The 288,358-nt window shown below is 42.9% G+C and overlaps 7 protein-coding genes across 9 annotated transcripts; 5 read left to right on the forward strand and 2 right to left on the reverse strand.

Moving 5' to 3' along the window:
* Positions 1 to 14,870: 14,870 nt before the first annotated feature.
* Positions 14,871 to 16,171, reverse strand: LOC118503175. Its single transcript, XM_036036147.1, has 2 exons — positions 15,800 to 16,171; positions 14,871 to 15,726 (listed from the first exon to the last, which is right to left on the reverse strand). Exons 1-2 carry the CDS (start codon positions 16,013 to 16,015, stop codon positions 15,118 to 15,120), a joined length of 825 nt encoding a protein of 274 aa, XP_035892040.1. The 5' UTR covers positions 16,016 to 16,171; the 3' UTR covers positions 14,871 to 15,117.
* Positions 16,172 to 19,672: 3,501 nt separating this feature from the next.
* LOC118507397 (polyserase-2-like) lies at positions 19,673 to 25,291 on the forward strand. The gene is made up of 5 exons (XM_036045850.1): positions 19,673 to 19,813; positions 19,906 to 20,321; positions 20,403 to 20,690; positions 24,233 to 24,808; positions 24,887 to 25,291. The coding sequence occupies exons 1-5, from the start codon at positions 19,756 to 19,758 to the stop codon at positions 25,184 to 25,186; spliced, it is 1,638 nt and encodes a 545-aa protein (XP_035901743.1). The 5' UTR covers positions 19,673 to 19,755; the 3' UTR covers positions 25,187 to 25,291.
* A 2,055-nt stretch (positions 25,292 to 27,346) lies between these two features.
* Positions 27,347 to 28,347, forward strand: LOC118503176 (chymotrypsin-2-like). Its single transcript, XM_036036148.1, has 2 exons — positions 27,347 to 27,493; positions 27,566 to 28,347. The coding sequence occupies exons 1-2, from the start codon at positions 27,436 to 27,438 to the stop codon at positions 28,285 to 28,287; spliced, it is 780 nt and encodes a 259-aa protein (XP_035892041.1). The 5' UTR covers positions 27,347 to 27,435; the 3' UTR covers positions 28,288 to 28,347.
* Positions 28,348 to 28,547: 200 nt separating this feature from the next.
* Positions 28,548 to 29,654, forward strand: LOC118503177 (chymotrypsin-1-like). The gene is made up of 4 exons (XM_036036150.1): positions 28,548 to 28,690; positions 28,758 to 29,158; positions 29,226 to 29,375; positions 29,447 to 29,654. Exons 1-4 carry the CDS (start codon positions 28,627 to 28,629, stop codon positions 29,582 to 29,584), a joined length of 753 nt encoding a protein of 250 aa, XP_035892043.1. The 5' UTR covers positions 28,548 to 28,626; the 3' UTR covers positions 29,585 to 29,654.
* A 6,915-nt stretch (positions 29,655 to 36,569) lies between these two features.
* Positions 36,570 to 207,146, forward strand: LOC118503178 (neuroligin-4, X-linked-like). 3 transcript variants are annotated; one of them, XM_036036151.1, is made up of 16 exons: positions 36,570 to 37,565; positions 61,942 to 61,992; positions 129,967 to 130,747; positions 130,882 to 131,004; positions 142,011 to 142,152; positions 152,736 to 152,888; positions 164,798 to 164,992; positions 165,151 to 165,524; positions 165,616 to 165,761; positions 172,898 to 173,036; positions 174,883 to 175,168; positions 184,116 to 184,262; positions 190,031 to 190,265; positions 190,333 to 190,544; positions 190,651 to 190,991; positions 204,565 to 207,146. In XM_036036151.1, exons 3-16 carry the CDS (start codon positions 130,424 to 130,426, stop codon positions 205,075 to 205,077), a joined length of 3,330 nt encoding a protein of 1,109 aa, XP_035892044.1. In that variant the 5' UTR covers positions 36,570 to 37,565; positions 61,942 to 61,992; positions 129,967 to 130,423; the 3' UTR covers positions 205,078 to 207,146. The 3 variants fall into 3 exon arrangements, with proteins under 3 accessions (XP_035892044.1, XP_035892046.1, XP_035892045.1); XM_036036152.1 differs by lacking the exon at positions 36,570 to 37,565 and adding an exon at positions 37,591 to 37,682; XM_036036153.1 differs by lacking the exon at positions 61,942 to 61,992 and having other exon boundaries at positions 36,603 to 36,617; positions 130,055 to 130,747.
* Positions 57,491 to 59,721, reverse strand: LOC118507398. The gene is made up of 2 exons (XM_036045851.1): positions 59,013 to 59,721; positions 57,491 to 57,546 (listed from the first exon to the last, which is right to left on the reverse strand). Exons 1-2 carry the CDS (start codon positions 59,719 to 59,721, stop codon positions 57,491 to 57,493), a joined length of 765 nt encoding a protein of 254 aa, XP_035901744.1.
* A 37,019-nt stretch (positions 207,147 to 244,165) lies between the features above and the next one.
* On the forward strand, positions 244,166 to 245,755 carry LOC118502515 (gustatory receptor 23a-like). The gene is made up of 2 exons (XM_036034765.1): positions 244,166 to 245,418; positions 245,491 to 245,755. Exons 1-2 carry the CDS (start codon positions 244,189 to 244,191, stop codon positions 245,602 to 245,604), a joined length of 1,344 nt encoding a protein of 447 aa, XP_035890658.1. The 5' UTR covers positions 244,166 to 244,188; the 3' UTR covers positions 245,605 to 245,755.
* Positions 245,756 to 288,358: the final 42,603 nt, after the last annotated feature.

The following is a 288,358-nucleotide window of genomic DNA, read 5'->3' on the forward strand; positions in this document are numbered from 1 at the left end:
GTGGTTGCGGCTTGGTCTTCGCTCGAGCGTGAAAAGATGCTATCTAGCGTCGACGTCACCGGCGTTGTTGTCCCTGTCGTGGTCGCCTTATCTGCTTAACCCGCCGTGCTGGGATACAAGGAATCTGCATTACTTCAGCAAAGGCCCCAGTCGCTGAACCGCGCGGGTGATAATGGTACGAGCGAATTACGATGTCACGGTTGCGGTTTTCCGCGGCCCACGCAGGATTGGATTGGATCACTTTCTTGTTGTGCTTCGTTAAGAAATGGGTCCTCGAGAGTGGTGGGGTCAGTGAGGATTCTTTAAGTAGCGACCTCATCAAGCAAATGATCGTCAAACAAGCAAATGAGAGCGTTACGAGACTATACTTTTTAACAACCATTGAGCTTTTTTTTTTATCTGTCGCAGCAGATGGAACTGGTGAATTCAGATATTCTCAGAATTTCTGGAACTTATTTACTTACAGCTTCTCGTGAGGCAGCAAGGATGCAACTTCAGCCTCGACTAAAGATACTTAGCACAGGATAGCCGTTAAAAGTTTCCAATTGCAACGAGCTATCGAATCGGAGCACAAGCCCTACCTCCTTTTACGCAAACAGAATTTCCTTTCCCGAAAATGTGCATCATCACTGCTCGTCTTCGCAAGTAATGGGCGGATGTGAGATGCGCTTTATTTGCCAACACGCTTTCAGGTAACTCTCGCGCGCTATTACTTTGTGTTTGCAGTGGCGTTGAAGCGGCAGCTCCAGATGAAAAGTTTTATAATTTTACATTTCACTAGAACAATATCGTACCGGGTTTCTTTCTCTGCCTTGGGGAGGATAGTAAGTATGAACGTCGAATAAAATGAATGTGCTTTGAAACTTTTAAGGACAGAAAGCTGAGCGTTTCCTCCTCTTACATAGGAACAAATTAGCCTCTCACTTGCCCACGTGCGTTCTGTGTTTTTTGTTTTTTCGCCATGAATTTTCGGTTTCGAGAAGATTGTTTTGTGGATACGCAAAATGAATAGCAATAGAACAGTAAATTGCTGCTATGAGCACATAATGGAAAAACTTTGTTTGACTTTGCCATTTTTGAATTGTGGTAAGTTGGCGTGGCGGAGGCGAAAGCAAGCAACGAATGGAACATGGCAGTAATAATGCGACGACAGGGCGGTTCCGACGCACGCTTTTAAAACCGGCAAACAGACGGATGCAATGAAAATGCACCGAGCTCGCCGAGCGACGGATTATTTATAGAGCGAGCAATGAAGTGCGCCGAGTTAGCGAGTTTTCTTCTGGTTCTGGTGGAAATTCCATCGCTCATCCGGTGCCTCATCCGCACGGCCAACATTCGCATGCATGTGGGACAGGCATATTGGTCGCTCCGGCATCTTAGGGCAGCAATGAAAGCTTCTGCTGAGTTCCCACCACAGAAAAGGCGGGAACTTAAAAATCCTGCACCAGGCTAGCGGCAGGAAGTGCCGCTTTTCTTATGCATTTCTTGATTTCCTGTCCTGGCACCAGATATGTAGGAGAGGGGGAGGTGGTGTGCAGAACATGGGGCATCTAGAAGCGCCGGGTGTGCGAATAATTTATCTCCGGCGATATACACACACACACACGCACGTACAATTCCGGGGGAAAAAAGAAAGATCCAAGATGGCGGGGCCGGAGTACGGAGTACTGGGGCAGAACAGTTCCTCGGTGACGTTGAGCTTCCGGCAGTCCGGAAGATGTGTTTTGCTTTTCAGTTTTCCGCCTCGTTCATCCCCTGCCACAATGGTGCCGGAGGCAGGGAAGGAAGCGCGGGAATTTATCTTTCCAGATCGTGATTCCGCGAACACACAACAACAGTGTAAGATACTTACCTTAGAACGAATGGATCTCTGCAGTCGGGTCGGGCCTTGGGGTTTTTTTTTTCTGTTCACTTTTATTCCGTTCACTTTGTCACTCACACCGCTCACTCGTTCAATTTCGATTTTGCACACAGTGCAACGTGTTCGCGTGTTTACAGAAGAACAAACCGGAAGTACGTTTGGACCGACGAGGCGAGATGGATGGATCGTTTGCACCGGAAAGAAAGATGTACCGGAGTCCTTGCGGATGCAACCGTATCAAGGCAGAGATGCATTGTGATACAGCACAGAAGAGTTACTAGATTTTGTTTTGTATGGAATACAGAAAGCCGCACACACACACCGCTACCTGTGTGTTAGTAACACAGTTTAGATTGCTTGGATGGATTACCGCTGACAGCTCGTTAGCTGGTATGTAAATGTCGCCGAGTGTTTCCATTTCCCAGGTGTGGTTGTTGTTGCCGTTGCCGAACGCAAGAAATAATAGAAGAAATGCTCGAAGAATTCTTGAGACAGTGATCCACTAAATCCCCTGGTGCGGGAATTGTAGAACATTATTTACCTTCTCGAAAACTGGGTTGAGTGTAATAAGCTGAGTGCGGTGAAGAACAATAGTAATGCAGAATGGAAGTGTGTCTTACCGCTGACAGTTTATTTACTTCCGGCCATGACACAATGAAGCGCCATCGCTAGATCGCTCCGGGGCGAACGATCTGTGGCGAAAGGTTTGATAATTTGGTTAAAACTTTCTCTCTACTTTCTCTTATGGAAGTTCCCTACAGTTCACTATCTTTGCAGCATGACAAGACAGCAGGGCGACCTGTTGCTGTTAGACAACGTCCATCGGCCACTTCCGGACTTCCCGGATCCACACCGATACTTCTCGCTACATTGGAAAATCAACTTTCAAAATCGAGCCACTCTCAAAAGTACTCGAACGGCAAAAGTGGTGCTTTGTTGGTTGAAGAAAGCTCATAAAAAAAATCTGCTATTAAACTTTACAATCCAGAGCAAAAGTTGCGCTGCTTGCGCCCCGAAACATCCAACGCTGGATGACTAAATTATGATCGAGTTCATCCATTGGGTGGTGGTGGGTGTCGAAAAACGCATTCGGTGCTGCAGTAAAAGATACTGTCCCCAAGTCGTTCAGCCCGAGGTTTCTGAGGCCACAATCACCGAGGCTAACGCTAACGCCACGCGGTGTCCAGCAAGGGGGAATTATTATTTTAAGACACACTTCGGGTCACGAAATTGACACTCATAATTGAATTTGAAGAATACCCGCCGGACGTGTTGATGACGGTTGGTGACGTTCGGGCAACAAACTTTCACCTCTTGCTGGCTGCACTGCAAGACTTGGCACTTATCTTGCGCTTTAAAGTAGTTATTACCGTTTCGGGTTACGGGGAGCATTCATTGCCCATTCGGGCACAATTGATAGCTTAGCAATAAAGACACGTGACTTATCGGGTGGGTAAAGTATCCAGTGGAAAGGTAGGTAAATTTAATGCACCTTCTCGGGCACGGGCAACGATGCGTATCATAGCTTTTAACCTATCAATTCTCATAAAATCTCGGCCTTTTTTATGTGACGTACATACAAAACATCCGATGGAGGCTCTGGTTCGTGGGTGACGCTGTTTGTTCGCTTGGAAAGTCCCTTCGAAAGCGGGGGTTCAGCTGAAGAGTTGCTGATGAGCGTATGTGGTGTGTAGTGGGGTGAAGGACCATCAACGAGAATGGCTTATGATGAGCAGAAGGAATGTTGGCAAAATCATGATAAGGATATGTGTGATGTGTGTGTGTGTCAGGGTGGGAGTGGCAAGAACGCAATTGTTTGCGAGGGCTCGGTTGTGCGAGATGCTTGCGCCACGATAGCATGGCCCCGGACGTTGACTAAGTGACATAACTGCGATGGTGACGATGGGACCGACGAAAGGAATGGCTTTTTGATTATTTAACATTCTAGCTGTTTTGCCTGTGTGTGTGTGTGTGTGCTTGTGTGTGTTCATCTTCATTTTCACCTGTTTTATTTCAGGCCGGCTCTAAGCGGTGGAAGGTGTGACAGTTGCGGTTAGCGGCAACGGCATTCACTGCAGACGGAAATGGAAACGCATCACTAAGAAAACAAGGCCGGAGAAGGCAGATGAGCTGCCTTTGTGGGACGGTTGTGTGAATTTATTTGCTGTAATTTGCATACTTTGACAGAGAGGGACAGAGAGCAGGGTGCCCTTGCCACCCCGAGACTCCATGTGCTTGACGACTCTAGTGTGACACAAATCGAAGGAAAAAGTCGTTACGAGTTCCGACAGTAGCAGAAGGTGTGAGTTTTATCTTCACGTATGTCCCATGTTAACCTCCTCCACCAATGGTTGTTTTATTTGGAGTTCTTTTTTTTTTTTTGTACTACATCTGTCTGGCTCGTCATCATTATGCTAGACTTGCTTCAAAACGAAGCCAAACTTCGGATAGGAACTGGTGCGTACAATAATGCATTCTTCTCTGAGTGCTGTTAAAGCGGCTCTTGTTTGTGCGTCCAGAGGACCAGGTTGATAACAAAAATTATGTCTAACATATTTTTCTTTTCCGTTTGGTGGAGGTTTAGTAAGCAGACAGAAACTCTGGTGAGGAGGACCGATACCACTATCTAGGGTGGATGAGCGTGTGAATTCAAAATGAAGGCAAATCCTGTCCGACGGGACGGGTTCGGAGTTGGATTGGAGACGACGTGCTCGGTCCATCGCACTACTGTTCCAGCGTAAGGACAACGGTCCAGCTCGTACGTACCATGCGCTCGTACCGGCTATATCCTTGGCGACAGTTGCGTTTTCGTTTGTTACAGAGCGTTTCCGTTTGTGTGCCCGAAGACCATTCTTTCTGTTTGTTTCACTTTCGAGTGAGACTAGTGGTTTGGGAGAGTCCGACTATCTAGCATTTATTGTTTCCGTGTTTTTGCATCACATTCGCGATAGTTGAGCGTCGTGAGTGTTATTTATTTCCGTTGGTTTTTTGTTCGTTTGGAAAAATTGCATTTTAAGTTGCGGGAAGTGGGTGAAAGTTACATCTTTGCACAAGCACATTACCTTACCAATTGCAAGGTTTTGAGCTGAAGGACACAGAAGAATACACTGGCATTGTGCATGCGTCTCTGAGAACGATTTACGTTCGTTGGACGGAAAGGACAAATGTTTCGAGTGATGGTGGAAAATGACAAACTAGTGACGCGGAGCTTCTTGTTCGCGGAATTTTATGATCGTTTTCAATAGAAATTCCGGGATGTGCGGGGAATGAAAATTGTTTTGAATGTTTTGTTGGCGAAATAAGAGCACGAGCTGGAGCTGATTTACACAGTGTGGGACATTATTATAAGTGCAATTGTTTTTTTTCCTAAAAACGTAGAAGAAAATAGTTAGAAAAAAAACGGGTGACAATAAAATGAGATTACCCTTGGAAGTTGTATACAAATAGTTTTTTTATGTTTTTGGAAATTTTCCCAAAACTTTGAATTTTATCTCTGTATCACATAATAAGTAAGGTGGACTTATAGTATATCTTGAATATGTTTGATTTATTTTCCTAACATACACTTTTTTCGATGTAAACTTAAGATGAAGCTGAAGTATTTGTCTATATTCAGGTCTAAATTGAATATTGAATGCAGTGTGGTAAACAATGCGGTTCGTTCGGATGACGCTTCGGCACACGTTCGATTCACGGAACACGGATGACGCCTTGCACCACTTGGAGTAGACCGAACTCGCCGAGCTCACAAGTTGACCTGATCCGCATATGCGTTGCTACAATTACGGGTCGACCCGAACTCGTTGAATTCGATTCCCAGCGATGAACTTGATCGGTCCAGGTCGATCCGTGAAAAGAGTCGCATAACGTACCACTACTGTACATGTTTGAACGATGTTTGATATAATTTTAAAATTCAATAAAAAGAAACAGATACAATACATGGGAGATATTTTGCTATTGTATTGGAAAGGTGTATAAAGTGATGGACAACAAAATAAGTCCTCTTTTATATCTGATTTTCAAACTATTCTAAACTATACCAAAATTTGGCTAAATCATCCTCACCATCTAAACATCCTATATCAATTTTGATTTCTTTCAAAAATGACCATATCATTGCGTAAAAGCCAAATAAACATGAATATAATCAAAATAAAAAAATCTTGTTTTTCAACAATTCAGCTGGACTTTGTGTAAGTAGATTTATTGATCGATGCAATTATATGATCGTTTTCTGAAAACCTTAAACTAAATTAAAAAAAAAAACTAAATCTTTTGATGTAAAACCGCCATCAAAACCTCAATTTTTCAATTTTTACAAATTAGGTGGTCGTATACGTTGGTTCATAACTGTAATTGTATGTAAAAATGTTTAAAACTCATGAAATCATAGCTTTAATGTAATAAACACAGCAAACGTAGTAAGTCGGAGCAGACCGGTGGTTGTGACGACAACGATACTTTGCATACGAAAAGACTGGGGTTCAAAACCCGTCCGGACCGTTCCGAGAAATGGCGGGTCGAGAGGTCGTAAGGCAGAGAAGAAGAAAAAATGTAGTAAATAATTATTTTACATTTATGTCTTCAAATACTAGTTTTTAACCACCATATGCGTATAGTAATGTAACACACTGTAAAAGTTAGCTATCATTACAACAAGAAAATGATGATGAAATGAGCAGATGTGAAATACGGTACGAGCATTCTGGTGGATGGAAAAGGTGAAAAGAAAATCCTTCTTGTTAGCAAGGCCGATTTCCTATTTCCTTCACCACATGTTTAGTCATTAAAATTCAATGAAGTATCCTTTTAGTGTAATTGCTGCCTTTTTTCTACTTTGTTTACACGGTGTCGGCTTTCAATGACAAACGTGCCTTATTTTTAAGTGAAAAGATCTATTCGCCCGTGAAGCTTCGCAGCAGCAACTTCGTTAACACTGTTGCAGTCGCTTTATTTAACGCAATACACACGCTCGCTCCGCTTCTCCCCTGACCATAAATTTAACGAGAAAATGTGATTAATACCTTGAAGGTACTTGTCTAATTACTCGCTTCACTAACGGGTGCGTGTGCTTTCCATTTGCAAAGCGACCAACTGAGACTGTCTGTTTTTGTGTTTTGTTTTTTTTTTTTGGTGCCATACACTCAGCCGTTCGTTTTCTTACGCAAAAAAGTAACTATGCCACGAGGAACGCTCTTTTGTCTTGGGAGAAATCTTTCGGGCAACCCAAAACCCGCAAACCAAACTGCCCGTGCTGCCTTTACCACGCACGGGAAAGGCAAAGCTTGCAAGTGGCACCCGAACAAACCGCCGCAAAGTTGCAAATGGCCCAAGATAAACGGAAGAACGTGCCTCGGCTCGTCGGATTCGGTTTGGGGTTTTCCCTGCTAACGGGAAAGCAGCTGCATACACTCGGCCGGTGGTAGGAAAAGTTTGGCCCGGTCCCCTTGTTCCGTCAGTGGCCAAATCTCGGACCAAAAACTTAGCACCAATGCAACATGGTTAGCAAAAAAAAAACAAGTCCCCCAAGAAACGCATTCTTAATCCTCTTAAGGCACTTCTCTTAAGGGAAGAACGCAAGAAACGTCGCCAGTTAGAAGGCTTTCCACGGTTGAAAGATTTCCCTACCCAGCTGCTTCCCAGGTTTCGGTTCTTCCAGCTGTTCGGAGAACTTTACTACAACCACAAGTTCACACAGCACTCGCTATGTCCCGCGTGTTCTTGGGATGAAAATGCAGTGCAGGTGCACTACCAACACCGACCGGCTTGTGTGTAAGTAAATTGGGATCATTACCGCCGAGTGGGAGCCGTTGCTTGTGGCCAATCCGTGTGGGTTGATGTGTTAGTTCGCGCGTATGTATAACGAGACCGAATTCTTGGCGAGTGGCGGCATTTTCCTGGTGCGGTTACATTGCAAGCGTTCCCTAATCCCGCTTTTAGTGGTTGGTTGGGTGGGTGGTGTCTGTGTACGTTAGTTGGCCAATTTCAGCTCCGATCCTTCGGTGGCGCACGGGGTAGATGGAAACGACACCTCATAAATTATCAAGATAAATTACAACACTCACTTTCTTGTTTCGGGTGGTCGCCTTTTTTCTTTCCTCTACGTTGGCTTTCTGCTTTCGTTAGCCGGTCCGCCAGGACCAAGCTCGTCAGAGAGAGAGAGAGAGAGAGAGGGAGCCTAGATTTTGCTAGGCTTTGAGGTTGACGACGCGTACCTTGTGAGCTACTGCCACTTTCTCGGAAGCACTCCTCGGCGGGAACTACCACTACTACCTTTTGGCCGGGCGTCTTCCAACTTTACGCTTTTGTTTCACGAGCTGTAATCCTTTATGACAATTAACATAAAGTTTTGCAAGTGTTTTCTCGCTCCTCGGTCGTCCACCGTTTCGCTGCCGCTGTAGTCTGGGCTGCCGTTGGCAGACAACCGGCTGGTCGTAAAACTGGGGGATTTACGGACAATCTTGGTAGAGTAAGCCACGGTTTTAGTTAGAAGAAGAGGCATTTAGGTGTTAGGGTTGCGTGCTGGACCGGACAAAAATTCGGACTTTCGGGTATCAGTCGTGGACGGCCGGATCTGCGGTCAGTGATGGTTCAATTCAATTAAGCTTGGGACGCGAATAATGCTGGCCCTTAAGACGGACCGGTGTACGTTGAGCTCTTCGTTAGATGAATGGTTTTGGGGCTTCAGTGCTTTTTTTATTTCGCGCGTTCGCATCACTTCATTGGTCAAGTGGCGATCGTTAGGGTGACATCATATATCATTGTGCCTGTTTGCGATGATCATAATCGATGCTGGGATTGCATTACTGTCCTGATGGTTGATGAGGATTGTGAAGATGACGAATTTATTGCGCATATTTTTTATGAAACTAAGGGTGGGACTTATTGCAAGCTTCAAGGACCAAACATGGGGAAGTAGCAATGCGTGTATCGTTTCCTGGAAATATGGAGATTGAAGTTAGCAGCGTGCGACAGAGTACACACAACTAGGGACATTCTGGGATACAAGGAAACTTGTGCTTCAGAGTTTTAGCCAGGAGCAACTTCGAGAAGCAAAAGATTGACAACCCATTTTGACCAATTCTATCGATTTATTCTCACGAGATCAAAACTTCAAAACACCCTGATGGTATCAAGAAGCTTTTCTGATAATATTAAATGTCTATCAGCTGATGTGTGAAGCGGCCCGTCGTGAGCTTGCCCGACGTTGTAATGCAAGATGTCAATTGATAGTGTGTCCTTGTTGAAGATCGACTGCTTATGTCACTCAGTGACTCAATGCCGATGTCATTGGTCGAGCTATTTACATGCTGTGGCGATCCGGTAAGTCCTTCGATCTCAAGCGCAATGCTAATAGCGTGTTCCGAGAAGCTCTTCTCCGAGCCTCCGAGAAGCGACTTCCTTTCTCACTTGGGTGATAATGGCATATCATTACCCATCGTAGATGTTTCATTGCTCTTGATCCGTCTCCTGGATTCATTTGCCAATTGTCCTTCCGTCATTTATCCAACCTAAACAATTCCGAATCGCTCCGTGTGCAGTCGCCACTGGTGTCATCCTGCTGTAAAATTGATGGTGGAGCCTGACGTCGACAATTAAAATGTTTTGGAATTTTGGAGGTTGTCTTACCCTATTACTTTACGACGTGGTGTTGATCGTGTGCAGTCCTTTCTTAGATTAGATCTGGAGCTTGAAAGCTAATGTTTGAGAAAGGCAGTAAATGTGAATTCCTATCAGGTTCCGACTGCAGAGCACTGATTGAACTGCGTCATGTAGAATCGATTATGTCAAATCGAATGACAGGTATAGTCCTGATGTTTTGATAACCTGCAGATAGAATGATGGCTGTGATGTTGTGCTTGATGGAGCGGAGCTTTGTGGAGAGGTCTAGGTTGTGCCTAGACCCAGTGTTGGACAACTTTTTGCTTTAGTGCTGGACCTGGCATCCAACAAAAAACTATTGCAGATGATGAAGGGATGTCATCAAGGAGTTGGATGTGTTGATGACTTGTTCGAGAGAGGTTAGAACACTGGCACTGTCTGTTGTGACCCGGCCTGCCGTTCCCTGGATTACTGCCAGCGTATTGATGTGTTTGTGAGAGCGGTAGGCCTGGGTAACGTTGCCAGGGGCAATGGACGGGAGCCTGGCGTGCAACAAGGATTCTGTTCTCTAACGGTCCTCGGGACAAGCGGTCCACGTTTTCACTTTGTGATTTCGTGGTAGAATACATTGTGTCTTATCGGCCTGATCAATGTTTTAATTGTAGCGTGTTAGTATCAGTTCCGTTTTTATGTTATATCACGACTATCGGCTACCGGAAACCAAAGACACAAAACTGTCGGTAAAGATAACGTATGGAATGTCGGTCCGAAGACCTTCGCCGGTGGCAAGTTGGTTAGTATTTGCTTCGGCGGAAAAGACGTGGTAAGAATGGATTCCACAGCTGGCTGACTCCCGATTAACGGAGCCATCCGTGTAGATGTGGTGATAGTGCTGGTATCTTGTCCGGATCCTGGTGATTGGTATTGGTCCGGGTCCTGGTCAGTTGTTGCAGGTCGATGTTAGTTCTGGTAATGTATGTTTGTAGTGTTTCTAGCCGACTTGGTTAGTGGGATACATTTTGTTATATTTTTCCAACATTCTGTTACATTAAACCTTTCTGAAAAACAGAGTGCCTTATTTTTACACTAGGTTCTCGATTTTCTATACCCATGTAAAGCAATGTATGTCCGATATTTGCCATCTTTTTGCTTTGCTTATCAATTTCTATCAATGCTTGTGGGTATTGCATATCCAATACAAATATATTATTTAAAAGGTTGTCATTTAAAATGCCTTATTTCATAAAAAATTCGAATGAATATATGCGATATCAAAAATACTAAAAATCAAAATATGAAAAAATCGTGTCTTCCCCATAAAAACTGTATGACAGTGAGCTAAAACCGCTTACTCAACTACTTCAAAAATATATTTACGTTAAAAAAGTTGTCTTAAGCTACTTCTATTTTTGAACGATTTTTAAAACCATTGCAATAGCGGAGAGAAAATATTTTCCGCAGGTGTTCGTAAAGTATGGAGTAATTTTGCAGGTGCCAAAATAAATTGTTGAAGTGACAGTTTTAGCTAATTCCTACAGTTTTTATTTTATTCTAAAAAAACAGGTGTTCGTTTAGTTTTGTTAGGGACTATATTGTCTTTTATAATTATAGATTAATTTCTTGATTAGTTTGAAAAATATATTTGTTTTTCTTCTCTAAAATCTAAGTCGATTCTATCTTCCTATGTTACTTTACATTTGTATCATACCCATGTCTCATTAGTAAACGGCTGATTTTTATTTATTTTTCTATTTTTATTATGTATTCTTGTTCCCTTATTACCGCATTAGTGTCTGTACCTTATTTTGGTGACACCACTAACGCATTAATATAATTTTTTTCTGCTATTTTATGCAGATGTTATTTTTTTTTAATCTGAAGAACCATTTAAAGTTATTCATTTCTCCGACTTTTGAAAGTTTGCCTTCTCTGCTCCCCAAAATTTTACTATTTCTCCACCCCTACACCAAAACATAGCAATAGCTCTCCTGCTCCCCTGCTGAACATGAGATACGAATGAATAAATTTCCGCGCTCGCTAATTACCAGCAAGCTGCCCACTTTAACGCCCGGAAGTGAACGCTTTTCTTTTAACCATCCCGAAATGCTGCTTTTCCGGGCCGCGTTGACAAATGAAATGTTTCCGCTGTTTGTGCACAGCTTCGGAGCGGTGCTAGGGTGGCAGCGAGAGTGACGTGTTCCATCGATCAACCGTGTCGGATTGTTGTACGGGATGCAACACATTTGCAACACCCGCTGCACTGCACCGGTTCTGCTCGGCGAAGGAAGAGATCGTTTTGCGTGTTCCCGAATTTACGAAACAATCATTAGCTTGTGCACTGTGCGCTCGAGTTTTTGTCCCTGTTCCTTGTGTGTGCGCCGTTTTTTTTTTGTTGGTCGAAACTTTCCCCATTTCAGAGCAAGGGGGTCAACGTCTGGGGAAGGGTGTGATTTTCCATCCCCGTGCAAAATAGTTTCCAGAGGGAGGGTGAGAAGGAATCCGGACGTTGCCGGCTCCGGACCGTTCCAAACGTACACGATGCTACCGAAAGTGGCCAGCCAGGAGACGCAGCGCTGAATTAATTGGTAAAATCTGACTTGGCATACTAATGCCGTTGTCATTAGTTTTGATTAAATTTATGAAACGAAACAAGAGTTTTGGAGCCGGAGTTTCGCTCGTGCTGCTGCTGGTGTGGCGTTGCTGATATATATTTTATCACTGGGCTGGCGAGTGAGTACACCAGCACGCTTAGTGTACAAGGTAGGCTTTCGGGCGTGGACGGGACGCTACAAGTGCTCGTAAAAATGGCTACCCCCTAACCGTGGGACCGGAAGTCGAAGTGCTGACGAACGTTCCGTCCCACGTTAATGCATCCCAGCAGGAAGGTGAACCTTGGTGGCAGAGCGCTTCACCATTTTGTCCCTTTCGCACCGCGTTCATACTAGCTTAGGCGTGGCGTGCTTAACAGGAGAGTAAAGAGGACAGGAGTCATGTTTACGTGTTGGATCCGGAGTTTATGGCCGGTGCCTGTATCCCGGTACTGCTGATACCACCACTACCTAGATGGATTATACTCTTGGCCCCCATCGATTGGCAACACGGTTCCTTCGTCAAGTCGACAACAGACAAACACGGGTTTGCACGCACGCTCGTCCCACGTGCTGTTGCGGTTTAGGACACGTAGAACAACATTCACGCCATCATCATCCGGGTGTCTTGCACTGTGACAGCAGTCCTTGACAAAGGTTTTAAAACAAACACCACGAGCGCAACGCTTTATACCATCCCCAGGCAGCACTGTTGGGGCACAAGGTGGAGTGAATGTAAAGTTTTCGTTTAATTAATTTTGATAGGTACAAGTCGGTAACGCTTCCTTCGCTTGGCTTTACAGGAAAGCCTCGACTGCTGTATCGACGTACGAGTTTAAGCATGCTTCATCGATCGACATTGGTATGTGTGTGTGTGTGTGTGTTGGTTGCAGCACGTGCAGCAACTTCCTATTGATCGCGTGATTAATTAAAGCCCTTTTGTTTACCAGAAGAGAGTGAATCGGTTGAATGGTATCGTTAGTGGTTATGCAGCGGTCGTCAGGTGTCGGAAATGCGTGACCATGGTAATGACAGTTAAACCGGGTGAGGGTTTTTCTTCTATGCTTCTTGTTCCCTTTATGAGTATGTTATGGTTTGATAATTGAATGGAACATGAAAACATTTGTACAGAACGGAGTATTGTTCTCCGGGGTTGGGTTCTCCAGGGAGGAGGTAAAAAAATATATGGTGGAAAATTAAAATCCAAAAATGGGACAATATACAATACAATCTCTTTAATTAATGCACATCAAATGCATTATGCATTTTAAAGACAAGTGTCACTTTTTCAGTACGTAGTGTTTAAAGTTATTAAGCCGTGGAGTGGTGTCGTCATTAAATCATTAAATCTAATGATAGAAAAGACGACACTTTGCAGTCTTGGCCTGGGGCAAGGTATCGCTGACGATCTGAGGCCGTTTTCTGCTAATTCAATATCCTGATCTATCGAGAGAACAAATCTACGACAACTCTGCATCTTAATGTTGGTCTATCGCACCCGAATGGAACTTGGATATGCTTATTTGCACTTCTTCTTCTTCAATCGAGGAATATCACACGATGACACCGGAATCCAGCTTCATGGGCCTTCCCGTGTTACTACGTGACTGTCCTTATAGAACTTTACCCATTGCTATTTTCCTCCTTTGTCTAGCTAGCGAGATCGTGGTGCTCCTTTACCATTCATACCAAACGGACTGCTGACGAGTACCTTCGAGTAGCATGAGTCTGGCAACCTCATCAAGTACCCCAGCATTCGAATGCTTCCGGCTTTGGCCAGCGTCAGGATATCATCGACGCCAAGCACCTCCTTAAAAGCTCCTCGAAGCTTTAATCCTGCTACGGAACCTCGACCTGTCTACTATCTCTCCAGGAACATGCTATATCTATTGGAAGAACTTCAAAACATTTCTTAAGTTTATTCATTAATTGGACTTTTGTTTTTTCGATGAGCGACTGCTATTTTTTCAACTTACCATGTGTGAAATAATCTCTGGGGTTTATGTTAGGTGGATTTAGTGGCCAACAATTTGGACTGGTGGTTGGTGTAGCTATTTTCAGACAAGCTTTTTAGATTTTTTGCAGAGGTATGGCAAGAGCTCTAATCTTGAGGCTGTACATACGGTCTACCATTCCAAGGCTTGACTGCAGTGTTTAGCAACTCCACATAGTTATCAGAATGACTTTTTTGCAAAATGCAAAGGCATTACCTTCAGTCTTCAGAACAGATATATCCAAAACCCATTAGAGCTCTGTCCATGTCTGAATGGTTTTACTGAATTTAGCGAGCGTTGGATAGTAGTCATAATATCCCTATTTAGAGAACCGATGTGAATTATCATGACGCTAGTTATTCTTTTCCATGAATGTCAGGCGTGTTTCAGTCATCCATCCTTTCTGAAATATGTAATACAAAAAGAGAAGGGTTCAAACTCTTAAATAATGAATAGTGTGCGTTTATAACTTTCAACAGTCCTTTACATTGCAAAAAACTATTTAATTGTTCCTTCTCATTCTTCAAAACACACATTCAAAATATGTCGTAAAAAGTTTAGTCTAAGAATATATATAACTAAATAAATCGGCTCTTCCGCTCCAATGTCCGGTTTTCTTATTTTGGTATCGATCACATTACTTCTACTCTGACTTCTTTGGTAACGAACTAACAAAAAAAACTTAAGTCCTTTCTCGGGCAAATTTGTTCCATTCGATTTACCCGTTCTGTGCATTTGCATTTTGCACCACACGAGCGACAAGAAATGAATGGCACATCCTATTGAGTATCGTAATATTTTCTTTTATTATTATCCTTTACGGGTGCATCAGCAGCATCCGGTTGACTTATGGCAAGTGTATCGCTTTGTGCACATTTCCTCATTGTGCTTCAGCACGGCAACATCGTAAGCAGATTGTGAATGCGATTTCGATCTTGAATAGGAACGCACCGTCGAACGATTCAATGGACGCCGAGACGAGCATCTTCTCGCTCAACCGCTCACAGTGGCACACGGGATACATAATACTGGTCGGTAAATGCTGTTTATCCACGGTCGGGAAAGGCTTTCACATACGCCGATGGCTCGATGGCCGATGGGACTGGCGGGATCGTTTTTCGTCCGGCGTTTTGGCGTTGCCGGGGCCCATCTTGAGCCACTGTTCGCACTTCTTGCGGGACACTTCCATCCGCTGCCAGGGAAGCTTCTCCCGCAGTAACCACTCGAACCGCTCGTCCTCGTACAGATCGTACTGTCCTTCGGTGATGGGAAATCCGTTCGGTTCGGAGACAGCGTCGAGCATACGCCACACCCCGGACAGGGAGTCCCGTTCGGCCGGTTCCAGTGCGTCCTTCGGTACGGTAGGCTGAACCTTTCGCACCCGGCGATGTTTGCGACGATGCTGATCGTGTCGCTTTTTCTTCTCGTCCAGATGGTACTTGAGGTCACATTTGAGCAGCATCTCATCGATGAAGCTTTGAAAGGATGGACTAAAGCCGCTACTCGTATCTTCAAGAGACAGCTCATGGGCGAAATCTTGCTCTTGAGCTGCGTCCGATGGAAGCAGTGGTTCCTCCCGTTCATGAAGCTCACCGATGAGCTGGTCGTATACCTCACGGAACTCGGAAGTGAATTGATTGAGCAGCATCATGTCATCACCCTCATCTTTACCCGGTTTCTGGAAGAGTGTGGTAATATTGGAAGAAATCATTATCGCACGCTATTTTGATAACAAGTTAACTGTTGCCTACCTTTTTCCGCTGATCCAACAGTATGTAAGAATCGTCCAGATCGGAAAACGGTTCCGATAGCGCACTTCGAGAAGAATCGGAATTGTTTTCACACCGAGAATCTATCCCGGGTAGCTCCAGCTCCGAGAGTGGTCTCAGTATGTGCAGAATGCTATCGGAGAAAGCTTGCCGAACTTCCGGATCTTCACTGGAGCCGGCAGCTTCGTACGCGTCCATCCCGAAGGCACGCTGCAACGAAAGTGCTTTGCCAGCGAGTGGCACACTGGTTCGGAACACTCGAACCGAAAATCCGTGCTCCGCGGTAGAGTTCTTTGTTGGATCGATAGGTTCCAGCGGGCCCTGCCGCCAGAATGTGTCCCGATGTGTGAGCGTATATGCCTGCAGTAGGGTTAGCTGTGACTGTGACTGGGTATGATTCGGTGGGATTGATTTGACCTGTTTTTGTTTTTGACACAGAAACACGGGCGTATTAGCGGGTACTTCGAAGCGAACGGGACACACAGCGGATTAGGGGAACTGTTCGGCGACAGAAAACTGCACGTGAGCTGGGGCTGGAGAAAGTGGGGGACGGAAAATTGTTAGAATGGGAAGAGGAGAGTTTTAAGAAGTTTCGATCGAGGCAAGTCAAATTGGTTCGTGTGGGATGGGTTTGATGTGAGATAAGATGGTGGTTCATTGGTGAAAATCGGGTTTTGTTACTAAATTGTAGCCTATTTAATTGAAAGGACATCAAGAACAGACTGAAAAGATTGGTGCACCCTGGAACTCCAGAAAATGTAAATCGTGACAGCATGCCAGGGTGCTTTACAGAAGAAACTTCGTTGAAAGCGGAAACGAAGTCTATCTCCGAAGATCTTAGCAGGATAAATATTCTCAGCATTTTTGTGGAAAAGTATGGCCATTTGAACAGAAACCAATTTTATACAGACGGATCCTCGTCAGAGCAGGACATCGGTTTTGGCCTATAAAACATAGAATCCGAAGCATTTTTCCAACTACGCCCAACATTCTTAATCTATGTAGCGAAGCTCGCAGCAATCTGATACGCCTTGTTGATCATAAGTGTTAGTTCTACAGAGGAGTATGTAATCTTCTTCGACAGCTTAAGCGCCCTAAAATCGGTGAAGCCTATTAAGAGCTCAGAGTACTTCGTGAAATAAAATTTAAAGGTCTTAAGCTCCTTGTTTGAAATATCTTTCCTAATATCTCTTATTTGGTTGTCCGGACATTGCGGTGTTCTTGGCAATGAAAGGCAAACCAGTTGGACAAAAAGAGGGGCATTGAAAGGATCTCTTTTTGATAGGCCTTTCCTACCTCACGGGAGAGGTCCGGTGACCGATGCAATAATGGCGCCGGTCTTCACACGGCTGGACCGGGGTTCAACTCCTATCTAGACCGCCTCCCCGTACGCAGGGCTGATTACTTTACCTGGGGTAAAATGAAGTCACAGAAAGCCAGAAATGGCAGGACGAGACCTTTCTAGGTTGTTGTAGTGCCAAGGAAGAAGAGATCCTATCTCACGAGCACATGCGCTACCCAGAGTTTCTCTGCACGGCTCGGTGACAGAGTATGTGGGACATAGATGTGCTCGGGAGGTTTCTATATTCGATCACTCCCCAAGTGCCCTTGAAGTCCTGGTTCCATTGCATCTCCGAAGATGGTGCGTTCATTCGCCTGATGTTTAGGTTTAGGTCTAACCATTTCGCATCTCCAGGACTAGTCGACTCCAAAGCATGTGGCTGCGGCCTCGTATATCATGACATAGATATTCTTCTATGATTTTGTGTGGACTACCTTCCTGAGGTATTTTTTGAATTCTGCCGAGCGAATCGTATAGTAGAATTCTAGAGGATTACTGACTCCACTTAACCATGGAAGAACACAAGAAAAACACGCTCCAAGAACGGATGGTATGTGAAGTCCATTGATACATGAAACAGACCCTCGCTCAAAACAGGACTTGGATGAATGAAATTTGGTTTACCGAACTACAATCAACGGACCAACCGAGCGAACTTAGTTTAAAATAGTAATGGGTCATACGACTCTTTCTACACATTGGCCCGGAGTCGAGTTCTTTTCTATAGGAATCGAGTTCAACCAGTAGTTGCAACGAGTTCGAGTAGACGCGTAAGTGCAGCAGAGCAAACTCGAGTGCGACCCATAGGTTTGGGTCGACCCGTGGGTGCAATGAGTTCGGGTTGACCTGTAGCGATTTCGGGACGACTCATGGATTCAACCGAACTCGTCGAACTCACGGGTCGACTCAGACTGGTTGCATTCACGGGTCGACCCGAACGATTCCGGATCGTTTATCGATGGCTCCAACCGGGTAGGTTCGGGTAGACCTACTACGCGTCTACCCTACCTACGCGCCTTTAACTAGTTGGTAACTCTATTTTGCAGCCTAATTTTAAGCAATACGGCCAGGCCAACAACAGGTTCCTGATGCGAGAAAAACAAAAAACTTTACCCCCAAAAATTTGTATCAATGTCAAATTTTTGGCATTATAGTTTGGCAAATAGTTTGGCAAAGAAAAGAACTCGACTCCGGGCCAATGTGTAGAAAGAGTCGTATGACCCATTACTATTTTAAACTAAGTTCGCTCGGCTGGTCCGTTGATTGTAGTTCGGTAAACCAAATTTCATTCATCCAAGTCCTGTTTTGAGCGAGGGTCTGTTTCATGTATCAATGGACTTCACATACCATCCGTTCTTAAAAAGCCACTCAAACTAAACTTAAAAAGCCACTCATCGCACTTATGCATATCTCACGAAGTTTATGAGCTAAATTTAACGAGGTAGTTGTAATAAAAATCAGAAACGAGTTATTACGTCAAATCATGTAACATTCATAAAGGTTTAATCAAGCTTGCTGCCAGGTTTATCGCTCCCGATTGTAACACACAGGGAAATCCAACTTTAGCACGCGTTGGTTTGTAAAACGCACATGGCTGATAACCGGCGTCTAAATTGGTAGGGTCAATCTATTCCTTTAAGACTATTGCACCTAACCGTGAGTTTTATTTTGGTGTACACGGTTGAAGGGTTCGAGGGTTTTTGATGCACTGCCGCCCTCAACAGTATTGCGTCTCGTACCAGAGTGACGAATACCGGCGGACCTTGAAGCAGTTGCACTGGAGTGACTTCCCGCCAGACAGGTGGTGTCGTCGTTGTCGGCTGCGTATGAGTTACCGAGATTGATTCGATGACGATCGCTGACCTTAGTTTTGACCATGTTCCAGCAAGATGACACTTCCCGAGTGACGTTGCTGTAATTGAGCGTTGGTTCATTGACAAGGTCCATCGAGCCACCGAGCCAGCAAACTACAACATCAGTTCGATCCATGTAGTGACATGTACATCAATTCAGGTTATTCCCAATACTGATATCTATAAATGGGTTATTATCAACCATCGCGATATCGCCGGGTCCAAAAATGAATTGGAATATACCACACAACACAGTCCGCCGTGTGTGATGATGATGTTTACGTTAGGGAAAATGGTGAAAATTTCCCAAAGTTGCAATAATCTTTTTGTGAACAAGGAGTAGATAAAATTCATCTAAACAAACCAATTTTTATAAGAACTTTATCTGAGGTTAGATAAGAAAATAAAATTTGAAGCTTAAAAGCTCTTCGTGCTCTTGGTGGATTGATGATGTATTTTTATTCTATAGCGGTTGCAAAATGGGTCTTCCCTAAACATTTGTTTTAATTTTTCCAATCGCATTTTGCTGCGTTATCGCACTTTTATCCTTATCGTGGAAGCTGATAGCAGGTACACAATAAATCAAATCCAAACACACATTTTACAAATCCTTCGACGGCCATTATCGCAAAGATTATCAGCTGGCGACCAAACTTTTCGCCGGCGTCTTTCGCCGGCTGAGGTATATAAAATGATCCATCGGTCGTGTTGGAGTCCATCCGTCGTCAAACTTCCACAACAACATGTTCCGTCTTAGCGTTCTGCTGACCATCGGTCTGGCCGTTTCGGCCCTCGGCAACGGTATGTATAGTGGCTAGTGTGATCGTGTGAGCGCCGGTGTTCAGTTCAGGCTCAGGGAACTAATTGGAGATGATTTCGTCACTACTCTTCAGTAATGTCGCCCGAGTACTACGAATGGGCCGGACGTATCGTTGGTGGCCAGAACGCCGGAACGAACCAGTTCCCTTACCAGGTTTCGCTTCGCTCGTCGGGCAATGCTCACTTCTGCGGTGGCTCGATCATCAACAACCGCTACGTGCTGTCGGCTGCTCACTGCACGATCGGACGTACTACCGGTAACACGATCTCCGTCGTTGGTGCCCTCTTCCTGAACGGTGGCGGTATTGCCCACAGCACGGCCCGCATCGTCAACCACCCGAGCTACAACGCCAACACGCTCGCCAACGATGTGTCGCTGGTGCAGACCGCTAGCTTCATCACGTACACTGCCGCTGTGCAGCCAATCGCGCTCGGAACGAACTTCGTCACCGGCGGTGGAGCCGTTGCTTCCGGTTGGGGCCAGCTTGGAGTAAGTCGGAGCTTGAACGCAGTATGAGCTCTTTTTTTTAAGCTACTTGATGTTAATCGCATGTTATCCTTGATTTTGTAGGCCAACATCGGTATCCCGAACCATCTGCAGTTCCTGAACACCCAGATCATTACCCTGGCCGATTGCCGCAACCGTCACACCACTGCCAACGCTAACCGTGTCTTCGACTCGACCGTCTGTACGCTCAGCCCGAGCGGCCAGGGCATGTGCATGGGAGACTCTGGTGGCCCGCTGGTCCAGGGTGGTGCTCTGCACGGTATTGTCTCGTGGGGTATCCCGTGCGGTCTCGGCATGCCCGATGTGTTCGCTCGCGTCTCGTCCTTCGTCGGCTGGATCAATGCCAACGCTGTCTAAGCGATCGCTGCGAATGCAACACCTGAGAAGGTGTGCGTGATTGTGATGATATGAATTTGGTACTGAATTGGTAGGAATATAAAACAAAATATTTTCAAGACTGGACAGGAGCGTGTGCACTTAATAGAGGTGAAAGAATACGGATGCGGATGCATTAGCACGTAGGTATTGGTGATGAGCGCCTTGTCATCAACATGGTGTTAACGAGGATTCGAACTAGATCGAGCTGCGTCGTGAAAGTGTGACAAGATATGGTAAGAAAACGATTCGTTTTGTGGGGCAACCGATTCTGAGGGTGTTGTTTCTGATAGACTTCTCAGAGAACATGGGATTTCATTTTCAAAGCGATGTCTCTTCGGGTAAACGAGAAAAGTGCACGAAGATAAGATTTTTAAAGTGTCATTTGAGATGGATATGCATGTGATCCAAAAACTGGTGGTATCTTGTTGAAGAGTCCACGATTATTTTTGTCAGGTGAAAGATTTTATGAAACTACTTAATATTTAATATCAAGAGAATTTTAAGTTTGCTGTCTATTTGCTCAAGACCTTCTACTTCATTCCTCTCGTTCTTTGATCAATTTGATGTTGGTCATGCGATCAAAAATAATTATTTAGGGCTTTTAGGTACTTCTATTTAGATGATAGATTCATGCGTTGTGCTCCGAAAAAGGGCGTATTGTAAGCGACGAGGTTCGGCGCATCTGATCCTTATTCACCTTATTTCTACCTTCTTACATTTACCAAAAGGCAACAGGGTTTACAGGGTTCTCTAACAATGGTGTGATGCGGTTTGATCATTCTTCTTCTTTCATATGTTCGTTATTATTCTTCTTCTTTTATATGTTCGTTACGCACACACTGTTGCACGCAATGTAGTTGTTTGTGTTAGATAAAGTAGTATTTTAAGAGCAATATAGTGTCAATCTTTGTTGACCACTCGAGCCAGATGGACGTTACCCACCGTTAATCATGACTTGTTTTATTTGTCTTCCACCCATCTTAGTTTGGCAAACTCGCAAAAATGGTTAACGTAAATTTAGGTTTGAGATACATCTGAGGCTTAATAGTCTCGTAAATCCTTAAATCCAAATAAAGTCCAAATTCAATGCGTAGTGCTGGTCGGGTGGAATGGAGTACCAGTGTGGACCTTTTACACGGCATGATCAGATTTCATTAAGGTTCAAGTACTGAGATATCCAACGAATCCGTAGTGAGTACAGACTTTCCATCTACGTGGTATCATTAATTGTAGTAAGCTAAATAGGCAGTCATCACCTTAGAGGTTGTAAGGCCAAAAAGAGAGCGTGATAAGGGTTGTGAAATAAAGTGAATAAAGTCGTCGTTCTGGTTTTAAACCAGATTTAACTTATTCCATAAGAATTTCTTTAAAACTCGTTCAGTTTGTGTAGAAGTCAAATCATGTTTCGGATGCGTGTAAAAGTATGCTATAAAGTGTATTGAAAATGCTTGTAGGCTGGAGGCCCCCAGTACAGATCAGTTTGATGTTTTTGTTTCGCTTTAATTTATTCATAGTCATATTTTTCATACGTTTTATAAAAATGTAATTTTGTCACACTCTCAAGAAAAATACTAGTCGCGCCCGGGGTTTAAAAGAAGAAGATAGACCTCTGGTGTACCTAAGGGAATACAATTTCGTGGTGCATGCTCTTGTAGCGATTGCTAAGCTTCATACATCTATCATACCCCAAAAACTATGCAATCGTATGATTTCTCACTGCTGCCTATACTGTCATTAAATTAAATTTAAAAAAAAAATATTTCAAATTCAAATGCCTTCCACGCGACTTAAGGTGTAATGTCCATGATCTGATAATACAATCGCCAAGCGTATCAGCGCCATCTTGTTTCTGATAGCAGAGCTTTTAAGCTATCATTTTCAGCAGTTTGACTAACTCTCTCTCTCTCTCTCTCTGCTTGGCCCCAACGCCCTCTTACCCTGAGGTCGTGCCTGCCTTTTCTGGCTTACTAGACTTAATGATACCACGTAGTCAGCCCTCACTAAGGGGGAACGTTCCGGATGGGACTTGAATCCCGGTTCTGCCTTATGTAGAACGGCGCCTGACTAAGACTAGAAAGTCCTTTTTTGAATGTTGGTAAACAGCTAAAGAAAATTATTTACTAATCGGACAAAAAAACTAAGTGTAATAAAGGAATGAATAGTGTAGATCACTTGGTCGACTGCATCGCACTATACAGACAACCCTGAGCAACAAATTCACTTTATCTTCTTCTTCAGTGGCACTACAACCTCGAAAGGTCTCGGCCTGCCATTTCTGGCTTTCTGTGACTTAATTTTACCCGTAGCAAAGTAGTCAGCCCTGCGTACGGGGAGACGGTCTGAATGGGATTTGAACCCCGGACCTGCCGTATGAAGACCGGCGCCGTTGTCGCCTCGGCCACCAGACCGCCCCTTTCACTTATAGTCACTTAAATTCACTTTATAGTCCTCCCTATATTCTGTGCGGAATCTAGCAGCATTTCCTATAACTAACAGTATTATCAGCTGATAAAACTCGTCAAATGTCTAGATGAAGATCTTCGATTAAACTCATTATACTTCAAAGCGCTTTCCGATACTAGCTAGCTGCTATATGATACACGAAACCATTTGACACCATGTCCAAATTATTTTTATCAATATGTCGATCAGATCAGATAACATAATGCAAGACCATCTGTGAAAAAAATCAGTAATGTTACGATATCGTGACAGATAATGTAGGAAGAAAGGGAGAAATGGACATAAATGATTGTTACTCAATTATTGGACGGCCGTGTCCTAACATTGTCAGCGTTTTCCTGATGTTGGATTACATTCAGTCTCCGAGTATCGGGCAGCTAGACACAGTTAGTGACAAATGCTTATCGATTGCCGTTTATCAGCTTGCAAGAAGAGGGTGAGACTACCTCATTTTGCGGGTAGACTGATCTATAAATACTTTCCAGACATGATTCGACATTACTACATGGATTATCTAATCGTGTTATGCAGTGCTCGTGTTTTCTTTTATATGGGGTGATCGGTTACGTTTTTCGGCAACCCATTTTGAATCCGCGGTTTCTTTTGCAACTCCATCCAGCGACTAACACATGATAAGCGGACGACTTCACGCTCGATTAGGGGGGCAGCTAATTGCATTGATTAATCCACAATGAACACCTGCATCGACACGTATTTGAACGGTGGTACCGATACCTATCTTAAATGCGCTCTTTAAGATTAGACCAGACTGATGTCTGGTGTAGGGCCATCAAAACGTCGGCTGAGTCTGTGAGCGACAAAATTCCTTATGCATGCATGATAAACAGTTGTTTACATCTGTTGTTGCTCAAGAAAGAAAAATATTGTGAGTAGAAGAAGAAGTTATCAGCATGATCTGTATAGCACCAGGTTGCAATACATGGTACTACAGAGGGATGGCCTTTTATCTATAATCCTAACATTTCGAAGGTGTTAGTGAGGCAGGCGCTACTGCTTGTTGTACGCGATAAGTCGCAACTTTCCTTGGGTAGGCTGGTATAAAAATAGGCGATCACATCTTGGCGGAAATCAATTGCTATTTCGATAGGAAAGGAAACGTGTTTGCAAGTAAAATGTATCGCAAAGCAGTTGCAGCCGTTGCACTGGTGCTTGGCTTCCTGGCGGTAGCCGTCAGTGGCGATCTAGCGACCTCGGATCCTCTTTACCAGCAGTGGAAGGGACGTATCGTCGGTGGAACTTACGCGCGGGATGGAGACTTTCCGTATCAGGCCTCGTTCCGTACTACGGATGGTATGCACATTTGCGGTGGTGCCGTGCTGAACCAGCAGTGGGTCATTACGGCTGGCTCGTGTATGTTTGGTCGTACGACCAGCGATACTCGGGTGGTTGTTGGCGCCTATCGTCTGAGCCAGGGAGGCTTCAACCTGGGGCTGCGACGCATCATCATCCATCCAAACTTTGCGGCACAAACGCTGGCCAATGATGTTGCGGTGGTGCGTGTATCTACGCTGATGGTGCTAAGTGACGCCGTACAGGGTGTGCAGCTTGGTTCGTACAATGTGAACGTGGCGTACGGAGCACTGGTGTCCGGTTGGGGTCGTACTGAGGTAAGTGAATGGTAGTGGAAGGACTTTTATGATTTTCAGCGAGATTTACTGACATAAACCTACCCTTGTCTGTTTCAGTTCTCCAATCCTCAGTTCCCGGATAACTTACAGTACATTGCGGTGAACGTCATTTCTCAGCTGGAATGCCGTGCTCGGTTTACCGCCCCCTATGATGCACGAATCTACGACTCGACCCTGTGCAGCAGCAGTCCAATCGGTCAGGGAACTTGCCTCGGCGATGCGGGCAGTCCGTTGGTGCACGGTGCCGAACTTCATGGCATTGTGTCGTGGGGTATCCCGTGTGGTGAAGGCTATCCGGATGTTTATGCTCGTATCTCGTCCCACCGCGGTTGGATTCTTGCGCACACTCTCATTTAAGGCGCAGGTGTAGGTTAATGTTAGGGTAGTGAGCAGTGAATGGTGTGAACAATATATCAAAATACCAATGTTCAAATGTTTGGTTTAACATACCCGGTCGCCTACTAACACATTGCGTTAAGCCTGATACTATTACCATAACGCCAAAAGCACCTGTCCGTCTGTCACCCCCGGATCGATTGCGCAGACGCATCAACACCATCTCTCCATCTTTATTTGAGCCTATCATGCCTCCTCTGTCCATGTGGACGGCCTCAAAGGACTTTACGGGCTGAGTCGTCCGGTACCATTCCCATGACGTGACTCGGAGCCTGCTGCTGTCTTATTGTAGCCGTTTCTCGTTTTACCTTCCATAAATCGTCAGTCCACACGCAACTCAACCTCAATGTTATTGTCGGTGCTGACTATTGGCTGCAAATAGGTGATGTTTTGAACGACTTCATATCTGTCTATCTGTAGTACATCTTCTTCTTCTTCATTTGGCACTGCAATCTCGGGAGGAATTGGCTGCCATTTCTGGCTTGTTTTTTTTCGTAGCTGGATAGTCAGGGTCTGCGTACGGGGAGGCGGTCTGGATGGGATTTGATCCCGGATCATGCCGTGTGAAGACTGATGCCGCTTTCGTTTCGACAATCGTACCGTCCCATTTGTTCATCACACCAAATCAGTTTTCTTTACCAGGAACTGGATTGAATTAAAGAAGACGGTCGCCAAAGATTCCAGCTCCGAGTCACGGATGGCTCTCTCTAGCGCCAGAATGAAAAGAAGACAGGCAAGCTCATGCTTTGCGCTGGCCCTGGCTGGTGGCAAGGGGTCCGAAGCGTTTTTCATTCACCTTTACCTGGCTAACATTGCATAATGTTGGCCATTATCATTCTTACAAGTCTGATAAGCTTGGCTATGATCCCAAAAGAGTTCAGTGTGTCGTATAGTTTCTTCCTGTGCTCCGCCATTTTCTCCAAGCGGTGGATTTTTCCAAGCGGCAACTGATCGGTTTACTAAAACAAATGGCTCGCGACTTCACTGATCCGGTTTGCATCAAAATGCTATATTGCTCTTTGGTGCGGTCGGTTTTGAAATACGCTTCAGTAGTTTGGTGGCCATCCGCTGCTCGTCCGCTGGCCCGGCTGGAATCCATCCAGCGCAAACTCACTCGGTTCGCTCTGCGCTTCTGGAGGGTGGAGGTGGACTTAACGTCGTGTGTGATCGTCACCAACTGGACATGTCGCGCACCGCGTTTTTAAACTGCATTCGTGGTGTGCGACCCACTCTTCGTTAATTTATTTTGTCCGCGTTTATTCATGTAATGTGCACTTTGTAATTTTATGTTTAATCCCGCTTCAAGCGGGCCTCATGCGGTCCGTTGAAATAAATAATAATAATAATAATAATAATAATAATAATAATAATAATAATAATAATAATAATAATAATTTTGAGATTCTGGATTTCTGGATTCTGGAACAAATAGTCTGCAGTTAACAACTTGTTATGGCTCGATTCTATGTTTGTCTTTCGTATTATTTTAAGTATTTCATCACCTAACTGACAAGTGGCCAGGAACTTTACAAAGCTTTCCATCAATGCTCGTGAGTACTTTCTCAGCAACATTTGATACAAAAATTAACTAAATTATTCAGTTGTATCGATTGTTACAGCAAAATTAAAATGCAATATACTCCTTTTTTATTAAAATAGGACGCGCCCCGGTCATAAAGCTAAATTTAACTTCGTGGCTAAAAGATTGACACTTCATTTCAATTATCGAATCATACCGTTTGTTGAATTGACCCCAATCTTACACCGTATCCAAATATACGCGCATAGCCTAACTGCTAGGCGCAGAACAGTTAACTAGGGAACTGATGAAGCTACATTCCCAGACATGGGGGATCAAATTTTTGCAAACAAACTGGATTCGATCCAATTGCTACACATAACTCGACGGTCAGTGGTTCTATCAATCATAATCGAATGACAGTTTCGTGACAGGATACAGCCTAGCATACAGCGACGGCAAGCTGGCCTTATCGGCTACGCGGGCTTGTAAACTGTCAATCCCTTGTTGAAGTTGATGTTTCGCGACCCGATTCTTGGAAACGCGTCAAGAAATGGAGATGCCCGTTTTCTCCGGTCAGGTTGCTATAAATTGCACGTAATAGTTTGTACGCTTCAAAGTACGGCCTGAAAGCAGCCTGGGGTAGGCTGAAACTGTTGGAACCTGCTGTGAGAGTAACATCGGAGTGACAATGAACCGGTTGGTTGCGTTTGTGGTACTATGTGTGGCCGTTTTGGCGAGTGCTGAGGGTAAAGTTTTTACTTAAAGTGTAAGGGTGTGTGTGTGAGAGCTCAAAGGATATAATTCTCGTTTCTCGACAGACACATCAGTCCGTGCCACCGAATGGCAGGGCCGTATTGTCGGAGGCATGAACGCGGTCTCCGGACAGTTCCCATACCAGGTATCGCTGACATCGCTATCCAACCAGCACTTCTGCGGCGGTGCCATCATTGGTGATCGTTGGATCTTGACGGCGGGACACTGCCTGATCAACCGTAAGCCGGAGAACGTGATTGCCGTTATTGGTGCGCTTACGAGCGCTCACGGTGGCTTCAACTACGATGCGCAGCAGTTTATCGTGCATCCCAACTTCAACGAATGGACGCAGGAGAATGATATTGCCATCGTGCGTACCAAGTGGACGATCCACTTCAATACGGCCGTGTTTCCGGTGAAGATGGCGCGCACATACACACTGGCCAACCGGGCTGTTCTTGCATCCGGATGGGGTCTAACCACGCTCAGCGTCCCTAAGCCGGCCGATGTGTTGCAGTACGTGGCTCTACGTACGATCAGCAACGATGACTGTTCGCAGCGGTTCCGCAACCTCCAGAATCGCGTCATCACTTCGAGCAATCTGTGCACGTTCAGCCGAAATGAACAGGGTACTTGCATGGGAGACTCCGGTGGCCCGCTGGTAAGCGACGGTGAGCTGGTCGGTCTCGTGTCGTGGGGAATTCCGTGCGCCGTCGGCTATCCGGACGTGTACGTGCGCGTTGCATCGTTCCGCGCCTGGATCACGGCAATCACGGGCGTGTACTAAGAGAGTGGTTCGTTCATCGAGGCACGTGGAAATAAATAAACGGATTGTTATGTACTTTAATTTCTGCGCCTGTGTACAGCTGACGACTCTTATCTCTCGACGATTTGTACTATATCACGCCATGGAAAGCCATCGGAGATCACCAATACATTCCATTGTGCTGGGTTCATCGTCATTGGACGGGTTTGATATCACTTGCTCATGATGATGATGGTGCTTAAGCTAATCTACCGATAGCAGTTGGGGGTCTATCGCTGATACCGACGACACGAGCCCATAAAATACCGCTACTGGCATCAGCACCTTTTCAGTGTTCCTTCAGTGCTTTCCAATTTTAGAATGAGTCGTCTACAACAGATGGTGTTGGTGTTGAGCGCCCTGCTCGTGGCTGCTTCCGCGATCGGTAAGCTTATTGGGCAAGTCTGGCGTGTGAGAATGATGCACCATTTATTTTTTTTCGTTTTATGCAGCTGGCCCCGATAGACGTATTGTTGGTGGTATTGATGCCGTAGCCGGAGATGCACCATGGATGATTTCGCTGAGGAACTCGATCAATCAGCACCTGTGCGGTGGTACGTTACTGAGCAATCGGTTCGTCCTGTCTTCGGCCAACTGTCTGTCGGGACGCTTGGCGACGGCAACCATGGCTGTGGGTGGAACTCGTTTCCTCAACACGGCCGCCGTACCGTACTATGGCATCCAGATTATTACCCATCCAAACTTCAACGTGAACACGCTGGAGCACGATGTCGCGCTGTTCCAGACTGCGCTTCCGTTCATCTTGACTCAAGCGATTCAACCACTGCCGCTGTCGGCCGATGTGATTGGAGTTGCCGTGCGGGCTCGTGTCTTCGGATGGGGAGCTTCTCAGGTACGTGGTTCTGAGTTGCCGGTGCAGGAGATGTTCTGTTGTGAACTAATTTTATTTTTCGTTTTAGGCAAACGGAGGCAACACCAATGCTCTGCAGTTCTTGAACGTTAACACGCTAAGCAATGAGGACTGTGCTAACTTCTTGGGAGCGGAAGGTTGGCGCATTGGACCATCGTCGTTGTGTACGCTGACTCGCGAAGGACAGGGCATCTGCGGGGTATGGACACCTGGTGACAAAGTCACAATCGCTTCGCGTCACAATCGCTTTAATCGATGATTTTTTTTCAGGGCGATGAGGGAGGTGCGCTCGTGTTGAACAACTATGCCATCGGTGTTGCGTCGTGGGGTATTCCGTGTGCCACTGGCCGTCCGGATGTGTTTGTGCGTATCTCGGCGGTCCGTAGCTGGATTCTGAACTTCATCTAACTGTTGATAGGGTGAGAGATGGGTATCGATAGCAGTTGTTTTGCAAATAAAGTGGTTAATAATGCAAGCATCTACGTCTACATCAACTACTTACGGAACAATCAGAACAATGTTCGGGAAAGGTATGCGATTGATAAGGAACACATTCTTTTGATAGATTATTTTATCGCTTTTGACCGAGCGAGAGACAAACTCTCGGAGTGGCCAGTTTTATCGATTCTGAATTTGTACTCATTCATTCAGTCTGTTACAAAAATCGTATTTTATTTTCGATTTATGTTAATTTTACTCGCTAATCAGTTGTTTGGTTGTTGGTGTTACTTAGGGGATATGTATACTTTAGTTTCCACCATTTTGCGTTAGTTCTGAGTTTCTTCTTTTCTTATGGCTTTGCTGGAAGAAAATCGTCCATCAATTAAATCTTTACTCTACGGGAGATCCTCCAGAACAGCCGGGAGTACTAAGTCCCCCCACAAAACCTATTCATTGGCCTGCAACACCATAGATCGCAATGAAAATATTTAAGCAGTCCAAGATACGGGACAGTTACCGAACATTCCGTTGCTGGAATTGCTGGGAGACGCTGAAGAGCACTTACCTAGATGTGATGTGATTTTTGCGAAACGAACGGATTATGAGTGTGATTTCCTCTCATTCCTTTCATCGGTCTGTACTTATGGGTTATATCTCACTTGTATCATTGATTATGTTTATATACATGGATGAATGAAGGAAAGCATGAATGAGTATGAGCGTGAAGAGTTCGGTACGGCCTAGAGAAAATTGCGCCGATTAAAGCTGACGAGAAAAAAAGAAGATAGAATAGAAAAGAGAGAAGGAAGCCACACACGAACATCAGGTGTCAAGGTATGATCAGCACCTCGCATATGGATCATGGAATAATTGGTGACGAAGCGTTCGAATACACTTGGGATAAGGTCTACCTCTACAGACCTTCGCAAGACTTTGACAGGACTTTTTCTTTGAATCACGGAACACTATGCATTACACCCGTGCACTTTATCAATACGTCGGTGAGCTTCTGGTTGTTAACAGTTTACTGACCTAATGCGATCAGTCGGTGTATAGCATCGGTAGCATTTCTGTCGGTAGAATACCGATGGCTCAATCGAACAGTCGACAACGTCGGTTGCTCGATCGATTGGCTAATGTCAGCTCTTCTGTCGAGAGCATGCTGCATCCCTCCACACCTGTAGGAGCCTGTAAGAGTCGTCGTCTAGAAGCAAGAACGCTGTTGCGAACGCGACTAAATAAAATTGAGCTAAACTGACAGGCATGCAAGAGTTAGATGAAAAACTTTAAATAACTAAATATCTTTGTTTAGGATAAATTCTCATCAAAAGGAAAAATGAAACTATGATAAACAATGGTTACGCGTCAGGACATGTCATAAAACAGCTCGAAATTATCCAGACATCAGGAAATCCTTAATAAACTCAGGCCATGTCCGGAAAAGATTATTGCTAGAGCCCAACACATACATTATCGCTGCGCATTTAGTTTCACACAAAAGGACCAACGCGAAGATCAAGGCACGATCGTATTATCCGTAGTGTAGTGACGGAAAGATCACTCGCGAATAGAGTAAACGACGCACAGGAAAAAATAGGAAAATAAACATACACACTTGCACTATAGATTTAGCATATCAAAATATGCATATGACGTTGCGCAATACATTTCCCAGAGCCATAAAAAAGGTTTGCCCACGTGATCTTACGGTCCGGAAACATAAACAGATAAGAGAACATCGCTTCAAGGTTCGGGCTACGCCTGACACTACAGGTTTATGTTACTTCAGGCCGAAAGAGGTGCTATCTCTTTCGAACTTTTTCTTTCATTCTAACAAGTTAACTTTCGGGATTGTTTTAGTATTTAAGACAGGATTTTTTGAGAATAAAATCGACTTGTAATCCAAACCTCAACGAAAAAGCTTGTGTTTCATTGTCAGGGTTTCCATACAGAATCGGGAAAGTTTCACCTTTGCCTTCCCTCCGGATGTTGGTCCCGCACTTTGGTGTCTCCCCACTCCGTCGGAAGAATTAGGCGAAATTAAGCCAAGCAAGAACCACGGTTAGATACTTCTCCTGGTTATCCAGGAAAAAAGGTTAATCGTCTGATCGAGCTACGGGATTCCCGTTGTCCACGCCGAGTTAGTGAAGTGCGAGTCCGCCGCTAAAAACTTCTCTTGGTTATACAGGAAAAAAGGTTAGCCGCCTGATTCAAGCAACTCTGACAAGGCCAGGAATCTGCGCGGAGATTTCCCGAATCGATCACTCCTTCGCTTGGTCGACTCGGATTAACAAACGCGAAGGTGCTGAAGTCGCAATGCTGTTGTTGATCCTGACGAGCTGAAGACGCGAAGCTGATTCGTTCGTTCGTGTAGTCGTGTTGGTGCAGATGAGCTGAAGGCTTGGCGATGCTAAAGAGCTGAGGTGGATTGCTCGTGCAGTCGTGTAAATGCAGATGAGCTTTAATAATTTAATAATTTCTTTAATTTAGTTATCCTCTAAAGATTCTCTGAAAAAATGAGTTAAATTACTTAGATAGATGTTTTATAAACGAGCAAATATTGTTTTGATTGAAATTGAAAACAAAACTCGATAAAAATACTCCCATTGGCATCTCGATAAAGAAGACTGAATATAAAAAAAAGAAAAATAAAGAAATTTGAAGCGACAGAAACACTAACTCTATTCAGTAAACGCCTAACGGATAAGAATAGCCTAACTTAAGCTCTACCTTCAAATATTCATGAATCAAACAGAAACAACGCTGCTCTTAAGCATCTGACAAGTTATAGTAATCAAAGTTAAAAATCCACCCCTGTATTCAACAAACTCAATACGCGAAGGTACCTCGTTGATTGGTAAATGTTGGTCTTGTACACCGATACACCGTTACTAAATGTTCTCGATTCGAAAGCGATTAATTGCAAAGTCAAAATTGAATTACCCACTCCCTGGCTCGGTGTTGCTGCTATGTACGACCATTCACTCCGGTAAGCTGAATACAGTGGACACTCGATCGTTCAGGTATCACTGACCTCCCGGCATTAAATCATTTCTGAAAGCGGAAAATGGGCAAATTACAGACAGTGGGACAGTGAAGTAAAGAAGATGCATAAAAATCGATGCACTCCCCTTACAAGGGGAACTGAACTGAGCCATGATCGAGCGATGAACGGGCAGCAAGAATTAGATAATCCAATTTCGGTGACATTTAGACGCTGTTGCCGTCCAGTTTTGCCCCCTTTTTCCGTGTGATGGTGCGAACGGTGAGCCAACCACGACGAGGTGGAAATTAAAGGGTGTCCTGATGGGGGAAACAGCACTGCGGGAGGTGCAATCGAAACCAGAATCCAATTTCATCGGTAAGTAGAGCCAACATTAGACGGTTGGCCGATGATGTTGGCAAGAGTTGGAAATTGGACCACTGACAACGACATTGGCAAAGGACGATGACGTCCAATTGCCGATTGCCGTGCCGTGGCCATCGATTGCCGCACCCGGCCCGCCACAGCTCCCGCCTGAATAGCCCTACACAGTGAACGAATTGAAGCGATACAAATTACAAAACAAAACGATCCCCCTTGCACAGTTCAATCCATCGAAATGGCGGATGGACGAGCGGTCGCGACCGGAGCGGAGCTTTCGTGGTGAAAAGAGGGTGAAAAACGACCACCATGTCGTTGCCCGTCGGTTAATGATGGGAGTCAATTCGAATGGGGCGGAAGACCCAATCTGCAGTGAAAAGGTAATTTTTCGGGTTGTTTCTGTTTTTGCACGGGAAGGACCTACCCTTGCCGTGCATTTTCCCAGCTTAGAGCGAGCGCCAGGCCGTTCACCGTGAATTTCCCACGCTTGCACCCACGGGGGTTTGTGGGGTTTGTACGTGGGACCATCATCCTAAAATTAATCCTCGACCGTTCGAGTTCAAACGTTGGCCCTGAAAACCCCCGAAACGGAGGTGCGTAGTTGAAATGAGCGGAATTTTTACGAGCCGGTAACGAGTTTTTAAGTGCGTTCGGTGGTACGAGTGTCCGGATGAAGTGAAAGTTGGGCAGGAAGATCGTGGCCAAATTATAGGCAGTTAGAGAGAGAGAGAGAGAGAGAGAGAGAGAGAGAGAGAGAGTGGCGCGTCAATAAAAAGATCAACGAATATTTGGCAACCATCTGAGATTCGCACGCTGGCTGGTGGATTAATTTTTGACGAAGTTCTCCGGACGGTTCGCAGGATCGCCGAAGGTTTTTCGCACGGGACGTTCGGGAGGTTATGAAGGAAGTTTTGCGTAGAATAAAACCTTCAGCGCTTTAAAAATAAGTGTTGCCAGAGTGTTGCTGTGTGCGTTTCCTGAAAGTTTTCCCTGATAGCAGAAGTTCAGCGGCCGCCAATTGGTTGGGAGCAATCGAGACTCGAGGTTGCAGACAGGATGGGCAAAACGCTTGGAGCCAGGCGCGCTTGGAACGGCGATGCATTGATGCGTGCGTCATGGAGCAAATGGAAATCGGTCTGGTTTGGATTACGGCTGGAGGAAATGTTTAACGGCAAAGGAGGACAAGATCGCAAAAGAGAGTCAATTGTAAAAAGTGAGAAAGTTTGCCTCGCTTTCGGACAAGACACGTTAAACCCCGGGTGGAGTGCACGATCTCACTTGGTTAGTACTTCGCAGTTAGTTAATCAGTTTTTCCTACCTTCAGCTCCTGCTGCTCCCGCCCTGGCGCCTTCCATGACCGCGAAACTGTACAGAGCTTTTGCAATCAGGCCGCGGTGGTAGTGCTGCTGGTGGATCAACTTTTGCAATATGAGAATATTCCTGGCCTTGTCGCTTTTTGTGTTGTTTCCCGTTCTTTGTTCCAGTTTTACTTTCTTTGCGACCAAGTCTACGCAGACCGAGTTGAGATTGATTTTTGCGTTACGTGGCGTAGCGTGCGGGCAAGTAGGTGGCCTGCATAAAACATGCAGGGACAGATTGACCTTTCACATCAGTAAGCATCGCTGAATATATGTTTTGATTATTGCCTTCGAAACTGTATGTTGTCAACAGTTCAATGCTTCGGGAAAAATAAACTAGAAAAAAAAGATGTTATGTTGGTTCAGTGTGATGCTGGCTGTGCAAGTGCATTAATGGTAATGTTGATTCAATCGAAATTGAATGCGTTATTGTACCATGTAAACAATTCGGTGGGTTTAGTTTAAAATCCTTTTGGCGACAGTAGCGCCACTCTGCAAAGGTGCGGTGGGAATTTTGATATGGTGAGCGTAAAAATGAGTTACTTTCAGATTGGGAGAGAAGAGAGAATGGGATAACGTGAGCAAGAGTTGTTGAAGCTGGTGTAGCGCATCGAAGATAGGACCAAGAAATTGATAAAAAGCAGGGCTTTAGACGTGTTTCTGTGATATTTGTTCGTGATGTTATAAATACAATGCTTTTTTATCTCAATAACTCGAAAAAAACCTTACAAACTCCTGAACCTTTGTGAGGAATTTGCAGTCAATGATAGTTATTCACAGTCCTTATTTAACGGAAAATCCTGATGTTCTGAGAGTTGAACTTGTTTAGTGCTCTTACACGTTTGCAACAATCCTCGAAGCAGCTCACGGGCTAGCGCCACGGTTCCAAAACATTTCTTTTAGACTCATGAATGCCATTATTCAATTTCAGTTCAGGACTACCATGGCTCCTTTGTACATGTTGACAACCTATAAAGAGTTGGGCTGGATAGGTCCACCGGTGTCATTTTTATGACCTGACTAGCCAACCGGAGACTGGCTAGTTGAATCACGAGAATAAAATTTCTGCGAAGAGCTTGTTCGACTTTGTAAAAAAGCTTCTACTTTAGTAAACAAACTGGAGGATTGTAGTAAAAAGCATTGTTTATGAAAACGTTAGGAATTAAGCAATATGGCCAGGCCATTTTACAAGATAAAAATAAGTTTTAGATGGATAAAATATTTTGTCTTTTTTTATTCAATGCGAACGGTTTGGCCGTACTGCCAATTTTTGGAAAATTGCTGCAAATCCTTTTTAATGAAAATATATGGCTTTGAAGCATATAACTTCAGAAACCTATGTAACTCACTCGGGGCCTTTAACCAATTATCACCCTAGAGCGGTCGTTCGAAGCTAGGACTCATTTCTCTCTCTCTCTATCTTTCTCTCTTTTTTGTCCAACGGCTTCTTAGATCTTGTTTGGCATTTCTGAATTACTGGATAGTCAGTCAGTCCGGGTGAGATTTGAACCCCGGTCCTGTCGTGTGCCCATCTTCTACCGCTGTCCTTTTCTAATCTTAGAATGGTATCCCAGAGGCAGTCACAGCTTTAAATTAAAATTTCCTGTAGCCTGTAAGTGTTCGTGCGAATGGTCCAAACAGGCATTGGTTGGCAACTAAGTGCGACCTATTACAATTTAAATGTATAATAAATGCCTTACAACATGATTTAGTATTTGGACTGAGGCATTAGCTTATTTGCCTGACGCTGTCTGGATTTACTCACCTTAAGTAGAGGAACAAAACAATACGCCCAGGTCGTCCTATTTGAATTAAAAAAATCGTGGATCCAATCTTTGGGGACAATCCTTTCATGGCAAGGGTTAATTACCGGTCAGTTTAGATCAATAATTCTAGTACACTATTTTAAGGCCCGACACTACACAAAAGGCTTCAACGAAGATGGGAATTTGTAAATCAACCACTATTCATATCCTCGAAAAACACACCAGCAAAACCCCTGCAGCACATCCTCACGTGGACACAGGTTTACTCTCCGAAAGCCACGGAGAACGCCCGATAAGAACATCAGCTGAGTTGGCGAGAGCGAAGCCGCTCACTTTCATACCTCCCGAGAGTGAGTGACTGCACAGCGCTCTGCCAGGAAAAAGCCCACCGAAACCCATTTTCTCACGTGAAAATATGAAGCCCCGAACGCTGGTGAAACCGTCAACCAGCGTACGATTTCTACTTTAGCTTCTGCCGACGGCGGCGGCATTCGGCGGGTATCGCGCTGACGGTTAGTAGCGTACGTTCGCGGTATTACCTCGTGCTCGTTATCAGTTCGACAGGCTTGGCTTGAACTGTGCGCCCCCTCACCACGCAAAAACGGGTTCGCCTTTCGTGGCACTTCTGGTGGCGTTGCTAAGCTGCGCTTATCTGTACACCGCGCTGCTTGAGGCGTTTTCCAGCTGGATGCACTCCATCCTGCGGTGGAAAATAAACGCCTCGCTGAGCGGGAAAAGCGTACAGCAGCCGGCTGCGGTCGGTCGGTCGGCTCTGCAGCGTGAACATTGTTGCTCGGTAATCGCGAATTTTCGTACCCGTGTGTGTGTGTGTGAGTGATTGTGCTAGTGGATATAAGTGCGTATGTGTGAAACAGCATCAGTACGGTTGGATCTTTTATGAAGCTGCTGCATTCTGAAAATAAAATGTCTGCCTTCATGCCAGCCACCGTGCAGCTCACGCCCGGAAAGCAAAGCTGGCCCGTGTGAGTTTACTGTCGGACGGAGCCGGATCAGCAGATTGTCCGGGAATTGGCGTAAACTTACCGCAACGTGCCATGGTAGATGCGTGGTGATTAAATGCGCCCGTGGTTGCTGTTGTGCTGCTGCGAAAAGAAGGCGATAGCCGTACGTGAGTGTGTGTTGTGTTCGACGAAAATGATCAAATATTCATGCTAATAGTGATGATGATGATGATGATGTTGAAGATCTTTGTGATAGTCGGCGCGTAAAATGTGTGCGGTGTAGAAAAGTGTGCTTTAACAGCTTTAAAAAAGAGTTCAAGTGTAGTGAGGATTAGAGTCAGTGAAGGAAAAAGCGGTTAGCCGGTGAAGACCAAGTTTTGGAGTAAAAAAAAGAGGTCAGCGGCTATCGGAAACCACGATAGGATCGAAAAGGCTTTTTAATGTTGAAAATAGTTTACAGCTCGTGAGCATCGTACAGTGCTTGCTGCATCCTTATCGGTAGGTTACCTGTTCCCCGGATTCAGTAGCCGCTGTGTCGTTGTCTACCGTTGATGATCTTCCGGCCAAGCGGCCTGCAGCACCAAACAACAATGAACCTTCTTGTACCCTTTTTCGGTGAGGCATTTCTTTTTCGCCAAAGCCCAGGTAACGCTAAAAGCTAATCGAGCTGAAAGTGGGCAGCACCACCGGGAGGGGAAAAAAAAGAGCAAAAGGGTCCAGCCGGATCCAGCCACGTGAAACTTCCGGGATTCGTTAAATTGTGCGTCGGGTTGTAGTCGTTTGATTTCTATACGCAGTGCGTATCCACTCCCTTTACCTTTTGTGTCGGTTAGGTGAAGTGGTTCCTCGAAAACAGAAGTGGGCATCCTATGGTTCCTTCTCGCCATTTTCCAGTTTTCTCCTGCGAGCAGTTACTAAATTGAGTGTGTGCCTTCTGCGAAGCATGCATCCTCCTTTCATAATTCAATCGAAACGTGACGAAGGATTGATTCCCCCCCCCGCCCCTTTACTGTGTATGGGGTTCACCCCAATCCGGGCGGAGTCGATTTTTATCCGCAGATGAAATATTTACCACTCGTAGTTGCTCGTGCGGAATGGACCAGAATTCTTCGGCAGGCCTCGAAATTTGCCTTTAAATGAATGTGAATGTGGCCGCACGAGGACCGAGCGGTAAAGAACATCTCGAGTGAGGTTAATTCTCGGTAAAGTCGTTCATTCATGTAAGGTCGCACGCAGCAATGGGGAGACTGAAAGGAAATTAGTGAAGTGCGTTCGATTGGTGTATTTCCGCGTAAGTCACCTGTTTTCCCGGGAAACAGCGGCAGCACCGTTATTCGATCCATCTGTTTTGCAGAACGTGGCAGTACCGTTCCTAGGCCCGCTGGGGCTGGGATGGGATGATTAATTGTATATGCTTGGCACGCGTGTCGAGTGTCCCACCTCTCTGGTGGGCGTATTGATATCCATCCATCCATACGCCCGCTTCCTTTGGTAAAACTCCACTCGAATAATGAAGTTCTCCTCCGGAACGGTGGTGCTCCTGGGCGATATCCGTTTACAATAATTAGCGGTGACCTATGAGGCGAGCATATTGGCGGGAGTTCCTCGAGAGAAATCAAGTACACTAGACGCAAAATCCATCATGCGTTTCAACCTGGTGAATACACACACACACACACACACACACACACACACACACACACCGGGAACCAGCGGGTTTTTGGCGTGGCGCAACACATAAACAAATTAACCTTCTCCAATGCGAGAGAATACCACCTGAAGATCGACAGCTCAACGCGTACGTACTCACTCGAGACAAAAACACCCTAGCGTACTGTGCAAACCGCAAACAAAATAGGCTGAAAGAGCTCCTCAGAGGTGCGGTAGAACGTACGCAACGCGTTTAGGAGTGTAATTTATTTAAATTTAATTCAACCTATCGTTTTCGGGGCTTGTGTTTGCCATGGTGTCCCCCCGCGTAGCTCAGTGAACGAGCGGTTAGGGTGAATGCAAAAGGCTTCTGGGTGTCCAGGTGTTTTAGAGGTGAGATACCGCCGGTTTCGGTAAAGCTGCTAGTGAAAATTTGGTGAAAATTGCCATTTCATGTTGTTGCTCCCGGTGTGCGGTAGTTGCTAGTGGTGGATTTTAGTATCAAAATAGGAGCTTTTGTTCCCTCGTCGTCGTCATCGTGGCTTTCGTGGTGGGCAGGCACTTTAAAGAGAGATAAGTTCCACCCAGAAGTGGAACTCGTATTCGGGGGAAGAAGTTAACCAAAAAAAGAAGCGTACACGTGCCACTTGATGAAGATGACTACGCGATGAGGTGCTGCAAGCTGCTGGGGACGCTAAGCTACGGAGTAGTTGTTGCTGGCATCGTTTGCGTTGTTGGGGTACCGGCGACGCTGGAGCGTTATCTGCACATGCATAAGTAATGCTTTGTGATCCATTGTGTTGTGTTGGCGGGATTGCGTACGAAGCACATGACATCCGGTGCTTGTGCCATCCACCGTGACCCAGAGCCTTGCGAGTCTTAAGACTCGGGTCAGTTTAATTCAATTTGAAAAACTTTTCCAACATCCAATCGGGGAGCGGCAACGATGGTGCTTTCTTGTGGTTTTTGCACACTGAGTGGCCCAGAATGTAGTGCCGGAGCAGGAGTGTACGATCCTGGTTGGGTGTGTTTGTTGGGATTCTGTCCCGGTTGTCATGGGACACGAAGCCTGCAACTCGCACCGTTGAAATGAAAATTCCACTGCGACACCATAAATTATTCCGACGTGAACGCGACCTCCGGTGGTCATTTCGTGTGCATGCTCTCACACCCGTTGACACTTACGAGGAACGGGGAGAAAAGGAGTCGGCAACCGGTCCCTATCCGCGTGTCATTGATTGGAAAGGAATTACGAATTCAAAGCTGTTTTGTCTCGCTCCTCCGGATATGGGGACTCGATTCTCCGAAAAGACGGATCCCATCGCATGACAGAATTCCGGCGAGACTTCCGTTCTGATCTCGACTGTTTCCCTCTCTGCGGTCCACTTGCTGATCAATTGCTAAATGTCGGGTTTTCTTCGACAAAAACTTATCATCCCACGGAACCATCGACATTTTTATCGACAACTTTCGCTTGTTCTACTTGCCGGAGTGTCACACAGCATCTCACCACACAAGCTAACGAACTGTCCGCAGCCGCAAAAATAGTTAATTAAAGTCCTGTTTGTGTGCTGACTACACCGGAATGGCATTAGCGTCGGATAATGAGGGGTGCGATCCAATGGAGAGGCTCACTGGAGCCGTCCGTCCTCGAACCTCAATGCCATGCATCGGTGTGTCGTTTTCTCGGAGATCGTGTCGTGCGTTGTCTTACTTTTCGGACGGCATTAAGATTGGACAGATGATGGCGCTCAGCCGTGGAACCGTGGCCGTTGGTTTGATAGCATTTTCCATTAATCTAATTAGCCGGATAGGCCTGTTGTTTCTCGGACCCGGCTCGTGGAAGCACAGCCCACGCACGCAAGTCGTTTTCCCGCACGGCTGTTTTCCGGTCGGCCTTTACTTTCGGCAAAGTGCTTGTCGTCGTATAGTGGGAAGCGAGATTATTACCTACCAGAATCATCACTTTCAACTGCTGGTAAATTACAATCAAACTGGGACGGTTTTTGCGGGCAGAAACCGGCAGCTCGAGTGGTTCTGACATGTTCATCGAGGGGGGCAGGGAAGAAATTTGCAAATTTATCGCAGTTCATAAATACTGAGAAGTGTACATTAGCTTAATAATATGACTTTTTCGGACGGGAAATGTAATGTGATGATGAGCTTTAATCAAAAAACTGTCTTTCGAAGGAAGAAATGATTATGTTTTTAAAACGTTGCTCAATGCCGACAGACAGCAGAAACTTTGTAATTCAATTAACCAATGGTGAGCAGTCCGAAAGCTGGTCGTCAAGGGGAACGAACGAGCCCCATATGCTCGAGGAAAAGGAACTGCTGTGCGTATGCGAGCTCCAATCCGAACCTCCATCGGGTGCTCGTTTGCTGGAAGATCAATGCCGGTGGGTGATTAATCATCGAGAATACCCACACATCGCACACATTTCGCGTAAAATTGTGAAAACAATTTATCATTCGTCTAATGGTGGTTGTGGTTTGAGGCCTCATTTCAATCGGAGTTGTACGGAGGTCTCACAGATACAGATAGTTGCTGCGGTTTAAAGTGATAATGCACATTGGTACAGAACAGATGGTTTCAAAATTTAAAATCCCTTCTGCAATACTCCTCTGCAAATTCCCTGCTCGTACGGCTTGTATTAAGTTCAATCGTATTAAAGAAACATTCGCATGCTCGAGTGAGGTCCCTGTTCATCGGTCCTTGGCACGCGAATTTTTGATAATGGGTTTGAGTTTGAAGAACATCCCTTAATTAAAACATCCGCCTTGTGGCCTCGCCAGTGACTGAGGATAATTCGTCATGAGTTTTGCGGTGACATCGGTGCCAGATGTGTTTCAGCATCAAAAACCCAGCGCTGCATCAATCAGGCAAGGGACTCGTGAGATATGCCCATTCTAGGCACTGGAAACTTTTCCTACCAGCTTTGGTTGTGGTTGTAAGCCTCAGGTTCGTTCTCATGTTTGCCTCCGATAAGTAAAACTTTGGCAGCTCCAAAAAAACGAGTCCTTCTCATGCGGGTGTCTTATTTTCTTGAGGTTGATTTTGTACAATGGTAGATCAAAATTTCGTTTGACACGTTCGGGTTGGGTGTTTCGGGAAGGGTAAGGGGGGGGGGGGGGGGGGGCGTGAGTGCGGCGGAGTGTATAAACTGCAGTCATTCTTCATCAGGCAGGGGTTCGGGGAAGCCCTTTGCAACATCACCTAAATACATGCACGCTGGTTGTCGGTGTTGGCCATCGTCGTGGTTTTCACCAATTTCACTCTTACCTTACCTTGCAGACATCTAGAACACGGCGAACACGAGTAACGGCTTCGGACAAAGGCCCGGTCCCTGTGGCTGTGGCTAATGGTCTGATGGTTGGTAGTTTGCCAGGACACAAAAGATATCTTCAAATTAAAATGATTCATAGCGATTTTCGTTGGTCGGGTGTTCGTGCTGCTCTGGTGTCCTTCTGTTGGCACTGCATCCCTCCCTCCCGTTATTTTTAAGGTTAGTAAAACCGTTTACCCTAACGTTCCCGGCGAGCCTGGAAAAAGCTGCAAATAACGAAGCGCGGAAGAGAATTGGTGCGAAGGGCGGTTACTTTGGAGGGTGGTTGAAGCCGTTGCCGGCTCTGACACATACAAAGATTTACGAGACACCACGTTACGAGGGTAACGTGGGATGGGAGCTGAAGAACGCGCGTCTGCACAAGAAATCAAGATGACGCTGAAGGGCATGGTTTTGTGTGAGTGGGCCCACTTGAGGAGTAATGGCTGAAGGAGCTTGTTGTGCGCCGGAGCACGGTGGGCAGGTTTCAACTTCACAGGCACAAAGTTTTCGTTGTGTTAAAGCCTTGTCAACAATAGTATTTGATTTAAAACGGTTCCCGCCCTGCTTGTCTGTCGCCTAACAGCCCGATACGCCCGGGATGGTGGGATGTTGCTCGCAAGGCACTGCAACACTGCCGCTACGACTCGCAAGACAGACAGCTGCATCTTGCTTTTTGATGTGTGTCTGTGTGTACTCATCATATCGTAAGTTTGAGCCGGGCTGGTTCTAGCGGAGGTTGTTTATTTTTTGTTGTGTGTGTGTGTGCAGTGTGTGGGTTTGGGGCAACGAAATTCGTGACAAATGAAGGGAACCTGGAACTACAGGAGGAGGTTCTGTGTGTGTGCGGGAGAAAGGCCGTCAGTTTGCGCATCCTGAATAATGAAGACAATGAATAAAGGCCTTCTTAAAGTAAGCCTCAAAGGTCCTTTAGTGTGTGTGTGTGCCTGTACTTCTGCAGTTCCTTTTAAAGGCAATGAAATATTAAAGAACATCCCACAAACGTTAAGGTTTTATAGCAAAAAGTAGCCGTAAGTTTAGCGTAAGTTAAAGCGGACGCTCCAGGTCCGCCATTTTGTTAGCAGCACATTGTAACGAATAATGCGGTATTATAAAATAAAAAGGAAACATATCTTCTTATCCAAGCGAAATGAAGGGGGATTAGGGTTTAAGCTGCTCGATAAACAGCGGAACAGTTGTACACTGCAGATTGATTAGTGGCATAAATCTTGGATAGTTGTTAATCCCAGTTCAAATCTTCCGAATGTCGGATTATTTCAAGCAACATTTTTCTCGGAAAAATCATTTCAAAGATGGCTTCTACACACTTGTACAGTGTGTTGCCTTAACGGATACCTTTGTAGAGATGTCAAACTATGGTATACTTGCACATGCTATTGCTACCGTCTAGAGAGACTTGAAGCTTCCAGTAGCAATTATGTTGGAAGGGATATTTGTCCAACTTCGCCCCTTACACCTACTAAAGACGATAATGACGATAATGATTGTGATGGTAGAGAGGTAGTCTTATTAACTCATCGCTGGCACCAGCTGCCGGACAGCTTCTCGTTCACGGTGTGATAAACAGCCTCTCGTAAGCTCCATTACCTAGTGTCACGGCCCACGTTTCCCGTAGCGTGCACACGCGGTTAGGTGCGCCCTTCCAGCTGTGCGACACACCTGTACTGTCGTATTGTCATTTTTCCAGATCGTTAACTCCCAGACGGTTTTGGGGTCGGTGTGCCAGCACGTTGAACGCATCGGGGCCCAAAATCGGCCGCCGAGACAGTTGCCGCGATAAGCGCCGGTAGCTTCCGCAAACATCACCACCTGCTTACAATCAGCGTCGACTCGGAGGATGATTCATAATTACACACCTTTAATCTTGTAACACCATTCCACGAACGACTCTCCTGGCAGCTGCAACAGCTGGCCAGGATCAGCCTATCATCCAGGCTACCATCTAGCGAGAGCGGTTGGTGGCAACCATCTCGAATCGACATCTATCATGGGCTTAATTAGTGCCTTGTAATTACGCTCCCCGGCCAAGCCACATGGAAAAGTGGAAAGTCACGCGACAATCTTGAGCAAATCTCACCACACCCAACCGTCGAACAGCGAGTTGTTGCCGAGTGAGGTTAAGCGCCCGGTTCGCTCCGTCTGCCGGTCGGTTCATTAGGCTTCCGGTTTTTTTTTGTCCACAATCCTTGCGAGAGAGTAATTTCATGGCTCAGCTGGCAAGGGCTTCGTAAAGAATTGATAAATGCCTAGAGCATTAGCCCGGGGGCGCAGGTTGAAAGAATAGAGAACGGTGGCCGGTTGCATTTTCGGGCAGGAATTTAAATTGATCCATTAACCTGGGCAGTAAGCTAGCAGTTGGTACGTTCTGCACGCTCGGGATGTAATTCTCGAAGCATGAACGATCTTTAATTATTGCAAAACTCGTGTTTTGAATAAAGTCGATTTGTTTTTAACACAGTAACTAAACGCTCTTTAAACGAACGAACCGAATGAAGATTCGATGGGTGTGAAGCGCTCAGCACTGCTTGGACGACAGTTGAAGTGGAACCGAAAATCAAGACGAGAAAACAAAAAAACCATCCAAACATTGGCAAATGAACGATTCGTGTTCGTGTGTGTGTGTGTGAGTGAGGTTGTAGAAGTTTTTTGTTGTTGCTGCTCAACTCTGGTTAATTTTTAATTTCAATTATCTGGATTAGCACTTTTGGAACGGTTCCAAATACGGGGCCGTTTGCCCGCCGAACCGAAGTTCCGGTGTTGTTTGGAGGGAAAAAAGAGAGTGCGGAATTTAATTAACTTTTTTTTTTCGTGTGTGCGTGTGAGTGTATGTATGTGATTCAAACTTTCTGCACGCCTTGGCGGCTTGTGTCGCCAAATTTAGGCGTGGAGTCAGTGTGTGTCTGAACTGGTTTTTTTTTCAGCTGCCGACTGATGCACCGTGGGATCTCGTGTGCTTCGAATGGTAGTTCCAGTGGAGTGTACTATTGCTGGCAAGTAGATTTGAGCTGTCGCAGTGCATTTTTATTGCAAAAGGGATTCAGTCGGTTGCATTCCTTCGGGAAAGCAAATGCGGAAAGATTTCACACCAGTCGCAGCCAGCTTTGTTCGAGCTTTGCGCTGGACGGTGCCAAGTGTGGTGCCAAAGTTCTCGGAAAAAGGTTAACGAGTGGAGTCATCGAATGAGCTGCACCGTACAGATTGCCGTAAAGCCCGGTTTTGCAACGGTTCTGGGTTCTCGAGTTGCGGCATGCTGTAACGACGACTTGTATAAACGGTTTGGTGGTAGCCAGTTTGTTTTATCCGGTCGCTACGGGCCAGCAGGCGAAATACAAAACTCGGTTGGTTGAATCGGGCATGGAATGGGTCGAAAAAAAAAGCCAAGTGCCCCCACAATCAGACTGGCGTTGGCCTTTCGGACAACAAACTGTGGGAAAAGGGGCAAAGCAGACAAAAAAAAAAAGGGTACAGAGCTGAGCCTAATGGTGCAAATTTCTTTTCTAGGTTAAACACGCACTCACATACCGGAAAAACATACACACGGGCAATCTTTAACAAATATTGGAACACACAGTTTCGGTGAGCTATGTACACGCGCTGTACGGAATTTGAGGTTGATTTTAGCTTTGCGGTAGTTGTTGCGTGTTAGTGTGTATGTGTAGTTGGCTTTGGGGTTTTCCCATTTTGGGCTTTTGTGGTTTTGTTAGAGAGAGAGAGAGAGAGAGAGCAGAACAGCGATGGAGGCTGCCCTAGACGAGCGTGTTATGGCGATAAATAAGGCACACAACCATTCGTCGGTTCACAGTTTTGCTTTCTGCACAAACGTGGATAACGCACAAAAAATAACATCACTTTACAGTTTGTTACTGTAGATATGTGTGAAGGGAAAAAAGAGAGAAAAACCTTGCGTAAACAGATGGTTGGATGGTTCGGAAAATTTCAGAGGAAGAGCTTGGGTTGAGCTTTAAAGGGAGAATACATTTTTGGATATACATTATGGGTTGCTAACAGATAAATTCTGTTTAAGATAAATCATGTCTAATCACTATTCGAGTGGATCGGTATTATGGCTTCAAGTAGGAGAAGGCAAACTTTCGTCAAGCTTTTCTTTCGTTTAGTTGGAACAATCATAGCTGCCAAAGTGGTGGTTTCGTTTCGAAGCTGTATAAATGATGTAAACAGAATTAATTGCAGTTCCAATGGATTAGATTCACCTCGGGGCTCATTCTCTCTCGCTCTCTTTCTTTTTGGCCTGACGACTTCTTAAGGTCATACCTGCCATTTCTGCCATTCTTTACCTGCCAAATTTAATTTTATGTATCAATTGATTCATTGGATATTTGTCTTCATAAACTACTGTAAGTTATTATGATTTCTGTACAGAGTCCTTCGCGAACGTGGACTGAGACACATTACAATCAAATAATTCGGAGATCTAATTGAATGACACGCACATGACATTATTTGGATCGTTTTCTCCCGCTTTTATTAGTTCGATAGCGTGAAACATGTAATATTTTACGTGGGTCAAGGCATTTCGTAGGTGGCGAAAAATGTCTGAATATGAGTATGTTTGGAGCATCAATAAAGTTGCCGAGAAGGTCGGATACAAAAAGACACTTGAATATTTTATGACGAACTGCCAGCGATTGGAGGCCTTGTAACAAACACCTAGCTTTGTATGATGGACGCGAGTCTCCATTCCTTCAAAGGAGTAGGCTTATTGCGTAGCGAGTGAGTTTTCGTTGAATTAGTTCTAGGGAGTATGAGTGTGATATGCTACAACATGAATAAATAAATAAAATTGTTTATGAGTTCTTACATCTTTGAATTCAGCCCTAAAATCATATTAAAATGCTCTAAAATCCGCCTTCTAAGAGAAGACTTCTTTTCGTAGCTTCAGACTTAAGGAAGAAATTTTGTCAGTAACTTTTAACCTCTCTGCACTGTCTAACGGAAAGTTTAATTGACAACCATAATACCGATTTCTCGATTTAGAGAACTTTTGTCAAACACTTGAGCATGGTTTTTACAACTATATAATAGAAACAAGAACTCCTTAAAAAGTGCTCATTTTTTTGCTATATGAAGACACACTCACAGGAAAAATGTTCAGGCCCTGATTTAGGCCGTAACGATCGTAAGCTTTGATCGGCAGGTAAACATCGCCAAACCATGCCGTGCTGTTTATTTAAGAAGCTTCCGTCCGGCAACAACATTATCTCCATCTTTGATCTCGACTGCTTCGTCTCGCCTAATGCCACCGCAAACGATAACGTTGTTTGCTGCTGTTTATGCTGCTAATTAAATACCGTGCATCTCGGTTTGATATCCGTGCGCAAAGAAAAACAACAAACAAAACCACTCCATTTGGGCGTGTTTGTTTGTTTGTAGCATTTTGGATGAGTGTTGTTTTTTTTGTTTCCATCAGCTGTGTTTTTCATTACCTTGCAACCGTTGAGCTTCGTTGTATCTAGTACATATACAACCATTAATACTGTTTTAATGAGCTGTGATGCTGTCTATGATATGTTTGTGCATACAAGCACATAATGTACATCATAATAAAGTGAGTGTGTGAGAGAGAGATAGAGCATGAACGGTTTACTATGCAACTTTGAAGAAGCAGAACCGCTGCTGGTAGTATTTATTTTGGGACGCTTTATCACAATTCATTCGCGTGCAAAGAAAATATGGCAGTGAAACGGCTGCCACACAGCTGGGCTCGACTCGATGTTACGGCCGAGCGTGTCCTGCCTTGAGTGCTTTGCGGGATGCCACAAGCATCACTTCTGGAGAGTGATTGTGTACGTGTGTGTGTGTGTTGGTGTGAGTGTGTATTTTTAATTCTTTAGGCATGAAAATCCATTTTCAAACAGCTCTTGTACGCGCGTGTGTGTGGCGATGGTGGTAGTGGTTCAGTGAGCAAACGAGCAGTGGCCCCTGAATGTATGCTTTCACGCGAAAAAAGGGGTTTCGCTCTTGACACGGAAAATATTTAACCGCCCCTTGAACCGACCGACCGGTCTGGGCAAGTCGTTCCGTTTTATTTATTGTTTTCACGTTGCGTCCACCCGTCCCGAGGTAGCGTATCGGTAGAGCAGCGTGTAGAGTGGCTCGCCCTCAAGGCAATTCGAGTGACCCGCCTTTATGGGTGATGGAGTGAATTTTGAGTAGTATTGTTTTACCGCGTTGTTTTACCACGGACGGGTACGAGTTTTGGGCGTGAAATCTCACTCGGCGTTGAGCGCTTTCAATCGAGCCGGAACATCAACATCTACAACCGTCCGCAACAGGAGTACGGCTTGTTTTAATCGAGAGCGTTTAAAATTGGGTAAATATTTAAGGAAGCGTACGGGCTGGCCCTACACTGACCGACGGTTGGAGCGATAGTTGAATAAGTAATTTGTCGGCATAAATCTAAAGTTTCCGTACAGTTGTTCTAGTTTTGCTATATGAATAAGTTTAACATGCAGGTGATGAGCAATGAAGCTGTCGAATGGCGGAAGCAGTCACCACTTAGACTTCTTATGTGTTTGAAGGTACTTGTGTGCATGCTTTGGCATTTCGAAATGGCGTTCTCTGTTTCAAGTGCGCACCATTCACACCACCACGTGCCAGCTGACGAGGAATGTTGATGATCAACAGAAACGACAGCAATTGATTGGTTCGGACGGTACTCGAGTTCGAAACTGCTGACAACAGCAATGGCACTAAGCACAGTGTCCCGTTTGCTTTGATGGCTCTATTTCGCACAATTATTGGTGGGAATGGGAAACCTTCCCTCCTCCCATCGAATGTGATGGAGACGCCTGGTAGCTTTCGGCTTTCGGTGCGTCCGAGTGATGGAGACGCCTGGTGCTTGAAGACAATTTTGAAATTTCCATCTTTTCCAACCGGCGGGTCGTTCACTTTTACGACCAGTAACAATGTTTGCAAAATTTGAACAGATTTCCGGCAACGCATTCATCGAAATGAGCAAAGGAAAGGCCCTTGCCACCCGATTTCGGTGACTCGTGCAGGGTAAAAAAGATGGCGCACAACAAAGCGTTTTCAAGCAATAATCTCTGGCCCCTAATTGGGGCTGGCATTTATTTCGGGGGGTCGTGCTGGGCAAACTGAGGCATAAGGCTACACTGAATTCAATTTCGTCGCCATGCTATAAACCATCGCCCCCTCTCCTGAATGTTCCATTATTGCTCCCCCTTCCCCGAACTGCCCCCGAGCGGTTCGGTGGGGTAGGTGGATGGAAACCCATTAAAATCATATTCAAAGCATTTGCAAAATTCAATGAAAACTGTCCTGCAGGCAATACTACTCGATCTCTATCATTCTTTCTATTGGCAAGTACGTTTCGTGACGTGCACAACCGAGGGCGTTAGCAAAAAGGCGCTACGATGTGAAGCATTTTCCACGAAATTTGCTCATGTCGATAAAAATAAAATTGGAGAAAAAGATAAAGGTTACACTAAACGGTGGCTGGGTATAGTTGGGTAGCAAAACAGGATGCAGAACGGGGCCGTAATATCTTTCAGCACAACACACACACACACAATCCCACAGTTTCGGGCAGTTTATTTGGGTGCCCCCTTTTTCTGTGTTGGCGTATCTCGAGGCAGTTGGTACGGGGACGCATGCGAGGAAAAATCAAATTTCACTCTACCATTGAGTTTTTCATTTCAAATCTTCATTCCATTTCAGTTGGGGCAAACGAGTGGCGGAATGATAACGGAAGGAATCAAGTTTTCTTATTTCCCTAGCACAGGAAAGAGGAAGGCACAGGGCACAGTGAGTGAAAAATAATGTGCCCAATCTGGCGCATCCATTACGGTCACGTTAGGGGCGGCTAAATTTTAAAGCACTTTTATCATCGCCCACTCACGCGAGTTCCGGTGTTTGTATTCAAGCGCCGGCACCTGGTATCAAGCGACCAGCCTGATAGGCCAGCGTGGCGCTTGTGGACGGGATTCCGCTTAACAAGGTGGCAATAGAATCGAATAACTGGAGCGTTTATTTTGGAACGCTTCTACTCAAAATGGTCAAAATGGAACCTCTTTGTATCGCACCGAACCGAACCGAACCGCGCACCGAAACAATGAATATAAATAAGAGTTAAAATGAATACGGGAGTGCTATGGCCCGGTGGTTTGCATCAATGAAAAATGAGCTACCTTTTCCTGGTACCGGTACCGTAGATTGCCTGATTGCGATTGGTTTGGCAGCATTTGCGGTTCGGTTCGAGAGCATCATAAATTAAGCAGCAGAGTAAATTGACCCACCCATTTAGCAGTCGTGCCACGTGCTGCGTGTTTTGGTGGTGAGTTTCGTTCGGTTCTGGTGGGATACACAGCTGTCATCAAATAAATATTAGTGAACGCGGGGAGGTCTTTTGGGGGACTCTGTTGCCACTTGATGCTTTAAAATTGGCAGAACGGACCCAATTAGTATGAGGTTCGCAAGTAAATAACGGCCGGTTTGAAATTGATGCACTATGACGCCTTTTTGCCTTTTTCACAAAAGGCCAGAAATGGCAAGCCGACACCTTTCGAGGTTGTAGAGCCAAAGAAGAAGAAGAAGGATCATCGCTTCTGCTTAGTTCTGCTGAGCATTTGATGAAAACATTTCGTCATTATCTGTAACGAACTTCACACAGAGAACTCATGCATCCGCGATCGATTCGACCTGATGTCACCTGATGTTCCTCTGTCTGTTTTAATCAAACTGACGTAGCCTCTGCAATAAAAGGGTTGAAGCTTTCTTTTGCTGCTGGGCCGCACGCGTTACTCAGCGCCTCATCATGCGTTGCACAGATGCTATAGTTCCTGTCTTGAAAACATTGGTCAGCAGAAATCTTCAGCAGAAATCCTTCTCTCATGCAAGGAAATTAGTCTGCATGTGTCCTGTTTATTAGAAGCGTAAACCCGTATCGTATAGGATGAACTTTCTCTATGCAACCTGCTTGCAGTAAAATCTTAAAAACCCCTTTTTCTTGGCTCCTGCTAAGCGGATTCAAGCACATCTCGATCGTTCAACATGGAGGTTACCACATAGTAAACGTTTACATGTTATTGTGAACATGTCTAGGCACTATCGTAGTATTGCGTGTATTTGTAATGTATTTAAATGTAAGACAAATGTATTAAGCCAAATAAAGTGAGTCCGTAAGTAACCACCCGAGTGAGCAGACTCGATAACTTGGATTCTTACCCAATCGACGTATAGTAACTACCCTCTTATCTTAGCTAGAGCTCCTGCTATCTAAGGCTTGTGTTCATGGATTTTCAAGGCAGCAAGGCAGTATTGCTCCATGCATTCCTGATTACCATAAACTATTGTATCCTGACGATTTAAAAATATGTATGTCTGTTTCTTATTTTGACGACTGTGCTGACCTTCAAAATTGTATAATCGTCTTTTTTTTCCTTGGTGCACATCGAATAATATAAATGTTAACGTGAAAAATGATCTTTTATAACGTTCCACAGAAAAAGATGATATTTTCGTTCAAATATAAAAAGGGATGGGAAATAAGTTCAGATTAAGGTGTTTTCCCAGATAGTGGGTTGACACTGCAAGAACATAACGAAGTTATATGTTGTCTTACGTGTCGGTACATATTTGAAGGTCCTATACAGCCTCAAATCTCTTTATGGAGCTATTCTTCTATTATAGCTCGACACTTGAATTTGTCGGCACAATTTGGACCCTTTCACAACAGTATCGAAGTGACCGACTAGAATCAAATACTCAAAACGAAATACTCGTTCACTTTATTATCTCCTACCATGGTCCCGTGGGGTTTCATATCCTTCTTACCGTACCAGGTGCCTTCTATCCCTTCAACATAGACGAATGACGGCTAAGTGTATTTTCTTTCATGAACTGGCTGGTAGATTAACTGACGCCTCGTACATTCTTGGTAAAATAAACTATCATGCTTCTAAGACCCTGATCGCCCTTCAAAGAGGAATTCAGATCAACAGAATTTAATTTTAATAAACCACTTTTGAAATTGATCAATGCTAACAATCGTCTTTATAATTACCTGAAGTCAATATTCCGAGGCATTTTCTAAATTGATACGTGAAACGATCATTGTTCTTTTTTCGATTTGGTCAGGTAACTTTGGTTGAGGTAACTTAATATAAATAAATAAATCAATGAATGACTTGTTGATGACTCGCTGACCAGCAGTTATCGCCGTACAACAGGTAGAAAAATGTATTAAAGAAAAAAGGAAATAAGGTCGTTACTTATTTGCGCATCTAATAATATTTAAATAGTAATAGGGCCAGACCGTTCCTGGCAAATAAGATCTAAAAATTGAATGGTCTCAACTAAGCTAATAGCTTCAATAACTCCTTCTCTAAGTTTGAAAAGACACAATAAAGTTATTAATCGTACAACTTCTTATCGCTGGTGGGTTTGCTCGAAAATTGATTAATTGTCTCATAATCGTTTTCCCACCACAGAGAGCCAGCTAACATTTTATTGCCGTTTTCGGGGGCATGTTTGGCCAGCGTTGACGCAACCGTTATTGGTTTTAGATTTACTGCCCGGGTGCGAGTGAATAATAAATAGCATCGAGTCACCCCCGACTCTGAATCGACACCTGGGAACATAAAGAGGGTGTTAAATAATTTTAACACAAACCCTTCCGGCTAGCGATGGACTTTTGCCGTATCGGAACGTTAAACGATCCATAAAGCGTCCCAGTCATTCGTTGGCCCACTATTTAATAGGGGCAAACAATGAATGAAAATACAATCATCAGATCGGGACAAAATCACGGTGCACGGCGTGGTTTTGACTGTTTGCAATTGCAGCACAAATAGCAAAGCTTCGCGGCTCGTTCGCGGCTTTCAACTCGTCGACAGCACTTTCCTACAATCGCACAGTGTTGGCACATTCGAGGCGAAGAGATTTATCTTCCACGCTACCGGACGCAACCCATCCGACCACTGTGTGATGTTTAATGCACTGAGGGCACTGCCGGATACGCCCGTTGGCTTCTGGAAGCGGTCACCGCTAGAATTGGGCCCGTTCGGGGCAAATTATTTCGATCATCATTTATTGGCGTTGGTTTTTCGGCCGGTGATCGGATGTGCGCTTCGGGATTTGCATTCGTACGTAGATCAATGATATTAATATTGAAATCGGCCTTTCCATGTAACAAATGGGATGATTTACAAAGCATTGTTCCATTAGCTACAAGGCGAAACCGGTCATCGTTTCGCAAGCCTCCAGTTGATTGCACCGTGAACAAAAACGTGATTGACGCGAGCTATTGTGTGCCCGTTTTCCGCGACTATTCATCACAAAACCAACGATATTCGGTGCTAGCTTTTCCTGCATTTTCATTCCCGCACCAAGCATTATCGGGGAAAACGCAACAGTGCAATGCGGTGGTGCGTAATTGAATACCCTGCGGGGTCGAGGGAATTAAAAAAAATACTGACTCTGATGGCTTGACTGGTGCTTTGACGGGGAGGTTATGCTTTATTTTTGCTTGGAAAATGTGTTTGGAGAAATTGATAGTAGAGAGAGAGAGACAGAGAGAGAGACAGAGAGAGAGAGAGAGAGAGACAGAGAGAGAGACAGAGAGAGAGAGAGAGAGAGAGAGAGCAAATATAGGACAAAAAAAGTCAGAAAATGTGCATGAAAAGTGTTCAAGTTGGGGAGACTGTTTGTGTGTGACGGGAAATAGTTTCTACATTGACGCTTAGGTATTGCCTATTCATCATCGATATGTGCAAGTGATCGTTTACATCGTTAGTACAGAATGCGGCCAATTGGGTGGCATAGCAATGAGCGTAGTTCGGAATCGGTACGATAGTGATTTTATGCACTGTAGTTTGTAGCTGGTATTAATCCCTTAGTGTTTGAACGGACTGCAACGGTAACAAGCAATGAAAAGAAATGTATGATGAAAGAGTATGAAAGTGATTGAAAATTGGCAAGGTTTTGGCATCCTATTCAATGCGTACATGTATTGTTTGAATTTGAATGCACGGGAACTACCTACCAAGTATATTGTTAGAAAAGCGTTGGATCAATTCCTTTTGGTAGATAGTAAGCTGCTTTAATTTAGGTCACGCGAACAGTGTAAAGAACAGCTTTTAACCTTTACACCTTGTTGTGAAAGGAAGATCTATTTTGAGAATAAAACGAAGAGAACGTTTAGCGCCTTGTTTAATATTTAAGCAATTCAAAATATGTGATAATAACAGGCAAAAATGGTTAAAATCTGCGGTTTTTCTTCTCCGGTTATAAAAACACGAGACTCGACCTTCGTAGTTGTCACAATTCTTCCTCTTTTTATTGGAGTTCGTGATTTGCTTGAATATAAATGTCAAGTGAAAACTTTCTTTAGCAAGCTGTTTATAATATTGTGATTCAGTACTTCAAAGACGCCTTTATGGCATCAACATTCCGGCCACCTTGAAATAAGGTACTTATTTCAACTCATCATTGATGGGTAGTAAGGCAATCCGAGTGACTGGCCTTGTAATGATCCTTCCTCGAGGTGTTCGTAGAGAAACCACACGAACAACATTGTCCTTGCCAGGATGTAGAGTTGTAATGACACCAAGTGGCCATTGGGCTGGAGGAATGTTGTCTTCTTTCAAGACAACAACTCTTCCTACTTCTATGTTGACGATAGGATGGCGCTTGTTGATTGTTCGTCCTTGCAATTGCTGAAGATACTCAGGGTACCACCGTGACCAGATCGACTGCAACATCTTTTGAGTGTGTTTCCAATGAGTTAAGCGGTTGTCAGGAATCTTGGTCAAATCAGCTTCGGGAACCATTTGGAAGTTTGAACCAACCAAAAAATGTCCAGGCGTCAACACCTCGATGTCTTCTGTATCCGTTGGAATTGGTGTCAAAGGACGCGAGTTGAGACACATTTCTATTTGTGTACATAAGGTCACAAAATCCTCGTAGATGATAGGCGTTGTCCCAAGTTCCTTTAACAAGTGTGTCTTTGCTGATTTGACCGCAGCCTCCCACAGTCCTCCAAAATGTGGTGCTCTTGGTGGAATAAACTTCCAGGTGATTTCATTTACCGCACACCAGCTGAAGATGCTCTCTCTCGCCTTCGGATTCGCCTTGAGCATGGTATAAAGCTCATGTAGCTGATGTGAAGCACCTTTAAAGGCTGTGCCGTTGTCAGAATGGAGTTGATCCACCTTCCCTCGTCGTGAGATAAATCTCTGCAAAGCCGCGATGAAAGCTGCTGTGGATAAATCACTAACAACTTCGATGTGTACAGCACGGGTAGAGAAGCATACAAAAATGGCTATGTACACTTTGCGTGGAACTGAGCGCCTGGTGTTAAACCTTACGAAGAACGGCCCACAGTAATCAACACCTGAAGCTGCAAATGGTCTTGTTGGCTGTACACGGCTTGATGGTAGGTCTGCAATTGGCTGAGTGATAAACGGTGGTCTCTTCTTAAAACACGTGATGCATCGGTGGTACGTATTTCGGATGAGATTTCTTGCCCCGAGTATCCAATACCTTTGTCGTAGTGTAGCTAACATAAGTTGCGGTCCCGCATGTAGGAGTTTGGCATGACAATCTCTGACCAACAACAATGTAAGTGGGTGTTTCGACGCTAGTATGATCGGATGTTTCGTTTCAGCAGGAACATTGGCGTTTCGCAATCGTCCACCAACATGGATGAGCCCATCATCTTGCAGTATCGGGTTGACCCATCTCAATGGTGAGGAACGAGGTAAAGACCGGTTGGACTTTAGGGCATGTAGTTCCTCAGGATACATCTGTTGCTGGTGGAGCAAACATAGGCATTTCTCTGCAGTCTTAAGCTCCTCTGTAGTCAGCCATGTCGAAAATACTTGCTTCTGGTGAGAACCTGTCTTCTTATTGTATTGGTGATGTTGCAAGTAGATAATGAAGCGTCGATAATAGGCTACAGCACGAACAAGTTTCGAAAACTTCGAATATCTGTTGAAGAGCTTCTCATAAAACGAACTAGCAACTGCGGTCATGGCAACAATTGTTGAGTTTCGACATTCTTCATTGACCACAGACATGTCAGTGTTAGGAATACAAGTACTAGGCCATTTGTCGCTTGTATCTGACAGCCAAGATGGCCCAAACCACCAATGGGAAGAGTGTGAGAGTTCGGTCGGATCCAAACCTCTCGACAGCTCGTCAGCTGGATTGTCCGTCCCAGGAACGTGATGCCACTGACTAACATCAGATGCTTCCAAAATCTGTGATGTTCTGTTTGCAACAAACGTTTTCCATCTTGAAGGTGTTGCTTGAAGCCACTGAAGAACTGTTGTTGAATCTGTCCAGAACATTACTCTTGTTGGATTACCCTTTACTGCTGTTAGAACCTTTGGTAGAAGTCGGACACATAGAAGAGCAGCACATAGTTCTAATCGGGCTATAGTGTGATGAGTGGATATTGGAGACACTTTAGACTTGGATACCAATAAGTTGGAACGAATGATGTTGTTGGCTACGACTCTTACATAACAACACGCTCCATATGCCCTCTCCGATGCGTCACCGAAAAAATGCAGCTCATATTCCTCAACATTCGTTCCAAAGATGTAACGTGGGATTTTCAGCTCGTTCAATAAATGGATGTTTTGATGAAATTGTTTCCACGCGTTCTGTAGCTTCAATGGTAATGGTTTGTCCCATTCGTACTGCTTCCCGTTTTCATCCGTAATAGACCATGCTTGTTGCATCATAAGTTTCGCCTTACACACCACAGGACCTACCAGGCCCAACGGATCGAAAATTTGAGCAACACAAGAGAGAAGCTTTCGTCGGTTCATAACAGGTGGTGGCAGTGGGTTTAAACTTTTGTAGCTGAAGACATCTTCTCGAGGATACCATGTAACATTTAGCGTAGTCACAGTGGCCTCTGCTAGTAGGTCATGACTTTCTCGTATGGCTAAATCTTCGTCAGCTATGTTGTTTAGAACGTTGTTCGAATTAGATGCCCATTTTCTCAAGATGAATCCGTATTCTTTCAATACTGACGTTATTGTCTGTTGTAGTGTACTAGCAGATTGTTCATTTTGAGCACCGGCCATAAAATCATCCACATAAAAATTGTTTTGAATAACATCGGAGATGGTAGGTTGCGACGATGATAAGTCAAGAGCGATTTGTTTTAGTGCACGTGTAGCTAAAAATGGTGCCGAAGCAGTCCCATATGTAACTGTTTTTAGCTCGTAACAACGTAATGGTTGATTTGCATTTGGTCGCCATAGGATCCGTTGAAGCGGTTGGTCTTCGGAGTCAATCAACACCTGGCGGTACATTTTTTCTATGTCTGCTGATAGGGCGACTGCATAGCTTCTAAATCGAAGGATGATAGAAAATAGGTCTGGTTGTACAGTAGGACCTACCCTTAAGATGTTGTTGAGAGAATAACCCGATTCAGTAAGACATGACGCGTCGAAGACCACTCGAAGTTTCGTTGTAGTACTTGAATCCTTCAAAATTGGGTGATGGGGCAGATAACAATGAGCGATCGCGTCATTTACTGGTTCTGGTACCAATGCCATGTGTCCCAATGTCTCGTACGATTTCATGAATTGACGGTACTGCTCATATATTACGGGGTTACGTTGCAGACGTCGTTCTGTATTGTAGAATCTGCGCTCAGCTATTTTTCTAGACTCACCGAGAGTTTCAGCAGGATCTGACGATTTAGGTAGCTTCACGATGAATCTGCCCTGTTCATTACGAACTGTTGTTGTCTTAAATAACTGCTCGCACGGATCATGATCTTCGGGATGCACACTTGAGGTAGGAACCGTATCCAGTTCCCAAAATCGTTGAACGCTTGCTTCTAACGTGTTTGGATGCGTTGCCACATTTGATGATTGTCGATTGTCAACAGGTTTTATAGGAACCGCGCCAGCTATTGTCCAACCGAATTTGGTGTTAATCAGTGATGGATGATTTGGCGCAATAGAAAGCCTTTCTGGACAATGTACCAACCAGTATGCTTCACAACCAAGTAAAATGTCGATAGGACCAGGTGTATGGAATGATGGATCCGCTAGTACAATGTTGTTGATATTCCACTTCTTGGTATCAACCTTAACTGTTGGTAACTCAGCTGTTGGAGAATCGATGACTAAGAAATGCAACTTCATACTAAATTGTTGAACACTGGATGATACGATTGCTTCGACAGAGCGGTTAATATTACTTTCCCGTTGACCGATTCCTGCGATACATATGTTTGTGTCTGTCATTTTGTTGGATAGTCGCTTGGCCAATGCGGTCGACATGAAATTCGACATTGAACCAGAGTCGAGTAACGCTCTTGCTTGATGAGATTTTCCATCATCATCGATCACTTGAACAATTGCAGTCTGTAAAAGTACGGTAAAGTCGTTGGTGCAAATATGAGATATCGAATCGACTTGTTGAATCATGGGTCGTCCCTCGTTATTCATTGCAGGTTCTTCTAGGTGCAGCAATGTATGGTGATTGCGTTTGCATTTATAACACTTGTATTGAGATCTACAGCTCTTTGCAGCATGACCATTCCCGAAGCAGTTGAAACAAAGGTTATTGGAGCTAACCAGCTTTCGTCGATCACAAACGTTCATTGCTTTAAAAACTTCACATTGGTAGAGTAGGTGTGATTGATCACAAGCGTGGCAGCGATTGGATGTAGAAGCTACGCTGGCATTCGCCAAGCTCCTTGTTTGCTTGTTGCCGGCCACCTTCGATGTACTTGGTTTGGGAGTGATCAACGAAACTTGGGCTGGTGCTGCTAGAATTTTGATTCTAGTTTGCAGGAACTCAACCAATTTGGGAAATTTATCGGCATCATCACTAGCTGAAAATTTTTCCCATTCCAAAACGGTGTCACGATCCAACTTATAGAGCAGCAAATTTGCAAGGGGTGTATCCCAGTGATCGATAGGTTCATTTAATTTACTTGCTCCTTGGGTGAGACGTGTGAACTCATCAGTTACGCGACGTAACTCTTCTATGGAATCGTCCTTCATAGGTGCTACCGAAAAAATTGCTTTAAAATACTCACGCTTGAGGGCTCGGACATTATCATATCTATCTAATAGCTCCTTCCAGGTGGTGTGATAGTTTTCGGCAGCAATGCTTACATACTCAAAGCGCTTGGCAACTTCACCCTTTAGCGATGCTAGAAGATACTCTAACTTCATAACATCAGGAATCTCAGTAGATGATGCAATCATAGCGGTGAACCGATCCTTAAAGCTGAGCCATTCCGTGATCTTTCCATCAAATGTGGGCAGATTTATCTTAGGTAGACGTACATGCGGTGAAGCAGCGACAGGGATGGTCGTATTTGGCTTAGTTTCAATCACTGTGCTGTTCATGTCTTGAACGTTGGATGTAAGAAAACCCTTGATGAGACAGTATCGATCGTACATATCATTCCTTTCCTTGAGCAAGCGTGTCAGTTCCTCTTCCGCTTCTTCCGAATCTTCGAGGGCTGTTTGAATCTTATCATAAGTCTTCCAACAATTTTCCAACGTTTGCAATCTGACATCGCATTGAGACGCTTGCTCAGCGGTGTACGAGTTCATGTAGTTTTCTAGGTTATGGAATTGTGAGGTGACGCGCATCATCTTCACTTGGTTCGGCGTGGCTTTCTTCGGCGTCATTCTTGTTGATGCAATATCGCCGTGTTGTTCTTTGCGTCAATGATCGATGGATTCGTCCGCAGATCCGGTTCGAAGGACCATAAAATGATAATAACAGGCAAAAATGGTTAAAATCTGCGGTTTTTCTTCTCCGGTTATAAAAACACGAGACTCGACCTTCGTAGTTGTCACAATTCTTCCTCTTTTTATTGGAGTTCGTGATTTGCTTGAATATAAATGTCAAGTGAAAACTTTCTTTAGCAAGCTGTTTATAATATTGTGATTCAGTACTTCAAAGACGCCTTTATGGCATCAACAATATGTTTGATGATCATGATGTTCAATAATTATAAATTTTACACATACGAAGAGTGGAACAGTTTTATAGAAAGAGTGGTACAATATTATAATATTTGTGAAATATGTGTAATTTTTTTTTATTTATATTTATAGGATGACGGCTTCACGCCGTATTGTCAACACCGCATGTGTTGACTTTTACAAATTCACAAATTTTAACAAGGCATTTCCTCCCTGTTATTCTGCCTTATCCCGGGCATGCTCGGTTGAAATATGTGTAAATCCTAAGATATTTTTATGGAACACAGTTGAAATGTGACTCTTGACAGACGACCGTACTGTGATATCTCAGCGGACATGCAAATTTATTCAGTGAACACGCAAAACGTTTAGCAGCTGTTTTCTTCATCAGACTGATTGTTCTCGTACATCGGTAGTCTCTATTTAGTTTCAAATTTAACTTCACATCGAGTATGTCCCCCAGATCTACACCACGATAGGCTTCCCGGAATGCACGCTTGAGATCGAACGCGATGCAAGCGAACAACAATAGCGCCAATACCAGTTGGTCGCCAATACATTTAGCGTGGCAGCACACTCGTTCCAATGAAATGGAACACATGCCACACGATTTTAACGTAAGGCATTTCATCGTCGAATCCCATGTAAAACCATGCGAACTGCAGCCTGAAGCTTGGTGTCGTCTAATAGGACTTTAACGTAGTAACGAAACAAGCAGAATAGTTGTTTCTAAACGTCATAGATAGACGAAGTTTAAATAAATAAGTTTTTTTTCCGCGAAAGTTATTTTAGCCTTTTCTACCTGGCTCGCTCTATTGAGGACGTCCATCAGGCTTGTCTAGAGTCTGGTAGTGGGTCACTGAAGAGCATATGGTGGGGTATAAGTCCCGCTTTCTTATCTAACCATAATCCCTATCCATCGAATCCTTCCGGCTTCGACTACCGGCATGATAGCTGTATCTCTTAATAGCTCAGCCTACTCTTGGTTTTCGAATACCTCCAAAGATAGCCCTTACAATCTTGAAACTGGCAAGAGTATTACCATCCTTCCTCATATAGTCCAGGACCCTTGCCCCTATAGAGGACTAAATATCGGTCGCCGAAATATGGTACATTTTGTATGTTTAATTTATTTATTATATTGAATAATTCTTAACAGGCTTTATAGCTCTATTGATAGCATCATATACATTTAACTACTTTTAAAACGTAACATACAGCAATTTGGTTAGGCCGTTCTTCATGAAAAAAAAAAAAACAGAAAAGACAAATTCTCGATAAGCTTTGCCTCGAAGCACTAAGGGTCTTGGCGTGTGCTGGTTTGCAATTTGCATGTTGATGGACTTTGCTTGATAGTTGGAGTTCGTGTACTTCGTATTAAGATTTCCCTTAACACGGATTTTGCTGCTTACTTTTTTTGTCGGAATTTATGATTTCGAATTATTCGTAGTTAATTGATACTCTACTTCCCAGTTGGGCTCTATCGCGATCAGAGCTTCCGGTGAATTGTTACTGATACTTTGTCTTCGTCGAACTGACCCTCAATTCTGTCCTCTTGATGTCACTTTTCAGACAGGAGAACGTCTCGCTTACTGAAGTAAGAGGTCAGTCCGATGAGGGAAAAGTGCTTGATGGGATTATTTTAGTTTAATGTCTCTTGATGGATTTTTAAACAAATCGATTTTAGACACATTCATGCAGCAAAGGAACTGTTTGAGCTAGCTTGTTGAGAACACCTCATTGCATCTATTCACTGTATTCGGATGAGTTGTACTCATATTTCTATGAACCATTACACTCAAATTATCTCGTTTTCTATTCCAATTATACCATTTCCTGTAAATTTGCACTTCAATCATTTGAACGATAACATACTAACGCCCTCTTTCCGATGCTCTCTTCCATTTGCTTTTATTGCAGCGGTAAATTACCCATCCACACCCGGGGCCATTTAGTAGTGAAATCAAACAGGTAAGCTAAGCGAAAAACTGGACATCGATTGGTTGATTCGCGTTGCAATTTTCTTTTAGCGAAAAACGAATGTGTGCCAAACGCTGATTGATGAGATAACTTCAACGGAAACGGTTCGCACCGGCTTGTGCAAAAGAAATAGGTTTTTGATGCTAATATCAAACGATTCCAATCAATGCGTAATTGTAGGAAATTGTGCCTGTAACTGTGGTGGAAACAAGCGGGATAGGGGCTGATTGTTACTATGAAAAGGGACTACTACATCACAACGGACATTATTGTGTGCGGCTGAGTTGTAAATAATTGGAATGAATGGCTGCTTCCGTGCATTCGTTCGAGTGCCACTCTGCGACTGGATGTGATGATTGGTTCCCCAACCGATACCTGTAGGTCGTAAAGCTGTTCCGGCAAGCCTGAGCTTATTAGTCGAGTTGTAGTTTCGATTGTTGTTTTGTACGAGAGTTTTTCCCCCCTTTGTTCGTGTTGCGGTACGTCTGCTCCACGAAGGTCACTAACACTACGAAGCCACTTTTTTGTGTTAGCAGTAAACAAGAGTTAAGGTGAAACTAATTAATTAGCATAAATGCTTAATCAGCCCGTTGCCCCGGTCGTTGACACTATCGTTGTGTTCTATCGACGCTGGAAGTCTTACGAAACGCAGCATGGCATGAAAGTACGTCCAAGGTACCCAATCCACTGGTGACATTTCTATCCAAAGGTACAAAGTTTAGGCGGGGGGATCCAAACTTCAAGTACCGGCTGGCAGACGTGTTATGCCATTTTTTAAGCACAAATTGCACAAGAAAGTTTGACACAGGACACGACTGCCAGCTCGGTGTGGACGTAAACAGTTTACAGCCCTTCGATAGGCGACCAAGCTGCACGAGCGCGTCATAAGCCGACAAGTTCACCGTGACTGTTGACGGTGGCTCCACGGTTGAGCAGGAAACCTTCCCATATCCTGCAGTTGTTTGAGAGCTCATTCTCTGTCTCTCTCTCTCGCTGTCTGAACAAAGCGAACGGAAACGGCTTAAAGCGCGCCATCTGGTGGAAAAAGCTTGAAGGCACACTCATGTAAAGAGCGTTTTTATGATTTCCTTTACCAGGGTCGCTCACCAAACAACAACGACGATGGCCGACCCCCGACCATGGTGGACAATAAGTGTAAGCTGCAAGCTGCATCTGACAGGTTCTACCGGCGGCCGTGAGATGTAATGCCCTTGTCATGTTTCGTACGCCGGGTAAATCAGCGCACAATCAGGGTTTTGCCGACCAACCATCCCGGTGGTGGTGGATAGTGTTTTGCCCGGAGCAGAAAGTTTCGGTTTTTTACCTCCATTTTCTTTTCGCCCGCCACTCGGTACTCGGGTTTTGTGTTGCACAGTGCAGTGCACCGACGACCGGAAAACCGGAACGGGCCGGAAGCGGATATGTATGTTTGCGGGTATTGGTAGTGAACGTACGGAAGCATGCTTTATGGGTGGTAAATTTGCATTTCGGGAAGGAAATAGCGTGCGCAAACAGCGTGCCAGCCCTCTTTGCCTTTGCGGTTGTGCTGTCTTATTCGATTAGCCGGATACCGGGAGAGACGGTAACCCGTTCGATGCTGCTCGAATGTGGCTTCTGTTTGTTGTTTACGTGTTTATGAAGAGTTAGACTACAGTGAAGATAAGGGCGAATGGAAGTTCTACCTGTTGGAAGTTGTTAAGCGGGGTAGCGATACATCACCATGCCCGATCGTGTCCATGGCTGTGGTCGCCTTGGAGAGGATTATAAATTCAGGTTGGGATTGCTTGCACATTGTCTATGCGAGAAGGCGGAAGGCAAACCACATGCGAATGTAAATATCGTTATTGATTTTAATGATACTAAGTGTACAAAGGATTTATCGAGGTTTGTTTCTTACGTGGCAATGAGGCGAATTTATTGAAGCCGTTTGAACGATGCAAGTGTTGCTAAAATGTAGGTATTCAAGGATGGTTAAGGCATTCAAGGACTAGAGCGATGAAGTCTAGAGTTTATAGCTATAACGAGGAAGGCCTTCATAAAGCAAAACTGTATATCGAATCCCATTCAAATACAAAACTGATCATCCAACTACGGGAAAACTAAACCACAACGGGCCAACATCTGTTGAAGTTTTAGAGTCAAATGAGAATTCAAGAATTAAAGGATTGGTAAAGAAGCGTGTATCGTTAAAAACGTTGAAAATACCAACAAATGCAGGAACTCTAAGAAATACGATAGCATGATGGAGTAGGACGAAAGTTTTCCCAGAAGACAGTAGGTCACCTAAATAACTTCAGACCTAAGATGACCTGCTCTCGAAATGCTGATGAGAATCTCGTCAATTGCTGGCTAGAGGTCCTCTCGAGATTGACTCCGTATTTTGATGCATTGATAAACGATAAGTTCAACAAACAATTAGAGGCTCCACTAGCAGTTGATAGCACGCCACTGCCACTTAGCATTGATGAGACACTAAAGGCTATCTGTGGGAGGTTTGACTCGGAGGAGGAAACTTCGGGGACCGTCTTCAATAAGCCAATCCAGATCCTACGTATACGCTGATGACATAGACATTATTGGTTTGAGGCTCTCCTATGTATCAGAAGTTTATCAAAGGTTTGAGCGAGCAGCACTATACCTCGGGTTGGAGATTAACGTGGCAATAATCAAGATTATGGTGAATCGGTGGCCTTTGAAGTTGTCCAAAACTTCACACTTTTTTTATTGATGAGGAACGGCCTGGTCGTATTGCTCCAAAACTTCACCTATCTGGGGTCAAAAAACTGCACCGACTTCAATATTGATATTGAGTTACTCGCAAGGGTGCTGGAAGCCAACAGGTCATACTACAGGCTGTGGATATGGAGGGACAATAGAGGGACCGTGAAAATGATGAGCTGTACGAGATACAGGGTGGTTTTCTAATCGTGCAGCGAAACAGATTTGTCAGATTCCCTGATGGCCTGGTCATGTCATGACAATGTTACCAAACGACCCAGGCCGTAAGCTTAGCCACACGAACAGGAGCGGCGTGGTAGGCTCAAATAGAAACGGAGTGGTTGTCTATTTGTGTCCGCCAGAAAGGTTGAGTTAACGGATTGTCGGACGACGGCGCAAGACCATGGATAATAGTAAAAAGGATAAATGTTCGCCTGATTTTTTTTTGAAACCAATTGTAACATCCTAAAACTAGTTCAAGTTTGTAGTTTAAAAAAGCTTAGAGCATAGGAACTATCACATTTAATTTAATTGGCTTTTGTTTCTTAATTTGTATTTAAGATAAGCGATATGCTTAAGCAAAAGTTAATGTCCAGCAATAAATATTATATTTTACAAAAATTAACATCAGTTTTCAGAATCCAGTAACAACGCAAATCATTGCTTTAGATATAATCAAAACGGCTTTTAATTTAAGTACAATAACGATTTGCTTAATGACTGTCTCATGCTAATTAGTTGATTAAATGAATACTTTTTTTATGGCTTAAAAGTAAAATACAAAAATCAATTAATACAGCCAATTAAGCCGTTCGTGAACTACAGATACAGATGAACTTAAAAAAATATTTATTTGTTTATGCTTTTTTTTCATCATTCCAACGAACTACGTGCTGTCTGTTTGCTACTTGTTTGATCCATTTCTGTGAACTGTTGTCCTCTTTTTTCCCGTGAAGTTTGCGTCATTCATTAAAAGCGATACTTCATTCTGTGGCTTTGTTTTAATCGGCTTATGGCCGAGAACGCTGGACCGAGTCTGGCTGGCCGGGTTTTTTTTATAAATAATTAAACGAAAAAGTGTTTGACTTCCAGTGAAAACTGTGAAAAACAACGCATGTTGGGTAAACGGCAACAAACGGTACAGTGAACCTTTGAGGGATGGTCTGTACAACACCGACTTGAACATCAACTTACCTAGGAGAGTTGTTTTTTTGGTTTTTTGCTAAAACTGAATGCTGGTCACAAAACATTACTTCAAACAACCGGCTGACCTGTCATTGTAACGTTAAAAGTTGTCTCATTAAAACAATACAGTGTCCTGCGAGGGCGTACATGACTAGAGAGTCAACCAACAGGCGCTGTTGTTGTTATCGTTTGCCGGTGCGCACGGCACCGGCCAGGCACGTCGTCTTGCACTGCAAGCGATGGGACATGCAGATGCTGCCGAAAGTTTAATTGATTTTCTGTAACTAATGTGCGCTCCCACGTACGGGTCCGATGCAAGTCGAACGGTTTGGCTCTGTCTGGTGGACGAAGGTTACGCAGCCAGGGACAACTTTTGTACTGTGTTTGTCATAATGCTGTTTCCTACTTCTGTTTGATGAATCGTTTGAAGTTCGGGTTGAGGCTTTTGAAGATCAAAGTATTTGTAGTAGGCAGTTAAATTAGATTGTTTGTTGAATAACTTGACGTGGGCAAGTTGTATATTGTGTCCGGGGCAAATAGCTTAGCAAATGAATGGGGTATGGGCAAGCAATTTTTTATGGGTGTGGCTGAGAGTTGAGCGTTGGCTGTGTTGTTTATCTGGGAGAAAATTGAAGTGGATTTTTTAATTGTAAATTTTTCTACTTCAATATTGTCTTTATTGATTGTAAGGAGTTGCATCGATAATCTTTTTTGAAGAGTTGGTTAAGGTTTAAAAAACCGATATTCAATCTTTTATCAAGATCCCATACTCTTTTAACGGATTAGTCCCAATCGACATGGGTTCATGCCTCGTTGTTCCACCTCCTCTTGCCGAGGGCTCCAATTCGAAACTGTAGATGAAACTGCGATTTTAGAGCTCCATTCCACAAAATCTCTCATGCATTGCTTATAGCTAAACTGGTGGGTCTTGGATATTCAAAGAGTTTATTGGCTAGGCTATAGTCGTTTTAAGATATCCATGTTAGCATAGTGAAGATAAAATAAAAATGAGTTTCATTTGCATTACATTGTTCGTCGAGTGCTTCCTAAGGTTGTAAGCTGAACCCGCAACATTTTCTCTTTTTTTGTAAATGATTTTGGTTATGTTCTTCCCCCATTGGTTCATTTAATGTTTGCTGATCACATAAAAAATGTTTGTCCTATATCAGCTTTTGTTTCATGTATCTCCTCACTATCGACCCTTGACCGCTTTCTTCTACAATTCCTTGATTCGTTAATTTTATCCTCGAAATTGACCACAGTTGATTAGTTTAGGTCTTATAGAACCTATATATAGCACTAGAGGGGGATATTTGTTATAAATGAATGAAACGAAATATACGAAAGGCTCTAGTTCTAATATGCGGCAAAGCAGCACTCATATATTAAGAAGAACACTATTGTGCAGTCTGGTTTGGAAGATGGCTCACTGTGTCAAGTATTTAATCGAACCGGATGACATCACGCTGTTGTCGATAACTTTCGTATGAGAGCTTTACTTGACTGGCATAATCTGGTAGTTGAATGTTAAACACACAGCTCCCCGGTGGTCTTAGAGTCGCCTTAAAATTATCAATCTACCAACCATCTTTCGAGCCTTTTATCATCTTTATTAAACCAACCCTACTTAATCACTCCTTCCTACGAAAGCCTCCGACCGACTCAACGCCCGACACTAGAATGTCACCATCAATCACCGTGCACGCATCGCACTCATGATGGATGGCAGCTTACAACGAACACAATTGACCGAAAGCAGGTTGAGAACAACGGTGGAAGCCCTGTGGTTACATTCAACAGGGTTCCATCCATCTTCAACCGTACCAGCCAGATATCGATAGCAAACAGAGGAAGAAGAAGCAAAAAAAAGCTCACCTTCAAACGATGATATACACGTTTGGAAAGGAAACAAATTACAGCCACCTGTCGTCGCATTATTTTATTTTGTTTGCTTGAATAAGTTTTCGTTTTGTTGTTTTTCCAGCTATCTCGCTCTCTCTCTCTCTCTGGAAGGAAACGATTTTCACAACCATTAACGTTTGAAGAGGAGACCGTTTCCACCCGCTAAAAGGGATGAAAAGACGGAGGTAAAAAAACGGATTCGTTTAGCGTGCGGACCCATCGTGTGCGATGTGAAACCTTGAAGAGCATGTCAACGGCACGACGATCTAGACGAAAAGTTGTTGAGAAGCCGATAATGCTTCTCCAGTGACAGTACGAATCCTTTCCAACCCCTCAGTCGCATAAAAGGGGCTGTTTTTTTTTCTTGAAATGACACTTTTACCACTCGAGCCCTCCGGAGGACCCGCACTTGCGTCGTAACCCACTTGCCACGATGATGATAGTCACGCATCACGTGTCACGATTGTGTTGTCGTCCTAACGAGGACTTCACACTGTTGTCTCATCCCTGGCCCTCTTGGGGGATGGAAGGTACCAGCCTAGGGGTGAGGCTTGGCAAACGACAGCCATCTCCTATTCCAATCGTCACACACATGGGCACAAATGGCACGCGATGTCAAGACAATCGGACGGACACATGCGAGGGACGGCGTGGCGTGAATATTTGTACAAGTGTAAATAAATCGATTCCACTTGAAGCAGCTGGCATCTAAGCCGCTCGCATTTGTGCAAAGTTTTGTGGAAAAAGTAAGTAAAGTTTCTTCATCGACCGTAAGTAAGCGAGTGTGGGAGCGTAAGTTGCTGTTTCGGCTGACATGTGAACCGGTGTGTATGTGTGTGTGTGTGTGTTCGTGGAAGTGCTGACGAACAAGGGTCGATCAAGTTCGATGAATCTGAGCTGTAACAATCGGTGCTTGGATCTATTCGAGCGGCGTTTTTTGCTTTGGAATGAGTCGAGCAACTGACGTGGAAAACCTGACAGTTTCAAGGGTGCATGGGCTCGATGTTTATCGGATCCATCGGAAGGAATGGAGCGAACAGCTGGATGGAAACGGGCAAGCTATCTGATCGTGTACAGGCGGCGTGCAATTTACGTTGTCACTATGCACCCAACCGGTGGACGAGCACCTGTCGGAGAACCGGGTGTGGAAAACAAACCTTTCTCGATGATAAGATGAAAAAATATTCTGTCAAAAGAAGCGTGAAAAACTTACAAATTCTTTGCATGGGTATCGACGATCCAGAACAGACTCGTCCTCAGGATCAGCAGGTAGTGATGTCTGGTGGGAATGGAAGCGTACCGGAAACGTGTTCTATCAGACGGTGCCACTAGCTCTGGTGACACACTTCCTGTTTTCTGTTCCCTTTTTTTTCTCTCGCACCAAAGAATACAAGTCATTTGATTTGTCCACCTGCCCGGTTGCACTACAGTTGGCTGGCTGGCTGCTGCCGGTCCTGCTGCACTTCCTCCGATGAGTGTTGTAACATCTTATCATCTGGCAACACTTGATACGACGCATTGTTCCCGGCTCGAAGCCAACGCGTGAGCCGGCGTTGAAACGGATTTAGTACCATCCGTCCCCACCCGGTTCCGGTTGTACGTGGTTCCAGCTGAATGGATTTTTGTATTCTCCTGCTTCCTGGAATACTTCCGGCCTTCGTTAGTTTTACTAGCATTTGAGATGAGAAGATGAGGGTGAGGTGGTCGGGATCGGTAGCCGCGTTCACCGGATATGGTTATGCTTAGACGGATTAGAATGAGGAGAATTGCTATGAGGTAGGTTAGGATACGCAAGACTGACGGTGAAGCCAGGTGAATAAGATGAAGGCAACGGAATTTGATGAATGGTTGATTTTGCACGTTCTTCCGGCAGCGCAGCTGGAACGAGCAGATTTAGTGGATGCTGCCATCCAGCATCCAGTTTTACGTACGAATGGTTCCTGACGGTTTGACATCATGATCAGGTAGCGCTGTCGAATTTCGCTTCCAGACAATGGTTTGGTCGTGTTGAGTATGATTGGGTGAAAAAATAGATGTAAATCAATGGTGAAACAATCGTGGTACAAGTACTCCAATCAGGACATCCTGCGGCATGGATTCAAATTTCAGGAGATGTGCAAAACTTTGACGTGTTTAATAAGTCTAGTGAGGCAGAAATGGAAGGCATGACACAAGAGTTCGTTAGGTCAAGAATAAGCCATCGAAGCGTTTCGCTGGCTATCAAACTGTAGGACCGACTATCATATCCCGTGTGAAAAGTGTCCAGCGTACAGGAAAGAAAAAAAATCAGGTATAGATTCAGAAGAGTTTACATACAAAACATAGGATGGGAATACCCTAATCTTATGCTAATATGACTTAAACAGATATGAGGAGGGATGAGAAGCTAAGATTGTGGTCTATTGTTTATTGTCATTATAATTCAACGAGCCACGCAGGGCCCCCTTGTAGTCTAATTGCTAAGACACTTTACAGTTACAAGGACGGACGGATCGAATACAATTTAAAAGCGCAGTGCGTGACAAGTCCGGTTGGTGACGATTACTGATACAATTATATTCACGGCACATACGGAGAAAGGGATCAAAGGTATCAAAACGGGTTCGGCGATCCTCTACGTCAAGCAGCGTTCTTGGGCAAAGCGGCCTGGTTGGGACGTATTAGTTGAGCCCAGAGAGTAGTGCTGGGGAGTCGATCCGGTAGTCCAAAAGTCCCACAACAAATAGTTGCAGTTACGCTGGTTCAGCGACTCGATACCCAAAAGCGCACAGCGAGCGTCGTAGTCCACTTGGACCTTCCAGAAGCGCAAAGCCAATTTGCGTTGGACGGATTCCAAACGGGCTAGGGGCCGAGCAGCAGATGGCCACCATACAATGGAGGCATACTCCAGCACCGATCGAACCAAGGAGCAGTAGAGCGTCTTTTTGGAGGCGATGGTTTCTGTAGACTGCAATAGTACGCTCCAAGTACCAGATACCATAGAGCACAAAGCTAACCTGTGTTTCAGAGTATCCAACTGGGAGTGACTGAGTTATTTACCATAATTATCATTGGGTACAGTAATGTTATGTCTGGCACCTTGTTGTGCACCAACAGGGACAGCGTTGACCTTTGGCTTGACAACTATCGGTGGCTAGAGACGTTTGTCCAGACCATTCGTAAGCCAGTGGAAGGCGACTCCATTACACCTTTGGTATCCGGATCGCTGCCCACTATGATCCGCAGTAAGCTTTTGGTAGTGATGTTGGATGTTGGAAGATATGTCAGGTGCTAGATCACCGTACGAAGGCTCGGATACGTTGAGGAAATGGAGCCTACATTCGGAGGATTCCCAGCACAAGCAATGTATTTGGCACCGACTTATTAGAACCCTTACCCAGCATCGTATCAATTCACCTGCAGCGTTATAGTGGTGATGGCGTAAATGTGATGATTAAGCCCACATCGACTGCATGTGAGTTCTACTTCCATCCCATAGAAATTACAAAAGCAAACAAAAATAAAGGAATGACGATTTCGATGCTCAAGAAACTTTGTGTACTGAAAGATATCATCGCCAGAAGGATCTTTTCTTGGAAGCAGTATTAATATCCACGTCATTTGAAAGATCATTCTCACATCCTTCCTTCTTCTTATTTAGCCTAACGACCTCTTTGATCATGCCTGCCATTTCTGGCTTACTAGACTAAATCATTTTGAAGGATAGTCATTACTACGGGGGAATGGTCTGGATGGGATTTGATCCCTGGTCCTACCGTATCAAGACCGGGGACCGGTTGTCGCCTCCAATCAAGGCTGTACTTCTCTCTTAATTGTTTGAGAGGAGAATTCAATTTTCTTTAGCATTAGAACCAGTATTTGGCTGACATGGGACTAGTTTTGAATACTTAACGAACATGGTGTGCCTAAGTTTACTATTTTTCCAGAAAACATTTAAAAAATACTATCTTCATCATTCTTCGAGCTTTAATATCGCTTTAGCTGTACAGCATCGTTATGAGCGAAATAGATTCACTTGAAGGAGGAACAGATGAAAATCTTTCAAAATCAGACAGACTGATGGCATTGATGAGTCAGCTAGAACATTAACAGACGAGCATGCCAAGAATGCCAAACGGTGCATATCATTTAGAAAGAGCACACGGTGCTACAACACTATCTCAGTGAGTCTTTCGAGCTGTTGACGGGCAGTAGAAATCTCTAGATTCCGAATACTAAGACCCAATTTTTGCAATTGCAATTCATACATTCTTTAACGTTGTATTGCAACGAAAAAAAGATCAACGTAATACGCTATCAATAAATTGCATCTCACTTCTACCGTGATAAATTCGTTAACGAATGCTTTGACTTTATGCTTTGATAATTAATCATTCGTTTCATCGCTGACCACCGCCGGAATGACCATGTCCACAGCCCGCAAATGAAGTGTTAGGGCAGCTTTACGTCTCATCTTTCACCAACCGTCCGATGGGAGGACAATGTCAACAGTAGGCAAACCCTTCGTCAAGTTAATCACAGCGCACACGATCTGGGAAGTATTGTTTTTCAGCTGCTGCTTCATCAACGAGCAACGGTTCCGCACACCAGACCGGGGCCTGGTGGAAACATGGCTTCCAATTAATTTGCCACATGATCCAGCGTCGTGCAAGTCTCGGGAGGCGAACTGTGAAAGTGAACACCGGGGCTAAATGGAGCGGAGCTGTAATGCTGAACGTTTGCCTTGCTTTGCTTTGTGTTTTTTGTTCCCTTTGGAAAGGAGAAGGCCCTCCAGCAAAGTCTCGTTGTAATGGGAACTGTTCGTTTGGGGGTTGGTTTTTCTTTTTGCTGCACGCTTCCCTCTTTACTAGTAACGAGACAACAATGTACCGCGTTCCGGTTCAATATCATTGATCACGCGGGTTGAGCAGATTTTTTTTCCTGGTTTAAGGTTCGAAGTAAGTAAGTAACCAAAGGGGGCAGATAGGAGATAGGAAGACAAAGGGGGACACGAGCGAGGAGCGGGTGCGAAGAGGGAAAGAGAATGCCAACAACAGAGAACAGCGAAATGATCAAATCAGGCTCGGAAGTAATCCTCTTTCTTAAGTTATTTGGAGCTTTCTTGTGTTCCCCGTGGAAGGTAGTGGCACTGGCAGGGCTTGTGATGGGTGAGTGGTGGTGGTGGTGGTGGTGGTGGGTTTCCCATTGCCGTCGGATTCCGATTGCGTATTGCTTTGATTTATGTGATTACATCGCAAGACTGGCTGCGAGCGAGAAGCCAAATTTTGTTTCATGTTTGAGGATGGACTTTGATGGTGACAAATATAGCATAAAAATAGGATAGACTTCAATGGGAGTTTATAGCGTCTTATTCAAAAAAAAACATTCGATTCTTTATATTTTAAATGATTGAATAAACTATTTGCCATAACAGAATACTTGAGAGAAAGTGTGTGAAACGAAGATGTTGATCGTGTAAATAACGAACGGGTGCTAATTAGAGTATCTTAGGGTTTTTTTTCGGTTATTTTTAACATACAACCAGATAATCAGGTTTTGTCATAAAAAGGTGATCCACATGATGTACTAGACTTTATTATTTGGTCAATGTGGGAGAAGCTTTCCAGCGGGGAACGGGTATCACAAAACCTCAGGTTAAAGATTAACGAGGCAACAACCAGAATGATCTGAGCACCACCAGCAGCCCTCCTAACTAACACTGATGTACACACGGGTGATGTATAGATAGGTGATCTTTGCTTTGGAAGCGTCTAACATTTTAGTTCTTTAGGGTCAAAAGATAATAGCGTCACAAATATAGATGAGATAATTATTCGCCAGGGTCCTAGTTTTCCAGACCCCAACCAATCGTGATAAAGCTTGAGAAATATTCTCCACTCTGAGCAACTGTCCCCCAACGGCAGAAGCAGGGACAATTTACCAGGAACATTTTCTGATTTTCGCCTTCAAAACATGCATTTTATCAACAAAAGAAAGAAATGTCTTGGATGCGTTTGAGAGAGAGATGCTCGGATCAATTCGTGTGCATGTCATGAGAATGGCACTTGACAGTCTTGTTGATGCGTCCTGCAGAAAGGACTAGCTGGACGAAGTCGGCGGATTGGTTATAGCTCCTATTAACAGTTGTATTTGGCCTCATGATTACAAAACACTTCATCTTCCTCCTTGTCCATAAAACCTCGAACGGTCTCGGCCTGCCTCCTAAATTCTGAAAACTTAATTTTAAAAACTCAGAGGTACCATGATTCCACAGTTAAACGATGCCGTTCGGGATTCGTAGCATAATTTGATGTTTTCTCAAAGTTTCTGATACATTATTGAGCGGCCCTTGTTAGCAGAAGTAATAGTGGAAAGTTTTTCTGTTAAAAATTACGGTCAATTACTAAGTTACACGAGAAACTGTAACAGCTCCAACGTTTGTTTTGGTAGTTTGGAAGTGAAAATATTTTACTTTCATATTACTGCAACGTCTTGCCACCGTTCTCAACCGTTTGCCCAACTCCAATAACATACTTTATCGTTAGATTTCGTGCATTCTGTGAGCCACCGAACAGACCCGAGACTCAACCGTTCCGGGCAGCTGCAAACATGAAATGCGAAAAAGTTTTGCAGGTCAGAAAAAGGGGCCATGAATAAACCAACGCCATTAAAATCGGCGACCTCCTGTGTCCACGTGGACGTACGTGTTTACCGGAGCGCTCGTATCGTTCCGGTGCGTGAGGTAATAACGCAAGTATTGACATCTGGGGTGGCAAGAGAACCAGCAAGTGCTTTCTGCAGTTGTGAAGGGAAACAATAAAGCAAACATTCACCTTCGCGCTCAAAAAACATCATCCTCCAGGTGTGCTGGCAGAGATGATTTATAATTATAGCAGACGGTGGTTAGAAGCTTCGCAAAAAAAATAAACTCCGGCACATTAGGAGCAAAAAAAAAAAAAGGTTGACCTTGGTTTTTTGAACAACGTAAAACGCGAAAATCGACATCCCGCTGCTTTGGGAGGTCGGGCTGACGATGGGCTTCCCACTTATACGGAGGGTCTGGCGCAGTGAAAAAAAAGAAGCTTTTACGAAACGAAAGTCCTTCTGCAGCCCGGACGTCCGGCAAACCAGGACGCTCACAAATAGCTCCGCAGGGGTGCACCCGGTCTGTGACCATTTGTGACCGGGGCCGGCAAGATTAAAAGGAGCGTGAATTTTGCACGTCACGTTTCGGTTTATGTGCTGCCTGGTACGGTTCTGTGCGGTCCATTTTCGTTGATACATGGGTTCTCTTTTTGAAAAATACATTACGTTAAAATTTGCTACCGCTTTGACCAACTGCGCTGTCGATGGATTAGCGTGAGTGGAGTGTGGTGGGATGCGATCCGATCTTTATCACGCACGTACAGAGCGTTGGATGATCAGCACACTGGAGTGGTTTGGGTGGTGCGTTGAGTGGTCGTGCGTGCGTGAGAAGAACGGTACGTCATCACCTTGCTAAATGGAGTTTTGTTTTGAAAGTTTAAAAGTTCTGAGCCATGTATGTACAGCGTCAAAGTCAAACGGGCGTTGTTATAATACTTCTTCTTTATGATTATTTTAACTTATTGAATAACGGTGTAAGTTGATAATTTTTAATCAAATTATTCCCCAATTTTCTTAGAATTATTGATGATTCTTTTTCGCTCTATTCTTGGCCTAACGACCTCTCAGATTATGTCTGCCATTTCTGCCACACTAGACTTAAGGATATATCACGTAGTTCATATCCAAGTCAGTCCTTGCTAGGAAGGAACAGTCCAGATAGGATTTGAACGCGATCCTGTTGTATGAAGAGCGGCACCCTTGTCCCCTCAACTATCGCGTCATCCCAATGGCACTGATTAGAAAACAAACGTTGAAAGTTAGGTTGTCTAGTAGAGAGATACTGCAGACCTTACAGTAAGCATCAACGGCAGTAGTTTGGTTGTATATCACCAGTGCTCCATGGTAGAAGCCTGGTAGTAAATAGCGTAGCTTATATTTTAAAATCTGAGGGACAGCCAACAGACGCACCATATTCCAATCCTACACGGATCAAGGAACAATTAAGCTTTTTCATGCAGGTTGGGTCGCGAAACTACTTCCAGTGACTATGAATATCATTCCTAGAATTCGATGCCGTAAACAGACTAAATGTTGCAGCGTTATTAGTGGTAAATGCAAACACTGCAGAGATATTTAGAACAACTTAACCAAAACAATACAGGGGATTTAAATGAATATGTTTTCGTGCTTAGAGTTTTAGCCCTGAGCAAAAAGTTCGATCCAGTGAGGTCTATTGTAACCATCGGCTATAATTGCTTAGAGTTAACATTTTTATACTGCTAGCGAAAGATGAATTTGACTAACAAGCGATAAATTTCGGTCGTTTAACAGCGTTGGGTGATCGTAGAATGTAGTAAAATCAGGAGAAAATAATCAAAGTTTCTGATCAAGATTGTTATTCAAGGCTGCCCGTGTTCGAGACGCTACCGTTCAAGAGATAGTTACGCGTAATGAGCGGTAAACAGCAGTGATCAATATATTTTTGGAATTAACTCTATCATAGGACCTAATACGATGATGGCGTATCTAAGGCGTTGTAGCAACTGATAGCCAAGACCCAGAAAGAGCTGAAGAGCTAGAAAAAATCATTTTAGTGGCAGACTAAGGGCTAAGCTAGTAGTCGAGGACATGATGTTGATTCTAAGAAAATACACCAGTCAAGACATTTTTTTTCCTTGAAACTATCAAAACAGAAGACTTATTAAAATAAACCTTCAAGGAAAAGACCTTATCTATTTTTTATGATTTGCTACAAATATGTCCTTCGCTCACCCGTCACATGCGTTGAACGGCGCATTAAAGCAGGGATTCTCCACTCCTGATGATACCATGACGAGGTGCGACCATTCTAGAACAATTCTTCCTAATCCTTGCCAAAACCCATTCACGCTGTCCTTTGCAAAGTGTTCACAGTTCTTGAGCAAAAAGAAAAGACAAATAGAACAAAAATAAATAAAAGATACGTGAAGGTGATCCGTTCGCTGGGGCATGCTCGAAACAAATCATAAGGCACCGTTCGCACCGTTCGGGCCACTGTGTGTGTGTGTGGAAAATTGATGCCATTTGATGGGAAAAGATCACATGCCGGTAGGACGGGCCAGCGATGTTTTCGCCTGGCAGCAAACACTCTGTAATACCTCATTTACCAGCGTGTTAACCGGGCGTGCATCAGACGACAGGGTTTGTTGGAGCGAAAGCACGAAAATCATTATGAGATGCTTGTCACATACGGTGCCGCGACGTGGGCTTAAAAGTGGCATTTTGTCGCCGTGTCGTGCTGTCGACGAGCGTACCCGGCGTGCGCTAACAAATGTCTTTCGTTCGGCATTACAACGTTACAGCGGTGGGGTTAGCGGAGTATGGATTTGTGTGGAGGATGATCGAGAGAGAGAGAGAGAGGAACACACGCGCACACACACTGGCACATACGTGTAATGAAGCACCATCGTTTTCTCCATGTTACTCAACAGTACACACAGGAACAAAAAACAAACAAAAATTGAATAGAATCAGGCTAGCGAAGGCGAAAAGGATGCCACAGAATCGTTGCCGTTTGAGGAGCGAAAAATCCTGCGATGTATAAAAGATGGCCCATTTGGGAGGTTCACACCACCACAATCGCCCTTCCCCTTACCCCTCCCAACCCCCACAGCACTGTCCTGTCCCGGGGGCTCTGAATTATAGTTGTTGTTCTCGGGCGTGTTATTGTTCGCCGGGGAAAATGGCGTCCCGAAAACGAGATAAACAAGACGATAAATGAAAACGAATCATCGAAGCGAACGGGTGGCCGATGCCCGGTGGCGTGAAGATGGGCGTTTTGCGCAAAGGGAACATAATGATTATGAAACGTTGTTGTTTGGTGTCGGCGGACCGGTGACCGGTTGGGAGCGAGATCGGGTGGGTTGGTTTTTTGTCCTCTCTCTCTCTCTCTCTCTCTCTCTCTCTCTCTCTCTCTCTCCCTTTCTGCTCGGTTGTTACCTAGACCGGGAAGGATGATTGTGGATTATGTTGCAACCCATTCATTACCGCCGCGGAAGGCGTCGTGCGAGCTCTGTTCGACGAGGTACCCCGAACCGAGGTTAGGTGGTTTTGGTTTTGAAGGATTATGCCTTTCCCATCGTTCTGTTTGGTAGAACTCTGGTGGAGCCTCACTTTTTTTGTTGCTTTTGGTTTGCTTCTAGGGCTAGGGCTCTTTTTTGCACTCGTGGAACGGTGTGGCACCGTCGCTGCTAGTGGCAATTACTTATAACGTGTTTGTTTTTCACTGTGGGTTGCTGCTGTGGTGAAGTGTGTGAACCACTAGTTCAAGTAATTAATTTTCGTGCCATGGAAAATGAAAACGAAAGAAGAAGAAAAAAAAACCCCTTGGAACGATTAAATGGGGAAAGTGTTTATCCATTTGTATAGAGCATGCTTGTTGATAGGTTTTGGTGTGGCCGTTCGGCAAATGAAGATCCGTTCCTTGAATGTCCAATTAGAAATGCATATCGCAAGCGAATGAGCGTTGAATTTGAGGAAAAATGAAGATTTGGTCGATAAGTAACATTTCATGTAAACATTGTTTCACTAATGAGCTCTATAAGAATGAACAAGGCAGTTGGAAATAAACAGCTGTAAACCGATCTCGATGAATTGTTAAACGATCGGTTAAACGGACAGCTAGAGGCTTCATTGGCAGATGATACCATGCCACTGACACCTAGCATTGATGAGACTCAAGAAAAACAAGGCACCAGGCACCGACGAAATAGTAGCCGTTCTGATCAAAAATGGTGGTGCAGCACTCGAGCAAGAAATTCATCAAATTATTAATGTGATATGCGAAAGTGAAGCATATCCATATAGAAGAAGGGAAGATAAGAGTAGAGTATAGCAACTACAGGGGTATTACGGCGTTGAATACCACCCACAAAATTTTCTCCCTAATCCTACAAGATCGACTTATCCCATTCGTTGAAGAGATAGTCTGAAACTATCAGAGAGGATTCTGAAACGGAAAATCAACCACTGACCAGATCTTCCCGATGCGGTAAATCTTGGAGAAGGTGACGGAGCAGCAGCTCCTGTCCTACCATCTCTTCATTGATTTTAAAGCCGTATATGACAGCATAGCCAAGGTAAAAATATACGGCGCAATGAGCTCTTTTGAAATCCCGACCAAGCTTATCAGGCTTGTCAGAAATACTATGGCCAACTCCTGTCTGTCTCCTTTGCCCAAAAACTGACGAAACCCTCTTAGCCGCGTTCGAGAAGAAGATGCTTAGAAGTAGTTTTGGTTCGGTGTATATGGAGGGACAATGGAGGAACCTTTGCAATGATGACATTGCAGTCCTAAACTGCGAAGCGTTTGTAGCTCTTTATATGAAATTAAGTAAGTAAGTGTGTTAGTAATAAAGTTAACCGATAGACCTGACGATCATTTCTGTTTCTAATCCTACCGATTCGCGTGTCCGGTATCCGCGAATTGCTTAAAAGGAAAATATGACAGAAGGGAATTTCACTTTATTAGTTGCTGATGAGTTCTGCACTCGAGTTGGGCAGATATTGGTCTTTGTAATAAAATATGCCACGATCGATATGTCATTTCATGTATTAACCTTGCCGTAGAGATGCAAAATTCTACAAATTAGCCGATTGATTTTAGTTAAAATCTTCCGCCACAACTACAAGAGTTGTATAACTTGTATTTTTACCTGAAAAGCCTTGTATTGATACAAAATAAAAAAAAAAACAAAATTCTTTCGCAATAATGTTGTGGTTACCCCTTTTCATGAGAAAACCGACGTAAAATTTAGTTAAAAAAGCCACGCGAAGCCACAAAAACGAGACAAAAACTTGAATCGATTTACCACTTACAGGCTATGGAGGCTATCACCAAATATCTATGCTAACAAGCCTCTTCTTAAACCGGACAGCAAGAAAAAGAAATCTAGCCTTTGCCGGTAATATCTATTTTTAACCTTCAAGATCGGCCCAACAGCGAGTAGCGGTGCACCGCGCTTCGTGTCTTCACATTATACCAGAATTCCGAAGATGATACGAGGTCTGGTTGGACTTCCTTACCGGTCGGCCATCGCACGACAGTCTCATGAATTTCTATCAGATTTTTATTTGCTTTTATTCGTAAGCACAGAACGATGTACCCTAGCCGCAAGACCTATATTTTGGCTTCCAGGGTAGGCCCGTTCTTGGAAGGCCTGACACGGAACGGACTTGCGGTCGGACCGATGATATGCGATAGAGTGCATAGAATGGTGCCTCGCACTCGACAAGTTCATGCACGACATTTTGCCACTCACACCCTGTCCACTGGGTGGCAATGCTCGTACGGGGTAAGGGCTTTGAACTTCCGCTTCCGGGTAGTGTGATTCTCGCCTTCGGCACACTACCGTGTGCGGCAGGAAAAATTCGCATCACAATCTGAACAATTTGTTTGCTGATATGTTTTTTTTCCCTCCTCTGCTTCATTCCCTTTTTTCTATTTGTATGCATACTTTGGACTTCCAGTTTTCGCTTGGAGGCTCTTCACCGTTCCGATGTCGTTTTTATATTCGATTGGTGAGCAAATACTGAACGAATCAGGAATCGATAGCTTCAGCCTACGGGATAGGCGTTTGACGTGAACCATTGAAACGAGTGGGTGATGTATTCTTCCACTTCCGAATGAAATGGATCGATGTGTGGACAAACAAATAGTTAAATATAAAAAAAACAAGATCAGAGAAAAAGAAAGCATAAACTTCTATTTTCCTCGTTCTCTGCGATCTTTCATAGCAGCTGTGAAGGAGGATAGCTTCCGAGGCATTTTGCTTTGAAATGGTGAAAAAAAAAAAGAAATCCAACACGGGTGTAGGTGGAAAAAAGCAAAATGGATAACTAAAAAGAGAGAGAGAGAGGTCAAGAGTAAAAAATAGTCGTTTGCTGCGGGTGGTTTGCTAACGATTAGTACGCCGTATGTTGCAGATGGATCGTATGTGGCCCAGACAAGCTGGGTCGTTTACCAGGTGTGTGGTTATCGTGCGAGAGTGGATTTTAAATTTGCTTTGAGATTTATCGCAGCGGTATTAGATTTTATGGAAGAATTAATTGAATTGCTTCACCTGTGCATCCGAGACAAAGCACAAAGCAGAATGAGGGCGACGCTCTATTGATGGAACGGATCAACTTTTTTGTTTGCTGTAGCGAGCTCGTGCTTCGGATCGGGTTGGAAATGAATGAAATGAGATTAAAGGGGTTTTTGTTTCAAAGTTTTGCTTCAACATTCTTATGTGAAAGAATCGATTTAAGAAATAGTTCATAAAAGTCGATTGCTAGACAGTTCGTATCTTACAACAACAGGGTGTTCAAGGTAAATTTGAAAGTTACCAATGGAAATAGATCTTGGGGAAAAAATATCATTTAGGACAATTTCTGTTGGTAAAAAGAGTAGCTAGCTCTGCTATTTATTAAAAATATTAGAAATATGTGGGATCGATCGCGGCCTCGGACCGGCTTCGAAACCAGAACGAAGCCCTGACAACCGTGTCGTTGGGAAGGGCAGCAAAAATGGATGCGTTGGTCGAAAGCAATCTGATCGTTTAACGGGTGTTCTTGTTTCTTGAAAGTTTCTCAAAATTCAAGTCCTAGTTTCCCATCTCATTTTGATGTCACAGCGTTCAAGGAACACTGCGCTTTTTTCATTATGTCTCGGCTTTGCTTCCCGACACCGATAATCATGATGCATGTGATTCGTATCTACAATTCTTCTTCCTCGAGAGGTCTCGGTCTGCCATTTCTGGTTTTCTTTGACGTGATGTTAGGTGGATAGTCAGTTCGGCGTATTGGGAGCTAGTCTTGAAGGGACCGGGGTTCAACGGTGCTGCGAGTTCGATAAGGTTAAATTCCATACAAAGTTTGAATAATGACACCAACATTTGCTGGTGATTTGAAAGACTTCAGATGAAGCCAATACTCTTTTCTGTACTAATACACGCAAACAATATTTTGACGCTAACGAGCAGATCAAACTGCCGATCAGATCAAATGGTAAATCCAAAATGAAAAATGATTAACTAAGTTTGGTTTTTCAGGGTTTTCAAAGATGAAACTTCACCTTGAATGATTTGCATAAGTGTAACATCCTTGTAAATACACAATAAGTATGTGGTTCTGACACATCACCAACTTGAGGTTAAAGCGATTCGTTTATAACCAGCATTTGTCACAGCTCGTTTACAGTTGGCAGGATAACTGCAGCTCCCTTCGTAACGTACTCTCACAGATGAGAAAACAATTAGTATGTATGTCACATGCAATAGGATTGAAATTAAATTTGATTGAAAGCAATTACAGATTATTGTCTGTTAGTTAGCACCGTAAGGGGTAAGCCATCGTAGAAGCACGTTATGGACGTACACACACACAGACACACACACACACACACACACATGTTATTGCCGGACGTTATTGGTATGGAAATGGTCGAAGGCCTAATGGAATTATTGAACTAGTTTTTATCTCCTCGGAGGGTTACTAATTGAATGTTTTGTGCTCAGCCATAAGGAATGGGAAAAGCTATTCATTTAGCAAAAAAAGCAAAGTCTATTTGAAACTTTGGGTCTTTAATATCTACCTGCAAGAAAGACCAACGGAATGGATTGAAGTTCGAGATTCACTTTTAACTGCTTCATAATTCAATCGATTTTAAAGCTCTCCCACTTGATTAAGATAAAAAGTTATTTCAATAAGACTCTACTACTTAAATAAAAAGGGATTCCGTTTCTTGGACAGATAACCAGTGTGCGATATAATTGTATCTCAAACACCCAGGATACGAGTCGGCCAGGTTTTTATCCAAACAGTTAATAGATGAGACGGGTTCCGTTCCACTTCACCGGTTGACCTGAATAATGAACGCTGCTCTCCAAGTGTCGCAGAGCAGAAGAAGTAGAGAGCGTACAGCAAAACAAAAAACTAAAACAGAACAACTTTTAATTACACAACCATAGAATCTTCCCTTGCTACAAGAGTTCAGCTTGGACCTCGGTTTCCTTTTGTGTTGCTCGCACCATCACCTGGCAGTATCCTGCATCTCGTAGGGCAGATTTACACGGCTCCAGCAGCAGCAGTAGCAGCAGCCACAGTCTGTCGGTGACAGCTGAGAAGCAGCAGTCCTTCCGGTTCTTGTTGATTCCAGCGTCCGAAGCGTTTACCACGCGAGGGGACGACTTTTTCTTTCTCCAGTTTCATGTCGAAGACCTCCAGAGTCTGGGAGTTTGCTGAAGACAGGTTGAGCCCGAGCGGAAACTACGCCTGAGCATGATATCTACGCCTGAGCATGACGATGTTCAGTTCAACAACTTTCGCCGTCTGTTTTGCTGGCTCGTGTGGTAAAACAGAGGGCTTGTGGTTTCGTTGCAGGTGCATCGTAAAAAGGTAAACGGGTGGAAGGGGAGCCTCATATGTACATGAGTGGGTAATTGGAGCGAGTTTTCATGGTCCAAAATATGAGTAAAACGGGAAAGCATTGTTGTGCTGAGGTGCGCAGCTCGGGTGGTTTTTATCAGTAAAACCATTGCACGGGATAGAGAATTTTGATGTTCCTCCCGTTAGCTGGATGGTTTCAGATTGTTTGGTAGCAGCTTCCGCTGAGCAGCAGATTACATTGCCAACTAATAATTATTAAACCTTGTCGGTGTGGTAAAAGGCTAATTATAGACAAGTGAGCTCCATCGGTTCATGTACTGGGAGTTTGTAATAAAATTGTAATGATTTATTTTGGGACAAGTTTTCTAACAATTTGAAGTATTAAAGCACTAAGCGATTTAAACTACCTTATACGACCGTATCTGCATATAGACTCGGTGTTGTGTTCAAGAGTGGCAAGAATGTGCCTCAGAAGATAAAAATTCAAAAGTGTATTCGGCGGGACACTTTCCAAAAAATACTTACCCCAAATTAGATAATCCGCCTGTCATCCATTGTCGTATCGGTTCCATCACGCCATCGCCGTGATACAAAGCAAACGTTACTTGCAGCATACACGCGACAGAATAAATATGGCACGATTTTAATTAAATTTTCATGACAAAAATTCACTTAGCTTCTGGCAAACGCTTATGAATTTTATCGACGCCCGCAGTAACGCCCCACAGTCACCCGTTATCGCAACCATCACACGCATTATCCGCACAAGAGGGTGTTTGCTCTTTTCTTTAAATTTTGTTGAACCTGGAGTGTACCTATCGAGCTTTTTTCTGAGGTGGGGGGGGGGGTTTGGTGGGGGAGGTGTATGGAACAACGAGTCGAAAAACAAGAAGAAGAAAAAAACGCTCAAGCACAAGCAACAAAAAGGGGGAAAACATTACGTACACAAAAGCTTTACGTTGTGCGTTGTTCCCGGAAGCTGTCACTTTGAATTGTTTCGCCTGCTTACGACAATGTCCCGATGGTTACAATTTTATTAAGTCACATTTTCTCAAACCCAGCTCTACATTTAGGGTGAAAACCTGCAAAGGGTATGGCAAAAGCATGAAATGTTCATCTAAAAAATAGCTGCTCACTAACATTCTGCTGCTAGTCGGGAGGAGGGTCGTTCTGGTTGGGACGTTTTGGTTAAGGTGCTGTGAATATTTGTGCTTGTTTAGATTTTTAAATTTTCACTGATTTTTAACTTAAGCTGCATTTTGTTTAATTAGCTAAACAAAGTTTTCTAGTTATTATTTTTTATTTTTTTCTTATCTCATATATCACAAAGGATTTGCACTGAGCGAAATAAAAATAGAACCACCCTGTTTTTTGTCAACATTGTTCATTAATTACTTTCTGATAACTAATTCTAATTTTTTCAACTTAGAAGCACTACTGATCGAACAAAGCTTCATTTTATAGCAATAGGTCGAGTGCAGCATCTTAAGAACCACCTGAAGAATGGTAAAGGTCTAACCAAACCATTTATCAGGTATCACTTCAAAAGGAATCGGTCCATAATAAGGTCCATAAACATAATCTTATATTTTCGTAGAATAGCAAATTCAAGTGATCTCAGAAGCGGCTTCGGAGCATTTATCAAATCCATTTTAAGAGAGCTTCATATCTAGAATCGGTTCAATGTCGCCGAAAAATATGTATCCTCGAAGAATGAATGTTACTTCTTACTTACTTATTAGGTAAGTTTAGCGCCGTCGTCTGCCAATCCGTTATCCCGGCCGTTCTGGCGGACGCATCAACGCCACCACTCCATCACAATTTGGGCCTACCACGCCTCCTCTGTCCGTGTGGACGGCCTAAAAGGACTTTACGGGCAGGGTCGTCCGGTGTCATTCTCATGACGTGAGCAGTCCACCGGAGCCTGGCGAGTCTTATACGCTGCACGATGGAGAGACCATCGTACAGCTCCTAGAGTTCGTCGTTGTAGCTGCTCCTCCATTGTCCATTGTTGAATGAATGTTAATACGTGGTTTTTTATGGTGATATAATGTTCAACCTTGATGGTCTTGATAATTTAGATAAATCTGTGTGAAGAACAGTGACGCTATTCTTATTCTTCTTCCTTCCTTGGTACTAGAACCTCTAACTAGATCCTCTCGGCCTGCCATTTCTGCCAGACCGCTCCTTACAGTGATGGTGTTTGTGAAGAGTGATGCTGGTGAACTGATATTTTAAGGAGCATGAATCTGTAGTAGGAGGGTAACTAAATGCTAGAAATTATCTTGCTCGACCATGGCGAGACTTGTAATAATGTAAGGGCCCAGAATTCCTGTAGCTGCTGCTAAATGGGGCGATTCATAGGTCTAAACTAGCTTAAGCATGATTTCCACACAACATTTTGATGACGTTTGATTGGTTGGTACGTGCTACGGATATATAAAGCTGATTGAAGAGTGTTTCCTGGATAAATGTTCTATTGGCCACCTAGATACGGCACATGGCACATGTCGACCTACTTCTGATATCTTGAAAATGTTATACATTTTGGTTAAGTGTTGTGTTAAAGGTGGATCAAAAATCGAAGTGGTGCTATTTTATATCGCTCCTTTTCAATTGTTTTTTTCGACTGAAATGTAAAAGGTTCGCAAAAAAGTCACATTAACTATCAGCAAAAATCAATCACGGCTTATTCAGAAAAAAAAATTGGAAAATGTTGGCGAAAAACATGGTGGTCATGTAACTATTTCGCTCAGTTTATATGCATTACAAACATTGGCGATTTCATCGAAATAATAAAATGATAACGACACTTAAGTTTGCATACACAGAATGTCTTTACGAATGATGATGAAATACTTTCAACCGTTTTGCACTCAAAACACTGCTTCGTTGCAATTTACTGCATCGCCAAGACAGAATGATTAGTGGATGTTGCTGGGTGCAGGTGAAGCACAGCCCAAATTGGCAAACACCATTAGAGCCTGGAATCCCATCAATCTTCAACGGATAGTTCTGTATAGCTTAACAGTTGCACATGCAATTTTGAAGGTTGAAATGGTCCGCAATGCGGTCCGGTGTCAAATGATGCCTTCTGTCAAGACTTATTGTTGTGAGGCATACAAAATGAAGGGTTTGTAGCAAATACCGCAAAATATTGCGAAGCGGAAAATTCCAGAGTATGTTTGGTAAAAGCCAATATATTTTTGGAATAGGAAACTCGTTTGAAGCAAGGACTAGCCTCCACGTTAACAAAATGCTAAAATATAAGTTTCAAATGGAAATACCTTTGCCTACTCCCTCGTACTGTTTCACAACTCATCCACAAATCCATACTGTGCATTTCGTGCGCAAGGCTTAGTTTAAGAGCTAATTAATCTGGATTATAACTTAGTCGGGCGATAATCTTCCATCTTTAAGCTTGAAAATTTGTTCAGCTAGAAGTGGCGATATTCTTCCCCGTTCCCGCATTTCCTGTGCTCCATTCCGCAGTCACGCTTTTGTAAATCACGTTCTACGACCTATTATAAAGCAAGTGGCACCCTGCCTTTTCTATCGCAGTGTCACCCAGCAAAGGAGGAGCATAAAATGTGCTCCCATCGCCTTGTCCCAAGGTGTGCTTAATGGTTGGGAGGAAAACTTTTGCCACGCTTTCATAATTTTCTTTCATCGCCGAGACACTCAGTGGCTGAATGTGAATGGGAAACCTGTAGTCAGTTGTGAATGGTTCGATGATAAGAAATGGAGGCAACTTTAAACCTACTGTAGCATCTCGAAAGTGCTGCTTGCATTTGCTTTAAATTATGGTACGATAATTATGACAGCTGGAATATTCTTGAAACATGCAATATTTTCGTTAACATGGTCTTACTTTTGGTATAAAGAATTTCATGAGTAAACCCATTCTGATCCTCAAACACACATACACACCAAAAAAACGCACGCCAACATCATTGATCCATCATCGGGAAAGAAAAGCTTCATAAATCATCCCGGCTCCAAGCTGAATCGCTTCAAGCATGAGATTTCCCACATCCCGACATCCATCCGCAACGCCCTGGTCCGGATTGGAAATATGATATTTCTACCATAGCACCTAGCCGGCTTCGAAAGAAAACACCTGAAGTGGTGTCGCTAGGAGGGTAAGCTTAATTAGTCATTCTTTGGAGCGAACTTTTATCCCTCCTGCTCCTATCGGCAATGGTTTTAACCTACAGACTCAGCACACCGACCGACGGGGGAAAAACAGTGAGTGAAAGGCAAAGGCAAGTAAGCTTTGTTGTCGCTCCGGTACGAACGGTACCGGAGCGGTAGGAGATCGAATGATAAGCGGTTGCGTAGGGAAAAGTCCTGGTCGGCTTGAATCGGGCCACGGAAAATCCGGTCACAATGTTGATGAATATTTATGATGAGCTTCGATTCGTAGAAACCATGGCCAGTGTTTTCATCCTGCTGAACGCGTGGCAAGCCCGTTTGCCAGGAGTTTTTCCATTCTGTTCGCTTCGCCCATTACTTCACCGCTACAAGAGTGTAACAAACAGTGTGAAGAAGAATATTAATCATAAAGCCGGGAGAAAGCCGGGTGGAGGTGGAGGTGTACTGCAGTACGATCGATACGAATCATAAGCCTTCGTTTGTTTTCGTTCACTTCGGTTTGAGCGTTATCGAATGGGCGCACGAAAAACTTACCACCACGGCAAGGTCAGCGTCGAGTCGAGCAGAAAGAGGCTGGGGAAGGTGTATCAGCATAATGTGAGGAAGGATTGGTGAGAAAAACACGTCCAACAAACGTGGCCTAATGAAATTACACGCTATATTTGAGCTGTGATTGAAGGGGGCAGAGTGCTGCTGATTCGTGTGCATCGAGAACTGATTGTAGGGTCTTAAAGGCTATAATAATTAATTGATTTGAGGGTAACTTTGAGCAGCGCTACACACATCGCTTAATGAACAGCTTCCTAACTGTAATGATTGTTATTTATTTGATTTTAATCTAGGTTTCTAGGATGTGTTTTAAGCGTTACTAAAAATATCATGGATACAGTGTGATGGACAAGACAAAAACAGCTTTGAGAAGGCCATCGTTATAGGGAACACGAAAAACGCGTTGGTATTAGGAAATAATGAACCTAATTGGTCGGTGAATTGTCTGCGAGGCAGAATCCGGGCAGCTATCTTTGAAATCCAGGTATCTGATTCTTTTGAAAACACGCCGGGTCCTCAAAGGGAGTGCCCCTTGTCCAGCTATACTTTTTTTTGTTCAATCAAGGTAAGGACTGGTTTATCTATGAACGGCGAAATCAATTAATACACTGACTCTATATAATTTCTAGTAAGGGAAATCGACGCACATTAGTTATGGGCGAAATGATGCTTAGGTCAGAAATTCCGTTGGCTCCGTATATTCAGGAATCAATTTCAGTAAGTAGGTCCGTAAATAATTTCGAAATCGGAATTGGTTCTGAAATCAGAATTGGTTTCGGAATCAGTTCTGGAATCGGAATCGGTTCCTGAATTGGGTCTTAATCGGAATTGGTTCTGGAAAATGAACTGGGTTAGTAAATGAATCCGAAAATGAAATCGAAACCTGGTAGTTCCGATGCCAGTTTTCGAAATCGGAATCGAAATCGGAGCTTACGGCACGTAGAAGAGTAATGATTAAGTCTGACATCCGTATTTCACGTGAGAATAAAAAAATTGTAACGAAAACGAAGTGAACGAGTTGACAGGCAAATTGTAGGGAAGACACAATAATAAGAGAATCAACTGCGTTCGCCGGAATCATATTCCGGAAGAGTCAAAGAATTATTTCCCGATCTATCATTGACAGCGGTCCAGTGGCTGAGGCGAGAATGGTGCCAGTTTTCACACGCAGGACCGGTGTTCAAATCCCATCCAGACCGCCTCCCCATACGCAGGGTTGATAACTATGCTACGGGTAAAATCAAGTCACAGAAAGCCAGTAATGGCAGAAGATTTTTTTATTATTGACATCATATCTATTAAATGATCACTGTACCCTTTCAATGCGTTCAATCGTTGTATTGGCAGTCGGACCAATTGTACCAATAGCTCAGTCAGTTTCGTGTCGACGGGGAGACGATCTCGTCGGGGTATGAAATTTGGTCCTCTCATGTGCAAATTGGCACTTATGAGAATGTGAAAAGAATTAACGGAAAGCTTTTTTCCAAACTTGAAAACTTTTAGAAGTTTATGAGCTTAATCGAGAGAAACAGTTGACAGAGGGAAAATTTTGCAACAATACTGTAGGGTACGGCCTACTCTGGGAATTTTTATCAGGGAAAGAGGAAAGAAAGGGGAGGCACAACTGGCTGGTGGATCAGTCTTGGGGAAAAGGCGGGAAAAGAACCAAATATGCGGCTAAGGCTCAAGAACTTGTCGGGAAAAGCTGGAAAGTGTCTTTGATCGGCTACCCGTCAAGGACCATTTAAAGTTTTTACAGCTAGACAATTATCGGGATATGAAAAGAATTTGACTCCAAAGCCTTTTGCTGGGTTTCTCTCAACTCATTCTCCACTAGCGATGCATTACATTGTGCACGGAACCCAACAATCCTTTACCTGGCGCTTGCGACCAAATTGCGCATAGCCAACTTCTATTATCTATCCGCGACCCCTAGATGGTGCTTTGAATAATCCTTTCTAAACTGAACTGAACAATGCGACGGCATTCACAGGATATTTTTTGTTCTGAATAGATGAATTAAGAATATTCAGAGTCAATCCAACAGCAAATGGAGTTTAAGCTGAACAAGTTTTTTTTTTCAAAACAGTATTAAACACTATAAATTTAAATTATTCAATTATTAAAAGATAATTAGAATCAGTCCATACATATTAACTTTGGCTGTGGTTAAAAACTGGCAAGGAATCGACTGGAGTTTTACCTTTAGCCTGAAGTACTGTTGGGTCCAGAAGTCTCAACCCCCAAGATGTCTAAATACACAATATAGAGCATTTCAGATTCACATTAAATAAGTGTTTAAAACCTTTGTCTCAAGGATGATTTCGACCATCTCGAGCCTATGCGGGAGTTTGGGTGGCAACAATTTAATTAAATTAAGTAACCTGCCTTAAATAATCACATAACATCAACCAGTTGACAGAAAAACAAAGTGGGTCCACTTCTCATGAAATGATGAGCCTCGCGTGTTTAATTCACGCATTAACTTTCGTTGTCTGGCTTAAAGCACATCGACTCAAGAATAATTCTGAGAGGAATCATATCTCTAAACCTAAAAAAAAGACTTCTTAGAAACATGAATCCAATCAGTCGCGTTTAAGACGAGATGAAAGACGACAGTTAAAAGCCCAGACGCGGAATTAAAAACTGAACCTGACGTCTCGAGCCGTACGAAAGATAATCGATATGGATCGATTCGCTGCACCGTTTGTCTTGTGCGGTTGTGCTTGCCATGCCGGAAATCGGAAACTGACATTGAAATGGAAGCTTCATTCGAAGAATGGCGCTTTTTAGCTACGACTTATACCGTTGCCACCGGTTGCCCTTTGATCAGCATCAGCCGCTTTGATGCTTGTTAACATTAAGCGAACACAGCGAGGTGCTCCGGTCGCTCTGTTCGTTTCCACTGCAAATGACCACAGGACATCCATGTTCCTGCCCGGTTGACCATTCGATAAAACAATAGCAAGAAGGAGAAGTCCACCCTCCGGTCTGCGGGCAACAATCGTCGGTCAAATGCAGAGTCAGTGATGGTAGGTGGTGGTTTGCAGCAGAAAAGTTTTATGTTTCCGACAGCTTCAGTACCACGTGGACGAGCAGTGTAACGCCGGGCAGGAAGGAAGTTCGGGTTATCGAGGCATTTCTTATATCCTTTAAAGTTTATCCTGGAGCAGGGGGTTTCGTTTTATTCATTTCCTCGCCCTGAAGCCATCGTTCCGTGCTAAAGAAAAGGCTACTTTTGCTTATCAATGTTCTGTGTGGCCGAATCAAAAGCACTCGCTGGAACGGGTTTACTGAGCAGAAAAGATCTAAATATTTAGTTGGGGGAAAAAAAGTTGGACAAAAGTTTGCAAGCTTTCTCTTAAGGGCGTCTTTTCATTTTCCAATCCTGCTCAACCAAAACTTTCCACCGGAACAGATGGCCAGCGATAGATGGTTTTCTAGCCGAGGCAGTAGCTGGCGAAGGAAAGGCTTCCGTCGTCTGGTTTTCTGCGCTCCGTTCGCTAGGAACGCGAACGAGGGGAAACATGATGGCATTGATTTAATTGTAATTTACGATGTTTTGCCCGTGCGTTTAACGACTTCATTTAGCCGTCACGGGGAAAGCGGCGAACTACGGGACGCTTGTTCGCAGTTTATCCGCATCCGCTTCCCGGGGATAACACTCAATACTGAGTATTTGCTAGAGAAAGTAAACAAGGAAACTTGACCGCTATCGGTAAATTAATAATAAAGGCAAGGGAGTGGTAGAGCGTTGTTAAGTGGGCGGTATGAAGTTGATTTTCGATCGGGAAAATTGGCTTGGAGGCTGGAAATTTTGAAAGCATTGGATGGGGATGTGTTTTTAAGACATTGCAACAAGAAAAGAATTTTGTTCTCGTGTAGAGCAAAAATTTAAGCGTTGAGAAGAACTTTGCTAATTACGGTGGCTTGAAGAAAGGGAAATCGAAACATTTTCCTCGCTGTCTTCAGATCGTGGTGGATTTAATTTACTTCTTGAGTTGGATCTATATCTAATCATATTGAAGGACAATGGGTAGATTTTGTTTTGTTTAATTGCCCAGGGCTATTTTGAATGTAGTTTGTTGTATTGAGTCTATGTTAGCAGGATAAGGATAGCAAAAACATACATTTGTCTGCATATGGTGGTCTTATACTGTTGACTACCGATTCGAAGATGATAATCAAAACTCGACTTGACTCGGAGATGATCTGCCAGTTCCATCTCATTGCAGCGAGCCCGGATCCGCTAATCATGAGCTCGAACCCGAAGTAGAGTACGCACTGAGGACGTCAAAACCTAGCCAAGCCAGAGCTGTTAGAGTAGAGCTGAGTCTGAGAGCACTGTTACAGTTTAACAAGCTTTCTTCCCGTTTTCTTCTCACGCCTATCACAACGTTGTTTCTGAATGCCATTGCTCCGTCAACAGATCACCCGTGGCATTTAAAAGACACTTAAAACAATATAATCACAACGTATAATAGAAAAAAAGATAAGGAATAATGATGGGAGTGATAAGGGGGGTGTGGAATCAAATGATAAGATCGTTTTCTCTGTGCTCATCTGTAGATGAGCTTCATGTTGTCAACACTTCTCTTATTTCTGTACCCAGTCATCTGCCGATACGTTAAACTGCGATCAACAAGGAGGGCCTGGGGATTTCAAACTCATCATGGGACCACAGCAGATGATCAACATCGTGGAATCCATCACCACAGCCACACACCTTTGTCTAAGCCCAGCAAACCCCATCGAACCACGGTCGAAGGGAACCTTGCGGAGAGATTGAGAAAAGAAATTGCCCGAGTTCGTCCACTTTCCACATGCTCTGCCAGCGAGACAGAAAAAGTTACTGTAGTAGACGAAGAAACTCTCGGACCGAAATTGGACGGTCGTAAAATGCGCCTTGTTGGACGACTGTTTGGGCCAGCGAGTCTGCCTTCTCTTTGCCGGGAATTTCACCATGTAGCAAAATTCTGAACGCCTTGTCGAACGTTGAGCCAAGCAGTTCATTGATGGTAAGGAAATCCTGTCTTTTAACAGCCTTCGGGGAACTTAGTGCTTCAATAGCGCTACGCCTATCTGTCAAGATGGAGTACTGATCTGGAGGTCTCGCTGCTATAATCAATAGTGCGTACAAGAATGCGGCTAGTTCTGCGGTGAAAACACTGCGCGGCTGCTGCACACTGTAAAATGCTCTTGCAGACTCGGTAAAACACCAAATCCGATGCCACAGAGGACGATCTATCAGTGAAATACTGGCTTACTTGGTCTAAATGAACATTCCCTAATTTGTAAGCCTCAGGAAGGGTAGCACGGTGTAATGCCTGTGGAACGCATCTTCGAAAATATTCCAAATTTTGCTCTCAGAACCTGTTTCAAGAAGCACTTTAAAAATTTCCACGATTAAGGGATTTGATACCGAAGAATGAACTAGAAGGTAGATTGACTGCATTTCGAAGTTTGAGGCTCATCACTTCGGTCATCACTTCTAGAGACATGTTGTGTATTGATTTCATGCTCCCTAGTGCGAGTCTAAGACAACAATGCTGTAGCTGCAAAGACCGAAGAAAAGTTTACCTGTTCGAAACAATCGGAAGAAGAAAAAAAGCAACACGTCTGGTTCCTACTTTGGCAGTTTCAATTGATCAAGCAATTGAGGTGTCCAGAACGACCCTACCGGGACCTGCCTCATATGGCTCACGGTGGAATGCTTACATCAATAATATGTTCGTTTGATAGCTTTATGATAAAGCGAATCGGTCTCGATACGATCGACTTCCCGTGGGGGCCCGTCGTGCATGTCTTCACACCGCTGAACAAATCGGTTTTCCAACCGGTGGCATAAAAGAAGTCTCCATCTCCCACCGCCTGGTGACCCGGGTTCCGGTTTCCTTCGGGACAGGCAATGGGTATGGTGACAGTGGTGATAGCTACCGAACACCCGTATGTTGCTCCTGATGTCACCGAGGGAATTTTCACAAACTCATCTCGCGGAACATTGCGTCGGTGCGGTCGCTGCTGCTGTCACACTGATGATTTCATTTTTTATGCTAATGATTATGCTGTATTAAGCCGTATCATAATTCATCTCGACATTCGATGTCTCATCTGCGCGCGGACGATACCGTGCGCTGTTATCTATTTTATATTCCTTTCGGTTCTTGGGACTGGCGGGCGCTTCGGGGTTTGGATGTTCCCTGCGTATGAATGGGAACACGCCGAGGTTTCGGGTGAACCTTACGTTAGAGCCTCTGAGGGAAAGACAGTGAGTCGAAGGTGGAAAGGGGGCACCATTTTTGCGGAAGAGAAGCGAAACGGGATGGCGTAGCATATTACATTATTCGGAAGCATGCGGCACGAAATCATAATAACTTTACGAGAGATGAATAACGCTACACGAGGGAATAGCTTTCTTTATAATGTGCCCGAACCCGAACCCGCCCCGAACATTTCATGCCGTTGAGGTTGAGGTCGTTGTTGAATGGGGCTCTCGGAATGGGGCGTGCTCGCGTGTGGTTCTAGCTTCATGCGAATAATTGATAAATTTTATTCATTTTCCGGGGGTGCCAGAACATTAGCTCAACAGAGTTTGTTTAAGCGAAATTAGTAATAATTGTTCTTACCGCAACATTTAAGGCACACACATCGACATGGCTGAGCAGACTTGGCCCAGAAGCTGTCTGAGTAGAATGAGCATGTGGTTGAAGAAAATTACGTTGATAAAAAGTGTGGTTTGTTTTAAATAAACATGAATTATTTTAATTTTAGTTAGATACATATGGCTTTCAAAAGAAGGAGTATATTATTCATAATTTACCTGCATTTGGCTTGTTAGTGGAGTCATCTGGATCGCAGAATTTATAATCCTATTTAACGCATAGCTCCTTAGAACAATATTTTGTAACTTATCAAGTGCCACAATTGCTGTACCATCGTGATATTCTCTGGAAGACCACGAAACTATTCAAGTCGTGGGCCGTCATCTGTCAATCCAATATCCCGGTCATTCTGGGGGACGAAACAAAGCCATGCTCCATCTCTGGTTGGGCTTATCACGCCTCGTTTGTCGGTATGGATGCAGTGGTGTATTAAGAACCACTATTAGGTGTTTAGGCGAAATGGAAGTAGGGATCACTATTAACAACTTCCAGCAAAACCCTTCCGACCGGTTCATTCTAGGAGGCTCCATTCACAAGGTCCCTAATATGGTGGTCCCTAAAGCCACCGTTCCTAAGTTCTTTTTAGGTGTAGTAATAGACTACCGGGGTTCTCTGACCAACCAGGCTTCCTTGATTAGGCCGCAACTGTGTGGACGGCCTTAAAAGACTTCATGGGCTGGGTCGTCCGGTACCATTCGCATGACATGATGAGGCCTCCATAGTCAGGAGAATTCGCGATGGGGAGATCACCGCACTTGAGCTTGTCATTGTATCGCCTTCAAAGTCCTACCGTTTCTATTCTTATCCCTAATCCTTTCTCTCGATAGCTTCTTTGACAAGTGATTCTGTCTACTGTCAACTGATACTTTACACCCCTGTTGAACTATATGAAACGGTCACACGGTGAAAACCTTTGCCAAGCATCAGAGGGTATGCTTTCGCATTGATTCTTAATCCTCTCTAAAGAGCCTCAGGCTTCTGGTAGATTAAAAGTTACAAACAACAGTTGCCGGAGAATTGTATTTAATGTTTCGTTTACTACACATCTGAACCCATGTTTCTATAGTTTTGATGAAAGAGAATCACTTTACCAAGAAGAAGCAAAAATGTGCACTCTTGGACATTTTCCCTTTTTAGCTTGAACAAGTTCTTCTTGAAGTTTGCCCAAAACCCGAAACACGTATTACGTATTGCCACCGGCATCCAATGTTTAGCTTTTAGATGTGTACTGAATGTAATATCCAAAACAAAGTTTGTCGAGCGCATGAAGAGCGTACGAATGGTAGTGATATCTTGCGTACGAATCTACCGAAGTTTTGTTGGAAAGCCTCCAGGGCACACCGAAAAGTTGACGAGGAAACATGCGTTTGTGCTGGGAAAAATCAGTTTAGTGTTTTATATGATTTCCCATTAATGTACCTAAACGAATTCGGTTTGGTTAGGGCAGGAGAAAAAGATCCATATTCACTTGCGGGACGGACAGAATACAGCGTTAAGTCGCTCGTGCATTTTAAACCATCCCATCCGCTAGGCAACCTTTCTCACGGTACAAGGGACACACGGTGGTGGTCCGTTTTTCACAACCATCGACCGGCGATTTATGCGTTCATTGTCGCTCAACGGTACCCTAAATCTCGACCGGCCCTTATCAAACGCCTTTACGAGCGTTATCCTTCGTAGCTTTCGTAGCTGGCAGGCTTATGGCTAGGGACTGGGAGGCCCTCCGGGAGGCTTGGTTCATGTTTTCCACCACGGCCACGAAATCAACAAACGAAATGGACCCATAAATTAGATTAACAGAGTCACTGCCAAAGTCTCCCCGAGGGGGCAAGCCATTTTCACCCCAGACGTGACCTCGTGGTACCGCCACACCGCCTTACCCTTGCCCCTGGCGCTGCAGACCCTCTGCAGTACAGTCCAATTTAATGTTTATTTTCGCGCGGATTTTTCACGCGGTGATTTGCGAGCACATTCCGCATAAAGGCGCACCAGTTCGGGCATCATCTTTTGTCCGGGCAAGTTGAATAAAGTGTTATTTTAATTTGCTCGAGCGGGTTGTAACGCTGGCGGGCAGGGGCAGAGTGTTGGAATCGAGCCACATTTGTCAAAGCAAGATAAAGTGGATTTTCCAACCCTCGCGGCACTCATCATCGCATCTCGTCTTCGGCATCAACACTTCGCCAGCAATTTGTAACGATCGCTCATTCAACAGATGAGTGCAATGAAAATGAAAATGCAAAGGCGTGAAGGGCGCGGGGTACAATGATGAAGAACCATAAAGAGGATGAAAAAATGATATAATGATGGTATTGCAGTGTTTTTTCGTGGTTTATTCAATTCGGCAATGCGGAAGAACCGTTTTAATGAGGTGACTTTATTTTCACACTACACCATGTTGAAAATGTCGTTCGGTGGTGAATGGTAGAATTCGTATTTTTGCAATTCAAATTTCATGTGAAAGGTAACGTGAAATAGAATAGAAAATTATGAAAATCGCAAAAAGTTTAATAATAAAAATTGATGTAAAAATTTATAGTCCTACTACTGTTGAAAATTATGAGCAACTGTAATTGCAAGTATTCACTCACAGTTTGATATAAGAGTTATATTAATAATTAATTTAAGAATCATTGGGATTTAAGATGCCCTGGTAGTAAATTTGGTAGCAGTGCGGTTCTTCACACGACCAGACTTAGTATCGTAACGCTGGAGGTTCGACACTCCTCACGCAGGACTGGAATATCCAGCTGAGGTAAAATCATGTCAAGGGTGCCAGTAATGACTTGACATCTCAAGGAAGAAGACCAAAAGAAAAACAAGTTAAGATTTATTGAAGCAAATGATATCCTCTTCTTAAACTCAACTGGGACTTTCTGGAAGCAGTTGAAATCATTGCACGAATAAATGCTTTTTTAATCATAGTTGGCATTGAATTCTGCTAAAGTTTGCAGTAAAAGTTATAGTTTATTAACAATTTACAAATGTTCAAATTTTCTTATGGTATAATTACAATTAATTATGGTCTTTACAATTAGGGTCGTTTTGGGGCGGTCCGGTGGCCGAGGCGACAGCGGCGCCGGTCTTCACACGGCAGGGCTGGGGTTCAAATCCCATCCAGACCGCCTCCCCGTACATAGGGCTGACTACTTTACTACGGGTATAACTAAGTCACAGAAAGTCAGAAATGGCAGGCCGCGACCTCTCGAGGTTGTAGTGCCAAGGAAGAAGAAGAAGAAGAGGGTCTTTACAAATTCAGCCAGATTGATCTTTCGCTTGAATTTAGACAAACGTTCGTCAAAATCAATCAAATGATTCTTCTGGTTAAATTAACGAAATTTGAAATAAATAGGGAACCGGTCAACCAAAGTAAATATTGGAGCGTCATCCTCCAATGCATTCTCAAACACATTAGGAGTGCTGCAAGGAAGCTTCAGAGGGCCGGTATTTTATCGATTACCTTGATCCCTTAATGTCACCTGTCCTAATTACCGGACGAGATGTTTGCTTCTGGACTAAAACCTTTAGAGCATGTTAAAATGACGGCGCAGTGCCCTTTCCTACACAAGACAATTAGTGGAATTATTGACATCCTTCTTTCATTATTCAAGGATATTTTAGCTTCCTTGCTCCAGGTTGGACTATTGAGTACTCAACAATTTCAACGACCAGATTTCACATCAACAACACACAGCTCCGATGAATCTGTTCTGCAAATAACATGTAATAATATAGACGATTAAGTAGATATAAACATCATGGAAGGCAACTGTTTTGACGACTTGTTAATAAGGTGTATATGTACTTTTTTGTGCAGGCAAAAATTGCTCGATGACCGAATAAACGAATATAAATACGAATACGAAAGAATTCCCCCAGCTCAAATTGTTTGAAACTTGGCTTAAATCGTAGCTCCGGCCCTGCCATATGAAGACCGACGCCGGTGTCGCCTCTGTCACTGGACCGCTCACCACCATTGATAGGTGGCATAAAACTTGGTTTAGTTCGATTGAAATGATCTTTACATTAATGACGCCATATAAGCATTAGTGATGAAACCAACCCTATTGGATGTAATAACCAATCCAACCCCATTTGATTCCAAATCTCACTTCTTTACGTAGCTGTAGATCTTAGACCTAAGAATATTTAGTTACTGTTCCAGTGATACCCTGATGATTTCATGTTTCATCTTTGCTCTGTCATGTTTGAAAACGTTAAAAATGCTTTTGCATACCAACATTCCTCGTGCAAGCAAAGTACTGCTTTAATATTTCGCTAAAACAATTTACCTCGGAACGCATTCCCTATGAAAAACGATGCTTGACAAATTCCCTTTTACCATACATAAAACCATTTGTTTCGTGGTTTTGTTTTCCTACAAATGCGTAATGTACGTTCATTTCAGAACGAGCTTTATAGCTGCAAACGTACAGTTCACAACAACACCCATTTCCATCTTGATGTGGAACAAATATGCTCTAATCGGCTACGACACTACATACAGCCACCGGGAACAACAGACATTGGGGGCTCTCTCCGGGCTCTCACCAGCACGATCATCGTCGACACGCCAACGGTGGCAATATTACATAATAATCCTTTTATGAATTCCGACGCGTGACCAGCCACCCTTCGCGCTTCCACACTTTCACTGCAAGAACATTCTTCGCCAAGCGCCAGACGGTACGGTGCTAGCCAATGACGGTCACGGTGCAACGGTGAAGCTCGCCCCAAACGGGTCGGTCCAACCGGGAAGGTAAACTTTGCGTTCGTCATTAAAAATTCCAACCATGTTTACATTCTCCGTTTGCACTCGCTGAGGACGATGAGGAGGATTAGGGGGTAGACGGGACGGGACGGCTGAATGGCGAGATGCGACGGACGATTCATTACGATGGCATTCGGGGAATTTATGCAACGGACAGGAAGTCGGACATGTTGGTTTTGGCTAGCTGGCTGTCGACAGTAGTGCGCAGGCCGTGAAGGTTTCATCTCACAGCATCCAGCGTCCAGTACATCGAACAGTTGTTTGATCGATCGATGGATCGGGGACTAAATTGTTGGTTTGGGAAACCGAGCCAACAGGTCAACATCCTGTATCACCTACTTTGGATGTTACGGCCGTCGAGAGAGTGAACCAGGCGCGAGCGAACTATTTTAATCTTCTCAAATATGAAATTTGAATTTCATAGCACCTTAATGCGATTTTACCAAGGGTTGAACTGAAGCCGATGCTCGTAATTTGTTGCAAAACTCATTGCTCAAAGTTATTCAAAGTTCTTCTAGGTGGGTTTGGTAGTTTATTGACATTAGGTAAATGTTTTTTCTTCTTCAACTAAAATAGGATAAACTGGAAATATTGAGAAGTTCAATCTATTATTCGACTTATCTTTGCATTGCATTGCATTGCTTTGAAGCGGACAGTTAAGCTTCAATGAACTGCATGCATGGACCAGTTACCCGGCAGGACAAACCACAAACTTGTCCCTAAAAAAAAACTGAATCAAGATCAAAATGGTTCTGACCCTTCGGGGAGACTATTCCCGGAGCTTGATCTCTCACATTTGAGCACACGTTGCTACCGGTTCAGCAAAAGTGGAGTCAATGTTTGTGGAAATAATAAAAGCCAAACATGTTTCCAGCAAAAAAAAAGTGAGGTCCACTTACGAAGTAGTCATCCTCATGCAGGTATGCCACAGGTCAGTTGTTTTTGCTTCTTCCCTTTGGTTGGTATTTGAGAAAAGGACTCACCGGTCACATCTCAATGAGTAGTTTCATATGGGAAGGAGCGGTCCAAACTAAATTTTAATCATCATTCTAAAGCATCCGCACGAGACGAGTTCTATCGTTCGCCGGGCCGAACAAGAAACGTTTTGCTTAATTCCAAGAACAAAGCCAATGTTTGTGGGGGAAGAAAAAAAACTCGGCCCGTACGGTGTTGGGTGAGGGGAACAATGCCGCAAGAAAGCTGACTGGGAAATGGCGAACAAAATGAAAGTAATGAGTGTAGGTACAAGGATGCGGTAGGGAGCTGATCCAATAACTAGTGTAATGATAACAAGGGATTTGAAGAACCCCTTGGCCAGTTGGTAGATGAAATTACGAGTGTTTGCCAGGGACCTCCCGGACTTCGGTGGCAGGTATTTTACGCACTGCCACCAACCGATCCCGCACCGGGCAACACGACCTACCGAAGAATGGTTTTTCAGCTCTTTACCCTCTGGGGAGTAAAGAAAATTCGGACGGTCGGGTTTGTATGCTTGCTGAATACTACTACGGATGAAACAATTTTACCTGTGTGCTTTTGTGTTTTTGTTGTTGCTTTTTCTGCTTCAAGCGGAATGTGTTTGTTCGTGTCTTGGGTGGTGGAGAAAAAAAAAAAACACAAGACGAGGAAAGCTGGAAGCCATCATGCGTACCGATCTCGGTGCGTTGTAGCTGTAATTGGGACAGATTAAAATTTTTACCTTTTTTGTTCAACCGACAAAACCCGAGCCAAGGCAAGAATGCTCCGGAATGCTTTTGCCAGTTGAATTAAATTAGAATGAAATAAATCAACCTCCTGTGTGGGGTTGCTCGCCGAGGAGATTATGACGATGCGAACAAAAAAGGTGAACGAGCCTTCCGTACCACTTGAACCGATTCCTTGAACCTAGGATTTTCCTCCTCTGCTTTTTGGTCCTTACAGCAGGGTTAAGTGCAGAGAAAAAAAAACCGGCCTGTGGGTTTCCCACGAGCCCACCAATGAATACTCAGGAGCGACCTCTGACCAGCACGCCCACACACAAGGGGGCTCGTTTTTTTCTCCCCATTCTTGTTTAAATAATTATGCCATCGTAGCCGGTTGTACACACGCCACCACCGCAGCGCTCTAATTGGGTAACAACAAGCCGACATTAACTTAATTATTTATAATGTTTATAAATCACCGGGTTTTTACTGCTCCATTCGAATGCATTGGGGAGAGTGCTTTGCGGTTCCTTTTTTGGTCGTAGCGCTAGCTCAAAAATCGATTCCAAGCTCTATAGAAAGAGATGGATATTAGATTCTAGCGCAAACACGTTTCTGGCAGCTGCATTCGCCTAGGAACCGGCGTTGCCGCCATTACTGACATTCGGTAGTGACCGTTGGGACACCGTTGCATTAATTATGCCATCAACCAAAATCGTACCAGCGCTGATGAGATCAGCCCGTTTGCCGCAAGGACTCCGGGTTGCTCGGTAGTCGGGCTGATCGTCCCCATCGATGGATGGCCTGGAGCGTCCCGGATCTATCTTGAAATTGAGTGCAGCACGATGAAAATTGAATTTTAAAATGGGAATTCTAAGTTTTAAGCGATCATTCGGTGCAGTTTTTCTCGGTTTTATTTTGCAGCCATTCCGTTTGCGTATATCGGTATATCGGTGCGGGAACGAAAAAGTTTTCCCGGCGTCGCAATTCGTTTGCGCGAGTTTTTTTTGGGTGTTGATGGAACTAATTCTTGTGGTTTTCGGGGTAGGAATGGCGAAAAAAGCGCATGTGGAAGTAGTGCGAAACATCAAACTTTTAAATCGTTACCCTACCGTTGAATAATACTTCGGGGAACATGAGTTTTAATTCAATTTACGTTTGCGGGGCTTAGTTTAAATTGATGTTACTGAGAGGAGTAGATGAAAGCTACAGATATCTTTGAAGTTATAGCTCAATATATTTTTATGAAAAATCTATTCAAGGTAACAAATATATTAATCTTGCAATAAATAACGGATCAAACTCTAAGACGATAGAACGAAATAGAAGGATAGATAATTATTACAGAACATGTTTTTCGGTTGGTTAGTTAGTAGGTTTGCATTGGCGAATCATGCCCCTTGGAGGCCTTTAGAGGATTGAATGTAGAGGCTCGCATCAGCTACTCACTAGCACTTGGTCCCTTGGTACTCACTATACATTAATTATTGCCTGCGAGATACAGCTACATAGCTTTTCACCGACTATTCTTTGCTGTACAATGGCTATGTAGTAGTTTTTGTGACCCAACTTGGCTATCCAAATCAACAAATGCCAGAACAAATGCGTGTTTGTAAATTACTTACATATTATGAAAAAGAAGGCCTGACCTGCGATTTATTAGAGAGTTTAATTTTTTTGTGTTAAGGTTGCGCTTGATCTGACCGCTTTATAACGAATTATGTGTCTCAAATAAAGTTCTTCCTTTCAAAGTGAGTGCAGTTTCGTCAGAAAACATGATCTGTACGGAGAATTTCACGAAAAATTGGGAAGTGTAAGGATATCTTCAATGTGGAATAGATGTATCACAAGGGTTCGAGGCCCCTTTTATAAGGCTGCCATTACATTACTACCATTTATGCAGTAATACTTACGGGATGATCTGACTGACGAAACTCGCCTGACTTGTGAGGCAGGAATCCGCATGCTCCGAGCATAGATTAATCCTCCACTTAATAATCTGTTAGTATACAAAGACTTTGCATCTTCATACTTCATTCGTGCGACCTTTTTTGTGCATTAGAGCAGTTTAAGTGCAATTTAATTTCACTTCAATCACGGCTGTCAGATAAGCGTACATTTGCAAAGCTACTTGGACGTTGAACACGTGAACATTGCAATTAATGTAACACTCATTTGTTCACGCATACGAGTTGCGCTGAAAGGGAATGCAGGTTACACCTCGAGACCGGATAAAGACATCGTGGAAACAACGCAATAGCATCGAACGCTAGGGATTAAATACGAAAGAGGACCCTCGAGATCATATGAAGGTGTCGTTGAGACTACGTTACATTAGCACAGTTTCAATACACATTAATGGAAAGTTAAGCATTCAACAACAGTTCTTTGATGTAGTATGGTTACAATTTCTACAAAATGAGATGTCACTGCCATTTATCTTTACCTTTAGCATCGTTTATCATAGTTGAGCTAATAGTATAAACATGAATTCTTCTTAATGAGGACTGGCTATCCAGCTACGGGGCTGGCAGGACCTAGCAGGACGTTAAGCCGCGAAGAAGAAGAACAATCATTTCAATAACGTTATTCCCTCTACCCATGCCGATTTTATAATTTTATCTGAAACAAAACCCTACATGATTGCTACAAATACATTTTTTTCTTCATCTCTTTGCAGGTAAATTTACTGGACATCGTTCATATAGACTTTTGGCCACAACAGCACAAAGTGAAACTATTATGCTCTAAGAAAAGTAAGGCCTATCTGAAGCAATTAAAGTAATCGTATTAATGCCATTACTGCTGATAATTCGATCGGAAGACTTAAGTTCTTAAATGCTAGCCATGATGAACAATGGCAAGTATGGGATTAAAATAACTTATCCTTAGCGTTTCTCCGGACGAAAGCTCTAATTTTATAATAACCCCTATTATAATATGGTTCGTTTAAGTTCCTTTCACTCCCCATGCCAACCATTCGCTTTTAAGATCAATTATCTTATCACGGTGAATTGTAAAACCCTCATTGTTTGAACTACTTACGAGTGCCCTTTTTCCATGCCCTTTTTACTCTGATTACTCGTTTGAACAAAACATCTCGATAGTATGTTACCATTCTTGGAGGTCAGTTGACTTTCACTGACGCGCACACACACAAAGGGAAGACTACTCCAGCACCGATCTCATCAGACCTTCTCTCTCTTTCTCTCCATGTCAAAAGCATCGACAGTAAGAAGCACGAGTAAGATTGTGTGTGTGTGATTCAATTGAGCCTAGAGGAAAACTGGGTAGCGAAAATGCAACCCAGCAATTTTCTTTTCCTATCTTGCCGCGCGATCCATTCCTTGCCGACGCGATCCATGGTTGTGGAGCGGCAAAACCAACGAACCGCGGAACGTAAGCCGTCATCATCTTCTGAGAGACATAAAACAAAAGACCCTGTCCCGAAGTGGGTCACACCAATACACAGCCGCCTGGATCCACGGAGCAATCCATATAATAACGAGGCTGGGCCACAGCCTGTTCACCCGCGGTGAAGAAAAAGGGCAACGCGAGAGTATTTTTCGCTTGGTGGCGACCGCATCGCTTAGGCGTTCGTGGAACGACCCGGTCCAAGGCTACCAAGGCCAAGTGAGAAAACTGGGAAAAGATCATAAAGTTTCCGCAGGAGTTCAACTATATTTTTCACCGCCGTTGCCCACCCGTTTCCACCCATTCCCCCCCCCCGCACTTATGTTGTCAGCCTTTTCTGCTGCTAAGCCGAACGTACGAAACATTGTCTTGCAGCGTGGAGCGAACGGCACTAAAAGGCATCTTGTTGCCAGCGGCAACAGCAACAGCGTTGTGGCCACGGATTTTCCTCGCGAGACATACAGTGCTGGGGGGGGGCAGGATCGGTTGGTTCGGTCGGCTGGCTAGGGGCATTAGGGGCAGGGCAACGAATCTTGAAGTGTTAATCTTCAAGAGCGTTCCGCTCAGCGGTTTTTCCTACGGGCCGATGCACATGCAGTGCTGCGCGTTGCAACGTGAACGCTTGAGAAAGTGTTGGTTCTGACAACGTAAGACATACTGCCGTGATCCTTTTCGACCCGTTGCATATACGTTATGCTCACCACGGTATAATGGCACATTTTCTCTCTGAACCCCCGTGTGTTGTGTGTGTGCCTGTGAGTGTATATGCCAGTGTATATATTGTGAGTTGACGGGCAGGATTTGTAAGGATTTCACTCGAGCCTTCCTTCATTCCGGGTCGGAAACAAAATTTTAGCTTTACCGAGGAAAAGAATCCAGGTCCCGGTAGGTAAAGAACGACATCAAAGGACATCCTGCTCGTTGGGAGGTGGGGATAATTTTCATTTATAAGTCAACAGATGACACGCACAACGCGCAAATAGGTTTACGTATGAGATATTTTAATTAAAAAAAGGGAAAACTCTCACAAGCTCTTTAGCGACTTCACACGTCACTGGGCGGGTATAAGAAGCGGCAGCTGAAAGAACGCTTTCTGTGTGCTTGTTATGATAAAAGATGAATGCCATTGAGGTGCAGAGATGCATTAAATTAATGGTAAGGATAATTGTAGATGAATTGTATTTGATGATTACATCAATTTGAAGTCACCGGATTCCCTTTTTGTATCGCGGTTGATTAAAAAACTGGTTGATTTCAACATAAGCTCAAGATTGTAAGAGCTTAGTCTATTGATGCGAACGTTTGATCAATGTTTTCATTGAAAGTAGGACAATCTTTTTCAAGAGCAGGATAAATCGAATTACGTCGTATCCATTTTTGGTTCAACTAAAAGCTTCTATTGACTAGAATGTGGTTGCTTGTACTTCAAACAGATCGTGCAGATTTTTGAAGAATGCTTCCGCTTCAATTTGGCACTTCTTGGATAGGTGTGGCCCGGATTTTGATTTGATTTTACTCTTAAGCTGCGTGAGATTTGATAACATGTGTTTCTATTTCTGATATGTTTATTACTCAATCCTATTGTCCGCCCCTTTGGGTTTAAAAATGATTTCTTAATTCCAAAACTTAACTTTACTTGAAGATTAGTTTTCTAGAGGAGCCAAAGAAAAGAGTTTCAATCGAGAGACTTAATGTTGATAGCGAGAAGCGAATGTTGAAGAGATGCTGCAGGCCGATGATTAGTTGAAGACTGACACGGAACGGATCATTTGAGTCGTAACTCTTGACCTCTTCTAGTCTGTAAAGATCACAGACCAAGAATTTGGCACCGGACGTTGAATGTGGGCATTGAAACACGATTGAGACTCCGGAAACGCTATAAAACAATTTTCGTAGATCCTGCGCCAGCTCATGTTTTGCTGTCTTGATCGGAGAGACCAGACTCCATATGGGACTTATGCGATCACCAATGTTGAAAGTTTGTTTTCGGATAAGGTCCGGTACTTTTAAAAGATTTAAAAATACTTGATTCGTAGTGGACAGTGAAGCCTAGTTCATGATCATAGAATCAGAGGCGTAAAATCGGGTTCGGCCATCCTCTATGTCTTATATATAGCCAGCATCGGCCTTGGGCGAGGCAACCTCCGGTCTTATATGGTGTCCTCAGAACAAGGCCCGGGGACGAATAGCTTTGGGTCATAAAACATTTGAGACATATACTGATACCCAAATCGAATGTTATTTTTAAAAATTACAATTAAAAATTGTTGGGCGCACAAGAAACATATTGCAGAACATTTATTCGGATAGAGGTCCAAATAATTGACTATGCACCAACGAGAGATGAAGTCGATGAACGAGTTTTTCTGAAACACAAGCTTAAAAGCTGAAGCTGTTGGATTCCTGAATAATAAAAATTATATTGCATTTTAAAGTATTAAGTAGAACGATTTCCACTAATTAGTTTAGTATGTGCAAATCTAATGTCAATAGGACAAACTCCGGGAAAAAGGTGGTACGGTGAAAGAAAATTTTAAATCGAAAGCTATCGAGAAAGCGTGCGGACGCTTTTTCTCGGAAAAGTGTATTTTTAAAGTAAACCGAACCATTAAATCCCGTCCACCTGGACCTGGTCCACCTTTGAACAGAGGTTTTCTTTCCGACTTACGCTTTCCAGCTCGCGAAAGACGCTGGTACGCCCAGGGTACGAAGATGAAACAGACAGACGGACGTCGTTCATTAAAAAGACCCTCCCGTAGGAGGACGACTCCGTTGGGAGTGTTTTTCTTTTCCAATCACTTTCGTTCCATCCTCGGTGCAGACCCACAGAGAGATGCAGCCGGCAGCAAACCGATGCAATCGCTTACTGCAAAAGGCGTTTCAATCCGAACGACTAAATGCATTCCGGTCGCTTCAGGCAACGACTACCTTCCGATCATGTTTATTTATCTTCAGATCCTGCGCTTCCCGCATCCCCATCGCTTGCATCGTTTCCAAACACACTTAGCTTCATCAACACTACCAGCAGCCGCCGCAGTGTAGATTTGATGCTCAAGACATTTCCGTTCGTTACTAGATCGGTTGTGTAAATACGACGGTGGTGCAATAGTTCCATGGGAATGAATTTTAAAATGTAGATAAAATGTAAATATTTTCCCGAACACTTCCGCACATTGCAGCCGAGCAAATCTAGGCGACGGTGAAAGGTGGGACGTGAAAACTGGTGGGGACGATTTTAAAAGAATGGTCCCATTTTCGACGAGCAACGATTGCGGAGTGTGATAGCAAGAAACTGTTACCGGGTAATCGAAAAGGATATTCGTTCGGAAGTGCATTTACCCGAAAAAACGAGGTTTGTCGGAGGGGTTTTCCTCTTTTCGCTTCGCATACTGCCACAGTAATGATTTCCTAATTTTATTTCAATCTTGTAGTAGGTTTTTTTTTCTGGGACCGGGAAACGAACAGTGTAACATTCTGCCAAAAACAGAAACTCAAAGCGCTGAAGGAAAATGTTGCAAAAAAAAAAAATCCGTCAGCAGTAAGCAACAAATCGACGGAGCAGCGGACCAAGATTGAAAGGGAAATGTAAACATCGGAGAAAAAAATTGCATTTTCTGTGGGAAATTGGGATGAATTTGAAGGGTAGATCCGGTGCTAGCGAATAAAAGGGGGTTAAGTAAAGTGCTGCTATCAAAATAGCTCGCTGCGGTTACCGCTGCGAAAGGTAAATCTATTTATTTTAATTTGCAAAATGTTTAACAACATTCGCTTCGGAAGGGTTTTTGGTGGTAATGTTTCCTTCATCAAATCACCTTCCAATGGTGAAAAAGGGATTTTCACATAAATAGCTATAGCTCAAAAGGGTTTTTTTTAAAAAAGGGAAAACTGTATCTTTTAGCAATAATCAAGCGAAGGAAATCGAATATTGAGCAACGAGGAGGCGGGAATGATTTTAAGTAGTTTTTCAAAGTGACGGAATTTCTGAAATCTCTCTGCGATTTCAGAATTATTCTTGATGATATAAATAACTGAGTTGTTATTTGAATGCCGGTGGTAGCGATGCAAGTTTTTAAATAGCACGGACTGTAGTCAAATCTTATTCTAACTTTAGTATATTTTTTCGGTAAACTAGTATTATATGAACTTGATAACCTTCCTCTTCTTCTTGAGAACGGGGGGTGTCCTGGACCATCATTTCTAGCATTGACCATCATCATTTCTAGCTGGACCATCATTTTGAGCTACTTGATTGTCACTCCTGAAAAATTGCCTCGGATGAGATTCGATGCTGATCTCACTGTGTTAGCAACTATTAGCTAACTCACCGGAGTGCCTCAAATTATACAATCCTAGAGGTTGCTTTCGTCGGTATGTAAGTAACACCGAAGGTATTCATCGGTAACACCTAAGCGAAAATCCCTACTACCCCTGCCAATGTTCAACAGCTATTTAGAGAATGCCATTGGTATAGCCAACGTGAACTTCGGCTGATGCATGGACTATGATCTCTTTCTTTCTTCTTGGCCTAACGACCTCTTTGGTCATGCCTGCCATTTCTGGCATACTAGACCTAATGATACCACGTAGTTGGATAGTCAGTTCTCACTACGAGAGAACGTTCCAGAACGGTTTGAACCCCGGTCCTGCCGTATTGAATAGAGCCGTTGTCACCTCGATCACTGGGTTGCCCCAAAAAAAGGACTCTGGTGTGTTCATAACTTGGTTAGTTGATTAAAAGGTTTCCAAATTTAACGCATCCAACCACAATTTTTTTACTTTGGCATTACAACTTGGTAGGTCTTTTCCTGAATATTCTGACTTCCTGCACTAGATTGAACCATTTACTGGAGAGTCAGTTCTTTTTGGACGGGGAAACAGTCCTAGTAGAGGTTGGAGATTCGGTCCTGTCGAAGGAAGACCAGAATACTCATCATTTTCCTGTCGTGGGAAGCCTCATAATTTTGTCTATTTTTGATTGCTTTAGTTAACACTCCTGGTAATCATAGCTTTACCACAAAAACTTAACCCTTCACAACGACTGTGTCATTTTTTTAAACTTTGAGCTGAAAAATGGCCTATGTTCAAGAAAAGAAAATCAAGGCTTAGAGCAAAAGATAGAAGGTATAGTTTGGCAAATACAATGAGTGTAATGATTGTGTTGGGTAGCTTACAAGTTTTACTTCTTATAACGCTGGCATCGCTTACTAGCCTAGCAATAATTGAGAGGCGATTCTGGTGCGCTGGTCCGTGCTGAATTATGCTGCGTGCTGAATTATGCTGTGTTGCAAATTATGTTGTGCGCGCTGCTTTGTGGTTTGTTTGTTTATCGGTCGTGCGTGGTTTGTTTGTTTATCGGTGGCGCGTTCTACTGCGTGGCGTTTCTCGTGCTGCGCTGTCGTCTTAACTCCTTGCTGCGCTGTCGTCTTAACTAAATGCTCCTATGATGTTTGAGTGTTCTGTTCAACGACTAGCGTAAATGAATGATAGTTCTTCACTGCTGTTTTTGAACGTTGCGCGCTGCTGCTGGATTATTTTGAATATTTGTATGCTGAAAAGGGGGTAGACCGGTAACCACTCGGCGCCGGTTTTCACGAAAACTAGAAACAGCAGTTCAAGAACTTTATTTGAAGTAGAACAATGTATCTATTTGTTCAAGAAAACGCGTACTCAACACTATCTTCTTCTTCTTCATTGGCACTACAACCTCGAGAGGTCTCGGCCTGCCATTTCTGGCTTTCTGTGACTTGAACACTATAGCGTACAATAATGTGTGTGGAAGTGCAGCTCAATGCTGCTTGAAGAAACGATTTTAAAAACTTGGAATGGACAAATAAGTGCAGAAAATTCAATTCTGGCAAACCATCAATTAGATTAATCCTTTTTTTGCCATTGATTCACATAAAGGTATATCGCGACAAAACTGTTAAAAATCATTAATGAACAGTCCTAGACTTAAACCAAATCCTCATAGTCCAACAATTGTTCAATTTTAGGGTGTTCGAATTTGCGATTGATTTTCGTGTGTGTCTTAGAGTAACAATAGTCCGGTGACATTAAAACAGATGTCGCAGGTAGCCTATCTTGGACTGTCACTGGGGAACTACGATATTCACTGTTCGCGAAGCAATCATTTTTATCTGATTACATGTATGTATAATAGCATTATATGTTATGAAAATCTCTTTTAGAAATCTAGCTAGCAATCATATAATTTTATCGGTTCGATCAGCATGAGTTCAGCAAAACTACGTGTCACTAGGATGTGGAAACTTATACAAACGGTTCTTTATTTAATATGCAGTTTAAAGATTAAATCCAAACTTTCCTTTCTCAATTTTAACTGCAAGAAAAAGCAGCATACAAGTATTATTACCCAAACGCATAGTTATGGTGTGGGGCTTTTCTCCGTGATTTAAGCACAAGTACGTCAAAATGATGCACACTACACACGTTCGGGCGTCCAGTCTATTGTCAACAGAGTCGTAAAAATCTTCTTCCTCCTGACGCAAGGTTTTACACGACCGACATAAAAACAAGAACCGGCCGATCTGTGTAGGCCAATCCATGCTGGCCAATCGTTGTCGTCGTTGTACAAAGCCAACATATCCGGTCGGCAGCAAACTTTCGATCAAAGGAAAATGTTCAATTGTTCTCCTGTGTGTCGTTACGAGTGCCACCTAATAAAATAAAACCCTGCGAATCGATTCTGGAATGTGTGTGTGTGTGTGTGTGAGAGAGAGAGTGTTGCCGATAAAACAAGGAAAGAATGAGACGATGAAGCAAGCAAGCGATATGACAAATCGATACAGTTGAAGCGAAGGAAACGTGATCACGACAACGATGAGTAGCGCCTCCTGTGTCTTCTGGCTTCCAAGAATGAATCATTCCTAGCAGCAAGTGTGAGCGGAAACAAATTCAATGAAAGGAGAGCGCCTGTCACCTAAATCATTCATCAGGATACTGTGATACGCTTACCGGTTCAGGTGTCTGTGGACGAGATTCCCTTTGGTGTATTGCAAGTATTGAATTATAAACCATCCTTAAGCAAACACCGGAACCGGTTTGCTCACTGTATTCATTATGCAAGTGCCGCATGCGGAAGTCGTTGCTTGTGTTTGTTAAAGAATTTGTCCAGGTGAATGAGATGATTGTTTGATGAAAAAGAGCGAGTGCGCTGTAATTCAAGCCACACTATTAGTAATACAATTTTAATAAGCGATTCCAAGAATTACAGCTTACCAGAGCGAACTCATGAGATTGTTTTTAACTCATGAGTTTTATTTCTCTCTCTCTCTCTCTCTCTCTCTCTCTCTCGATGATATGCGAGATTGGATGTAGTCAAATGTTGTAATATACTATTTATTATTTTATTTATTTATTTATTTATTATTACGGACTGATGCCGTATTGTCACCACCGCGTGTGGTGACTGTGAATTAAATTCACGAAAACAAACAATGAAAGAAAATTGACTAGGCATTTCCTCCTAGTCATTTGCCATATCCCGGGTATGCTCGGTTGTTGTAATATACTATCAGCGTTTTTTTTTTCGGCTGTTGTTCGAAAAATGAAATCAAATTAAAATCGCCACCTATTTCTAGGAACAGCAGTAAAGCGGGGGTGCTGCCACATTCCTGCGGGTACGGGCAGCAATATTTGACACTCCGTGGACAAGGTGTTACACCGATAGCATTCAACCGCGATACACGATTGGGCCAATCAATCGATTGGGTTCCAATTTTTAATTAACAGCAAATGGAGCTGGCCCTGTTGGGGGAGTGCGCGTTCGGTGTGCGCCGTCGGTTCATTCCCACCGGTTAAGGCTTGTGATGAGATAGGTTTAATTACGGCATTGCAAATGAAACCGCAGCCATACCATATTTTCTGTACCACCCTCGATTATATATCACGCTGCGGTACGGTGCGCAAAGGTTTGGAAAATGTCGATGGTAAATGAAAACCATTAAATTACAATTTTGGAACCAGGCGGCGGCATGTCTTGTTTTTGATTTGCCCTACCCGGATGGTGTTACCGAAAAGTTCGTTAATTGCTGCACGGTAGTAATAGCACCGTTGGCCTCCCATTTCCTTGCCGTAGAACTAGAGTAAACACGTTTCGGAAACAGTAGTATTTGGGACAACAATATTCGAAATATAAATCAAACCTTTCCACGTGCTTTTTCTTCCACAGCAGTAGCGAACACACATAATGCACATCCGTTTTGAACGCGCACCGAACCAATAAACGTACGCGATACAGTAATTAAACTAGATGCCGCACAATATTTAGCCATCCAGAAACTTACTGCTTCTTCCTGGAAACGGAATGATTTGCGGGAGCGAACAGATACAGCGCCCGTTTCGCTGGCATGGTCGGCTGTTTTGTTGTCGACTAACGCTCGTTAGTGCGTTAAAAGCGCTTAGTGCAGGCGTGCAGCTTATAGTTTGCAAAACTGACAGCCCTAATTACGGACTAGCCTTAATTACGGACGAAAGCCGGCTCCTGAAGCGTAGATTGTCACGAACACCGGTTTGTGGGTGCCACAAAACATGTCAAAATTATTGTATCGAAACGAAACAAAAAAAAACGCGACCACCTCGCGCTGTCACCGTTTCGAACCACGGCTTAAGTCTAATACATCGCTCCGGAATCCCTTTTTTTCGAGGGAAAAACACCCACGGAAACAAACCAAAAAATCGCCCAAACATTTTTACCAAAAAGTGGTTCGGGTTTAGTGTCGTAAGCTAGGAGTTTTTTGTTTTGCCACTTGCCACCGTTCGGCTAACCTCGCTAAGTCCTCGCCCGCTTCCGTGAATTGCTTACTGGCGACAAAACACTTTTATGGCAGCACGTGGCATGTGTTTAATCGGGTGCCTTTATCCGAACTAAGCGAACTAAGCGATGTTCATTTTCTTGCCCCTGTCCGGCAGCTTGACAGCACGGACTTTGTATGTACAGGGTGTTTAAGGTAAATTTGACAGTTACCTTCGGAAAAGGGAAAAAAATGAGTCGGGAAGAAAAAGTTACTTAAAACAATTTATTTTTGTTGAAGGACTAGCTTACCTTGCATTTTGTTCAAATCATTCAAAATATTCCTCTACGGGATCGATGCTCGAACATGGAGCGAGCACTGGCAACTATGTCCCTGGGAAGGGCCGCCAAAACGATCTTTATTTCCGGCTTATTTCCGCCTTGGTGTTGCAGGACGAGCGATTAATGTAACGTTCAATTGCAACCAAAGAAAATAATCCAGAGGAATAAGATCCGGCGAGTTAGTAGGCAACGGTTCAAGACAAGGTGAGGGATCTTGCTGGCAGCAGATATGACCTACGAGAGGCCACTGTAATGATCACAGGCATCACTATCGATTTGCCGCATCCTGATATACCCATCGGAATTGAGCTGGAGGCCTTGTTAAAAGAAGAACGGTGTCATCATGTCCCCTTTTGACGATACGAACCCGAACATCATCACTATCTGGGGAAGTTAGGACTGTGGCACGCGTGAAATATCAGAAAAGAGGTAGATCTGCTATCGGTTACTCTGGTCGTTTAATTTCTGGTGCTGGCAAAAACTCTTCAAGTCTTAAAAGAACTAGATTACCCCAAATTCCATCGGAAGCTTCAGCATGATCAACTGTTTCTTCGCATTCTTCTGACGCCTCTCACGACCTATTTCAGTGAGCAGCTGACCTCTGGGCCGCTTGAAAGACTAGTAACAAAGATTCTCAAGACTCAAGACTTTAATACTTTCTTTACCATTACGGGTGCCATACTAATATGACTTGCCGACAACCATATTCCGACCAAAGGATCTTGAAGCACTCACGGTTGCAGATCGGCCGAGAAAGTGTCGGTTCGAACGCAATCTTATCGTTGAGAATGTTTCTTCTTCTAGCTACTTCCCGATTATTGCCGTTGCTTGTTTCCATCTCATTTCGATTTGATTTCACGATGTTTATGGAACACTGTGCAACCTTCCCGGTTGTGCTTTTCGGCGTGTATCATCTTGTGTTGATATGTCAAATAAATCACAAATGATAAACAGAACAGTTACTTTCAAATTTATCTTGAACACCCTGTATGAGTGCGCACCTTTTTTGTTGTAGCTTCTCTGTGTGTTGCTGTGACTTATTCGAGTGCCATTCACTGCCAGCGGATATTATCTATTTGGATCACACTCGTTCACCAGCCGCTAGGGCAGGCTGAACAAAAAAAACCAGAACATTTAAAAACGAGTAAAGTATAGAAACGCGGGAGGGGAGCAAAGTGCGCAAAAACGGATTGGTTTTCACATAATTCGCATGAATGATTTTTCCACACAGACCTACCTCGCCCGGTAGTGAATGATGTTGATAGCGAATGCTGAGTTCGATAAAGTTCATCCCAGTGATCAAAAGGGTCCAAAGTCCTTTCTCAGCCCTCGTCCGTGTGCCAAATTGAGGAATGAGGGATTTGGAAGCATCCTGAGTACCCCCCAAAAAATATAAAACAACCATTAAAACTCGTACGTTTTGTGGATTCGAAACAAACAAAAAAAAAAAAAAAAAAAAAAAACTCCAACGAGAATATCGGACGGATATCGGAGGATTGTAAAAAGGAGGGAACGCAAAAAACGCGAGAACACGGCCTAGCTTGAAATTATTGCGCCTACATGTGAATGCCGTGAGGTTCGTATAAATACCTACGTCATCCTTTCCACACCCGGTGGCCCCGGTACACCGGGAGTACAGCAGGGCAACATTTTCATTGGATTTTAAATGAAACAGAAAATTAAACTTCTGCTTCAATGGGTCGTTTCGGAATTGAGTGGGTACGATGGCAGGGGGGTACGATAAAAACCCGACCTACACAAACATCCCGTAACCTGTGAAGTAAACAAAAAACTCTCCCTTGCTGAAGGGAGATCATAATAAAAGTTTAAATAAAGCAGCAGAGAGGGGCAAAAAAACCGGCCTCGGAAACCACTTCCAATCGTGTGTACGTAGTACATGCTGAAGTTCCACGCCGCAGAAAAGTACTGGATGATTTGGCGCAACAAAGGTAAGACCAACGCTGGTGCGTGGTGTGTTCATCCAAAGCGACTGTTGACTGTTGGATAAGAGCTGCGAGTGAGCATAATGTGCAGCAAAAATTTAAAAGTAAACACTCGACATGTGTGCAGCATTCCGAGCATCGCCATCGAGCCACCAATCATCGGTCCACCGTTGACCCGAGCTGCACGTGATTTTGCAGCTGTGCTTCCGAGAAAGAAAGCGATTTTAATATATATTCAAACATCATATCACTGTGAAAAGGATTACGGACGGCGCCGAGGCTCAAAGGTAAAGGCCGTTTGATGAGCGCGGTACCACGAATTTATTGCCCGTCATATTGGTTCGAGTAATTTGTATCCCACCACATCCGGGACAGCCTGCGTCACGGTGCGTCCCTCGATGGGGTTTCGCCCGATTCACCATTGTTTCATTCAGCGAACAATGAATAAATCGAGTCCCGGAAACCGAAAAACGCTTCTGATGCGGTAGAAAAACGAGCGTTTTTATAGGCTACGCCTGACTCACCCAACTTCGCTGGGGCTTTGTTGGGAGCTGGGCGGCGGTTGGGAGTTGGGATAAGGGACGGACTGAAAGCATGTTTACGGCAAAATCGTGTAAACAAAGCATAAATTTAAATGTTTGCAACCCGGGCCGAATAATCTACGTCACGCATCGATGCATCGCCGAGTGCCAACTGCACGAATCGGAAGTGATTTTGACTTTAATTCGGAACGGGTCGAGCGTGTAAATTGATGAGTTCCTTTTTTCGGGTTGTTTGGGGGCTTTGACTGTTTTCCCTGCATAGCAGTCGGTATCGAGCATAGGCATGATGGCTCAATTTCCACATTGAACACTTTTTGTCACATGTGCTGTCCGATTGGTGGACCGACAACAACAACCATGCGGGATTAATAATACAAACTCTTATGTTTGTGTATGTCCGCTGTTTGAAGGGACGTTTTTGGTGGTTTTTAAAGGTTTTAGTTCCGTCGAACAGAGTTTTTATGAAATAATCACGAAGGACTAGATATTCAACGTATTTTTTGTAGTGTTATTGAACTGATGTTTGAATGGCTATTTCCAACATTATTTTTTAAACTGCTGAATAGAAGTTGTATCCGTTCTTCACACGGCAGGACCGGGACAAGTCTCATATTGGCCGTTTTCCCATAGTGACTATTCAACTATGGGTTACCATTAAGTCTAGAAAGCCAGAAATGGCAGGCATGACCTAAGAGGACGCTAGACCAAGAAAGAAGAAGCATCTCTTCAATGACAGGAACTCATTTAGTAAGCAAATTGGATTCAGTTGTAATTATTTAAGGCCTTTCCGTTCAAGTGAAAGCGTTGCCTGTCAAACCAATATTCTGGAGTTTTTGGCAGATACATCAATGCAATCACTACATATCAGTTTAGGCTTACCTCATACCCTTTGTTCATGTGGATGGCTTAAACGGTCATTACGGGCTAGGACGTTCGGTGCCATTCCCATTATATGATCAGTTAAGTTAGGACGCCGGAGCCTTGCGAGACTTATTTGCTGCTCAATGGTGAGATCACTTTATACTTTATTGTAGTGAAGTGCGAAATGGAGTCAGAATGAATAAATGAGTTTGATATTAGGAGAGATTTTTATTCTTTTTATCGGGGACGACCAGGCCGTATTGCTTTAGCAAAGAATTTTATTATTGAAATCACCACCCCTCTCCAATCACATGACCTTAGGACCTTGGTTAGTAGATCTCTAGATGAAATATGTAGCTGGTAGGGGCGCCAACCTTCTTTCCACCTAAGCCTTTTGTGAGTGTGTTAGCTAGAAAAGAGCGAATTAAAACCTGAGTGAGTAAGTTACAACGTATTGAGTGAGTGGTTAGTTGGCAAAAGAGTTAAGCTCTTATGCAGAAGCTGTTTTGCATGTTTAAAGTTTAGCTTTGAAATACTTATTGCTCGAGGCACAATTAAAATTCATTGCAAGAGTACCACCGGCAAAATTACTCAAAAAACCTCTCGAGGATGATATCTGTACTGACAGGTAGGCAAAGTATTATCATGGCTGTAAAAGGTTCAAGGCGTAAGGTTGTTCGATGATATTCTTCGAATTTCCTTTTGTTTTCGACAGTGCCTTATTCTAGAGACCGGTAGAGGTGGCGCCGGCATCTTTAAATGACATGATCGGGGTTCAAACCCCATCTGGATCTGTCTTCTCGAAGTGAAAGCTGACTATCCAACTCTATGGAATAATGAAGTGTAGTAAGCAAGAAAAATCAGACATGGTCGTAAGAAGGTCGTTAGATAAGGACGATTGTTCTGAGAACTTTCGTGTGGACAATAAGCACATGTGGAGTAGCTCTGGAATAAGAAGTCCCAACAATCAATATATGTTCCTAGCCTCCTGGCCTAAACTGCAAGGCGTCATGGACATGCGTTTTGGAAGAAATTCCTTGGACTATGAGCCCTGTTAACTATGAGTTCCTTTGGACACAAGAGCCTTTAAGGATGGGATCATTCATGGGTTGGGCCTATTAAGTACAGCCTGGGATTCATGGGAAGGTGGTGTCCGTCCGGTAGGAAGATATAAGTTCCTACTCGTATAGATCAGAAGATGAGGAATAACGTGAAAACTATGTGAGATTTAATAACACGTCCTATAGCACCTGGTATTAACATTACTTTTTCATCACCGTAGTTAATGTAGGTTAATGAGATCTTCAGAGTAACCCAGTTACTTGAAGTCTCAAATTGTATTAAGAATGGGAAAAAAAAGGCACGTTCGACTGCTTCACTACGTACGTCTTACGATAGGCTCTTTGATTTCCAGAAGTCAGAGTAGTTCTGCGACAGCTTACATGTTACAAGAAAAGAGCTTATTAAAAAAGTTCAACATAGCACAGGTCTAAATAGTGTGTATGCTTTACTTTAAAATTGGTAAGCCATTCGTATTCCAAATGTGCCAAAAACCTTCACAATCAAATGTGTCTCGCGATTTCTGCATATCAAACGAACAGTAAGAGAGAAAGAGAAATCCGACGTATATACAAGCCAGACGAGCTTCTTTGGTAGCAAACGTGATTATTTCGGTTCCTCTCCCTGGATGCGACTGTCACAGTATTGTTGCACTGTCTCTGCGGATAAACTTTTCGGACAAAAATCAAAACCGTACTCCCATCGTACCCATACAGTGTGGGTACAACACATGAAACTGTCAAAAAGTTATCTACTGTGATTGTTCCACTAGCCTTCGCCGAAGAGCGTACAGGACGCAACAAACCACGATACCAAGCACGACGAATCTCGTCCGCCCCGTGGGAGACTGTGTGTGTGTGTTTGAAGAAGTGTGCGAGATGGATGGATGGTGCCATCCAGCCCGCTCGCTGGTATGGTAGATATAGTACGAGCGAGAAAAACTTTTTTCCTTGACCTTAATATTCAACGGGGCGACACGGAACGAGGTGACGTTGATGCCCCAGCCAGGACTTCCGTTACGGATCCGTCACGTTGAAATATTACGACCCCGAAGGTTTGTTGCCCTTCCGATGGGATGCGAAATGGCGCAAATCGACGAGCCCGAGGTGCCCGAGTGCGGTGGGCAGCCACGAAAAAACGACCACGCTTCGGGCGGAAACGGAAAGAAAACGGTCCGTCCCAAAGTGAGGTGTGAATGGCGAGTGGAAACATGAAGCATCCCGGCCAACAAAAAAGGCAGCAGCAGAAGAGAACAGAAAAAAAAGTTTGATTCAATTTTTGGGGACTGTTAAATAATAGGATTTGAGGCTTAGTTTGCATAAATGTCCATCCCAAAATGCGCGAAAGGACACGAGAGTTCTGCCTATGGTTATGCTGTTCGGGGGAATAAAAAAGGTTCATCGTGTTTTGGTAGGACACCAAAACCGAAAAAAAAGCTCGTCCATCCGTGTGAAGCCTCGTGGCAAAGAGACATAAATAAAAATCCCCACGGCAGTCCAAATTGGTCCACCGGTGGTCGGTTGCATAAGTTTTGCGGTAGCATCGGTAGTGCATATTTTGAAGGCGAATTTGTGTTGTTCGGCGCTATCGCCCGCATACCGCCGTTTGGTGTGGAATGCTTAGATTTGGGAGGACATCCCGTCGGCGCATGCAGTGTGGAATATTCGGGCCTCTTCAAAGTGTAACATCAATTATTCATAAGTTTGACGATGGGGAGTTCAGCATTTTCTCGAAGCGGATTCGGATGGCAGGGTCACAACCATGTTGCTCGAACATCGAACTGCGGATGACAGATTCGTTTCTTGCTGTCTGCTGCTGTAGCACCGCCCGTTCGTTGGGGGAGCTATTTCTATAAATATTTACACTGTGTGGTTGAAAGGTCGAAGGGAAGTTATTTAAGACAAGTAGCTCTTTTTTTGCCCACGTTGGATCGGATCCGTTTCTTTCGCTAACAAAATATAAAGCGAGTCCTTGAATCTACATCCACCACTGCACGGTACGGTTTAAAAGTGAAAGAAGGATTACCTTTTGACATTTATTTGCCCATTGGACATGGTTTTTATTTGCACGGAGCTGGAGCTAAGCTTTATCTGGACGGATTGAATGGCCGTTCTGGTTGCGTCTGGTCGGTCCGGGTCTCACTAATACCAAGTCGTTTAATCTCGGAGTTGAAAGAAACGCAAAAAAAGAGCAGCAAACTATTCTACCAATCCGATGAAGAGCACACTGACAGGAACAAAAAAGGGAGAACAAAACTGAACCTCAACGAATCATTTCTCCGGACTTGGAAAACACGTAACGAAATCATCATTTCCTTCGCCAACTGTGTGGCGCGTTCTTATTGCTTGGTCACCGGTCGGTCTCGGGTTTCTTTAAGCTGGGAAATTGATCCACGGTGCACGGTTTGGTGGACCTGCTTGCGTTCAGCAGGTTGCAGGTTGCCACACTCCAGCACACTCCGGCTCTTTATCGTTAGATTGCTTGCTAATCAAACGTGTGCTGGAGAAGAGGAAAAAAAAGGGAACAGCAATAAAGTGGCTGCCCGTGGCTGACCGTGTTGCTTCCATGATGGATGTGCTTTTCACTGTTCCCGTGGCTGGATCTTGTGGTGTCTTTTTTCTTCTCTCCAGCGCTTGTCTGTGATATAAAACGAATTTCTGTTTTTAGTCTCGCCTCTTTTGTCCGTCGTGTCCAGGTGTAGAGTTTCTTGCCCGAACCGATGAGTTCAGTTTATTTTCCGGTTTAGCTCGGTAAAGCCTTATCGTGTCGGTTCCAGAAAAAGCATGTTCTTTCGTTTTTTTCTTCTCTCTCTCTCTCTGCGTTTGTGTGTGTTATATCTTCAGCATGTGAAGCATCGGTATTCTTTTGTTCTTGGGAAAGAAAATTCAGGATGAGTGCTTAGGGAGGGCTGCACTGTCCGGGGCAGGCATAGATCTGTGCACTGTTTGATTGAAGACAGGACATGTTATAACTGCACGTAAGCGTAACCCGTCGTTGTGAGAGATTATGAGTGAAGCTTTTCTTCTGATTCTGAAGCTGTACAAAGCAAAGGGTCTGTATAGCAGGTGAATGGCAGCAATGGATAGAATAGGCCTATTTTCCGCCATATTGTTCAGCCGTATATTGTACCACACAAGCGTGCGAAGAAAACAAAAGCCAATTCCTAGTGTGAGTACATTTCTTTTCACCTTGGACCATTCACGACCAAGAAATGTACTGAGCTGATATTAGTTTTTCACCGCGATTACAAACTCCCCGGAGTGCAGTGTACATAAGTATTCACCACCAACAAGTACAACACTCTCGCTCAGGTGTCGTTTCAGATAGGTACTTTAAGCGAATAGTGTTTGGTGGTAAGTAGCTCACAGCGCTTCTTGTACGGTGCCGTGCCGGCTAATGGGCACTTTCACCTCACGTAGCAATGCACAGCGTGGCAATAAAAACATTTATATTGGTTAATAGTAAGGGCTTCCCACACGTACTGTGTTGGTGCAAAACGATTCGGCACTTCGGTATATTGTACCGAAAAACATTAGTTTGGCTGTTTTTTATTTTGTTTTGTTGCGCTTACACTCGCTTTCGGTTAAATGGGTTAAGTTTGCGAATCAAAATGGTAACGAGGAGTGTGGTGAACTTTATAACCACACACACACTTCTTCTTCACCGAAGGCATCCCAATGCAATGGTGAAGTCGTTAAGAAGAACCATATGAGAGTTATGGGCCGATAAAGTTGATGTGAAGCACATTTTGATGATCCGCTATAAATCAGCTACGCCCTAGCTGGTGTTGGGGGGATGATGGGGGGGTCTGGTGTAACTAGCACTGTCTGGTTGGGTTGCAGACTGAGGGCAAATCGATATCAGATATCCATTCGTATCCAAATCAGATCATTTCCGCTGTACATTTTGTGGGGTTTGCCGTGGCTGAAGGTAATGGAACGTCAGTCGAAGCTCGTAATAAAATATCTACTCCCGGTTGTGGACTTAAGGCAAAAAAAGGTCCTTGTAAGAGGGTGTTCAGGGAGGGTTTGAAGGATCCGAGTACTAGTGATGAATTAGAAATGGGAGTTTGAAATATTTTATTCATCGTGATGAGCTCAATCGAAGGTATCGTTTTTCCTCATTAATTGAATTAAGTGAATTTAATTTTTAACTGGCAACATCACTTTAGCACTCGATTTATTAATCTCTTGCAAAATCTTGTAAGAGTGTGGCTTAATTTTACCCATAGTAAAGAAGTCACACGTACGTACGGGGAGGCGGTTTCTAGATAGGATTTGAACCTAGGTCCTGCAGTGTGAAGACCGGTGGTGTTATTGCCTCTGACACCGGACCATCCCAAACTGACTTGTTGAATGTTTTAATAGCTTGGTTTTCTTTGATTTAGATCTCTATTTGCAGAGGCATTTTATTTTTATATGATTTAGCTTGTCATATGATCTCACGAGTCAGTGTTTATAATATTTAATGTTAAAAAACTTCACCCTTTGGATTATCCATTAGGACAGTAGCGGGGCTTTTCTTTATATTGCAATATTTGGTATCAAGTAGGACTGATCTTCTGGCTACGGTTACATTCGAGTCCAGGAACCTAGCCATTTTTAGGAAAGGACCTTCCGAATTGTAGTTCCAAAGAAAAAGATATGGAAGAAGTGAGAAATTTAAAACAAGAATCAGGTAGTAAGAGTAATTAAGATGCTCAAACAGAACCATTAGTAATTTCTGAAAAAAGGGTTTAAACTCAAATATTTAAAGTGTTTGTCGTCCAACTAGCCAAATGAAGCGTATGGCCTCTCGGGAAAAGCGTTGACTTTTTATTTAATCGTTTATATAATGAGGCTTAGGATCTTGAGACCACATTTGACTATCCAATCAGAGCTTGACGGCAACTGGATCCGAGATAGTTGTTCCTCGCACTTGAGATCCTCGGGGAGTTAAGTCACACAAGTTTTCCATAAACCACTAAAAATCTACTGGAATAAAAAGATGGCCTATGTTGAATGCTAGGCATCAAACGCTTCACTGTGGGCTTTGCAGACTTTGTAAATGATACATTGATTTTCCAAACTTAACTTTCTCGTTTCGTAACCTAACTTCACTTAAAATGGAATTTAGGTGTTTTTTTAGGTAATCTCGCGGTGACGTATCGTAGAGTTGTTGACCGATGTTATGGAAACACGCCGGCTAGAACCAGCCGCTTGCTGTTGACATTGCCCTAGATCTGATTTTTTATTTGTCTTCGTTTTGAGGTTTGAACGTCCATTTTGATCGTTACTTTGTGTCTGTTTTCAACTCTACGTTCTACGAACAAATCATATGCGTATAAGTGTAGTAGGTCCTTTAGTAATTACACATCAATAAAGGAAAATTGTATTTTGAGTGGTCAGGTGGTATTAACATTTGGGCATTTCTCTTTTACTCAGGAAAAGCACTATGAATTCCAAAGTGGACTGAATTTCCGAGTGTAGGTTTGACTATCCATCTAAAGTACATAGCTACAGCCTATAGCTGTGGTCCAAAACATTAAAAAAATTTAAGGTAGGAACGAACACAACACATGAGTAGTAATGTTAAGTTTGCTCTCCAATGAGATAAACAAGTATTCCCGAATAAACGCTTTTCATCGGAAACAGACGTAATATCATATGACAAATAGTTCCTGACAACTAATTACATTAATTGTATGTACGGGTATTGTAAATGTTTTTACAACATATTCTTGTGATTATTTCACGGTTATTTAAGTCTTTTTTTTATTCATAAAGAACGGCCTGGCCGTATTGCTTAAATCTAAATAACAAATAATAGACATTTCCTTCTCCAAACCGTGAAAGGGCACCTTATCCCTTATTTAAGTCTTTTATGAAAAACAAATACATGGCACTATTCCGAATCAATAAGATGATAAAACTGTATACATTTAATAGGTTTTTTCGTCGAAACTATCAGTTTTGTATTATTAGAGCATTGCGATTTCGCGTTTATCGAGCATAGTGTATAAAGTGGAAAGCTTGTCCTTAGAGTATCGTGATTCGAGGGAGTAGGAAGTTACGAATAAAATTTCTGAAACTTGTATTAATTTTATACAAAGTATTAGCTACTTATCCATATTTCTGAACGTTATCGATAATCATGTTGATCTCAGTGATTGAACTGGTTTTATCTAGCCAGTTTCATTTTCTACCAGCATTAATTGGCTCATCATGATTCTCGCTCGGCAAGGATTTACTTAAACAGCTTCAATCAAATTTAATTCAATACGTCCTACTTTAGCAACATACCGCGTAGTAGTAGTTTGCCGCTGGCACACAGGTGAGTGAGTCGCTAGCGGATTCGCACCAGGACAGGAGTGAGTGAGAATCACACAGATGAAGTGCAAGCAATATAATAAGCAGGAAACAAAAAAAGGCGCATCCCTATGTTCTTTCCCTCCCTCTCGCTCGCTCTCACCCGATGGCGCACATCCTGCGGACCGATGCCGTAATGAAGCAAAACATCCGGCCGTAATGAGGCTAAAAGGATTTCTTGCCCAGTTTATACGCTCTATTTGTGCCCGGTTGAACGTCGCCGGCTTCCGGTTTCCGGGTTTTGGACCGAATCCTTAGGAACGCTCCGAATACGGCAGGTCCACACATACCGTGCAACGCTTATTGACGGGGAATGATGGTGGAAAAGCCTGCGCAAGAACAAAATAACGAAGCAGACACACGGGTGCAAGAGTTCACGGTTGATCGTGTTTTATGGCTGCTGGTTGTGGCTGTTTGTTTGTGTTGTTGGGATTTTGTTGGGGATCTTTTTTTCCCCCGTGCGTTCGTTCGGGGTTTTGTACTCCCCCTATTACAATCCAATGAGTTTCTACGAAGCGAGAGCGATGGCACTGCACTGTGGAATCACTTTCCTACATTGGACTGAATTGGATTACAGCACTATGAAACGTGAAAGGATCGAAAGATCTGCCAGTAATGGTAATGGCAACAACAAAAAAATCAAATAGATGAACATCCGTTTGAACCGTTGGCTTTGAGCACGGTGCTTTGAACCTTCCACGAATCTGGGGGAAGCCTTACGTGGACGAAAACTACCGACACACGGCTCGGCTGTTTACAAGCGCTGAGGTTTACTAACATACCGAATCCGCCCGCGCGTCCCGAAGCAGGGCAAAGGCGAAGAAGATTTATTGGATTGAAAAATCATTATTCATAAAGCGAAAATTCATTGGCCCGTGAGCCCGTGGGCCCCCTAAATGCTGCTCGAAATCGGGTTTGCTTGTGCGGTACGTTTACCGATCGATTTACTGGCTCGAAGAAGGTCCCGAGTTGCTCGATTCGTAGTAAAACATTTTATGAAACGATCGTGATTAGAAAGCTTAACGCCCCATCCATACGCTTACTGGTCGCAGTTTCAGGGCAAACGGTTTGTTAACGAATTGTTGTTGTAGCTTTCAACATACGAGGCATTCTCGGGAAATCGACGAGAAAGGTATAAAAATTCATAAAGCTGTTAAGATAAATCGATCATGTGTGCTTCGCCTACCAAATCGATCGGCCATGATTGATAACGAGCTTCCCAAAACATTGCACATCGTTCGAATGGGTTTAAATGAGCGTAACCCAACAAGCAACGAGACGGCATATAAAAATCAGCTTCACCAAAGACAATTATCGCAAAGCCTCCGCTCTATGGGGGGAGATGGCGTAAAAGGCCATCTCCGGAATCATAATGTACCGCTTGAATCGTTTAATGCCATTCCAAAAGTGTTAAACATCTTTGCTTACAATCTTAATCTGCAGCTGGATAGGGAAAGCTTTCGAAAGCTTTGCCGTCGGTGCCCTCGTTGCAGCATTAGACAATCTTTGTCCGACCGAGAACAGGGAGCTTGCGGTTTTTAGCCAAGTGGAGTTTAGTTTCATCAGCATCGGATCGTTCGGTGTGTTTGGTGCGATGTAATCTCTTAAGTCATCCGAACAGCTTGTGTGTGTTCACCCTTTGCGAAGCAACCTTAGGAATTAATTACAACTACCTTACACCTTGTTGGCTTCCGCCAATCGTCGTCGGAACGGCTCGGCCTGCCTCGGTGGTCGAGCAAAATCTATTAAACTTCTTAACGAACAACTATTGAAGAAACACCCGTAACACTCAGCTCCAAACGAAACACATGCACTTTGGATTCCAATTTCCTTACTGTGCCGGGATAGTTCCGCCGGTTCCGATGGTTCGATGGGCAAAGCAAAGGGTAAAGTTTTGAACTGCGGAAAACTTGATGCCCCGAGCCGGGAGGATCGAGTTCATGCGTAGTGGAATACTCTTTTTAAACTTTTCTAATCAACCCATTTTGGAAACGCATACAGCGCCAACCGACGCCGACTACAAAATGGGTGCTTGAACTTGGGTGTGATGCACTTGGGAGCGAGTATGCCCGAGTAAGGAGACGTGCAGTAGCGCTTAGTGTTGGGTAATGTGTTTAATCTTCTAATGGGTATTGCACCGGCTGAATAACTCCTTCGAATTCTTGGTGCTATTTTCTTCCGAGGCGTGCTCTTCTCCGGCACTCAGCCGAATCGAATGTAAAAGTTTTTTTTTCTCTTGCTAATGTGTAAAGATCGAGTAGCACGCTCGAATCACCAGGGGATGTCGTGTGGGATGGGTTTTCTAATCATGGAATTAGCAAACGAGTCACCGTCTGGATACGTACGCCAAAACAAGCTAAACAGTCGCTCGCACTGAAGTGAAGGAACTCTCAAGATTTCCCACCACCAATTCGAGATGCGACTGCCTTTGCTGTAACTGTAAGCGTGTCTGGGAAGGTCTCCAAAACGGTAGGTAATTCCATCTGCAACGACCCTCGACCTTACCTAACCTCACTAATGTAAGGTGACCTTCACTCACTCACACTCGACTCGAAGCACGGAACCGGAGACCGTTTGGCGAAAAATTGAGGTCGAGTGGCAAAAATAGCAGAAACGGTGGAACATGACTTTCACACTACACCCTACACTGGAACTGGGCACGCGAGCGCGAGTTGGAGCAACTTTTGCCCGTTGCTCGTCGGATTTTGTTTGTGCAGCAACCCCCCGGGGAGGTCTGCTGACGGTGCACTTTTGCAGTGCACATTTGGGATGTGCAAAGTTTTGCTAACAAATTAATTTAATTTGTACCGATGCAAATCACGGCCAAATATGCCGTCCGTCGATGCGAAGGTGCCACACTGGCTGGTTCGCGAAGAAGCTCAGGTCAAGAAGGAAGCTGGGCGGGAGCGAATGGAATCTTGGAACTTCGCCCTCGCTTCGAAGCTCTATCGATGTGTGCGCACGGCTAGTGTGCATCCCGGAACTTTTCATCGACTTCGACAGTTGGGAACAGTCGGGTGGTTCCTCGTTGGGAACGGGTCGACGGTCTCTTAGAAACACCAATTTGTGCTCGCGATGCAATCCGCCTCTCGTTACCAGTGCGGACACTGTGCCCCATTTCGGGAGCTATTTAAAGGCTTACACAGAAGTTTAAATGACTTTGAATTAAACCTGTTCCTTTCTGTCCTATTTCTTTCATTTCTATCTTTGGCTGATGTTTCTTTCGTTGAGCGGGGAGTATGAGTTTAGGTAAGTTTTCCGATGACTTCCACAACCAAGCTGATTCGCAAGATGCAGTAGGAAATGTGGAGGAGCTTGCCAGCTCTAAATACTGAGTAGTTGGAAACGTTTTATCTTTCTTAAGAAATCCTGAATGTGGTGGCGGTGGAAGAGTCTGAAGAGTATTTGCTCATGGGACAGGATTTGGGATGCATTTTATCGTAACGAGTTTCTCTCATTAGTGAGCTTGGTTTAAGGAAGATGAAACATTTGGAATTAGTTTTTGTTTACGATAAGCTTATCGTGAAAGGAAGAAGTTATTTATAACATGTAGTGTGTGGTGATATGTGAGTACAGTGTTGATTCACAGTCCAATTAAACCGTGGATGAGGATAATTAGTTAATGAATAATTTAAAATAATTAGGAAGAAGCCCTAGTCCTTCTTCAATTTGAACTAGAACGAGGAGAAACATTTTTACGACTTCTTTGATTTGATTGTACCCATAGCCGGATAGCAAGTTCTGCGTACGAGGAAAAGGTTATGATAGGAGTCGATTCCCTGTCGTGCCATTTTAATGACTGACGCTGCTATCATCTCGGCTACTTGATCTCTTTGAATTATTCGCGACCCGGGGAAGGTCTTTTTTTTTATTGCCCACAAGCATTCAATTGTCTTCCAAAACCTTCAAAGTGCTTGGTCTTATACAGAAGCTTAAGCCAAAATTGACAGAGCCTTATGCGTGTGCGTAGCTCTCTTACGTGTGCGTGAAACTACTCTGCCACGGTTTGGACTACTAATACACGCATTCCTTTCTGTGCTCTTTTCCGCTCCATGTTTTCTCGTACTTTCCACGCCATTGAAAACAGAAGGGTTTTATTCAAGTTTAAAGTACAGCAAGATATTTTCCTTCCCCACCCTTCCTACACACCCGCGAGGGATTATGTGATGGAGAGGCCTAACTCGTGCATATCGCACCTTCAACGGTCTTTAACACTCCTTTACGTTTTTCACGCTTAAATTTTGTAAAAACTCATTGAAAAACGGAGCCGTTGGGCCTGTTTCATCTAAACGACCCTGATTCTTTCGTTACCACCTCAGCGAGAGGCAAACTCAGCTTCGGTAGCTGCTGCTTCCTCTGCCGTGTTGAAGCCCCCAGCGCGCTAAAACACAGAAGAATCATTGATATTCGACGTTATGGCCGGTTCGAGATCGCCTTCAACGTCGATTGTGCCGCTGATGGATAACCGCAAATGTTGTCTTTGGCTATCCGCGAGAGAGTGTCGTCTACGCCGAATACGATTTTCAGCTCTTCGTTCAACCGTCATTGGCGGAGGAGGCGGTGAAGGAAGCTGCCCACCTCTCCGCTGTTCTTGAGCGATTACTCGCTGCCGCCGCCTAACCTCATTCCACCGATCGTTTCTTGATCGTCGTGCCGCATTCGGCAAGCTGGCTTGTGTGGCGAGTCTGGCTCTCTCCTCATCCCATTCACTTTGCAGGGTAGAAGTAATTTGTTTGAAAGCCTCACACACTTGGCTCCAGTTTTGTTGACTCTGGAGCATGTGATGGACTAAGTTTTCCAATGAGACGGGATCAGACGAGCCCTCACCAAGCAGCTGCACACGGATGTTAGCAAATCGCGGACACTCGAACACGGCGTGTTCCACTGATTTCGGAACCCCCGGGCACCGCTGGCAATCCGGGGACGACGTGAATGCCATGATATGCAGGTATTCACGTAAAAATCCGTGTTCGGAAAGAACCTGCGCTAAATGGAAGGTCACGTCTCCGTACTTCGACTGGGCCGGGGTTCAAATCCCATCCAAGACAGCCTCCCCGTACATAAGGCTGATTACTTTACTACAGGTAAAATTAAGTCACAGAAAGCCAAAAATGGCAGGCCAAGACCTCTAGAGGTTGTAGTGCCAAGGAAGAAGAATATTATTAGTATGCGTTAAATATTTATGGGCTATTTAAACCAAAAAATAAACACACGTGGTTCCGACGTGTTTTTCTCCATGATTTGTTACCCTATCCTTGATTATACGTTAGTGAGTCTACAAAAAATACAGCTTGTCTTCGTGCCACAGGTTCTTGATATCTTTGGAGTTAACCGATCTCTGACCTACACTAAAGCTAATCAGAACTTATATAGGTTATGTTAAAACAAGATTCTATTCTATAGTCATTAAAGCAATATTCCACCAGTGAGGTTTCCTTATAAATTAAATACACTATGTTAAGAAGCCTCGACTGACCCTCAGACTTTTTATTGTGATATTTTTTATAAAGAATAAAGTGTTTTATTTAGTGATAATGACGCCTTATAACTATCAAAAACGTAATACTGTAACAAATAACTAACAACTCTATTTCAATTTGTGTTTCTTTGCAGTTGCGTGCTTCGACAAAAATCGTCTGGAATACAAGAAAATTCTTGATTAAAAAGTTTATAATTTCATATTTTTTTAAATTTTGTGTAGTGTTGTGTTAAAGTGAGCAAAAGTCCTAGTGAATCATTCAGCATAGCTTTACAATACAAGTGAACTCTTCGCCTCAGTCGAGAGTGACAAGGTGAAGATCGTACACAGGTAATTCAGTGCCCATTATGCAGCGTGTGGTGCGTTGGAATTGAATTGTCGTAGCCGAGTCAGGAATATTAATTGCAACCGTGAATTGAATCTGTCAATTCGCATTGGGGTTAGCGAGTGGGAGGTGGGTTATGTGGTACGCGGTAGGATCCCATCACCAACGCCCGGCCCATGCCATACCGTGTCATTCGTGTGCGTAGAATGGCCGATCCTCATGCGGGGAACCGGTAATGTTCCCCCATTCGTTAACCGCACTGTACAATGCAGGCCCACGATGGGCCAAAGCGATCCTACCGCCACGACCGTCAGCAGCACCAGAGGCAGCAGCAGCAGCAGCCGCAGCAGCAACAAACACCGGAACCGGAGGTGAGCAGCCGTGTCACGTCCTGTTCGGGGTTCGTGCTGCAAGCGAAACTCGTCCCAATCCGTGCCACGATCTGGCTGTGGGTGCTCTGTGCCTGCAGCTTCGTCGTCGTGCCTGCCCGGGCAGGGCCACGCTACAGTTCGCGTATCGTCGATACAAAGTCGGGCGCCATCCGGGGCGTTATCCTCGAGCTCAACTCGAAGCACCTCGAGCCAGTGGAGGTAAATTGAATTTGGTGCACGTTCCGCGTTCGATCATTGTGCGCGTTTGCGAAACGGTGGTCCACCTGGCAGGGAATGTGAAAATGTTTGTGTGTCTTTTTGTTTCTTTTTCGTTCTCGGTTTGTTACATGCAGGTTTTTAAAGCAGTACCGTACGCGACACCACCGATCGGAAGTTTGCGCTTTGAGCCACCGAAGAAACTTCCACCGTGGAAAGGAACCAAGCTGGCAGACACATTCGGATCCGTGTGCCCACAGGTACGTTTGTCACATGTAATTTATTTTGTTTGTCCAAGCTGAGTGAGGTGTATGAAAAAGTGTTGGAAGACACAGTCAGTGCAGGTGGTCTTGTACAATCGACAAAGTAACAAATCATGGAGAGAAACACGTCGGAACCACGTGTGTTTATTTTTTGGTTTTAAATTGAGGATATCAAGCTGACATTTAAAGCGGTAGTTATAATTCTACGTATTCGGTTCTCATACAATTTTTTATTTTTTTCTATAAAATGTAAAAATTCTTATTTTCTTCATGTTTTACGGTTACAATTTATCAAACTTGATTACGCAAAATGGAGACGCCTGGTCATTCATTCACGCTATGCAATGCCATGGAGACGTCTGGTTGTTCAAGCATAAAGCGCGATAGTAATGGAGGCGCATGGTATTTTACTTTGAATTTTGACCAATATTGGTGACTCATCGTTGAAAACATTTTTAAAGTGAAGAGAACCCTTCCCATACTTTTAATAAACAAGTTACTTTTTTTCAAACTACATTAAACGGGGGATTATCTTAACAAGTGTCGCAAACAAAAGCTACCAGGTCAGATAGTGAATTATCCCCACCGCCGTGTATGGCAGATAGAAAGAAACCAGCGTTCCACGTCAATTAGTTTAAAGGCAACATGAATGGAAAAATTTCAATAACCCATTAGATAAAGTATACGGCGTGAATGTAACGAGGGCTTGCCGACTCTAGGCGGTCAGCACGCACGCCATCAAATCCGCGACTAATGGTCACTGATGAGACAAATCCGTTCTCGAATGCTGTGCACGTTTCCCACCATCAAGCATTCGCCGACGACAACCATAGACGACGTGCTGCCCCTTTGCTACTGTTCGCTTCAAGCACCCTGATGACGTGATTGCAGCCCGTACTAGTGAATGATAAATGGTGCCATCATCGCCCCTTCAGCACTGCTGGCAAATGGGTTTACAGGGCAAACAAAACAAAAAAAAAGGTTTCGCCAGTAAGAAAAACAATGCGTACGAAAGCAAGAATAAAAATTGTTCCACTTATCCGGCAAATTCTTCAACCAGCCACTCGAGGACAAAATTTATCCATTTGCTCTCGAGCGTATTCTTCAAATCGGTGGCCAAAGTAATTCTTACAGTTCACATTGCACTTACGCGCGGCCGTACCGGTCCGGTGAAAGATGGTCAGAATCATTTTCCATTTCCTCAAGCTCAAGATGGAGTCAGCGTTTTTGTCGTGGTAACAATCTTCGCTGCCGGGCCACACCGATTGCACAGCTGTAAAGTGTGCCATTTTCTAAAGCTCCAATCTGGCAACTTTACGGACTCATGGTGGCTCATCGTGCAGGAAGAGCAGCAAATGGAGAGCAGAATGCTCACCGGCAATCACCGGAGCAGTCCGGACTGAAGCTTTTATTCAATTCAATGGTAAAATATTTTAGCCCGCTGTGCCAGTTCGTGCTTAATGTGAACTGCCCGGACTTGTTCAGGAAATTAATATCATAATTTTTTTCACCGTCCCTTGCACCGGGAGCGATGCCGTCTGTCGTTCATCGTAGCGTGCGCCCGGTTGGTGCATTCCTTTTTATCGACCATTTGGCTTACGGACGGATTGAAGTGCAGTCGTGCGGGATGGAGTTTACTTTTGCGTAATTTCACCCTCACTTTCCTGCAAATCCTCGAGTCTTTGGTGCCATGCCGGGGTCAGTTCGATGTGAATGCAGTGATGGAAGATGCAGTGGACTTGAGAATCATTTTTTGTTGCTCCACAGTAAGCATCTATTTTTAGCTGTGCATCTCTGTGCTTAATGCATCTGAGCGTGAATAAGGGGAGAATTATACTTGACCGAATCTTGAGAGATTGTTCCATTGACATAGCCTTTTTTATCAACATGTTTGTTTCAGACAATATCATTACTATTGCAAGCTGTCATATGATGTTTTGTTAAAAAAGTTCCAGAAAGTCTGAACTTTGAACGAAATTTTAAGATTCTACCGCCTAAAACTCTTGTTATGTGTGAAAAAACTGAAGAAGTTGGTTTTCGTGGTGTTTAGCATCTAAGCAAAAAAAAAAATCAAAATCATGGTCGTACTTGAAATCAAAACATCAGTATGAATTCACTGAGGTTTCCCATTTGCATCCAGGATTAATACAGATCTCTGTCTAGAACGGGGAAGAGTGGGTTCGCTTCGGAATAGATGACACGTGGCCGTCTGGGTGGGACCCTTTGCATCTTCCGCCCGAAAATTCGGTAGCTGGTAGACCTTAAAGGATGAATCAATTCTATATACATTTTTAAATAATACAAACTACGAGTTTACTCTCGACGTCAGCTCCTGAACCGTCCATCTTCATCAGTGACAATACCCAACGATTCAAAATATTCATTAACCTGTCAGCCAATCTGAATAAACAGTTTTCCCTTTCCGATAATAAAGTTTCGTAAAATTACATAAACCATCGTGAATCTAAATTGAACTCCTAAAAAAGCAAATGTGGTGCTTGGAGAACACTTAATTTGTTGAAACATGTGGCTTACGATTTCTTTGACCCTCTTTGTTAGAAGACTTTGTTTTGCTCATTGTTCAGGCCCTGCTGATTTGTTGCTCCGTGGTCTAGTCCTCATCTGCCAGACTTATTTTGAGTCATTTTAGGTATTTGTGAACAGCGATTGCAGGTTAAGAACCATACTTAAAGGCAAGTGGCCATTAACTCAGTAGATATAATTTAATTTTGTAGTTTTATTTCACTATCAATGTCAGTGGCTGATTGAGGCTTCTCGTCACACGTAGTTCTGATCCTTTTTCTATGCTCTCTTCTTTTTTCGTCGCTATTTATCCACATTGTTGTCTGTCATCTGTACAATCCATAATGCATCTGCCACCACAAAGTGGATATAGAGTCTAGGTACGATCATAGCTTTGGAGTCTTGGCTATTGGAGAGTGTAACAGAAGTGGATTCGTTTGTGCTATAAACTTTTTTACTCGACACATTTAAGCTACACTTGCGATTGCACAAACTTACATAGGCAATCGATCGTCAAATATACTTATTTTGTCAAGACCAAAATATCATATAGTCATTTGAAATAAGTCTCTAAACGAAGTAAAGCAACGTTTCCTGTCTAACTTAAATGTCAGATCTGCTTAAATCATTCTCGTTTAAATATTTCCCAGCATCATATGAATCTTTTTCAAGCTCAAACTTGTGTTGCCTAACTAAAATAAAGAAATTAACTGCTACCAAAAACAAGGTACCGACTGGAACGCTCTATACAATAAATCATTTAGCTTACAAATTGCGAGCGAAACCGTCTGAGCTCTTGTGAAAGCAATTTGTTCCACCGGGAAATGGGAAAACAAATTTTCCAACCCAAAATGGCAAGGAAAGCGTCTCTCATCTTGGCGCAACATTTTTCGTCTCGTGGGAACGGGCTCAGACGCCGGTCACTAGCGTCGTCAAAAATTCAGGTCAATTTCATGACTTTACAAAAATGCCGCCAAGCTTCTGCCATCACCAGGATGACGCCCAGCCACAGTCTCAGTAACGGCTGGTTGGCTGGCTTCAACCTTGCGCACATACGCGAGGCAAACCGGCAACACTCGTTGCATTAAATTGTCGACAAATGGCTAATGAAAAATAAGCTCCACGGGTGAAGGAAATTGTCGAAAGTCCTGCCCAAAGGAATAGGGCAGAAACTGTGCACGATGTCTTTGGCCGGCGCGAATCCCATCTGTTTCCGCTTTAATTCGCACACATCATCGTCAGGCCCATTGGGCGGGTGCCGGCGGTATGGCACGGAACAGACGACGAGGGTCATGCTCATACATATATCGTGTATAAAAGTTCACCCCGGCACATTCCAAACGCACCAGAGCTCACCGACACGTCGTCCACGTTTAACGGCCAACGACCGGCAATGTAGCAACGTTTCGGAAGTGGTACTTGCTTTTCTTAGGCACCCCCATAGGAAAGCACGGGCCCGGTACTGAACAATCATTACAATATTTTACCGAGCTTTTTTTTCTTTCATAAAGACACACAAACTCACACACACACACACACGTACACATCTGTGCTTTTGGCTGATGAGAGAGCTTGAAGCGTACTGCCTCAACTGGAATGTGTTTTTCCTGTTCTTTCGCAGAGGGGAGGTAAAGTTTTTCCCGCATACCCTCGTAACGTTACGATTCTCGCATATGGCAAAAGGAAATGGGAAGCCATTAAAGGCAAATACTGGCTGGCAACACTGCCGCTGGAAGATTTGCTAACCGACGACAGTGCCTACCGGGAGGCACCGAGAGGTGGACGACATTTTTATTCATCTTTTCGTTTGCGCTTCTTTTTTTTTACACCACCACGAAACGGGCCTCGAGCGATCAAAGTTTGGGGTGGTTTTGCGTGGCTAGGGGAATCGGCAGGTACAGGAGGAGGCCCGAGCGATAAAAATAGCAAACTGAAGTATCATGAAAATTTCATCACCAACTCTTTCCATGTAAGGGGGAAGGACGATTGTGCTTTGATTCAAGAGGGAGGACACTTGCAGGGAATACCCTGAAAAACATGTAAACGATTTAAGCAAATGTGAAAAATGTAACTTTGAAGGTCAGGCAAATGTACTTTTATTATTTTTTGGCTAATGTTGTGATAAGTTTTAAAATTAAGATAAAGAGGATTATATGAATTTTTGACAGTAAACGAATTTTAATTAAATTATTCACTATTTTGACGACTTACTGCACAGACGTTATGCTGGCCTTATAATAGTTATCTACTCGTAAGAATAACATTTTGCGACAGACCAACGGATCCAGATTTGACCTTAAGGGGCTAAGGCTTAAGTTTCAGCATAAGTTTTAAGATTTCACATCATCTTTTACAGGGGATTTTTGTGATCAGATAAACGTTCTTACAGTTGAGAGCCTAAAACTACTTAAAAAATCTTCAACTCTTTTTCATGAACTCATTATAAAAGAATGTAATTCTACGCCCAACAGGGCGATAGATCAATTGTTGTTCAGATGCTTAAAACGTTGTATTTTTTTAATTAAAAATAATCAAAGTATTGCTTAAATTTGGGAGTTATTGGTTAGTAACAATATGAATTATAGTGTTTTGAGTGAAGAAGTTTTAGTGATTGACCAACACATGGATAAAAACAGATTTCTTGTGCTGTCCTTTGATTCCTTTTTGATGGGGAAAAAACACTGTTCCAACCAAAAAATTAAGTATTGGTTTCCCCCTACAAACATTAAGTATTGGTGTCGTGAGTTAAAAAATTACCAAAGCAACACAAATGAAATGAACGAAAAGGTTATTTCGCAAAGAAAATGTTAAACGAGGCCATAAAATGGGTTGGTATAAGTATAAAATAGCTTCGATCCAATCATGATGCATTCGCTTTAACAGAGAATCATAATGACAAACTTTATTTAAAAAATAGCAGAAAAATAAAGATGATTACTTTAAGGATGGTTTAAATGATGTTGTGGTCGGAATAAACTCCGGATGGTTCTGCATGTTCCGTAAACGGTTTCCGTAAATAGGTATAGAATTGGTTTCGATATTGTAATCAATGACGGAACATAGTTTGCCAATCATTTTTGGAATAGGAATCGGTTCTGAAATCAGAATTCTGTTCGGGATTATAATCGGTTCCGTATTCGGGTCTGGAATCGGAAGTGGAACCGTATCCCAGAACTGATTCGTAACCAGATAGTCCTGATTTCGTACACCAATCACTAAATGGCAACACTATTTAATTTTAATCTAAATTATCTTGTTTTTGGAGTAAAATGAGTTATAAATAAGAAAAGTGAACTAAAAGTTGTATATTAGCCTTATCTATTAAAGCAACAAGAATAAATAAAAAAGTATTAAAAGCATACTATGTAATAATGTTTGTTCAAGGTTTACATATGCTTCGCCTGAACGAGGATGCAGTTTGAACTCAGTTTTGCTTTTGATGATGTTTCCGCTACTATCTCTTCTTCCGTCTCATCTACTTTGAATTCCATTCTACATACATTCGCGACACACTTGCCCTCGGAGGCATGCATGCATAATCATGTGTTATGGTACGGCAATATTGCAATTTCAATTATTGAAGCCATCTTCCATGGTTGTCAAGTGTGGAAGTAGCATTTTTCCACTTGTGCTTTTCATCGGCTCTTCGTTTTTATTGCGCCCGTTCGAGCCGCTTATCTGCAAGACACTATTGTTCGTTATGATCTAGACACACTCAGGCACAAACAGAGAAAAATCAGGAATCTCGTGCTGTGTGCAGAAAACGACACCTAAGAATGGATGCAGATAATCTTTTAAACTTTTCTTTTCTTCATCGATTTTCTTCATGGCCCCGTAAAGCTACCATTCTTGGCCATTTACCTAACTAAGGCACTTGCTGAACAGCTTGGGCGAGATGCTTCCTTTAGTGACTGCCTGTGAGCCATGGCAGTAGAGCCGTAGGAGGAACTTTTGGCCAGAAGCGATGATCAATATTCCAAGCAGCACCGAGAGGAGAATAGGCAATGTTGGCAACGATGCTGGAAAGTTTTCTCCTCCGTAAGCACTCTTGGAGATGGTGGGACGAGAGATCCACTCGAAGGGTGAAAAAATCGGAAGGACACCGGCTGCTGGAGAGTGCGGCTCTATCTAATCGAGTTGTGCGTGTACGTGCAGGAAGCAGCTTACCATCCTTCAAACAAGTCATTTATGACACCTTTTCCTCGTGGCGCTTGTCTGCGCTTGATCGATATCGGGGTTCCAGCACCGGCAACGACTTCGCGTTGGGCAAACACCTACGGGGATGAAACGTAGCTAGCTTTGGCGGGAAGTGAAAAGTCAATATTCATCCATCACTTGCCATGCCGTGTCCAGGCGTGATGACGTGAGTTTTACTCACTAGTGCTTTGGCACTGTGTAGGGACAACCCGGAGCCCGGAAATGCGACAAAAACACCGATAAAGAGTCATTTGTTTGAGTGTGCGATGGGCGTGTTTATTGGCACACCAGTCTTGCTCAAGTGCGAAGTAACAATACGGGCGGGCGAAGTCCCCGGCGACATGAAGCACATCTTTTGCCCGATATCCTTTCGATAAACCATCGGAAGTTTTTCGGTGCGAGTGGAAAATTTTTCTCATTATCGTTACAAATATTACTTCACCGGAGGGTGTTTGTCGGTCGGTTAGAAAGCCGCACGCCGTCAAGCATCTTCTGCTCGGAAGCCGAAGTACACTCGGTTGGCAAGGAAAGTCCTCAGTTGAGATTCCTGCATCGTCATCGGTTTTTAATTTCGATAAAAGTGAAGTGCATACTGCGGAAAACGAAGTTTCCAATTTTCCGACCAGTTTGCCCTAACCACCCCAAACGTCCCGGAGCAGGTCGATGGGTGCTTCACCGCCCGATTTGCGGTTTAGCTTCGATGGTGAAGGATGAAGGTGGCTATGGGTTCAATGCGCTCAAGTTGCCAACTCGTGTGAAGCGGCATGACTGCAGAGGCTTTCTCGGAAGGGTTTTGAAGCATTCGATTGAACGAGCACCCGAAAGCCGCTGAAAGGTTTTTGGTGCGTTCTGCCGCAGGAAAGATGCTGCATGCTGTCGACGAATCTTTCACTCTCCTCTCGAAGACGATCACAGAATGGCATTTGAGAATGTGCTGTATGAACAACCGACCGTCCGACCCGTCCGTCTGTCCGTGCCGTCGATGCTCCGGACACCGAACTAAACCTAAAATGTTATGGTGATGTGTTTTCTCGCTTGCTACCCCGAACAGCATTATTTGTTCTGGCTTAGGAAATATGCTTTCATTTTTATCAGTTACTTTGCTTTCTCATCATCATCATCATCATCGTCGGAATGCTGATGGAAGAAACGAACTTTGCGTTTGCGAAGTGAAGTTGCTAGTGGAAAACTAGTAGCTAGTAGCGGCATGGAACAAGGGGCAATGGTGGTCAATAGTGTCTGAGTTAAGGCGGGAGGTTCCAAATAACGAGTCTCTAAATCCTTGAATATCTTACACGATTTTCGGTTGCATTAGCTGAGCCAGGGGTGGGGCGTGCAGTTCCTTTGAAGAACTGAGCTCTTGATTTGAGAATGCATTTACATCTTTTCATGCATGAAATCAGCATACAGGCTCATCGAAGCATGGCAATAATTCGTTGATGGGTAGGTTTGGATGATGGTAATGGAAATTGAATCGTGAAGAGTTTGAAGAATAAAGAAGAAAGTGTTTAATGAGTTCCATTGCTATTTGTAATATGCCTATGCCAACTCTTTAAAATCAATTTTAACAAATTGAAAAATAAAAAATGGACCATCTCGATTCACAACTTATTAACCTATCTAGAGCTACAAGTAATAAAAGTTTATTTTATTTATATTTATAGGATGACGGCTTGACGCCGTATTGTCAGAAATAAACGTTTGTTAGCATAAGCAAATGTTCTTTAAAGCAGTTGCCTCAATACGGTACTATCACGCTATCTGTGTCTCAGTAATTTGCCAAAACATGTTTTTTCATGACTTCACCAGTCATTCAGAGCCTTGTATAGCTAAAACAGTGCACAACAATAATACAATGGTACAACTCATTAAGCTCATCATTGTAGTGGCTTTTCGATTGTCCTTCTCAACTTTCAAGGAAAATTTTGAACAAAGTCTTTCATTTAGAGGTGAGTGTGAGTTTTGGGAATCCCCAAGCCTTCTTCCGGATTTGCCGCATGATGAGGAGCTGGTCAGTAGTTGCTTTTCGATGCAGTTAAGCACTTTTGGAGGTTCTTTTACTAAAAGCATCATACTGTTTAAGTATCTACTAACTCACTTTTCAGGTGCTTAAACCATTTCGCAGTTCTGAACTGTTCCAACAAGCCACGATACTGATCACGGTCTAGTGCTGTCGTATCCCAATATTACCCCTGTCGTTTTGAAAAGCGCATCAACGCCATCATTTTATCTCAATAAGGTTGCTCTGTCTATGTTCGGTGCCATTCTTATATCAGCTCACCGGAGCTAGTTTACCTGTAGCTGAATACCCAGTCCTGCGTATGGGGAGGCGAGCCGGATGAGATTTGAACCCCGATCCTGCCCTATGAAGACCAGTGCCACTGTCGCCTCGCCAACCGGACCACCATTTACTTCCACCCTATCTATACAACACCCTTGCGTAAATCAGTATTTGTTAGCTGGGCTGTTGATCATTTTGAGTTTGCCTCGTTATTCTCCAATCTGAGGTTTAGTGCCACTCTCTAGATACATACCGGTCTTGGGGGCTCATAGAAAAAAAATGAGGAAAGCAACTCTATGCAAAATAGGCAACAAAAAGGAAGTGCAACTTTGTAAAACTGTTTGTTATACAACGAGTTATATAAACGAGGATTGTGTGGATGGCCTAAAAGGACTCTAAGGGATGAGTCGTCTGGTGTCATTCTCATGACGTGAACAGCCCACCGGAGCCTGGCGAGTCTAATTCGCTGTACGATGGTGAGATCATCGTACAGCTCGTAGAGCTTGTCATTGTAGCGGCTCCTCCATTGTCCTTCCTCACATACGGGACCAAACATCCTTCTGAGCATCTTCCTCTCAAACGCGACTAAGAGGGCTTCGTCAGTTTTGGACAGAGTCCATGTCTAAAGGGGCGTATGTTAGTACTCGGAGTATACATGTTTTGTATAGATTCAGCTTTGTTCGTCGCGACTGATACTTTGAGTTCAGTTTCCTCTGACGAAGTTTCCTCGAGCTGTTATAAGACCGGATGGCAGCCAGCACTCTTGTGCGTAACTCCACATCAACTTTGTATAGCGCCTAGACATAATAAAAACTGATCTATGTGTTTCATCACTGTCTCTCTATCTTTTGAACGAATGGAATTCATCCATATTGTAACTTTAAGGAGCCAAAGGTCTTTATATTGATTTACTCTCTTTGGCTTGTAGTTATGCATTAGAAAGCCAAGTGCAACGTAAACAGCAAATGTTGCATTTGTCTCACCTTTTAGAGCAGAAATTCATAGACTCCATTAGACGTGGAACATTTTTGACTTTCAAATCGATTAAATTAAATTAACTAATTGATGGATAAACAAGCGCAACGTGAAACGCTGGCACACAAAAACGTCTCAACGCTATTGTTGGTTTAACCGACACGCTCAAGAGCTTAGACCGCTAATGAATAGCCCGTTGGGTAAACAACTTACAGTGAAACAAAAATCCCACTCGATCATCGCTCGATAAAGCAAACCAAACATCTCAAACGAAACAGATTGGTTTGTTTACCAGCTGCAGCTTAAGAGCAATCAACACTATACACTCCCACCCTGTACAACCCTAGGAACCACCAGTAAACCACAACTCGAGACGATGCATCATGGCATCGGTCGGGGCTACAAATTGGTCGAAAAACAAGAACCTGATTGTGGAGAAAATTATCCCGAAGTCTGCAAGACCAATCATCCGCCCACTGCCCCGGCAGGAGGGACCTGCTCGCTTAGCGCGGTGCAGATTGAGATCAATTTTAAAATCTATCCTTTCTGGCTAATGTTCTTGCCTGGCTCCACACGGGGCTAGGGCCAACGAGAAAAGGTCAGTAAATCACTGCATCCAGCAACTGCAAATTGCACTTTGGCTCCGACCGAAAGCAACCTTCCGGGTGTCCGGGTGGTTCCACGAACCATGAAGCTCTGAGCCGTGCTTCGTGACATCAGACTGTGCGCTGCCGGCATCGTCATCGGTATCGTCTGTCTCGGAGCTCGCTTTTTCCAAATTGAACATTTCCATTAAGCTCGATGTTACCGCGGGCCAGCCTTGGAAAGCAGAAACGTTTTATCATCGGCAGAAGCAGAGTGCATCGTGACGGTCCCGAGGCCCGTCCTGGTGCTGGGTGCCGGCAAGTTGCGAAATATCTGTTCATAACTCTCATATATCTGAGCGTGTTTTTTTTTACCTCTCAGTTTTTTTTTTCTTGCCCTTACATTCCCGTTCTAATCTTTGCGTCACCGGCCATCTTTGCAGAGTTTCCCGGACATCAGCAATCGGACGGCGGCACTACTCTCGATGCCGAAGGGGCGTTACCAGCATCTGAAGCGACTGCAGCCATTGCTGGCGAACCAGAGCGAGGACTGTCTGACGCTCAACATTTACGTCCCCGGAAGCGGTAAGCTTGTTTGTTTTTTCATTCTGTTTTTTTGTTGCTGTTGTTGTTCTTCTGTGTGTCACTCGAGCTTTTTTATCACTTCATGAGCAGGATTTTCTCATGTAATCGGGTAACATTCGGTTGGCCTGCGCTAGTCGGGTTGGCTACGAAAAGTGGCGATAAATTCAGCGCTCATCGACCATAAATTGGATCATTCGAAGGTGCCACCGAAGGCAGACTGGCCGACCATCTCAAACGGGGTTGCCATCCCAAAAAAAAAAAACAAAACACAAACGGAAGGGTTAATCTGGGGACCAAGGATCCAGCCACAGGAACAAAGACAGAGCAGCATTTGGAGCTTTCTTAGGGGTTTGGCAGTGATCGTAAGGTTATGTGTAATATTCACCGGCGTGTGTTTGGGATGAGATTGTTTGACTTTGGTTAGCTTTTGGTGCAGCAAGCTGAGGAACTGAACAGTGTTTTTGCTTCATCCGGGCAAAGGCAAACGAGGTCAAAAGGTTGCACACTGAACAAACAACTTTATCGCAGGAAGCAAACAACGCTTCTTCGCTTACTTTGAATAACGAAGTAACGGGCGTCTGCAGGATGATTTTGGGAGACTAGTCTCCGGAGTTGAGTAGAAAGTTGAAGATGACCTTGACATAACAAAGGCAAATTTAAGTTTTGTTTTGGATTGTAGTTTTCCATGTCTTGTTTTTCCGAACTATTCGATAGTGGCTTCAATTACATAGTTTTCAAAATAATCTGAATCTTTTATTTCATTTGACTGTTCAATTTGTTGCTCGATTGATGACGCAGTCCGTAGTCACACTTATATCCTATCATATGGCGTTTCAGACTGCGTGTCGTGTTCAAGCCCAAAAATCGTTCCTGTTTGGGGAGATGCACATTCATAAACTAATTCAATACCTAAAACTTAAGCCAAATTTATACTAATCTCCCAATAAAGCCTACCTTACACTACAAGTTTTACCTTTACCCTTTCTTTTGCAACCTATCTTTAGAATAACCATAGTGTTTCAAGATCTCAACGCTAAAAGCACACCTTTTTGTTCGCTAGTTCGATCAGGGTTAGGGTAAGAATATGTAGAAGCAATCCAGCGAAAGGCTACGCGATATGCAATTTGACTTCTTCTGGGACTACAGTCGCTGGCGGTACGATGATCGAACGCCTGTTTGTGGCTGTGAATGACGGGAGTTCAATTGCGAACCTAGTAGGTTAATTCCGTCCCTTCGCTGAAACGCTTGAACCTAGGTTAAAATAAAATTACCGAGCCTGTTTTTGCACTTACATTTTGTTGTCCATGGGAAGGTCAAAAGTTTAAACTATGTTTTGACCTTCTCATGGACACCTTATACGAGTTTGTAAAGAATTGTCAGTTATGTAAGCTTCCTGTATCTTAGGAAACGACTTCCCTTTGTTCCACGATATTGTTGTCTAGATGAAAAGAGTACACTTATAAGTGCTGCACAGTAGTCGTTTCTGCTGTCACAATTTCAAGTTCCCGTTTGAGCAGGCTCAAAAAACCTACTAGATTCATTCCGTTCCTTTCCGACAGCAAACTGGTTCCTTTTGGAAATTCCTTTCCGTTTTAATCGGAATATTCCCTTCACTAGTGGCTAGGTTGATAAGCAACGATATTGACGCACCGGGTCTCCTTAGCTTCGTGATTGTTTTTTTAACCTTCTTGGAATTTAAGATCACAGGAACAAATTCGTCTAAGAGACTAAAGTAGAGTAATAAGATCGATAGATCCCTAAGATTTCACGACTAACGAAAACTACTCCAAATACGGATCTAGCATGTAACAAGGGTAATCGTCTACGTAAGCGTCCATCTTTGTTAAATTTGCTTTGTCAGTAAATAGCACATGTGCTCCATTTATAGGCACATGTCAGATGAATTATAGGAGCTATGAAATGCAGGATATAATGATGCGCATTGTTCAATTTTGTGCAACATTTACATCATTTTTCTGTGCAAATTAAATATATTAGTCTTTTATCCTTCCAGTCTTCTTATGCTCTTCGTGAAGCATAAGCGCTCTTTCATTAGTCTTTAAAGTCTAAAATTTAAATAAATTTTGGGGTTTAAATACTCTTTTACACATATTTGAATTAAAGTTTCTTTTAAATTAGTCCTCAACTAGTTATTTTCACGCTTCTTCAAGAGACGCATCGACGAATGATAAGAAACAGATAATGATAATTAAGAAATGGAGCCATCAAAACTCGAACCCCAAACCGAACCCTTAACTCTCCTGGGTCTTTTAACGGGCGTCTCATTACCCTTTCCAGCTGTGTCCTACTATGGAGGAAAAACACACACAAACTCGCTCGTTAAGGCCCTTGCCTTACACGGTGTCATAATTGTAGTTATAAAATTTAATCTATTGTCCAACTATTAAGCTCCCGTGTGTGCTCTCGTGAGGGGCCAGTATCGGCCTCCCGTCATCAGCACAGAATATATGGCCGGCCGAAGAGCGCGCCCTCGGAGGTGCACAGTGAAGATGGTCATTATCAGATGAGCTACCGTTTTACCCTCTGCCTCGGCGCAAATAGTGCTTCGGGCTCGGGACCTAATTTTACGATGCTTTAAACAGATTAGTCACTTGGGAAGCTTTGCAACGGAGAGCAGTGCTGAAGATGCAGGGGCAGTGAATATGATGATGCGGAAGGTTTTGGGTCGCCGAAATGGGGCCATTAACAAATTTATCGCTTTGTTTTTCCTCCGATGATACTTTGAGATCGAATGTAGGTGGTAGACTGGAATCTGTTTCTCGTTTGCTAGACGACACCAAACACGACGCTTATGCGTTAATCGATCGTAAGTGTGGTTTGATGTTTGATGGAACTTACGCTCTCCCCTATAATAGCTAACATACTATTTCGAGGCATTTTCGCTCGACCAATGACGCGTTCGTATAATATTTTTGTTCCTGACTTTTGCTTTTAACTGTATGTTTTGTTTATGTTGAGTTCGTTTGTATTTTACGATCTCCCGTTTTTACGCTCGACACAAAAAGCGATTCAATCACGCCAAATTCAAGCGTACCGATAAACCTCCATACCGACCCCAGAATGGCACCGATTCGATTTCGCTGCTTTTGCATTTTCTTTCCGTTTAGTTTGGCACGAACTACGTGTACAGTGTGAGCCCGGCGGAGCACAGGCTGCTGTGAAGGTCGACCGCCTGGCGCTTTAATCTCGTAATGGCGGTCCGCTGGAGTTGAAGTTTGTGCGGAGTGCGTGCATTATTTTTATCGTTTCATTTTATTTCATTACACGTTCCCCCGAGAGAAAGGAAAAGCGATTCGATTTATGTTGTTGGTAATAAAATTCGCAAAATAAATCATCCAAATACACACTCACGGCCTGTAGTAGAGGCAGGGCACTATAGGGTGGTTGGTTCTCCTTCGCACACGCATGAATACGGTGAGTAGGAGCTGTTTTGAGTGTGTGTTATTTTCAATTTATCTCACCATCCCCGTAGTTTACACGTTTGGTAAGGCTTTTTTTGATGGATTCGAGTTTCAGAGCGCTTGTGAAAGAAGTTGTCAAAGGTAAGGGGCAAAAAAGAAAAGCTGAACAGCTTCCTAACAGCTTCCCAAATGAGCCGTGCCATCGGTGTGGATTAACTTTACCGTTCGTCATATCCAACCGTGGCTAACCGGCATGAACACAACCGTTGGAGTCAGATAGGGAGGAGTGGCAAAAAGTCGGCAAAAATTAAATTACATCTAACCGAATAAATATGGTGAAGGTAAATTCAATTTTTGCACACCATCACACGGACGCTTGATGCGCTTGCTTGGTGTTTTGCATACATTTAGGGACAAGGTTCGCTTCTCACCGGAAAACGCTACAGCGAATGCCCGATAAGTTGTGGAAAAGCTGAAGGAAAAATGTCAAACTTTTCAACCACAGCAGCATCTTATTTTTTGGCACTCTGCGTGTAGTGTGAGAAAATGTAGCCGAAAACATTTACATTTTTCATGGCAACTCCGTGCAATGTAGTGATGGGAATAACCACTCACTTCTTCTTCTTCTTCTGTGGCACTACAACCTCGAGAGGTCTCGGCCTGCCATTTCTGGCTTTCTGTGACTTAATTTTACCCGTAGAAAAGTAGTCAGCCTTACGTACGGGGAGGCGGTCTGGATGGGATTTGAACCCCGGCCCTGCCGTGTGAAGACCGGCGCCGCTGTCGCCTCTGCCACCGGACCGCCCCACTCACTAGCGTCAGTAAAATCAGAGGAAATGAGTTATAATGACGTTGTTAATCTTTTACTAACTCTTGAAGAATTAAATCTCATTGAATGATTTTGCTAACTACCCACTTCATACTTCTTGCTAACTACCCACACACTCGCTACATTTTAACTCACTCATTTGTGATTTTACTCTCCATCCCAACTAGCCACTCACTCACTCACGTTTTAACTTGCTCACTATGTTTTACTCACTCACGTCATTTGAATTTACTCATAAAGTTTTAACTAAGTCACTATGGTTTACTCGCTCACTTCATTTTCATTTATCAGTTTGTTTTTCTAAGTTATGAGTTAATAAATCGATAAATTAAAACACGCTGGAAAGATTCTTTTTGTAATTTTTATTTTTTCAAAGAAATTTATTTTTACATTATTTACTTTTATAAAATCAAGCCCAAGAAATAAGCTTATACATAGAACAAACAGGTACTCCCACTGCTTCGGGCGCTAAGACGCTTCTGCCCTAAATCTCTCGCATTACAGATCGCCCGGAACAGTAAATACAATATCTCTTTGCTATACACTTAACGCAATGAGATATTTAACTCACTAGTGAGATAATGCGAAATGAGTGAGTAAAAACGAAGTGAGTGAGTTTAAATGCAATGAGTGAATTAATACTTAGTGAATGTGTGGCTTGTTGACATGGATAGTCCCGATCATCAAAGAGTGATTTAACTCACCAGTTAGTTAAACTGCAGTGAGTTAGAGATGATCAAAGAGTTGAAATAACTCTTCATGATGATTCAAATCATATTATTAATTGCTTTAGCTCATTCAGTAATGCTGCCTCAGTTTGCACTTCACTAGTCCAGTGGTGCATATTTTATACATATTTCAAACCCAAAATACATGACTTACGCTTTGAATGTTTTATTTTTCTCTCATAAATCAGTTCCCCCGAACGTCAATAAACGGATTAAAGTTTAATGCGCTTGTGAAAAAAAGTCCATAGCTAGTTTTAAACTCACACACATAAGTTTGGTTCGTTCCTGGCGACCCTCCACCGTGGTTTCCAAAATCGGGATTACGAAAGTGCCTGATGGTGTAGTGTGAAATAGCGTGGAAAACTTTTTTGAATGCAGCAAGCTCCCAATCCGTTCACTTCCTAAAACTGTTCCACCTGCTCGGGTTTGATTGGACCGTACTGCCTGTGTGCTAGCTCGCCCGAGAGCGCATCATAAGCATGATGACGACGATGAACTGATGTTGTTTTCGATTAGGAAAATGTTCAATGGAAAGTTTGGTGGAAACGATATCTCCAACCCGGTGCTGGGAAAACCTCGAAATCTTGCCGCCATGGGAATAAACTTTGAAAGCTAAGAATAGTGCAATTTGTGGTTTATGAGCATAAGTTGTGGTTACGCTTTTGATGCCTGAAATCCCACCCAGAAAACTTTGACAACTCTAAACTCATGTTATAGGGGTTAGAATTTCATCACAGCTTCAAAAGCAGCTTTAAGCTTGAGCATAATCGCTGTAAAGTGAGCTGTATCTCTAATTAAAGCTCGTACGAGGAAAGCCTCAAATATTTCCACCCTGAGAGTGCTACAAAGTGTTCAGGGAAGTACGGGACTGTTGCCCGTAAAACTGTCGTTAAGCACGCCTTAAACGGTTCGCTACCACCGGTTTGCTAACTTTCTTTCTTTCTTTGCCACGACACAAATCTTCTTCTCATTAATTTCAATAGAATGTGGTGCTTTGTGTGTGGCTTTTATTTGTTCTTTCGAATTCGAATTTGCAGTCGTGTTCTTTCGAACGACAATTTTTCTACATTTTGTGAGGATTCGTTTTTTCTGTCTCTCTCTCTCTCTCTCTCTCTCTCGCATCAGTTCTGTCCAGACGCGTCGTGTGGTTTCCTTTTTTTTGCCTTCGTTTGGGTATGTTAGAGGACAGAACGCTATTTCTTGTCCCTATGGGTGGCGCTCGATGCTGCTCGAGAGAGATGTTCGAGAAATTGTGCGTTGCCTCGCGTCTGGCTCAAGAACGCCAGGTGCTGGGTGCAAGTGGTACTTCCAGCAAATGATAAATGATAATTGAATTTCAACTTTAACATTTTCGGTTTTCCATCATTCGGGTTTGTCCTTCTCTAAGCACCGAACGATTTGAAGACGACACACAAGCGCGTCGGTGGGTTCTTTTTCTGTAACATGGAGCTAGCAATGCTAAAAAAAACCCGAAAATGTTCTGTCTGGGATATTTTTTGTCATTGCAGTTGGAGGAAAATCCCAAAAAGAAAATAGAAACTAGTGAACGATTATTCAACCTTTTTTTGAGTTTTGGAGACTCCCACCAGGAGGAACGTGTCACGTGTTTCGAGCCATAATTGAGCCACATTTCAAATGCTGAACTCTGCCGATGCGTATGCGTTTCGTCTGTGCTGCCGATTATACGTCGTGTGCCGGGCGAGTGGCTCATTTAAAAAGCTATTGCGAAGCAAATGATGATCGTCGTAAACTGGGAAAGCGCAACCTCACACGGTGCTTGTGACGATTCGAAGGAAAATCGTCTGGTGGTTTCGCCGGTATGAAGACGTGCTGGCGAGAACTTTTCGCAACATGATTCAACCAAGAGCGAGTGTAGCAAAGATGATGCGTCCTTTTTACAGCTTGCTACAGCTTTAAAACACTAAGCTCTCGTGCTATTGCTTCCGTGAAACGCCATTTCACTCAAGCATTCGGAGCGAGCGGATTCATCGAAAGTTTAGCAAGGGGCCGAGCTGGGTCGGGCGGACGGACGGATTAATTGAAATCTTAATTAAATGTGTAACAGCGGGCGTCAATCTGTGCTTTCATTTATTTATTTTTAATTAAGTTTCTTCATAACGCACTCTGTCGCCTGCGATCGATCGGTTTTCGGACATTCACTGTGGCGGCACTGCTTGGGGCCAGGACACTTTCGCCCATGATGGGAGAGTGTTTACTAGAGATGGGAAAAATAAATAAAAAATGCGGGACTGGTTCCCAAAAACAGCACGATCAGTTCCACAAGGTAGGAATGAACCGTCCGTAACCATTGGAACGGTCGGAATTATTGGAACTGTCGGAATTGTCGGAGTCGTATGGATTTACCAAAACTGTTAGAACCGTCGGAATCGGTAATCAGCCCGGAACCGTTGATTCTGTTCAACAAAGGTGGATATGTGTGTACCTATATTGGCTGGCTACGATTCACGACGGTCCTGACGATTCCGACGGTTCCAATGATTCCGTACGGTTCTAGGTGGAAACAGGGACTCCATTTCCTTGGAATCACAATCGGAGTCACCCTTCTCAGATCCGGAGTGGAACCGTAGGTGCATTCCAGACAACCCATCACTAGTATTCACCATCGCCAATCACCGAGCAAGCGTTGTGCTTTGCAATTAAAAACAGATCCTTAGCTGTTTCCCTTTCCTCCACACTGGTAGCTTCTTAAACGATTCTCTTGTTTTCGTATCCGATTTGTGGTTGTAATAATCCTCTTCCGCCCACCTGCGTGTTGTTGTCCCCATTCTCTAAGCCAGCTATCACGAAGGTCGTATGAAGAACCGGGACTTTCTTTCCTCTTTCGTTCTCATCATTTTTAGCTGAAACTCGATCCTGCCGATTGGTATTTTAGACCATAAGATGTGGTTGTGGATATGAGGGAGTGGGAGCACAATTCATATTTGATATGAATTTCACGTTATTTGTAACAAACCACAGGCAGGATTCCTTGAGGAGGGTTAAAATCCGCAAGGCTGACAGGAAAACGACAAACAGCTTCTTTAGCCTTGTGTTGATGTCAACGGTATAAGAAATTAAAAAAGCAAGCTACATTTAATGAAGATAAGCTTCTACCTCGAGCACACCTGCCCTGGTACGTTTGATGGAGGAAGGATCTAAAAATTACATTTTTTGCTGCTACTGTTCTCTTGTAATCCCGCTTCGTTTCTTGCTTACATCAAGTGTCATGTTATAATCATTTGATGTTTCAGCTCATGTGATTACCGGCTCGTGTAGGCTTTAACGCTGGATTCGGTTTTTCATGTTTGATGTTTTGCGCGGTATGGATTGGTAAGAAATCCAACCACGTTACAGAGGAAACATGCTTGAAATGTCATGTCAAGAAAGATGACTAAGAATGTGTTATTTTGGATCGAGAATGGATTAGAAAATTTTGTGAAGTGACAAGAAGCTCAGAACTGGAATGTATGTTACTAAGCTTTTTATTTAAGTATTTCGTATCGTACAGTATTGCAAGCAAACGGATTAGCAGTAACTTCAGATTAGACCAAACCTAAACCCCCTGCATGTAACTCTTTCTTCCTTTAACTTCATTTTCGCTGTTGTATGATTTACTTACAACGTATGCACGCCTGTTCCAAGTAAATTTTAATGGTAATTCCATGAAAAAAATGGAATTTGTGCAAGGGCTATATCAGGTGTTTACCAGTGTCTCTGAAGCAACGTTGACAAAATCTGTTTCCATTGAAGCTGGTTTAGAGACTCCAACTAATCAGAGGAATATTTTTTGGCTTAGGGCTCAGGCGGTATTACGAACTCTAGGAAAAATAAATTTACATTTGTCATATTGAAGTTGTGACTAATTAGGAAAGAAACAAGTTTTCTTCAGAATAACATTCTTCTTTCTATGATGTGATTTAAAAACTAAACTTTGACGCCGAGGATGTACGAGCATAATATGGCTCTAATCGACAACCTGGTCTACCAGAATGGTCTACCGCATTTCAGTTGAACAGCTTTTGCTTTTAGGGAAAAAATGAGAGCTTAACTTATACTGTTCCAATGCGAACTATCGGATAATCCTGACAAACCATAACCGTCAAAATGTTGAGATTGGTGACAGATGCCCAACATATCTCTTTTGCTGGAAGCCTTATCAAACGTCACGTACAAGTTCGACGGCAGTGGAACAGGAGAGAAATGTTTTCAATTCAGCTAACTGTAGAGTAAGCTCCAAAAGGTACCAACTCAGCTTTCTCTGGAATGTGTATAAATATCCTTTGAATCTGGATATTCTAGAAAGTAGTCTTTCTGATAACAACTGGTTCTAGAAAAAAAATAGAAATATGTGTATGACAGATGGCTTATGGCCATGCACAATTCCACGTTCTATCAGCAGAAAAGCTTCTACTTTCACAATCGAGCTCTCCAATGTTGCTGAAACGCTAGCACATAAATGTTAGATTGCCTGCTCGTCAGAGAATAAATGCAACGAGAATAAAATCAGAGAATACTTCTTTGGACATTTCTCTGGAATACTTCCTATTGGCAGTTTTAAATTTTATCATTCTATAACAAATGGCCGCTTAATTTATCTTACAGTAATGGAAAGCTTCATTAAGACTACATCTTGACCAAACGACCTTTTCGGTCATGCCTGTTCTTTCTGGCATACTAATTAGACTTATTGTGCCACATAGTTGAATAGTCAGTCATCGCTACGGGGGACGGTCCAGATGGGATTAGAACCTGAGTCCTGCCAAGTGAAGACCGTTTCCCCGTACGCAGAGCAGACTACTTTACTACGGTTTAAAATAAGACACAGAAAGTCAGAAATGGCAGGCCGAGACCTCTCGAGGTTGTAGTGCCAAATAAAAAGAATAAGAAGAAACTGAATGAAACTGATGGCCCTAGTACATATTTTACGCGTACTTATAGAAACTATAACAAGTAATGATGACTAATGAGCATGGAAGGGATTCAGTAATCGTCAGGGAAATCTTTTACGGTATTGCTTCGTTGTAGTTGTGCGTCTGAGGCACAAAAGCACTTATCGATAGAAATAAGTAAAAGTTCACAGATCTTTGTCGGACGAGACTATCAGAAATATACCGGAATGGTAGAAACAGTTTAAGATCTTCAGAAAGGATCAGAATGACTTCGTCGGTAAAAAGAGATGAAAATCAGAGGTCCCAAATTGCCAAAATGTGAAACGCCAGAAGAGCTCTTTGATTCCACAGATATGCAGTTGCCAATTTTTTCCTGGTAGGATCTAAACAATACCTTACAAGCCTGTTTAGGCCTAACAAGCCTAATACCTTACAAGGGTATTAGAGAATCCGAGGCCAGTTGTAGGTGATGATTCGTCTTCAATGTTTAAATCAACCATTATGCTACTTCCTTCAAACACTTGGAACAATGTAACATAACATGTTCTATGAATTAACGTGCTCGCCTTTGGATGCAATTTCACAAAACATATCACGCAATAACACACGTACAGTGATAATTCAACCAAACAACCTAAGTCTGCAAATAGAATCGACACACACACGCAGCGTACTAATCAGTTATTTCCACTTCCTTTCCCTTCTCGCACTACAGGAAGCCGCGGACTGGAGGCACCCTATTCAATTTTCTTCTACATCCACGGCGAAGCGTACGACTGGGGTTCCGGCAATCCGTACGACGGTTCGGCCCTGGCCAGCTACGGTCACGTCATAGTTGTTACAGTCAATTTTCGTTTAGGAATACTCGGTAAGTTATCAATGCCGGCACGCCCGTTTAGCAACCCGTACTGCTTGATCTGCATGCAAAGTTATCGCTTGCGCGAAGCGAATTGTCTGCCTCCAAGGTACCGGGACACTGTGCAGCCGTCTGTTAGGCTCAATGCTATCACAAAACGGTTCAAACCGATTTCAACTGCACTCACGCACATCAGTTGTAAGATACGACGCCCGAGAAAATGCAGTTTGCGAAAGGTTCGAGCCGACATCTCGTCTATACGCAGCGTGTTGCAGTGTTGGTAGCGAGCTCAGTGTTGGCCTCCAACAAGTCATCATCAACGTCATCGTTCATTAATTCGGGCGTAGTATGCGGCACAAATACGAACGCATAAAACTAGTGACAGGAAACCGTCCGGCCACAACTAACCTATTCGTAAATCTATGTAGCGATGGTGGTGGCTAGCTATTGGTTAGTAGCTTTCCCAGACTCAGTGTACACACTATCTCACTCTACCTTTCCCATTCCATAGAAGTGTTTGAATGTTAGTGGCAGTCGCTCCTGGTACGCTCCCGTTCCCGGGCCGAGGATAATGAAAATTTATATTATTCACTGTGGATAGCCCGGGGTCTATCGAGGAGGGTTTTCAGATTCGTTTGTTTCTCGGTTTTTATGCCGCCTAAAACCACTACGCAAACCATCTGTCGCGTGGTGGTGAGTGGTTTTTCGGGAAGGATTTTCTGTGTTGGTCACATATTTTTATTACGCTACTCTTTGCAATCCAAACCTTCCCCCAGTAATGGAGCACACCGCTGTACATTGAACGTATGTCAGAACGAGTAACATATTTTAACCTTGGTTGGTGCTTTATGATTTTTTGTCTCGGTTGTTGCTTTGTTCTTTCGCACAATTATAGCATAAATCATTACTTATCAAAAGATTGAAATGGCAAGCCACGCCGAAAGATTCATTTTTCATGCATGCTTATACGGCACGGCAAAGCTCGATCATCAGCCGTGGTAGTGAAGTTTTATGGTGCCCCATTTTATGATGTTATTAAATTCTTTTCCGTCCTCGCTTGACGTGTTTTATGACACGAGTATATCATACCGGGGTGGGGGGATAAGTGTTCGCTTTGTTGAGGACACTATGTACAATAAGATGATTATCTGCTCACTACACCGCTGCTACGATTGTTCCTATTGTGTTCACAAGCAATGAACATAAAAATTTTCCAGCAAAGAATGTTCATATGGACGAATGTTAAAATGCAGATAACATAAAATTTACACAAGAATTGGTTTTTTGAATTTTGAGTCCCCTACGTTTTGTTTGCCGCTGCAATTCCTGCAATTTTCAACCTGTCACGAACTATCGGCAATAAAACTGGGTTTGCATTTGATAAAGCAGTCCACTTTCGCAAAATGCTGTGATTCAACAACGATTATCTCTAATCCGTCCCACTGCTCGACAGCTTCTCGCTCGAACGATGTCAAACAGTACCTAAGTGCTGTTTGAAGCTTATACAGAAACCATTACCGCCCGGTGCTTCGAACCGCACTGTCATAACGCTGGAAATGGAACTGGTTTGGTTTATTTGTAGAAGACCAGGACTGCAACAAAAAAACACACATACACACCCAGAGCAATCAGGACAAAACAAACGCTCCAACACGTTGCACTCCATGCGTGATGGGTAAAGGTGGCAAGATATATACACACACACCCGTGCACGGAAAGGGTGGCATGTTCCCATGCGCGAAGTAACGCCAAACGAAACGATAAATAAATGGTGAAAAATGATTCCATCGCGCTCTGCAGCTGTGTGTTTTTGCAAGCGCGCGTAACAACATCCCACGGCAAATGGTTAAAATCTGGCGCACGTTTTGCTTGGCACAAGAAATCCAGCTTCCAGCTGCTGGATGCACGGTGTCATGATTGGGATTCATTTCGTTATGGAATTATATTTATTGCATCGCACAACTTCGACCGACAAACGCACCCGCATCGATGTCGTTATCGGTCGGTGCGCTTAGGATCGTAGGACTTTACAGCATTTTGTACCGAACACGCACGTTGGTAGGTAGTAAATTGGATTTTTGTTTTTCCTACCCTTTAGAACGGACCGATGGAAAACTGCAAGTGTATTGCAAAAATGTAAACATTAATAAACTATTCGCAGCATGTATGGGTGAAAATTTTGAAATTTGCAACATCGAGATTGGGTGTGGGGACGTTGCCATTTTCGATGTCGTTGTTTAGGAAATCAGCGTGATTGATACTGGAATGCTTTATTTGTCTTAATTAGTTACAAAACAAAATTTTAAGCTTGTTACGAGGCTATCGAATTTTCGAACGTTCAGAAATTTCTGTCCTGTCGTGCTCTTTATCCACTAATTAAGACTGGAATTCAGTTTTACACAATTGAAATGTGATGTGACTGCCATAGGAGAGTGAATATTTGTACACTCAATCATATCTTCTAATCTAAAAATATCAAATTTAGAAGTTTATGATGCTTCTAGAAAAGAAAAAGAAATCCTTATTCCTTTTTTAGAACTAGAACTCAAAACATGTCTATGTAATTTCCAAGAAAAAGTACAAAGCATTGCAGGGAAAGTGAGAATACTTATGGTAGAGCATACTTTCGGTTTAATCTCATGTGAATAAGGTCCTTTTTTTATTACTGATTGGATACTACTGGTGGATTGGAACTACTGACTAAAATTCTAAAGACGGAATAATCTTACGTCTTATCTTCAGGACTGCTCATGCTCCACAATTTTTAATGCTGAAACTTCATGTTTTGCATCAGCTATTGTTTAGCATGATTCCATGCATGACGCTGTTGTTGGTCAACGTTTTGAATTTGAAAAATTTAAGGCAGTTTGGTGAATTCTTCTGCTTCCTTGGAACTACAACCTCTAAAGGTTTTTTTTCCAGTCTGCCATTACTGGCTTTCTGTGACTTGATTTTACACGTAGTAAAGTAGCCACTCTTCTCACTTCCCGTACGTAAGGCTGACTACTTTACTACGAGTTAAACTAAGTCATAGAAAGCCAGAAATGGCAGAACGAGACCTCTCGAGATTGTAGTGCCAAGGAAGAAGAAGAAGAAGAAAGTAGTCACTCGTACGTACGGGGAAGTGGTCTGGATGGGATTTGGACCTCGGTCCTACCGTGTGAAGACCAGCGCCGCTGTCGCCTTGGACACCGGACTACCATGGTGAATACCCAGAGATTATAACATTAATAAGGAAAGCAGCTGGTCCTTTAATATCACTTTTCATTTCATGTTACTCCAGCAAGACAACGTTCATGACAGTGGTCATATATTCGGTTTGGAAATTAAATTTCAAACTTACGGGGAGATCCTCAGGTTTGACGCTACCGAAGACAGCATTGATACTGAGCAACTTTACATCGGGATTACCCTCATTCCCTCCAACGTTAATAAAATGGACTTAAATTCTCTCGACATTTTTACTCTGCTTCTGCAAAGGATTAAATCAATTTTGGTCCTTTTAAATGTATAGTAAATAAATGATGTTTCTCTTTGGAGGATCTGAGGAGGACTGGTCTTCTACAACTGACTTATTTTTACAAAGATATTGACAACATACGGACCAATTGTATTACTAATTGTCTAAGTTTTGTCCTGAGCATTTCAATTTTTGCTAAATAGATCGATCTGTAATGATTTTTTCACCCTATCAATTGTGGCCCAATGGAACCTTAGCCTTTCGCTCGTTTTGAGTGTGCTATACGCGAACGAAACACTCATAATCTCTTCTTTATCCTATGTTTTCACAATTTTCTAATAATCGGAATGTGTGGCAATCGTGCTTCAAGTAAAAATGAACTAACCTCAAATTCATTGTGATTGATCCAGGGTGTTCACACCGGGCGTTTGAGTTTATCAGCTTGGCCGGTTTTCCATCGAATCATTTTTACTCAAAATGGCTCATATTAAATACAAAATGATTTCAAGTTTCTACGTATGGTTTACACCTGACCAAGCTCACCCGGGATAAGGTGCCCTTTCACGGTTTGCAGAAGGGCGGGTCGGATGTCTCCAAACCATCGTGAATTGTATTAATTTTTGTATTTTAGTTTTAAGCAGTACGGCCTGGCCTCTTTTTATGTATAAATAAATAGTATACCTGTCATAAGTTAGGCTTCAATGCAATAAATATTTTTAAGCTTCAGCAGCTCAGGGCGTCCTTAGGTAATGTGATGTGATGAAGTGATATTACTGTTAAATTTACATCAACAAAATTCAAGCACGGATAACTTTGTGCAAAATTCATTGTACAGGAGCATCATGCCGATACATAACCACCACAGCAAATACTCAATTTCTATTCATATCCTCAATTCCCGCTTACTGTACCATCGATAATCGACAGCATCAATTTACATTCTTCACAACCATTAGGAAGCTGAGCGAGCACATTCATTCCCAGATGCTGGCACGAATCGGTTGAGGTTGACGGATGAGTGGCGAAGAATTTTCAAGTACATTCCATATTCCATTACAGTTAACACAGTTTTTCCATCGAATGTTCTGCCCTCTGCACCTCACCAGGTCACCTTCCAGCCAATAACCATGTAGTCCTTTAGCTAGTACCTTTCTACAACCGTACATGTGATAAGGTACGACCTGTCTGTCTCCAGCTGTGAGCTGTGATTCACTTGATATGAGTGTGTGTGTGTTTTTTTTTCTCACCTTACTTTGCTCTCTTACCCATCGTTGATAACACACCAGCAGGGAACTTTGTCCATCGACCGTAAGTGAGACACAAATATTTATAGCTGACTGGGTTGCTTGCCACACACACACACACACACCCATAGACATTGCATTAGGACACGAACGTTCACCATAAAGCCTACGCCTTTGGCTTTCAAATTTCGAATTCAACACGCGTGCCCCAAGGATACTCGTAATGCTCTCACCTAAACACCTATTTTTCTTCCACCCCAAAAAAAAGCCAACATTCGGTTGCCATGCGTCTGGGGCAGTTTGCGGTTGGACTACCCACGGTGCAAAAGGTGAAAACGAAACCGGCCCAGTACGGTGATGCCTCCTGTGGTGAGGATCTCCATCTTCGGTTTCGGCAAAGGATGCCAGACTGTAGTGCTGCAGATTATGAAATGTGAAAACGAGCGAGAACGGTGGCGACCGAGGACGACAGACGCAAGGGAAAAAAGACCAGGACAAAATAAAAACCATCATACACGCACGAACTACCTCATGTGCGAGAAAAATCCTAAACCTCATCGCCAACCCAACAATAATCTCGCCAAAGAGACTGCATTTGAATTGACGTGTAATTTAACCACAGGTGTTCCGACACCTTCAACGCTCAACGAGAAGACGAATATCGCACAATGGCGCTTTTCTGCCCGTGTCGTGTTGTCCCCACATGCCGTGGCGTTTTGCTGTGGGCAAAAACGATCCTCGGGGCGCTTTCACGCTTTACAAAGTGCCGTTTGAGGGTGTGTTAAAGTTAATGGAGAGCCACATTTTACATCGAATATTGTTCGTAAATTGGAATCGATTTCCAATATAATGCAAAATGCGTTTTTTTAGACGAGTTATTATGGTTGCTGCTGATCAGCAACACGAAACAGATATCGAAATTGTTGATATGGGAGAGCACTTGTAGCAATGCACATTGGAATACATTTACTGGATGAAATACGGTAGGGTTCAAAGTCGTTTTGTTAATTTTTTACAAATGGCAAACATATAAATTGCTAAGTATCCCGAGTTTTGGTACAATTTTCTCGATTTGAGCGTTGTTTATCAAATTAATATGAAGGTATCCGATAAAAAACTTCTCTAATGATTTTTTTTGTATCGTTCTCCTAATAATCCTTTATCTTCTTTTACCACGAACGAAGTGTTTTACTGGTTTAATCAATTCTTAGTGTCTCAGCATCCATCAGATTACTGACTACCTCCATCACTTTGATTGACAACAATTTTCATGGCAGTTTTTAGCTGTGTTGTACACCGTTTTTCAGTACCCTTTTTTCAAATAAATTTCACTTCCAGAAGATAAATAGAAGGAGACAACTATACTCAAAAAAGAGTTTGGATTTAATGCTATACATCTTTCATTGCTCCCACCAGCTTTCCATATTTTACAACTTTTGAGCAAATTGGTATACAATTTGCTGGATACACAAAACAGATGTTTTGTCTGCTTCAAATCAAAGCCTAAAATATAGTTTTCAATGCTTTCTTACTAACTTATCCGGCGCTACAATCGCTTCGCGGTCTTGGCCTGCTGCAACAATCCTCGATCCCGCATGGTCTAGCGCCGTCGTCTGCCAATCCGTTATCCCGGCCGTTCTGGCGGACGCATCAATGCCATCACTCCATCTCAATTTGGGCCTACCACGCCTCCTCTGTCTGTGTGGACGGCCTAAAAGGACTTTACGAGCTGGGTCGTCCGTTGTCATTCTCATGACGTGAACAGCCCACCGCAGCCTGGCGAGTCTAATTCGCTGCACGATGGTAAGATCATCGTACTGCTTGTAGAGCTCGTCATTGTAGCGGCTCCTCCATTGTCCTTCCACAAATAGGGGGCAAAAATCCTTCTGAGCATCTTCCTCTCGAACGCGGCCAAGAGGGCTTCGTCAGTTTAGGACAGAGTCAGAGGTATATGTGAGTACTGCGACTATAAATATTACAAATATTCCGCCACTTGATAAAATTAATTCGAAAATCATTTCAAAGTTATCCTCAACATCGATGTTTTTTTCATCAAATTTGGTACTGTTTCAACTTATGATAACGAATCACAAATAATTTAAGACAAATCTAATTAAACTAAAAAAAAGAATGGCATAAAATAATGTCGACTTTTACTAGAAAAAACAGAATCCCATGTAACAAGCAGGGCCAGCCGTACTACGCCTAAATAATCCTTGAAAGAAGATAAACTCTTGAAAACCATTTTGTCCTGACAATTTCAAAAGCTCTGCATGTTTAAGGATGCATGTATCGTTTGAACATGATGTATCGTTCTTTAGTGCGCCCCATAAAAATGTTTGGCAAGTGTAGTTTTTCTCCACAACACCAAAAAAAGAAAAGCAAAATTAGAGACTTTTAAAAAAAAGGTCACAAAAACTCTGTTTCCACGTTTGAGATGGGCTTACGTTAATCATACTACATACTCTTGTGAACCAAATGTTTTCTATAGAGCTTATACCTTCTTAAACTATAACAGGGTCCATTGACCACCTATCTATACTAAATTTTTAGATCCATAGGAGGCAGACAACTACTTATACCAGACCTCAGAGATAGAATTGTTTGTACCAGGGAACCAATCGTGTAAATTGTGTACATGTATAATGCTTTAGGATTCAAGGCTGCTTCCCATTTGGTGACTAATCAACGACAATATGTTTTAGGACGACTCTTTTGGAATCGTTCCAAATGTTAATTTATAATAATAGTTCAATCATTATTTTCGTGTGGCCATGTTCAGTCTCCTAGTCTTTAGGTTTGTTTTGATATAGAGTCTATTTTTGCTGGGTCACTTATTTGTTAATACATTGCTTTTTTCAAAGCAAAGCTGGAATTTTTTTTAAATAGAATAAAAGCAAGTTCTTCTCTTCTTTTTCTTCCTTGGAACTTCAACCTCGAGAGGTCTCGGCCTGCCATTTCTGACTTTCTGTGGCTTAATTTTACTCTTAAGTAAAGTAGTCTGCTCTTCGTACGGGGAGGCGGTCCGGATGGGATTTGAACCCCGGTCCTGCCGTGTGAAGACCGGCGCCGGTATCGCATTGGCCACCGGACCACCCCAAGGTCTCTCTTCCTTAAACAATTTTTTAAGTTTAAATTTAACTATTTTGATTTTATTGTATAAATTATTCTGTCCATAATTTCATGGGAATCGCAAAAAGATATTCATCATCGATTTCTCGATTGATTCAAAGACAGCCCTTTTTCCTAAAAATAGGCATCGAATCAATTTATTTAAAAAATATTCTCTTGTCTGTTTGGTCAGGCGGTCTTATTCTCTTGTCACTGTCAATATGTCCGTCAATGATAAAACAAGCAAAAGTACATTCCATCTGCAATTCAATAATTTCGTCAGCATTACGACTGGAGGTTCTTATTGACAGTCGATGTCCAGGATTTTAATAATCTAGGATCAAAAAAAATATTACGAGTATGAAACATGCGAATTAACTACGAAACCATCAGTGGTGCAAAACAACGTTACAAACGTCGATTTGGATGAGTGAGGTAACGCGAAAACTGGCGCACCGTACACTGATTGCTAGTGCGATTCGAGCTATATATTTCATTCCTGTGTGTACATATTTAATAAAGAACATACACACAGCCAGGGCCAAAACCCGGGGATGGGAAGAATAGGATTTTATTTCAAATGCGACAAGCTGGTAGTTAAACTAGCAAAATGAATCACATCATAAAGAGTGCAACGTGGCACTTGCACCTGCACACCGGTCATCGAACATTCATCGATGTTGGTTGTTATGGGAATGACAAACAAGCGAACCAAAAAAAAGAGGAAAAAGTCCCCAGCTCGTTTCACATTCAACTGCAACATAAAACATCCCCGAACAGCCTGTAAATCATGGCCAGCATCGATTGAAAACTGTGCTGCAGCTGACTCAAAGCTTCGCGATTTTTCCCAGCGCGAAAGGTGATTCAAATTGGGACGGTAGAAAAAGTACCCCTAAGAAAGAAAAAAAAAACGAGCGAAGGACACTCCAGTTCAAAATCGTGGAATCCCTGCCGCGAACTACAGTCTCTCACGGTAAATGCAAATGGTGCATTCCGTCGGAGGGGTGAACGTACCAATGCGAACGGATGCATTTTTCCACCTGATATCATATGCAATGATTGCTAGAGTGAAGCGAAATTCGGCAAAAGTGTCCAACAAAAAAAAAAGAGCAACATAAAACACACACACACTCGCACTCGCATAACATCGTGATCATACAGCTGTGTATGTAACGGTGCAGCTGCACAAGAAAAATAACGCCTCGTGCCGGACGTAACTGTCCCTCGTGGGGAGTTACCGGCCCGTGCAGGGCGAGAGCTTTATGACTTACCGGTTGGGCGAAAGTCTGCTGAAACTATCGAGTGTGTCGTTTGATTTATGCGGTTCAATAATCGAATTTATTCGCTCTACCCGATCGTTTCGCTTCAATGAGGATGTTTCCAGAGCTTCCCGGTGGGAAGGAAGCAATATTTAGTGCACGGCCAGCGGAGTCAACGGGGGTTTTGTTTACTTTTCACTATGAATTTTCCATAAATCAAGCACGCTGCTAGTTGGAGCATTGTGAAGGAAAGGGGATCTGAACGGGTAGGAAAACTAACGCCACCTAGACCATTCGTTAGGATCGATCCCGAACGAGTCAATAAATAAACTCCCTTTTCGAGACGGTAGGGATGCCTTTGCTGCTCGGCCCTATTGCTTATTTCCCATTCCCAACCCAGGGCGATCTTCCATTGAAATTAGATTAACGCGTTCTGGAGCATTTCTTTCTGCCACGCCGCGAATTGCGATAAGAAAAGCGATTGTTTCTTATTTGCACGAAACATAATGGCCCGCCAGGAGGACAATGGCGAAGCAAATGCAGCAATCATGCTACGGAATCGGAACCAATCGATCGAACTCGGATGTTCAAGGAGGAGAGCCACCGAGGAGGTCGAACATCTTCACCTTTTGTTCAACTGATGCTAGTGAGCATATGTTTACCTAGAAGATTACCATTTATCAATTTTATGAGTCCAGCGAGCCCTGCCGAGGCTCGCTCACACTCCATCCCACTCGGCATCTTGCGAAGAAACCGACCGTGGGTGAGTTCGTGCAATGGATTGGACCTGTGACTCTGTTGGCTTCACCCAAGGACCAAAGGTAATCAGTAGATAAACATCGAATGGAAATGGTTTATTTGTTTTATCGCCTCGGTGGTTCGACCGACCCCTTTTTGGCTTCTCTATAGAGATCGAAATCGCCCCCTTTAATGCGAGCACGTACATCTCAGAACGAATGCCTTCCACCAGAGAGAGATAAAAAAACGACGATAGACTGAATGCTCAATCACTGGCCAGGACAGGGTGGAGTGAGCAAGGAGTAAAGTGGTGCGTCCGGGGTTTTTGGCTTGAATAATTGAATGTATTATTTTTTGCTCTGGTTTACTCTAGCCCTAATTCTAAGAAGGATGGTTTGTTGAAACGATTTTTGTAAGTTGATGGTCAGATAAATGATAGGGTCGCCGGGAGGATCCGATTTCTGAACCTGTTTTAAGGACTTATAGTGTTTAAGTAATTTTTGGCAATTTTTTGAGAAGGAGGGTAATGAAATCGCATGACTTAAAGTGCTATAAACGAACTTATAACTTACATTGAGCTATATTGTTAGATCGGCGACAAGAGATCCTAATCAATTGTTATTGCCTGGTCGAAAAATGCGACAAAAAGAAATCGATTCTGGAACCGGTGCCTGGTGCATCTATTTCGCCTTTTAAATATTTTGCCATGCACAGGACCCAAAAATTTCGTTCTCACATTCCCAAATTTTAGATTCTGAGTAACAGGCAACGCGTGTTATAAACCATTTTTGAAAATTGTGCTGTTTTAGTCTAATCAAGACATAACAGGTTGGCTGTATTTATCCATTTATCGGTATACGGTTTCCAAATAACTATCTCCAGTATGAGTATAGAACACACAAGACTTCAACAGCATCTTTTAGTGCGCATCGGGACGATTAAAGCTTCGAACATACGATCTAACATGTGTTTGGAGAAGTCCATTTCTAGCTATCTCTGACTTGATTTTACCCGTAGTTGGATAGTCAGTTCTGCGAACCTGAGAGATGGATGGGATTTGATCACCAGTCCTACTGTGCAAAGCACATCAGACCGATCGGAGAATTGTCAGTTAGGCTAAAGAAAGAACTCGCATTCATGAACATGTCTCCGAGGCATATCTCCTAGCTAACATCAAATGTGAGGAGATAAAAGTAATATAAGAGCCTCAGTCTCGGGATTTTCCAGAGACAAGACTATATTCATGAGAAAAACACGACTAACTCCGGATCTTTTCACGTCTGTGTGCCCTAACATAGGTGATTTGTTTGTCCACTATCTATCTCTTGTATGTTTCCCGCCTTTTGTCTAAATCTTTCTGATGTGTACATTTCTTCATTCACTCTATCCTTCTTATTGTCTTACGACGCTATTGTGAAGCCCTTGCATTATGATTCACATTTTTTTAAGGAAACAATTAATTGCGAAGAATATCTTGGTTATAAGCTAATTATTACATATGATATGCAGAAACCTCAAACTATTGCTCATACCGTAGAAATCGGTTTGTGCTTGCGTATAGGACTAATATCTCCCATATGCCCCAGCTTGACCTATTGCTCCGGCTATAGGTAATATTGCTGTAGAGTCATAAGATCATTAGGAATTTAAGGATTCAAGCCAAAAAATGTTAACAAACAATATGGAACAGTCATCAATCTATTAGGCCATGAACCAGTGACATCAGTTCAAAATAGATACTGTCCAGGCAAAGTAAAACATTACCATAATCACCAAAGAAACACCACATAAATTAAGCAAGAAACCGGTGATACTTCGTGTTAAATTTAAAATCAAGTCTTTCCCACCGGCGATCCGCCTTATGCGGTACGGGCGCATTAATTCCGATGTTTTATTTCGCTTCAAAAAACAAAAACAAAACCCACCGGCTAGAATCTCGTTCAAAGGGACATAATCTCATTAGACGTGACAGCGGAAAAGGATTCGGTAATGCTGTTGTGACAAGATAAATGTTGTGATTTTCTAAGAAGTTTATCTTATTGCTCGCTCTACTTCTTTGTCGCTAACGCCAAACACCCGTTCGGCTTTTCTTTTCTTCTGTTTTCGTAGGTTTTCTAAAAACTCGTGCCTCACTGTCACCCGGTTCCGGCGGTAATCTAGGATTAATGGACATCATTCTCGCTCTGCACTGGGTTCGAGATAACATTGCGTCGTTCGGCGGTGACCCGAAGCGCATCACCCTGGTCGGGCACGATACGGGAGCGGCCCTCGCGAATCTCGTCCTTATCTCCAAGTCCGGAAAGGGTATGTCATCATCGGCCACGGTGGCACGTGATGTGCTTCCTGTGCTTTTTTTTCTTTTTGAACCAGTTGTTTCGGATGTCCATCGTTTCGAAATTGAACACACTTTCTTATCACGCCCATTTTTTGTTTGTTTGCTTTGTTTTCCCCCACCTCGGTAGGATTGGTGCAGAGGGCAATCCTGCTGAGCGGTTCGGCACTCAGCCCGTGGGCACTCATCCCGGACCCGGATGCGATACGGCTGGAAGTGTCTCAGCAGATGGCGTGCCATCTAGTGCCGGGTCGGAATGGTCGCAAACCTTCGACGGATGACATTACCGAATGCCTGAGAGATAAGCCGATCGAGGCGCTCATGGGCGTACGGCTGACCAGCGTTCGATTCATGCCTTCCTGGGGCCCCTTCCTGCCCCTGGAGGACTCGATGGATCCGGAGTTTGCGATGGAACATTCGGGCGAAGGCTTCATCACGAGCGAGCTAATGCTGGGCATGAGCACCACCGAAAGCTACAATGACTTCAGCGCGTCGGACATTCAGGTGAGCAATGAGATGCAAACGGAGGCACAATTTGGTGACCGTACATTACAATGGTTTCTGGTACACTTCGCTACGCGCTTCACCTTTGCAGTACGGTCTTGAGGAGGACCAGCGAAACAGGTTGCTGCGGACGTACATTCGCAATGCGTTCACGTTTCACCTGAACGAGATATTCTCCGCCGTCCGGAACGAGTACACCGACTGGGACAAACCGATCCAGCATCCAATCAATATCAGGTAGGTAATTGTACAGTCAACCATCGTTCCGATGGGATGACGAGGCCTCACCGGCCGGTTTGGGTCAAATATGTTGCAGCCACGTGAGAATGGAGGTCCCCAGACGAACTCAGCCTTCGATTGCGCATAGGTTCTGTGGTGATTGAAATTTGGTGTTTCTCCTGAGAATTGACGGCTGTGATTCAAATTGCTAATGTTTGTTCTGCGGTCTAAGAGAAATCAATTGATTTCGAATCCGTTGAGAATTGTGAGGCTGCTGAGCTGAGACTAAGTGTAAGGCGGGAATCATTAGACATAGAAGGGACAGAAATGATAGACTTTGGAGAATTATTCGAAGCCGCTAGGCAGAAGTACTTCAATATGCTTATCTTAAGCGAATGGGATGGTCTATCAATTAAAGTGTCCACAGCTACAAACAAATGAATACTGATTGATAAAGACAAGAACTCTCTCGCCGAATGTAAAATCGTTCCCTCAGGGATTTGGATACCCTGTTCGCGTAAAACCTACCTGATTATGCTGGAATCTATTTACCACCACTTCTGCAATACACTTACTGCTCCAAGATCCAACCCATTCTTGTTTCCATGGTCCATTACCGAGTAACTATGAATGTCACCTGCACTCAATTCTCTGGTCGTCCCGCGCACAGGAACAGAGGAAATAAAAGAATAAATTTCAAAATTGGCCAGAATAACACAACTCGCACCGTTAGAACACGTTTTCCAAGTTGCGCGCGGGTTTTGCTTAAAGTTTCGAGGACGAGGGTTTTTCGCCCGCCAGAAAACGGACGTGATGCGTTTGCGAAACAATCGCAAACGAAACGGAACGGATGTGAAATTGGAATAGGGATGGAAAATGAAAATTGCTTCCCCGAGTGTGTGTGTGTGTGTGTACGTATGTGTGTGGCCAGTCCCGTGTGTTGATTCTTGGGAAATAGATGGAATTCAATCGGGGTGCCCGTAGCTGTGTGTGTGAGTGGGTAGATAGCTGGCCAGCCGTTTCGTTTTGCTCTGTACCCATGGGGAAAAAGATGGTTTCCTCCGTTCGGCACGAAGAGCATGCGTGTGTGTGTGTGTGTGTGTGTGTGTGTGTGTGTGTGTGTGTGTGTGTGTGTGTGTGTGTGTGTGTGTGTGTGTGTGTGTGTGTGTGTGTGTGTGTGTGTGTGTGTGTGTGTGTGTGTGTGTGTGTGTGTGTTGGGAACGCCACTTCGACTGCACCTTCACTCTCTTGACTAAATCCAGCGCGTCACGGAAATAGTAAAGCGAGACTTTTGATTCTAAATTGGATTTTGTGAAATTTTAATTCCCAACATGAGATTAAACCTTCTCGCAACCGAAACCGAAGCCGGACTTGGGGCTCCGGTGGCGGGAGCATTGGATTTCCGGTGCGCAGCGGGACTGTTGGTAATTTCACATCAGCAGAGAAGCATGTAGCTTGTGTGAGTGTGTATGGATGTTAAGTGGTATGATTGTCGGTAGTCATGGTTTGATAAAATTGTGATCCCAAAACAGCAATGGCCCAGATTTGCCATACTTTCCCCCACGACGCTTTTCCCCCCACCTATGTCCCCTCCAACGGACTACAATTAGAAAAGTATTTTTAGCCATATGTTTCAACACGAATGTCCAACGCGACGAGGGACCACTGGTAATAATATTATTTTAAACATTTCCCCCGTATAGCAGCAACTGGTCCCGGGGGACGATTTTGTGTAATCATCCGTGTGCAGAAGGTTTCCGATCCACCGAAAAGCTCCCCGAGGTCGAGTTTGCCCACCTTGGAATGCATATCCTCATTTGCCTTGCATGTAGAGCGGTTTAAAAAGAGCCAGCTCATGGGTCAAATCATTACGGCCCGTAACCGAATTGCGTAGGCGAAGTTGAACGGAATGTGTCCACAAAACACGTGTATATTCCCGACTGACAGTAGTCTTTCCTACGGTACGTTAACGCTACTCTCGGCACAGGAAAGCATTTCGGATTTGATTATTGCGTACAGTGGGGCAGATCGGAATGGGGCAAGCCATGAGGATGGACACACTGCCCCACTCTCAGCTGTTGCAAAGCGGATGAAAATGAGGGAGCCAATTAATACCGTGAAATAGGATTAGTTATGTAGTTCGTTTCGAGGGTGTGGACCTGCCGGTCAGTGAAGTGGACGTGTACTATGGCTGATTGGATGATGGATTCTCGGTGCTCGGGATGGCAGCCTCCCTCGACCCTTTCACCATGGACGGTGCATTAAATCATTCGTTGTTGTGTATGCAACGCACTTCACGTGCTTCATTTTATGGTCCATTGTCGTATTGATACAGTAAGAGTATTAATAATTTTCAACTCGATAATTCACCCTCGCTGAGCTTACCTCCCAGGACGCTGCCCTTGGAGAGTTGGCCGTGTGTCGGTGTGCGAAATCCTGCAGTTTGGCGTGGCGAGTTAGTCATTAATCGATCGATAAATTAGAAATCGCTTCAGCCCGAGCAACCCGGTCGGTACAAATTCCGTCCGTTGAGCAAATAACAATTTAGACGAACATTTCACGCATCATTGTTTGGCCACTAAGAGCATCTGCCAGTGCGGTGGAGGGAATCGATAAACGAACGAATCGAAAAATGGATGAGCTAACGTGATAACAAAGTGCCGACCCATCGACGCTTTATGGCTTGGCCAATTATGGTCGATGGGTCGGAATTTGTGTATTTAGACGGATTTACTGATCATTTATGTGCTGCTCGATGATGGAGTAGTTTTGGGAAAGAAATTATTCGTATGGCCTTCATTGTCGGTGCGCGCCTGTTGAACGGGAATGTGGTTCTGTTGCTGTAATTTAAGTACACAGCCTGTTTAATACTGTATGTTTAATACTTGCATTGTTCATTACTGCCTAATTATTTCGATGAGGTCATAAGTCTGTGGATTTTTGTGTAGCTATTATTTTCTTTGCAACGATCTTCACACATAAATCGGCAGTAAATAAACTTTATCTGTATCAATAACCACCTGTATTTGGAAGATTTGATGAACGGAGTAGATATTTTAGCCAGAAAATGGTTGGAGTTAATTAATATTAGGAACATAGTCATATGTAATTACCTGTTGAGCACTGCAATATGATGATTGGGGTGTCACAAAGTTGTTACAGCTTTGAGCTTTGATTAATTCAAGTGGCTCAGGAATAATTAGCACGTATTCGATCTCTTTTTAGTCCACTCTATTAAGCACATCTATGAGATATGGCCAGAACGCTATTGTTTTTAAATAAAACTCAGTGTATGGCTTCATTCCTCCAACTGCAGCTGCATCCGATCTCCGATGGCTTCGAATTCTTCCAGTCCATCCTGCAAACTTGCTGGGGACCTCTACGCTTCGTGCCTTAAAGATCACCGGCAAGTTCCTTTCTCGAGGGACACCCTCATTACATTTTCCAACCATCGTGTCAGTATATTTTAACCGCAAAATAGCCCATCGAGCTCGTGGTTTATCCACGCACATATCCTCGTTGCACACCACTAAGTATAGTGCTTATTACATACCGCTCGAAGGTGGCGAGACCTCCGAACGTATCAGCCTCCGATACATTGTGTATTTTGTGTGCCGTTCGAGTCTTCTTTATCGCTCTGTACAATCCGGCTCCAGATTCCGCTGCTTACGTTGCTATCCGTAGTAACAATAATACATGATAAATACTCCCCTACAAGCTCGAGCTCGAGAGGTATGCGCAGTCAGAACCTCTTGAAGATGGATGTGATATGTCTTTGTCACACTGATCCTCACTCCAATACTATGGGCCTCGCGATTGACTTGCGTGTATGCCTCGCACGCCATCACAAATGTTCGTTCAATAATATCGATGTCAGTCGCGAAGCCAAATAGTTTGAAAGATCTAGCAAAAATCGTGTCCAGTGGTCTTACATCCCAGAGAAATCAAATGGCCTTTATGATGTCTATTTAACTGATGTCAACTAATATGATGGACAACTCATATCATCTGATATGATGTATTTTCGATGAAGACTGTTATACACATTTGATGGACCTCTAGGATAGTACACTAACTGTCTGATGTTTGATTCGAACATTAAACCAAATATATAAGCTCCGTATAAAGAATTGTTAATATTTTGATGCTTATAGATTCCTAAAGCTTTAGACATAAATTAATAACTTTGTATCTTGCATTGTGAGAGATTCAGTTCTTTATTGACAATGAATGCTAGTAATGAAAGTTATTATAGCATTTTTTTTACATGTTTTATTAGGTCATTTTATTAGAGCTCTGATTAAAATGCTGTCTAGCCAAGACATTACATACAGATGATTGCAATGCAAAAATGTTCTGAGCAAACCAAGTACGGATGAATTATTCCAGATGGATTCAAAAAAAAAATCAATCAAATGCACAATCACTTCTCACCATTCACATTCTCGCTACTCAATACGATCATTCCCTCTGCTCAAACGAACGTCCCACACGCCAAACGGCACAATCAAACTTTGCAATTAAAATAACAAATTACCTCCCGAGCCCTGGGTCAGCCTAGCACTAAATGATGCGCAAGAGTCAAAGCAAACGACCAGCGTCATGTGCAGGCACATTCGCGAACACACGCACCCAAGGAGGAAAAGCTGCTAATCCACCATGAGTGGCCAGTTTTGTTCGTGATGTGAATAATTCCGGCTCATTTGTCACACGGCCCCACTCGCGCGCACCACATCGTACAGCGGTGCGAATTAAGCGCACCCAGTCACTCTGCTTATAGCGCCAATAAATATTAATACCCATTTTTCCCACCGAGCGGGCGAATTCGATCGGACGAAAAAAAATTGAACTGTTTATAGGCACAGGCGGCAAAAAAAGGCAACGAAACTACATCCTACATCAATAATGATTGGGATAAAACTTTGGTGCCCGAGGCATGCGAAAAGCTAAATAGAGGAAGGGACAGTCTGGGTGAGAAATATGCTTACAGCTTCCGCACAGAAAGGCGAACAGTAACACAAACTCATCAATCAGCGGCTTGTGATAAAAATTATTACTGGCACTCGATCGCTGCTGCTAGAGGAGCAACGAGAGAGATGGAGAGGGCGAGAAAGAGAGGATGGGATGTGGCCGTTCGGTATAGATTTGGGTTAACTTCCGGATCAGATCGATTCACCGTAGGGATCATCTGGGTCTGACATCGGCATGGTGGCCGTGAGGGCGTGAAATGAGTTCTTGTCCTTCGTCAGGATAATGGTGGACCCCCGAGCCGAGTGTACTACCCCATACGGGTCGTGTGCTACGAACCTGAACGAAACCATTTTTCCGATGCGCATAAATTGCCAATGAGTACGTTGGACCGATGGCCGTCGACCAATGATGCTATCCTACCGTGGAGCACACTCGATGCCGAACCTCATAAAAAATGTATAAACCACCTCTTTAAGAATTGGTTCACCTTTGTTCGGCATATGAGGTTTATGAGTACCGGTGTATGGTTATGTCACGCAAGAGCAGAGATGTGGCCCAATATTCGGGACCGGGAGCCATCTTTTGCATGAGCGGAAAAGTTCAACATACGAAACCTGGAAAGTGAAGCTTAATGGACTTGTATTTAAAAAGTTTCCCGACGTCATCGAACGAGCATCGACATAGACTATGCTGTCAATCGTATTAATGGACAACTTGACATAATCACGACATCCCTGTCGCTGGCGACAAACGACACATTTCCTCGGGGGGAAGTTGTCAAACCGTTCAAACCGTTTCAAGGTCTAGGATAAAAGCGACAAAAAAATCTTCACCTTCAGTCTATCACTTATGGCCCCGGCTTAAGCGACCGAAATGGAATAAAGATGTCTGGCAGTATTTATTCTATCGATACCACCACAATGCATGTGTCAACTGTCATTCGCGAGCTTTTTCTTTAACATTGGCGGATGAGAATGAAGCAGCAACAAAAACAAAAAAAAAATAAACAGATAGAATTCTCCATTTCCCGAGTTATCTCGATGGAGATACATTGTTTCGATGATGAGCAAGAAAGTAAGAACGATGTCCCACCGCGCAATGCAATGATACGACCCCGAATGCACGCGCAAAATTTCCCACGAAAACAAAGCACTCAGCACTCGGTCTCTGGGCGAGCGGTAAGGATATTTTCCCAACCAGTATAAATACAGTACAGAAATAATATCCTTCTGCTGTGTCTCGCCACAAAGCAAAAACTTCAAAACCTCGCCCTGGGACAATCGTTCCAATCGTTTATTTCCCGCATTGCTGCCAGTCACTGAGCTTATCGCTTTTTCTTTCTTTCTATCCCGTGCTTTGTTTTTACTTTCCCATTTCCGATCGTCCGCTGGAGCGGAATTCCAGCGAGGTATCCACTCATTTTCACTGTCACCATCCTGTCACTCTGTTGGTGGGTTCTGTTCAGACTGGTGGAGAAGACAACAAGAAAAAAACCGAAAAAGATTGTCAGTTTACGTCAAATGTGCGACTCTCGGGCTGCGGGCACAATATCCAGACTGCGGTGGATGAGTTGGTTTTGGGCGATGTTCTTCCTCAATTTTCCCCCACAATGCATTCCTAATTGCCACCGCAACCGATAAAGAACCCGGAAGGAAGTCAACGGAAAATGAAGTAAATCTACTGCTTAACGTCGATCGGCCTGCTTGTGCGGAGTTCACACATTTTCCTGGGGTCAGTCATCCGTGTCGAGGTTGGACGAATGACGTGACAAGTATTTCCCGCCCAACGGGAGGCTAATTTTTGGTTTAGCTTCCGAGTTTTTGTTTTTTTTTGTTTGCTGCACCTCCATTTCAAACTCCCAAATGAGACATGGAAGGAGCGTGACGAAGCAAACAGGCGAGAGAAGGACAAAAAATTGTTGATGAAAGATGATTGTTGTTTATATTTTCTCTGTGTTTTTCCTCTGTCCAGCTTGATGGATGGACTGATTTGGCAATCTGCTTTTATCCGTCTCATTCTGTAGTCCATTCCACTTTTTTTTCGTTCGAATTTTGATTAGATTTGTTGTTGTCTTGTTCCTAGTATCGAAACAAGCAGTGCGCATCATCACGGTGAGGCATTACATTTGCAGCATTAATTTTATAACGATCTTTGGTTTGTTTGTTGTTCTCTTTGCTCCACAGAGACTCGACGATGGAAGCCTTGAGCGATGGGCATACGGTGGCGCCCATCATTAAGGTGGCTTATCTGCATGCGCGGCGTGGTGCTAAGACGTACATGTTTCACTTTGGGTATCAGAGCAAGGAGAGTGAATATCCACAGGTAAGAAACTGTTAAAAATGCTTCTGTTTCAATTGCAGGATTTTTTAGTTGATGAAGCATCATCACAAAATCTTAAAGAGCTATTTAATTTGATGACTTCTGATGGAACACTCTGTGATTTGAAGCTTTCTAATCGATTTCGGCTTGACTTGTTGATGGTCAGTTATCTTTTAGCACAAAATAGGCAGGGATTTTAAAGCAAGCGATCAATATCCCAACTCAAGATATCAATAAAGCGGTTATGGTAGTAACGGCAGACATTACATCAAAGGACTCAACAGATGTGGGAATAGTTTCAGGTGTTTGACAAGCTTAACATATGATAGGTCATTCGCACCAAAAACAGTTCTCATTTTGTGGATTTTAAAATGTATCTATCCTATGAGGTGGCCTCACAGACTTTTATCCAATTATTTATTATGTAAGCGGTTTTTACATGACATTTATAGACTTTGATATATCACAAGCTGCATTCCAAGTTCAAAACCCAATAAAAACCGCTGATGCAACAAATGTCTGTCAAAGTCAAGCGCAGCTCTCAATAGAAGTAAGGTGTGAAGTAATTGTTTGGCTGGATCCGAATTTATTCGATTCAGGCGAAGAAGTCGTAGCTAGATCATCAACTCAAAACAAAGCGGTTAACAAAGCCTTTTGATTTACCGAATCAAAAACATCAGAGAAATTAGCTTGGATGTGAATTCCAGTTACTCCAGAAACCTTTTTCGACTTTTAAATCAAAAATCGATTAAATATGGGCAATATTTGTAAAAAAGCGGAGTAATATTTGCTCTGGGGGATAAAAAAATCTTAACTAATAGGTAGATGCAAACGAACCTTTGGGAACTGTCCGAACAAGACTCTATTGCATGATAGATGCATTGAAATACAGAAAAAGGTTAATAAATATGATACAGCAAATGTAGGGTAAAGCGTCATTAATATATTCAATCCATAAAAAACTTTCGAAATCGACTACTGGGCCATCAAAGTTCATTGAGATACCCTTCTTGTGCTGTTCAAATATGAATCCGAACGATTTCAACGATTCCAACGGTTCCAGGCAATTTCGAACGGTTCCGGGTGGAATCAGCAATTCCATTTCCTTTGAATTGGAACTGGAGTCAAACCGGTTGAGTCCGAAGTGCGAACTATGGGTGCTTGCTAGAGAACAAATTAGTTGATGATTGCGTTTAAATTTCCAAGATCTTTATGAATGAATTGATGAAAATTCTGGACTTAAATCTTGAAATGTACGATGTTCTTTTAAAAATATTTAATAGATAGATTAAATACTGCATGCTTACAGAAGTTTTTTTTTAACAAAAAACAATGTAGAAGGAAGTCAAATTTGCGTTAATGTTGCATTATTTCACCCAAAAACTAATACATAACAGCATCATAAATTATCATTAGAACCATAAAATCAAACGCACTGCTTCATGCGACTCTTCACATCGATTTGAAAGTGGCGAACACAATTTTTGGTTCAAAATTGCTTTACTTCAGCATTATAATGAAACTGCGCTCGCTAAGTGGAGAAAACTTATCGTATGATTTACATTTATAGCATGATTTAACGGCACACTTCCCAAGCTCACCCTCATATTTTCAACTACTTTTAGTTTTTCCAGAATCTCGCTATAAACTATGATTTAGTTCACTGTTCTTATCGTTCACTCCACTAGTGCACCGCCCTCAAAAACGAGCTAATGCACCGACAAGACTTTCATCTTTGCCTCGACTCCTATATTTCATGCTGTGTAACGTACCACCTTTTATCATATTTCTATTTAACTCCACTATCCGGGTTTTTTTTCCTTCTTCTTCTTTTTAACCCACCCAACAGCGACTGGGAAGCGTTCGGGGCGAGGACCTGCCGTACATCTTCGGACTGCCGCTGGTGCAGGGTGGTACGGTCTTTCCGCAGAACTTCTCGCGCCAGGATACGGGCGTCAACGAGGCAGTGCTGAACTTCGTGACCAACTTCTGCAAAACGGGTGACCCGAACGAGGCCGGCCAGCAGCAAGCACAGCCGCTCCCGCCCGACTACGGCACGGCGAAGGAGCGCACCCGGTTCCGGCTTATCACGTGGGAAACGTACGAAACCACCACGCAGCAGTATCTTAGCATCTGTAAGTAGTGCTGCCCGAGAGCGGCTCTAAGAGTGCTCGCCTCCTTGCAGGTCACTTTATTGAATTATGCAAACGCTACCGCCGGAATATTGAAAGAGCAAGCCATAGTTCTTTAATTTTCGCCAGAAACCCGAACTTATCTTGGCACGATAAATTACGGTCCGGTGTGAGTGCGTGCACGGCGAGTAGTGGCTTGAGCGGTCGTAAGTCAGCGTTAAGTAACTCCTTGAGAAAGTGGCGAATGGTTGGCCGGCCTGAGGACAGAGATCGATTGAAATGATTACCGTCCGGGTGGGTAACAGAGAAAGAGAGAGAGAGCAAAAAGGCACAATCTTAGCATGAATAATTTGGCTCGATGTGTCGTTGTGGGTATGAGTGTTTCACTTGCAGCTATGTAAACAGGCTAGCTGAACTACGGCTTTCAAGACATTCCAACTCTCAGGGATGACAAACATGTGCCGGATACTGATCAAAGAACAGGGGAAAACCTTTCCTGAATACAGGCTCAGCATCCCTCTTGCTTGCGAAAAAAGTAACCTTCATTTGCAATTGTTGACACTTGGCGAAACATTATTCGGCAAACGGTCCCGTACTGGACAGGGCGTTGGACAACCCTGCCCGTTCGTGGAAAAGAAATCACAAGCTGATCGGTAAAACAGATCGTAACCTCAAAAAGCTGGCTCGGTTCCGTGTTTTTCCGACCAACACCCCACCTCCAGTACACTAAAGCACTGATTCTGGGCGAAGAAAAACTCCACCCGAAGAGGCAAAGAAACAAAGAGATAAATTCAATTTAGTTATAAGGCTCTTATCGGATCACGGATTGGCGACGAAGACGTCTGTGTGTGTATGTGTGTGTCAGTGGGCACAAGCAGAATGGTCGCTGTAGTCGTTTCTATTTTCCGGCCAAAGCTTTTCCGCTCCCTAGCTTTTTTCTTGGCTTCTTGTTCTTATTACTCTTCTCGCTTGTTCCTCAGCTTCTTCGTCCGAAGGCTGAGGGTTAAGTAGTAAAATCTTTTTCGTACGTACAAGAAAAAGAGCTGCCACGTTGCCACGAGAGGAAAATCTTTTACCGGGCAGACCTTTTGCGACACCCAGCAATCCCGTACCGTACAGGGAGAACGGAGTTGGACGGTCTGAAGTTTTGGGGGCCACAACGTTGACGCTAAAAGGAAGCTCTTTTTGGGTTGTATCTTTTTTTAAATTTACTTCCACGTTCGCTGCTTCCGTAGCTGCTGCTGCAGCTGCTGGAAGGAACTTATCCACCGAAAATAAAATACGAAACACACCGAAGCAGCAGTAGCTTGTTTCATGGTTTTTCCTGGAGATGTGTTTCCAAGATATGCTGGTCGTCTATTTTGTGGCCAAAAATGTAACCATATACGTGTGTTAGTGGAAGCATATGTGCCGCTCGAAGCTGAACCCACTGAGGCCTGTTTTCGCTTAAAACACTCCGGAAAGCAATTGGCGAGAAGACGAATGTTCGCCGAGGGACGCCCGTGGGTGATGACAATGGCCTGGGCCATGGGTTTTCGTTCGCCGAAACTCGTTGAAAGTTGTGAAACGGGCCAAGTTCAAGAGTACACGGGAAATGCCATGCGGGACATGAAAGAATGGTTTAAGTTTACGATGGCTTTACAGGATTTCTAGCCCCAAACTTTGCTGCCCCTTTTCCACCTCTTTTTTTCCCCCGGGCCGATTTTCCACCGAAAAAAGGGACGTGTAGAAAGAGATCGAAAGTGTCGAGGTTTTGTTGGTTAACAAAATCGAAAGTGTCGGGTGGACAAAGATTTATGGTTAACTTTCGGGGTAAACAATTAAATGAAAAACTTTTTGATCATCTTGCGACACAAAGGTGGCTCCGGTGGCTGTCACCGTCCATAAATCGATGCCACCGACGGTGATCGATTTTCTAGCGGTGCCCTTTTACACCGGTCACTTCCGGCGTGGCGAGTGCGATGGGAAGCAACGTTGATTTTAATTTCTTTTCCACTTCTGTACGACCGTTTTTCACGATGTGTTGTTTGTTTTGGGGTTCGCGTTGCAGGATCAGGAGAGAGCGTGGTGTGGCATTGCTTTTAGAGCAAATCGCCCGTCAAACTTGTGGCGATTGGTACGTGTTCAAGTGGCCATGAAATCGATACCGTCCGCCTGGCAATGGGATGCTGTGTCTGCCCAAAATTCTTTGAATTTTATTTTGTGTAGGAAACTTTGTACAAAAACATTGCACATTTTTTCTACAATACTGAGCGCAATTTTATTTTGTTTCTCAAAACTGAGTCTTGCGCGAGGCAGCATCAGGGCAGCGTACATCCCAAAGCAAACGAAATCTACGACTCCAACACGGATATCTGTTTCGTTGAAAGCGTTGTCGCCTTTTGGGGCTGGCATTTTGCAAACAACCGGTAATTGTGCGTGATGAGACGGAATGCAAACACATGGTCGGGATTTCGGCTTGTTCATAAATTTCAAGGAATCTTTTGCACACGCTGCGAGTATAATTTTTAATTCGTTCGTTAGCACATAAAGTTGCCCATTCGATAATCTCCTGTATGAATGGGAGAAACGGGAAATGAAAGTTTATTCTAGGGATTTATTCAACATCGGAAAGGTAGGAGGCAAAAAACGATGTTCCGTCATATACTTCTGAATGAAATTGAAAGAGATGAAATGGAAATGAAGCTTTGAATTGAAAAATGATTACAGTAAATCAGAAATGAACACTTCAAAGATTACATTCTTTAATTTAAAATTGCAACTCTACTAGAAAAGACAATCGTTCTGATTATTGAACCAGAGTTTACAAGGTGAACTATACGCATGAAATCAATCATCTGGATGACCATTTTTTTACGCACAATGTTAGATCGAAAACTCTCAGTTGGACGAACTGCAATTCATAATGGCATCGCGAATATGGAATCGATCAACCTAAATATTGATTTAAACCAGTTCGTTTTATTTTGAGTTTTGGCTGTCATACTGACATTTGACTATTGTGCCACTAAAATGAGTATAGAATTAAATATATATGAGTTTTATAAAAATAAATCAGTGTACATTTATTTTTTTGGGTTTTTATATTTTTTAATTAAATAACAGCACTTTCAATGTTTTATATGTATTTATTTTTTATTTTTTATTATTGGTATAAAATTGATAAATTATAATTACTTACTTATCAGGCGCTACAACCACTTTGCGGTCTTGGCCTACTGCAACAATCCTCGATCCCGGTCACGGTCCAGCGCCTTCATTAATAACCGCCGCCAATCTTTTAGCCCGGCCGTTCTGGCGGACGCATCAATGCCATCACTCAATCTCAATTTGTGCCTACCACGCCTCCTCTGTCTGTGTGGACGGCCTAAAAGAACATTACGAGCTGGGTTGTCCGGTATCATTCTCATGACGTGCCCAGCCCACCAGAGCCTGGCGAGTCTAATGCGCTGTACGATAGTGAGATCATCGTACAGCTCGTAGAGCTCGTCATTGTAGCGGCTCTTCCATTGTCCTTCCACACATACGGGGCCAAAAATCCTTCTGAGCATCTTCCTCTCGAACGCGGCTAAGAGGGCTTCGTCAGTTTTGGAAGTTTCCACCCGAAGTTTCCACCTCCGAGTCGTGGATGGCCCTCTCTAGCGCCAGGTTGAAAAGGAGACAGGCGAGCCCATCTCCCTGGCGCAGGCCCTTGGTGGTAGCAAAGGGCCCTGAGATTTTTCCATCCACCTTCACCTGGCATGTGATGTTGGCCATTATCATTCTTACATGGCTGGTAAGTTTGACCGGGATTCCAAAGGAGCTCATTGCGTCGTACAGTTTTACCCTGGCTATCTTTATCCTGGTCATATGCAGCTTTAAAATCAATGAAGAGATAGGAGTGGAGCTGCTGCTCCGCCATCTTCACCAAGATTTGCCGCATCGTGAAGATCTGGTCAGTGGTTGATATTCCGTTTCGAAATCCTCTCTGATAGTTTCCGACTATCTCTTCAACAAAATTTATAAATTATAATTTAATTATAGTTTATCTATCTATACCGTTAAAATTTTGAGCTTTCTAAACTTTACATAAAATCCATTAATTTTGCATTTTTGTTGGTTTTAATTAAGATTAAAACAACCTGTTTGAAGAAGCAGTGCTTTACGCTGTATGCATAAAAATTTCTATTTATTTAATTGATCGATTCATTAGTCATTTATTTAATATCTATTATTCAGTAGTTATCTCGTTTGTCTGATGATAATGTAACAGCATCGATTCTTTTTGTAAACTCTTTACATTAAACGATAAGCAATGCTAGATGATAAAAAAACTAGCAGCTTTCAACGCTCAACTAAGTGCAAAACTTGGACTGAGCTGTAAATACGTTGTTGAAAATCGGTGAACTTCATCAAAACAAGACCTAGTGGCAATCCCGCAGCCTGAGTTTTTACTGGTAAGTAACGCGCCTACCCCAGCATCGACCGGCAATGTACAATGTCTACGGGTACAATTACAATATCATGAGGTAACTGCATAATGAATCGTAATTGATGCCAAAGTCATCTGGAGTCCTTCCATTGTCATATAGCTTTGTTTATCATTACATTTAAAAAGTGTACAACAATGATTTATGCTTTAACGTTACCTATGCCATTTTGCGGCTTACGATGACGAAATAGAGATTTAAGACAACAACGAGGTGGGTCGAAAAAACATTTACGCGCTTTACGACGACTGATTGGCTGTGTACACCCTGTATCTATTTAATTTCAGTGTACGGCAGGAAGTTGCAATACACAAAAGACACAAAAAACAAATTTTATATGTCAAGAACGGCCTGGCCATTTTGTTAAATCTAGACATGTTAAATCTAGTAAATTAACTCAAATAGCGCATAAATTACTCTAGCCCCATAAATAATTGCATTTATCGCATTTCCCCAAAGCCTTCATCGCGATACATGTAAATCCCCATCCGCGCACGATACTTAATCCTCCGAAAAGTTCCAAATTAAAATAACAATGAAAAGCGATATTTATAAAGCACCGTAATGCACTGAACTTCGGGGATGTTTTGCATAATAAATTGAACGCTCGTCCCAGCGTCTATGCGCACACAAAACACAACAACATGAATCTGGTTCCATTCTTGAGCCCGCCAAACAGTCGATAAGCATCTAGTATCCACGATTGATACTCATGGGCTCCATTCATCTCCATTTCGAAGGACACGCAGACAATAAAGAAAAATGCTTGAAAAAGGGCGAAAAGGAAAAACAAGCAAACGCAATAAAAGATGCTGCTGCACTGACTGCGAAACGACTGCCTTATTTTGTGTTTGCTCCACATCGCAACTGAAAGTGAAAGCTTCGCGTAGGACCGCGCAATGATGGAGTTTCCGTGCCCTGTGTGTTCTCTGCTCGCAGAAACAATGGGTCCGGCATACTAATGCGGAAGACCCGACCGTATTGTGCTCGGCAGGCTTGAAAATTGAAACCGAGCCTCCGTCTGATGAAATGAAGCATATTTTTGTTTGCATCATTCATTAGCCGAAAAGAATCTAATGAAAAAATAAACATCCCACTCCACAGATGGGGGAGCAGCTGAAGGGTGAGGGCCGGAAAGTAGGAAATGGAGGATCCATTACGCCTTCCGTTGGGCACGATGCTGGAGCTGGTTCGAAGTGAACCGTAGCCACCGTTAAGTGAAAGACGAATGACGCTCGGTGAAGATCAAAAACGGTTCTGGCACACAGCGACCGACGAATCTGCCAGCATCTGTTCCTCGGTGAGAAGGTTCGCCCATTCATGGTGGCGAAGGTCAATGATGAAAAGTGACGATTTACTGTCAAAAAGAGACGCCCGAGAGCAATCGTGGCCAGCACTGCCTGTCCGTTCTCGGTACCGTGTCTTTCATCTTGCAGAGAACGGTTGAAGTCTTTAAACTTTGCCAGCATCTTCGGTCGGAAGTAACCCGGTACCCGGATCCAAAGCGAAGTAGCAGCATGCGGACACCCCGACCCGGCAAGTGAATTATTTTCGTTGGCATGACGCATTGGTATGGCGTAAAGATTGCTCGGTGATGAACGGCTTGGCTCGGATGATAAGCTCGCCCATGGGAAGCTTCCGCAGTCGAGCAAGACTAACTTTAAGCTTTTCATTAGCCATTCGAAAATATGAGCCATCGCCAAGGAACTAGCTAAAAACCTGACAGTGGGAGGCCAAGGGAAATGTCTTTCGTCTGACTCCTTGATACTTTGGCCAGGGTTGAGAAGAGAAAGAGATCTAGTCGGCGATTGCTCAAAAACCGCGAAAAGGGCAAACGACAGTCGGTGCGAGCGACAGAGCGTAGAGTAATTTAATATAATATGTCCGTTTGACATCCAATGCTTGCTGACTCGTGCATCACCCATTCAAGCGTGAGATCTTAACGATTGGCTGGTTCAAACAAGACGGTTTAAATGACGATTGTTGTTAATTGGAATCCGTCATCCGCATCGGCCGCATGAAGAGTGACTGAAAACCCCATCAACGGAGCTAAGCAACGTTGGTTCAACTACCACAAAGGACCTCTCTGCGGGATGGGGAAAAAGCTTCTCTTGTTGACATTTTTCCATTGCTGCTGTCTTCCTCGCTTCACTCACCAAACAAATTACACTACAAACTCCGTTTCTCATCACTTGGGATACACGGTGGGGAACGGTGGATTGATTACTCAACTGCAAACCTGCCATTATGAGTGGGTTCGACTAAAATGAATTTCGGAGCAATTCAATGCTCACCCCTCACGCGAAAGGTCTCGACTCGTGGTAAACTCTTCCGTGGAAGCTCATCTTTCGATAAGCGGGAGCACATCTAATACTCTGTAGTGTGAGTCTGTGCCACTCGGTGCAACCTTCCATCCCCACACTCTTAGCTGGCAGCGTAAGCATAGTGCTTAGTGCTTATTTGTGCAGCAGCGATAGTTTCCATCCAATTTCCGAGCTAGCGTTTCTTCGCAGAACCGTACCAGATTATCCCATGCTTTTCCCGAACCGGCATCATGACACACGCTCACGCTTCGGCTTCGTTTTCGATCGTCCACAGCTGCTTCCTTGTGCAGCACACAATAACGCCTTCCGCTTCGCATGATCGAAAACACGTGAAAAGAGCTGGTGCTTGCGCCGAAAAGACACCGTGTCTTTCGAATTGAAAGTTGCCTCGCCTAGACACGGTGTACCGGCGCGGATGGATGCCAATATTCGTATTAGCAGCACCGTTCGAAGATGAGTCAAGCCTGTCCTTCCTGTCGGGCTGCTCCGTCGCTTCGTGCCGGAGAAGCATTTTGTCAGCGAACAGGAACAGGATAAAGCCGTTCACCGGGATTGGATTGATGGAATTGGGTTGGGCTGTACAAGATGTCACTAGCTATTAGGTGGGTTTCAATAAAAGTTATATTTGTGCGAGCTTTCCGCCTCGCGTTGTGTGTTGGTATGTGTTTGGAATACAAATCATTTGGATTTGTAGTCTGACGATGATAAATTAATATCAATCAGTTTGTGTGTTCCTGTTTTCGATCAAAACTAGTATCGATAGATGCTTTTGGATATTTTAAGTTCTGCAAGCTTTATCTGCTAGTGGTTCACACACGTTTTGGCAGTTGCTCAGCAGATAAATTGTGGAGCTTAAAAATCTAATAACCAAGAAAGGAGCAAAAGTTGAAACAAACCTCTTCCTTTTCGAAAAGACTTCCCGCGAATCTTTTACTCGTCAAACTCACAGTTCCATCGAACACTTGCTGTTAATCAGTGCAGCGAATCAAGAGAATCGTTCAGAAAACAACTGCCAAATCGGATGCCAAAAATGACAGCCCGCTATCACTGACACTTCCAGCGGGACGCTTTATCACTCGCCTCCCAAGAATGCATTAGTCGAGCGGATCGAGCTTCTTCCAGGCTGGTGCCTCGTCCCAAACCAAAAAAAGACAAACGAACACGGTAGTTGGGAAACGTCTCACGGAGAAACGTGACAGCACCGGGATAGATCTCACCAGTACCAAGCAAAATAGAATTCCTGTCCCTTGATTCGAACATAAGTTTTGACATTGTTCCCCTGTGTGATGAGTTGTTTGCTGACAGTGAACGGGGCGGACCATTGACATAAATCATGTCCGCCTTTGTGTTGATGCAGATGAAAAATGCATTTTCATAAATTTGGACGTGTCAGTCCGGCTTGTCGGTCTGAGCTTTCGCACGTTTCGGTGTCTGCGTACGGGAAGATATTCGGGTTGGCCATTATCCCGGCCTCAACCCATTATCGGTTCGGAATCAGAGTTCGGGTGATTCGCTTTAAAATGGGGAGACAACAAAAAAACACACTCTGTTCAGGCCGTGCCAGTGTACATTTTTTAACTCTAAAGGATTCTTATCTCGCCACACCCATTTCGGGGCATGTTTGGAGGAAAGCAATCACGTGAAAAATAAAGAGGATTGTTTTTTTTATTATTTTTCCCCATATTCGTCTGACGCGTTGATCCGTGGAAAAAATTATACACCTCGAAAATATGATTATTGCTTCGAACCGGGGTTGGGATGGCTACACAATAAAGGTCATCGCACATGATGGGAATTAAAATGTTTACCGTCAATGTGTTTGTATGTGCGCCTTTTTTTTTCCTCCTACTATATCCTCCATTTTTGCGTATTGACCTGCGGAGAAACAATGTACCGACCGAATGGATAATTAAAACTTGACGTTATGAAATTAATTTAGCGGCATCCGGATTCCGCCAGACGTTCATTATTCTGTTGCTTGATGCTCCGTTTTAAATTTGTTCCCTCTACGTGGAACTTTAAACAACCCAGGTTTTCAACCGAAACCCAAAATAAATCATCACACGTAGCCAAGGGGCTGCTGGTATGTGTTTGCGGCTCGCTCACACCTCACACACTCACGCTATCGAACTGCTTGCGTCCAACTTTTCATTTCAGCAACGAAGCCAAAAATGCGCAGCCACTACCGGGGACACAAGATGGCACTTTGGTTGAACCTCATTCCGCAACTTCACCGACCGGGTGACCCGGAAGTTTCCATGCGACACCATCACTTCCGCGAGCGGGAACCACACTACTATGCCGGTAAGTTTCATTCGCCCATCCGTCAGATGGATGTTCCGTTTTCCGTATCCAGGGCGACTACTTTCATCAACCCTCAACCCTGTCCCCCATTTGTATCTCCGAAAACTAATCCTCGAGCGTTCCCCTAGCAACCATTTTCTTTGCGTGCGCGTACGGGTTGCGGAAGGATGATTGAGGGAACGAGGGTTTTTGGTCACGAAACAAAGTTAAGTCAACAATAACGAACATCACCCACGGCGAACGTTACCCGGTTCCCGGTACAATGTATTGCTGTCGCGGTCAGCATTCCCGTACCACAGTGAAGAAAACCACAACCAATGTGTGTGTGTCTGTGTGTGTGTGTGTGTGTGTCTGTGTGCGCGCGTGTATGTGATTGAGTGGAATGAAGTTTTTTTTTATTCTCTCTTTACTACGATGGGAAGGGAAAAGTTTTGTATCAATCTTGTTGTTCCACGTGATCGTTTCTTTTACGGGGTTTGGTCATGAGCAGCTGATGGAGTCCATCCTCGTGTGTGGATATGTGGATGATTTCCAACCAGGACGATGTGCTTTATCACCTTCATTCTGTCGAGAGCATGTCAACTTTCTCTTGATACCGCAAGGAAGAACGATTACGAAACATGAAACGTATTTTGGAAAAGTTGTGCCAATACTGTTTGCACTGATTTTATGAAGCTGGGATTATTAAATGCCATACGAAGGATGTGTCGTTTGGGTTAACCTATTGATTTCGTTAAACTTTTCATAATTGTGTAAGTCTTAGTTTAAGTTGAAGTTAAAGTTAGTTATGTCTCTAAGTAATCATGAAGAGCAAATGATGCCAATCAGACACGTTTTGATTGTATGATCGAATTCCCATACGCAGAAATTCTATTGGAAACGATCGAGCTATTTGCACCTGCTTTGGGGCCTTTGGTGGCCGAAGCGATACCGGTACCGGTCTTCGCACGGCAGGACCAGGGTTCAAATCTCATCCAGACCGCCTCCCCGTACGCAGGGCTGACTACTTTGCTACGGGTAAAAATGGCACGCCGAGACCTCTCGAGGTTGTAGTGCCAAGGAAGTAGTAAATAAGAAGTAAGTGTTTGCTCCTGAAGTTAGGCATTATTCAACATGAAGGATATTTTGATCATAAGTGTTTTGAATTGATTAGAATTTGTATAATTTTAGGTGCAATATTTATTAAAAAATAAGAATAATTTTTTGGAAGTTGGTTTAAACTCCGACCACAGTCGATCTTCTACTAGGTTGATCTTCGAAACAAACCCTATAAAGCTACTAGTAAGCTAAGTCTAACAAGACAATAAAGTCAGGCTAAACTTATTTAGGTTGAACAAACAAAGAAGAAGAACTTTAAAGAATAGACTTCGATTTTGAAGCGATAGATTATGGAGTTCTTTTCGCAACGATTACCCTTCTGTTTGATATTCTTCTTTTGATGGTCAGTCTTACTACGGGTCTGTAAGTTATCTCTATGGGAGGACAGTCAGGATGAGATTTGAGTCCCGGTTCTTCTTATTTTATCCTGTTCTAACGAACTCTTAGGTCATGCCTGCCATTTCTGGCTTACTGGACTTGTTGATACAGCATAGTTGGATAGCTAGTCCTAACTTTAGGGGAACGGTCCAGATGAGAGTTGAACGATGAAGCTGGGCCCGGTTCTGTTGTGTGAAGACTGGCGTCACTGTTGCCACCAGCCCATCCATAGTTAGATCATCTAGCCTACTTATTAGTCTTTGCGATAGAGCTATGGACGGCAAGGTGTCTAAAGGACTGGTCCGGATGGCATTTGGCCTCAATAATATCTACATATACTCATGGTATAATACGTGACGATGTGATGCTTAATGTCTTTATAATTTTTGTAAGAAATTTTGGAATAATGGATTTTACTTAGCTGCTATTGATTTACACTTTTGTTTTACAAGATTAGAGTTGATTTGAAGCTGCTTTGACTAAAACAGGCAAATATGCGAGCTCGAAGCTTTGCTCGTACTATCAGCTCCATTCCTGAGGGATGTCGTTTTTGATGGTATGGCACTATATCAGATCTACCAATTGAATTCTTAAGACTGACAACAGCTTCTCATTTTGAGACAAGCCAAGATGTTGAGTAGGTTTGAAGTAAAAATTGATGACGAGAGACAGTGAGGCAAGAGATTTTATTGCTCTACAATCAAAGTTTAAAAGTCAGCACATCCCACCGTGTGATACGTGCGGGTCTATTCTATTTTGAAACAGCTGCAAAATCGTAGAATTATGCCCATATGAACCGCGTGACTTATTTGTAACGATTTAAGTTGTATATCTTTACAAGGTTTCCCTACTTAGGAAAGGCGAAGAGTTTCATTTAATAGACCTTGAATATCTTTCGATAGGAAATTTAGATATCATTTTAGACTTTAGCGAAAACTACTGATGTACGGTGAATGTAGCCCAATTGAAGAAACGGTTTAGAAAACATGATTGAAACTTTGCTCCAAACCCAGTAAAACGCAATTAATTCAATGTAAAGAGCTACAAAGCACGTCACAACTGACAGAACGAAGCACAAAACACATCTCCGAATGATTATGATATCATTTTTCCTTGTTCAAAACAAATCAAGCCCATCAAAAATGGTGGCAAGCTCGTGCATCCCTTCCCACAAAAAACTCACTCACGGCGTCCCTCGACAGCGTTACAAGAAACTAAAGCAATTTATTTTTGCTTTACGGTCTTTTTTTTGTGTGAGAGTATTCCATTCCACAACCCGTCAACAACATGCCCATAGGAGTGGATGGAACCCGCAAAAAGGAAGTTAGTCGTTAACCGTTCAGCTCAACCACGCTGACGGTGAAGTGAAACTTTCAACCGTTACACGGTAGTGCACCTCGTCGCTGTGCGTAACACGCTCGAAACGCTGCGAACGTTGAAGTGGTTTGTGCTTAATAAGTGGTGCTCTACATTGCTTGGCTTGCGTTGTCCCTGAAGAAGAAGCGACAGCGGCTATCGTGAGCGTAGTAGTTCAATCGAAAGTTTGTCCATTTGGCGACCGCTGCTGCACGTCACATAAGGTGAAGTGACACCGGACGAGGACGACAATCGCGATGCATGTGTGTACGAAGTTTGGGGACACGTCACCCCCGGAACCACCACGCTATCCTAACGGCAGCTGGTACAGGAGCCCTTGAGAGTTCGAGTAAGCGGAAAGTTTGCCGATTAGGTAAAGTGTCGGTTTGCGGTTTGTTGGCTATTTAGCCGCGAATCAAGAAAAACTTAATACGACTCCGGGAGAATCTTGGTGAGCGGGGAGGCAAATCCTATCGATGTCGTGAGTTGAGGAGCTGAGATTGAGCCGTTTCGTGAACCGCTGAAAGTTGACGCACATTAGATCCAATCCTTTATAAGCGGGGATTTATCGTAACCATTGTTTGATTGGTCGTTGGAGCACGTGATGCTAGCTGACAACGAAGACCGACCATGTGGATGTTTTTTAAAGTAAGAAGCAGTTTCAAAGTTGAGGGATACTAGTCCACAACAAATCGATCAGACATCAACAGCACTATCTCCTTTAAGTACCCCTTTTTCTCCTGATTGAGGTCGCAACCTTTAAGGGACGACGGGATAGAATATTCTCAAATCTAAACTCTAATTGCTTCCGGTGGCATGTGAACCCGTTGGAAACTACAAACGTCATCCGTACGAAGCCAACTCATTCATTCCGATCGCTGCTCCCGACTCAGCCCGACTGGCTACTTTGAGGCCATTCCAACCTACCCCAGTCGGCCAGTCGCCACAGTACGGGAAACATTAACCCGGTCTCACAAAGGCCTGGAGGCCTTGGCAATGGCATTTTGCACGCTTTCTCGCGACTGCCAACGAACCGCACGGAGTTTCGCACGAGTGCCCGCTTACTATGTCGGAATAAGGCCCATTTTTTACCGCCCTGCATCATAACAAACGGTTGAAAAACGGTTTCCACCGTCTCACTTTGCACCCAATCCGGTTTGCACTTGCCAATCCGAGGTGTACCCGACAAGCGAGCATGAAATTCAACGACTCGTTTCCGTTCAGTTTGTTGTTTTGCAGCAAGCCGGAAACAGGGCTTTACTTTGACCCTTTCCCCCCAGCCGTCTCTCCAGCAGTCAACGAACACGAGATCCCGGGCAGCTCCAATGGTTCCCGGGCCGGTTAGCCATCCTCTAACATTCGCTAAAAACATGACTGACAAGACGTCCGCCGCTGCCCTGCGACGTGGACCAAACGACGAAAATAACCTTTTTCGCAGCTTAGCATCACACGAAAATGGAAGAAGATCACGCAAGAACGGGACGCTTGATTCTTTGCTGGACGGTCGTTGCTCGTGGAGAACGTTCAACTACAGGGTGTTTTTTGTGAGGGTCGGTGTGTGTGTGTCCTATTGCCTCTCGTTTGAACCTTGCCCAACAAAGATGACGGTTGCGCCGGCACAGTTTTCCACCGATGTGTGTGTGTGTGTGTAAGTGTGTACAGGAAGCTTTCGTTAGCGTGGGGTTACTTACTGCAAGGAAACTTCCGTCTTCGCAGCACAGGAATTAGACTACAAAGGCGCTCTGTTACGTAGGAGTGGAATAACTTTTGCTGTAATTACTTCATCCCGGCTAGACTCACGCATGCCTGAGCTTGTGCCAGCCACTGATAAGCATGGTGCAGCTCATAACACGACGCTAAAACTATCTGCTTCAGCAAGCGTCTCATTTGTCAGAGGGCAATATTATAGTTGCTTTTTTAACCTTATATTGGATGTTGGAGCAAAAAGCTATTTTGAGGATGAGGGAAACAGACCAACCCATGCTGTAATCTTGAATGGAAACCCGAAACAGTAATTTCAAAATACTTAAGAAGCCTGTCTTTAAGAACTGTAAGGATGCATACAGGGATTTGATTTGATTTTACCAAGAAACCCAGGTAAGCCAATTCTTTGAAAGAGCAAATTGAGGGTTGGCTTGGCATTGCAGAACCGGGGAGCAAGTCAAACCCTAAAATGAGGACTGTCTATTCAACTGCATGATATCTGAAATAGTAATGTCAAAGAGAGACCTGCCATACTTCCTTACCTTACCTGTTTGTTTCTGCTGCAACAATCCTCGATACTGCTCAAGGTCCAGCTCAGACGTCTGTCAATCGATTATCCCGGTCGTTGTGGCGGCCGTTCCACGATTTTACGGGCTGTGAGGTCATTCTCATGACATGATGCTTAGCTGCTCATTGTCCCCCATTGCTCATTGTTGTCATAATGACAACAATAATAATGTGCTCCTTGCTCCTTAAAAGAGTACATTATAAGTTGCGTCTTGAAGTATTTCAAACATTTCTAATACAATTCCATGCGATTGGTGTGAACTGGATATAAAATTGATCTTAATTTTGATCTATTATACGATTTTGAAGTAAATTTTTACTCAGCCTGCTCGTTGCGGCTACAGAAAATTTCCCTTCTAAGAAACGGATGTTTGTATGAAAACCTTGTTTGGGAGGGTAAGGGTCCTGCCGGTTGAGGCTCCGTAATGAATAAATCCAGCTCTGGCTGACCTTATTGCTGTCTTTCTCTTAAGTTTCGTTTGACTTGTAAAATAAAAAATTAAATTAAATTACTCAAGTTAAGCGGAATATCTGGATTCCACACGTGAATTGATCTTTCGAACATTACTATCCATTATTCGAACTCTGCACTAAAGACATCTCGACCAACCGCTAACAACTTTAACCAAAATCCCAACCCATCAAATTATTCCTCCCATACCCAGGATCAGTACGTGCCGAGTCGTTCAGCCGTCCGCGATCGCTCTACCAGAACGGCGTCATCAACGATGCCCAGGAATCGCGCCAGGAATCGTTCGGCACCGAGTGTACGCCCGACCCGACGATGGGCGAAGTCCTGCAGGAAAGTGGCGGCGGTCCGGGCGACACTATCGCGAACGTGCTCAGCGAGGAGGAGGAAGCGGAACTGCTGGAAAAGCTTGCCAACCGGCACTACTACAGGTAGGATGGTGATTGATTCCCGCGCATCTAGCGAGCGAAAGTGTAATTTCCTTCGCATTTTCTTTAGCTACACGGCCGCCCTCGGTGTGACGGTTGGCGTCGGATGTCTGTTGCTGCTGCTCAACATGTTGATCTTCGCCGGTATCTACTACCAGCGCGACCGCACGAAACGGAAATCGCAAACCTCGCAGTCGAGCGGCACGGGTGGCGGTGGGAGTGGCGTCACGAGCGGGACATCCGCCTCCCTGTCGGGCAGCAACGGAACTCCGGACGAATCGGGTAAGTGTCGGAGTTCCAATAAATCTTGCATCTTCCCCGCCCAACGGCTCGTTGTCGCACGGCACCACGCATACTGATTAATCTTGTACTGTTGTGCGATCGACAGAAATTCCACTCACCAGCATACCGAGTCCATCGCCGGTCGAAGCGAAGCGTTCGATTGAGCCACCGCCCAGTTACGCGACACTGCCTAAGCGAACCGGTAGCAGCAATGGCGCGGGCACGGCCCTTGGAAACGTTCATCATCAGCACCATCATCATCATTTGCATCAGCATCTGCTGGGTGGCGGTTCGAGTGGGACGACCGAGACAAAGCTCGGGTCGCCTCCAACGTCCACCCATCTTCGGACCGGGTCCAGCACGCTTGGACGCTCCGGCGCTGGGAGTTTCTACGACTCGTCCACCACCAGTCGGCAACATCAGCAGCAGTACTCGGCACAACAACAGGTGAGTGGAAATGGGGGTTATCCTTTTGCGTATTCTACCTTGCAAACGTGTCGATAAGGTCGCGCGCTCTCTGTCAGCTTCTTGCGACCCATGACTTATGACCATCGATATCCGGGGCTATATTGCTCTACGAACGAAAAAATGGCTTCCCAGTGTTGTTTGGCGTGCAAATACGAGCGGCAAAAATGATTGATTTATTCCCGGAACGCTCCTCCATGTTTAATCTTCATTTCTTTTGTCGAACCTACTTCGGGTGCTGTGTCGTGTACAAGAAAGGTACAAGATGCAGAAAAGACACAGAACAAGTTAAATCGTTCCTCAAATGTCGTCTGCCTTCGGTGCTGTTTGTCTTGCGATGCTGACGAATCATGATAGAAAAAAACGCACCAATTGTACACTCTCGACGAAGGACCTGGCCTGAGATCCACTCCGCACAGCGAGAAGTCACCTCGTTATCCTGGGTATTGCTGTTGGGAAGTTTTTTGTTTGGTTTAAAAATTGATCGTACGGTTACAGGTTCCCTCGCTGACAGCGTCAACGACAGCGGTTGTTGAATAAATCAAATCGCTTCACCGTGCTTAACTTTGACCACATGTTTCGCTCAAAGCTAGCTCGGGTGCAAGTGGGTGAGAAAGTGATGTTCGTAGGGCGTAGCATTGACAAAAAAAGGAAACATTGACTTTGGTAGAAATACAATCCTTCCTAACCTGCTGCTACTCTTCGCCAGGACCACCGTTCCTGCTGGTGTTTGTGTGTGTGCGTGTGTTTCTATTTGTATGTTTTTTTCGTACTCAGTCTTTTCGGTAAAAAAGGCGTACGTGCGTGTTATGGGCGGGAAAAAAGGGGATTGCTTAAGCGAAAGCGTACGTGAAAGTTTTTGTCCCTCGTCTGGTTTTATTGCTGCCGCCGGAGCTGGCGTAAGCGTTTCTCCGTGCTATGCTTCAGTGCAAAACAAAATGGTTTCATTTAGGCGGGCATTGTTTGTACACCCGGCAATTGAGTCAGTGACGCATTAGTAAAAGCTCTTTAAAATAATGGTCATGAATGTTGATCGCTATGCGGGGCCTTTTTTCTGGAGCAAATAAATGGTTACAGAAAATAATTTTAGGTTCCATGGTAGCTAAATGTCCCTAACTGTTATATATACATGAAGGATTATTTTGTGGTCCTTCGCCAGCAGTTAATGCATTTTTTAATTGCAGCGTATGTTTATAAATGAAGTCCTACATGCAGTGGTAGAAGGTACTCTTAGAATTAATGTGCAGTTAATTTCAGAAAGACAGTCCTTAAGGAAACACTTGCTGGTTTAAGAAGAAAACGATTATGTGAAGGTGTGTCATCAGAACTTATATCTGCTGCACGGTCTTGACATGACGTAGATGTCCTAGATTCCGATCACAGTATAGCGTCGTCGTCTGCCAATCCCGGACTTTCAAGCTGACGTATTAACGTCATCACTCAATCTCAGTTTGAGCCTATCTTGCTTAATTTGTCCATGAGACAAAGTCTAAAAGTCAAAAAAGACTTTACGGTCTGGGCCGTCCGGCACGATTCTTATGACATGTCCAGCCCACGTGGAACCAGGCGTGCCTGATTTGCATCACCATACAATGCGTGCAACTCTTGATTGTTACAGCTCCTGCACATGTGATATTCCTTTCACTCATACGGAGTTAAAAAAAACTTCTGTGTCTCTCTTCGCGAATGCGACTCAGAGAGTTTCATCATTTTACGACATAATTTTTGGATTTTTGGTTTTCGTAATATTGTCGTGCCGTATTGTCTAATTGTTTCTTTAAGCTACCCATAATAGTGAGGACAAGTTTTACTATGTGGTTCATCCTATCTTCAATGACTTTTTGAGCATTATTGATGATAAATAATGGCATTTAGTGGTCTGATTACTGAATGCTTGTGCTACTGATAGCTTAATTCAGTAGACGAAACTTTCGAGGTTGAAAAAGAGGAGATAAACCAGCAACAATATAATATAGCTTAAACCATGATTTGAGACCTAAAATATTGAGACCTGTTATATTACTACAAACTTTCTTCGACTACCTAGTGGCGAGCCTTTGCGGTGTGTCTCGGAATGTCAGTTGCCTTAAAATTTCACATGCCTATTACAAACATTAGAACCAAATGTTTCCCCTACTTCTTCTTCTTCCTTGGCACTACAACCTCGAGAGGTCTCGGCTTGCCATTTCTGACTTTTTGTGACTTAATTTTACCCGTGTTAAAGTAGTCAGCCCTACGTACGGGGAGATGGTCTGGATGGGATTTGTATATGATGATGTTGGGTTTCCCCTACTACGTGGTATCAATAAATTAAGTAAACCGTAATGTAGTTGACATGATTAAGCAAGTCAATAAGACAAGTATGTGATCCTGTGGCGGATCAACCTAGGAGCGGAAGGAGCGGCCGCTCGGGTTAAGGGGCCTCGTTGGCGAGGGAAATCCTGTTGTTTCCCTCTAGTATCACAATTCGAGGGGCCTCAACGATTTCCTTTATTTTATATTTTTAAAGTGCATAAATTTCAGTGATTGATGATTTAAAAAAAAATACCAAAATTCTTCTTCAAAAGCTTAAAGCTTAGCTTTTTTCTGCTTGCTTTTTGGCTCTAGAACTTAGAAAGGTCCTTGTTTAAAGGTCCTTTAAAGGGCCACCGGACCTAGTGCAGTAGAGGTTGTAGTATGCTTATTATTTTGCACAGTCAAATAATAGCACATTTATCATACGAGACATTCAGGTTCGGCCTAAAATCTCAAAGTTATCTAACTCTAATAATTAAGATGCATCGGTTTTCGAGCCAACTATCTATCTAACATTTCTGCATAAAACCAAGCAAATAAAAGAAAGACCCTTTCCAAATGTTCTCTTATCCAAATACACACACACATCCACAACTCACGATTGCATACTTCATCACTAAATTCATTAGTAAAGCTACTACTTTCAAGTTTCCTAAACATACAAAGGCAAATAATGATTGGTTGCTCTCCCGGCCTTTTTTTGCCAAGCAGAACGAAAAGCTATGAAAGCCTTTTCATCTTTTTCCGTTCAAATTGATCCGAACAGTCAAACATCCGAGAGCTTCTAATGCTCCCAGCTCTCTAATGAATACGATAATCCTTTAACATACCTCTACAGCGTAATCACTGGAAGCACCGAAAAGACGAGCTTGCCTGATTGCAAATCTGTTTTTTACCCCTTTCCCTTGCTCGCTGCCCCAGGTCGTCACCCTGCACCCTCCGCTCCTTCCGGTGATTGTTTAGGTCAACATTAATTCGACCGAAGGAAATGCCAATAAACGTCACAAAACCACGTTCATTTCATCAGCACCCGATCCTTTGGAGTTTTGCCGGGGTTTTTTGCTACTGCTGCTACCCGGTTTTTGTGTGTTTGTGTGACCAAGCACACTTTCTCCAAAGCACTGCCGGTTCGATCGGGTCCAGTGTGGCAGAAAAAGAAAACGGCTGGACGCTGCCATCGTTCATTCATCTCAATTTGCTGACGAATAATGGAAGCTGAATGTCGTTAATGGACTCCATTAATACCACAAAAAGAGGGCAACCAGGGGGAAGACGAAGGAATGGGGAGGGGGAGGGGGCTTGGTGGGGTTTCCTTCCGCTCTGGTTGGTGGCTCGGTTTGCGGTGGCTTCCGTTCCCGGGTTGTGGCTCAGACTCGAGGCACAGACGTTTTATTTTTGCTCACTTACCCCATCGCCTCGATCTTGCTATCGGCCGGAGAATTTGTGTGTGTGTATGTGTGGGTGCCACAGGAATGACACTCCGAAAAGGTACAGCTGTCCCTTAACGTGCCCGCCACACCCTGCACTCCTGCAACCGCTCACTCTCTTTCGCATCATTTCGGTTTTGCAATTTCGTCGTGGATCGTTTCTTGCCTTTTTTCTGTGTGTATGAGCAATACGAATCAATTTCTTTCATCCCAAAAACCGCTCTTCTTTCAATTTATTCTCAACCTCGTGAACCTTGCCGTTTTCTTCGAAGTTCGTAAGCGTACCTTGTAGCCACAGCAGCCTCCTCAGGAGCTTTGGACGGAGTGAGTGATTCCGGAAGTTCCAATCTCGGATGCTCTTTCTTCTCCAGCGCTTACGCATGCAACGTCTAGCATGCGGGTAGCATGCGTCCTTCTGATTAAATCATTCTCTGACATTTTCATTAAGACCATGCCACCTTCACTCACCCACCACGCACGCTCGTTGTGCATGCGTGCGTGTTGCGTTGTTCTAATAAAGTCTCCCAACTTTATTCAATAGCAAAGCTTAGTCCATGGGTAATGGGGCGGAAGCGAGATACATAACACCGAACAAAAGATCGAAAATCATAATCTTGGCTTAAACCGTACCAAAAGGAGCAGTTTCATACGAACCTGCTTAAGTTTGGGACACACCTTGCATGACAATCGTCTTTTATTTACCTTACCTCCCGGAAAACATTTGAATACGGTTTAAAGGTATACCGCTTTAAAGCTTAGCTTCATAACCAAGACGTCGTGGGGTCACAATTCATTGCTATTACAAATAACAAAGATTTGAAAAATGAGCCAAAAAAGTTCATAGTGGTAATGGGACAAAAGAGTCCCTGTATGTGTTTGAATCTCAGAATACCGATCCAATTCCTATTATTCCTATTCCTATTATCAAAGTCCCTATGGAATCCCAATCGAATCTCAAGTGAATCTCAATCGATTCTCAATTTAATCTCAATAGAACCGAATCTCAATCAAATCGAATCTTAAACCCATACAAATGCCGATCCAGTCTCAATTGGATTGTAATGGAAATTATAATTTTTGAATCCCAATCCTAAGACAAATTCAAATCCAATACCTTCTTCTTTTTCCTTGGCACTACAACCTCGAGAGGTCTCGGCTTGCAATTTCTGACTTTTTGTGACCTAATTTTACCCGTGTTAAAGTAGTCAGCCCTGCGTACGGGGAGACAGTCTGGATGGGATTTGAACCCAGGTCTTGCCATGTGAAGACCGGCGCCGTTATCGCCTCGGCTACCGGACCTCCAAATACAATACCTATCCTAGTCACAAAAAACTCCATTAAATTATATTTGAATTCTTAATCAATCTTGAACGAATCCCAATCATATCCCAATCGAGTCTCAATCGTATCCCAACATAATCACAATCGAGTCCTAATTGGGTCTGAATTGAACCCCAAGCGAATCTCAAACGCATTCCAATTGAATCCGAATCAAATCTCATTCGTATCAGAATTGAATCCTTATAAAATTGCAATATATTCTCAGTCGAATCCGAATCGAAACTTTATTTAATTTTAATTGGATTCAAATCCGATTCGAATGTTTCTAGAGACTGGAGCTTAAAATCTTCTAAGTCCTGAATCTCCCAACACTAGTTCAGAGTTGCATGCCACCCAACATACGAGTCATTGAAGAGATAGGACATGAGTACAACATCTTCATCATATGTCCACCATATTTATAACTATCCTACCGTCAAGATATCTTTCCTGTCGAACAGCTCAGATCTTGCTTAATTCCTCTTCTCGGCACGCTCTCAAAGCACATATCTCCAATAATAGTCCTTAGGATTCACAACGAACGTTGACTGGAAGAGACATACCAGCATTCGTATTTCATAGTATTTTGAATAACATGAGTTTTTAGATTGCAAGCTCCCAAAACACATTGCGATCCTCTGAAACACAGTCAACTAAACCACTTAAACCACTACCACGGCAAGACTTTTCTTCAAGCTGGTGGATTGATTTTATCACATTGATCCTCTCTCTGAATCTGTGGGGAAATGAGTTATCAGAATATGTGTCTAGAACACATCGTCGAGAACATCGTCTGAAATGACCATTGCTCTTGGAACTCGAGATATCATAAAATGAGCTTTACTGTGACTGTAATTTTAACTTTATTAATTAAATAAGGCTGTTTTTCTTATGAGCTAAGCATCAATTACGTTTCATTACTGATGCAACCTCCAAGACACACGGATAAACCACTGACACGGTCCTGACAAACAAACAAGCATCAACAACAAAGGCAGCACAACAGCAACAACAAAAAAACCCAAATCTCAACAAACAGATCTTCATTCGATTGGCAAACAAATTTAAATTCCATCCCTTAATTGTGCGTCCATTCGTCCGCACATCAATCAAATGCGTCCGAGTGAAACCGAGCTGCCCGAGTGTATTGCCGGCCGCCCGAAGCCGCCCTGATTTGTGTGCCAGCCGCTTGTTCGTACCGCAAAAACGGCAGCAGACCGCCAGCTATTTTTAGCCCCAATCTATCTTGGTACAACGGTCGTTTTCTTCCGCTCTTCAATTCGGAATGCTGGGTGACCGATTGAAAACATTGAATTATCGTACGAATCGGTACAAGCGAGCAAATCCATCTCCTCCATCGGAGAACGTTTTGTATTTTATTTATCTTCCATTTCTCGTCGTATCGTGGAATCGCAGGACAGGAGGAAACAACCATCCATCGTAGATTTATGCTTGCGTCGGCAAACGGGCTACCGCTCATCTTGCCCGTTCTTGGTCTTGGTGTTGCCACGATTGGCTGACACATGACTGATTGATGCCCGAGTGGGATTGGCAAAGCAGCTACGCCAGACATGAGGTTTTGCTTCTCAGTTCGCCAGTGTCTTTCGACAGTCCGAACCAGTTTAAAGGATAGTGTCTTCGTCTTCTGCACATCTGGTTTCCCGTTGGGCTTTGTCGATTGAAGCCTTTTTCGGGGTGTAGCAAAGGAATTTGCGTTTTCCCGAGGGCGAAACTGATCAAACACAAGCGACGGGGGAAGTGCCATGAAAGGGTTACAAGTTCGTTACAGTGTTTCCTTGTTATATTCTCGTTTCCCGCTCCAGATTATCCCTGAAATGGAGGCTAATTTTATTCAAATTTTGCCAGAACAACTCCAATTGAAGTCCTTTCAGAGATATCATTGGTAAGCATAGAATAGAATGCCCCGCCATCGAGGGTAGATAATACCAATATGAACGAAGGTGCCGATGCCTTTGGTTTTTTCCTTTTGCATACGCATCCATGCCCTGCAGCACGATAAATTCAACGCAAAGCACAGAGTCCGGAAGCATTGTGCCGAAGGGAAGAAACCATGGAAGAAAATGTACCCAATGAAAGAAAAAAAAGCTGCGTAAGAACCCCAAAATGGGAAGTAAGTAGGGCAGAAATCGCACCACACCGATCTAAAGCACGATGTCCTTCCTTCAATTTCACCGCCAAGATAACGAGGGCGGAACGTCACGCAGCATGCCCGAGGAAGCAACACAAAACAGGACCGCTGCTGTGAAAATGCTTCGAAAGATAAAAAATGGTAATTGATATTTACCCTTCCGGGAGCAGCACGCGGGAGCTGGGTGGAGCGCTTGCAGAAGGCCTCAAATGAACGGAAAATGTCTCTGATGTCTCTCACGCTTCCTATGTGTGCCTATCTTCGTCCTTTTTGCTCGCTGTATATTTTCCTCCTTTTTATACTCCCAATGGGGGTTCTGTGCACCGAGACGGCGAGGAAGAGCAACAAAAAACCCGCCATCGGAAGATAAAATTGTTTCAGAAAATGATAGGCCCACAGCAGTGCCTTCTCACTCACAGCCCGGGGTAAATGTGGAGCAAAATGAGAAATAAACGGGAATCGAAACACGACCCAGCAGCCAATTTGCTGCGAGACACATGAAAATAGGCAAACAAAGGTTGTCGATTGCGTTGGCCACATTGGAAAAAAAAGCGTAGGCCTGTACCTGGTTGTGTCGGGGAGGAAAAACGAGACGAGCTGGGAGGAGAAAGGGCACGGAACCAGCTCACAACTATATTTGTACAACGACCGTGAGCAATGTCTGGTGGGCTAGTGGTCGAAACCTGAACGCTTTTGGGGTTGAAATTGGTAGCGTCGAACCCGGAGGGGCTGCATGTGCTTCGCCTGCATGTTTTACCATTCCGGGAACATTTCGTTCCAGGCACATAGTTTCGAATGTAGGACGAATGATTTGTTAAAGAAAAAACAAGGTTAAAACATTTCAAAATCGAAACGAGTCGTTGTTTAATTGTGCTAGAAGCAAAAATACTAAAATACGATCATGAAACCGTTCAGTCGTGCAAACTATTCGTGTGGATATATTCGATACATAGGAAGCGTTTAAAGGCATTTACGATATAAGCGATGATTCTAAGCAAAAATAATATTGTTTGTTTGGATTCAGAGGTTTTTGTCTCAATGGCTTCGACGGTTCGGTGGTAGATGCGACAACGCGCTGGTCTTCACATGGCCTGGGCTCAAATCGTATCCAGACAATCTCTCCGTAGAATAAATCTAGCCGGTCATTAGCTGACAGACATGTACCTGTAGGGTCATCCAGCCAAGAAGAAGAAAGTTCAATACCTTGAAAAAGTATAAAGTTGAACTTTGGGAAGAATATAATTATACCGCTAATATAATTATATTATATTATAATATATTATATTATACTAATATTATAATTATATTAGTATAATATAATTATACCCTCCATACGGCAGGGTTCAAATCCCATCTAGACCGTTCCCCCATTTTAATGACTGACTATCCAACTACGTTCTGGGGCGGTCCAGTGGCCGAGGCGACAGCGGCGCCGGTCTTCACACGGCAGGGCCGGGGTTCAAATCCCATCCAGACCGCCTCCCCGTACGAAAGGCTGACTACTTTTCTACGGGTAAAATTAAGTCACAAAAAGCCAGAAATGGCAGGCCGTGACCTCTCGAGGTTGTAGTGCCACAGAAGAAGAAGAAGATCCAACTACGTAGTATCATAAAGTCTATTAAGCCAGAAATGGCAGGCATCACCTAAAAGTTTGTTGAACCAACGAATAAGTAGAGAAAATAACCTATACAGGGTTTACACTGTCTACCGACCTTCCACTGACGTCAAACGGTCATTATAAAGCGCCTGGATGTTTTTGCGAACTTCACACTTTGTCACCGTAAACCCACAACTCGACAGCGTGAGACACAAAATGACAACGTGAATAGTGAATCGGTTACAACGAATATATTATTTGGATGCTTCGTTTTATTTTGAAATAATTCAATTTTATAAAAAATACAGTAGAATAGGGGTTTTTGAATTTTATAATATATATTTATATATTTGTTATTAAATGTTATAAATTTGTTATTAAATTATCGCACCTCCGTTTAATATTTTTCTACGATATGTTTTTACTTTTATTATTGTAGCACTTGTATATGTTAAATTTTTATTTACCTTATCTAACATTAATTTATTTCAATCAAATTTTGTAATTTAAGATAAACTTAAGATTAAAGTTGTCAAATTTTCAAACTAAATTAGAGTTTCTTACTTTTGCATATTTTTGCATCGCATCTACAATCTACTTTAAAAAGTGGTATTTTATGAACACGACCATAATAATCGATATTAATTTTAAGTAAACTCAGTGATCTAATACACAGAAGTTCATTTTAAAGCCAAAACTTAAAATAAATCAAACTGGCCTTATTACTCATTTTGTTTGTCCAACACAACATTCGCCATACCAATCTGAAATTCAATATGCTGAATTGAGGGTTTACAATCTGACATTGCCTGAAAACATTCAGGCGCTTTTCGATGACCGAATGATTGTGTAAACCATGTAACCTTAGAAGCTATAATCATAAGTTGAATCATCAATCACAATAGGCAATAGGTTTTAAATATTATATTCTCATGTGAGTATTAGAAGAGGTCAAGCTAAATCTTGACCCTAAGTCTGATATTCGTGAAAAATAATCTTAATTGACTTGATTATCCACTGATCCACTGTTTGACTGATCCACCGAAAAGATCGTCGATTTTTATATTTTGTCTCTTTATAAGGAGAGCAAATATTTCAACATTATAATTTACTAGGCGCAGCCATGACCGTATGAGCCATATTTTTTGATGGTTTTTCGTTATTAAACATGTATTCAGGCTTCAGAACATTCAGGTCTTCGTTTGCCATTTCTGATTTTCTGTGCTGTGCATCCAGACACTATGAAAGTATTCTGGTCACTGGCGCATTATGGACTGTCCTCGTACAAAATTTGATCATATCTTATGTTTTGCGATCAAAACTCGACTCAAACATCCTTAAGCATCCAGCTGTATTCCATATCTCTTCATAACCAAGTAACTTAAATCCTCTATCATCCCTATATTCCTTTTTTTCTACCTTCAATAGACTTCAAAAAATAGCTCCGCAAGTTAATACGCGTTTTACTTGCTTACTTTGAATGAGACTATTTTGAACTGAAAAACTAAGATCTTTTTGAGCGTAGTCTGTAGTACAAATGGAATAAAATACCGACAAATCTCTACTCGCCAGATAACATTCTCATCGGCCATCCTGTCGAACATGGGTTTCACGCAGAAACACAACATCACCATTTCAGTTTTGATTTGTTCGACATAATGTTCACCAAGCGATTAGCCCAAAGGTATTAGGATGTTTGATAAAATTGCTTACGCACATTTTTTCACTGCCCGAAATCTGTCCCTCGGCTTCATTCACATGAGTGGCCCAATGCATTGCATACCGATCTACCGATAGTCCCACTAGGCTCTAGAAGCTTACCGATGGAATCACGAGTTCCAGCGGAATGTCAAACAATTTTTGATACTCTCCAGATACGGTCGGGACACTCTTTTTCCTTCCTTCCTTCCATTTCACTTACGGCCGGACGCATATTTTTCCCTACCGTGCGCACTGTGAGTGGCCAGTACGTGACCAGTAGAAATGGATCGTTTGCAGACATACCCCGTGACGAGCCCTCGGTGTAAGCTCGCACTCTAATGCGTATTGGTGTGGGTAATATTTCATCCACGATAATCTCATCACGGCCAGAAACTGCCCCATCATGCGTATCGATTTATCTTCGCTAGCATAAACCATGCGTCGGGTAGCGACCGGCATGGCCGTCGGAGGCCAGCATTAGCATAACTGCGAGCGAAGGGGGAAAACAATCCCGACAGTAAAGGTTCCCCATTGGCTTCTTCTTAGCATAGATTTAGCATCTGACAACGCCCAACACATATATTCAGACCAGAGACTTCTTCCCTAGACTTGACCGCAAAGCTTGCATTTGATTGATTGATTTTCTCACACGACCCGTTTGCTGTATGACGGTTCTGCTCATCACCAGAGTGAAGAATATTCACCTTCACAGAGAATCCTCAAAACCTTCGACCTTTAAGCTACCGGATGCGTGAAGCTTTGCTCATTAGAATATTTACGCAATCATAGACATACTGAAGCTTGGTGGTAAAAAAATGCTTCGCCGAGAATAGCTTTCCCCTCGCAAGGAAAACAACATCTGTTGTGACACAAACGCACAAAACACCATATCCCAAAACGCGAAACCCGACGTTGTTTCAAGAGAATTATTGTTATGAAAAATGAAAGCGTCCGTTCTAAAGCGCACCTTCCTTGTTGAGGTTCCCCCCGGTTCGAGATGATCGTCTCCCGAAGGTGACGCGCTCTCTGGCGGCAGGATGATGAATTCCGTTGATTATTCAGCAGTTAATTATATGTGCGCACAGCAACACACACTCCATGAATAATGTATGGCCGGTCCCTCCGTGTGTTTCCTCCTTGACGAAACGGGGCCCCCCTGTTCACTCCTGCTTTAATGCTCAATTAATTCATTTAAGCGATGGTCCCGAAAGTGAAACGCCACCTAAAGTGGTGAATGGAGAGAAAAATTAACTGAAAATGCTGTTTCCCCCCCGTGGGGGTGTCAATGGGAGCGAGGGATGGAGAGGCACACCTGGGGAAGATTTAATGAAAACTCTCGCCAGCAAATCTGCGTCAGATTGTATGGATTGAGATTAATGTCGAAGGCAAGTGTGGGCAGCAGCAGCAGCAGCAGCTTCAGCTTGGTAGCGCGATTTTGCATCAGTAATACTTAATAGTTTTGTTGCCTTCCCTGGGTGAACATGAGTTGATGAATTTTTATATTTATTAATTCGGCGAATCAAGAGCGCCTAATGCTTAGCATAATTGTAAATCAAGTTCAGAAAAACGGTTCAAGCTGTTCTCAACTGATTTATTCAAGTTACTGTAACATGTTATGCAGTTGGTTCACGGTTACGTTCATTGAGCGATGCTACCGATTGCAGTCATAAGGCATTCTTACAAGAGCCATGCAAGGCATACGGATGACGCCTGGACGCCATACTCAGCCCATACTGTTGGCCTAGAGACAAACAATTAGCAGTCTATGTATTACTCCTGCTTGTCAAACAGCAAAGTGTTTTGAACACAGGGGAGATTCAACCATCTTCATCATAGAATTTTCTTTTGTTTGCTGAAATTGAACTGAATTAAGTTTACCAGTAGGCCTCACTTTGCTATGTTGCAAATTGAATAGATTTTTTCATCACATTTGTACATTTTATTACATGAACTAGATACAAAGAAAGTTAACTAGAGATATATCAGTATTGTCTCGAACAGTTCTACGTTCAACAAGAAGTCGATCTACGTTTCGCGTGAAATTATATACAACTTAAAAAATAAATTAAAACATGACCCGGGGGCTTTTTAGTCGAGTCTTTTGAGGTGGTGGTGGTAGAAACAAATCCCACACTTGACTTGGATAAACAATTTTCGTTGTCTGTGTTGGTGATATACAATAACAGGTTCCAGTTTGACATTTCTGACTGTCTGACCTTCACAGACAGACACTCCGTTAGCTAGAAGGTAGATCACTAGAAGGACAAATAAACTTTGGGGCACGGAATAAGATGTCTCGTATAAGGGACCTCTTTCAGGGGACTTGCAGTACTGTGCTTATAAAGACAAACTAAGTCCACCTCGGATACGGCTTCCAAGGTGTTTGATCCTCCACTGTCTACATATAGAAGTGTAGGGATTAGTGGATAGCGACCTCTTCAAAGCTAGTGTCCCCTGGACAACGTCTTCCATCAGTCCAAGGGATATTGCCTTATAATCTAAAGTCTGATATATTTAACTACTATTTATTTTACTTGTTAAGAGATCACAAGTGTCCCAAGAATGACATAATTGTATCATAATTTAAACGTCTTTGATTCATTGATTTTGATCTTCTTCCCTGAAGCTTTCTTGAGAATAACGCCGACGAAACACTGAATCCTGGGATTAATATCTAGCAGTCAGCTTTCTCAGAGAGGTTTTACTATCTGTTATCAAGGATTACCATCCTTCATAAATATCGTAAAAAAAGCCATGATAGTTGGTTTTTTCTAAGAAAGATAAAATGAAGATAATTGCAATACGGCCAGGCCGTTCTTTATGAATAAAATAAAATGAAGATTATTTTGATTCGGTATCGTTATTTTATCAGGGTTTGGATTAGTATCGTTTAACATTTTTTCTACTCATACGCATTCTAAAAAATAAAACGTCTTGATTAAATAGTCGGCAAATCTTCTAATGAACACCTTACCCAAGGTCTGTACTTCAATATATCCCAAATTTAATGACATCCAGTAATTCATAGTCTCTTTCTCTCTCTCTCTTTCATCTGCCTTTTCACAGCTAATCTCACCGCACAGCAGTACCGTCGCCCACACGGCAGTGACAATAACGCCGACCGTCAGCCACCATCAGACGCTGCCACGTGCCAGCAAAGCTCCGCTACCACCGATCCGCTCCACGACCAGCAGCAGCAGCGCCTCCACCTCCTCCTGCACCGCTTCTTCTTCCATTGCGCCACTGACCTCCATCCTTGTAAATAGCCTCAACCAACATCATCCGCATCACTATCAGCAGCGGGACTGCGAGATGGCAACGTTGCCACCGCAACCGAACAGCAACGTCATAACGGTGGACCTGGTAAGCTCAACCACGCCCGCCACCGGAAGCGACCCATCGTCGATGGGTGGCCCCCATCATCAGCATCACCACCACCATCATCATCATGCGCACCACCATGCGAACGGTGGGGGGCCGGTGGCCACAGCCAACACAGGGAACACGGCCGGTGGTCCACCCGCTGGCAGTACGGCCACGCTCAAGAAACGCGTCCAGATCCAGGAGGTCACCGTATAGCATCGGTACAGCACAGCTGACGACGACCAGGAAGCTGTGTGAGGACAAAAATCAAGGAAACTAGCAGCAACAACAAAAAAGTAAACGCTAAACGATCGTAAATCGGTTGTTGATCGGTCGAGAAGCAAACCGATAACGAATGCTTGTCGTCGACAGCGGGTGGGAATGCAATCGATCGGATCGGGCGATGGTAAATAGGAATGCATGATATTTAATTTCTCTCGCCAATATGCTCACCCTTACGTGCCGAAGCTGCTGGCCACGCTTTTGCTCAATATCTTCCGTGCAGTTGATTGGCACTGCAATAATTCTTCATTTATGCACCTCTCACTTACCAGATACAAGACACAGCGGGCACCAAAAAAAAAAAACATTAATTCAATCGATTGGAAGCATTTCCAGCAGCCATTTTCCAACCATTTTCCAATCAATAAATCTTTCCATCGCCACCAGTTTCTAAGTGAGTGCAAAAAATCTCAGACCAGCAGTGAAAGCTTCCGATCCGCTTTTTGCAACAAGTTAAAGTCGATTTGGCTGCCTTGGCGCTTCGTGCTGAATGCTGCCAGCTTCTAGACCCTGCTAAAAGCGGGCAAGATTAGTCGTAAAAGGAATGTACCGGAATGCTTCGATTCCTTGGTTCTGTATTCCAGAATCTTCGCTTAGGGTTTTTTGTTGTTACGTAGACGACGGTGTTTGCCCTTTCGATCGATTGCTGCCCCGAGGTCGAATCCCCAAATCAAGCTCACATTCGGGATGGTAAAAGTGACCGTACCCGGGAGAATAAATCTCAACTGTAAATAAGACACGATGCCGCCCCGAATGAAAAAAAAAACCTCAAAAGGGATGTATCTAGACAAACCGGGGGTTTTCTTCCTTTTTTCCGGCACAGGTGAGCGGTTCCTGAACTGAATTGTGACCGGTGAATGGTTGAAGGTCTAGCAGCTCGCAAATTCACTGATTTGTGTGGCGGTAAAGGTAGCGAAATTTAAGAGTATATTCGGAGGAGCTATCGCATCGGGCTGCGGATATTTAAAGTTAGTGGGTGAATTGTTTTCCGAACCAAAGGGGTTGAATATTTCCGCCAGGGAATTGGCTCACAAACGGAATCAAGTTGGAATTGAAATTTTAACACTAAACTCTCTCCAGTCAGTTAGCCCTATGACATTAAAGCAAATGTGCGTGTAGATAATGGGGGTGCATCGAGTGAGTAGCAATGGAATTTATTATCTGTTTGCATGTGTACAGGCCGCAGCAGTGAAAGGTGAGATTTGAATATCCCCACCCCAGTTCCCTCCTCGATTCCTCCCTGTTAGTCCCTATCCTCCTCCCCGTGAAACTGAAAGAACGACTAGTTTAGAATCTATTTAGCAAAAACTCATTAGACATTTAGTGTTATAAGAAAATGGGGATTGAGAATAGTTATGGTAACTAGTGCAATCGATTTGATCATTATTTGCAAAGCAAACGTCAGTACATTTAAACGAGTCAACTGGTCATCCAAAAAGAGAGAAAAAAGAAGATAGATATTAATCGTGAGTAAAAAAGCTTCCCAAAGCAACAAAAATACATATTGAAAGGAAGAAAAAGAGAACAAATGTTTATATGAAAAAATCCATTACAAAAGAACTACAACCATTCAGCATTTGAAAAGCCAGCTTTATTCTCCATCTTCCCCAGTGGAAAGCAGGACCAGACGAAAAAAAAAAAACACAGAACAATGTTGAATGGCGTTATGTGTTTGTTGTAACGGTACGTGCGAGACAAAAGCGGCTCGATGTGAGTGCATAAATAGCGCGAGGGCACGCGATCAGCTTCCGTGGCACGTATCATCGAATGCCGTTAAGGAGTCGTCATCCATTTTCAAACACATTCCAAACAAACACACATATACATCTTGTAACTGTAAGTGTGTGAGATGGTGCTACGACGCCTTCGTAGGGGCTTTATCAAAAACCGATCGAAAGCTGTAGGATATCGTGAGACGGTGAGCCAGAGGAGAAGATGATAATAATAAATGTTTCAGCGCAGCAAACACAAATACATAAACGAAACTGTAGCGTTTGATGGGATTTGTACTGTTTTCTTTTATATTTTCGTTTCGAACGTTGGCAGTATGATGACTGTAAATCCTGATGACAAGAAGATGATTCTCCATGGATCATGTTGGGATCGAATTCGTTGCGTGATTTGGACTCGTTGGTAAAATATTCTTCATGTTGCTTACATTCGACTTTCGGGAGGATTTGTTCCAGATGTTGGTGATGGTAGTGTAAGCTAAGCTGGAGATTCTAAACTATCGACCAAGGTTAGTCAAATACATTGTTGAAGGGATTTTGTGGGACACAACAATTGCTATGTACCATGAGATTAGTTGCAATCGTCTTCAGTTCTTCGATATATGCAGAGTTTTTCACCCTTTTCTGTATCCTTCTATAACTATTGAATTTCATTCTTAGACACAATTGAAATAATATCTACTTCACTTAAAGCTGGTGCAAAAAAATGTTGCAAAATACAATTTACGTTAGTTTAAAGACATTCTCTGCTCCTTATCGTGGGGCTTACTTACTTACTTACTTATCAGGCGCTACAACCGCTTTGCAGTATTGGCCTGCTGCAACAATCCACGATACCGCACGATACCGCGGACGCATCAACGCCATCATTCCATCTAAATTTTTGCCTACCACGCCTCCTCTGTCCGTGAGGACGGTCTAAAAGGACTTTACGGGCTGGGTCCTCCGGTGTCATTGTCATGACGTGACCAGCCCATCGGAGCCTTGTGAGTCTAATGCGCTGCATGATGGTGAGATCATCGTACAGCTCGTAGAACTCGTCATTGTAGCGGCTCCTCCATTGTCCTTCCACACATCCAAGGGGCCGAAAATCCTTTTGAGCATCTTCCTCTCGAACGCGGCTAAGAGGGCATCGTCAGTTTTGGACAGAGTCCATGTCTCAGAGACGTATGTGAGTACTGGGACTATAAAAGTTCTGTACGGTCCCAGCTTCGTCTGTCGCGACAGGTATTTAGAGTATTCGTTATTTGTGATTCCGTTATCTAAATTTGAAGTCCTGTTTTAGCAAGAACCTATATCGTGATAGGACATTACATCTCGTGAGTAGGTGCAGCGTGTTCTTCTTATGTTCATCCATGGGTTTTTAGTACTAGTAATTCCCCAACACTATACTTTGTCTATTCTCTGCTTTGCATTTGTTCTAGATCTTTATAGATATTACGCTTATACCCTTCCAAGTCCTTCTATCATCGCCAGGCCTTCATCGTCACACATAAATGCAATAAACAACATATTTTACAGACAAAGCGTCGGAGTGGATGGAAGGAAGGACAGGTTCTAAACTATTAGACCATTCGCTTGGCAGAACTCAAAAAAAAACAGGTAGTCGCCCTCCCTGGCAATACGCCATCGGTCCTTCATGATTAATAAATACATAGTCGCCCACTAGCAGCTTCCGAATAGGAACATGAGGCTCCTTTACAATGTCCAAAATTGCGTCTTATAAGGAAGGTCAAAATGTTTTTTAATCTCGTTTTAATTCAAATTATTTTATATCTTTTTTTCTTAAAATGCTTACATATTTTAGCATTTTTCTGCGGTCTAGAATTTTGCTTAGTTGAGATAGCAGATCGTCTCAGACCGAATTTCTTATGGGCCGCTTCTGTATTTAAATTAAAAGGTAATTAAACCATTATCTGATATTAAATACATTAAATAATTATTAAAATTTTAATATTTTTAAAGGTCGGGCGGCCCGGTTGTGGATGCTCCGGTCTTCATGCAGCAGGACCGGGATTCAAGTTTCATCTGGGCCGTTCCCCCATAGTGGCGGCTGACTATCCAAATAAGCGGTAACATAAGTCTAGTAAGGCAGAAATGGCAAGCAAGGTCGTTAGCTAGATTGTAAGCTCTTGATGATGTTTCATCGTCAATCTATTCAATATAATCATAACGCCTTCGACTGACAGTTTTTAATCCTATTTTCGAAACCGTTGGAAGGTATATAATTCGCTTTCAAAAATTCAGGAACCTTAGCAAATCTATATTTTTGCAATACTTTAATGCTTATTTTCTTAAACTTCCCACAATTCATCGAAAAATTAATGCTTCAAACCAAATCAAACGATCTATTGGATAAATCACGACAATAGTCACATCGCTTGCCGTTAAACGAACCCACCTGCGCCAGAACCAGAAACCAATCCAAGCGAGAAAAGTCAAACAGCACAGCTGAGTTGGCTTTCGTTTTATGGATCTAATTAAGATAACAAGACAAGCAATACGTCGTGTACCGCAGCACGCCGTGAAACTTTCTCACATCGAAGCAAGAGAACAACTTGTTCCGCAAACCCAAAACTCCGTTCCTCGGCGCCTGGGTTCAGTGTATTGGCAGTGGCAGCCATATCATATCGAGCATATTTACCATTACCAGGTGAGAAGCAGATAAGAACTTCTGTTTGACTAACGCACGGGTAGCGGAAACGTTACCAGCCACTGTCTCAAGATTTCGCACGTAAATAACACTTCCCACGGTGCGCAAAATGGCGTGGCGAGAGAGAGAGAAAGGACCAACCGGGAAACGGGCGTGAGCTTGGCAAATATTTGCCATTTCGGAGCATCAATTTCAGTTGGAAAATTAATCGAATTCGTTCAAAAACCGGCTGCTACAGACACGCGTACCATTTGTGTGACTTTGTGCGGTAAAAGTCAACCGAACGGTACATTTAAACCGAGAAGCAGAGCGCACTGTTGGGTGCGAAACTGAGCGGGAAGTTTTCCTGGAAAGGATTTTATGAGCAGAGCTCCGTGTGCATTAAAGAGCAACTGCAGCAAAATGAGGGCAGGAAAAATATGGATATAATAAGAGAGCGCACGATTCAGAGCTCAAGATTGAAAGTCCATTTCAGTGGAAAATGTTCATTACTTCCAACTGGTAAGCCCCTAATCACCCGTTCGCAATAAAGGAAAATACATCAAAAATCGTTTAAAAAGCTATACACCCCTTTTTTATGATAATTTTCAATCCACTTGGAGAAATCAATTTTAATGATCATCAAATCTAATTGATCACATCAGCCAGCGCTTTGCTGCCTTCCATCCGGAACAGGAAACTCTCAGCCCATGGGGATCATTATGCTAATGAGTACGGGAAACCCCGCTTTTCTTTTGGGAAATATGTCATTTAAAAGTTTCACGCGCCTGAATGGTATGCAACCGGGTGGACCTGGTTTAGATAGCGGCTGCCGATTCGAGGCGATAGCTCAAACACCCCGTTTTTCATCCCAACCATGGCAAGGCAAGTCATAAACACAACAGGCTCCATTTCTCCTATTTTCCCCAATCCCACAAGCCCTTACTGATTTCCCCTTCCGGTGAGAGCTGAAATCGAGCTGCTAAAAAAGTAATGCTCACCGAGCGACCGAGCGACCGAGCGTTAGTGTCGGGCAAGTTAATTCAAGTTGGAAAATTGACTTTTGATTGACTTCTTTCGCGGCATCATGACGTCGTCGCAGACGCTCGGGTAGGCAAAACAAGGGGGAAATCGTAACAAAAGGCTTTTCCGTGGGCCCGTGTATTGCGCCTCCTTTGTCTTTGTGTCTCGTGGTAGTAACCATCGCGGCATCAAACCGGCATGAGCTGGAGTGCGCGTGCAGCATCGATAAAATATCGCAATTTAAAACTTGCTGAAACCTAAAATACGCACCATACCGATAAGATTAGCGCCTTGAGTACGATAAACAGCCGAAAGTTGTCGTCAGTCGGGTGATGGTGCCGACTTTATCGCGCTGAAGACGGAAGGAGTATGCACTACCACTACAGCTGTTCAAACATTCTGCGCACGGTGGTTCATCGACCACGCGCTCATCAAATCTCGGTCTATCGGATCTCCGGGAACTCGCGCCTCAAACCAACGGTGGCAAAAGTTAGCAATTCAAAGCAAGCTGCCGAAAGTTGCCGCTTCAAGTTATTTCCCGAAACGCAACACGAGGGTCAATGTCCTGGAGTGCTCTTCTGCAAGGCTCGCCAAGAAATAGCTGTGGTAAGAAACTTTGCTAATAATTTGCTTCCCCTCCCCAAAAAAGACACAAAAGCGCGAGTTCAAGAGACTCTCCTAGTGGGGGGGGGGAGGGGGGGTAGTGTTGGGGTGGAAGTTGTTGTGAGTTGTACAGGATCGAAGCGAAGCAGCATCAGCAACGAACTCATTCGTAGTCATAGTCAAAATCGTTGGATTGTTGGCTGTTTTATTGTGCTACTTTTCAGACATAGCATTGTTTCCATCGTCAAAAATGTAAGCCCATCGGCTCTTTGGTCGCGTACATTTTCGCACGAAACAATGGATCGAACTTGATCGCCTGACGGGCATCAAAACAGTTTCTACCGGCCCAAATATCCATTGTTGCTGCTTTGCTCTCCATTGAGCTTTTCCCGTGCCTTTAGCCGGGTAAGCGTTGAACGTTAGCGAGAGAAACAGTGTAGGATTTGGATCAGTCTTCGTCCATACACACAGCGCTCCAATCGATGTTTGTTGTTTGTAGAGTTTTAAGAGACTTTGGGTCTCTTGGACCTCTTTCGTCTCTTACCTGTAGTATTGTTCCCGTTTTTTGTTTTGTATGATTTAAAAATGAATTTTTGGTTATTGTACTATTATTGGGAAAAAGTGAAATTTAAAGGATAACGGGGATAGGGAGGATTAATAGTGTGAAAAGTTGTTTAAGGTAACTCAAGCCCCTGAACCTTGGTTGCACCAGACCAAAGGAGAGAAGCAAATTTCTCTTTTGGTCGAATTTGCCCCTTCGTGAGTTGTTTGGTAACTCCTACCTTCTGACCATGTATGCTCCAGCCTGTATTTAATACAGTCAAATTAGCTACTTGGATTATATAGTTATTCCTCTCTTCTTTTTATATTGTTAATATTTTGATTATTATTATTATTATTATTATTATTATTTTGTTTCAAATGAATTTAAATTTTGTCATAAAGTTGCGTTTTCCTGAGGAATCGCAAAAGATTTTTCTGTTTTTTGTCATCAGGAGACAAAATATCATCGATATTATCATCCAAATTACACGATTTTTTAAAAGTAATATACCCGTAGCATTCTGTTAGAAGATGTCGGACTGTGGTTTGTTTCCCACAGAATCGGCAGATTGGTGGAGATTCTTTTGAGAATAAATAGCTATGTGTTAAGAGGGTGTGCCCGATTCTTAGCCTTGAGATGACCTGTTGGTCTTTGCTGTTCTGGAGATCTGGCCATGGTGATGTGGATGTTTTGATGAATCTTAGTTTATTTGATGTGTCCTGTAACCATGTGTGTTGCCAAGCATTGGTAAGCTCGTGTTTGCACTTTTTTATTGCATCCCTTTTGGATAAGGGATGTGTATTTATATCTGGTGATTTTCGGCCTTGATTAGCGAGTCTATCTGCTTTTTCGTTTCCTGTAACTCCGATGTGGCTTGGTATCCAACAGAAGGTTATGTTGTTTTTATTGATAGCCAGTTCTATTGATTGAATATGCGGGTCTTTAATTTGCCCATGTTCTAATGCAGCTAAAACACTAGCGCTGTCAGAAAATATTACATTTAGTTTGTGTGGATTAATGGCTTCCTCGGCAGCTATGGTGATTGCTATGGCTTCAGCGGAGAATATTGACGTAAAGTCAGGTAATTTTACTGCAGAATTAGTGATTGGGTTTGTATTTTCAGAATAAATTCCACAACCAGCCTGAATAGTGTTAATCGAACCATCCGTATAAATTTTGTGATATGTTGAGTAATTATTTTTAATATGCTCTATTGTGAGTTGGTATGCTTGATTCGTGTTTGTCCTAGTAAGTTTATGTAAGGTCCAGTCTATCGTTGGTGTTTTTTCTGTCCAAGGGCGTCCAGACAGGCGAGGAATTTTTAAAACCTTTGGCAGTTTTAAGTTTGTGATCTCTTCAAATCTCGCATTAGTTCTATTAAGTAAGGAAGTACATTCAAACTCTTTTTCTACACAGCGGCACGCAGATCCAATCAGTCGCATTATGGCAACATAGTTGAATGGGAGTGCTCCGCTTTCGCATATAAGGGAATCCGTAGGGCTGGTTTTGAAAGCACCGGTAGCCAATCTGATTGCTGTATGATATATGGGAGCTATTTTTGTATGGAACGTATCAAATTGTGAACTAATTATTTCTGTCCCATAGAGAATTGTTGGAAGAAGCCAGTTATTTATTAACCGGATCATGATTGCTCTCGAGGCTCTGATTTTGCCCGAGCCTAACATTTTAAACAAATTTGAGTGGGATTTCGTTATCGTTTTGATGTAATTACAATGTGCAATAAAGGACATTTTGCTGTCTAAAATGACCCCTAAAATTTTTGCTTTACGGACATTTGGTATCTGTGTACTATTTATCTTTAATGTATTATTTGGGCGTGAATGTTTGAGATTACAAATATGTAATATTTTGCATTTATCCGGAGCCACTTGAAACCCGGTCGATTTGCACCACTGTTGTAGTTTATATAGACCCTTTTGCAGTTTTATTCTAGCTTCTCTGGGTGAAGAGTCCATAGAGATTATTGTTATGTCGTCTGCATATACTAAACAGGTAACATTTTGAGGTATGGAAAAGAAAAGGGATTCAATACTGATAAGAAAAAGAGTTGGCGAGAGAATAGCGCCTTGAGGAACACCGTTTTCCACCTTTTTTATTTGAGAAAAAGCGTTTCCTATTGTGATTGAGAATGTCCGGTTTTGTAAAAAGTTTTTTATGAAGATTGGCAAATTTCCTTTGAAACCCCAATTTTTTAATTGTTTTAAAATGCCATGTCGCCAAGTTAAATCATAGGCTTTGGCAAGGTCTATTATAGCTAGATCTGTGTGTTTTTTATTTTCTTTTGCTGTTGAAAGCATATTGTCCAGTTTTGCAAAGTAAGTTTCTGTGCCATGACCACTTCTGAATGCGTGTTGATTGATATGTAATAGTTTTCTGTTTTCCAACTCGTGGCTTAGTCGTCTGTTGACCATCCTTTCTAAGATTTTACTTATACAGTTTAATAATGATATTGGTCGGTAGCTATTGACATCAAACGGAGATTTTTGTGGTTTAGGTATAGGTATGACGTAACTATGTTTCCATCCATCTGGAATTTCACCTGTGTGCCAAATATCATTGTAAATTTTTAACAAGTACTCCAATGCACAAGATGGGAGGTGTTGGAGCAGTGGGTATCCCACACCATCTGGGCCAGCAGATTTTCCATTGCACTTTTTTAACGCATGTTGAAGCTCTTGTATTGTGAATGGTTTATTGTAGTGTATATTTTGGGAGGTTGTAAAGGAGAGACTTTTTTGTTCGGCCGCTACTTTATACTTCAAAAATTTGGCAGAGTAACTTTTGTTCGAGGATATATTTTGGAAATGTTCAGCAAAGCTCTCAGCTATTTCGGAAGGATTAGTGATTGGATTTTGAGGATTAATTAGATTTGGAAGGTGAGAACACGATTTTTGTCCTGTCAAAAGCCTTACCCTACGCCACACTTCTTTGGAAGAAGTGGATGGGCTGATTTCCAGGATAAGTTTTTCCCAGGACTTGGATTTTGCCTTGAAAATTGCTATTCTGGATAGTTTATGTGCATCTTTATATTTTTCGTATATGTCTTGGCGAACGTGATCGTTACAATTTGAGGGTGCTAATTTCCGGAGTTTTCGCAGATATTTTCGTCTAAGCCTTATCGCTTCTGCTACCTCCCTATTCCACCAAGGAACATATCTTTTGGATATAGTTCCATTGGTTTTTGGGATGCTTTTTGAAGCCGCTTCTAATATCAGCTCTATGAGTCTTTGTTCACTCACTGTCATTGAACTCCATGGGGAACTATTTAGTACATGTTGGTAGGTTGACCACTCCGCTTCTTCGTATTTCCACCGTGGTCGGTATGAGGGTTTTGCTGGGTTTGGGATTGAAGGTACGTGCTTAATTGTTAGTGGAAAATGGTCGCTGCCAAAAAGATCTTGTTCAGAAGAAAGGCTGAAGTTAGTGACTATTGAGTAGGAAATTGCACAGTGATCAATTGAGCTTTGATGGCCTGTGGAAGGATCAATGCGAGTGGGAAATTGGTGAAAAATTGCGTGTATCTGGCTATTTTCAAAAGTGCTATGAACAATTCTGCCTCGATTGTTTGTTATGGGGCAGCCCCAGTCCTCATGTTGTGCATTAAAGTCTCCTATAAGAAGCATGGGGTGTGGTATTATGTTGATCATGTTATTTAGTTCCATTTCGATATCGTAACTATTGTTTGGTGATAAGTATAAGCAAATTATATAAATTTCTATTGGGCTTTTTATATGGGCACATAGAGCTGGCATTTTTGAATTGATAGGAATATTTTTGTACGGTAGGTCTTTATATATTCCAATACAGATGCTATGATGTGTGGTGGAGGAAGGCTTAACAATCCATGCGTATTTATTAAGAGGAGTTCTATTAAGTATGTTTGGAGGTATATGTGCTTCTTGTAGGGTAATTATACTCGGCTCATGTTTATTTATTAATAGCTTTAGTTCATTCAAGTTTTTCGAAAAGCTTCGTATATTCCAATTCAACAAAAATTTTGGTTCTGAATTCCCGTTGTTCGTATTTATGTTTTGGGTTGTATAATCCATTTAAAAATAAAAAGAGTTTTCGTGTACTCAAATCTTCAAAAAGTCACTTATTTGTTGAACGTTTCGATTTTTTTGTCTGTTTTTCGTCGCTGGATGATGTACGTGGGTGTTTAAAGATCATAGTTTTGTTTGTTGCTGATGGATTTGTGTTGTTTGGTTCTGAGTAATCTGATTCCATGTCTGATTCGTTTGGCGGTCGGTGTGTGGTGTTCTTTTGTTTTGTTAGTTTTTCTACAGTTTTTGTCAGAGTTTCGATTTGCTCGTTAAGCTTATTTATTGTTTTTACGAGACCTTCAATTATTTTATCTTTTGAGTCTGACTGTTGTGCAGTAACCAATCTTTGTTGCACAATGTTTGCCATGGTTTGTTTTTGATTGTTTTGTTCTATTTGTGTTCGGGCCTCTCGGAAAGTGCAATTTTGGTTCACTTTTATTTTGATAATTTCAGTTTCCTTCACATATAATGGGCATTTTTTGTCAAATGTGTTGTGGTTTTCCTGGCAGTTAGCACAGTTTGGTGTGGAGTTACAGGGACCGTGAGAATTTTGTCCGCAGTTTGAACAAATTTCTTTGTTTGCACAGTTCTTTGTTGTATGTCCAAAACGGAGGCATTTGTTGCAACGCATCGGTCGTGGATAATATACGCGTGTTTTTATCCTCTCTAGCCCAATGTATATATATTCCGGGATTTTCGTTGCTTGCATTGTCACGACGTATGAATTTGTCGGCGTAACTTGGCCGTTTAATCTCTTCGTGAATCGGTACACTTCCGTTATGTTTTCGACTGCTAGGTGTGTTTTTATTTCCTCCATGTCCATTTCGTTTATCGAGTTGCACGTGAAAACAAATTTCACGGAATTGAGAGTAGCGTGTGGTGTGATTGTTATTCCCTCGCCGTTTGTTAGAGAGGAAATCTTTTGCAGTAAGGTAAAAATTTTTTCGGATCTGGTTTCGATGAGATATGTGCTATTGTCCAGTTGACGTCCCTGCTCTATCTTACCTATCGCTCTCTTGATGGTGTCAGAGAGAATCCATGGGTTCTTTGGTAGTTGCTTTCCTTCTAAAGCGCGTAGAACCAGGAACCGTTTTTCCCCGTATTCATTTGTATCGTCCAAGTATGCCGGCAGCGTTCTCCCTCTTTGTTCCGTAGAACGGAGCGGGGGGAACCCGGCAGTGAGGGTCGGCGAACTCATCGCGACACCTCACGCTTCCCCGAAAACACTGCTGCTGTTTTGTTGTTTTGCACTGAGTATAACTCGTTCAAACTGGATTTTTTTTTTTTCCTATAAGAATCGTAACAGTTGGTGAGACAAAAAATATTCTGATTTTGACTTTGGCACTGAATCACAAACACGTCTGTTCACGTTGAGCGACCGACAGCGACTGGCTCCAATCGATGACCTTTCCTTCGCAGCAAACTCTACCAAACGGCTTCATCGGCCATCATCCCCATCATCACCATCATCATCGTCTACATCACGCAACGTTGTACAGCAATCGCCGTGCACGGCACATCCGAAGAAGACGCTACGGTCCAAGAGGATCGGTCGGCGCTGTGTGTTCGCAGTATTGTCGACGGGTTTTATGCTAATAACATTCAATCGATGTGGTTATCGAGCGTAGCATGTTGGTTGTGGAATAGACATTGGCAGCAGAAGCAGCACACGACGCTCGTCGGGTGTAGTGTGCGGTCCTGGAGCGTGGTTAAATTTTCTGCACAATCCAAAATCCAACGTTGGCGGGCTTAATCCAATAAAATTGTCCATCAAACTTTATGGCACACAGCAACAACAACAACGGAAACACAACAGCAGAAAAAAAAGCCCTACGTCGGTGAAATAGATGAGTACGCTGAGGGATGGATCGAGTTTAAATTCCTGACGAAAGCGATCGGAAGCAAAAGCCGACCAGTTCCGATAAGACGGTTGAAGCGTTTTTGTATGGTAAGTATACCGATGCGAGAAATAATCCCAACCAAATTAGAGATTTTGTAGTGGAAAGTTTAAATCTTATCTTTAGCTGTATGAAAATAAAATGAGATTATCCGGAGCGGAGTTGTCGGTAGTGTTCGATGCTTAGCCGAACCAAGCAATGGTGAACTTCCGAAGTAAAAGACGATGCATGGAGGACCAATGACGGTGACGGAGAATCAATAAAATGGAAATATGCTTACAGTACTGGACAAAATAAATCGTACGTTTTCTTTCTCTATTTTTCTTGCTCTATTACATGACAAAAATATGAAGCCTTGGTAATGAGGGTATTAAGCCCTATTTTCTAAATATGCGTTTTCTTTCAGTAAAGGGTAAGCTTCGCAATGGAAAAAATAAATCGTTCACCAGATTTCCTGTTCAGAAATGATGTCTTTAAGCTCATATCTTGCAACATTATCAAGTAGGACCACCCTTTATCATCAGCTCCGCTTCCAATCGCCGGGGCACACTTTCAACTGTTGTTTGTTAGCATTCATGATCAATATTCGCACGCACAAGTTTCAAAGCTTCAAATAAGGTAATTTTTAAAGATACTAATGTTTTGTCCTCATCATTGTAAACAAAATACCACAGATTCTCTAGCGGGTTCAAGTCGGGATATTCGCTTAGCTATTTCTGATCTGGTAACCGGACCGACAGCGGCGCTCATATTCATATGGCAGCACCGAGGTTCGAAACCCAGCCAGATCACCTCCCTGTACGCAAGACTGGTTATCCAACCATAATGATTATCATATATCTGTATGGTGTTCACACCTATTGTTTAGTCTTAATTCATCGTCCATTTCTATGTTATTCGATGATTTTTCACGAAGGACCTCAACGTCTGGCTCACACGACGTTGGTCACATATTCTCCAACCATATTTGACTCTTTGATAACCACGGCTCAGAAAGCGCTTGGACCGATGAACCGTTTTGCTTGTGGTTTCCTCGATCCTCTATACCTCAAGGAGTTATTTTGTGGGTGTGGTGATCTGGTTGCCATCGGCTGAGATCCAAATTGATCTTATCGAGAGAGTGCAAAGATCCTTTTCAAGGTTTGCTTCGTTGTTACGAAGACAGGTGTCGGTTGCTCGATTTGAAGTTTCTTGAAGCACGTTGATCCCTTGTCCAATCCTCGTTCTTTGCAAATATCGTGCTCCACTCTGTGGATCCTTTCAATTCCCTTCATTTTTCCTTTTCGTTCCTTGCTTTTTTAGTTAGTTCATTAATTACAACCTCTTCTTAACATCTTATCGTTTCCGTTAGCTAAAATCTCCATAGACTCTTAGACTACTGTCGTTGAGAAGCCTCCGTATGAGAAATTAAAATTCATTGATTCACAATTTCCCTTGAAGAATATTTCGAATTTTGAATAGCCATTCGAATGATTCTCTAAAGCATGACGTAGCCACACCAGGTCATCCCTCTTATGATGAATTGTGAATAATTGCATGGATTTCATTTTTTCCATACATGTTGCACAGCTACAACGGAAATTAAATGTGTTTCAATAATTTTTTCGAATGTAATTCCTCTTTTAAGATCGTAAATCGCCAGATGGAGGGCCAGATGGTGCCTGTTGGCCGAGATAATAAAGAGGCCGGTCTTCACACCGAAACTGGGGTTAAAATCCGATAACAGAGCGCCTCCCCAAACACAGGACTGACTAAGCAGCTACGGGTAAAACCAAGTGACAGAAAGTCAGAAATGGCCTTTTGAGGTTGTAGTGAAAATGAAGATGAAAAATTACCAGACCTCTCACATCGAGTGAATTTTGCTTTTCTGTCATCTTAAACTTTGCAAATTACTCAAGATCATAACAATGCAATGAATCCCCAAGCTTCTCAAAGCAAAAACTGGCAATTTAAGATAGTGTTACGTACAATGATGACAGATTTGCAGATGACGTCTCATTGGAACATTAACAATAATTTCACATTTGAGGCATTAGAGACCACTTTTCCTCTTGATTATTGAGATGGTTATAGAAAGTACTATAACTTACCTGAAAAAATCAAAGCATGAATATTAAAATTACATCATTTTACAACCAAAACAAAGTCTGATTTATTTAGCTCTGCACTGAATGTCAAAACCCTGATTGATTCCCAATAATTCGAAGGAACAGCATATTTCTATGGATAAATCATTTATTGCGAATGAATGTGACATTTCTCGTCGATTCAAGTAAAATTCATAACAGTTTACTGAACTGTTATGAACTGTCTACTATCGGTCGAGCTACAGTTTGAAGAACTCCACTCAACACACCTTTTGCGACTGTCGAAGCTGAGACTGTGCAAATCATTTATCATCCCAGTACTTACATGCATAAGAGGAATTTCTCAGAGTCTCGTTTGAGAGGATGCTTCTCAGAAGAATCTTAATCCCCGTGTCGTTGGACATTACTTACCTAAGAAAAACATAAATGAAAGAATCCCTTCAACTAATACAACTCGCATAGAAGCGATCCTGTGGACAACTACTACTCTTTGTTGGTTAAATGTTGTCCCGCAATAAGCTTACCACAACTGTTAAGCTTGCAAAATAAGTTCCAATCAAAACACACCACTTTCAAACGGGAGAATAATATTGAAACAAGCATTCTCGCAGTACATTCAATTCAATATACCTTTACCCATCAGCACACTTCATACAGACCGTACACAGCATACCTACTGCCACAGTAATTTCTATCTCAATCATCTACCACAGAACGTATCCAGCGACTGAACTCCATCCATCCTTGCCGTAGCGTACAACACTTACCAAGATTTCTATCGATTTTCTACTTGGCCACGCAAACAATCACATTCCCACAACACGGACCGAGCATCCAGCTGCAACCGATATCCGTCGCCTGAGCGAACTTTGTGGGCATTACAATTCATTCCGCTGGTCTGGCGATGGTGAAGATAGCTTCCAGATCAGTCGCTCGGTACAGCATTCCGCTGCGAGGTGGCTAGCTGTGTCGCCGTTGCCGTGTATCGGTCCAGAGTTGCACACGGCTTCCATCAACGGGGTTAGTGGTGGATTCTTTAACTATTGCACCTTCACTTTCACTGCCACCAAACCGAGTGAGAGAGAGGGAGAGAGAGAGCAAGACGAGCAAAAGCTTTTACTGAACTGGCTCCCGGATGCTGATGTATCGCCCGGACAGCTCTTCAAAAAGTGACCTTTTTCCATATTGTTTTTCTCTACCAGGCAGTGCAAGCGGGCCTTAGTGGGGCAAGCTTTTACAAAATCCATCCGGAATGTGATATCCACCGGTGGGGCAGGATCGGTTTCAGCATTCCACGCCCCACCCCAGAAAGCAGTACAGTCCTGGCCACACAGTGCCGACACGACACGGAGAGGGAAAAGTTTATGCGTGTTTACAGCCTCCCGGTGTAGCCAGGGTTTTGCCTAACTTTACCCCGAGACCTGATGCAAATGTCATGCTGCAAATGCCGGGAGTAGGGAGTCGAGTTTTCGGAAGCTTTCGGAATGCTTTTGCACTCCCCATACGGCAGTGGAAAGCAGCAGCAAAGTGGTTATAAACTTTCCCCAAATCAGGAATGCATGATGCACTGCAGACATGAAGTCAGGGAAGGCCCGCAAGTCCGGTGACTAGCAACTGGCTACCTATGGTACCAGCAGTACGGTGCCGGCGAGTTCGGGAGCTAATGGAAACGGAATCTACTGGTGGTTTCAGTACGACCTACTTTTTCGATCTCTCTCTCTCTCCCTCTGTGTGTGTTCGTGTATGGTTGCGAGCGTGTGTGTGTGTGTTTCCGTGGCGTGGTTTGTCACACGGAAGGATGTTCACTCTTCGCCCAACCAGCACTGTGCCACAGTCATCTGCCCGGTAGCCTTGATGTAGCATTCCGCAAAACAGCAACAATGAAATTCTAACTAAAGCCTACAGTCTTGAGTTTTTTGCTAAAACAGAAGCTGTGCACGGTGCAGAACTTGAATTGGACTTTTTTTTGGCGAAATTTGTTCTTCTTCTATCACATTTATCCGGCAGTATTGATCGATTTTAGGACAAAAAAATGGCTGGGATAGCCTTAAAAAAAAACGTTTGTGTGCTGAAAAAATCAATTTTTCACGAGAACCAAGCGATGTTACTCGGATATTTAAAAGATAATTTATAACTTCGAGGAATATACCTCAATTTGTCGACATTTATAGCTCGAAGTCTCGAAGTGGTGGACGTGTAATCTGAACTATGAATGTTTGGCATGAAAAACTAGTATAAATAACTTGCTTGTGCCCTTCAAATATTAAAATAGACATACTCATGTTCATCAGAAGGATTATTTCAATTAAAAAACATTCCACGGCCTAGATGAATCAGTTTTTTCGACAGTCGTATATAGACAGGCTTGCTACATCCCAAGCCTTTTAGATGAATCCTCAACGATATCCATACATAAATACGTATCCTGAAACTATGCTTTTTTGATGACCAAATTGAGTTTTATTAAATTAAGCTTCAATGCTGAAAAAAAAAGCTGACTGGCGTAACGAAACGGTATGGTTTGGAATGAGATGAACAGGAATATATTATGAGGAAAGAGCAACTTTGTCTCGGTTGAACCAGTTATTTAGTCTAGTCCGGATGTCTTTTGAACACAAGACTAAACATAGACTCTTATTGTTAAATAACAGTAAAGATGCCAGGAATAGCAAAAAGTACCCTTTTGAGGTTGTATGGTCCCAAAAAAGATATGAAGATAAGGATGCGTTCCACTTGAAGGCCTCTTGTCCATTATATATTAGTGTAATACTCTGGGCAAAATAATTATACATCTCCGTGTTTTTTGTCTATATTTTCAACATTTACGAAACGATTCTATTTTTTTCAGCATAAAAAGTTAAAAACAAAGTTAAACTGACTACAAAACATGATCAGCCTTCTATGGCAGGCAACACCTGGAGCGACCTTAGATCCTCGGTTAGTCCAACTTCACAGAGCGTCAGTAACTCTCATCGCTTCAATATCGCCCAAAAATATTTATTGCTAACAAATTCAATATCGCCCAAAGATATTTATTGCTAACTCTGATGGTTAAGATAATTGACATTACTTTGAGCAAGATCTGCTTGAAGATTATGATTCTGATATGAGTTGGAATATTATTACCCTCCTTTTTTCTGTTGTAGCCATAGTTAAATATTAAACAATGCAATGTTAAAATATTATTTGAAAGGTCTGGAATATTTCATAAGGATGTCTGACTCTTAGCCGGTTGTTTTGCTTCGTCACCACGAAAGTCATGCAATGATGATTGAAAGAAAAAATCATTAACAAGAAAAGTTGTCAGATTTACATGTTGCCGGCAATTGCTATATTATGGCAATCTTATTAAACAGTATAATAGAATAGCATTTCCATACGTTGGAACCGATTTGTGGGTGGTGTATTGAAATAAAAAATTTAAACCGTCTCATCCGAAACGTAACTCGAGAAGATTTAACAAATCTGCCCCTGTGAGTACGTTCACGCAACAGTGAGCGACCGGGCGCCTCCATTACATGCGATGGAGGCCACGGCTCAGGGCGGATTTAATTGAAAACACTTTATCATGCACACACCGTTTCGCTCGCACGGGCCTATAAGATTGGTTCCATTTTTAATATCCCTACAATATCGAGCCTCGGTGCATGCAAAACCGAACGGCACTGTGTGCCCCCTGCGAAATGTCGCTCACGTCAAAACCGGAAGACAACCGACACCGGGGAGCTCACCGGAAGCGGACGAGCGCGCGAGCGAAGAAAATAAAACGTTTCTTCAATTTCAATCTTCTTATCCTTCCTTTTTATTTGCCTGAAGTTTGCTCGACGCGACGAACGCTTTGTGCGGCACATGTTTCGCTGTCGCCCAAAGCCGATGTAAAAAGAAAGTCACGGATAGACGTGTGTTATAAGAAAAACATAAACCCACACCAACACACACGCACGCACACACTCCGGATATGTTTTTCAGTTCAGTGCTTGAGGTAGATCTCGGTCGGTCTTTCCGCTCGGTTCAGTTTTCAATCACGGGACACGGGAAAATATTATTATGTTTCATGTTGCTTCCTCCAGCGTTGGCTGTTTCCTGTCCCGTGCCCAGAAGCCCAGAAGGTATAAAGAAATCGTGTCCTCAGCATGTATTCTTCCGTTTGTGTGACCGTGTGTGTGTGTATGTGACCAAACCAATCGCTGTTTTATTATTATTTTCTCAAATGCACACTTTCGAAAGCGGAGCACATACATACAGGCTCAGGAAGCGAGAAACGGTTGGTCCAAGGGAAACTGTCTCCGGGAACTGGCAAAAGATCGACCACGAGCTCTTCCGTTCCGAACCCAGGATCAGGATGTGTGTGTGTGTGTGTGTGTGCGAGTGTGTTTGTTGCCCGAGTGGTTTTGAGGTGAACACGATGGGAAGAAATATTGATATCATACATGTTTATTGGCAAAAAAATGCCACTCTGCCGCTACTCCAGCTCTCTGTCCCACTTCGTTTCAACGTCCTCCCCTTAACCTAAATGTACAATTTAAGGGAGGAATTCTTCTTTTCAGCTCTGCCATAACAGGTACGAAAGTTTCGAGTAGTCCTTGGCTGGTCTCACCTTTCGAGACGGTATTACGTTGTGCCGTTGCGTAAAATCATCCTCTCGGGAGACTATCAAGACGATCTATGCACAGCCGATACGATCTACACAAAACCTTAACGTTTTACCGCTGGTCGCTTTATCTCAAGAAGCAAGTGTTATGGAAAATCCCACTGCCCTGGACTCTGCCGGATGAGGTTCGGTGAAATTTTATTAACCTTGGAGAATCTTTCCACCACTCCACCGTTACAGAACCGAACAGGAACCAACCGAACAGGAATTTCCAGTTCCACCTTTAGTAGAGGAAAATCAAGGAACCGTGTCTCCCGGCTGCCCGTTTTGACATTGACCACCAGAAGAGAAACATTATGAGCACATGCTGCTGAGCCATGGACACCATGGAATGGATCCGAACCTTACGGCCGACCTGTACCCGTTCAATGGTTTGTGTGGGTGCTTTGATGGCTCCAGATGTAGTGTTCCAGGGGCCATTTTTACCTGGGACACGATCTTTGCAGCTCATTTTCTACACGCTCGATGGCAGGTCCAGGTGCACTACAGCAATGGAGTTTGCTAGCTACATTCAGCTACATAAGACATGTAAATTTACGATCCTCGGGGGTAATTGAGTGTACCGCACGGACCGATACGCAGCACACTTTTGCCCTCTCAATGAATGTTCATTTGAGGTGATTGTGTGCAGGCAAGTACGAATAGATTGATGAAAGTTATTATTCCAGGTAGGTTCACAAGCTGTGCTTGGGAACAGGGGGCGGGAATGGTTATGACGAAAGAAAATTTGATAGCTCATGGTTGGATGGGTGAATGGCTAAAGCGAACAATTTTTCTTATGGAATGTCTGAAAGTTGATTTAACAAAAATGTGGAGTATGGATTTTTTTTATCCATCCTTGTAGAACATGTTATACTGATATTTCTAGAATGTTTTTAATTGGTATAAATTGTTTGTTCCTTTCGTTAGTTATGTTTTTGGTACACTCTTGAATGCTTTTTTTTGTTGCGGTTTCTGCCTAATTTAATGACTAGATTTACGAAATGCTACACCTCCTGGTCAGGGCGGTCCGGTGGGCGAGGCGACTGCAACGCCGGTCTTTACACGGCCGGCGTTCAAATCCCATCCAGACCGCCTTCCATTACGCCGATCTGACAATCCACCTACAGATTAAAACAAGTCACGGAAAGCTAGCAATGGCAGGTCGAAACTTCTCAAGGTTGTAGTGCCAAGGAGGAAGAAGAACATAGTGAGTTCAAGGGACTCACAAGAAGTGGAGAGCGCTTCAAGTGAACTGCACACAATGGTTACGCACGACATTCAATTTACAACACATAACAAGGAAAATATCAAAGGAATGGAAATTTCGCTTCTCTACGTTTAGTATTCTCCTAATTCGGAGCGTTCTCACCGCGACCGTGAGGCAATCTTACGGAAAGCAGAGTAGTTGAGTCGATCTAATCGGCAATGAGTCCCGCTTTGACGGATTATTGAGTGTTGCAGGGTCATAACCAGTGGGGGGCCAAGATATTTGGAGGCCCCGACCGGAATGGCAGTTGAGGCCCCCTCAAATTGTGATGTTAGAAGGAATCAGCAGGATTTCCCTCACCGTCGAGAGCCCCCTAAACGACGAGGCCCCGAGCGGCCACTCCTTCCGCTCCTACCTATCAGAGAAAAAACAACAAGATATCCCTTACCGACAAGGCCCCCCGAAACGACGAGGCGCTTCTTTCGCTCCTACATTAATCTGCCACTGGTCATAACTGCAAGCATGTCAAACGGAAGCCCTCCATAAATGCAAATCAAAAATCGTGAATTTTAGCTGTCAGCCAATCAACTTGTGCAAGTTCAACTTATCATCAAGGAGCACTTCAATGTGACTATCGGGTGGAAAATTTAAGGTAAACCACGATTACTAGTAAACTAAGGCTAGTTCCTAGTGAAGGTATTATATATCAACGCTTCTTGAACTCTTTTAATTATTACTTATTTAACAGGAGAATATCTCTTATAATAAGTGTATATAAGTATAAGACTGTGTTAAATGTTAGTGTTAAGCATTAGTGTTCGGATGGCTTAGCATAAGAATTAGGGTATGTATAAGTATGTCATATGCTCGTCATAATAATGTCATATTAAAAAGGCTATGTACTATTAGCCGCAAGATCGGCAGCCAGAAATCGAGACCTGCAATATTTATCAAATATCAAACTTTGGAATTGTTTTTGTAATTGTACACGTAAACTTGTAAAACTTGTGTGCTTGTATAGCTTATCCAATTCATACTTTGGTTTTGATGTATTCGTTGGGCATTTCATTATCCAGTTCTTCTCAAGGCGACAATATTTTGGGTGACTTTATTTAAGATTTGTTTTCCTTTTGGGGTTAAGGTAAAAATATATGTGCACTAATCCCACAGAATGTTTATAACTATTGGCTAACAATCTGCTTGGTCATGCCGGCCATCTAATAGCTTACTAGACTTTTTGATACCACGTAGCAGTGTAGTCAGCCCTCCCAACGGGGGAACCGTACGGATGGGACGATCCTATCGTGTCGCCTCTGGCACCAGACCACCCTGAAATATAATTTGTTACGAGTGAATCCTTCAATCAATTTGAAGCAAAACTTATCAAAAAAGAGTACCTTTTTACAGACCTAGAAGAAGCTAACATACACATTTAAAGTGAAATGTATTTCTTTGCTAAACTACGTTAAGCATTACACTTTAATTTTGTATAAAATTTCTTATCTACTCAAAACAAGTGACATGATAGAATATCTCAATTACACTTGTAATGAACCAAAACAAGAGTTGATTGGAATTCACCATTCTGCTAAATGCAATAAAATGCTTGCTGTAAAATAACTCAAAGCAATAAAATCCGTTCATCTGATATTCCCTTTTTCCTCCTAGATATTTGCATAATGTACTGAACACAGTCGTAGCATATGTGATACAGTCGTAATTTCCATTTCATTTAGTGTCCTCCCTTTCCACGTCAATCAAAGCAACACCCGCGAGCAGCACTATCAAACTTAACAACATCCTTATGGGACCGACTGTAAACTAACAGTGAGCGCATCTTCTGAAGAGGTTACACCAGAACGATCACTCACCAATTTGTCTGCCGATCTAAGAAACACAGGCACATTTGTTACTCGGTCGCGTTTTTGTATTTTCCCCGTTATTTTTTTTTCTTTTCCTCATCCACTTATCGAGCGAAAATCTCGGTTGTTCGGTTGTAAACATAGGCAAGTGCCCATGCGTTCCTAAAACAAAGTGCTACCACCAAAGCACACGCCCCACATCCCGTGTCGAGGTTGTTTTCGTTTTCCTTTTCATTTTTGCGAGCGATAAACGTTGAAACCCTTCTGCCAGATCCTTCACATAAACCGCGAGCCGCGGTGCGGGAAAGGAAAGCAACTTCGTCAATGTAATCAATTTCCGGTCCGGTTTTCCGACGATGTATTTCAAGCGAGCGCGTGGGAAAGAAGGCCGCTTGGAAGGAAAAATCGTTTTTAAGGATGAAAAATCTCAATCGATCTTGCGTCGGGGTAACTGCTCACTCACGAACATACCGCCATCGCGATCCATCATTTGAAGTGGAAATTGTGGTACGGGAAGAAGAAAAACCATCCGCGCGCTCGTACACACACACACACGCACGCACATGGGGAAGCTAAAAGTAAATCAGCTTTGCCAGCGCGTTCTACACGCGAGTTTTTCCTGGGGAGCGTGGGAAAATAGTGAAAAAATAGTGAACAAAGAAAACCAGCTTTCTCGCACTCCCGCTCTCTCAGTTATGCTTTCAAAGGGAAAACCACCAGACGAGATCAAACGAAGAACAAGCCGTGCAACGAAAAAATATTCTTCGCTGATTTTCCTGCTTTTGCACCACCGCGGAGGATATATCTAAAGTAACCGCGGGTAAACTCGGAACGGTGCTGAAGTTATCGCTGGGTGGCGGTTCTTTAGAGGTTCATCATTTTTTTCTCTTCCCTTGTGCTTCTTTGCCAGCGCGTTTTCTTGCATTTCTACTGGTATTTACCAACCTTCATCGGGTTTATTTGTACCTTATTTGTGTCAGAAGCTGTCAGTGCGGGTTTGTGGAGGTGTTTCCCCTTCCCACATTCGAGTGCCTATTTCGCTTCTATTCCAGTGCACGCGCACTTTGCGCCCACCAAAACCAGCGTACGTAACGCTGGTAACGCGGAATGTGTTGTTATGATATCCCGTTTTACCTCAACCAGCTCTTTCGTTCCGCCACTTACTGACGGAGGGTGAGTGTTTAACCGCCTTTTGGGCATCGAAAAACAAGAGCACACCAAAAAATCGCAAACCACGCGGAAACACTTCCCTCACTTCGTCAAATATATCATCCCACACGCGAAGAGAACGCTCGATTCGCGCATCTTTCACCATTCACCTTGCGATTGGAAAGAATAAAAAGTGCGGTCCAATCGAGAGGGGGAAAAAAAACCCTGACGGCAAAAAATATCGACAAATTACATGCACATGGGAATCCATCATGTTTTGGCGTGTTTGAAAAATATCCCTTTTGCTTAAGTAATAGCCTCGTTCCCCAACACAGTTCCGGCTCCGCAACAGTTTTCCATTTTCTTTTTTGGTCTAGTTTTATGGTGTGCAACGGAGAAAAACACTCAAGATGACGTCCCGGTTAGTGATGGGTTCTTTAGAATGCACCCATGGTTTCCACATCGGATCTGGTCGGTTTGACTCTGGTTCCAAATCCGGTCCGGTCCGCCTTGAAATTGAAGGCTCATTTACCCCATTAATATCGTCAGGCTTCTTCTTTGGCCTAACGACCACTTAGGTCATACATGTCATTTCTGGTTTCCGAGGCTTAATGATATCACGTAGATGGATAGTCAGTCCTCACTACGGGGATACGGTCCGGATGAGTTTTGAACTGCGCTACTGCCGTATGAAGACCGGCACCGTAGTCGCCTCCACCACCGGTCTGCCCCCTTCAGGCTCTTCCTCACTAAAACTGGCCGATTGCGATTCGCATCAAACATTATCGGACTGTTCCGGATGGTCCAGGTTCCGGATAGCTCCCTTTGATTCCGAATGGTTCCGACGATTACGAAGGTTCATTAGGTTCTAAAAATTCAGACGGTTCCGACGGTTCCGAACGGTTTCTTTTAACCTACCTTCTGGAACTGGTTCCGTGTTTGATATTGAATCGTGTGGAACCAGTTCCGCGTTTTTATTCCAACTTTGCCCATCTCTAGTCCCGAGAGCGAAGGACGCAAACTAAACGCAACGAGTGATAATAGATGGTAGGTGGTGGAAAATCACATCCCTTTTTTATTTTGACCTGCGACGTCTCTAAACCTTCGTTTGCCTCTAACCCATCGCCAGTGCATTCCAGTGACCTTCAATCTGGATTTTTGTTTGCCTCGGAAAGGTACTCCCATGCCAAGGGAGCGATAAGAAAAAAACACTCACCAACACCAACCAGTACTCGAGTGGGAAGCGAAAGGAATGTGTCATCCCTTCCGATCTCGAGGACCGACGGGAAAAAGGGCAGCACGCTGAAGGATGATGAATGATTTGTGGATAGCAGACTTTCGGAGTGTCTTTTCCCAACTGACACCACTTCCGGTCAAGATCAACACACAAACCCCCGTCGGGCTTCCTGCTATCATCGAACAATCATCATAATAATGTCCCTTTTGCAGTCTCGGGCGTTCTTTGACTCGACCGGGTAAACCAAGGACAGCCAGAATCTGTTGCCTTTGAGGGTAGTTTATCCAGGGCCACCCTCGACGGGAGCCCGGAACTTGACAAAAGTAAGAGCACCGTTGCGGTGGCCTTTTTCAAGCCTATTCAGCAAAATCCAGCGTGTAACCCGGCCAGCAATATGGTTGCCTAGCATCCATACATGTCCGTGGTGGTAATGATCATCGAGACGCAGCCAGCCCTCAGCTCAGATGAATATGTTTCCGGTAGGGACGTTAGGCCGTGGTGAAGGTTGCCGAATGTTCTTATTCGACAATGCAAGCTAAACGACTACCCCACCCTAGATTCATTTACTCGCCAGTAGACATGTCCGACGAACATCGAACAAGCACCCACTTGAAGTTAATGAAGCAAGTCGTCATTCCCAACCGAAACCCCGAACAGCGACGAATGGATATCGGTCAGTTTGATGGGATTCTTGCGTCCCAACCTAAGCTAAGTCCATTCCTCGGCTGTGGCTTGGGTATGCTTGAATACTTCGCCATACTGGTGCTCCCTTCCGGCAGTGGTTCGCATTGGCAAAAAGTTATCTTTTTTTTCTCTTACACGTCGCCTCCACAACGACCCAGCGCAATGAATCCTGTCGTTTACCTTCTTTTTCAAGTTAGACGAGCTGCAAAATGATCCTCTCTGCCAGTAGAGTGGGAGGGTCACAATCAACCGGATCAAGAGCCGAGATAATGGGTAACGATATGTTTTTTGTCTCTTTGAGTCCTTTCCATCGGTTGCGTTCCCGTTTTTCTAAACGACCTGTAGGCCTTAGGTCGGGAGCGACTGGGTGTACGGTAAGCTACCCACCGGAGGAATACGCCTGGAAGGATGAGACTAATTAAGTGGTGAAGTCGAGCGTATGGATTAAGTTTGAAAAATGAACATTTAACTTCCTATGCAACTTCGGACACGATTCCTGTTAATTCACGCTGAGCAAACTTGTGGGCAACAGTTAGATCAGCTAGGGTGAACTTCGGCCGTGAGTTTAATAGACAGTAATTGGTTTTGTACTTATGATGCGTATACTGGTAGGAGGCCAGTTTAGTCCATAGAAATCCATCAAATTCTGATGGATGGCAATAAAACTGTTGTAAATTGCTTTTATACAAGAATTAAATTGAATAGCATCAGTCAGCAGCTGTCAACGCATAATGCACTACTAGCGCCATTGAAAACTGCAGTGGCGGGTTCACAAACTACAAAATACAAACAGCACGCTTTAAAAGCATTCACTAACAGCTCCTCTAGCTAGATAACTATCAGACAAGCGTGCAACCGAGGCTCAAACACAACTTCCAGCAGTTGTAAGCTGTTCGAGGCTTAGTTTTACCTCTCACAAACAAGCCTACCGTACGGCGAACGTGAAATTGGTACGAACTTAGCAAACCTCAAACCTCAGACGGCCTGTTTATAGATTTTCGTAGGGGCGTCACCTCACCGTCGATTCGTGCAGAGCGAAAACGAAATGCGAAGTTATGCCAGAGCACGTGCCGTACGCTGCCGTCGGTAGTTGCTGGAGTGTGGCCAATGAAACGAACCCACCGTAAAGATGGAATGCAACGGTGAAAGAACTTTGCTTTGGGTAAATAAATCAGTTCTCAACGAGCGTACGGTAAGGATGCGACATTGCCCTAGTATCGAAGGCGAAATGGGCGGCTGGGACGGGCTAGGAGAGGACGTCGCTCATTCAAGAAATGGATACGAGATACAGCGGACAAGTGAAGAGTCGCCAGATATTTGTAGCTCACCGCGCTGCATGCCAATGAAGTTGATGGTGGATGGTCCGTGCTGCATGTTAAGCGAGTCGATGTCGCTCGATCGCTCGACCGCAGCAACCAGCCTAGTCATCATAAGCCGTCCAGCTCAACCTCAACCTGCGCGCCGCTCTTCTTCCCTAGACGGTCACCCGTCCATCGACGGCGGATGTCACTGGACCGGTCCAGCGTGCATGTCGTGCCGGGTTGTCCGTATGTTTGTGCACATCGGAACATCGATTCGTAACCGATATCGCTGTGGAAGGTAATATCATTCCCGGCCACGATTACATCTCTGCCTGCTGGTTGCTGCCCAACCAGCAGCATCTCTGATTAGCTTTCTGTTCGCGACCGTTCAACTGCAACTGCTGCCCGAGCTGCATATATCGCATCACAAGGACTTCTTCTGCTTGGACGCAGTTCGACCAAACTAAAGCCGTTCGCCAGAAAAACAAGCTTCCAAACAAAGCACTATCAACCCAGAGCGAAGTTTTGCTTCCCTTAGCCCTGCTGCAAGCACTTTATGCAATGAGGCAACCCCTTTTTTGGAACTCTTGTCGAGCAGGCCGACAAGGAACGGCGGTTGGTCACCTTCAAATTTATAGTTGGACCGGAGGTCGGGAGGACCGTTTTCACGCCTCCCGAAAATGACTCGCTGGCACATAAAAACCAATTTTCGACTTCATAACAACCATCTGGTGTCTGGATTTAATGAAAAACTCTCACATCGGCCCGCTGGAAAGCCGAAGCCTCCGCGCTTCCTACCCGTGCTGGGGCTAGTGGGGCTTTTTTCCCGGGATGAGTTAAGTTTTGAGCAGCCGTCTGCCGTTGTTCCATTCTTTCAACAAGTTCCAGCGCTCCGAGAAAGAGAACCGAAATGAATGAGCGCTTAGACTGTGGCTCGAGCATTAATATAAAAGTGTATGAATACTTTCGCCCTTCTTGAGCAAACCAGGGCCAAACCGGGCAAAAGCAGGAGAATAATGTCCAGTTTTGTGTGTGTGTGTGTGTGTGTGTGTGTGTGTGTGTGTGTGTGTGCGTTTTTTGCCTTCATCGTCGTCAACAAAAAGCTCTCTCTCTCCGTCACCCGTTGTCTCATGTCCTTCTCTCACCCCCGTTTACCCTATTGTAATGAAGTAGAAGTTATTTCGAGTCCCACTTCACGTCTGTTTATGGCGCTCTGCCAGCCCACTTTTTCCGATTGTTTGTGATTCGTTGAACTTGCCCTCGGTCCCGCTTCTCACACTTTCCTTTCCAAAGTGGAAAACGTCCGTGCACTTATGGATATGGATGTGCTGTTGTGAGGGTGAAAAACAACAATCGCTTCACAAATTGCTGGCTTGGAAAAAAACAATACATTGAAAAGCGTTTCACTTTGTCACGCCCGAGGGTTTTGCTGTTTGATTGGTCGATTAGCTTCACCACCAGGAAGGAACCCGGTTTGCCATTGCACCGATAATGCCCCCGTTTATGCTGAGTGCATCTGTGCCATCCTGATGATGCCAAACTGTGCTCGTGAAAAAAGTGTCACTTCCAATTGCACCCGAAGCGAGGGACAACGATTTTCCACGATTTTCCACGCAAAGCGCAATAAAGAAAACTGTGTTGATCCATGATTCGCTCAAATTCAGAGACAGCAGGTTGCTGTTCGGTGAATCCTCGTACGATTTCCAGTGCGAATGGGAACAATTTTTCCCGCACGCGGAAAGCAATTGAACGTAGACCAAGATGCATTGGCTGGAAGTTTTTCTGACTCGAAATCATACGCCTTGTATGATTTTTCTGGTAATGTCACCCCAAAGCTCTCTGGGATTCATGAGAAATGGTTGACAGTTTACTGAGCGCAAATTACACCAAGCTATTTTGTCACATAAAGTGTTGGAGGTTGAAAGATATTGTTACTGAAGCCATAAATATGTCTTATACGTCCCTCTATAACTGTCAAACATGTGCAAGGAGTTATAGTATCTTAAAATGGAACACTAAATGACACTATAATACAAAACATGGAAAAAAATTAAATTACACTATCATAGTTGTATTTGCAAAAATATTACACTTTAAGGTGTAATTGAGCTACGTTCAGTGACCGACAAAATAAAGTGTCAATATTCAAACAATTCAATTATTTCTAATTCAATACAATATTTTTCCAATATTTTCATTGGTCTGGATGAAAAAAAAATTCACAGCGAAATTTATTTTTGTACATCACTTCATTGGTGTGTTCTGTAAGATATATTATAAGCTTAATTAGTAATACGACCAGGCCGATCTTTATATATAAAAAGAATATCAAAAGCTTAATTAAAAAAATGTTAATTATATTTGATACAAAAATATTTTAATTTTAGTTGGAAGAAATCACTGTAACAAAATAAAAAACTAACTTCGGTTAGGTTCAAGTTTTATATTTATTTTTATAAATTATATGCCCTCCGTTACTATTTGTTTTGTGTTAAAGCCTCTCTGGCATGTGTTCTATTAAATGCTTCAGGTGTTGTGCTTCAGGTGCAGGTGGGAAGTAGGGAATTCAAAGTAATTATTTGTTACACCAGTTTTGTTAATCCTTGAATCGTGTATAGCTAACCAATTCTCGATTGAGTTGAGTTCTGGACTTTGTGGAGGCCATTGGCGCAACAGTGAAAGAAAGCCTTGATTTCCTAACCTCAAAACCCAACTTGATCATCGATACTTTTAAATTCTCACACAGGAGATTGTTGTAGGAATCGGCTGTCATAATTCCATCGATTTTCACCAAGCTTTCCCCAATCTTCCCCGTGAAATACACCAAACCATCCCATTGCATGCTCTATGCTTCACTGTTCCTTAAATGTGGCGTAATTGAAGCTTGTGACCAGTTCTGCACCACAAGCTATTTCGCCCCTTTCAATTAAACAATTTCCATTTTGATTTGTCTGTTCAAAGTTTTTTTTCCAAAAGTCCAAAATCTCATCAGCAGGTACCTTGGCAAATTTAAGTCATTTAGGGTTATTAACCTTACTGATGAAAGAGCGCTTTCGAGTCATTTCGTTATTTCGCCCTGTTCATGAATACGTCTATGAGTAGCTCTATCCCAAACATGCAACTTAAGTGTTTCTCTAATCTCATAGACAGTTACCTTCTGACTTTTTTTTTTTTGCTTCGCCCACAATCCTGGCATGAAAGTGATAGAATGGATTTGTTTTGCGGTTCCGGCCACTCTCCACAGGATCCAGTGAGGATCCAAACATTCGTTGTTTCACGAGAAGCATGACGGTCCGATTCCGTATTGTCACCGTTTTGTCATATCGAACCACAAGTTGTTGAATAGAAAAAAAAGGTTTTTTGAGCAATTAATTCTAATCTTTGAAGGAAAAATAAAGGAATTCCTATAACTTTTTGTGTTACAAAGCTTTCTTCCAATTGAAATTGGATTTTCTTGCAACTAATTGTAATGACTTTTTTTGTAACGATTCAGTCTTGCATCATCAAGAGCGCTTACAGGTCAAAAGAATTTTTTTTATCAAAAAGTTTAACAAAATTTAAAAACGATATGGAATGTGCACTTCATTTTGACAGTCACTGTATTCGATGAGAGAGACATTACTCATTTAATTTTTTATTAAAGTTAAGAATACATATTTCTCAAATATTTATTTTTACTATCGTACAAATATATAACTACTTGTGTAATGTTCGTTAAAACTTCAGTTTTATTCTGTAAATTTGTTTACTAATGTTCTTTAAATATTTGATGACATTTGTTTGTAGCTTATCGTATGCTGATGCTCTCTTTTTATGCAAAAGCTAAACCATCACCCGTTTTCCTCGCAAGCAACGTATAACGATGTTTCGCGCGAACCGGTACGTAATTGTGCTCGAGCCCGTTACAACTGCATCATTTGTGCCTCAACGAACGCATCGGTAACCCTTATCGTTTCTCAAATATTCCCCCAAGAGGAAACCACAGATTGAAACTGAACACCGCTTGTTTCGCTTGTGTGATTTGGCTTGCCATCTTCAACGCTTCACCCATGGTACGCTTGTGTCTTAAGCTGTCTGTGCTGCTCGATGCTGGCAGAAACCAGGGCGCCACTGAATGCTGGCTGGCTGGCGGTCGGTAACGCTCGTTTTAACCTCGATCGTACGGATGTGAAATAAAATATGTCAAATAAATCGAACACATTCACACCCGTAAACGCAGTCGGAGCTTTCGCAAGGGCACATGGTTGTAGAAAAATAACAGATTGAGAGTAGCGAAAGGAATCAACATAACAGCAAAGCAACACAAAAAAAAAACCCTCCCCGGAGCTCGGCTCACGTTACAGATTCTCGACAGGTTGACGGCTAACGCATGTACACATAGGAGAAACCGAACTCTCGAGCTTGCGAGCGAGTAATGAGATCGTTATATTTTATTTGCTCAGGGACGTCCGCCTGCAATCGTTGGACGTGCCCTGCTCACCCTTACGAACAGATTTAGCAGAAAATGAAGCATAGTACGTTGTACAACGTGTAAACAGCCTGGGTTTTACTTTCTGCTCCCCCTTTCGGTTTATTGTTACGTGCTTGCTCTAGTGCTGCCCTGTTCCAACGTTCACGAATAATTTGCGGTGCAAACAGAACAGCCGAGAGGATTATGAGCGAGGTTAAAGAAACCTGCAGAAATTATGATAATTTGTCATTATCCTTTCGGCAGATATGATGTAATTTGCTGATAAACCTGAGCTCGGGTGAGTTATGAGCGTCTGAGGGTGTGGCAGTGCCCGATAAGCTGGCGGGATCAATCTAATCCTGTCAACCCAATCGATTATGGATTGGCAAAATAATGAGAAACTTTGATGCATCTGATTTTTAAGTAGGTAAGCTGAAAAACAAAACCCACTTTTGGAGCGCTCGGAAAATGGAAAAGGTGCTGAGTTTTACGGAGCGGGAAGGAAGAAATGAAATTTATTTTTATAGTCTTTTGGGGATTAATAGTTGGTGGGAGGTTTGCAGGGAAGGATGGGAAATTTTGTTATTGTGCTTTTAAGAAGTTTCAATGATATTGTGGTCGCATAAAACTAATTTGGATGAGAGCGTGCTGCTGTACTGATTAGCAACTGATGAAGCACATATGAAAACAATGGCCTTTTTTCCATATATTTGAAAGAAAATTTAAGCAATCCATCAGCAGCATCTGTGTGATTTGGTGAAATAGGTAAGAGCAGTGCTGGACTTCATACAACAGATTGATCATTCCTAAATAAGTATAGTAAACCGTTACATTAAATCATTATTACACATTTTTACCTCCTTTTAGATCCAACCTTAAAGGTCATTAGTCAAAAGTAAGAATATGGAAATTTGGATTCAGAGAATTTAAAATAAGAATGGAACCCATTCAAACTTATTGTCTAACTGATTCAACATTCAATAAGACCAACATCACGCTATGTTAGCTAATATTAAAGTCATTTTGGACCTTTGAAGGATCCTTTCGTCTCAAGAGGAAACGAAAAAAGCAATAGGAAAGGATTATTCAGAATGAGGTTGTGTGATACCGAAATCTACTTCTCGGTATCATAGTTGTACAAACATCACATTTCAAGTCCAAAGCCAAAGGTATGCCTTTGTTTTCTTAAATCTAGAGCTAGAGAGAGTCATCCTAGACTCGGAGCTGGAGACGTCGTGGTGCGTTTTCTGTATATTATACCAGACTGATGACATAGACGCTGATGGCATAGATATATCATTGGTTTGAGGCTCTCCTGTGTAGCGGAAGCTAACCAAAGGATGCAGCAGGCAGCACTCAATCTCACAGGGGTAATGTGCTAATAGAGGGTGTCGCTGAAAACTTCACCTTTCTAGGGTCTGAAGTTAGCACCAACATTGAAGTCGAGACGGACAAAGCAAGAATTGATGAATTAGAACCGGTGATCCTGACTCAAATTTTTGGGGACCCATATGTGTGAACCGAGAATCAAATCCCATCCAGACTGCCTTCCCACTACGCAAGTGACTACCTAGCTACGAGTCAAATTATGTCACGGAAATCGAAAAATGGTATGCAAAGACCACTGGCGGTTGAAGAGCCCCAAAGGAAGAAAATATGAGGAGGAAAAGCTGTGGAGCCGCTACAAGGCTTGAGTGTGTTGGTAACGTCATGAGAATTCCACCGGACGACAGAGTCCTTTAAGTTTTGTCTGCGATATTACAGAGGAGTAACACGTCTCTCAGCTGAAATGGACAGATAGTGCTCATGCGTCATTCAGAATGGTTGAGATTAGAAAACGATGGCGTTTGACCGTGAAATATATGTGGAACATCTGCAGAAGGCCACACTCCTATCATCTCAACAAATCAAGTTCTCCACTACGCGGCTTCTGGGGCGACAACAACACGGACCACTTCTTCTTCCCGATTGCCATGGATCACATCAATTCTCCTACCAGGTACCGACTTTGCCACTCTCCTTTCACCTGACAAGCAGCAGCACAACTGACTCATCCTTTTTTTACGCATCAGCAACCTAATGTCGAGAAATTAAAAATTTACTTTAGCTATACTTGCAACAGCTTAAGATATTCGTTAAGCCATAATTGCAATAGTTGTTAAATTACATGTAAACCATCCATACAATCGTGGCGAATGAGATCTACAAAACCCAAAGCCTTAAAAACTAAACGTAACACATTGCAGAAGGTCGATCTTGCGTAGAGATTATTGCACCAAGAACAAATTTACCGAAAAACTTCTCAGTTTTTTTTATTATTTCTAAGGGACTGTTGTTGGAAACCTTGGAAAAATCTAATGACGCTAAAACTTGAAGTATGATTTAAAAAAATTAAAACAAATCTTGCAATTTTTGATAAAAAATTCCCAGTTAGTCGAACAAAATAAAAATTAAAACAGAAATGTAGGGACTAGCATCAATAGCACTCCGATTTTCCGACTCTTTTCTTACCACTATCGAGTGCCATGTTACCCCTTAGCATGTTCACACCTTCTATCTGTCTTCAGCGACGCGAGCCGTGGAAATGGTAAAAACTCTTACACCATGCACGTAATGATCGCGTCCCTCATGTTTCCAATGGGAGAAATGTGCAAATGTTGTACGAAAGGTGGAAGCGAACCTGTTCTCACCGGTGAAGAAAACGAAAAAACCTGTTAAACGTTATGAATTTTAATTTCTTCAACACCGAAATGCATTACCATTACCGGTTGTGTTCCCCGTAACTGGGTCAACGGTGTTTTTGGGACGATACTTGCCACTCCTGTTCGCGCTTCATCGATAGTTTTCCAAAGCAGCGAGTTCCTATCCGATTTCGGGTGGCAAACAGTCGACAGCACCGATGCAGCAATTGGAATCGCATTTTAATGATGTGAACGTTAGTGGTGATGATGTCGACGGAAAACTGGAGCTGGAAACGTTTAAAATCTATTAGTCGATAATATCACCCACGATAGTTGGGATAGCTGTTCGATGGAAATGAGGTTCGAAATTAAAGTGTCCTGCCCTGTATGTTACTATCCCCTAGGTTCGAATGTTCATGTTTCACAAACGCAAACAAAACCACGGGCAACTCTTACCGCGAGCCCACCAGGGATGAATGGTGTTAATTTAGTGGATTTTCGTATTTACTCCCACCTGAGCTAATGTTAACCCGGTGTACATGAACCAGCCGTATTTGTTTTGTTATTTGTTGGTGGTTTGGTGTATTTGTGTGAGTGTGCGTTTTTTTTTTGTTCTTGATCATTTTTGCTGATTATTTTGTTTCAAAAACTTATCGCAACTACACGAGCGCGCTGTTTTTCGTGTCATTTTTCTCCACACCATCGGATTCTATCTGTCGTCGCTGTGGGTTGGTTCATTAGAGTGCAACACATGTTGGTGGTTAACACAGTTGTGTATGCTAATGGCTAGAGGCATTTTCTTCTCCCACCACTACCTTCACCCGCTCACACTGGCTCACCCGGCGCACACTCATAACTTGGTACCGACACTTCAATAAATGATTTGCAAACATGACAAATGCTTCAGCCAGAAGTGCCAACACAACGGGGAACTTGCGCCCGAGACGCCCGTAGACGTAATAAACGCTCTCATAATGATGAGAAACAACGCTCCGTCTAAATGGAGGCCGTTTTGGTGGCGAATAACAAATCGGCGTCGAAAAATCAACATACCAAAACTTTGTGCAAACTAATTTTCAGTACTGGCAGGCAGGCAGAGTGTTTCCGCAAGCCGCCAGTAACGCTGCAACGAACATGATGCTGGAATGCGCTTCCAATAACTCAATTTTGGCCTTGCGGGAGCTCGATGGAAAACAACATCGAACAACATCGGCGTCGTCATCGGGGCGAGTTCGAGCAGCGATGTCTTTGCCTTATCGTGCCCTGCGATTCGTTCGTCGTTCTTGTGGAAAAACATTTTCTTTTCCCGGAGCTGCATACGGAGCCGGAGCTTTTGTTGTTGAGGTTGTCGTTCGTGGAAAACTTCGGTCTGCACCACCAAAAAAAGAAAACTGAGCTTGTCAGTCGGGATAGAACGTTAACTTCACGTGATGTGTCATTACGGTAGTGTGATACTGAACGTTTGAGACATACTTCAGGCAGGAAAAGTTAAATTTGGTTTCTACTTTAAAACGGAATGATTATGGTTCGTTGTCTTTTGTTTTCCATGAAGTTTAGAGGTAATATTGAGGGAATATGGCTTTTGTAGTTATGCAGAATTATTATGGGAATTGTGTTTAAGAAGTACCTAGAACAACAATAACACAATTACAAGTTATGAAGTACACTTAAAATATTGTGTTGAAATAATAAAAACATAACCTCGTCGTGAGTCGCATATAACATGTAAGGTTTTGTTAATGGAAAAACAGTGACTAATACTTAAATTGTCTTGATCTCTTGAAGCTGGATATTTAGCGTCGCCTACAGAGCAATGTCCATAGGGATTTTCTACCTCTCTTGGCGAGATCAGGACCATAAACTCCTAATAAATCTTAATGATTGTTCTTAAATACCCTGTGTCTCCTTAATAGAATTTAGAAACACGTTTCCAGTTGCTTTACGAACCAGAGATAACTTGCTGATCTTAGATAAGGAGGATGGTGTTTTTCTGACTTAAATAATTGATTATTGGTGAATATTTTTCAGCTTGAATAGTCGAAATTGAGCGCCAAGTTAACGAATATTTCCTGCAGAATAAGACTGACATTTTGTTATGAACGGCTCTCATACCTCCTCTTTTACCACAGAAAGAAATAAAGCAACGCTATGAAAACTATCTAATTCACCATTGGTTTAGATACATATAACTTCCGTTGTTATATGATAAACTGAGCTGCTGGAAAGTCCAAGCAGCAGAACGAATTCTTTAAAAATCTAGTATGATGAATTCTTAAAGATACTTGAGGGAGCAATGCCCAAAAAAAATATTATAACGCTGTAAGGACCGTTCAGAATTTCAATATAAAAGATGATTTCTTTGGAAGTATGTTTCTAAGTACTTAATGTTTCGAATTAAATATGTCTTTATACCATCCCATGAAAGCCACTATAGGGAGATGGCAGATGAGTTAGTCTGGTATCATTGCCCACCTTATCTGTCCTATTCCATAAATATTGTAAGCGAATATGTTGCGGTACAAGAGTGTCTACGAGTCGGAGTCCAGCATATAGCGTGTGCTGGAAACTCTCCGAATATCGCCTCTATTGCGTCTACATATTCTTGCCTACGCATTGTCATTCAGCAATTAGGATATATTGCCAGACACTGACGGAGATTATCTTAGCCAAAGGTAGTCTTGGAGAATCCGTCAGTAAACTCACTGCACCAACATGACGTTCCTTTCAGCGCAGCACGCTAAACCTCCTGGCCAATGGAAAAATTAAGAATGGAACGCCGTTGTTCAACATGAACCGCGTGCCATCCTCATTATATTTGTTCTGTCCCGCACACACCTGGTACTTGTGTTCCAGGATGTTCGACATTGTATCGTTTTTCGTTTGATATGCTTCGTTTGCCTGTACTAAGTGACATATGTCCAGAAAAACGCAGTAAAATCCTCTGTTTGTTTGCTAACTATGTCATCCACAACATTGGATACAATGCTGCTGCGATTGACATTGAAATCCTTCGTCATTCTTTGTTGTTGAATGTTTAAATGTAATGTTGTACATTATTGTCTCTATTTGTAAACTCGTTTGTAAATAAATGTTTTTCAAAACATGGGTAGAGTTTTACAACCGAGGAATAACACCAGCCATACATGTCAACGACCAGCTATGTATAATAGCTTTGTATTGCAGCTTGGATGCAGCGTGCAGGTCTATGCTTGAACGGAGTTCTATGCTCTCCTTACACGGAGCATTGGTGTAACAGACTAGAAACCAGTCAAAAAAAGGTAACATGATATGCAATTGGCAAGCTACCTTGGAGCCGCCATATCATTGTCGGTTTCTTCTTCTTGACCTGTAGAAATAGGATGCTAGGAGATGGAATACAAAAGATTTATGTGCAGCAGGGGTTTTTTCGGGATCAAAAGAATCCTAAGTCGTTCAGCAATCCTTAGCAATCCTTACCCAGACCAGCTGCTAGGCATTAAGCACTTCTCGTAGAAACCCATCGTAGAACATATTGTGAACATTGAACAGGCTACTCGTTAATCCATATGGGGTAGAATTGCAGTTTTTAAGACCAATAAAAGCGCACATAACTTTGACCAAACTACTGATAACTTCAAATATCACAAGGATGCGATTGCTACGCACAATAGTTTTTTGCTAAGTGATACTAGGAAACTATTACTCCGATCCATGCATTCCATTTGGGATAAACGAGAGCATAACAAATAAGTTGCACTTTTTTATAATTTTTCCTAGTTAACATGGATGATTAAAATAACAAAAGAGGTGATTCATGTATCATTTTAAATAGCCTTTCTAGTTTAAGCTATATGGCAATTTGCAACTAATAACGAGTCGATATAAAAATGATCGATAGTGAACCTGCTGCTGGAATTATGATTTGCCTACACTTCACGTCTGTAACAATCACCTTCCTTGACAACTTTAATGCTCGTGTCATTAATCCACCTTAAGCTCTCGTTTAACGCAAATTCAATTGTTTCGACTTTGGATTCATTTGCAAACTCCATCCACACTGCAGAGAGATTTATTGCTGGCGATGAATAAAACTCGCTGCAAACCCCTTCCCCCGCGTACTGCACCTGAACTGAACAGTCGTCCAATTATGTCACCAATTGTAAAGCAATAAATATGGCCGCCTCAAAAAGTGGTTAGTAATGAAAAAGTTCCCCGAACTCATACCACCAGGACGCCAGTGTCGGGCCGGTTTAATTTATTGCCGCCGATAATGATGCTAAATCCTCTTTATAAATATTTTTCCACTCACATCGATGTGATGTCGTATGGCTTCTATTGAAATGTGTTCTAGAAACAAACCCCCGAAAAAAAAACCACTCCAACTCACCCAACAAAGCTAGTCAGTGATCCTTACCCCACGCTAGCCATTACCTTCGGGGAAAGGTTGGACTTGAAAGGGAAAATTTATTTCGCTTTTTCAATTACAACGAGTGCAATGCGGCGGGGCCAATAGCATCCGAAAGTTCTGTTCAAGTGGAAAACTGTCCTCGAGTTAAAAACAGCTCTTCAGCAAAAGCAACCCACCACCAGCCCACAACAGAAGTTTATTTACATTTCCTTCAAAGGCGAATTTTTGTGTCGTCGGAAGCGAGTGGCAAGTCACTGACTGGGTAGTTCCTCAGGGTAGCTCAGGGATGATCCCGCACGGTCGTTCCAATCCTGCTCCATTAGTGGTTGGATTTCTAGCATCTTTCCACTGCCGATCATCAGAGACAACCATCAGCCATTAGGAGAGCGGACGCACCCGAAAATCAAATGCATCTACATTACAGAGTTCGTCCATTCGTTGCGGTCACGGGGAAACCGGGAAAGCACGGGGGAGGGGGGGGGGGGTGGTAAAATATTTCTTGCCTCATTGATAACCGAAAAACTTTCTCCTTTAGCAGTGCCCGACTTTCTTGCTTGGCCGGAAAAATCGATGAATTGAACAGAACGGATAATAAAAACCGAGCTAAAGCGCACGGAAAAACGAACTTCTGCGGGCGGCCGAGTGTTGGGTAATCAGCACAGTCGAACGTGCTTTGGTGGAGCAGGGCTGGTTGAGAGTTGAAAAACTTCCACACAAAATTGCACAATACACTTCCATTATTCCGCTGCTAGAGGCACAAAACTTTTGCCCTTTTGTTCGTCGATCCCGTTTCATAAAACTCGGCGCTCGGCGGAACTCGGAACCAACAGTTCGGTGCGGTCGGCCAGTCAGCAGCTACACCGCACAGCCAGCATGTCGAAGTGGATTAATAAGCGAAAGGTGTCCATGATTAACCTGGCGATGCCACCGAAGTCGGTCGTAACGTTGCCCACTAGCGGCGAGTTTGAGTTCGAGCAGCTGTTTCACTTTGCGTTCAAGTGTTTCCGACTGTTTGCCCTAACGCCGGGCCAGATGATGAAGCAGAAGGATCGGTACATTGTGCGCAATACGCGGTGGATGATACTGATCGTGTTGCTGCTGGTGCTCGTTGCCTGGATCGCGCTGATCGAAACGTTCTTCGTCGAGAGCCGAACGGCACTGATCACGGGGATCGCTAATCACATCCAGTTTATCATGAACACGATCGCCCTGACGGCGGCTTGGGTCGTTCCACAGCTTAAGCCCGATGAGTTAAGCTCCATTCTGGATGGATTCTTAATCATCGATCGTGAGCTGAGCAGCTACAACGTGCAAGATACGGCTGGCAACAAACGGATGCCGTTCCTGTTTCGTTTCGGTGTTGTGCTGGTGGCCCTCTGCTCATTCACACTGTACGATGGATTCGTTTCGTTTGTGAAGCTTTCTACGATCGAAGTATGGTACTGGCTGTCGCACCAGATACCCTTCATAGTCTACGCCATGGCATTCCTCCATGCGTACGTGCTCATTTCCTGGTTGCATGCACGGTTCCAACGGCTCAACACGCTGGTAGAGCAATACTATCGTCAGGGCCACATTTTTGCGTCAGAGCGTCAAACCATCATCAGCTTCGCGACCATGATTAAGCTAGACGAGGAAGCGCCCGAACACGAGGACATCTATCCGGTGGGAAAACGCGAAATGTCGGACGATCTGCAGATTCTCGCCATTGTATCGCGCACGATCGATCTTGGCCAAAAGATTGAAGCTTACTTTGGACCTCTGTTTCTTACCGTCTACACCGCGCTCTTCTCGGTGACCACCATCCAGTCGTACTACTGCTATCTGCATCTTACCTCGAAAGGCGCGGAAGGACTGTCCATCGAGTCGCTGATCCTTTCGGGAGGTATCATCCTGTTCAATGTGATCGCTATCGTCGCTCTGCCGTACATCTGCGAGCAGGTGGAAAGTGAATCGAAGCTGCTGATGTCTTACCTGTCCAAGCTGTCCATGAAGCACGGACAGGTCGTGCAACATTCCTCCATCTGGTTCCCGAATCTGATCTCGAGTGTTCGGTTTTCGGCCCTTGGGTTCTTTACCATAAACTACAACATGTTGTCCGGGGTTCGTGGTGGTAAAGGTGGCCGAAATGGTAGAAGTTGGACTAATGTTTATCTTTTTCTTTTCGCTTCTTAGCTAATTGCTGGTATGGTGACGTATCTGATCATTTTCATACAGTTTAACTCGATGGTACCGGCCGAAAAGGACGACATTCATCAGACCCGCAAGCACCACGTTCCTGACGACTAGTTGAAGCTACGCTAATAATCCAATGCACCACCACACAATGCTTACGATTGTTCAACACTTTTGAAAGACTTTAGAACAATTGTCCCGTTCGCAGCAATCCCACTCCTGCACTCCTCCGAAAGCCGCCAATAAATCAATAGCATTCTTTTGATATTCCGTGAGTGGCCGCTAGCATTCCGGCTGCCATCTTCATTTGAGCTACCTTCCTTTTATCCTGCGCCTTTATCACAAATATCGAAAGAACCTTACAATGTCTGCATCCTTTTGTGGTCCACGGCGATGCGCAACTGCATCAGCTAGTTGGCGCTGGTATTGACGGGATTTATCCTTCTCTTTGTCTCAGGACTACCTTTTGATAGAACGAACTCGTTCGGAAAAAACTCCGTTCCATTGGGGAAACGTTCGCACCAAAGCCATACTTTTTGTACAGCGCGAAAAGAATACTCGCACTCGCCGCCACCAGGCTGCAATGATGGTGAACAATGGACGAGTATCTTACGCCACCGCGCGACGAATTCTTTACCTGCAAATTATAAAGAACGCCCAAGAATGCTTAAAATCCCGAAGCATACTCACCGGCGTACGAAGTGGATGCGTCACTCCGGTAGATGACACTTCCTGTGTGCTTGTGTTGTCTTTGCTTTGCACCCGCAAAACCTGCCCCAAATCTAACTTTGACGGTGAGTATGTGCAGGAAGAATCGCATCGCAGGGAAGGGAATTTATCGGGACGGTACCCAGCATCCGGGTCTAAGAATAGCGGGACCACGAGTTTTCCTTCTATATCGCAAGCTCTTTTCCTACCGGTCGAAGGCAATGAAGTGCGTTCTCGACGGGAATGTGAAGCCGAACGAAACTCTTATCCTATTGTGTGTGAGCGCTCCATTGATAACGGTCAATGAAAAGGGAAAACGTATACATAGCTCCGCTGTTCATTAGGTCGGGCGTTTTGAAAGTAATACTAAATTGGCTGAAATATATTTGCTATTTGATTTTACAGTTAGTTTTAAGGGTAGCAAAGCGTTAAAAGACATTTGAAATGACTGATAATGAGCATGTATAAAGTATAGAATTAAATTGCGGTCAAATAACAACAAAAGAAGTAACGAATAAAAAAATCAAACTTATATCCTATTTTTTGCTTTTCAATTGATCAAACAAGTGCTTTTTAAAATATATAAAAGAAATTAATAATTAAAAATATGTTTTAGCATATACCATTTCTCGGGTCATTTTTAAAATTTGCAAACTATAATCTTGATAAAAATTGGTCACGTAAGTCATAAAAATTGTAAGCCACTATTGCTATTCAAGTACCTAAGTTAACTTAATCTAACAAATTTTCAGAAAAAAAATGTTGGCTAAGTTAGGGAGCGATAGAAAATGAAAGTCTAGAAGGGATTCGGAAAATTTTCGGACAAAGCATTGAAATGCCGAAAAATTAGTCTGGAGTGAGTATTTACAACCAAAGACAGTATGGCACGAGTTCAAAAATATTTATTTCGGATGAACGTAGGTGCAAAAAATAGATCTGGTTTCTGTACTGATCAAATTACGAACGGAGGTAGGGCTGACTCAGCGTCACGGTTGCTAAGCCATTTGATGCAACGGTTCTGGTGCAGGTTTGGTGCGAAGTATAAGCCGACGACGCTGTTGGCGGTTGAAAGAAACATAAGCTGACGTCGCAGGAATTACTGGGTACCTAGTTGTTTAGACAATTGATCGTCAATTGTCCATGGATGGGTCGTATAGGAAGAATGCGAGAAATAACAGTATGAATATCTACAAGAAGCAGAACAACGGTAAAACATATTATTGTATCGACTTCAGTGAGGGAAGCTTCAACATTTGACATCGAGTTGGATAGTTATTATCGAGTTAATATTAGTAACTATAAGAACTACCAAAATGCTTCTTCTTCCCTGGCACTAGAGCCTCTAAAGGTCTCGGCTAACCATTTCTGGTTTTCTGTGACTTGATTTTACCGTTACCAAGGTAGTCAGTCTTCTTTGTGAATAATAAAAAAATGGTAGTCAGTCCTGCGAACGGTGAGTCGGTTTTGATGGGATTTCCACCAATGCTCTGGATGTGCTTTGTTCTATTTTTTTTAAATGCTCCTTCCTGTTCCCGTCATTCTCGTGATCCTCTGGCTTAAGAAACGCGTCATTTTTGTGAGTTTTTTTTAATGATCGGCATCTCTTCTGCATCAGATGGTTTAATCAAATTTCTTGATAATTTTGAATTCAATATTTCCTTAAAAACGTACAATACGGCGTCTGCCCGTAATAATAAATAAATTAATAAATACTATCTTTAACGCCTTTCACCCGTCGCGTTTTGATTCCTTTCAGCATGTTTCTTAGTGTTTCTTATGTCCTTTCTTTTTCACATTCTTTCCGTTATTCCAATTCACATTAAGCTTTCAATAGTCGTTTTAGTTACTGTTTTTTAATATTTAAGTGAATAAGTGTTAAATGTCGTTTCATTGTTTAATCAATAACAGACTTATGATAAAATAAATAAATAAATAAACATATATAAAAAAGATCTTTTAAATTTTTAAATCTGTCATCTGTCATCTACTTGAATTTTTATTTTTAAGCTTCGATAAAACTAACTTCAAGTTTACTGAAATTCCATACACTCTGTCTCTTACATCTCTTGTGTTGATGAATGAAGGACATAATATTGAATAAAATTTTAATCACATTTCAATCAAGCTAGAAATCACAAGCTAAGAGTGCCTGAAGATAAAGTATCGTACAGAAGAAAAAGAAGAGAACTTAAGTACAACTTCCTAGCAAACTGTTCTTAAGCCAGAACTTTACTTCAAACCATGTTAGGTTTTATTTTTACCTACACTAATATGAACCAATTTATCACCCTCTTCCGACAATTTCTCTGTCAAAGCCAGCCTTTCACTGCAATCGCTATGAATTGAAATACTTTCCCACTTCCATTTCGCTTTACCAATGCAATACAACATAATTTCAATTAATGCAGCGTCCTGCTAAACTCACAGAACAACCGAACTCGGGGGAAAAATTTAGAATGCAATTTCGTGCTTCAAATGTAGTACAATAATCCCGCCAATCAACCGGGAGCGCAAACGTTCCGCGAAAACGTGAACCACGCGAAACGAGAATGAAATTTTTTATTATAAACAACAAACGGAAATATTTAAACTTTCACGTTCCGGTCACAGAAACCCTCCGGCGTTCGCGAGTCAGTCAGTCCGAGGCGCGAAGAGGTGTGAAATAAAAAAACCCCGTTCGTAAAACCTGTGCCCCACCCGCTTCAACATTCTTTCGTCGGAGCGGGTGTTGTGTTGCTTTTGATTTTATTTTAGCTTTTGGTGGCTTCCGTTTCACAGAAAACCCGAGACCATCACCGGCCTTTCGATGGCAACTTTTTCTCATTAAAAACATTATTAAAGTTAGATCGTTTCCGTACGCGATTTTTGTGTCTGCTCTTTTGTTTTTGTTTTTCCTTTTTCGTTTTTTTTCTCTTCCTTTCCCGCACGTTGACTTGTTGTGGGAAATGAGTTCGTAGCTTTTGACCAGAGAGAGAGAAAACCCTGGAAGCAGTAAACAAGAAGAAACCTCTGAAACGTAATAAGCAACATCGTTTAACCGAATAACACGAAATACGGAATTAAAACATTAAACAGAAGGGAAAGGATTGTTACCTATATAATAACACATACAAATTTTTAAAAATCTCCTAGAATAAACAACACATTTTCATTCTAAAAATGTCCATTTGAAAAGCACACTTTAGATTTATTAAAAATTTTGCTCCAGCTGTTTTATTCAAATTATTCTCTGTACACTGAGCGCAATAAAAATATCCTCACCCTGTTTTTGGTTTTGTGTAATATTTGTGGCCTCAATCAACTGATTTTCTATATTTTATGTAGAGTTTTTGAAACCCATTTACCTTTAAATAAAAAAGAAACCACGAAAAAAGGTTAGACATACAATTAACACTGTTCTAATTTTTGACCAACGGATACCTTGCCAAACCAAAAATTAAATCAATTTTCATTTTTAATTTTTAAATAACATTAGGATTGAGAGTAATAGCAATTATCTCATATGTTTTTAATATACCGTATTTTGTGGCAAAAGGGCAAAGGAGGAGCCGCTACAATCGCGAGCTCTACGAGCTGTTGATGTTGATGATCGCAGCAGGATTCGGTGGGCTGGTCATGTCATAAGAAGGACGCTAGACAAACTAACCCGTAAAGTCCAGAACCGCTGGGATAATGGATTGGCAGACGACGGAGTTGGGCCGTGAGCGGTATCGAGAATTGTTACAACAGACCGTGAAGCTGATGTATCAGTCATCAGTATACAAGATTTTACAGCTTCTTAAAGTTTTCCAATTGTGAAAGATCCGTAGTACGTGCTTACCAATAAAAATCTATCACTATTTTGTGTGGAAATCATGCTTTAGTTAGTTGAGTGTTATGAACCGTGTCATTTATCAGCTGTAAAATGAAGTCAGTCTTCTCTTTTTCCTTGGCACTACAACCTCGAGAGGTCTCGGTCTGACTTTTCTGGTTTTCTGAGACTTGATTTTAGCTGAATGGTCAGCCCTGCGTTGGAGGAGGCAGTCTGGATGGGATTTGAACCTCGTTATCGTCTTGGTCACCGGACCACCCCTAGAAGAAATCTGTGCCCTAATATAGCACCACATGGTCGATTAAAACTATTTCCGCTAACCATATCACCGTAACACTACAACTAACACTTCAGTCAATGAAGGTTGTTTTGAAATAAAAAAGTTCTCCATCAGTTTATCAGCAATGTTCCAACTAAAATATCAGAATCGGGTTGCTGGTTCAGATCTTCCTAAAAGAGTTGCCAATTAGATTCATCATCACGGTCCAACAACGTCCCCAACATCGCCCCAACATCGTCCAACAATAATCCACATGTACATATGTTTCGGTGATATTGAATCGATTCGAGTTATAACGGTCTCTGACTCTGATGAAGACTCTGATGCTGCTCCATGTGTAGGTTGCTTACCAGAATATGCTGTACTTGTCTTGAAGTCACTTGAAATTGAAATTATACTGCACCGCAGTTCAACTTTCCTCCCAAGTATTGGCTATTGTGGGGTGGCACTTACAGACAGTTTTAAAGAAGGATTGCAGAAACTTCAACGATGTTATTCAAAATGGTTTAAAATAAATTAGATTAACATTTTAAATGTATAACAGAATAATCGGTAAGTAAGTGTTGACAATACAGCCAAAACACAAGGTAGTGGTTTTATATCGCTCAGTGTATTTAAGCGTTGCTTTAACATCCGATTTCTTTTGCCTTTTGCTTCCTGATGACCCTCTCAAGTAGACGACTCGCCATACTCAAAGAAACAAATGTTGCGAGCTTACACAAGTGACCAACACTATCGAGCATCTGTGATGTTTTGTTGAAGCAACTTCTTGTGCCCAACTGATGGGCAACGATTGTGCCAACATAGTACACCCTCCAGCGTACATCCTTCATCCTTTGTCCCGTTTTCCTCAAGCAACCAAGCAAAAAAAAACCCACAGCTAAAGTTGTGACGGGTGCGCTCAATGGTTCATTGCAAAATAAATGGACACTTTTAATTGAAAACAAAACAAAAAAAACGGCCGGCCCGGGCTGCATAATGTTGAAGCAAAAACATTACGAACGAACGAAATGCAGAATGAAAGCACAAGCGAATAAGCCACTCCTTTCTGCACCCTTAACAGCGGCTAACTGCAGTGGAAACCGCACCGAGACCGGCACCAGTGACGGTAACGATAGCAACCCATTAAAAGCACGTGGGGTTTTATTGCTTTGCATTCCCGGCTGGCTGCACGTTGGCCACGCGGGAGTATGGACGAGATTTTTATTTTCTTTCCATTAGTATTACTGTTCCAGCTCCCCAGGACTCCCGAAGACATGACTTTCCAGCCGGACGTCTAATCCGGGGTATCCTGGTCAGTGTATCCTTCGTAACGCTTTCCGACAGCAAATCCGGTGTAAAATCGTCAAGCAGGAGGCTAAATAGAACAAAAATTCAAAAAGAGTCACCCTTCGGGTCAGGTGTGCACCACGAAACACAAAAGGAAACAGCGGATAAGACTAATGAGCAATTAAAATTATCAATAGCACCACTCGATTATTTCAAACATGAACAATGGCCGTAAATTTCCCCCCTTAAGGCACACAGGCGGCCACAGCAGCAAAGAGAGAAGAAGAAAAAAAGGACAACATCCAACAGCAAAAGGGAAAACAACACCCCGGAAGACTGATAAACGTTCAACATGTTTCCACTTCCGTCGCCATCTGTTCCGCGGGGGCCACGCTTGTCAAAAGGATATAGGTGACATTCGCTGAAGTAATGACCCGGCCACTCCTGGCACTCCTTTCTACCTATCCCATCCCCCCCTCATCAACTCCCCATGGCCACAGAATTTCCTGGACGCTTTTCCCATCACAAAAGAAGCAATTGCGCGTCCCCTTCGCCGGCGGGGCCCGATTGCAAGCAAAGATACAATTGTCACCGTCCTTCCGCTTCCGGTTGGCATCGGTGTGCGCGCGAATCATAAACCAGCGGATCTTGATAATCGCCACATAAAGTACGGCCGTAGGATAATCCATTGTTCCGTGCAGTGTCGTCCGACAAATCCCGGATGCTCCGTTTGATTAACTGCCCATTGTGAGGCGCGTCGTCGTCGTCGTCGAGATGGCAGCAAGCGCGCGAACACTTTCCTCAATTGACTCGAATAAATTTTAACAGCGTGCATCGATGCTGTTGTATTGCTCTACGGTGCGCCTAGGCAAGATGTTTTACTAAGTCGTGGGAATGGATGAAGTATTCTTGTGAGTTTGTATGACCTTTAAGTTGTTCTAGAAGTATTATTCATTCATAATGTTAATAATTTACCATATTTGAGTTCTACAGCTTCCAGCAAATGAGTCGCAAACAAAGTCAATCATATAAAAAAACACAACTACTTACAGGATCAAAGACCAACGATACTATAGAACTCACCGATCGCGTAACTAAGGATTGGACGATGTCCTAGACCTAAGTCCTAGACATTAAAAAGAGCGTTTTAGAGTTGATCAAAAAAAATGTGTTAAACATTCTACCCCTGTAAAAGGAGACCAGTTACCAAACGAACCATAAATTTGCCCGAGAATGTATACAGAAAAAAATCGATTTTAAATTGATTTTCAATCATCATCATTAAATAACATTTATTAATGAATTACCATCCTGGGTGATTCTCAAAAAAAAATCCATGACTGTTACGAATAGTTGAGATTCCCTTTGTTCCAAGAATTTGGTTTTCTGTTCCTTTCAAACCATAATTTCTTCTTCTTGGCCCGCTTAATTGGGTACACCTTAAAGACATGGCCTATTCTGTTCCAGGAAACTCAGTTCAAAGCTCCATTCTTTCTACCATGGCCTAACCCAGCCAACGTGATTCATTTTTGCTTCGTACGTTTTTCGATTTCGTTGTAGAATAGCCAAAATATAGAAACATTTTTCTACTATCAACCAGGACCAACTTAAGTATTTACAGGAACTGAACATACGATTCGAATGCAGCAAGTAAACCTCTTTTGCGACGTCATTTTATGTCGTCCACCCAAAGAACTAAGAACATAAATTTGATAAACCAGTTACGACCATTGATACTCGAAAATCACTAAGAGAATTTTAATAATAAATGATAGATAAAATGGATTGTTCATAATTTTCTCGTAACAACAGAAGTAATGAAAACTATTTCCTTATCTTTCAACTATTTACCCCAGCCCGCCATTTACTTAGAGGAAGTTGGAGGACCTCCTCGTCACGGCAGAGTCGACGGTCTTATCCTTTGATTCCACATTCGCATTATCGCTCCAATTGTCATTCCTTCTCTTACATTTCTTTTCTGTTATTTGTTGTGCCGTATTTTGTTTTTTTTTTTAGTGACACGACTGATCCGTTGACGGGGTAGCGGCATTTGGAGACAACGTCATAACTAGAGTAAAATTTAACAAGCTGGCTATATTGTAACAGTGTTCTTCGTTTCAGTCTAGCATTGCTTAAACGAGATCAGCCTCGCTGGCGACAGAAGTGGTCGATGAGTCCGACCTCGTGATAAGCAGAGTCCCTCTTGCTATAATGGGATAGAACACACCAAACCAATCGCTCCTAACATGATCTAGAGCTACTATTACTGGGCGGCTTGAGGCACTCTTTACGCTGGCAAATGTTTGTTGTTGTTTAAAGTAATGTAATGTAATGTTAAATGTAAGGTTGTTGTTTTGCTTGTGTTGTTACAGTCGAAAGAAACAGCAATAGAACCAGACCCAGAAAACGAACATCCCCAAAATAAATATAATGCAACAACCACCATACACCTGGATAATCAACAGGCAGCCTCCACAGACTCACAACTGAGCACGGGATAAGGCAAATTACAGAGAGGAAATTCCTTGTGAACTTTTGTGAATGTGTAATTCACCAGCCCATGCGGTGTTAACAATGTGACGTCAATCCGTTTTACTTACGGAAAAAATAAAATAAAGTTAAATATCAAAATTTTCTTTTAACAAGAGAAGTAACGAAAACAATTCCCTCATTTTCAAACTATTTGCCAGAGTCAGCCTTTTACTTCGAGAAGCTTGGTGAACCTTTTCGATACGTCGTATTTTAAGTTCCCCTTAATAAGATTTTAATGTGTCCATATTCAACAACAATTATCATATAAAACTATGTACTTCCCATGTTTCGTTGCTCTTCAGTTACTTGTCATCCGTAAACCAAGACAACGTTATATTTAAAATAAATTATTTAGTAATCCCTCCTCTAAATCAACGGTGGATCAACGATGACCAAAACCTTACCAAAACAATGTTCGGTTGCAGCTCCGCAAAAAGTGAAGCTACATGTCACCGAAAACCATTGTGCTGAGCAAACCGACAAGCAAGCGTTCTAAAGCGCTTATCAAACCATCCACACGCACCCGATCGCTTGCACCGGCAGTAAAATTTCCATAAATGTATCCCCCACGCATCAAATGAATTCTTTTCCCACCACAAAGCTGCAGCCGGAGTAAACCTTTCCCGATTGATATGTTGATAAACCGGGCATCACATAAATTACAACCCATCGTCGTCACCGGCTCAGGATTCTGGGCTCCCACGGTACACTGTTAATTCAAATAGTCAAAAGATACACATCAAACCCCGCTAACCGCTATACGGGGACTGTTGTTTTCCGGTGAGCTAGCCAACCACCAACATGCTCACCCTGCGACCTCCATTTTTACACAAATAAACCCGATTTTACCACTGCTGCATCCAAAAGCCGTGGTACGAACAATTTTGGACGTCCTTTTTCGCCCTTCGACCATCCCGTCAGATGGGATCGTCTAATAAAGTCAACGGCACGGCAGGTTTGGTGTGATTGAAGTCACCGCTAGCGAACAGCACATCAGCTGAGAACTGACAGCGCTCAGCGCACCGCTGATGAGGTCATTTTGGAAGAAGATTAAAATTTATGCCAGTGCACGGTCGTGAAATCGCGACACTGGAAAATTGCATCGCGAAATTTATTGGACGTTTCGCCAGAAATGGCACTTGAGGAAGGGTGGTGCCTATGGCAGGATGATGGGCACGTGACAAGAGATCACGAGCAAGGTAAAGCGCTACACTAAATGTTCAAACAACGCGCTCGCCAGTCAGTCACCATGAGCCGATGAGCCTGGGTCAGAAGGGAATGCTATGATATTTGAACGACAAACTCCTTCAATAAACTGTACGATATCTTTGCTTTCAATGAGTGTAGCATTTGCATTGTGCTTCAACACCCTCGATTTGTAAATCATATTATCACACTCAAGTGAACACCCGTTCTATGGGTGGTTCTTCCAATGCTGTCAAAGCCTCTGTCAACACACGCCCAATCAAATGAGCTTATGAATCACCTTTTTGTGCAAACATTTGCCAATCAACTTTTACGGTACATCCGTAACGATAGAATGTACTGCCGACGATACACTTTCGGGTGTATGCTGCATCCGTCCGACATTCAACAGAGGCCAATGAAATGTCTCCTTAAGATTTGGCCAGACAAACTCGGTAGTCGATGTTTCGGTCAATTCGTTTCATTTCGAGACAGACCGTGTCCCATCCGATCCGTAGCACCAATAATCAAATGGAAAAGTTATACCACCCTGTCCCCATCACAATGGTCCCTGTCTCCCCCTGTGTGTGTACTGTCTTAAAGAAGGCTGACACGCTTCCACTCACACACCCGAGTAGGCCAAAGAAAATACTAACCCGATATCGCTTGCTTGCTCGTCACCACACGTTGCACAACAGTGCGAATGAGGGTTGAATGAGGCTCTGTTTACTTAACACCCCAACCATTCTGGAGCGAAAGTTCCCCGAGTTCTTGCTCCGGTCAGACTCGCATACGATACTAGTTTTCTGATGTCTAGTTTGCTGCACGTCCACTAGACGAGCTTCCATTCGCTTTTATTGCTGGCCACACCACGGACTGTCCTGCCGAAGTTCTAACGACGACGACGGTAAGATTCCTTATCCTTATCGTGTTCACACTTTGGGCTTAGCTGAGAGATTCTTTTGCCTCCTGCTGCACCTCTTTTGGCTCTGTTTGCTGATGACTTCTGTGAACTTGCCTCTCGAAACGAAATAATTAAATAAGATCACACTTCCTAATGACATCTTGTCCATCTTTCGTACCCAGCGCTCCTTCACCAACGTTCGGCACTCCATCAAAATCTTCTACTTGAACAAATGTAACCACTTGCCGTCTTTCAGCCACCTCTCTACCGAGATAGACCTCCACACAATCGCAACCGTGCGTCCCTGGACACATCCGGGATTCTTTCCGGTGGTTTGTTTGTGAGCCTTTCTTCGGGCTGTTTACCAGCCAGTGTCCAGAAGTTGGGTACATTTAGAGCCGTCTGCCAAAACACCGAGCTTCTAATAGCGGTCAAGTATTTACGATTCAAATAAGACCGATACCGAGAGTGCTATCGCCACCACAGTCTCCGGCGTGATACTCGAGAATGTGATCTCAAGTTTCCGACACCCAACACATCGACCGTTGTAAGCAGGCGGGGTTGATGCTCGCATGTTGTTGCGAACATTAATACTGATCGCCTTTCTTCTCAGCCAGAAGCGTTGCTGCCCATCGAGTGCGAATGATTCGATTAATTTGACGAGTGTTTTGCACCTTCGAAGGAAGTGCGTGGACCAAACCGGTTGGGTAAATAAGTTCACTCACGCAAACCCCTTAGCAGCTCGTTGGCTAAACGCTTCTTCCTTCTCTCGTCTGATCTAAACCGACCGCATTGAGCTACGTGGACGGTGGGCGGGTAAAACAGAAGGCTTAAGACTCACTAATGCATGGTGGCGGCAAGCGTGCGAATGCTTTACGCCTCGTTAAGGATGGCTTTCGGGCTGCCCGGGAAGCTAAACGGTACGGCTCGCAACGGAACCCATAGCGATTAGACGGGTAAAGTGGTCATTCGGATTCGACATCCGAGACGAAACACTTGTCGGGTGCAATGCTCGAGACGATTGAACGCCGCTGTCTATTATCCGGTGGTTGAGTGAGCTTGAGCGATGTAACCTATTGATATCCGACATTGTAAAGACGTGCGATTTCAAGTGTTTGATGTACGATTGGGTAGCGTTCGGTAATGAGTCGAGGTGGAATACGAGAGCATTCTTTTATACGATTTACATACTACTTAAAAAATCATAATTGAAGTTTTGTTAGAGCTATTTCAATCAAGGGAAAGGTTTCATGTTATAAAATATGAATTGACATTCAATAAAGGTAAACGGTTAACGCGCCTAATAAATAGCTTAACACTAACCTGATCAGACGCTATCGTAGTTGAACAGATCTTAAAACTGTCTACACTAGAGTGAGAATTAAAATATTGATAATATTTGCTGAAAGCCCAACTCGTGCGAATTATTGGTTCATGATCAGTGTAATAAGATCTGGATCATGATAGCCTAATAAATTGATTGGAACGAATAATCCTTTCGCTGGCATTTATGTTAATGTTCTCAAGCAGAGTGATAGTATCGATATCTCCTTCAAGAATTTTTATCAGGAGCGTAGATCGGGATTCTTTGCGTTTATGTCCTGATTTGTTCTATCTACGCCAAGGAAGGTACCGGAGAGGTTTCTCGCAGACGAGTGAAGCGCCTTTAGATTGAATCCCGTCTTTCTATCCACGATACGATCATTGTGAGCAAAAGTAACGCTGATAAATTCAATGCCGTGAATGTTCAAGTCGGAGACATTCAACCATGCAGGTATTCTAAAAACAATGTTTTGAATTCTTTTATACGGCTCAGACCTGGACAGCTACAACTTGCAGGGCAATCATGTTAATTAGGACGTGCAGAAACCCCTTCAGTATAGAACCTTTTACTAGAACCCTTAGTCATTCAATTTCAGTCTGGTTCAAAACAATAATTCCATAAATTGCTAAAAAATTTCCTAAAAAAATGGTTCATTTTGTGTGTTCTCATAGAACTACCGAGTAGCTGTAACTTTATTTTCCTTCTGCTTTTTCAAGAAGCAAAAGCAATGTCTAGCTGTTGTAAAATTCCAGTAATCTATGACCAGAACGCAAGAAAACCACCCTGGACATACAACTAGTTGCGAAGGAAAGAGTTGGTTTCAACATGAATCAAACTATCGGTACAAAGCAAATCGGACGAATTGTTTTACACTTAATACAAGAATTTCGATTCTTCTGTAAATATTTGTCTAAATGCTCGAAAACCTTTTAATAAGATAAAAGACATAGAATTATTGAAAAACATTTAAAAGTAGTTGATGAAACAATTATTTAGCATTTTTTTCCTTTAATATTCTGGTTTTACAATTCTGCCGACAATATATATAGTTAATTTAATGCAAGAACGTATGACCATTACATAATATAAAATCTCAGGTAACAAACAAATTACAACAAAGGCTTCAATAACTGTTGACAAAATACAACGTCAACGTCAAGTGCGATGACAGCCGACCGCGGAAGTACGCAGCCACTTAAGGATGAACCACGAGCGCAGCCGAAGAGAAAAAAAACCTAGCCAGAGAGAGCCGCAGAAAGAGAGGGAAAGGGCGAATGACCGCGTTACACACGGCAGTAACAACCATAAAGCGAGAGAAGGAAGACGTTAAGTTTTTTATCTGCTAAAAGTGTAACTAAAAATTACAATAAGAATACACTTATTCACGGATGAAGAGAAGGCGTCTAATTCACTTATTCTCGCGGATTGTTGCCTGTAGCATTTGCAATAACACAATAACATTGACCAAATTATTATTTTATTTTTGATTGAAAAAGGTTACTGAAAGTTAATTTATTTATCCTTCCTTCATATTTTTCTTAACAGTAAGTAAGATCTCTACAGCTAAACTTTCAGATCAATCCCAATTAACCCAACACTCAAACCTGCTAGGACGCGTCGCTGCAAAGCATATTGATCTAAACTAATGCTTTCAATAGGCATTTGGACCCTTTAGCTGCTAACGGGCCAAACAGCGCCCGTAAGAATGTCATCCCACAGTAAAACACAAGTCGCATGCCACACGGATCGCTACGATTCGAACGAAGGCTCGTCGAAACAATAAACCTTGTAGATCAAAAGCATTTTCACCAGAACGGATCCAGAGCAGAAGAAGACCTCCTGCAAACAGCGCCAGGTTAAGAGCATTCGGCGCTAATTTCGATACACCATTCGGTCGAGCCCGGAATCAGTAAGCGATGGTGAATTGAAAGCGAATGTAAACGACATGGTTTCCGTGAACGCGCTGTAACGATTCGTTCGTACGTGTTCGGTGCCAATTGTCTGCCTTTGGGAGCGTGTGAATGCGTCACCATACACGAGCACACTTCGACACGCTCGACTGGGACGTGACATTAACACTTGCCTGGTGATGAAATCGCGACCTGCTGCCATACTGCCTCACTACTGGCGCTGATTTTAAGGACACACCCCTACCGACCCATCCCACTTTCCCATGCGATATGGCACCCGAAGAGGCACAGGATGTTTACGAAAATGAGATGATAGTTCTGGGCCCATAGCGAAACCGAACCGACAATAAAGATATCACACCCGACCGCAACAGACACCGTCGACACTACGCCGCGAGGCGCATCGTCGCCTTTTCGCCTCCGCTTTTCTTTCTGAGGCGCTGAGGAAAACGGGCGAGAAATTATCGTCACCAGAACCAGCGCCAGTTTTCCATTCGAAACCACGCCATCCTGCCTTCCATCGTCACTTACGAACCTTTGATTGGCCAGAATCGACAAATGCGCGCAACTCAAACGCGGAACTCATTCATGTTCAACGCGGGAGTAAATGAGGCTGTAGCTTGGTTGCCATTTACCTCGTGCCTCAGCACAGCAGCAGCATCATCATTATCATCAGGCCGCCCACCTCGAAATGTATCAGTGAATATTATGCCAATTATCAGCAAAACCCCTTGCCACACCGGGGTAGCATTTCTCTTTGACATTATGTTTCCCTTGCTTCGTATCTTTTGCCATTGACTGGCATGTTCGTGGTGTTGAGGCATATGATTTCCGTGCCCGAGCATCGTTCCTGCCCTGGTAGTGTCTTCTTGAACCTGCGCCTTCTCTGGTGCTGGGCCTGAAGGGTGTATTTAAATTGTAAATGAACTGTACGCTAACTGAAAGTCAGCCTTCGGAATGGTAGAACAACGCGCTCTCTGTACCGAAATAGTAACATCATCAGCGGCTGACTACAAATCGAGTCATTTCTTCTTGGAATTTTAATCGAATAGTGTACGCAGCACGATCTATCCTGCTGTTAGGGTGGCTGCAGGCATATCAATAAGTCAACCGACATCAAATTGACGCAAGCAAATAGCTGATGTGTAAATCTATTTGTGGAAACGAAACTCATGTAGGGTTTTGTACAGTCACTGTTTCTGGCACCACCAGATTTTGTGTAAAATGTGTAAATTATTATTCAAATTAATAAAAGTAATTGAAGCATTGTGAAAGTAATTGCTGCTAATTAAGCAACTTAAACGTTGAATAATATGTTAAAGAAACGTTTTTATTTTAAATTAATGTTTGTTAAATTTTGTATTTTCTAAAGCTATGACAAAATAAAAAAATCGTTTTGATAAAACAATTACTTAACCTTAATATCATAAGGTCCAAACGCGTTGCTTTAGCATTCAATTTATACAAAAGTATTTGAAAATTGTTATGGAATGAAAGCAAATTATATTTAAAAAAAGATGGATGAAAAATCCTCAAACATCACGTTAAATTACATTCTGAACTACTAAGAAAACAAACGCACTAAGTGTTATTGTAACGTCTGAAGTACATAACTGAAAGTTGTAAAACTAATACTTCGAAAGCTCCAAATTTGCCTAAAAAACCTAAAGTTAAATTCTTCTCCTTCTTCCTGGCTTAACGATATCTTACCGTTTTCAATCTTCACTGTGGGGGAACAGCCCGGAGAGAATATGATCCTCGATCCTGACATTTGAAACACTACTAAGTACTCAAGAATTATTATAATTACATGATATCAAAAAATCCAAATTAACAAAAACGATATTCCTCAAAAAATGCTTAAAATTGTAAGTAAAAGTTATGACAGTGCTCATCAAAACGTTTTGACATAACTATAATTGAGTCGTTGGCAACGTATAGATCCAATTACGTATAGATGATTCGTCGAAGTCGGTTGCTGATGCCTGGTTGTAGAACGTGATACAAGGAAAGGAATTCTCGTTATCAACCTTAGTGTATTTATTGCACCATTAATAGACTTTTCGAAAACAGAACCAGACAGTTATGCCTCCTAAATTCTAGGGTTTCTTTCCCAGCTAACCAACAGCACATATCATAATCAAGTTGGTGAATATCAGGTCAATCTATGTTGGATCAATTCTAACCGGTTGTCGATACATTGGTTTGATTCCACAATTCTTAATTCCAGTACTGAACAGACCAGGGCATTCAAAGGACTTGATGCACATTGGGTAGCTAAAGTCTTTGGTGATTCAAGTGGTCTGTGAACTCATAGTGCATCGAGCAAGTCAATTTACATTCTAAAACTTGGCCTTGTTCAAAAGCTTTTTTATTTACAAGGTTTTATAAATTATATAATTTTTCTCAGAGATCGAATATCCACCATTCAATATTACAAAGTTCATTGATGCCGTTGGTTGAAGCTGGGACATTAAAAGCAAACAGTTTATGTTGTGCACTACAAGGTCTTTATAAGAAAACCGCTCCGATTTAAACAAAACGTTATTTTGATCAGGAGACTATCGTTAGATTTCTTCACTTTTTTTCCTTTCAAAGAATGAAATAGCTGGTTGATATTTAATTGAAAGAACAACAGTCAATCGTGTTACCGTGATGAAAGATTTTGATGAGTGTTTTGCTGAGCTCGATTCTCACCTTCATCCAACGTATGGGCCATTAGTGCCTTACCACTGTCTGCTCAGTGATCTGGTCCTCTATTGCCAGCAAAGACATTGCACTCAGCAAAGGTTTACTCAGTTCTCCTTTGTCGCAGCGGTTCTTCTGAATGTAATTTATGTACTTTACCAATCGTTTCTATTCCCTTAAATATTCCTTCTCGTTCTCTCCTCCCATGTTCTCCGATATTCATATCCCATCACCGCACAGTCGTGGAGAGTAGGGATCTCCTACTGCGCACTATCCGCTTCAGTACTCACACAAATTAAAAACCTTATTTACCTTATTACTTTTAGAGATATTGTATAAACTGTCAGATAACAAAAGAATAATATTGTAGCATAACGTTATGTACCGGTACGTATATGAAGAATATTCAGCTACGAAATTCCCGTTCATAAAATTAAACCAAATTAAACTCAACATTGGCTTTAGCGAAAACAAACCTTACGCTAGCTAAACGACCGACCATCATCGCAAAACATAAACTTCAAAATTGAACGAGATTTCGGTGGTTTCCGGCTAACGCACTCTGCCTCCAACTAGAACTAACGTGATGCATACATCCCAAGAGCATTTCCCATTTCTGCGCTAGTTGTATCATAAGCTAGTCGTATTCCATTAATTCAATACTGGTTACCGCTTATTTTTCTCTCCAACACACATCCAAACACACGCATACACCCATTTACACAGCATCGTTCGCCCAGCCAAGAGTCGTCCGGCAGCGAAATGTGCGAACATTAAAAGCGAGCACAGTGGCCACCGTGCAGCCTTTCAACGCCTAATTTACAAACGATTTCAACTGCGAGGCCATAACTCACCCTAAATAGCCTAGAAAGTAGAGGGTAATTTATCACCGCTCTGCAAATGATGTTACCGATCGGGAACGGGATGTGTTTTTTGGGGGAAGAGCAAAGAGCGATGGAAACGGCGTACACCGTTGGGGGAAAAGATACAACTCTACTACTAGTAGGCCTCAAGACCTCAAGAGCCCTACAGAAAAGTGCTACATTCGATCGAATAAAAGCATGCCTATCGTGTGCTCGTACATCTGCACGGAAGCGCCTGGATTCGGGGGATTCGTAATGGAAAGATACAACCCACCAAGGAGCGAACGAACGCTAAAATGTTACATTGGCCCCGGTCGGTTTGCCGAAGCATTTATTACCTGGTTGCTATTAATTTAAAACACCCAATTTGAGCCTCGAGAACTCATCCATCTCTCCGAGCCAAGTACATTTTTGGCCATCGTTTTGCTGCTTGCGCTAGAAATCAATCGTATCGCTTATTATCGTTCACCTGACTAGACATTTGTCTGGAAAAGGAAAACTTCCACATGGAGCGAGGAAGATAGAAACATTGACGCTTAATTCTTTTGCTACAGAATGACTTCAACTAGGACTCCACTCAGAGATGTGATCCTAAGCGTTTATTCAGGGTTGACACATAGAAGGGCGATATTTTTCAAAGATTAAATTGCACTGCGCTAGCCACCATGTTCAAATTTGCGATTAAAACACATTCATTTAAATAAATGAAGTCATCCTGCAGATACACGATGTGTATACGCTAATGACATGCCTCTAGTAGCATAATTTATAATATTTATGTCCATCCATCAATCAATACGACCAGGCCGCTCCTATGGGAGAAAAAATGATCATTTATCACTCGAGATATTTAATTATGAATATTACTGCCCTTAACTCTCTCCTCTTTTGTTGTTATTCTTATAGAACGTCGTGGCCGTATAACTTAAGCCTAGTTCACAGTTTATTCTCCCTTCACTTTAGTTGACTCCGTAATCGATATGCGAGGTCCTGATCGTCATAACTTCTTCTGTGCCACACCTTCACATGTCATACTCATTCATAATTTCTTTCATTCATCCATTCGTGTATTATCAATCATATAAGCGAGATACAACACATTCAAAGAGTCGGAGTTGATACAAAGTAAGGAAAAGTCATAAGACTAATGATCCATTGGCTTGGCAGAACCCGAAGGTAGGCCTAATCTTTTTCTCCCAGCAGGTCCTGAATCGGCAATGGTCAGCGATTTTCCAATCCCATGAACTGCATCTAGCAGGGCGGGTCGAGCATCTTCGATCTCCACACAAAACCATAGAGGATGATCTATGTAATGGTATCTGAGGAAGCAGGCACATATTTTGCAGTCAACCTATCCTATACTCTCAAGATGCGCTCACAATGTGAAAAAGTGAAATCTAAGTCTAGACATCAATCGAACGCATGATTTCGTGAGTTGCATTGGACTCAAGGCTTCCAGAACACTTGGGGAGTGATCGAATATAAAAACCTCCCGAGTTGATCTTTGACCCATATACTCTGACTTTGAACCACTCAGAGTGACTGTGGAGCATGCATGTGTTTTTAAGGAAAAATAAGACTATCAAAAAGAAACCTTCTGAAGCAACCTTTTTGGCCAATTGACCCTCCCTTTTATAGTCTCGAATACCACAAAGAGCGGACTACCAAAGAAAAGATATTTAAAAAAAAACATCAAGCAAGGAGTTTAAGACCTTTAGAATTTCTTTCTGGAAGTGGTCTGGGTTCTTAATAGTCTTCTCAGATTTCAGTGCTTCGACAGCGCTTAACCTGTCGGAGAATGTAAAATATTCGTCTGGAGGAGAAATTTTTTAGTATCGATAAGGCGTCAAAAAATGCGGCGTGAACCGCTACGTAGAAAAATGTTCCGGATTCTATAATACGTCCGCCAATATCTATGTCCTGTTCTTACTCTTCCTTTGATAAGTGATAAATACTAACACAACAACCTATTAAACAAGCACGTCGAATTAATAAGGAAATTAAAATGACTGTCACTATCCATACAATTCAATTCTCTCCCCATTTTATCTCCCAGCTAACTGTGAATGATTGGAATAGTTCTTCAACAAGATCATACAGATCCTTATCTACCCATATGAACCGACGGATGAAGCGTGAAAACATAAATTATTGTTTTGATTGTGTTTTACGCTCCGCGGTACAACATATCACAGCCGTCTCGCACCGTTCTAATCCGTCCCCAACGCTCGCTCCATTAGTGGCAAGACAATCGATCCCAGGATAACAACTACAGCGACGCATTATCTTTTTGTTTCTGGTCAAGTTTTTTTTTTACTGTTGTTAGCGAACGATTACGGACAAGGTTGGCGTGTTTCTATGTACCGTTCATTCGTTCGAACAGCAACATTTCCAATTTCTTAAACGACAGCATGGATAACACACTATCATCGTATGAACACGCACAAACATACACACACACACACACACAAACACAAGCGTATACGGCATGACTGTCGCTGTGGGAGGCGATAAACCGAGCGGACGGAATAAACCACCGGAAGCACACCACATCACTTTATTATTAGCGGCCACGTACAGTGATAAAAATAAACCTTCCCCCCGACTCGATTCCACTCGTTCGGGAGAGCAAATGGAGAAAGAAACCATTTTACTAGGACGATTGTTTTCTTCAGCGATATCATTCTACTGCCTGCTTGGAGTCGTATTGTTTCGTTGCGCGAAGAAGCATTGCTGTTTGTCTCGATGCCCGACTGGTGACAGATAGATTGCTTCATTATTTCCCATTTCCGTCCGAAAATAATTGAAATTTCTGCCATTCTTGCTGCAAAACAAAAAAATGGCCACCGAACAGTACTATCGCAGCAAATCAGATGGAAGAAGCACATCTCCCAGGCTGACCGTGGTGCAGTAAATATGAGCCCGCTATCTTCTTCCCGCTCATTTGTCTTTTTTATCGTTAGCCAACTTAACGGACGATGATATCAAACGATTGCAAAACTTCAAGTGATATCATTTAATTTCATCGTTTTGGGGCGAACTCCCAATTCGGGTGGCTTCAAACGAAATTACTCACTCTCTCTCTCTCTATCTCGTCACCGGAGGAAATGCATCGGCATGTTTGAGCTATCACAGGAAAACGGTGCAGTTTCTTTGTACGTCTTGCCACACACACATACACAGACCGTGGCTTCCGTGCTTTGCCCCATTCTCATTATGCCGGTGCAACGAATAAATACATATTCTGCTTAACTTCAAACCCAACAACCGTGCGATGGGATGGAAAGAGAGCGGCTTGCGGCCCACAGAACGAAACTGCATCTCATAAAACGAAATGCGCCACCATTATTCGCATCTCGTTTAACCTTCACCAAACCGGAACTTCCGCACTAATCGAGTGCGACCGGTTCCGAACGGGATGCGCCCGTGGACCGAAAAAGGTTTACTGGTTTTCCTCCAGTGGCCAGTTTCGCCTGTCTCGGTGCATCCTTTCTTTCGATTCAGCTCGTACGGCCACCGGTAAAGGGAAAAATGTGGTTTTTCTTTTGCAAGTCTTCCCCCCATTCGGCCACAACCTCCCGCTCCCCTTCCCGCCCTTCCAATACGAACCGACGGCGGCCGGAATCCCGCTGTGATGCGATATTTACGTTTATGTCTTCCTTTTCCTCTCGAAAAGCCATCGACACAGTACGAATGGATAAAAAATCGTGCCCACAGGCTTCCCGTTTTCGAACTTCCCTACGTACCACGCCTGTAACGGAATATAACCCGGGGGAGGGCGAAAAAGTTGTTTCTTCAACCCACTTTGCAATTCATGACGCTGTACAAAAATTGTATGCGAATACGTAAAACGGAAAGCAGCAACAGAAAAAAAAACAACAACACAGCACACCGCAGCGCACCGGAATGCATTTCTTTTGAACCGCGACGACACCACCAACCACCGGGCGCTTCCATCGAAACACCGGGCGCCTCCACCACCGGTCATTAGTTTTGATCGCCGACCGCAATTTTCGTTCTGACCATCCCATTTTTGGGGAGATGAATGCTGCTCGCACAAGAAATTGTACACTGCCCCTTTTTCGCAAGTTGTGATGCTTCGGCGAAATGGAATTTTGACCGAATTTATTCTCCTCCTTCTTCTCTTTTTCTTGTGCTTGGCTTTTTTGTTCCTGTGTGCGCTGCTTTCATTCAATCATTGAAACTATTCACCCAAAGATAGAGTAGATATGGTTGGTTTACCGCTGTTTTGCAAACGCAAGCACTGATAAGCGTTTGGGCAAGGAGCATGTTTACTTTTACGAAACCTACCGATCCTGCGCCTCATTCGGTGTTTACCAACGGATGATTGGGTTGTGATGCCTTATCGTAAGTTTACCTGTATGTTTATAAAAACAAAAAAATGATGTGAAGGCAAAAAACAACAAGACATGTTTAATGAAATGCAGGTACACTCACTCATAAGCTTACGAGCCTACCTTGTTACGGTGTACAAGTGTGCTAAAAGCTCTTGAAATGAAGAATATGCTTCATGTTGGGTTGCAGAGAAACATGACTCTCGTCGAGATTAGTAAGCACAATTTTTTGGAGGAACATGATTGGTGTTCCTATATGCTGTGCTGTCAGGCTGTACAAGTGAGTACGGTACATAAAGGGGTTTTTTGTTCTTCACCGGTCTTTGCAGTGTTAAAATTTACTTTGGGCAGCGCAAGACAAGCACGGACTCCCATGTCATCATGTAATCTGGCGTAATTTAATGAGCAAGGGTTATCTGACAACCGGGGCGTAATCATTCTATACGCATTTTTTTTTGCTTTCTTTTTTTCATTTTGTCAGTTCAAATACATCACTTGTTTGGAATAACATTTGAAGGTAGTGTAATTTTTTCCCGGCAATAGATTGCGACAAAACAAGTTTTTATCTTCATAAATTTAAAATTATATAATTATATAATATCTGATTCTCCATCCTGTTTAATACTTAATTACCAAGTTTCAGTGTTGGACAAAAGCTATCTAAATCGCAGAATCGGTATTATGCTTGTCAAATTCACTATCTGTTAAAAAGCAGAGATCTTAAAACTGAACGTAAACATTTACTCTATCGTTAGCATTACTGTTTTCAAGCGGAGACTCGATTTTGATAAAACAATCGGCTAAAGATTGAATAGATCCCACACCACTTACAGGCACTCGTTTTTGCATCTGAGTTATGCGAAGGGGTAGTTTTTTAATTTTTACTATTATATTTCATTTATGTATAATAAATAGTAATAATAAATTATTTTACAACAATATTTCAAAGGCTTGCTTAACTTATTTCATTATCGAAAAGTGAGTATCATGAGTGGGGGGAGGGAGGGGAGAAGGCATCTTTTCAGACTATAGCCAAACAATCATCAATTATTTCTATATGCCTTAGATTAAGGTATCTATGTAGTGCAAATTTTTTTTAAGCTATACAATGATCTTTGATTTATCACGTCTTGTGGCATCCTACTGTAAATTTGGAGCTCAATTTTGTTTTGTTTTTTATTCATAAATAATGGCTATACGTAAGCAATAAGCAATACGGCCAGCTTTTGGAGCTCATTAAATAATAAGCAATTTCTAACGCTCGTGGGGTCCTTCTGCTATTTCTAGATTTATGCGCTCTACGCGTTCTATTTGTATGTTTTCCTTTTCCCTAATTTCTTTTCATTTTTGAAAGTTTACTTAAATAAGTGTAAGTTAAAAATGTGTATTTTATTTGTTTCTGTATTTTATTTGTTTTGTATGTTAAACAATTTCGATCACGAAGGCCGAAGTGCCTTTTTTATGTTATTCTGAAAGCCCTCCATAATTTTTTTTTGCTGTTATTCTAGTAATATTAACAAATAAGATAACTTCTAATGCATCTTCTTGCAACTTTGTTTTCTTAAAATTTTAATATTTCATTCACTAAGATCATGCCAAAAAATTAAATATCAATGCATATTTCCCAAACTCACGATCGATGGAGGCGCATGGTACTTCGATGGAGTCGCCTGGTGGTTCGTTGGTTTGCTGGAAAGATCCGATTTCACATGCATGCAGCTAACACAACTATTATTGTCTGTAACGCACTCATCAGCACTTCCGAGTTTCCAGCACGTGCGCCAGCCACATCCAGTGCAGCCTACCCAACTCCTCACAACCAAAGGCAATGCTAGTGGGCCGTCTGTGAAAATGGAAGCTTCGGCATTATTGCACGCCTGCATGCACGTTTCTAATAATTGAAGTTTAATTCCTTGAGTAAATTTATTATGCCAACATTGCCCAGGTTTGGTTAGTGTAATCAGAAGAGTGCATTCACGCAACTCCCGTCTCCTGCCGCCTGGTCCTACCCGGTCCATTTGGCTCAGTGGTCATTCCGCTATTGTTACACACCTCCCCGATCGGTACCGGTCGATCGGTAAGCATGCGCTACATTGTTTTCGTAATGAATTTATAGCCGGTACGTATTTAATCCAGCACGGGCGCGTATGGGCAACCGGGTTCGGAGCTACGATTCGATTAGAGTGCACTTTCCATGGGAATTTATCTGCAACCATACCGACACCCTTTCCGATAGGTTTTGCTGCGTGTGGCCTACCTCCTTAGCTACGCATCCGGCCTGATCCAGGTACACTAGGCAGGTTGATAAAAGGCCAACATAATTGTAGGTCCCTAGTGTGAGTTTGTTCAAGTTCGACCACCCAGTGCGCCCGGTGGGAAAGAGAAATTTTATAAAATCTCTCGTTTTCCACAGAACGCTTTCCATTTTTCTTTCCCAATGGAACGTGGTCAATTCACATTTACCACCAGACATCGTAATTCAGTTGACTTTCGTTTTGAAATGCCATAAATGTCCCTTTGCATCTCGATTCTGACGATTTGACCCATTAGGACGGTAAATTATAATTGTTTTATCTTTAGTCATTGCTGGGAAGGTGCATTGTATCATACAATATATGGCAGATTTATAACTTAACTTTGGCTGTTTTAAGGTTTGCAAAAAAGTGTTATAATCGAACCTTATGAACTGTTGAAGATTTTCCTTTTAGTTATAAATTTAAATAAAATTTTAAATCCTATTCTGGAATGAACAGTTTCTGAAGGGAGGGGGTCTCATGCTCATGCTTTTTCATGAGTAGGAATACCACAATGAGCAAACAATCACATAAGTAATATTTGGAATAATAATTCAAAAGAGGTGCTTAAAATATGCAATCGGGGTTCAAATCCCATCGGGATCGTTCCCTCGTCGTGAGGACTGACTATCCAACTACATGGTATCATTAAGCATTGTAAGCCAGAAATGGCAGGAATGATCCAAGAGGTCGTCAGACCAAAGAAGAAGAAGAAGAAGAAGAAGAAGAAGAAGAAGAAGAAGAAGAAGAAGGAGAAGGAGAAGGAGAAGGAGAAGGAGAAGGAAAAGGAGAAGGAGAAGGAGAAGGAGAAGGAGAAGGAGAAGGAGAAGGAGAAGGAGAAGGAGAAGGAGAAGGAGAAGGAGAAGGAGAAGGAGAAGGAGAAGGAGAAGGAGAAGGAGAAGGAGAAGGAGAAGGAGAAGGAGAAGGAGAAGAGAAGGAGAAGGAGAAGGAGAAGGAGAAGGAGAAGGAGAAGGAGAAGGAGAAGGAGAAGGAGAAGGAGAAGGAGAAGGAGAAGGAGAAGGAGAAGGAGAAGGAGAAGGAGAAGGAGAAGGAGAAGGAGAAGGAGAAGGAGAAGGAGAAGGAGAAGGAGAAGGAGAAGGAGAAGGAGAAGGAGAAGGAGAAGGAGAAGGAGAAGGAGAAGGAGAAGGAGAAGGAGAAGGAGAAGGAGAAGGAGAAGGAGAAGGAGAAGGAGAAGGAGAAGGAGAAGGAGAAGGAGAAGGAGAAGGAGAAGGAGAAGGAGAAGGAGAAGGAGAAGGAGAAGGAGAAGGAGAAGGAGAAGGAGAAGGAGAAGGAGAAGGAGAAGGAGAAGGAGAAGGAGAAGGAGAAGGAGAAGGAGAAGGAGAAGGAGAAGGAGAAGGAGAAGGAGAAGGAGAAGGAGAAGGAGAAGGAGAAGGAGAAGGAGAAGGAGAAGGAGAAGGAGAAGGAGAAGGAGAAGGAGAAGGAGAAGGAGAAGGAGAAGGAGAAGGAGAAGGAGAAGGAGAAGGAGAAGGAGAAGGAGAAGGAGAAGGAGAAGGAGAAGGAGAAGGAGAAGGAGAAGAAGAAGAAGAAGAAGAAGAAGAAGAAGAAGAAGAAGAAGAAGAAGAAGAAGAAGAAGAAGAAGAAGAAGACGAAGACGAATATACAATAGTTTTTTTTTTCTTTTGATAAAGTAATGAGAGCTCTTTAACGGCCAAAAGGATTTCAGTGCTTCTACAGCATTAAGGCCGTCTGTATAAAACTGTTGTGGCGTTTAGTAACCATACTTATTCACAAAAATGCTGGGAATCTGGGATTTTCATCGCGTCTTTTCGAACGAAGGTGTCAACTTCTTAAAAGGCTTTGTAGGACTCTGATCCGCTAACGTTATCATAATAAATAAATTATGATTTTGGAAAATGGTTAAAGTTTTGAAATGCTCCATTACATCTTCTATTAGTTAAAATATTCTTACTTACTACTTCTCAAGAATGTTTAATACATAAGTAAAAGATTAACCTTGGTTGGGTTCAAATCCCATCCAGACCAATTCTTCATTTGTCGAATGTCCTTAATTATCGCTTTAATTTCTTCAATTTTTGATTCAATGTTGTCCAAGATCTCTTCATGGGACGGAACTGGGAGGATTCAAGAGGCTTGATTATTTATCAAGGAAAAAACATTTGAAACGCTCAAGAATATTGCCACGTGATGAGACCTTCTAAACTCAAAACCCAGAATAAGTTTTTAATCGGATTTCACGTAGTTTCATTGTCCATTAAAATTTAGCCATGCGCTTTGGTTAACACCTACAAGTACAACTTCTGATCACGGTTTATGGTCATTTTTTCTTGGTTAATGTTTCGATAAGGAGGCCCAAATGGCACAAAAACACTTAATTCCTTCAAGGAGATCCTCCAAGAAGTTAGAATAAACCTTCATTTTAAAAATAATTCTCAATCGCATTCGATGATTAACGGCTCTACTCCGATGCTCAGTTTGCATTTTAATAATAGTTGTGCACATACAATTTTCACGGTCTAATCAAACAAACGAGGCAGTCCGATGCCCGAGGCACCGGTCTTCACACGACAGGACCGGGGTTCAGGTCTCATCCAATTCGTCTTCTCATACGCAGGATTGCCTATCCAGCCAAGGGTAAAATCAAGTCACAGAAATTGCTAAATTAGACGAAGAAGAAACTATTTTCTCTTCTCTTCTTGCATGTCAACTATCATTCTAACATAGTGGCTCATTTCTAAATAAACCTGGACTGTCACATTTATTTTTAACATAGCAGAGCACAATTCTAGTTTACTTACCTTATTTATTTTTTACAAAGCTCCTATTCATTCAGTTCAATTTTATAGCGGACTTTCACCGAATTCATACCTCCAACATGTTTAAGCAAATGTGCATACTACTTCCCCGAATCCGTTTCAACTGCATGATTGATCATTTCCAACAACAGGTACCCGTTCCCCAACGCAATCCCTTCCCAAAAAAATTTGCCACAACCAGTCACAACCGTTTCCTTCCAAAAACCGACACCGACACAATGCCTTTCTCGCATTCTACTTAGCGTAGTGCGTTTTCTGTGCTCATTATGGCGGGTAAAACTGTACGCTACCTTTTCCCCGGTAAAGTTCCATTCAAAGCGCAGGGCAAATATTAGCCGCGTTGCACCATTTCCTTTTTTGGGTCTCGCAGCGTCTCAGCCTGTTAGGCATATTATCACCCTGCCGCAATGCATAATACGCGCGGTACCGACAACTCCGGAAGCTGCCACAACGCCACCGATCCCTGGGTTCGACGCGACACGACCCAAACCGGAACCCTCCGGTGCGGTCCGTGTTTCCCGAGCGTACCGCGATGGAAACGATGCTGTTCCTTGAGTAAATATCTGGTATTTGCATTAAATCAACACTCTTCCACCCATGGTCGGCGTGCTTACGGGGGAAACCTTGGTACCTTTTAGTTGGCATTATGCGGACGGAAGGATTTATCCGCAACATCCTTCACGTCCTGTCCTCTGTGTGTGCGAGCGTCTCACCACCCGACACAAAAACCCTTGCAAAGAGAGGCAAAAGCTACGCTTCTTCTACCTGCCACACTAGCGGAAGAAAGGCAAGCTTGGCGAAACCCTCGAACAGGGTCGAACGCAACTTCCAGCACGGTCGAGCAAGACGCAAGTCAGGCGATAAACATATTTATGAGGTTTTTACGTCAACTGTACATGATATATGCTGGCGGAATGTAAATTAGCGCTGAACGGTTTTGGATACTATTTCGCGCCACAACCGTGCTACGCGCGAAGCGATTCTGATAAACGTGCTGCTCGTGAAAGGTGTAAAACGAAGCAATATTCCACCTTTCACCAAGCAGCGAGCAAGCAAAACGAAGGAGTAACCGTTGGTATTGAAGCAACTGTTTAACAACGTCGTGGCAAATCTGACAAATGAATTTGCACTGCAGCAGCAATCAATTGTTGATAGTTCTCCCGTCGAGTGATAAAAATGGGAATATAGAGAAGGTACGTAGGCGAGGTAATAAATAACTTAGAATATAATCAATGAATAATAAATTATGATTGTCAATGGATTTTATTAAAAATTTAAATCGTGTAGATATGAACGAAAATGGTGCATATTCTAAAAAAGTTTTGTCACAATATTACTCTATTTTAACTGACACATCAAGTGCTATCTGATTCATGGACTAGGTTTGCTACGTCGTTACCGCTGTCGTCTGTCAATGAATTATCTCGCCCGTTCTGCCTTCAGTCCACCTCAATTGGGACCTACCACGCCTTCCCTGTGCATGAGGACGTCTTAAAAGGGATTGACGAGCTGGGTCGTCCGGTATCAATCTCATGACATGACCTGTCTACCGGAACCTGGTAAGCCTCAATCGTTGCGGAAAAACGGAACGAACATCGTACAGCTCGTAGAGCTCGTCGTTGTAGCAGCTCCTCCATTGTCTTTTCACACATACGGGGGCCAAGCAACCTTCTGAGTATCTTTCTCTCAAACGCAGGTAAAGAGAGTTTCGCCAGTTTTTAATAGAGTTCATATCCCAGAGGCGTTTGTAAGTACTATTATTGTGCTTTACAATCTCAACTCACGATCTTGACGATAGATATTTTAAATAGGAAAAGTTTCCTCACGTCCTGTAGTAAGACCAGTTAACCTTTGACCCCAGTCAGGAGAAGTTTAAAATCACTCTAAAAGGTGCGATCAACTATCTATATCATCTCTAAGTGTTTCAGTATTTATTAGCAGAGCTGCAAGTGGAGCGACCATAATTTTACTATTTGCCTCGTTAAATTTCAACCCGAGAATTAAAGCCGATCCATTGGGTAAGATGATTCTACTAAACCAGGCCTCAAATCATAGATACCTGTGCCGATAGCATATGTCAGGACCTGAATAGATTTTGGCACCATTATCTAAATATTTCACACTTTCGTGCCTTGGATAGTTTTTTCCAGCGTCGTGTTTAATCCATTGCAGATACAGATCAACGAAAAAATGATACAATTTCTTACTGCAGCTCATCCATTAACTTCTCGATGCATGATGAAGATCTGGCCTAAGACTGACTATCCGCCTCTGATAGTTTTCAACTGTCTCTTCGACGAGTGGAAATAAATAAACTTTGTAATATCAGGACCAAGAAGAACTTGCTTTCTAAAACTATTGTATTTACAACACGACCTTCAAATAATCGATTAGTCTGTAGAAAAGTGTGGAAGGCCATCAAGCCATCAAGCCATCGAAACATTAAAGCCATCAAGTCATAGAAATTCAAAAATGGCAGGCCGAGACCCTTCAAAGTTGTGGTTCCAGAGAAGACGCCAATGTGGTCTTTTGTAGAGGCCAATGTGTCAAAAAAACGCGCCATTGTGGTTAGAAGACACTCTATGGGTGGTCCAGCCTGTTGCCCTATTGTTAGGACTGACTTAAGAGGACTTTCTAAACTGTTTCAATACCAACCAATAACTCATAATGAATCTTTAACAAATGGAAAAAATGCTTCCAGCACTACTGTTCACAGCAAATAGGCATTGTTCAAGCAATGAAACAATTTCGTACAATTTCATTGCATTCTTCACAACAAAGACTTGCAAATATTTTCCCAGAAAAGCCAACCAGTTCGCATTCCCAAAAATCTTCAAGCACAGCAGCAATCATCATCATCGATGTAAGCGTTCTGTTTTTTTTTTTGTGCCAAAAATTATTTCACAAATTCCTCCCGCCAACCAAGGCTGCCTTCCGAACACGCTCGGAACTATATGCGAGCAGCACGCTAACCGTGCCAAACATTAAATTCCCGAAATCAGGCCATCAGTTTTGCGTCACAAAACCCCGCCTTTCAAACTCGGACAAGGTATGCCAAAGCGATCGTAAAGAAGCGAGCACAGCAAAAAATCCACCCAGAACAGGTGGGTGGAGAAAAACAATTCCACCTTCCAGCGTCGAGCTGAACGCGACGAGGCCCGTACGCCCGGCCAAAGTGAATTATGCTGATTGCATTTGTTTAGTACCTTTTTTATGGAGAAACGAAATGAAAACTAGGCCAAAAAGGGAAGGAGGGGGAGAAGGCGGTGGAGGTACGCGGAAGGACCATGGAGCCCTGCAACGGCAACAAAACTTCGTCAATGGGCAACTTCTCATCCGTCTGCAGAGAGCCGTGGCGAAACGGCCGACATTCGCAGCTGAGTGAAAACTGTTTTCCGAGATTTCCCCACGGAAATGAACAACACGAGGAATCTAAAAATCCGGAGGAAAAACGAGCAACGAAAGCGAGAATCGTAAATTTCATTAACAACATCATTTTCACGCCCTTTTTGCAATGGTTCCCCCTGTCTTCATGCGCCTTGCTACACGCTGCGCTGTGAAAACTGCGAGCGTGGAAAAAGGGCATGCCCGTGTTAATCGCTGCCCGATGACCAAATCGAATGCTTGACAAATTTCTCACCACTAAACGGCCACTACCATCAAAAGCCACCGCCACTGGTGAAGAGATTTAACGGCTTTAATGATACGACTTAATGGCTAATTAATACGAAATTTTACACTTTTAAACACCGCCTATCGCTTCGGTTCGCCAACACACACACACACACACACTCATTTTGGGCTCTCTTTTTCGTCGGGAACACGAATCAGGGGAGGCAAAGAACTTGAGCCTCGTTCAAGCGGCAATTAAAACTCAGAAACGTAAACGTATCGGATTGGGATGGGTCACAATTTATGGTAAGACGGGTTTGTGAAGGGAAAAAACAGCCAAGTGAATTGAATATCGTTGAAGGAAGCGTTGTGATTCCTTTATTTGCAACAGGATAGAACTCATTCCCTGCCGTAATCGGACGATATTATAGCGTCGTTCGTCAGCGAACAATAGCTAACCAGTGATAAGCTATTAAAAGCGGGGCTTTAGAAGGCAAAGTTTATGGAAATTATGATAACACTCTGATTTACGAGATTGATTTATCGAAGGATTATTAGTGGCCTTTTAAGATTTTTATGTGCTGAGTTTCGATACGTTTAAACATAATCTTTCTTTTGATTTTCTGATGCTTTTATTAAGATTCGTAAATGGTATTACTTTCGTGCTTTTTGTCGAAGTACTTAGAAATCGGGGAATTAAATAGCTCCACATTAAAATAAATCGACACGTTTGTTGTTCATTGTGAACTGATTCTGGATATGAGCAGACACATCCTTCTCCCTTTTCTCACGCATTCGCAATTGACTTCTTCTCCTTACGTGGCTTTATGACTTGAAAAAGTCTTGGCCAGCCATGCCTCTCTGCAACCCGTAGCTCGAGAGTCAGTTCTGCATAGGAGACTTGAAGAGAATTTGATTCCCGGTTCTATCGTAAGAAGCCCGATGCCGCTATCTCCTCGGCATACGGAATTCCCCAACTGACAGGACGTTAGACGCAAGTTAAAGTTTGTAGTTGTAGCTGAACTTATGTCACTTATAAGTCTATTGTAAATAATTTATTCAACAACGTCTTTGGATTCTCGAAAAGCTAGTGTACTCTGTATATCTTAGTTCCTCAGCGAATGAAATTTAAGGAGCTGCAAAGAAATACATGTTTTTGGTAGATTTACTACTTTCTTCGGATATTTCGCTATAGTTCTCCACTGGACGTTTCGGCGCAAGACCCGCTCCAATGACCTCAGCTATTTTCTAGCAAATATTTGTTGATACCAGGCACATACGGCATGGCTGCTAACTGCGCTGGAAACCGGTGAAAGAATTAGGGTACTAAGGACATGTGGTCCTGGGTTCACTCTCTTTGCTGCCAGACCGGCACACACTAAAGACATCAATATTGAACCTGTATGCAAGTTACCATCAAACACTACAGTTATTTTATCTATGCACTCGTTTATTTACGCTTTGTTTCAAATTTGTGAAATTTAATAATTAAAAAAATGATTATCTCTTTTACGGCTCCATTTACTATCTCCATTTAATATAGGAATTAGAAAAAAGAGATAGAAAATTAAGAAAACTTATAGAACAATGACACTAATTCAACAAAACACTCTTACTATATTAGAGTGATTTAATAACTAAGCATTCGGTAAACAGAATAGTTGAAGAGGAAACTGCTTTAAAAAAGAAAATATTTGAAGCATGAATTGTTATGCGCTGGACAGGTATGGGTTAATAAATTAGAAAACATTATCAACTAGAAAACTTATTTGTATAATGTTATGCTCAAACTGCACTGAACTGCCGTTAAGTACAATATACCTAGACTAACGCGCAGTCCGGTCTTCACATGGCACTAAAGAGTTTAAGACCTACTCCGATGGATGGCCGTCTAGTGGATACTGTCTAAACTGACATTAAAGCAGCATTTGACAGTACGCTGATTAACCTTTCGCTTGCCAAACTAAATAGACTCGGACTGGGGAATCCTGTTCCTACTTGATTAGGCTCCTACCTTTATGGAAGAACTTAATAAGGTAGAATTCAGAATTTATTTTCTGATCTATTCGTAGGATCAGCTGGTGCTCCTCAGAGCAGTGTACTGAGTCTCCTGATATTCATGTTGTTTGCAAATTACTGTGTTAATGTTCTTCCCTGTGGTGGTTTCTAAAATAAACGCCTATAATTCTTAATATTCTTCCCTGTATCATCGTCATCAGATTGTTGTCTTCTTCAAAGTTTCCTTGATTCCTTTTCCGTTTGGTATTATGCAAATGGTCTTTAATTTTTTAAGCAGAAATTTAACGTCACCTCGTTCGATCATTCTACCGACAAGATCCTCTGAAGGTACAAAATAAGTGACATTCACATTAATCGTGTTTTCTCGACCAAGGATTTCAGTGTCTGGCTCTCAAGATCCGAAACTTAGATTTATCGACTATTTAGAATTTATTCTTGGCAAAGCTAATGGTATGTTGAGGCTCATTACTTAGTTTAAGTCTGATGTCCAGAGTTTCAATGTCTGGGTGCGATCGATCTTTGAAATATTTTTTTTTTTTAATACCTTTGATCTAACGAACCAAAGGCCTAATGACCTCTTAGGTCATTCCAGCAATTTCTGGCTTAGTAGACTTATTGATACCGAATGATTGGAAAGTCAGAGCTCATTATGGGGAAATAGCCTAGATGGGACTTGAACTCCGATCCTGACGTGTGAAGACCGGCACTACTGTCACATCTACAAGCGGGCCGTTCGAACGAACAGTACAGAGACGCCATAAACTGACAAACATTTTATGATAGAGTGAACTAAACCTAAAAACAGAATTGTTTGCTTTAAAATCTGTTGTAGGTCTACTTTTTAACCACCAAAAGTTCTATTGGGTCTACTTATATAGTTTCTGTAGCGGTCTTTCGTCGTTGGTAATCTATCATTACAGTCTAACCTAAACCTAAATTGGTACCTAGCAGCACCAATAGATTCGGACCAACAGCTATTGTTCAAGGTTTGGCAAATAACGAATTATTCGTAGCCTCCCGTAGAAAACCCCTTTCAACGACCAAAACCAGTCGCTAATGGTATCAAACTAAAACTAAAATTCCTTCTGACAATGGAAACTAACCATTGTCAAATGACCACCGAAACTCTCCAGCGGAAGCGGAACATAACTTTCAACCGACTATGTCAGCACCCGGAAAAACCACTCATCAGGCAGGCGAACATGAAGCTTACCCCGCTGATCAAACTCCTGACCGACCGATGTGTTCTCCATGTCACTTCCAGTCAACTACAAGTTCTCAAAACACACCCGATCAATATTCAAATGAAACCGTTTGAATGTATGTTCACGTCTGGGCTTCGTTTCTTTTTTCGCTCTCTCACTCATCCATACAAAACTAGCTCCTGACTTACTTTGGCCCAAAATCATCCCACCGCCAAGGTAAATCGATGGAGGACGGATGTGGCTAGAGATCGATTTATACTACGTCCGGTCAAATCGGGGTAGCGAGAGTGGCCAAACTCCTGCCCAAAACCACGCGAAACGTGAACTGTCCAAACTGTCCAACCGGTAAGCCAATGGGCATTAGCGTCGGAGTGGTGGAAACTTTTTTTTTGTTTGGCTTCACAGTAAGCGCTTCAGGTTGGAAACAGTTTGAGACACATTGTGTAGGACACGTGTCGACCGGATGGTGACCAATTGCAGTTTGTCGCGACTACCACCAGCCAGACGCCGTTAATCCCGTTTGATACGCACATACGGCACCGCTATTCACAGCTTCGTTGCTGTGGATGGCTCCAACGCGACATTGTTGTACACAATGGTTTTGTCCAATGCGTGAATTAGTATTCATATCGTATTTTGACAAATTAATCTCCAACCACACACGACACACTAGCAGCACTCGGAGATCATCAGTATTATATTTAGGCAAGGCTATTTAGGCAATATGGGATCCCGTTTTGCTTAATCGATGAGAGTGGAAAAGCAATTATTCTGTTTGGTGTGTAAAGTTAACAAAAATCTTATTGTATTTAAAATAATATCAGAAATATAACAAAATGAGAATTAATCGTCTGGAAGCGTTCTAAGTGCTCAAACAAACCAGGTAAGTACAATTCTTTATCTAAATACAATACTAACGTTTTATTGATCAATTAACTCTTTCATACAAAGAAATTATAGTTAAACAAAAGAAAATAGAACAAAGTAAAATAATGAGATATATTCAAACCATCGATTTCTACATAATTTTTATTGAAACAATGAAATTCAAAAAAATTGTAGTACCAGATCTATTCTTCTTCCTGAGAAATTATCAACAGAAATAATTTTGTTGACAGTAACATACACCAAGTAATGATAAAGTCGTTCAGCTTCATTAATTGTTTAATTTGACTGTTCAAGGTTTGTTAAACAATCAAAGTGAGTGCCAATTTTCCGTTCAAGCATATCATTCTCTATCTATAACATTATCTATATATAATAGACATTTTTGAGGGACTCACAAGAATTAAAAAACAATTTTCATTTTGTTCTTTTTCTTCTTCTTCTTCTTCATCATCATCAACTCGATCGTTGGCATTCATAAGTGAGATTTTAACACTGAAACTCAGTAACGGCAGTTTCGCCGACGCCCGACAGGGATGGAAGAAGCTAACGTTCCTTACTTACTAACTGAATGCTAAGCTTTCGTGTTATGAGGTGATTCCTAATTGCTAATTACTTGGTCTCGCAGCCATTCTCCTTTCCTATATATATATATATATATATATATATATATATATATATATATATATATATATATATATATATATATATATATATATATATATATATATATTTCGTCCTGCGGGTTCATCATGTAAATATTTCCGCTCCTCGATCATTCTGCTTTCATAAACTTAGCTCAACGATCCTGCCACGATAGTAGAGTGCGTTACAACTCAATCATACGTATCTGCTTGCGCGATAGGTCCGTCGTTGTTTGATGGCGTTGAAAGCAGCGATCCTTTTCTTCCAGTAAAAAGCAAATGAGTACTAGGTTGGCTAGGACAACAATTTCTCTTACAGATCTCGCCTCATAGCACAAGGGTGACTCGTACTTTATATTTTTTGTACTGCTGGAATTTTCTAGTTCACTCAAGTTTGAGGAGCCCGTAGTAACTGCTTACATTGTCTACAGAAGCGACAACCGTAACTTATGGTGAAATACTCTAAATAAATTCAGTGTTGCGGTATGAGTTGAAATTACTACAGCTTAGCATTAGGAACCATAGGATCAGGGAAATATGATTGTATTAGTGTAACACAGACTGTCAGGGATATGACGATAAATGGATGAAATTAGTAGCATGCAAACTCTCACCTTGATAACATCTTTCGTTTATGAGCTACCCACATCCAGATTTTCCAATGTCTTACGCTTCAGGAAAACTATTTATCTAAAAACAAGAGACGGTATTTCATAAATCATGTCGATTCCATGCCCTGCTAAGGTACAAACTATGATCTTTTTTTCAAAATTAAATAACAAACCATCTCTTTTTTACCTGCGTGCGTGGAATTCTTTCCTTCCATTACTTTGTTATTTCACTGCATTTCACGAACCACCGTGCGAAGGTTAAAATCATTTGAACTCGGTAAAACTACTTGTGTTTTCCTGTCAGTCCTTCCACCTCTTCCCCATTTCCTCGCATGATACGTGCCCAATGATCTTCGATGCACTATTCATCCGTGAAGCAACAGCAACTCACAAAACTTTCCCATCATTTGTCCGGCTTTGAAGTTCTGTTTCGTTTCACACCGAAGCTAACCGGTGTAAAAAGCGAGCAAGAATTAAAAAAAGCATCTCCTTTTGCTTCGGACATGGTAGAACCCAACAAAAAAATGAAACATCCCTCAACGGAACTAAAACCGTCGACATCATCTTCAACTGTTCCGCAGGTCGCGTGATGCTTCACTTCGCTGGTAGAAATTTTTCACACCAGTTGGGTGTTCCTGTTGTGTGTTTTGCTACGGAAAATATTTCACGGTGGTGAAATACACGCGCGGAAACGCAAACACACATTTGCACGAAACATTTGTTGAGTTCCGCTTTCTTTTTTTGATGATGCGAGCTTTGTTTTAGTTGTGCAAAGAACAGTCACGCTAATAGCGTGCTAAAATGCTTTTGTAGGGAATTTGTTTTCAAAAGATAGATACAGATAATACATTTCAAATGGCACAACAATACGGTAATCTGCAACCCTTTTTGTGTAAATAAACCTCAAATTTAAAAACTCTCAAAAATTCACAAAACATATAACAACACTATCTAAAGTTGCTTTACCAAGATGTTAAAGCCATCCCTCGTCATAGGAATCTACCTGTGTTACAATGAAATGTTCCACTTTCTATGTTCAACCATTCGTCACACTAAACAAAACAGCCACTAAACTCTGCATAAAGCTACGTGGTGCTTGCAAACGCTGCTTTGGCACACTTTACCATCCACGAGCATATCGGTCCCTTGTGTACCTGCAACGAAACAAACAACACACACAACACACACAGAGTGCTAAACATCATGCAGGTGATCATAACGTTGTCAACAACCATTAAAATGATATATCTCCGAAACGTTACCACGAAACTCGTACTATGTTACCGCCGTAGAAATGACAGCGGTATCATAGTATCAAAGTTTACCCGGACACCGGATGATGCAAAGCGGGCGAACGGTTTCTCCCACTTCCTTTCCGAATAGCTATCCCAATCTTCAAAGACCAACTCTAAGCAAACAGTAATGCCACGTGTGCCAACAGTTGGGGGATGTTTTGTAGCGACATAAATATCATTTAAAGAAGGAAACGCTTTTTTTGCGAAAGATTTACACACCACATCACATCGCGATTATAAACGAGCAAACGGAATAGTACCGTATCAGCTAGAATGTGTTGAAATGTGCATCGTGAGTACTATTCTATCATCAATCAGCATGTGATTGTTTGCTTAAGGAATGTTTCGAATTGTTTTTATAATTTTGAATATGTTTTTGTACCTTTAAAAAAGAGAATGGTCCGGTATTTAAGGCGCTTATACAACCAGTTGGCGGTCGGGTGGCCGAGGCGATAACGGCGCCGGTCTTCACACGGCAGGACCGAGGTTCAAATCCCATCCAGACCGCCTCCCCGTACGCAGGGCTGACTACTTTGCTACGGGTAAAATCAAGTCACAGAAAGCCAGAAATGGCAGGCCGAGACCTCTCGAGGTTGTAGTGTCAACGAAGAAGATACAACCAGTCTTGTCCAGACCACAGTTACCATTCGTCGTTATCGTCTTCTTGAAAGTCAAAAGTAAATTTTAGCCTCTTGTTTTAGAGACTAAGGCTTGCTGGTCATGTCATGAGAATTGCATGGGTCCACCCAGCCTCTAAAGTCCTTTTAGGCGCCTTAAATATGAACGGAGGAGGTGTGGTAGACTCAAATTGAGATGGAGTGGTAACGTTGAGGAGTCCATCAGAACAACCGAGTTAATGGCTAGACGGTAAGAAGTGTCGATATCGATTATTTGTAAATCAAACGAAAGTTTTTCAATTAAATCCATCGGTAAGTAATACAGAGTATTAGTTTTGAGTGTATCAGGCAAACCCGCATTTTAATTTTTATTTTGTTTTCTCTTAAGGGACGGTTTGCCCATGTTGCTTTTAACATGTTAAATACAGATTACATAGACAAAGCGTTATTTTATGTTTTAGATTCTCACGCTTTATGTAATGCCTATGCTACCTACCTGTGATTGAAGCCTTGGACTTAAAATAATCTATATTAGTCTTTCGTAGCAGAAAACCATCTTGGCACCTCTTATATGCGTTTAATAAAATCAGCCCAGTAAATCAGAATGCACAATACGGCGTCAAGCCGTAAGCCTAAAAATATAAATAAATAAATAAATTAGAATGCGTTTTGACCCAAGCGCAGTATCGTAAAATAATCTACTATCCCTGCTTAGTTCCTGCTATCCTGCGCTTGTCAGCGGCATATGAGTGGATGTTTTGTGTATTGACAGTCAAGCTATGACCTACTCACTTACTTATTGATCATTACTTACTTCCTGCTAAGCTACTTAGATACGCAGTAAATAAGTCATTGGTACGATGTCTTTCCACCAACCTGACCAATAGTATCATATTCATCAAAATAAACACATCACTTTCTGTTCCAACTCATCAGTAGTACCACCGGGCTGTTTATCATTTTAATTAATGATATTGTCGATGCACTTCCAGACTAATGTAAACTGCTATGAACACAATTTGTATGGAAAAATTTGGGCTTATTCTCGGGTTGTTGCTATAAAATGAACACTCGAGAACAAGCCCAAATGAAGATTTGTTCATTCTCAGCTGTAACGTCCCGTATGCAAGCGCATCGCTTTCTGCTTTCTTTCCCCTCTGTTTGCCGCTCGAAACATTATATTTCGGCACAAACACATATTTTCTAGATGAAAACAATTGATCTTTATGAATTTCACACCAAATATCAAATAAAAAAACTTTGATGACAAAATCGCGTCATTCCTCCGTGCAGGATAACGGGCGACATCCTTCTAACACTTTCAGAACACGCGTGACGCCGACTTGTCCGAACAAGTACAAGTACAAAGCGATGATGACAACCGATTGTCGCAGGAAGAAGAGGTAAGGAAAGAAAAAACTGTCCATTTCGGACACGAAGACCAAAAAGAGCGAGATGGAACGTAAAAAATCATGAAGAAGGCAAGGAAAATGAAAAAAAAAATTAAACTTTTAGCTACCAGGACAGGAAATAAATCAAAATAAATAAATTATTTTTGTTTCAGATGTACTGTGAGATTGTGTAGGTTGACACTTCACGAACTCAATGAATTTAAAATTTCTACAAAGTTTTGACAATTAGATTGCATTTTTCAAGTAGACAAGAACTTCATGTACTCTCACAATCTTACATCTTTACATTATGCCTGAAGCCTAAAGTTATTGTTACGTCGCTTTGAGAATTGACTAGTTTTACTCGAACATCAATGCAACAGTACAGAATACACAAACTGATATCAGTACATGGAAATCTAATATGAGCATTTTTTTTAAACCTTTTACTTTAGATTTGTGACACCACTTTCCTCAGTTACCGTGCTAGGTCTCTGTTATTTGGACTGGTAACTCTCCAACATAGGGGATCGACGATTATAAATTGACCGCTTATTCAGCCTGATCATGAACGTCGAACGGCAAAAAAGCTTCTTCAAAAAGCTCAATCATTCAGCCTGATCATGAACGCCAAACGGCAGTCGAATCGAATGGAGACGTCGAATCGAACGGCAGAAAATTTGGTATCATCTAACATATTCGAATCGACGAATGTCACATCGATTTTTTGAGCTTTTTTGGTTGTCAAACTGGTTTCTGAGCTGTCAAACCGGACCCAAAATATAAACAACCATATAAATAACCATTTGGTTTACAGAGAGCGATAAAGTACAAATAAAATACAGGAAAAGTAAAACTATCGTCAAATAAAAGTAAAAACGATTTCAGCGAGTAAACGCTGTAAACGAAAATGATTTCAGCATATTTTATGTCAAGCATTCGTCGAATGAAAGCTGCGGTTATTACTCGAACGGCAGCTCGAACACTGCTATGATACTGATTGAGCTTTTTGAGGAAGCTTTTTTGCCGTTTGATGTTCATGATCAGGCTGTATATTTATAAATTTCTAAATTAAATATTTAAAATAATTTACTGGTCCAGAACTAGAAATATAAGCTGAATTAAAACCAAGAATAGTTAGGGCCCTTAAGATTTAACCGTTTGGTCCATCAGAAAAATTTGTACATAGATTTTTTTATAGTCCTCTTACACGTGCTAATTTTGGTTGGAATAACTCCAGAATTTCGCTTTCAAAGCGCTTTGACAAAAGTTGGAGAAGAAAAAATAATTAGGCTCATTCCATTTACTTTCTGTCACTATAGACAAGTAGACTAATTTCATCACTGCGATCACATGTGAAGCATCGAATTTTCTGTCAAAAAGGAAGGGAGAAGAAATTTTGATAGCAAAATTCCGAAATTATTCCTACCTAAATTACCATGAGTAATAGCTCTATAAAAGCCATACTCTATCCTTCAAACCTCAATCAAGGCAGCTTAATTTTAAATCCCAGTGCAACAAATGCTCCCAGTTTCTTCATCCTTCCAAGTTGACCTTTGACATCACTGTCTTGGAAAAGTGTCAACGCATAACCATTCCAATAGCAATTGTCTGTTGATTTTATTACTGTATAAATATAAATCGGTCCAGCCGGGGTCAACCCTCATCGTTGTTCGGTTGTTTGATTTGATGACCAACATACATCCCAAGTAAACATCAATCGCTCAACTCGACGTTGTAACCGTGTGGAACGTTGTTGACTTTCGAACGCTTCCACCCGGACCCGGACTCTAGGGAAAACAATTCCAACCAGCATTCGCGTGATCGATCGGACCAGTTACCCGGAACATTCTCGCGTACGCATCGATGCATCAGTTTTTGGCTTGTTACGAAAAGAAGAAACACAAGTGTAAAAGCCGATCCGATAATATTTGCGGTCTAGTTCAGCGATGAACGGGGTGAAAAATTGAATGTAAACAAAAAACTAGTACCAACGTTTCTTTTCGTCCTTGCCCCTATGTAACAAACGCAACATCTAAAACTGCTTGACCGCATGGTTTCTTTCACCCGTGGGAACCCATCGCAGTTCGTTCCGGTGCCTTATGAATGATGGATTACCGGATGCGGTAAGCTTGTGTTGCCGATAAAAGAAGAAATAAACCCAAAATAAAAACAAGTGAAACGCGCATAGCCATCCAGATGATCACGAATTGAGCGGATTTTAATGAAAAATGAATCCTTCACTGGGGAAAAAAAATACATACACATGCTCGAATCCGCTTCGTGATCGGAACGTTTTCGTGTTTGTTGTTCGGTTGCAGTTTATATAATCCATCAACCAGCACAAACGATGTGCCGGATTGAAGATCCCAGCTCAAACGGGGAGCTTAGCATCGCTTTGGGATGCATCGTTGCCGTTGCAGCTTTGCTCAGCGATGGGCAACAATACCAGCCGATGCAACCGACGGATGTCCACCCAGCGAGGCGAAGAACCCGGGCACACACGAATGAATAAATAAATGCATAGAAACTTGATTTCAATACGATGCTGCATTAGTAATGCAGCAGATGGTAGGGAAGCTCTCCGATGGTTGGCAAATCATACATATACCACACATCATCGTGCCTTCCACCAACCCTTCTACACAATCCAAGTCACCAACTCACCTGCTTGGGCAGGATTCTCGTCTGCAATTTGGCCACGATTGGCTCGAGCAGCGACACACACACACACACACACAATCCCCAGCCATATCAGGCTAGCTGCTGAAAGGATAATGAAAATTAATTAAAATTTATGAATAACTGCTCCCACCGGACCACCACCGTGGGTGAGTGTAGCGTGAAATGCATGCTCCTAGCAGGGCGTGCCACAAAGCTAAAAGACACAGCAAACCTCCTGTGCTTCTGTTGACGCAATGACGCGCTTCAGAATCGCAAGACGCACGGCAAGCTTTTGGTAAATTGCATTTCCTCCGACACCGGCAACTGGTAAGTAGATTTTCGGTTGCGTTATTGAATCGGATCACACACATACACATACATAAGCGAACGCGAGTGGTCGTATCCTTACACTTAGGACTAGCTTTAGCGAGTGACTTTGGTCCGGAATTGGCTACGGACCAGGCGATGGAGACGCCCGGTAGTTGATAGTGCTAATTTTGAAACTCGTAATCCAAAACAATGCAACGCTTTCGCATGCCATGGAATTGCACCTTTGGTGAGATTCTATTTCTGCACGGAGCGTTCTGTGGAGCGTTGAGAAAGTAAGCTTTCACGGGGAAGCGACTTGGTGGAAACCATATTGTTGACGTTGTGTCCTGTTATCGCATCGACTATTATGGGACTTTTGATAGCCAATAATGTTACCCATGATGTCTTCGTAGCTTGTTGATCCACATTTAAGATCGTTTTTGTGACATCTCCTAAATGTTTAAAAAAATAAACAAAATATGTTTCAGCAGTAAAAGTAGAGTCTAGATGACTTCTTGACATTCAAAACTTCAAGACATGGACTTTAAATAAAATTGTAGCAGCTGTGACAACTGTTAACTCAAGAGAACAGGTGGAGGTTGCAGCACATAGGAGTTGACATCCACGATACAATTTTAATCTCATTTACCTCCTTTCAAATAGTGTGTACGTCGTTTTTTTTTTTTTTGTAAGACATC

Source organism: Anopheles stephensi, chromosome 2 (genome assembly GCF_013141755.1).
Source record: "Anopheles stephensi strain Indian chromosome 2, UCI_ANSTEP_V1.0, whole genome shotgun sequence".
Taxonomy (NCBI): Eukaryota; Metazoa; Arthropoda; class Insecta; order Diptera; family Culicidae; genus Anopheles; species Anopheles stephensi.

Coding starts and splice junctions, on each gene's coding strand:
- LOC118502515 (XM_036034765.1), top strand. CDS start 244,189: ATGTCGAAGTGGATTAATAAGCGAAAGGTGTCCATGATTAACCTGGCG. Junction 245,419..245,490: donor ACTACAACATGTTGTCCGGG/GTTCGTGGTGGT, acceptor TTCGCTTCTTAG/CTAATTGCTGGTATGGTGAC.
- LOC118507398 (XM_036045851.1), bottom strand. CDS start 59,721: ATGACGCCGAAGAAAGCCACGCCGAACCAAGTGAAGATGATGCGCGTC. Junction 57,547..59,012: donor ACGTCTCACCCAAGGAGCAA/GTAAATTAAATG, acceptor CCAATTTTGAAG/GATTCAAGTACTACAACGAA.
- LOC118503175 (XM_036036147.1), bottom strand. CDS start 16,015: ATGGACGCGTACGAAGCTGCCGGCTCCAGTGAAGATCCGGAAGTTCGG. Junction 15,727..15,799: donor TGTTGGATCAGCGGAAAAAG/GTAGGCAACAGT, acceptor ACACTCTTCCAG/AAACCGGGTAAAGATGAGGG.
- LOC118507397 (XM_036045850.1), top strand. CDS start 19,756: ATGTTCCGTCTTAGCGTTCTGCTGACCATCGGTCTGGCCGTTTCGGCC. Junction 19,814..19,905: donor CGTTTCGGCCCTCGGCAACG/GTATGTATAGTG, acceptor ACTACTCTTCAG/TAATGTCGCCCGAGTACTAC. Junction 20,322..20,402: donor CCGGTTGGGGCCAGCTTGGA/GTAAGTCGGAGC, acceptor TTGATTTTGTAG/GCCAACATCGGTATCCCGAA.
- LOC118503177 (XM_036036150.1), top strand. CDS start 28,627: ATGAGTCGTCTACAACAGATGGTGTTGGTGTTGAGCGCCCTGCTCGTG. Junction 28,691..28,757: donor CGTGGCTGCTTCCGCGATCG/GTAAGCTTATTG, acceptor CGTTTTATGCAG/CTGGCCCCGATAGACGTATT. Junction 29,376..29,446: donor AAGGACAGGGCATCTGCGGG/GTATGGACACCT, acceptor ATTTTTTTTCAG/GGCGATGAGGGAGGTGCGCT.
- LOC118503176 (XM_036036148.1), top strand. CDS start 27,436: ATGAACCGGTTGGTTGCGTTTGTGGTACTATGTGTGGCCGTTTTGGCG. Junction 27,494..27,565: donor CGTTTTGGCGAGTGCTGAGG/GTAAAGTTTTTA, acceptor GTTTCTCGACAG/ACACATCAGTCCGTGCCACC.
- LOC118503178 (XM_036036151.1), top strand. CDS start 130,424: ATGCAGGCCCACGATGGGCCAAAGCGATCCTACCGCCACGACCGTCAG. Junction 164,993..165,150: donor TATCTCCAAGTCCGGAAAGG/GTATGTCATCAT, acceptor CCACCTCGGTAG/GATTGGTGCAGAGGGCAATC. Junction 175,169..184,115: donor GCAGCAGTATCTTAGCATCT/GTAAGTAGTGCT, acceptor TTTTCATTTCAG/CAACGAAGCCAAAAATGCGC.